At 41.5% G+C, this 243,793-nt stretch overlaps 2 protein-coding genes and 1 non-coding gene across 9 annotated transcripts; 1 reads left to right on the forward strand and 2 right to left on the reverse strand.

Annotated features, from left to right (window-relative positions):
* Window positions 1-13,547: 13,547 nt before the first annotated feature.
* OSBPL1A (oxysterol binding protein like 1A) lies at window positions 13,548-225,243 on the forward strand. Of its 3 annotated transcripts, XM_068994018.1 has the most exons (28): window positions 13,548-13,670; window positions 17,733-17,855; window positions 25,062-25,147; window positions 26,063-26,137; window positions 47,616-47,727; window positions 52,326-52,411; window positions 53,543-53,687; window positions 63,620-63,681; window positions 63,781-63,825; window positions 64,673-64,746; window positions 64,861-64,924; window positions 71,183-71,281; window positions 73,086-73,208; window positions 84,365-84,446; window positions 100,208-100,314; window positions 137,178-137,340; window positions 157,809-157,965; window positions 185,363-185,438; window positions 205,378-205,512; window positions 206,670-206,767; window positions 207,905-208,087; window positions 212,605-212,712; window positions 214,050-214,139; window positions 215,231-215,357; window positions 217,936-218,052; window positions 218,623-218,746; window positions 219,767-219,857; window positions 224,054-225,243. In XM_068994018.1, exons 2-28 carry the CDS (start codon window positions 17,735-17,737, stop codon window positions 224,154-224,156), a joined length of 2,853 nt encoding a protein of 950 aa, XP_068850119.1. In that variant the 5' UTR covers window positions 13,548-13,670; window positions 17,733-17,734; the 3' UTR covers window positions 224,157-225,243. The 3 variants fall into 3 exon arrangements, with proteins under 3 accessions (XP_068850119.1, XP_068850120.1, XP_068850121.1); XM_068994019.1 differs by lacking the exon at window positions 219,767-219,857; XM_068994020.1 differs by lacking the exon at window positions 207,905-208,087.
* LOC138097769 (U6 spliceosomal RNA) lies at window positions 176,303-176,404 on the reverse strand. Its single transcript, XR_011146512.1, has one exon. It is a non-coding gene; the product is annotated as a U6 spliceosomal RNA (small nuclear RNA).
* A 375-nt stretch (window positions 225,244-225,618) lies between the features above and the next one.
* Window positions 225,619-242,676, reverse strand: CABYR (calcium binding tyrosine phosphorylation regulated). 5 transcript variants are annotated; one of them, XM_068993633.1, is made up of 6 exons: window positions 242,658-242,676; window positions 240,089-240,173; window positions 239,730-239,902; window positions 239,577-239,630; window positions 229,350-230,521; window positions 227,212-227,320 (listed from the first exon to the last, which is right to left on the reverse strand). In XM_068993633.1, exons 3-5 carry the CDS (start codon window positions 239,875-239,877, stop codon window positions 229,359-229,361), a joined length of 1,365 nt encoding a protein of 454 aa, XP_068849734.1. In that variant the 5' UTR covers window positions 239,878-239,902; window positions 240,089-240,173; window positions 242,658-242,676; the 3' UTR covers window positions 227,212-227,320; window positions 229,350-229,358. The 5 variants fall into 5 exon arrangements, with proteins under 5 accessions (XP_068849737.1, XP_068849736.1, XP_068849734.1 ...); XM_068993636.1 differs by lacking the exon at window positions 242,658-242,676 and adding an exon at window positions 225,619-225,687 and having other exon boundaries at window positions 226,713-227,320; window positions 230,174-230,521; window positions 239,730-240,410; XM_068993632.1 differs by lacking the exons at window positions 240,089-240,173; window positions 242,658-242,676 and adding an exon at window positions 242,238-242,281.
* Window positions 242,677-243,793: the final 1,117 nt, after the last annotated feature.

Below are 243,793 nucleotides of genomic sequence, written 5' to 3' on the forward strand. Positions count from 1 at the left end.
CATGCCCTACATGGGTGTTTCCACACACTGGAGTCTCAGTCTCTCTCTGCTCTTGCCTCAGAGATTCCCGGTCTCCTCTCCTCTCTCCTTGACTGCCCATGGTTTCTGCTTTCTCTCTGCTTCACTTTCCTCCGTATGTTTTACTGCTTCTGCCCTAAACACTGTACTTTGTACACTGCACACTCAAATGGACCCACAGAGAATCTAGACGGTTTATACTCGGAGTTTAATACTACCCAGCAGAGATCTTTTCTGTTGGGCAGAGCATATCTACGGACTTTTGGTAAGCCTGAGGAAAGGTGCTGTTTTGTTAGGTCCTGCCCCTGCGCCTTCCACTGAGCCAGGAATCAGAGGCTGTGTGAGGAAGCCCTCAAAGAGGGGCTGTGGGCAAGGCAGAATTTCTGAGGCTTCCAGGAAGGGGTAGTGTAACTGTCAGGCACACTGCTTGACCAGACAACTATGGATGGGAAAGCAGGGGTGTGCTCGTGAGGAAGAGAGCAAAGGGCTAAATGTGGAGCTGAAAATATTGCCCAAGGAGCCCGTGCCTTATGGGAAAAGCGATGAAAGGAAGGGCTTGATTGAAAAACAAAGAGAGACTGTAATAGGCATTTTTGTGACTGTGGTTGCTCATAATTCATTGGTCCTTCTGGTAACAGCACTGGACCTCGCTAGCGTGTGCGTGCGCATGCGTGGGTCAATGGGGCACTACTACTCTCATGGAAGGTAGTTTCGTGGGATTGTCAGCCAAAGTGCCCTGCCCTGTATACCAAAAAGTGTCTCTCTATCTGTTTCTCTCTCAAGTTTGCCTCTTCTGAAGAGGAAGACGAAACGATGGGAAAACAAAAATGAATGGAGTTTATTTTTTCCTGGTGGGAGCAACCTAGAAAACCTGTAGACTAGCCCCTCCTACCCAGATCCCTGGAAGTGCCCTAGTCCTGTCCTGGCTGGGCCAGATTTTCAGCTGTTTATTTGATACTGTGCAAAACATTCCCTATTTGCTAAGGTTAGCCAGTGTCACTGCTTGTTGCTATCAATCAAGGAACTATAGATAGAGGGGACCTTCCTAAACTTTTTGTGTGGGGACCCAGCAGAATCAGTCATTGGTGGAAGGCAGTTGATTAGACATCTGTGTGTCACATACCTGGCAAAAGAGGGACAGGTACAGAATTAAGTTTAGATAAAAATAACTTAATATCTGAAAATGTACCAACTCATTTCAGTTATTAAAAATCTGAGTGTATGGTACAAATGACAAAAAAATTTAGACAGCTTTAAAGAGATAAAAGACAATGACATCACAGTTTTGATGGTATTGGGTTAATAATAACTACAAAGTACTTAATATATAGGTGTAGGGGATGGTTAATTTCCCCCAACTCAACAGTTTGTCTGGATTTGCCTGATGACATCTGACCTATTTTTCAGCATTCCAGGCAATAATTACCCAAAGCCCTCCCCAAAGTCGCAGTCCATAAAACCCTCCTTTTAATAAGCCTTAATAAGCCTTTAGTGTGCCTTCTGCAGCACTTCAAAATCACACGGGCATCAGGGGAGTGTTTTTAAAATATGCAGTTTGCGAAGTGCATTCTGGGGCATTTCAGGCTTAACAAAACTGCAGGGACACAAACATCGGGTACCATCATCTGGAGGGAATCTTATTCTGGTGGGAAACGCTGGGATGTGGGGTGGGCAGTAGTAGTTGTGGGCTCCTGGGCTTCCCAGATGACTCAGTGGTGAAAGAATCCGCCTGCCAATACAAGAAACATGAGACGCAGGCTCGATTCCTGGGTTAGAAGATCCCATGGAGAAGGGAATGGCCACCCACTCCAGTATTCTTGCTGGGAAAAGCACACGGACAGAGAAGCCTAGTGGACTATGGTCCATGGGGTCGCAAAGAGATGGACATGACTTTGCGACTGAGGATGATGAAATTATCTGAAACAAGCAAACAAAAGAACCCTAAGTGGATCCAGTCTGAACTAGGCCATGGGTAATTCTGATGAAGCATATTGTGATCTGAAGATGGTTAACTTTCCGGTTGGGTCAGGCAGGCCTGGGAATGGCAGGGCAAAGAATTAGTTTCTTCCAAATCCCTTTTCTATTCACCCAGAGCTACCAATTCTGTCCTAGTTACATTCATTGTAGATAAAGGATGACACAGTAACTTTAACATGCTCCATCTGCAAAGTTAAAATATCTACCTGTTCACAAGCTCAGAAGAGTTCATTAATTGTTTCCACATGTTCTGTGTCTATCAAACACTTCTCAAAATAGAGTATGATACAGTTGGGGGCAATATAGTAATTCTTTGTTGTTATAGAATAGCACTATCCATTATGGTTGCTGCTGGCCACATGGCAGCCACATGAGGAAGTGGGCTTCCCTCCTAGCTCAGCTGGTAAAGAATCTGCCTGCAATGCAGAAGACCTGGGTTTGATTCCTGGGTTGGAAAGATCCCCTGGAGAAGGAACTGGCAACCCACTTCATTATTCTCGCCTGGAAAATCCCATAGACAGAGGAGCCTGGCAGGCTACAGACCATGGGATTGTAAGAGTTGGACACGACTTAGCAACTAAACCACTACCAGCCACATGGTGGCTATTTACATTAAAATTACATAAAACTCAGTTCTTTAATCATACTAGCCAAAGTTCAAGAGCTCAGCAGGCATACGTGGCTGGTGCTACTGTACTGGACAGGGTAGAATTATATTAATAGAACATTTCTATAATTGCAGAAAGTTGCATTGGACAGTAGTGCTTTACAATAAGAATTGTTACACCCTTAATGTGTTTATATCTGTACTAGTCAGAAATAAAAATGCCAAAGAGATACCTTTTCCTAAAGATTGTCTATATATATATCAAAGAGATGCCTGTAAAAATATGTACAAGGAGTGATCTTACCAAGATTAGAACTTTTTATTGGTAGTCATGGTGATTACCTCCTGTTACTTTCATCCTCCTATTGGCTAGAATATTTACAAACTCAATTTCGTGAACTGAAAAAAGAAACGAGTAGTGAATTTAGGCAATTAAATCATGTTAGTGAGAATTAAGACTTTTGTGGAATAATGTGGATAATTATTCAGGTAGTCAATTTTTATTTTGCCTGTGACGGTAATTCAGTATTCTTAGAAAATACGCTCTGAAGTTTCCTTGTGAGGCAAATATGACTGCCTTAGTTACCTCACAATGCACCCTTGAAGCATTGTGCTCTTCAAGTGCCTTTTTCACTAAGAAAAGATGATGTTAGCCTAGGATATATAAGCAAGGTTTCTTGTGTTCTCCAGAAACATTCTAAGAGGTCTGACACAGCGTGTGTCACATACAAGTGCAATGACCAACTGGCCTGCAATAGGCTCTCAGCCAGGTTTCTAGACTTAACTGAAAACCTACACCCCTTAAATACGATACCTGTTTATTAATGTTTATTACAAAAGAACACGCTCATTAAATACACTGGAAAATACAAGAAAGTTGAAAGTTTTTTCGTATGCTCGTAACCTCGTCTTTTTCAGCTACGCATATTTTTAAAAGGTGTAATTACACTAGAGTGTGTACTTTCACATAATAGACTATGTGTTAACTACTCCGGCTAGACCTGTTGTGCGAGTCCGTAGAGATGGACTCCATGAAAGGTGTGTGATGGGACGAAGTGAAGGAAAACTTGTAAAATCTCTCTTTAAGCATACCTTACTCATATCCATTTTAGATGCTTACACCTGTATAGCATTTAAAGGTCATCCTTTGACATGTGAAAAGAGAGGTGCAGCTAATTTACACTGCCGATTACGTTCCCACGAGTAAAGTCGCAACCAAAGCAGAAAAGAAAAAGCCTGGGCAGCTGGGTAATGTACTGAGTATTTATAAATATATTTGCTTTGGCTTGGAGGGCTTCCTTTCCGTGCCACAGTTCCTGGGTGTCCTCGAAGTAGGGTCTGTCCTTCTCTTGGGGTGGGGCGTGTGGGAGGAGCGTGAAGTCCTTGTCCCTCCTTGACAGCAGTTTGCAAATCTTGGAACCATCCTCGGCGGTCGGGGCGGGACTGGAGAGTGCTGGGGGCGGGGCGTGCCAGGTCGGGGGCGGGGTGTGCCATCCGGGGGCGGGGCCGGGGGCCGAGCGCGCCACACGGCCCGCGCGCCGGTCACGTGGTGCCCGGGCAAGGCGTAAATAAAACCGGAGCGCGCGCGCGCTCGCGGGGCTGGCCGCGCGGAGGGGCGGCGCCACCTCGCGGAGTGGTGCCCAGCGGCCTCTGGCTCCGCCGGGCGCCGGGATCCCCGAGACCGACGATCCGCGGGGCCTCGAGTCTTCCGGGAGTGCGAGCCAGGTGACGGCCGCCTCCTGGGCGTTAGACGGGCAGCCTGCGATTGCGGTCCCCACCCCGGGAGATCTGGAACCCGGGTGACCGCGTAGGTCAGTTTCCTAGGCCGGCTTCAGGGCAAGCGGGCTCTCCCCTGCATGGTGCTTGGGGTGGTCTGTCCTCGCATGGTGGGGAGTGAGGGCGCGTCTCCGAGGATGGGTACGGTCTGGGTCTGGAGGTAGCGGGCTCGGACCCAGACCTCGACCGCCCCGAAGTCGCTGGCTGCTCTGGCGCTGCGGGGAAGTTGTTGCAAGTAGTAGGACGTTGGCATTTGTTGCATTTCCACTCTGGGTGCTAGGACTTCGTCCCGGTGCCTCATGCATTCCCTGAGAAGTCATCAGCCGCGTGCTTTCTAGGTACTTGGATGTGTGCATCCCAACTTTGAGTTTCCTACTATCCTGCGGAGGGTTGATTCACAGTGGAAGTCACGAGCTGTTCACGTGACCCTTCTCACTGTGCCTCGTGGTCAGTTCCCACTAGCACCAAAGACCATCAAAGGAGTTCAGAAACAGTATGAAAGATTGCAGCTGCCTAATAGAAACTATGCTGCAGTCCACGGGGTCGCAAAGAGTCGGACACGACTGAGCGACTGAACCGAATAGAAACAAAGATTTACCCGGTGGCCCTGCTGTTTAGCAGGAGGCTTTGAAAAGGGTTGCCTTGATGTAGTTAATGTTAGTTGTGAAAGTCTTAGCTTTATGCAGATAGTGAAGTGAACAGTTGGCATGTGATATTAAGTTAAACTAGACTGTTTGAATGTTGCAGATTTAGTGATTAGGTGTTTGTGGGTAGAATCAAAGATGTATTTTTCTTGACAATCTCAGCCATATGGTAATATTGTAATTGATGCATTCTGGGTTTAGAGTTCGGAATGTCCTCACCTTTTATTTCAGAATTTGAAAAATACTTGTTTTGATGGCTTAGGAGTGTTCGCGTTCTGACTCTGATGCAAGGAAATTTTTTGCAGTGAGTAGTAGGTATAATTTCCGGATCCCCCTGGTGAAATTTTAAAGGTCTCTGTGTTAATTACGGAGTAGTTACAAAATCCACCCTCTTTTCATCTCCTGGTTCTACTCTTGGAGCTCTACCTACTACAATCTGTGGGCAGAGAAAGGGTAGAAAACTGTCAGTAATGGTTCCTTTTTAGAAAGTATCTTTTTCTTCTAGCCTTGAGCAACTGATATGCAAAACAGGAGTTAACTGCTGCAAGTTGAATAGATTTATCTGAAGCAGTTGTGTATTAGTGTAGGGTTTTGCCAGGGTCTGTTTATCAGGTGACACTTGCTGAATATCTCCTTTTTCCTCAGTAAAAGGTTGTGGGGGTGGCTGATCCTTGTCTCTGGAGGCTCTCAGCCTTGCAGGTGTTATTTGCACAGCACTTAACACCTGTAATTCAGAGCAGCTAAATGTTATTTCTGTAAAACATTGCTTTTTCCACCCTTTCCCCAAAGCAAAGGGAAATGATGCTTGTTTGGAACCAGCGACTAGGTAGAAAAATATAGCCAGTTTCTTTTGCATGATAACATGATGCAATGTCTGTTTAACAAAATAAAAGATACATCTGTATTTAATCATAATATATCAATCTTCATGCTTTGACAGTTTCTTACCTCTTGCTATTACAAGGAGCTGCCGGGAGATGGTGATGAACAGGGAGGTCTGGCGTGCTGCGATTCATGGGGTCGCAAAGAGTCGGACACGACTGAGCGACTGGACGGAACTGAACTGAGCTTTTGTACATTATGTGTATTCACTGAGAAAAGTAGTCAGGAGAAAGTAGAAATCAGCTTAACTAGTAACATATGGGGGAGAAAGCCAGGGCATGTAAAAAAATTTGAAGTGGTTAATAAGCCAAGTCTGGTGGTAATTAGAACTTTATTGATTTGTAAATTCTTTCTAGTTCCTAGAAAAAGGACAGGCGTTAGCGGTATAGTTAGCAACAAGCTTATACGGATCTTTCCAGAAGTCATTAATGAGGGCTCAGAAAAGATGCTTTCGTGCATTTTGTACGGAATATATTGGTGATCATATCATACAATTATCTTATAGGATGCTCTTGATCCCTAGAAATGTAGGATTTTCTCTTACGTGTCCTCTTTCACTAATAACATAGGCAAGTATAAGAAATACTTTTAAACGCTTAAAGAGGATGTAGTAGGTCACTCTATCTGAGTCACTATACTCATCAGCCAGCAAACAGGGAATTACTGTGTGCTATACAGTGAAAGTGGTCTTTAACTGTGCAGTTTCCCAGCATGTGACAATGAAAAGTAACCACATTTTTACTTTGGTTAAAGTTTTCCTTTAAAGAAGAAGTTCTGGTTATATAGTGATCAGTACTGTAACATATTTCATTACGTTTAGAAGATAATTTTCAAATGTGGAAATAGGAAACATTTAAATACACTTTATCTGACATATAAGGAATTTTATCATTAGAATGTGACAGTTGATCAGCCTTCTTTTGGTGAATATTATTATATAAAACTATATTCATCTAATTTGTGGACTTCTCTTGCTTCTATGGGTCCAACCTATTTTGAAACTATAGTTAATAGTTTTTAGAATCTATGAAGTTCAAATTCAAATCAGGGATGAATGTAAGGGTTAGTTCTTGGTTGTAAAAGCAGATAAAATGTATAGCAATTTCAGGTTTTAATAATTTCATAAAGCAGGGAAGCTTATTTAATTTTTATTGGTTCTTTTAAACATTAGCATTTTCAACTGAATGAAGATAAAATAATAGCAAGAAGGCTTATTCTTTTATTATATCTGTATGGCATCCAAGTCAGTATGGGTATATAATATGAATAAGAGAAGATAATGTAAATAGGTCAAATATAATTTGGTATAGGCATTTTACATTGATTTCAGTGGCTAACAAATTGTATGTCTTACTACAGTTAGACTGTAGGAAGGTGTCTCTCACCTATAGCCAGGTGTCTCTCATTTCTCCTGCAAAAAGGATGATGCTATTGATCTGGGCACAGAGTCCTGTTGAAGTTAGCAAGAAAGTTTCACTGAATTAAAAATAAAGTGATTTTTAACTTAATTTTATAATTTTAAAAGAAAGAGGCAGGTGCTTCCTAAAATGACTTTAAAATTAGCTGTCGTTTTCCTTAAATTGCCATATTTTGGATATTTTATTTCAATGAGTAAGGCTTCTTAAAATGAGAGGATTAAGCTAAAATTCAGATTCAGCTTCCTCGGTGTTCACACATGTGAACAATAACTAGGATCAGGGACCTTTAATTTTAGAGGCTGAATTGAGTTTCATGAAATGCTGCTGCTGCATTAATAATATTTCACCTTGACTAGAAGTTCTAAACTCTGGTTGTGGCTGGTAAAGTCTCTTCATCTCTAGAAGTGGTGTTAGATTAAATATGAATCTGTCTGCTGCTGCTAAGTTGCTTCAGTCGTGTCCAACTCTTTGCAACCCCATAGACGGCAGCCCACCAGGCTCCCCTGTCCCTGGGATTCTCCAGGCAAGAACACTGGAGTGGGTTGCCATTTCCTTCTCCAGTGCATGAAAGTGAAAAGTGAAAGTGAAGTCGCTCAGTCATGTCCGACTCTTAGCGACTCCATGGACTGAAGCCTACCAGGCTCCTCCGTCCGTGGGATTTTCCAGGCAAGAGTACTGGAGTGGGGTGCCATTGCCTTCTCCGTGAATCTGTCTACCAAGGCTAAATTCCTAAAACAAGCAAAAATGCATTTAATTATTTGTGTTATCACAAATGTCATAGTTTTATACATAAACGTTTGTATATGCCTATGTACAAATAGGTATATATACACTCATACATACACCTGGGATATATAATATAAAAGAACTTAATGATTACTTGCTAGGAACTAATAAGATTGATAGCAAAGCTATTTTATTTCTGTCGTCATGTTTTAACATAGTCAATTTGATTTTTAATATTTTCCTTATATTAAAATATAGTATTGGAAAAATATTGGCGAAAAATATACCATTAAGCAGTTGAGTACTTTGGAATACAGTGCTGAGCACACTGGGTTTTTTTTTTTTGGTTTTAAAGACTTGGTTTGTAAAATATATTCATAAATATTTAATTTTTCTCACTATTCAAATTCTTAATATACAGTATAATTCAAATATTTTAATGTATTACCAAGCATAAAATCAATATCTGAGAATTTGAAAAATAATTGCAACATAGTCATAAGGTGTTTTGAATAGTTAGCTTCCTTTGACTTTTTACTAGTACAAAATCTATTTGGCACTTGTTAGACTCAAATTTCAGATGCTTTCTCATTTTTTAAAATTGTAAATTACATAGAACATAAAATCTTTTTAGCCATTTTAAAATATATTATGCAGTAGCCACTGTCTCTGTCCGTCTCTAGAACTTTCTTATCCCAAATGGAAGCTCTGCACCCATGAAACACTAACTCTCCATTTTCTTCTCTTCCAGCTTCTATTCACCACCATTTCAATTTTTGGCTATATGAATTTGTCTACTCCAAATATATAAGTGGAGTTACGTATTTGTCCTTTTGTGTCTGGCTTATTTCACTTCAAATAATGTGTTCTGGCTTCATCGTTATTGTGGCACGTTTCAGGATTTCATTCCTTTTTAAGGCTGAATAGTAGTCCATTGTACGTATGTAGTACATTTTGCTTATCCATTCATCTGCCAGGGGACACTTGGACAACTTCCGCCTCTTGGCTGTTGTGAAGAACACTTCTGTGATCATGAACAGATATCTCTTTCAAGAGTCCCTTCAGTTCTTTTGGGCGTACACTCAGAAGTGGAATTGCTGGATCATCCGGTAATTTTATGTTTAAGTTTTTGAGGATCACCATGCTTTCCTGATATTTTATGATGTCCCGTTAAATATTGCTATATTTGTGATCTAATAAAGTTAGCCTTGGATGTCTTTGAATTTTAACTTCAGACACCTTTAAGAACTCTTTTAAAAGACAAGTAATTTTTTTTTTTTTTTCTTTTAAGATTGCACCATGTGGCATGTGGGATCTTAGTTTCCCCAGCCAGGAATTGAACACAAGCATCCCTGCACTGGGAGCAGAGTCTTATCCACTGGACTGCCAGGGAAGTCCCAAAGCACATCATTTAATATTTTGAGTTTCTGGTACTTGAGTGAATTAGCTCTGATTATTGAACTTTACTGTCTTTGATTTCTCTAGGAATTTTCTTCTTTGATTCTGTAAAAGTTCAGCTGGAACAGTAAAGAAAAATAGCATTCAGTTTGTAAAATAATAAACCTCTGGCTGAATTGAACGAGTTGATTGCCCTTTAAGTTACAGTTTTAGGGTTTCTCTGCCAAGATTTCAGAGTTGTTAGGGCCATAGAATTTATCCACTGTAATTAGTGGAGATTTAGTGGCATATATCAAGCATAGGAACCAGTTTAATTAAGTAATGTATAGGCTTCCCTTGTGACTCAGCTGGTAAAGAATCCGCCTGCAATGTGGGAGACCTGGGTTTGATCCCTGGGTTGGGAAGATCCCCTGGAGAAGGGAACGGCTTCCCACTTCAGTACTCTGGCCTAGAGAATTTCATGGACTGTATCGTCCATGGGGTCGCAAAGAGTCAGACAGAACTGAGCAACTTTCACTTCACTCACAGTGTTTATACAACAGCAAAATGTAAATTTGCTTTCCACAAAATAATTCAGAATTAGAAGCTTGTCTTCCCCAGTGAACCTTGGAGGAGGGGAGTCAAGGCAAAGTGGCCTCTAGTCTCCTAGTTTTTGAAGCTCAAGATGTTTGTGTCTATTCTCTTGAACATTCTCTTGGCTATTAAAATCTTGTTAATTAATCTTAAAAACAAGAGTTTGGAGCTGCTTGTATGTGAAAAGAATGGCTGAATACATCCACAAAGTGATACTGAAACATGTCTATACTATGTGTGCTGATAGAATGTTGTTCAAAATCTAGTCTCATAAGATGCATTAAGGGTTTACTTGTCTTTCTTTTGGCTTAAACATCAGAGACAGTGCTTTTCTGAAATAAACTCTCCTGAGTCCAAAAAATGTTTTTTAACATCTGTTCAACGTTTGAATTTGGATTCTTTAATTTTTGTATTTTTTCTAAAGTTAACTGTTGTTGTTTAGTCACTAAGTTGTGTCTGACTCTCTGACCCCATGGACTGCAGTACCCCAGGCCTCCCTGTCCTTTATTATCTCCTGGAGTTTTGTCCAATTCACCTCCATTGAGTCATGAGTGATGGTGATGCTCTCCATGCATCTCGTTCTCTTCCTGCCTTCAGTTTTTCCCATCATCAGGGTCTTTTCCAGTGAGTCGGCTCTTCACATCAGGTGGCCAAAGTATCAGTCCTTCCAATGCATATTCAGGACTGATTTCTTTTAGGATTGACTGGTTTGATCCCCTTGAAGTCCAAGGGCCTCTCAAGGGTCTTCTTCAGTGCCAGAATTTGAAAGCATCGCACTCAGTCTTCTTAATGGTCCAGCTGTCACATCCGTACATGACTATTGGAAAAACCATAACTTTGGCTATGCGGACCTTTGTCAGCAAAGTGATGTCTCTGCTTTTTAATAGATTTGTCATAGATTTCTTTCCAAAGAGTAAAGGTCTTTGAATCTCATGGCTTCAGTCATGGGCCGCAGTGATTTTGGAGCCAAAGAAAATAAAATCTGTCACTGTCTGCACTTTTCCCCCTTCTATTTGTTAACTGTTAACCACAAATTATTCATAAGTTAGAGATGTATTAATATCAAATTAGCAGTGATCATCCTAAATTATCCTGGAATATATATTTTAAAAGATCTTCCTTTTTTGCTATGGTTTTAATATCTTGTGGCATATAAGGGGGAAAAAACCTTCATTTTTTTGATCACTGGATGAAAGTGTACCACTTACAATAAACACGTTACTTTTAGACCTTCCTATCAGTCTATCTTGATTGCTTTGATCTTGAAAAACTAAGTTCACGTTCATCCATTCATCCATCCACTTAATGTTTGGTTGCTTGCTGTGTTCTAGGTACCTTGCTGGATACTAGGGATTTAGTGGGGACACATAATAGACTTGGGACCCCTTTTCTAATCAAGTTTCTAGTGTAGTATGGGGAGAACAAAGAAATGACCACACGAGCACCTACAGACTAATGTTTGTGGCAAACATGAGGTGCTGAGAAGGCTTATTAAGGGGAACTAGTTGAAGTTGGGAGTGGAGATGGCAAGTTAGACCTCGAGAAATGTGGATAGTAATTTATTTGTACAGTTGACTTTTCTATAACATAAGTTATCAGGAATTCCCTGGTGGTCCTGTGGGTAGGATTCTGCATTTTCAGTGTCATGGCCCAAGTTCAATCTCTGGTTGGGGAACTAAGATCCTGCAAGCCTTGCAGTGTGGTGCCTGCCCCCAAATATGTATAAGTATTATACAAATGTGTTTTATATAAAATAGAAAAATGTATAGATAAAACATAGCATAAAAATATATAGATAAAACTTGGATTTTTATGTTTTTAAATATAAAAATACATAGATAAAACATAAAGTTATCCTAATGCAAGGCCTGGTTTTATTCATTAGTGTATCACGACCTAATAGAACAGTGCCTGTACCGTGGTCCGCCCTCAGCGAAGTGTTTATTGACGGTAATGCAGTGACAGGAGAGAAAGGGAAAGGGATGCTGGCCTAGTTGGTGGTGAGCAAACTGCAGCTCCTTGTGGACTTCACGGTGGACACCTTCCTAGCCCATGCTGGCTACCTAGATCCATCCAACCTGAGTGAAGTTTTAGCTACTGCAGATGTATCAAATTCGGAATCTTCAGGTATGCATAGATAGCAGCACACTTTGCCTTATAATGGTTCTTGGATTAAGAAAAAATACAAATGTTTTTATGTCTTGGTTTGGAATATCTTAGTTTCTTTGCGGCATAGCAGAAAGGAACATAACAATCATGTTTTACTGGGCTAGTTAAATAGTACTGTTATCATTTTAAGAAGTTTTCTTGGTCTTTAAATTACAGATATTTTTGGAGCTGTGCTTCTTTGATTTGGTGTTAGAGCCACTAAGGGAGAAGGAAGAAGTGTCAGCCCCCTCTCCTATCCCCCCACCCTCCCACCCCCCGCCATTCCTTTCCAAAGTCACAGAAGTTTAGAAAGGAGCAGTGTTGAAATGCCTGCTTGCATTTTGGAATTTATCCTCAAGGTCTTGCTTATTTGACTATGTCTCAAGCCAAGTGTTAACAGTTGCAAACCTTTGAGTCTGCTTAGCCTTTCAGACAGCAGCTAGTTTTCAGTGGATGTGGTGGTAAATTGTTTTGAAAAGGAGGGACGACCCCCTCCCCCACAAGCCCACTGTCAGCAACTGTCCTGTCTCATACTAAGACTACTCTCACCTATTAAGGTACTTAGGAATCTGTGTCTCAGGAAGTTGTCAGCATCAGAAAGGAGCTCTATCTACCCAGCCCCCACTGGCCCCTTAACCCCTACCCCCAGCCGGCTTCGTGTGGGGCTTCCTCTCTTCAAGGCTAATCCTCCCCTTGGGCTTTTCATCCACCTGCTTCAGGCTCTTCTAGGATCTTTCGCATCTTCATTCTTTCTCCTGTCTTTCAAGCTTTTCCTCTCTCCTGGCTCTAGCCCCACAGCTATGAACATGCCCAGGTCTCTAAAAATCTGAAAACGGAACTTATTACCAGCCGTTCAAAACAAAGTCTCTCTAAAGGAGTTTGCCGCACTCTCTCCCTGTCGCCCCCTTTTACTCCTCGGTTTACCCACGTCTGTCTGCAGGTCTGTCATTTCTACTTGAAATATTCTTGAATTCTCCTCCTCGTGGCCAAACCAGTTGGTGTTTTCAGGCCTTGTTCCTGCTCTTCCTTTGACATTTCACACCTTCTAACCCCTGGAAACTCTCTCTCTTGGGTGACACTCCCACCCTCCTCTGGTACCACCCACCCCTGCCCCCATCCACGCTTAGATCTTTCTTGGTTCGTCATCGTCGCTGGCCTCCTTTCCCTTCACTCTTGGTCTTCTTTCAGTAAGAGGTCCTGATTACCCCCATGATTTTAATGAACACTAATGTACTGACTATTGTACTTGTCCTCTAGAACTGTTTTCTTGTGCTCAGGCTGGTATAAGCTGGTTGCTTACCAGACGTCTCTCTCTTTTTCCCACAGGAATCTCAAACTCACCACAACTAAATGGAATCACATCTTCACCCAAGACTGTTCCTGGTGTAACAGTTGTCCAGCTGGGGCAGAAACCTTTGTCCTGCTGGTCTTGGTGACCTCCTCAGTCTTCAAGTCCCAGCTTGAATTTCACTTTCTCTGTGGTTCCTTCCTTCACTAATGCAGGTAAAGGGCTAATCATCCCCCTTTGTCCTCTGGACAGCCACTATCCCTTGCTCATTACTGTACTTGGAGCATGTTGGTGTGACCGAGCACCCTCCTGTCTGGAGGGCAGCGACTGTATGATACCGCCAGTGCCTGTAGCAGTTTCTGTCCTTAGTGGGTGTTTTGCAACCTTTGAATAATTTTTTTATTTTTTATTTTTGACCATGCCGCTCGACTTTCAGGATCTTCGTTCCCTGACCAGGGATTGAACCTAGGCCCCAGCAGTCCTAACCACTGGACCACCAGGGAATTCCCAAACCCTTGAATAATCTTAATCTCAATTCCAGTGCTTATCAGTGACTGTCGTGGTGAATATGATATTATTGAACATCATATGATATTCATATGAATATCATATTACTGTGGACTGTTTAAATAAATAATAGACTTGACTGTACCCTTTTCATATTTATTATACAGAAGTTGAAAAACTTAAAACTACAACTTTTTTTCTGTAAACCCAGTGTGGTAAGAACCCAAGGTAACATTAAACAACTTCTACTATGTTCTGAAGATACTTCAAGTGTTCTTTGATTCATTCTTGAAAAACAGGAAAAAGATATTAAATGAACATTTTTGTGTGTATTATGCCAGCAAAAATAGATTGTCACTTCTTATATAATGTACTTGTCTCGCTAAAATACATATATAAAAAATCACCTGTGATGAAATGTCCATTTAATGACAAGATTTTTTGTTTTATATCTTCAGTAACTTTTCTTATAAGGATTTAATGCTGTTATATTGTAGGGAGTTCAGAAAGCACAAACCTCAAAAGACAATCAAAGCCATTCATAATTTCACTGTAAGAAGTAACCACTGTTATCATCCTAATGTATTTTTCTTTTTTGGTGACTATGTAAAACATATACAGAGATTGTTACAGTAAATCCATCTGACTTGATGATACATTGCAGTGCCATAGTTTTAGAAATTCCTTTTACAACCTTGTTGATGGTTTTATAGTATTCAGTTTTGTGAACAAACCTTTACTAATGGACGTTAACATTTTTGCTTTATAAATAGGGCTGCAGTGAATATAAGTATTAAGCTTTTTAAATGACTAATCAAATGTTTTAATGAGCATGCACTGTAAATGAATGCGGAGGTGATTTAGGGTGGTTAGTGTAAATGCTGATCAACAATCTGTTGAGAGGAAAGGACATTATGGTCACTACTAGATGACATCTCCTAGGAAAATATTCTCTGAAATCAGTCCCTGGGTTAGAGTCTGAGTTTGTCTTCCCTGAGGGTTTATAAGAGCCCTTTCAAGGGGACGTGAGTGAGTGCTGGGCACAGTTATCTGGTAGCGCTCTGAAGAGACCAGGTTCTGGGCCCCTGGCCGGCAGGAGTCTGTGAGGTACACAGGCTGCTCTTCCTGTTCTTCTGAGCACACGGAGGCCCGGCTCTAGTTCTCAGGGATGGGTGGACGCAGAAGACTTGCAAGGAGGGACATGGGTACCCACAGCTGATCAGGCAGGCATGACTAGCACGAAGCCCAGACAGTCCAAGGATGGTTAAGACCCAAGCCAGGCACACTTAACTCCTAAGTATCTTACTCTTTACCCACTGCCTGCTGGCCTTCAGAGTTTCTCACGAGAAACATGATCATCTTATCGAGGAGCCCTTGTGTGATGTTTTGCTTTTCTCTTGGCTTGCTTTCAAAATTCTGTCTTTTGAAAGTGTGAGTATATATCTCCGATTTCATCTTGGTGTTCCTTGACTTCTTGAATACTTATGTTCATGTCTTTGACCAAATTTGGGAAGCTTTTGGCCATTATTTCTTCAAATGCTCTACCCCCTTTTCTCTTGTGGGACACCTGTGATTCCTGGGTTGGTTTGCTTGTTGGTGTCCTACAGATCTCCTCAGTTGGGGTCACTTTTCTTCAATCTTTTTCGTTTCTGGTCCTCAGAGTTATTAATTTCTGTTGTCCTGTCTTCAAGTTCACTGATCCTTCCTGCTCAAATCTGCTTTTGAATCCCTCGAGTCAAATTTTCACTTTAGTGACTGCAATTTTAAGCTGCAAAATTTCTTTTTGGCTTCATTTTAGGTTTTCTATCTTTATTTCCATTTTGTTTATACATCTTGACTTTCTCTGCTTCTTCCTTTAGTTCTTAATCATTTTTAAGACAGTTGTTTTAAAGTCTTTGTTTGGTATATCTGCCATCAATTCTTCTTCAGGGACAGTTTCTGTTGACTTGGTTTTTTCCTTTGAGTGGGCCCTGCTTTCCTGTTTCTTTGTGTGATTTGTGTCTTTTTGGGAGGGAACAGCACTGCTGAAAACAGGACATTTGAATCTAATACAGTAACTCTAGAAATCGAATACACCCTCTTCCCCAGGGTTTGCCATTTTTTTTGTTTTGATGTAGACTGCCTCTCTGCTGAAGGCCAGCCTGAGGTATAAACTTAAGGTTGTCTCATGTCTTTTGAGCTTTCGGGTGGGAATGAGCAGTCGCATTGTAATTTCCCCCACGTATGCATTTGGCTGTAAATGTCCTAGTTTTTATTAGGGGAAATTTAGGGGGAAAATGGAAAAATGAATGGGGGGCAAAAGGGTGCTAGCTGTTTAAATCTCCTGGCATTCCAGCCCATTGGAAAGACTTGCACCCAGGGGCCAGATGCAGTAGCAATGGCTGCCCACTTGTTTGTCTGCACGTCTGTGATCAAAAGCAGCAATCAGTGATCAGAGCCCAGCTCCCCAGTATTGGGAGGACAGGGTCCTCTTTGCCAACCTTGACTGTCGCAGGCTGCTCCAGGAGCATGTGTACAGATGCCTGCTGAGTGTCTTGAAGGTTAGGGAGCCGCTGCTCTGCTAAGAGCTGAAATCACCAGTTACCTTCCAAGTCTTCCCTGGCAGTTGCAAGTCTTCAGTAGGCTCCAGAGTTCCACAGTAGTTACATCAGACAGATTCTGCAAGTGCACTTGTTCAGGTGGAAAGACAGGTCCTGGTGTTTCTTCCTTGGCCATCTCCTGGCATCCTCCCTGGGTATTTGTGTATTTTGAAATTATTTCATCTTGACAGTTTGTTGTCTCTTCCTCCCTCTGCAACATATGTGTGCAATAACTTGTGTATATAACATGTGTATAATAACTTGTGTGCAAGTTATATATAATATGCATAGTATTAACAGTTTATTGGACTGCACATTTTCTGTTCATGCCAGCATTTGGTGTGTTTACTATTTTTATTTGTGCTAATGAGGTAGGCAAAAAATACCATTGTGCTTGATCTATTTGCATTTAACTGATTATTGTGCTCCGTCACTTCAGTCGTGTCCAACTCTTTGTGACCCCATGGACTGTAGCCAGCCAGGCTCCTCTATCCATGCGATTTTCCTGGCAAGAGTACTAGAATGAGTTGCCATGCCCTTCCCCAGGGATTTTCCTGATCCAGGGATCCAACCCACATCTCCTTTACTGCAGGTGGATTCTTCACCTTCTGAGCCATCGGAGAAGCCCAAATGATTATTAGTATGAAAGAAATTTCTATTTTTTCTGAGATAAATGCTTTAAATTTGGTTGTTTTCCTCTATAGTTGTCTTGAGGCTTGATAAGAAAATGAGAGTTTATTGATAAGTATGGTGGCTCCAGGATCCTTATCTGTAATTTATTTTCTCATAAGTTTCCAATGTGTTCATTTAGATCATTCCAGTCTTTTGATAATTCTATGTGAACTGATGAATTGCCATATTGTAACTTTATAGACATAAGGTTGTTAAAGTTGTACTAATAACTGTTTACAAAATACTTTGATAGTTTTCATAGACACAGTCTTACCACAGGTCATGAAGTTGATTGTATTTTGCAGGTAAGGAAGCTGAGGCTCCAGAAATAATACACAGGGCACAGAGTCCTCAAGATCAAATTTTGACGCTGTAGCTGATTCGTTTAATTATTCCTTTTGTCTGTCTTATTAGCTACAAAATGAAGATGATTTTTTTCCCCTTTATGTGTTGGCAGAATATCCAAACGCTATTATATGTTCTTAGATTAATAGCAGTGGTACTGTTTTTTAAATCTAGAAATGAGTACAGACGCAGAACAACAGCTTCTCCATCATGCCAGAAACGGCAACGCTGAAGAAGTAAGACAGCTGTTAGAAACCATGGAAAGGAATGAAGTAATTGCTGACATTAACTGCAAAGGTAAGCCTTCAATGTATTTTTTCATTTTTTTCTTGTGAGTATGCACTAGGTGGCTCAGTGGTAAAAATCTGCCTGCCAATACAGAAGATTTGGGTTCAGTCTCTGGGTTGGAAAGATGCTCTGGAGAAGGAAATGGCAACACACTCTAGTATACTTGCCTGGGGAATCCCGTGGACAGGAGCCTGGTTGGCCGTAGTCCATGGGATTGCAAGGAGTTGGACATGACTGAGCGACTAAGTTCACACACAAGTATACACTACTTTATCGTTTAGTTAGTGCTAATCCTTTTGAACTTGCCTGCCATAAATTTCCATCTCTTATCCTAAGAAGAAGCCCTGTAAGAGTGGGTACTCTTCTACTCCCCTCTAAGTAAGAGAAATTGAGTGCCAGTCTTCCTTTTCTTAACTTTTTATTTTATATTGGAGCATAGCCCATTAATAATGTGATAGTTTCAAGTGGAGAGCAAAGGGACTCAACCGTACATAGACATGTATCCATTCTCCCCCAAACTTGAGATCCAGTCTTAAAATTGTCATGGATCCTAAATCTTATGAACTACAAGGCCTTAAAGGCCACCTTAAAAAAAAAAAAGCCACCTTAATGAGATTAGCCCACAGGATACATGCTATGACAATTTCTTCTCAAAGACATTGCAGTTGAAGCAGCAGTTTTGAGTGTTTATGTCCAGGATTATGGACATAATGTGAAGTACCTTAAAATACTGTCAGACAGGATCCTTCCCTCGCTGAGATTAGTAGATTACTAGCTCAGACTAGTCTTTATTGCACAATATGTACAAAGTATGGGAGCTATGACGTGCGGAGTATCATGGAATATATAAGAAGTATGTAAGTAGAACTTGAAGGATTAGTTTCTTGGAGGAAATCATCCTAAGGTGATATATGAAGAGTGCATAGATGTAACCAGTTAAAAATAGAGAAGAAAAGGGCTCAAGGCAGAAGAAAGGCCACGTGCCAACGTCTTGAGGTGAGAAGCAGCCTCGATGACAAGGATTTTGCCGATAGGAGGGGTAAGTAGCAGCCACCAAATCACAGCGTGTCTTGTGTAGCACGGTTACAAATATATTAAACTCAGGTGTGCATAGAATTTATTTTTTTAAATTGGCTCAGATATTTCAACAAGCGCCTTCTCCTTCCGGGAGTTTGGAGGACTAAATGTTAGTCTTCGGGTCCCTCCCTCACAGTGGCTTTTTCGTAAAACGATTGGCCTCCCAGAGCTTCTCACCTGTGTCCTTTCCCATCTCAGTGTGTGCTGTCGCTTTAGTCGTGCCCATCTCTTTGTGACCCCATGGACTGTAGCTCGCCAGGCTCCTCTGTTCATGGGATTTCCCAGGCAAGAACACCTTCTCCAGACTATCTTCCTGAGCCAGGGATTAAACCCAGGTCTCTTTTGTCTCCTGCATTGGCGGGCGGTTCCTTTATCACTAGCGTCAACCTGGGAAGCCCATCTCATTAAGGTGGCCTTTTTTTTTTTTAAGGTGGCCTCTAAGTGTGAAGGCGATCCTTTCTCTGTGTGTACTGCCTTTGGTTCCCCTGCAGCCTCTCTTCCTAGCACGTCCTTGTAGCTAAGGTAAAACACACAGGAAGTCACACGCAGATGTTTCAGTTTATCACAAGCACAGAGGTGCTCCTTGGCTGCCTCAGGAGTCTCACCTTGGCTCTTGCTGACTTCGTGTCACCCTGACCCTCTCTCGAATCTTCCATCCGACACATGGGCTAGGCTTGCTGTTTCACCTTGGACACACTCTTTGGGTGTGGCCACAGGGTCTTGAGTGACATGTGGGGGCTCAGAGCAGCTCTGGGGACCAGCATTTGACCTTCCCTCTGCCCGCACTGCTGAATTTACTGCCTAATTTACTTTGACTTGGCCGCTGTGCAGGTTGGTGCTCGTCTCGGTGCCTGCTCGGGGCCCTTTTCCTAGCATCCCACTTGTCACTACCCGTTCTCATTGTTCGCTGGACCTACTTCGCTCTCTGGGCTCAGGGTCAGGAGCCACGTGTCCCATCTTACGTCTTTTGCTCTCACATAGCCCTGAGTCCCTAATGGGTATTTTGTTCTGCCATGTCACATTCCCCTCCTCTGCTCCAGCAATAGACCTCATGGCCTTACCCTCAGTGGGGACAGAGTATTATCTTTGCAACAGGGAAGAAAACATGCTCCGAGTTGTCCAAAAGTTAGCCCCAGGTGGAATGCTAAAGGAATTCTAAAAATCTTCTCATCCTTTACCAGAAACCGGGTTCTATTTTTTAAAATTTTGTTTTAATTAGAAGGTAATTACAATGTTGTGACGGTTTTTGCCATTCCTCAGTATGAATTGGCCCTGGGTATGCTTGTGTCCCTCCACCCTGAACCCCCCTACCCCCCGGCCATCCCTCCAGGCTGTCACGGAGCACTGGCTTCAGACTCAGTGGGAGAAGGAGAGGGTGGGGTGATTGGAGAAAATGGTCCTGAAACATACACATTACCATATGTAAAATGGAAACCTGGTTCTTAATCTTTACCTTGGAGTTCTGTTCTGAATGCCAGAAACGTGCCTGGTTGGATCATCATCAGGGACCCTTTACTTTCTACTCAGCCTGCACCCTGACCGTGGTTACCTCGGGCTAGACTTACCTTGGAAAGTCAGCTGCTAGGAAATGTAAAACTGAGAGACAGTTGTTAATGCTTTTTCAAAATTTCACCCTCATTATACTTGTCAGTCAGGCTTGTCTTAAGGGTGGGTTGAAGGGTTTATGCAGAGGAACAGCATAATCAGGTGAGTGAGTTCACCCACAGGACTGAGTGGGGAGATCTGGGACTGGGCCCGTGATTGTTTGTGGGTGGGACTCTTGGTGCCTGCCGTTTCTTGATATTCTATCTCATTTGTTTTTCCAAACCCTGAGAAGTTGAGAAAATGGTTAAGTGTAGTATAATTCTTCTGCAAGATTTAAAACTCAGAAGTCAACATAAGAGATGGGATTGGTTGGAAGGAATCCAGCCGATACAATGTCAGGTTGAAGGGAGAGAGGGAATCTCTATAGGTGAAGGTCAGTACTTCTAGGCTTGGGGCACAAAGGAGGAGCTAATTGGGCAGTTTTGTTTGCAGCTGTTGCCATGTTAGAAGTGTGTGTTCATGTCTATTGCTAATGGTGAGACATTCTTGCAAATAAATGCTAATATGTTTGAATAACATGCTTTATATAAATTCTGTGAGTAGTATTCCAAGAAACAAGTTTTTAAAGCAGAATAAGAGCTTGTATTGGTAATATAAAGATGATTCTGTATGACGCTGTCCTCTCACTTTGTTGAGAGGTCTGCATGAGAAAGTACTTGAGTTTTACCCATAATGTGTGTACCTGCTCAGTTGTGTCTGACTCTTTGTGACCCCATGGACGGTAGCCCACCAGGCTCCTCTGTCCATGGAATTTTCCAGGCAAGAATACTGGAGTAGGTTGCCATTTCCTTCTCCAGGGGATCTTTCCTACCAGTGATCAAACTCCTGTCTCTTTTGTCTCCTGAATTGGCAGGCAGGTTCTTTACCACTAGCCCCTCCTGGGAAGCCCATCACCCATAATATCTGCTGGTGTTTCCCAGTGTTGTACTATTCAGTGTAGGGTATAATTTTCTGTACATATTTCTAAACTTGATTATTTCTCACTGATCAAAAATTTTGGATATCCATAATAAAAAGTAAAGAGTGTAAAGGATATTTGGAGTATTTTAAGAATAATTTAAGATTTTGGAAATGTCAGCTTCTTGATCCAGAATCCCATGTGGAAATACTAGATGTGAGGAAGCTGCTGAGTAACTCAAAGGAGACTGCTGTGGGTCACGTGGGACTGGAAGCAGTGGGAGTGGTGAGAAGTGTTTAGATATAGTTAACATTTAGGAGGTAGAATTGATCGGACTGAGTTGTGGAAGGGGTGAAAAGGAGAAACCCAGCAAGTGGTACTTATTTCTCCCATCCAAGTAAGCTAAGCAGGCCCAACCCTGCTTAGCTTCTGACATTGGACGAGATGGAGCCCTTTCAGGGTGGTATGGCCGTAGAAAAGTGGATGTTGTTCTTCAGTCGTGTCTGACTCTCTGTGATCCCATGGACTGCAGCACTCCAGGCTTCCCTGTCCTTCAAGGAGTTCCCTATCTCCCGGAGTTTGCTCAAACTCATGTCCATTGAATCGATGATGCCATGCAACCATCTCATCCTCTGTCGCCCCCTTCTCCTCCTGCCCTCAGTCTTTCCCAGCATCAGGGTCTTTTCCAGTGAGTCGGGTCTTCACATCAGGTGGCCAAAGTATTGGAGCTTCAGCATCAGCAGCTTTTTTCTGAACTGAGAAGTGAGGTGAATAATTGGACAGTTAATTGTGAAAAGTGGGAGTGGGGACAGGGAGTTTTTGTGTGCGAGTGGGCATGTGTGAGATAAGTGAGTTCAGCTTTGTGCTTCCTGAGCAGAAGGTATTCCTGTGTCCTCCAGGTGGAGGTGAACAGTAGAGAGCTGAACGGCAGAACTGAGTAACACACGGACACGTGGAGTTTGAAGTCATGAGCATATAAGCAGGTAAAGCTGTGGGAAAGGGCCAGGAGGTGTCATTGTTGGAGATTCCAGTGATGAACGGCCCAGTCAGAGGAAGCAGAGAAAATGGAAGTTTGTGCAGAGCCCTCGGCGGAGGTGCAGGGCTCTGGAGGCTCGTGGGCTGGGCTGGCTGACACTGTCCGGTGATGCAGTGTGCTGCCGGCTGGAAAGTGCCCCTAGGGTCCGGCGACACAACTTACTGGGATGAAGTGAGGACAGCTTTAGTGATGTGGTGGGAAGTGAACCTAGTCTGCAGTCAGTGGGTAGCTCCTGGAGGGAACGAGGTGGAAAGAGTGTAGATGGGCAAGGGGAGGGCGAGAAGGAAGGGGACGATGGTCAGAGTTGGGTGCTTTTGCTCTTTGGATGGAAGACCTGCAAATGCGTATCTGCTCCTTCCTATTTGCGATGAAGAAGGGAGCAGTTAGAGATAAGGAGGAAAAGGAGTGCCCAGAAAGTAGGAGGAGAGCATGGGATACAGGGTATGGGAAGCGTGATTATCCTGAGGCCCCAGGAGGAAGGGTGGAAGGGTGCCTGTGGGCAGAGGTGCAGGGGGTGGATTGGTTGCTAGGAAGCCCAGAGAGTCCTCTGGAAACTTCTCTTTGCCCTGAAGCTGAGAGGAGATTGTTTGCTAAGAAGCAGGTGTCTGGGAAAGAGGCTTGAGGGAGTAGTGGGGATTGAAGTACCTCTGGTGGAGTGTAGGAGAGACCCCTGAATAGGGGGCTGTGGCGAGGACCCTGGCGAGGGCTTCACTGAAGTGTGAGATCCTGACTTGATGGAGCCACGAATCCACGGGATTCTGTTATTTTTCTTCCGCCGCTGTTAGTGACCTGACTGTGGTTACAGAAAAATTGAGCGAATGTATTTATCAGGCTCTGGGGTTTTCTAAGCTGCTGTGACAAAGATAGGATATTGGAGGATATCGGCAGAGAAATGTTGATGTGAGGAATAAGAAATAGATGCTGGACTGATTGAAGGAAGTGAGGATGGTGGGAATGTTTACATATAAGCAAAGTGTTTAAAGAACTTGATGGCTGGTTCCATTGAAGAATGAGCTGGGGATTTGCCTGTGTGAACAAGCTGGGAAGTGGGGACTCTGTTCCTGAGTTCAGACGTGACGGTGATATTCAGACTCGGGCTCTGGGATCAGGTACCCAGTGCAGAGCAGAGGCCAGGTTTGTGGGGAAATGAGGGAAGCTGAGAGTCTGAGATACCAGGTTACTGAATTGCAGTAGACAGTGGCGGTGGCAGGATCTGCCCCAGAGAGACTATGTTGCCCAGAGTTAAGTGGTGAGGGGTGAGCCACTGGGAGGGTGTAGATGGCAGTAGAGAAAGTCTGCTGGGGTGGGGGTGGAGGCTGGGCTAGCTGTGCTTAATGGCAGAAGCCTCAACAGAGGGATTGTAACATGAGTGAGGTCACCGACCGAAGACCGAGTTGGGTTTCAATGGCGAGATTCACGGGGCTTCTGTGCCGTGAGGACCAGCAGGGCTGTGGAAACTGCAGGGCCTCCCTTGTCCAAGAGATAAAGGAGTATCATTGTCATCAGAAAGAGCTAGCTGCCAGTTAAGGACAGAGGGTAAAGAGAAATGTTTCGTGAAATAGACTGTGGCTCATGGATGTGTTGCCTCTGGAGTTAGGGGCGCTGGTGGGCGCCCATTTGAGAGGGGACAGTACTGGAGTCTAGTGAATGGAAGACAGTCACAGGGATGCTGTTGGCGCTGGCAGTCCCTCTAGGAGCGGTTAAAGGTCTGTTCTGGGCACAGCGAGGCTGATGGTGGATTTTCTGTTGGCTCCTCAACCTGAATCCAGGAGCTGAGAGCAGCCATTCACTTCCAGCTCCTCCTTGGGGGGCCAGGTGGCTTCCGGGCTTCAGTAGGCCCTCCAGGGCGGTGGGCTCTGGTGCTTTGATAAGCTGTATTCTCTCCAGCTTGATTGGGAAGTTGGGTGACCTTCTGAAATTTCTCAGCTCTAAACTATAGTGCCTTTTTTTTTCTCCCCTAAACTGAGTTATGTTGCTCGTTTTCACCAAACTCAGTTGCTTACCTCTCCTCAGCTGGGGTCTGACAGTTCATTGCTTTTTATTTTGGTTCTTGTTCTCTAATTGGCCTCAACCACACTGGTAACCCTTACCCTCGTTTTCTCAAGGTTTTATCTGAAGTCAGGACTCCGTTTTCAGTCCCTATCTGCAGCGCTGACCGCTTTCCAGACACAGGAAAGACTGGTTCTTAGTTTCCCCTTCCTGTCCAGCCCACTAACACGGGACAGGTTTTCAAAAAGAGGTGCTTTTCATGAAATGCTGTGGCCAAGAGAACCGCATCTTCGTTTGATGCTGGCAAAATGGTTAGACACTCGGCACCTTAGAGCCACAGACTAGTTGGAATATAACCCCCATCAGGCCTCCAGCCCCCCTTTTAAGAAGAGGACACTAAGTTAGAAGGTGGCAAGAATCTGGGCCCCTTGAGTCCTAATCCATCTCACTCCAAACCCTTCTTAGTGTCGAGTCTCGTGACTCTCACACTTCAGCCGTGCTGGGTGAAAGGGAGCCCCTGGCCAGTATGTTGGAGCAACTGTTAGGGAGAAATTTTACTGTAAAGTTACCTCAATAACATCTAAAGATGCCTCTTTCCATTTTTTTTTAGGACGAAGTAAGTCTAATTTGGGCTGGACACCTCTTCACCTGGCATGCTATTTTGGACATAGACAGGTGGTCCAGGATCTATTAAAGGTATTTTTATGGCTTTGATTTTTCAATAAATAAAAAAATATGGCTACTATGTAAATTATAGAAGTCTTAGGAAAAGCCATTTGGGCTATAATGCATAACAACCTTAGCAATTGCTTATCACTTGATTTGCTTTGCTAAATACATGAATTTGATTAGCTTAATTAAAATTCTGTCTTTTTAGTTGTTTGATTTTTACATTATTGACTTTTTAAAGTTGCAAAAATAGACATAGGAATTAATGAAGATACTACGTTGCTTTTCTGAGCATAGTTTAAAAAAATAGCCAAAGCACATTTTATGTATTTAAAAAATAATGTCATAATCTCTTAATGAGCACTGTGTAATTCAGGAGCTTGTATTTCTCAGTTCTATGATGAATAATTTTTCACTCATACTGATATTTCTGAAATTGGATTACATTTTTAAATTGATCTGTTGGCCCCAAATATGAAATCCAGGAGCCAACACAGCTCCAGTTAAACCTCCAGTTCCTCTGCCATTTAATTTGTGATATCTCTTTCTTTTTCCCCTTAAAACTTATTAAATTGGTGGAGAAAATATGCTGTTTTATTCAGAGACGGTTTTCCTGTTTTTTTTTCAACATTTGTGTTTCTAAAGTAGAGTGAAGGGCAGATAGATTTTTAAACAAAAGAAACTATTTTCTATCTATCAAGTAGATATTTACTTTCAGGAAGCTTACTATTGGGTTGGCCAAAAATTTCGTTTGGGTTTTTCCAAACAAACGTTTTGGCCAACCAAGTATATTAATGTGAACTGAGTTAGTTTTACTAGTGACAACCAGTCACTATTAACAAGTATTTTAAGTTTTTAAAATATTTAATATATTCTTAGGGAATTACACCTTAGTATATTTCTTGATATGTGGAAGATGTTTAAAGCTTTCATGTTTACTAGGCTGGCGCGGAAGTAAATGTATTAAATGACATGGGAGACACGCCACTTCATCGGGCTGCCTTTACAGGACGAAAGGTGAAAAACATTCTATGTTCAATATTTTCAAGTGAAATATTTGGAAAAGCACTCACAAATGTTTTCTCCTCTATAGTCCTAGGAATAGCAAATAGGAAAAGCCACAAAAAATGTATATACCAGCACTTTGGGTCCAAAAGACCTCAGGCTCTTAGTGACAGACAGTGAGGTCAGTTACAAAGGTCATGGGGCTCCACTCTAGTGTCCCTGATAGAAGCTCATTCAGTCTCTGCTTGTGTCCCCAGGACTGGGGAACTCCTGCACCTTCTTTATCATCTTTAAACAGTTTTATTGGGGAATAATGTACACTGCCTGAAATTCACCTGCTCTAAGTATACAGTTCAGTGGGTTTTTTTGGGTGCATTTACGCAGTTGTGCAGCCATGACCACAGTCCAGTTTTGGAACATTTCCATTTGCCACAGAGAGTTTCCTCGAGCCTATTTGTAATCATTTCTTGTTTCTTGTCAAGCCTCAGACTACCACTTGGTATGCTTTCTGTCTCTAGATGTTTGCTTTTTCTAGACATTTCTTGTAAATGGGATCATATCAACATTTGTGTCTAACTTCTTTAGTATAATATAGTTAAGGTTCATCCATGACATAGCGTGTGTCAGTAATTTGTTCCTTTTTTGGGCTGAATAACATTCTATTGTATGCATATACCACATTTTTAAGTCTGTCTTCTGTTTATTGGAGAGACTTTTCCCTCTGTATTGCCTTGACACCTTTCGTGGAAATCAGTTGATCATAAATGGGTTTGTTTCTGGACTTCCGTTCTCTTTGTTTGATCTATATTCTATCCTTGTACCACACACTGTCTTATTATAGTAGCTTTGTAATTAAGTTTTGATATTGAGTAGTGTAAGTTCTCCAACCTTTTGATCTTTAAAAAATTCTTTTGACTATTCTCAGTCAAAAGTTTGTTTCTGTATCAATTTTAGGATTATTCAGTCAATTCTTATAAAAACACCTGATGGGATTTTGATAGAGATTGTGTTGTCTTGAACCTATAGATAAAGTTGGAACACTGTCTTCCAATCCAGGGACATCAAATGCCTGTACAGTTCTTTAGACCTTTAATTTCGCTCAGCAATGTTTTGAAGTTTTCAATATATAGATCTTGTATTCTTTGGTTAAATTTATTCCTATGCATTGTATTTGTTTTGGTGCTATCTTAGATGGAGTTTTTCTCTTAATTTCTTTTTTGATTTCTTATTGCTGCTGTATAGAAAGACAGTTTTTATGTTGTTCTTGTGTTCATGCTGAACTTGCTTTTTAGTGTTACTGTGTTTTTGCAGAGCCGTTAGTATTTTCTATATATGGGATCATACCAGCTGCAGATAAAGACAAATATACTTCTTGCTCTGAAAAGCAAGATCCTTTTTCCCCCTCTTTGTTTTGCTGACTAGATTCTAGTTCAGTGTTGAATACAGTGAGAGGGGAAATCTTTGCCTTGATTATTTTATCTCTGGGGGACAGCATCTAGTCTTTAACCAGTAAGAATGACGGTAGTTGTAAATTTCTCTCACACGCCCTTCGTTAGGTCAGGAAGTTTCTTCTGTTTCTAGTTTGTTTTTTCTCTTTATCATGAATGGCTCTCATGTCTTTTGAAATGCTTATGTGGTTTTTGTTTATTACTCTTTTAACACGGTGAGCGTGTGCTTAGTTGCTCAGTTGTGTCCAGTTCTTCCTGACTCTGTGAACTGTATCAGGCTCCTCTATGGGATTATCCTGGCAAGAATACTGGAGTGGGTTGCCATTCCCTACTCTAGGGAATCTTCCAACCCAGGGATCAAACCCGTGACTCCTGCTGCTCCTGCATCGGCAGGCAGATTCTGTACCAGCTGAGCCACCTGGGAAGCCCATCAATAGGGTATATTACCTTAATTTGGGGATGTTTAGCCAGCCTTGTGTTCCTATGTAAATCCCACTTGGTATTGATTAATCCTTCTTCTGTGTTGCTGGATTCTATTTTCTGATATTTTGTTAAGGATTTTTCAGTCTGTATTCCTGAGAGATACTGCTCTGTAGTTTTCTGTAGATGTGTTCATCTGGCTTTGGTAACAGGGTAATACCAGCCTTGTAGAATGAGGTGAGAGGTGGTTTTTCCTCCTCTGCTTACTGAAATAGCTTGTGAAGGATTAATATTTTCTTTCTTAAATATTTGATAAAATTCACCAGTGAAACCATCTATGCTTGGATTTTCTGTGAGAGAAGATCTTAAATTACCAAATCAATTTCATTTAATACAAATCTGTTCAGACTTGGTGCTTCTTCCTGAGTCAGTTTTGGTTGTTTTGTCTTTCTAGGTATTTTCCCTTTTCACCCAAGTTGTCTAATTTGTTGGTGTAAAGTTATTAATAATAGTAATTTATAAATTTCCTTGTGATTTCTTCTTTGACCCACAGGTTAAATAGAAGTATATTGTTTGCTAAATATTTCGAGATTTCCCAAGTTTCCATTATTAATTTCTAATTTAACTTCCCTTATCATTAGATAACTTTACATTATTTTTTGAAGAATGTATTTTAAATTCTTTTAAAATTTTATTTTTACAGTATAGCATTTGATCTATCCTGCAGAATGTTCCTTGAGTGCTTGAAAAAATACCTACTTTGAGGGCAGAGGATTCTATAAATGCACATTAGGTTAAATTACTGGTAGGACTGTTCAAATCTCTTATCTTTAACTGATTTGTTTTATCAGATACTGAGAGTGTGAGGTCTGCAACTATAATTCTTGAATTGTGTATTTTTAATTTTGTCAGGTTTTGCTTCATAAATTTTGTGGCTCTGTTAGATGCATATCCATTTACAGTGGGATTATGTGGGATATGCATACCTTCCTGATGTATTAAACTCTTTATCATTATTTATGTCTGTCTTTGCCTTCAGTAATATTTCTTACCATAAAGTTAATTTTGTTTTATGTTAATGTAGTCACTCTAGTGCTCTTACAGTTACTAGTTATATTATGTCTTTTCTCCCTTCTTTTACTTTCAACATCTTTGTATCTTTGAATCTAACATGTCTGTTGTTGGCAGGATATAACTCAGTTGTGTGTTTTTATCATCTGAAAATTTCTCCTTTTTGATGTTGTGTTTAGCCTGTTGTTCAGTCTCTCAGTCCTGTCCAGCTCTTTGAGACTCCCACGGACTGCAACTCGCCAGGCTTCCCTGTCCTTTACTATCTCCTGGAGTTTGTGCAAACTCATGTCCATTGAGTCAGTGATGCCATCCAACCATCTCATCCTCTGTTACCCGCTTCTCTACCTGCCCTCAATCTTTCCCAGCATCAGGGTCTTTTCCAGTGAGTCGGCTCTTTGCATCAGATGGCCAGAAAGTATTGGAGCTTCAGCATCAATCCTTCCAATGAATATTCAGGGTTGATTTCTTTTAGGATTGACTGGTTTGATCTCCTTGTTGCTCAAGGGACTCTTAAGAGTCTTCTCCAGCACCTGCTCTTGTTTTATACAAATATTCTTTACTGTATCATTTTATCCCTCTGGATATTACTTTTGGAGCATATAACAGCAGCTTTATACTTTCTATCTGCTAAATTCAACATATGCAGATAACACCACTCTTATGGCAGAAAGCAAAGAGGACCTGAGGAACCTGAGGCATATAGAAATAAATACAACGTAGAAAATGTAAGTCCAAAGTTCTAGTAATTAAATGTGAATAGACTAAACAAATAAAGGTCCATATAGTCAAAGCTATGGTTTTTCCAGTAGTCATGTATGGATGTGACAGTTGGATCATAAAGAAAACTGAGTGACAAAGAATTGATGCTTTTGAACTCTGGTGTTGAAGACTCTTGAGAGTCCCGTGGACTGCAAGGAAATCCAACCAGTCCATCCTAAAGGAAATCAGTCCTGAATATTCACTGGAAGGACTGAAGCTGAAGCTCTAATACTCTAATACCTGATGCAAAGAACTGACTCATTGAAAAAGATGTTGATGCTTGGAAAGATTGAAGGCAGGAGGAGAAGGTGATGACAGAGGATGAGATGGTTGGTTCGCATCACTGACTCGACGGACATGAATTTGAGCAGGCTCCGGGGAGTTGGTGATGGACAGGGAAGCCTGGCGAGTTGCAGTCCATGGGAGTCTTAGAGTCGGACAGAACTGAGTGACTGAACTGAACTTAAATTCAACATATGGACCCAATGAAAGTCAGTTTCTACTGCTTTTTTTTTGCAGTATGGGCCATATTTCCTTTTTTTTGCATGTTTCACAACTTTTTACTGAAAACTGAACATTCTATATAATGTATTTTAGCAACTCTGAATTCTGATTTTTTTTTCCTCTTGAGGTTATTATATATATGTATTTTTTATTAACTTGCCTAGTCTTCATCTGTGAAATCTGGAATGTGTCTGGCCTGCTGATGTCTCTTCTCTCTCTCCTTTTAAGCATACATACATATATATATATATATATATATATATATATATATAGAGAGAGAGAGAGAGAGAGAGAGAGAGAGTAGTTTTCTTTTTTTAATTATATATTTATTTGGCTGCATCAGGACTTGGTTGCAGCATACGGGATCTTTGATTGTGGCACAGGGCTTCTCTAGTTGTGGCTTATGGGTTCAGTAGCTGTGGCATGATTTTAGGTGCCGCACAGCATACAGGATCCTAGTTCCCCAACCAGGGGTCAAGTCTACATCCCCTGCATCACAAGCAAAATTCTTTTTTTTTTTAACAAACAAAATTCTTAACCACTTGACCACCAGGGAAGGTCTCTGCTGATTTTTAAAAAACTGTCTTAATGTCTGAGCATGGTTTCTGTTATGTACTGGATGTCTGTGTCCCCCTGAGATAGAAATCCCAGTGTGATGGTATTAGGAGGCCTTTGGGAGGTGATTAAGGCATGATGGTAGACCTTTTGGGAAGGGGATTAGTTCTCTTACAGAAGAGACCTTAGAGCGTTCTTGTGCTCCTTCTGCCAAATGAGGACAAAGTGAGAAGGTGGACAGACATCTGTGAACCAACAAATAGGCTTTCACCAGCCACCAGCTCTGTGCCTTCATCTTGGTCTTCCCAGCCTCGGAAACCGTGAGAAATAAATCACATTTAAGCCATCCTGTCTGTGGGGGTTTTGTTGTAACACCTTCAGTGGACTGAATTTCCTAGACTTCACCCCTGCGTCTGCAGAGCCTAGTGCTCAGCCAGTGTTCGGGTGGAGGCTTTATCCGAATGCTCAGTCCCGCGAGGCTTCTGCCCTCTGCTGACAGGGTCCGTGTGTGTGTGCGTGTGTGTGTGTGTGTGTGTGCGTGTGTGCGTGTGTGCGTGTGTGTGTGCGCGCGTGTGTGCGTGCGCGCGTGCGTGTAGTGCTGTCAGCCTTAAGCCATTTCTCACTTCTCGCTCTGCTCTTACTTCGTGCAGGGCCTGCTCCTGTGTCCCCTGCACTCTCAGCCAGGAGTGTGTGGGTGGCTTGCCTCTCCTTCCTTGGTTCTCTCACTTCCAGGCTGCTTTGCCGTTTGCCCTGTGTGGCAGGCATAATATGGCCTTCCAGAGATGTGCTCATCCTAGTTCCTGAAGCCTGTGGGCGTGCTGGGTTACATGGCAAGGGGAAGTCAAAGCTGCAGATCGAATTGAGGTTGCTCATCGGCAGACCTTAAAATAGGAAAGTTGTTTTGGATTATCTGGTGGGCCCAGTGTAACCACAGAGGCCCTTAAAAGTGAGAGGGAGGCAGAAGAAGGATCAGAGGGAGAGGTGCCAAGGAGAGAATGGGCAGAGAGAGACAGTGATTCTGACTTGGAAGATGGAGCAAGGGGACCAAGGCACGTGGGTAACCTCTAGAAGCTAGAAAAGCGAGGCAGTGAGTTCTCTGCTAGAACGTCTGAAAGGACAGTAGCCTTGCTGACGCCTTGATTCTAGCTCGGTGAGGTCCATTTTGAACTTCTGAAATCCAGAACTGTCAAGTAATACATTTATGATGTTTTCAGCTGCTGGGTTTGTGGAAACAGACTCAGAAGGCTGATATACTCTAATGGGAAAAGGAGCCTTGTGATGTAGGTTTTTCTGTTTATTTCTGAATTTGCTACTTTTACTGACAAGACCTCTTGTCCTATTGCTCCAAATCATTTCCCTCTGGCAGAGCTACTGGTTTTCATTGCCAGCCCTGGCCTGGTCAGATTTCTTGGGGAATGGGGGTTGGGGCGTGACCATAGCCTGTGGCTAGGTTAAAGACTCCTGTTGTTCTTACCTGAAGTTCTAGTTCCTGTTGAGTGTGCCTCTCAATTTGTTTCTTTAATCCAGTGATCCCCAACCTTTTTGGAACCAGGGACCGGTTTTGTGGAAGACAGTTTTTCAAGGACCAGGGGCAGGGAGGGGTGGTTTGATGATGATTTAACTGCATTACATTTATTGTGCACTTTGCTTCCATTAGTATTATATCACCGCCACCTCAGATCGTCAGGCATTAGATCCTGGAGTTTGGGGGCCCCTGCTTTAGTCGATGCCTCACCCCATGAAATGAGTAGTTTTATAATTTTGTCCAATTTTGTCCCTATTTTTCAGGATGATAATTCACTGATCTCTATGCCACCATAGCCAAAATTTACTTCACCTTTTTCCTGGTACTTTTATTATTTCAATGATCTGGTAAATTAACTATGACATAGTGAATTTCTTGTTTGTTCTGTTTATTAACCATTGTCTAACATACTCCATAAAGGTAGTTTTGTAATCCCCATAATTGGAAGATTTATGTGCATATATCACAAGTTAAAAATTTATTATATGGTTTTATACTTTTCATTATTATGATTAGACTTAACTGATTTTCATATAAATGATTAATCAACCCAGTAAGTGTGTGCTCACCATGTTTGAATTAGTACATTCCACACTATTTGGTCTATTTGTTCATATATTGATATTTGTGGACCAGATACAGAGTCTTTAATGGATAAAAATACCCATTATACTTAAAAAAAAAAGTTAAGGTAGTGGGTTAATTGCTATGCTTGACTCTGAGGTCAGAGGAGGGGGGAGGTTAAAAAATGAGCTGCAGATAGTTTAATTTTCCTGACTCATATGTGAACTGCTTGCTGTTTTCCTTCATAACCCTGCCCTTCTCATTCTTCTCTGTGCGCCTCGGAAAGTTCTTGGCTATCTATTTCTACATGACCCATGTCTACCCATTCTTGAAAGTGTAGCTCAAGTGCTGTCTCCTTAAATTCTTTCCTGACTTACGGCAGTGAGAAGGAAGCTGTTATTTTCCAGATTTCCTGAGAATATTATAGCATTGTCATTCATTTTCTACATGGAATCTTCGTTGCTGTGTCTTAATTCTACCACTAGATTGTGTTAATCTTGCTCCCAAGAAATTGTATACATTCCACTTAATTTGTATCCTCCACAGGCACCAGTCTTACTGCATAATTACCATCTGTGTAATTACCTAGATCCAATCAGTTCATTGGTCTGTGCTGGCTTCTTTGCATATTTGACTATTTCCTTGAACTTGGAACATAAGACCATGCTAAATTAGACCTTAGTTTGATTTGAACATTAGCATACACGTGATGTTATCACTTGTGTTAGAAAATAAGATTGAGCTGAAGCTAAATGGTCGTGCCATGGATGAAACATTAGAAATTTATGTGCTCAATATCTAAGCATGATTAAATTTTGAAAATGTTTAATTTCTAATTGTACTCATGAAAGGAATCAAATTATCCTCTTCTGATGGGATCTTTTTCCACGGAGATAGTTTTATGATTGGGTGGTGATTTGATAAATAGAATGAGGAGTTGAAAAGGGATGTGGTTTGTTACAATGCACTTTAAATTCTTATCCTGTCAAATATATAAAATGCAGCTTCCAAAATTTTATAAGGAACCTGTAGGCTTTTCTTGGCCCACTAGCGACCTCTACTGTTCTGTAATAAAAATTAATATTTCAGGATTTTAAGATGTTGTATTTAGCATTTGTTTCTTTATTTTCAAATGCAGTTCTATTTCTGGGTTTTTACATCTCCTACAATCAGCTGAATATTGGAATACAGTCAATACAGTTAGCGATTGGATTGTAGTATGGACCTTCGTCTGCACTTACTCTTTTGCTGGAGCTGAGACTACATAGAAATCAAGGCTTCCTGTGTTCTGTGTCTCAAGTATTTTGTATCTCTCACCTGGAATCTAGAGGACACAGATAATCCTGGCGTCTGCATAAGCTTTGTCTGTCTTGTTCCCTAGGGTATGCTTTCTCATGCTTATAGATTGAGTGTCTTCTGTGAGTCGAGCATTGTCCAGACAACTTGATGTGTATTGTTGCGTTTACCACAACATGATATTCCTAAAATTTAGGTATAAACATTGCTGTTCCTTGTAGATTGTAGATTGGGCTTCTGAGAAGGCAGACAGAGATGGAGGTTAGTGTGCAACAGGCTTATCGGAGTGCTAAGGGTCACACCTTTGAAAGGAGGGGTGAGCAGAGGCTGGGGTCAAGCTGACCCTCCGACGAGGGCGGCCTCAGCTGACCGTGGGGAGCTCCTGTTGCTGTAATCGGCTTTGGGGCCACAGCTGAATCTTCCTCTCCCTCTTGGACTATGTGCTCTAGATTCCCCCTCCCCTTGGCTCGCAGATCTTGTCTTTGGGGCTTACCTGGGGGTGGGGCTCAGGCCCCCAAGCCTGGAGGTCCCAGTCCTTGGATACCATGCCTTCTTAGACTGGGGTTGTTATATTTGTCCATTTACTGTCAAAGTTGAACAAGGAAACACCAGGAGACACTTCAGTGTATCATCTGCACATGAAGTGTGATCTTGTGTTTCTGTTGTGAACAGTCCTCCTTTCTTCTGATGTTCACGTTAATTACCTCTGCTAAAATGGTGACTCTTCTTGCCTCGTGGTCTTTTGACACAGGAGCCAAATGTTCAGGTCTCCTCTCTCATCTGGCACAGGAATCAGAACGTTTCTGCTAGATGTGGAATATGCTGTCCCTGCAACTGAAGGAAGGCGTTGTGCTTCCCTCTTTGTTTCAGGAAGTGCAAGATGGAAGTGCAAGTTCATCGCTTTGGGGGCAGTGTCCTGACATTACCCATACCACTGAACCCCTGAGAATTTACTGATGCGAAAAAAGCCCCTGAATCATAAGATGCCCACCCTCTGAAGCGCATATATCTTATTAAGACCTTCAGCATTCTCCTCCTTGCTTATCTGGTTTTGTTACCAGGATATCATTGGTGAAGTGGACCAGGGCGATTTCTGCAGGGTGCCAGATGGTTCTGAGGCAGAATTACAAGTGTAAATGTGTACCATTGTCTGTGTGAATACAGTGTCTTCTGTCTTTTCTTCTTAATGAGGATAGAGAGGAATATGTTTGCCAGATCAGTTGCTGTGTACTACGTGCTTAAGTAGTATTAACCAGCTCCAGCAAAGATTTGGCATCTGGCAGAATGGCTAGAATTGGGGCTGTTCGGTTGAGTTTATGGGAGTCCACTGCCATCCTCTGCTTTCCTTCTGGTTTCACAGTGACAGAGTGGTGAGTTAAATAGAAGCATTGTAGGGACTGTCAGCCCTGCATACTCGGGGTTTTAAGGGTGGCACTAATTGGTGTCATCCTCTCCAAGTGGGATATTGGTCTTTATTTATCCTGGCCAGGATATGGGGTAGGGCAGACTTAGAGCCTTCCCTGTGGCTTTTTTACACTGTAGACCAAGGCAGGGATGTGAGCGTTTGCCAACAACTTAACATGTCTGCTCCGATTACACATTTAGGGACTGGAGAGGGTCCTCTGGATGTGTTTGTGGACTCAGTGCATACACTCTGAAGCGGACCTGGCCCAGGTGTCTTTTATTATCTCCTCTGTGTGCCTTGTGTCTAACAGAGGGGCCAGATAATGCTGAGTCTCTTGCATCTTATACTTAGTAACTTGTGAAATGTTTGGGTTTTCCCATTTCCCTGGTGTACAGTTACTTGAGTAAATGGTCATTGGTCCCTTTGGGGATGGTCTGAGAGATTTATGAATGAATATTTGCTTTGGGGCTGCAGAATCTTCGCTTCCAAGGTCTGGCCTCTCCTTCGATAACATAGTTCTAAGTCTGAAATTGAATCAGGTCCAGAGACTGGACAAGGAATCATGACTTTTATTGGAGCATCTGTCTTTGACTTCTGACCATTGTTGATTTCTTTTGATGGTACAAGTTGAGGTGTATCTGGAAGGCTCCTAGCAGCAGGAACAAAGCAGTGGCCCCCAGTATAGGGGATAAAATGCCAGAAATGCCATGGCAGATAATTGAAGGTTTTAAATCAGCAGGCATGCTGCATTGAATATGGATCATACCGGATAGTTTGTGCCCTGGGAGGGCCTGGAGATGCATCATCTACCAAAACACTGAGAAATCATGGGCAGAAAAGGCCCCAGCACCACTGAGAAACTGTTTCTATGTCCTCTGAGGTCCAGGGCTGCCTTTAGGAAATTGCGTCGTGGGGAACTTCCCTGGTGATCCAGTGCTTCCACTGCACAGGGCGTGGGTTCCATCCCTGGTCGGGGAACTGCTAAAATCCTGCATGCCACCAAGAAAAAGGAGATGCCTGTGCAGAACTGCTTCATTGGTAGCAGTGGGGACAGGCCCCCCAGACAGTAGAGGCCTGGAGGTGGCACTTAAACATCAGAAATCAAGTGGCTGTAGTTACGGTAATGAATGAGTGAGTTCAGAGGGTTGAGGTCCAGAGGGCTGACCTGCAGAGAGTTATGGAAATCTTTAGCAGGATATGGCATTTCAGAAGGCAAATTGCCCTGGAGTTACCAGGCCAAATGGTAGCAGATGCTGCTTTCCTCATCTTTTTTTCCTTTTTATTCTTTTTGGCTAGATTCAGAAAGTACTACTTTATGCAAATTCTTCAGTAACTTACTATGCATTTGTTAAACGGGTGCTCAGTTCTGTGTTTTCTCTCCTTTCTTTTCCCTTCTTCCTACCACTTCCTTCCTCCACGCCATCTTTTTTCTCTTAGTGTTTGACTGATTTCTGTTGACCTGTCTTCAGATTTACTGATTGTTTTCTCAACTGTGTTCTAATGTCTACTGAGGTCATTAAAGGCATTCTTTCTCTTATTTCCAGCATTTTCCTTTAACTTAAAAAAATTTTTTTTTTTTTCATTTAATTACTTGGCGGTACTGGGACTTAGTTGCAGCATGTGAACTGTGAGTTGTGGTGTGTGGGATCTAGTTCCCTGATCAGGGATCGAACCCTATCTCCCTGTGTGGGAAGGAAGTCTTAACCACTGGACCCCCAGGGAAGTCTCAGGGATTCGCTGTTTTTAAGGTTTCGTCCCATATTTTCCAGAGCTGTGCTCTCACAAAGCTGATCCCTCCTCTGGGAAAAGGCACTGTGAAGCCCGTTTCTCTCGCTGCATCCTTGATTGCCCTTCTGGTTCCTACCGGTTTGTATTTGCTCGTTTTCCTTACTTTTCATTTTAGGTGTTCCTCTGATTTAAAAAAAATCATTCTTCTCTTTCCTCTTGAAACTGTCCCCCTAAGAAACCCATCCGCACTTAAGGCTTCATCGTTTCTCCTGGGGGATTATTTGGAAATCTATCTTGACCTCATACTTCTTTCCAGGCATCCAGGTCTTCTGTCTTCGCTGTGTGTTTGGGCTCCTCACCACTCAGGGATCTGGAATTTCACGTTTCTAACGTGGGATGTCTGTTCCTTCACACAAGTTCTTTATGCAGTATTTGTATTGGTCATTGAAGTACTTGTCACTTTAAATTCTCTTTTTTACTGACTGCTTGAGAACATGTTCATTGCTTTTTACCTGGACTGCCCTGTTTCCCAGTGCCTTTTCCAATCTTTTTTTTTTTTCCAACCTTGTAATTCCACCCTGTCCAGCAATGCCCCAGTCAGTATCCTAATCTCAGCTCTGATTTTCATCAGCACTTTCTCTTTCTCGGATCCCTTCAGTATTCATCATCCAAATATGTTTTCCCTGACGTGTGGAGGGCCTTGTACAATGTAAGAGCTTAAGTATGTTAACTGAATGGAGAGTTGGCAGACCGTTCAGAAGAGAACCACATATTCAGCTGACACGAGGGAAACTTGTTAAGGAACAGTGGTTGGAGCTGGAATTTTGTGAAAAAGCATCAGAGACTGCTCAGGACTATATTAGGAATTCTAGATCCTGAGGGATGAAGATTACAGCTAATCTTTTGCTATCTGTACAAAATGTTAGGTCCAGTGCAGGAGATGAAAGAGATGTGGGTTCAGTTCCTGGGTAGGGAAGATCCCTTGGAGGAGGAAATGGCAACCCATTCTGGTATTCTTAGTGGAAAATCCCATGGACAGAGGAGCCTGGCAGGCTGCAGTCCATGGGGTCGTGGAGAGTCAGACACAGCTGAGCACACACAGTGTTAGAGGGCAGGATGGTCTTTAGTTTTGGCATAGAGAAGCACAGTTTGGCTTAAAAACTTCTTTTCCTTAAATATAAGAATAATGCTACAGCAGACCCTTGAAGAAAATTAAAACTTCCTCTACCACTGAGATACTAAAAATCACTGGTGACCTCTCTTGTTAGGGGTGTTTCATTCCCATCCCTGCAGTAGAATCCAATCACCAAGCTGCCTTCTTGTTTCTAATTGTGATTTAAATAAAAACCTCTTCTGATGACTTCTGCCTGAGCACTTGAGTTCCTCACCTGGAGGGCTTCTTAACCTACAAGTTTCTGGGTCTTATCCCTGGCGTTTCTGATTCAGTGGGTCTGAGAGGGGCTTAGGAACTTGCACTTCTGCCAATTTCATGGTTCATGCAGATACTGCAGGTCTGGGGACCACACTCGGAGAACATTTGCTCTTCTTCACAGGGTCAGGTGTTCTTTGTAACTTGCAGTCCGATTTCATTCCTCTGAACCGTTTCAAAAGTGTCGCTTCCCTTGCCAAACCCCCGAGATTGCATGGAGCAGCTCTGACCCTCTGCATTGCATTGATTCCCCCTGTAGCCTGTTTTCACATAATTGAAGCATATTCTGTTTTCTTAAAGGTACCTGTCTATCTCTGTGCATACCATTTCTTCTGCCCATTTTCCATAGTCCAGCCCTTTGGGGATTTATATCAGTCTGGCTCCACATTAATTCTTTTTTTAAAAAAAAAAAGTTCTTAAATTAAACAAGTAATTTGGCTGTGCTGGGTCTTAGTTGTGGTATGAGGGATTTCATCACAGTGTGAGATACTTAGTTGTAACATGTGGAATCTTGTTTCTTGACCAGTGATTAAACCTGGATCCCCTGCATTGGGAGTATAGCATCTTAGCTGCTAGACAACCAGGGAAGTAGGTTTTTTTTTCATTTTATTTTTTTAATTGAAGAATAATTACTTTGCAAATTTTTGTGGGTTTCTGTCATACATCATCAAGAATCAGCCACAGGTACACCCATGTACCCTCTCTCCCAAACCTCCTGCCCCATCCCACCCCTCTAGATTGTCACAGAGCCCCTGTTTGAGTTTCCTGAGTCATACAGCAAATTCCCATTGGCTGTCTCTTTGACATATGGTACTGCAAGTTTCCATGTTACCCTCTCCATACGTCTCACCCTCTCCTTCCTCTCCCCACCTCACCCCCCCCATCCCCCGCCTCATCCATAGGCCTGTTCTCTATGTCTGTTTCTCCATGGCCGAAAGTTTTACTTTTGTTTCAGGTTTGAAGGAGTCATTAACAAAAGAAACCACTCATTACGCATAAATGAACAATTTCAGTATTTAATAGAGGATTATATAACTTAATTTCAATATATAGTCATTAAAAGAAAAGAGAAACAGAAACGAGAGAGAAGAGTAACAGCACATGCATCACCAAATTGGGCTGACCAGCATCCAGGCCTAGACCGCATACTCGGGAGCCCTGAGGAACAGCAGTCCGGAGTCCTAATTGGGGAAGGGTCTTGAGCAGTGTTTTCACTCCATGGGCGAGACTTCAGATTGCAGGTTCCAGGGTTCCCACTTATAATCCCAGGCCACAAACGGATATCACCATCAATTTGCATGCAAAAATGCAGCTCTGGTTTTACTGTAACCTTTTTACAATGCTGTTTATTTTATCTTGTGAGTTAAGATGATGCTGGTAAAGTGCTGCACTCAATACGCCAGCAAATTTGGAAAACTCATCAGTAGCCCCAGGACTGGAAAAGGTCAGCTTTCATTCCAGTCCCAAGGAAAGGCAATGCAATGCCAAAGAATGTTCAAGCTACTGCACAATTGCAGTCGTCTCGCACACTAGCAAAGTAATGCTCGAAATTCTCCAAGCCAGGCTTCAGCAGTCCGTGAACTGTGAACTTGCAGATGTTCAAGCTGGTTTTAGAAAAGATAGAGGAACCAGAAATCAAATTGCCAACATCCATCAAATCATCGAAAAAGCAAGAGAGTTCCAGAAAAAAATCTACTTCTGCCTTATTGACTATGCCAAAGTCTGACTGGGTGGATCACAACAAACTGGAAAATTCTTCAGGAGATAGAAATACCAGACCACCTGACCTGCCTCCTGAGAAATTTGTGTGCAGGTCAAGAAGGAACAGTTAGAACTGGACATGGAACAACAGACTGGTTCCAAATTGGGAAGGGAGTGCATCAAGGCTGTATATTGTCACCCTGCTTATTTAACTTCTATGCAGAGTACATCATGTGAAATGCCAGGCTGGATGAAGCACAAGCTGGAGTCAAGATTGCCGGGAGAAATATCAATAACCTCAGATATGCAGATGACACCACCCTTATGGCAGAAAGTGAAGAGGAACTAAAGAGCCTATTGATGAAAGTGAAAGAGGAGAGTGAAAAAGTTGGCTTAAAGCTCAACATTCAGAAAACGAAGATCATGACATCTGGTCCCATCAGTTCATGGCAAATAGATGGGGAAACAATGGAAACAGTGAGAGACTTTATTTTGGGGGATTCGAAAATCACTGTAGATGGTGACTGCAGCCAGGAAATTAAAAGACACTTGGTCCTTGGAAGGAAAGCTATGGCCAACCTAGACAGCATATTAAAAAGCAGAGATATTACTTTGCTGACAAAGGTCCATCTAGTCAGAGCTATGGTCTTTCCAGTAGTCATGTATGGATGTGAGAGTTGGAATGTAAAGAAAGCTGAGTGCCAAAGAACTGATGCTTTTGAACTGTGGTGTTGGAGAAGACTCTTGAGAGTCCCTTGGAGAGCAAGGAGATCCAACCAGTCAATCCTAAAAGAAATCAGTCCTGAATATTCATTGGAAGGACTGATGCTGAAGCTGAAACTTCAGTACTTTGGCAACCTGATGTGAAGAACTGACTCATTGGAAAAGACCCTGGTGCTAGGAAAGATTGATGTCAGGAGAAGGGGATGACAGAGGATGAGATGGTTGGATGGCATCACTGACTCAATGGACATGAGTTTGAGCAAGCTCCAGCAGGAGTTGGTGATAGACAGGGAAGCCTGGTATGCTGCAGTCCTTGGGGTTGCAAAGAGCTGGACATGACTGAGCGACTGAACTGAAGTGTGAGTTACAGGATATCATTAAACCCCGGTTGGCAGGCCTCTAGGGACTCAATTCCAAGACCCCACTACCTTGCTTATTAAAGTGCTGCCTGACTAGCTGTGCTTTTGGGAGGTAGAGAACACAGGCAGTGCTCAGGCAGGTCAGAAGCAAGGTCAGAGGTCTTCTCTCCTGCTTCTGAAGCCTGAACAAGACTTCCTCCATTTTAATTTCCCTAACAGAAAGTCCACCACATTAGTTCTTATACTTGCTTGGAAATTGGGACAATTAATTACTAGAACACTGGTGCAGCTGCAGAGATTGTATGAAACAATTAGATGAGCTGGATTGAGAAATAACACATTAACTTGAATATGCCATGTGGTACCCAGCTTGAATAATCTCTACTCTCTTTCTATAGGCACATGATTGTGGTCTATTTCATGTACTTTACAGGTCACCCATATACAATTCAGTGATTCAGGTATGTTGACAGACCTGTGCAACCATTAACACAAATCAGTTTTAGAACATTTGGATTACCCCAAAAAGAAATCTTGTACTTACAAGCTGTTATTCCGTCACCCCTTCTCCCCAGGCTCTGGCAACCACTAATTTACTGTCTCTTTAGATTTGTGCATTCTAGACACTTAACATTAATGGAAGCATATAACACATGATTCTCTGTGACTGGCTTCTTTTATTGAGCACAACGTTTTCAAGGCTTATCCATGATTATAGTGTATATCAGTACTTCATTTTTTATTGCCACATAATATCCCATTGTAAGGGCTCCCCTGGTAGCTCAGCTGGGAAGGAATCTGCCTGCAATGCAGGAGACCCGGGTTTGATTCCTGGGTCGGGAAGGTCCCCTGGAAAAGGGATAGGCTACCCACTCCAGTATTCTTGGGCTTCCCTGGTGGACTCAGCTGGGAAAGAATCTGCCTGCAATGCAGGAGACCCGGGTTTGATTCCTGGGTCGGGAAGGTCCCCTGGAAAAGGGATAGGCTACCCACTCCAGTATTCTTGGGCTTCCCTGGTGGACTCAGCTGGGAAAGAATCTGCCTGCAATGCAGGAGACCCGGGTTTGATTCCTGGGTCAGGAAGGTCCCCTGGAAAAGGGATAGGCTAGCCATTCCAGTATTCTTGGGCTTCCCTGGTGGCTCAGATGGTAAAGAATCTGCTTGCATTGTGGGAGACTTGAGTTCGATCCCTGGGTTGGGAAGATCCCCTGGAGGAGGGCATGGCAACCCACTCCAGTATTCTTGCCTGGAGAATCCCCATGGACAGAGGAGCCTGGTAGGCTATAGTCCAGGGTTCGCAAAGAGTCAGATATGACTGAGCGACTAAGCATAGCTTTCCATTGTATGGAACAACATTTTATTTATCCCACCATCAGCTGATGGACATTTGGGTTGTTTCCAATTTTTGGATATTATGAATATTCTTTGAACATTCATGTGCAAGATTTTTGTCATGGACATATATTTTCATTTCTCTTGTGTCTTTACCTAGGAGTGGATCTATGTTGAGTATTTTGCAGAGCTGCCAAACTAATTTCCAAAGCAGCTATACACCATTTTACTTTGCCACTGGCCTTGTGTGAAGGTTTCATTTTCTTCACATCCTCATTGCACTTGTTGTCAGTCTTAATTTTAGGCATCCTAACAGTTGTGAAATGGTATCTCATTTGGTTTTAATTTGCATTTCCATAATGATTTATTGAGCATCTGTTCATATACTTACTGGCCATTTTTCTTTGGAAAAATGTCTGTTGAATCCATTGCCCATATATGTATTTATTTATTTAATTTTAAAGACAAATTTGTGGAGTAGTTTCAGGCTCACAGCAAGATTGAGAGGAAGATACAGATTTCTCATGTATATTGTGCTTACACACATGCATCCCATTATCAACATTCCTCACCAGTGTGGTCCTTTTTCTTTTTTCCCTTAAAGCAAGTTATGACCTGCCGGGGTCCTGCCCCGGTGGATCCAGGGAATTTGAAGGGGAGACGGCATAGGCGAGGAAAAACTTATTTATTTAGAAATACAAAAGAAATTAAGAGGAAATAGTATAGTAGGAAAATTTAGTGGAGAAAAGATGCTGAATAACTTGGTTTACGTGGAAAACCAATAAAGTTCCAAGGCAAGGAACTTGCACCATCTACGTTAGGCCGCCGGCATCCTCTTGAATAGCATTTGGGTGCCCCACCTTGGGCTCCCTCTCGCATGGATCTTAGAAGCCGGGGCAAGTAAGTAGACATGGCGAGCCTCTATGCCCCAGATGGGAATTCAGCCAGAAAATAGAGTAAAGACACGGGGGAAACCAGTCCAATGACTGGCCCATCCTCTATTGTCCAGAAAAGCCTTTTATACCTTTTTTTGTACATAGAGATCAATGGATAATATAAAATTATGCAGCATCAGCAGCCCTGACTCTTATTGAGACCAGGCTCTCTCTCTGCATACCTAGTTGTATACACAAGTCTTAGGTGATTTACATCATCTTCTGGCCAGAGGGCCAATTAACATTTTACAGCCCTTTTTCTGATAAGGGTTTGTCAACCAGAAGACTTATTTGCCCTAACAGTGTTGTTCTTCCCAAAGTCTGGTGCCGCTCTCAGAAAGCACTAAATAAAGTTACATTCTTACATAGCAAAGATACAACAATTTATAACAAGTAAAAGGAGTACAGTGATTTATAACTAAGAAAAGTAACTCAAAAGTCTAGTGTTGCTAATGTCAAAACTACTATATTCCTATTTCTGCATCCCGATTACATTGATTAATATCCCTCAGGTGCCTAAAAGATAAAGAATATGGAGGCCTGGCAGCAGTCATTGAGTCAACAGTGAAAACCTGTCACCAATATAATTTTTAGCTCTTTAGAAAAGGCTCAGTATCTTTAAGATGCTTTAAGCTTTGTGCCCCTCGCAGTTGGGGGGCTGTAAGCAATTCACAAGCTGCAAAAAGTCCGAGGGAACCTGTCAGGCAAGTTAGAGAGCCATCAAAGGGGTTTGAGTTGATGCAGGAGACTGAAGCCCTGAATTAACTTTTTTCCAGAGAATGTCAGAAGAGTGAAAAGCACAGTAATAAATCAGGCAGACTCTGGTTTTGGGGGGTAGATGTTCAGGAAAACTCAGGGGGAACCCCTGAAGCCGGATCACGGCTTTGCATTTTGTTGGGCTTCCTTCCTCATGACCTTTGTCACAGGCGGGATTCCTCACGCAGGCTCCCGGCAATGACCCTACACTGACACATTGCAACCAGCCAAAGTCTGTAGTTTACTTTAGGGTTCGCTCTTGTTGTATGTGCACTGAGAAAAATGTAATGAAATGTGTCTATCGTTACAGTGTTTTCACTGCCCTAGAAATCCTCTATGCTCTGCTTGTTCATCCCTCTTCCTACTCCAACCCCTGGAAGCCACTGATCTTTCTCTTGTCTCCACAGTTCTGCCTTTTCCCAAATGTCATGTAGTTGGAATCATACAGTATGTGACCTTTTCAGATTCTTTGCTTATTTTTAAGATCGATAGTTTGGTTGGTTGGTGTTGAGTTACTTAGGGGTTATTTACATATTCTAGATATAAATCCTAGATCAGATACATGATTTTCAAATATTTTCTCCCACTCTGGATTGCCTTTTCACGCTCTTGATACTGCTGTTTGTTGTAGAAATTTTTAAATTTTGATTTAGTCCAGTTTATTTTTTTTTTAACCTATGTTTTTGGTGTTGTATCCAAAAAATCATTGCTAAATCTAATGTCATGTAGCTTCCTCTTATGTTTTCTTCTAAGAGTTTATGTTTTAAGTTTTCCACTAAGTGTTTCATCCATTTTCTGTTAATTTTTGTATGTGGTGTAAAGTATGCGGGTCCAGTTTTATTTTTTCACATGTGACTATCCAGTTTTTCCCAGCACCATTTGTTGAAGAGACTGTCCTTTTCCCTTTGAATGGTTTTGGCACTCTGGTCGAAAATCATTTGAACACATATGTGAGAGTTTATTTCTGGACTCTCTGTGCTCTTCCATTGGTCTGTATGTCTGTCTTTATGTCATTATAGCACTGTCTTGATTACTTTGATCAGCTTGGAGGTAAATTTTGAAATCTGGAAGTGTGAGATCTCCAACTTTGTTCTTTTTTCAGTATTGTTTTGGTGATTGGAGTCTCTTGAGATTCCATGTGAATTTTAGGGTGGGATTTTCTGTTTCTGGACAAAAAACATCATTGGGATTTGATAGGGATTACGTTGAATCTGTGGATTGCTTTGGGTAGTGGTCGCTTCTCAACACTATTGTCTTCCCATTCATGACTCCTAGATGTCTTCTCGCTTAGTTATGTCTTTAAGTTCTTTCAGCTGTATCTTGTAGTTTTAGTGTACAAATCTTTCATCTCCATGCTTGAGTTTACATCAAAGCATTTTATTCTTTTTGATGCCATTGTAAATGGACTCGTTTTTCTTAATTTTCTTTTCTGATTATTCATTTTATCTTTGCCCATTTTTTAATTGGATTATCTTTTTATTGTTTAGTTGTAAAAAGTTCTTCATATATCTTGCATGCAGTTTCCTTTTCAGATATGATTTATAAATATTTTCTATCATTCTATGTTCTACTTTCTTTACTAATACGAACTCTCTGCATGAAGCATGAAAACACTTCTCCCAAAATCTTTCCTTTAAAAAGATAGGAAATGCGAAGATATTTTGTAAGAATTTACTAACATATTACACTTCTTAGCAATTTTTCTATTTGTAAAATGTGGTAGTACATTTTATAGAATATTTAGTGAAAAGTATGTTTATGAACACTATAATAGCCTAGAAAATGATGTATTAGGCAAGTGGAGTATAACTTAATTGTGTCATACAAATAAAATTATATTTTTTTAGAAAAATCTCAAACTTATACATGGGAAAAATGATTAGAAAAAAAACTGCCAAAATGTTTGTGGTGGTCATGGAATGACCAGGACAATAAGTATTTTGTTTTCCTGTCTGTGTTTGCATGTGTATTTAAGGTTTGTTTTTTTTTTAACTACAAAAAATTCTATTTAAAGAAGGGTAAAAATTGTATGGCCCAGTGGAAAAAGGAAACTCGTAGGAGAACATAACATGTAATGACACAGAATATCAATTCCCGCGGGTATCAGTGTACTGTCAACCTAGAGGTTAGTTAGGGTAGCACTGTGTTTCATCCTGTCTTCCTGTAGAACTAAAGAGCGAGTGTTACCACATCCCCTGCCTGAGTGCTACACACCCTGGTGAAATTAAACAGCAAATCTCTAATAGTTTCCTGTAAATCTCTTGCACGCTTATCCACCTGTACTGTCTTAAGTTATATAACTGAACCAGTGATACTGGGCTGATTAGTTTCAAATTCCCAAGAGAGCTGTTAGCCACTCAGAGTAAATATGAAGGGTGTAGCTGATACTTCGCTGTTGAAAATTGACTTCAGGAGGTCATGTGCTTCATTATTACCCGTCCCTTTGTTAGTGTCGGGTCCCATCAGTCTGTATCACTTCAGAAAATTATGTCTTGTTTCTTATAAACATTAAAATTAATTTTTAAAAGATCTAAGTCTGCTGAAGAATTTATTCTTTTTCAACAGGCCTTGGAATAATGTTAAATGAATGTATTGTCTGCTCTAATTATCTAATTTAAATTACTACTTTAAGTAATAGCTTTGTTAACTCATATTTAGTGTGACCACATGAATCAATTTGGTAAAACAACCAGATAATCTACTTTAAAAATCAGTTACAGAAGTGGTCTGTGTTAATTGGAGATTGGCAACTGTGTAGGCAGTCGTCAGTTATCACAATTAGTTGAGCTGTAGAGTATTCCATTTATGATGCTTACTTAGTAGTCATTTAATTTAAACAGAGCTGAAGGACTTTAAAGATTCCTACATAGTCATTGTTTCTATTGTAAACATTCAGTAGTAATTAGAAATTTGAATAAGGGCTATAATACAAAAAGTTTTAGTTTAATAATAGCTAAAAATAATTTCTCTGCTATTTTAGGAGTTGGTAATGCTTCTTTTAGAGCACAACGCTGATACTACTGTTGTTAATGGGAATGGACAGACAGCAAAGGAGGTCACTCATGACAAAGAAATCAGAAACATGCTTGAAGGTAAATATTACAGATCTTACTCGAGACAGCATTTATCTTCATTATAGCCATGGCCCAGGATATAAGTAGAAAATGGCTTCTGAGACGCCAAAATAGATGATACTGAGCCTGTGCTCCAAAGATAGTGTAATTTGAGAGTCATCGATTGGATGTAAAACTGTATGAGAGCTTCCTCAGAGCTTTTGAATTCTTACTTTATATAACATTATGGCAAGTTTTAAAAATTCAATGTCCAGTATACTTAAAAGTAAAAATTAGTGACATGAGAGAGTACAGCTGAAAGGCAGCAAAAGTGTGATAATATAGGAATGTAGGAGCACAGAACAGGGAAACTAGAAGTGTGTGGTTCCTGGGAGTCGTGTGATTCTGGCAAGGAGAGCTCTGGCCGCTCTGTTATCCTGAGGGCATCACTGTAACACAACGGCCACAGTAACTTCTTCGTGGATCAGCTTCATTGCTGGATGAACTTCAAAGATTCAATTACATTTAAGAAGACATAGGAGGGATTTCTCTAAAAATAGTTTAAGGCAAAAATATCTCAATGCTTACATCAGGAAACTTCGTTTGTTAGGATTGTTACTCAAATACCCAGGGTTTTGGCTGTAATTATTTTGGGTAGTATTTCTATAGGAGAGAAGGGAAGAGTTCTTATTTACTCCCTTATGAATAAAGATATTGAATTTTAAGTTGCAGTTTCACACACATCCTTTGTTCTTTCCTTTGCAGTTTAGAGGAGGGCACGAAAATGTTTCATTTGAAGGGCATTGACTTATTTATTAGTAGTATTTTTATCTATGGACAAGGCGCAGTCTTGCTTTTTATTACTTTCCAGTTGGCCTTGAAACCTAAAATCTCCCTTGTTTCTCTAGTTATAAGGTAATGTCTGCTTGTCAGACACCTTTTAGGCCAGTATTTTTATTCGCTCTTGCATTTAAAATGAGCCCTTTCATTTTTAATAAAGAAATCAACACATAACATCTGTAAGGCTCGGTATTATGTGATTTTGGGGGAAACTGAACATGCTAGATGTGATCCCTGCCATTTACTAAATCGTGATCTGATTGGGAGGATGAGGTACTGTCTGTCTGTAATAAGTGTTTGTAATGACTGTTCTATCATTTTGTTTGCAATAAGATGAGAACCCAGAACTGCTGGACTGGGATACTGGGTTTGCGTGACAAGTTGACATTTAATGGGGCTAGTTGTAAAGACATGCTCTAAGCGCCCGACTTCACACCCTCACAACCCAGCTGTGTTAAGGGCAAGAGTTTGGTTGACTTGATGGGCTCTATGATTTATCAGCTACAGTATGATCCTGGCTGGGGAAGTGGAAGTAGAAATTGGGAGATTTTGCTCTGATTGCCTTAGCCAGGTGTGATATCATTTGTGGCTAACATGATGAATGGGTCAGACTACAGGGAGTGCACCCACAACCTACCAAGACCACACACAGAGAGACCAGAAATCCTATCACAGGTTTGCATGTAGAGATAAGAAACGTTTCACCCCAGAAGGACAAGCTTTAGTAGGCGCAACAATCGTACTCAAGTACTTCAAGGGCTGTTACATTGGAAGATGGATTTTCTTACTTGAGGCTGACCAGGGCCAGCTGAGAGTCTAGTTAATGGAGTGCCAGGGAGTTCATCTTTGGGTGCAGTCTACTATAATAGTGGCCTGGGTTGCCTTCAAAGATGTAGTGAGCTTCCCAGACACTTCTAATCCTGGGAGAGGATAGATTACTACTTCCCAGGCACTAGAGGGGACTCCAGTACCTTCTTCATATCATTTGACTTTTTTCATTTTGAGAAATATCTAACCTATAGGAAGGTTTGAAGAAGAATACAACAAACACTTGTACATCTGCACTTAGTTACCAGTTATTAACATTTTGCTACATCTGGTTTACATTATTTAATGTTACTTATGTACTTCTAATTTTTTCCCAACACTATAAGGGAGTAATTTACAGACATGATAGTTTAGCCCTTAATACTTCAGTTTGTATGTCTTAAGAACAAGGATATTTCCTTATATAATGATCAACTTCATGAGATTTAACATCAATATCATAATATTACTGTTGCAGAGTGCCTCTCAATTTGGGCTTTTCTCGTCTCATAAAAATTAGATTCAGGCTATCCATTCTTGGCGTACATTGTAGTTGACATAGGATGAGGTTGTATGCTTTATACCAATGCATTGTTTTAGGTACTTGATGTCATTTGTTCTACTATTGGTGAAATTATCTTTGATCATTAGTAGTCCACTGTAAAGGTACTTAGTACATAGTCCCACTTTTGTAATTAGTAAATAATCCTTGGGGAGAAAAATTGAGACCATGGTAAATATCCTGATTACCGACAAACTTCAAATCAATGATTTTAGTGTTCATTGATAATTCTTGCCCGAATCACTTATGACTATAGAAATTGCAAAATGGTGATTTTCTGTTAATGAAGTATATTTGCTAGTTTCTCACCTGCATTTCAGGTGTACTGCTATTTAACCTACCCTGGGCATGTATGTGAGTGTCTTGTCAGGATGGAGTTAGGCTTCATGATCTTTGTGGTCTTCCCTAACTCTGAATTCTGATTGAAAAGAGCTAGTTTACAGTCATATAACATTTAAAATTTAAAGGACAAATTATTTGGGGGGTAGAGTATTGGCTTTAAAAATATTTTTGAGGTATAAAGTATATAGATAAAAGTACACATTAATAATGTATGGCTTGCTGTTTTCACAAGGGAACATATCGATGTAAACAGCACCCGCATCAAGGAATAGAATATTACTGGCACTCTAGAAACTTTAAGTCCCTTCAACTGGAGTACTTGTTTTTGTTGGCTAGACCAACAGTCTTTTTTTTTTTTCCAGTATCCAGAATGAATATAGGACAGGAACATAGGCAGAGTTTTCACCTCTAGATCCTGTTTTCCTTCATTTATGAGCCTAGACAATCTAGAGAGTAGTCGTAGGGAAACATAATGACCCTTCCTTAAAGTCTGGAATGATCATTATTAAGCATTGTTTGAGTATTCAGAGACTATTTATTGGCTAAACATGCACTGTGTCAGATACTGTCATAAGTGCCTAGGATACACAGAGTAAGAACAGGTACCTGACTCCAGGCATGACTGTGGGGATAAAGTGCAGCTCTGGGAAATACATGCAGTAGCAGAGGTATGTAAGGAAGGCTAGGGACTGTTTTCAAAAGCTCACAGACGGGTGGCTGTAGAACCAGTGAGAAGAAAGGCTGAAGAGCATCAGTTCCAGCGAAAGAAGGCAGTACTGGGAGCCTGTGTGGAGGCTTGGCAGCCTTCTTCCAAGATGGAGAGGGAGGGGATCTGGGTGTGGAAATAAAAATGTGAGAATAGCAGATGCTGGTATATAGTAAGGTTAGTTCTTTAGACAAAGCCAAACTGGTTCCAGCTATTCCAGTATTCAAGCTTTGTGTTTCCTGTAGTTGAAATGCAGGGGCATGCATCATGTCTTGAACAACTGTTAGTGCATAGTAATTACTAACTATTAATAAATGTTCATTATTTCTCAGGAAGACCTGGGAAGCTTTTATATTCCTCCCCTGTAGCCTTTGCAGAGGACATTATATACATATTTTAAGAGGGATTATTGCTAACCTTTCTATGAAATTGCTTCTTTTCTGGAAGCCAAAACAGAACTCAGATATAGTGGAAATGAGACCTTTTTACATATTCCACTCTCTTAAACCAGATTGCTCTCATTCCCTGCAAGTATGAGCAGCACAGAGTAACGGTAAGAGCAGGTACTCTGAAACCCACCTGCCCAAGTTCAAGTCCCAGCTCCTCCATGTCCTGACTGTGACTTAGGTTAAGTTCCTTAGGTTAAGTTTCTGCCTCAGTTTCTTCACCTATAAAATTGGCAAAATAGTAATGCGTCAAAGAGTAGCTACACAGATTTAGTGAGTTAATATTTTTTAAGTGTTGTGAAAGGTATTTGGCATGTAGTAAATGCTATAGTGTTTGTTAAGGACATAAAATATTCTTATAAAAATATGGACTTGATATATAAACCTAAATATATTTATATGGTTTGTATGTCTTAGTGGACATGAGTATGAGCAAACTCCAGGAGACAGTGAAGGACAGGGAAGCCTGGCTTGGTGCAGTCCATGGGGTTGCAAAGAGTTGGACACGACTTAGCGACTGAACAACAACAATAATGTCTTCCTTGTTTCTTATTATTACTTTTCACATTCTAAAGATCTGGAAGATATGAGCTCCTCTCCCTACTTAATCTGTCTTTCCAAGGCACATAAATAATAATATTTCAGCATAAAAAGATAATTCTTAATTATCTGTGATGGGTATTATAGTGAGTAACATACTTAAAGACCTCTGAATTGAAAACATAAATTCATCTGAACGTGAGGGAAGTTCAGCTCTGTAATCTGAAGTCTAAGGCAGTGAGAATAATAATGAAGTCTCACAGCATTTGAATTACAATTCAAAACATTGTGACTTTTCTCACCACTATCCCTTTATTCTTTGTACATCTCTGTGATAAATTTGCTAATAGGATCCAGCCTAGAAGTAGAGTAATATGTACCTTTCCTTTTGCAGCTGTAGAAAGGACTCAACAAAGAAAGCTTGAAGAATTACTTTTAGCAGCAGCAAGAGAAGGCAGAACAGCAGAACTTACAGCTCTGGTAAAAAAAAAAAAAAATGTGTTATTTCTTTACGCTGTGGGAAAATTTCGATCTAATGTTGAGTTCATAACGTAGTCAAACTGTGGGACCAAAATACTCGAGATCAGAGTAATAGAACAGAAGTCTTTAAATATCTAAAAACACAGTCTGGTGATACTTTAAGCAGGGTTCATTTTACATGATGGTGTTTTTCTCTGATTTACTTCCACACTTTCTACTGAAAACCTAATGGCTAAGAATCTGGTTTTTCAAGGTAAACATTTAATGTAAGGGTAGTTTTTTTTTTTTTTTTTAATGATTAAGCCAATTTAAACTTGACATGTAATGTATAGAATCTTATAAAGGAATATCTTTCTCTAATTTTGATGAGTAATTACTTCTGAAAGGTATGCTGTACTTCCAGAAATTAACATACAGACAAGGGACATTAGTTTTGAAATATTTATATCATGTTAGAACAGGTTGAAAACTTTACCCATTTTATTTTTTTGTCCTTAGGAGACCTACTTTCCAGTTTCCATTTCCTGAAAATAGTCTCATTAAACACAAAACTCTGAATGTGTTCTAAATTCACGACTGAAGCACGGCTGTTTGCCTTAAAGTTATTTCAGCTTGTTTGAAAAGGCTTCTCTGGTTTCCAAGGATGGGGCCTAAAACGTTTTTTAAACGTTCTGAAATGGAGACTGTAAGGAATTGTTTTTAAAGGAGTCAACCGGGAACAACAAATTCAGTAGCCCTTTAATGTTTACACATTTAACATTTATGGTTTTAACTCTTCTGAATGGCTGTCTCTGGTAGACCAGTTTGTAATTCTGCTGTCACAAGTGTGAACTGCAAGACTGGTAGGAGCGAATGGATCTACGTGGAATCCCAGTGCCCCAGCTTGGTGTGTGGTGTCTGTCGTCAGGGAAGTGTGGGACCTGAGACGCCACAGCAGCTTGAGGGGAGCATGCAGGGTGATGTGGGTTCACTGCTTTTCCGAGCAGGAAGCCACTGATGGTCGAGATGCTAGGGAGCCCAGCTGCCCAGGCTCAGGAGCGGGAGGGTCCACCTTAGTTATCTGTTACGTGGTTTTATGGGAGAAAGACTGTCTTCAGCATATAATTCACATTGCATTTCTTCAATTGTTAGCTCAACCGGCCGAATCCTCCTGATGTTAACTGTTCGGATCAGTTAGGCAACACACCCTTGCATTGTGCTGCTTACCGGGCTCATAAACAGTGTGCCTTAAAGCTTCTAAAAAGTGGAGCAGACCCTAATCTGAAGAACAAGAATGGTAAGCATGTTGGTGATAGCCACTGATGGACATTTTGAAGTTATAAAAAAAAAGGCGTTTCGTTTTAGCATCCAGCCTGTGTTCAACTGTTTAATTTTGAAGTCAAGGCATTTATACAAAAGAAAAAATTTATTGATTTACTTCCCAGTTAAGACCTAAATGTTTAATAATGCCTATTTCACCTGAGGCACTAAAGATGGCTTAAAATCTGATTCCTACCCTCAAGGGGAGGAAATGTACAGTTCAGTTCACTCGCTCAGTCATGTCCGACTCTTTGCGACCCCATGAATCGCAGCATGCCAGGCCTCCCTGTCCATCACCAACTCCCAGAGTCTATACAAACTCATGTCCGTTGAGTCAGTGATGCCATCCAGCAATCATCCTCTGTGGTCCCCTTCTCCTCCTGCCCTCAATCCTTCCCAGCATCAGGGTCTTTTCCAGTGAGTCAGCTCTTCCCATGAGGTGGCCAAAGTATTGGAGTTTCAGCCTCAACATCAGTCCTTCCAATGAACACCCAGGACTGATCTCCTTTAGGATGGACTGGTTGGATCTCCTTGCAGTCCAAGGGACTCTCAAAAGTCTTCTCCAACACCACAGTTCAAAAGCATCAATTTTCGGTGCTCAGCTTTCTTTGCAGTCCAATTCTCACATCCATTCATGACTACTGGAAAAACCATAGCCTTGACTAGACGGACCTTGGCAAAATAATGTCTCTGTGTTTTAATATGCTATCTAGGTTGGTCATAACTTTCCTTCCCAGGAGTAAGCGTCTTTTAATTTCATGGCTGCAATCACCATCTGCAGTGATTTTGGAGCCCAAAAATATAGGTTCTTGTTATTTGTGGTAGTCTTGTTCTATTAATACAATGTTGCTGGGACCTCTGAATTAGTGGATACTGAACCATTGCTCATAAGGGAAATAGAGTGAAACTCCTATGAGCCTTTGGTCACAGCATCCCATCCACAGATCACACATAACCTTGTTTTATGTGAGCCTCTGTGTAAAAACACCTTATTTAATGTATATTATTGATGATTAACACTGAGCTCACTACCAGGAACATCATATCTCAAGCCTGAACTAAGATCCTGTAACATGTATTCTATCTGGAAGGCACATCAGAGGCTTCTTCAGCTTACGAGCGCTAGACAGCACTTCATCACCGTGCTTGGGGGCCAGTTTCAGCAGTGAAATCACCAGAAACAAGAAGCAAGAAAGGTGAAAAGTGTGGCCCTAGGTAGACTGTGACGAGAACACTTGTTTACAGTCTGAGGGCTGAGACAAAGGGGCAGAGCATCAGCCTTTCCACTTCAGGGAACTAATGCATCAGAAGACTCAATTTTTTTTCTCTTAAAAAAAAAAAAGTTTATTTAATCAGCCTTTGAAGGCACCTAGTTTGTGTATGAAAAAGCAGTAAAATGGCAAATGTACAGGGTTCATGATGGGTAGAAACATGGAGAGGTGGGAAGAAGACTCTAATTTTTTATTAATCTGGATGTGTCTGTGAATGACCAGAAAATTGCTATGAGTATTGATTGGTGATTAAAGTAAATTTTAACAATGCTCAAGTTTGTAAATGTGGAGTTCTCAAATAAGGAGGATAGCTTATACACCCAGGACAGTGTCGATGACAGAGTTGGGTAACCTTAAGAGAAGCTGCAGAGTGTGTCTTGGGTATTCGGTGGAGGGACATCCCAGTAGGGCTGCTCCACATCCCCTTTTGTGGACCTGGAGAACTGGAATTTACAGTTCCTGAGAAGGGGAAGACTGTAGGAGGGGCAGGTGAGCAGATGCTGAGAATTAGGGGCTTGGTTTTTAAGACACTACAATTTTGAAATACTGTCATGTAATGCACATGATAGAGTTGGAAAAAGAACTTTGAGTCTAGGTGGGAGGGGTCTGGGTAGAGATACAAATTTGGGGATCATGTGTAAAAGTTAGATCTAGATGGATCGAAGAAATGAACACAAGAGTTAAAACCATAAAACTGCAGAACAAAATGCAGGAGAAAATCTTAGTTATCTTGGGTTTTGCAAAGATTTCTTAAATATGACACACAAAATATGAGTGATAAAATATTGATAAATTGGACTTTGTCAAAATTAGAACATTTCCTCTTCAATAGGCACTGTTATGAAAATGCAAGTTATGGGAGGAAATATTGGCAAAACATATACAACAATGAACCTCTATCTAGGATATATACAGAACCTTTATAACTCTAAGAGGAAGATAACCCAATTCTGAAAAGTTTCAGCCATTTCACCAAAGATACACAGATGGCAAAAATCACATTACTGAAAGATCCGTATAGAGATATAGAACTTAAAATTCATTTCCATGAAAAAAGTGCATTCACATAAATACAGGGAGTATGTACCATGATGTTTATTTCAGCTCTGTCTAAAATATTAAAAAGGTAGACATAAGCCTAACAGCTCGAATCAGCTGAGGTTTGCTTTAATACTTGCGGTAATACTGAGAGAGAGAACAGGGGCTACTTATATCAATGTGGATAAATAAAACAATGAGCAAAGAAAGGAAGTTGAAGCATAATAGGTAAGCCATTATTTCAATATTAACACCATACTGAACATGTAAAAGCACTTCCTGGGGGACTTTCCTGGTGGTCTAGTGGCTAAGACTCTCTGTGGTCCCAATGTAGGGGGCCCAGGTTCGATCCCTGGATGGGGAATTCGATCCTGCATGCCACAGCTACGAGTCCACATGCTGCAGCTAAGACCCAGTGCAACCAGATAAATAGACAGATAAAAAGAAAAAAATTTTTAAAAAGCACTTTATGGGTACATTCCTGTATAATAAAAGTGGAATACACACTTGAGAATGATGATGCTACCAATTTATGTCATCAAAAAAAATGAAAACAAAATAATAAAGCTGGAAGTGGGGAAGAATCATCATGATTACCTTTGAAAGTTAGTAGCAGTTTACAGAATGATTGAAGGGTAAACTTCTAAAAGTAATGGCAGGTGGATACAGATATTTGGAAAGTTCAGCATGCCTGTTAAAAGATGTTAATGTGTTCTTGATAAAAGTTAAGATGGTGCTTTCTGAGACAGTACTTTTTTCTTACTTGTTTTTTAAAAAATTTTTATTTTTTAAAAAATAAGAGTTTTTCTTATTCTACTACCATAAGAGTAGTAGTGTCTGCATTTTAGCAAGTTTTAAAAATAGAGAAAGAACATACATTACTCCAATACAGCCTCTGGTATTTTGGCATATTATATACCATTCGGATTTATTCTCATACCTATTTTTGAGCATTTTTTAAAGTTTCAAAGCATGCTGCTTTTTTGTGGCCAAATGAGGAAAAATGAAGACACTGAAAAGGTATAATCACCTCTACCCAAACATCCAAAGATTTAGGTTTTAGTTGCTGTTCTATGGTAGGCTAGATTTTTAAAATTTAAAATAATAGATACCAACTCGAGAGTGTAAGCAAAAGAAGGATCATATATTATTAGTATAAGAATACAGAGGTATCTCTCTCTATTTCAAAACAGGAAATGCTGTTCACCATGAGAGGGGATGGAATCAGGAAACAGGATGCTGTTAGGCCCCAAGGCGGCTGCCACTCATTGTGTGTGTGTCTCTGCACTGTGTGGTCCCTCCTTTCTGTCGCTTAGCAGACGAGCTCGTTTGTTTTCCGGCCTACATGAGGCAAGATGGCTGCCTGGTGCTACATGCAGTGGGTCATTGTCCGTTAACCTCAGTTTTAAGTCTAAGTGGGGGGCAGTATGATGGCGCCCACTTGCGTTAGGTGCCCACCATTGGTACAGTCAATAGGAGTTGGGGTGGAGGTACAAACATGATGGCTGGGGTCTTCCCCTGCAGGGTGTACAAAGGGCAGAGGGTGCCCAGAGGATGGTGATAAGTATGGGCCGGCAAACACCTAGGAGAGTATCTACCATTCTTTCTAGTTTATGGCTTGTAAATAGAGTTGACATATTAAAATCCTAAGAGTTGACTCATTGGAAAAGAGTCTGATGCTGGGAGGGATTGGGGGCAGGAGGAGAAGGGGACGACCGAGGATGAGGTGGCTGGATGGTATCATTGACTCGATGGACGTGAGTCTGAGTGAACTCCGGGAGTTGGTGATGGACAGGGAAGCCTGGCATGCTGCAATTCATGGGGTCGCAAAGAGTCGGACATGACTGAGCAACTGAACTGAACTGATATTAAGCATCAGCAGTGTTCCATGTCGTTCTTGGAAGCATGATCTTCATAGCTCGCCTTCTGCGTAGTATTTTGTGTGGGTATAATGGGCTCCATGCCTCCAAACCTTCAGTGATAAGAACAATGATAATTTCTATATTTTTTATGACTAAATTTTCCAAGTCTCTTAAAACAAAGATGTTTAAAGTCAAACTTGTTGGTCCTCCTCTTTGATTTCTTCTAAAACCACTAAGCTTAGGCAGCAGTTGGGGCATATCCGATTCTGTTCTCCCCTAGTGTGTCTGTGGCACGTCTATTCAACACATGCCGAGCCTCTGCTGTGGCAGTTACTGGCGACCCAAAAGTGAACAAAATCTGTCTCCACGCTCTTGGAGCCTGTGTTCTGGTGGGAGGAGACAGACAAAGCAAAAAATACGTTCAGTGTTGGGCAGTGATGTTCGGAAAAATAAAACAGGCCAAAGGGAATAGAGGGTGAGTCAGTGGGGCTGATGTTTTGGGAAGCAGGGAGGGAAGGGAAGGTCGCTCTGAAGTGACCTTGAGCGGAGAGCCAGACCGAGGACGGGAGGGAGCCCTGGTGAGGGGTTCAAGCAGAAGAGCAGTGAAAGCAAAGGCGAGGCCAGTGTGAAAGCTCAGGGTAGGCGGGCACTTGGCATATTTGAGGAAGAGAGCTGCTTGGGTGCCTAGAAGGTGCTCATCAGGGAGAGTGGTAACTCCAGACAATAGCCAGAGGCTCAGCCCTGCTGGCCAGTGTGGAGGGTTTTGAGCAGAAAAGGTGATGTGAGCGTGTACTTAGGATGTGAGACCCTCAACTTGCTAATCACTTACCTCTGCACCCTTCATCAAAGCATCCATCCATTCCTCTTCCATTGTTCTGTTAGCCCTTTCTCATCCACTTGAAGAGCTGACTGTGTTTTCTGTACTCACTCGTTGCCTCATCCGTCACTTTCCTTCAACAGTGTTGCACGTTTAATGTTGGTTTTTTTAAGATTTTATTCGCTGGTAATCTTTTCCCTGTACTATTCTTTGTTGAGGATTTTCCTTGACCGTCGTTCCTTAACTGTTTTTCCAAATGGCTTTAATTTTCTTAGGTTCTTAGTAAAAATGCTGTTGGCCCCTGATCGAGATTGCATTCTTTGTAAATTAATTTGAGGCGTGTTGACATTTGTATTTGGTTTTCCCATTAAGGGCCAAGTCTGTATCATGCAAAAATTTAAAAACAGGATCATTCCTGTTTTTTACTTTATTTTGTTGTGGTTGATAAGAGGTGGTGCAATTCTGAAATAGCTGGTTATGGTGCCCAACCAGGAAAGGAGGCTATTTCATTCCATTCAAAAACATTTTATTAAATTCTTGCAATGTGCTAGGTACTGTGGACATTGAATCTAGAAATGAGGGCTCTGTATGGGATTTCAACTGGTTGGCAGGAGTTCAGAATTTGTTTTTGGTGTTAGGACAGAATTCTGTGAAAGAAACCACATTGCCCTTCTCTCTACATAAAGGAATAGTTTCTCAAAAGTGCATTGTAGATAGAATAAAAATAACAAGTTGCCAGAGCTTTTCAGAAGATGTCCTCGTATGTGCTGGCTAGAAAACCTAAAGCGATTATCAGTTGCTCAGTTAACATTTTAAAAAGGTTTTTCCCTACCAAGAAAGTAATCTGTGGCCAGTCTAAGTTTTATCCATCAGCAGTCTGATAAATCTACCTCCAAAACAAATCTCAAACCCATGTACTTTTCTCCATACCTACTGATGTCCCCATTTTGCTACTAACTCTCTAATTCAAGCCACCAGTATCTCTTTTTTAAAATCAATTTTTATTGTAGGGTGGTTGATCTGTAATGTGTTAGTTTCTGCTGTACAGCAAAGTGAATCAGGTGTACATACCCATATATCCACTCATTTTTAGATTCTTTTTGCATATAGGTCAGTACAGAGTATGGAGTAGAGTCCCCTGTGCTCTTCAGTAGATTATTATCTATCTCTAGCAATGTGAGTATGTCAGTCCCAGTCCCCTAGTTTACCCCCCTTGATGACCATAAATTTGTTTTCTATACCTGTGACTCCATTTCTGTTTTATAAGTTCATTTGTACCATTTCACATATAAGCAATGTCATATGATTTGTCTTTCTTTGACTTACTTCACTCAGTATGACAATCTCTAGGACCATCCATGTCACTGCAGATGGCATTATTTCATTCTTTATTTGTAGCTGAGTAGTATTCCATTGTATCCACTCCTCTGTGGATGGACATTTAGGTTGCTTCCATGTCCTGGCTGTTGTAACTAGGGCTACAGTGGACACTGGGGTGCGTGTATCTTTTTGAGTTACAGGTTTTATCCAGACACATGCCCAGGAGTGGGATTGCTGGATCATATGGTAGGTCTGTTTTTAGTTTTTTAAGAAACCTCCATATTGTTCTCCATAGTGACTGCACAAACGTATATTCTCACCAACAGTGTAGGATGGTTCCTTTTTCTCTACACCCTCTCCAGCATTTATTGTTTGTAGATTTTTGATAATGATGGCCATTCTGACCAGTGTGAGATGGTATCTTATTATAGTTTTCATTTTCATTTCTGTGATTTTGAGCATCTTTTCATGTGCCTCTTGGCCTGTGAGAATTGTCTATTTAGATCTTCTACCCATTAAAAAAAAAATTTTTTTTTTTAAAATTTTGAGCTGCATGAGCTGTTTGTAACTAGTATCTTTCACCTGGACCTTTGCTTTGTAACTTGTATCCTTGCTTTTCTCTTGCACTCATTTACAAGCTTTCCCCACACAGGCACTGTAGAGATCTTTTTTTTTTTTTTTTTAATTTTTATTACAGAAATTATCAGAGCTTAAAAAGAGTATAATTGGTGTAGAAATTATCCTCTCTCAGGCATTATCAGTAATCCGCTCACCAGATGTCATATTATTTTGTCTATAAATACTTAAATTCTTTTTTACAAGATATGGTCTTCCTTAAAAAAAAGTCGTGAATGTTGCACAACTCTGAATATACTAAAAACCATTGACTTGTACACTGTAGATGAGTAAATTATATGGTGTGTGAATTCTTTCAATAGAGCTATTAAGTAGCCACAATGGCACTATCCTGTTAATAATTTTGTAATTTCTCAAAAATCATCAAATAGCTAAAGTCCACGTTTCCCCAGATATTGTTGAAAAGTTCTTTTAACACACTTTGACAGAGTTTGAAACATAAGTCAGACCATGTTATTCTTTTAGCTAAAACCTTTCTGTGGCTTTCCATCATATTTAGGATAAAACCCAGACTCCTTGTACTGTTTCACAAAGGTCTGACCTACCAGCAAGCCTCACAGGATGTGACTTCTCTCTCCCTCTGCCTCTCTCTTGCCCACCTAACTGTTCCTACCTCAGGGCCTTTGCATCAGTTGTTGCCTCTGTGTGCAGGGCCTCTCCCCTGGATTCTCATGAGGCTGGACCCTTTCAGTTTAAACATCCTCCCTCAGAAAGACTTTCCTCATCAATCTTCTAGTCTCCAATCTGAAGTGGCATCTCGGTCATTCTTTTTCAGAACATTCACTTAAAAATGTTGGCCCAGCGTGGGTGGTGGTTGTTAGTTGCTGAGTTGTGTCTGACTCTTTGCGACCCAATGAACTGCAGCACGCCAGGCTCCTCTAACCTTCACTATCTTCCGGAGCTTGCTCCAACTCATGTCCATTGAGTCAGTGATGCCATCCAGCCTTCTCATCCTCTGTGGCCTCCTCCTCCTGCCCTCAGTCTTTCCCGGTATCAGTCTTGCCAGTGAATTGGCTCTTTGCATCAGGTGGCCAAAGTATTGGAGCTTCAGCATCAGTCCTTCCAATGAATATTCAGGATGGATTTCCTTTAGGATTGATTGGTTTGATCTCCTTGCTGTCCAAGGGACTCTCAAGAGTCTTCTCCAGCACCAGAGTTCAAAAGCATCAGCTCTTCGGCCCTTAGCCTTCTTTATGGTCCAGCTCTCACAGCCATACTTGACACCTGTAAAAACCATAGCTTTGAGTTTACAGACCTTTGTCAGCAAAGTGATGTCTCTGCTTTTTAGTATGTTGTCTGGGTTTGTCATAGCTTGGGTTATTATTTGCTATATCCTGTTTTATTAATTTGTCTGTCTTTCCCTTTTTCTGTATCACTGCCCCCCAATTTTTTTCTGTCCTGTTCACTACTGAATCCCCACTGCCTGAAATATTGTCACATAATAGACTCATTAGACAATTTTACAAAAAATTGTCCTACACATACCAGGTGATTGGTATTTATAAAAAGTTTATTTGATAGAATGTGTCACTTCCTGTGTAAATAGAGTTCCAGTCTGATAGGTTATTTCTTCAAAGACCTAGGTTTTTTTTGATTTTTTTATTTGTAAATATCTTTTGTTTCTCTGGGCTTCCCTTGTGGCTCAGATGGTAAAGTATCTGCCTGCAATGCAGAAGACCCAGGTTCAGTCCCTGGTTGGGGATGATCCTCTGGAGACAGGAATAGCTACCCGCTACGGTATTCTTGCCTGGAGAATTCCGTGGACAGAGCAGCCTGGTGAGTTACAGTCCGTGGAGTCGCAAAGAGTCGGACTCCACTGAGCGACTAACACTTTCGCCTTTGTTTCTCTAGGAATTGGAAACTCTTGAGGGTATGAGATGATTGTTTAGTTTGTATCCTTTACATAGTGCTCACTTCAGAACTCATTAATTTACACACAAATTCTGTTTTTGTCATTTGGCACAACACAGTGCTTGTGTGTGTAAGCTTGAGAAAGTTACCGTGACACCTTGCTGGCTTCATTCTCTGTGATCCCTTTTTCCTTTTGTCCTCAGTTGTGGACCATCACAGACTTAGTCTGTGAGTTGTCTCTGCCTCCTATTCTCCAGCGAGATAGCTTAAGAGCAGCTGTGATGAGCTGAATAATGCTCCCCCAGTGATGTGGTTAGTTGAGTATCTGGAGATAGTGAGAGAATCCTGAATTCTCCAGGTGGGCCCAGTGTAATCACGAGGGTCCTTCCTTTTGGGGAGGAGGCAGGAGGATCAGAATATTGAGAGAGAAAAAATGTAAGCAGAGGTTGGAATGATGCACTTTGAAGATGGAGGGAGGGACCACAAATCAAGGGATGTGGGCGACCTCTGGAAAAGGCAAAGAAAGAGATGCTCCCCAAGAGTCTCCAGAGGATGGCAGGCCCGCCAGCAGCCTGGTTATTGGCCCAGTGAAACTGTGGATTCATGACCTCCCCAGGTGTAAGGAAGTCATTTGTATTGTTTTAACCCACAATGTGCGTGCTAAGTCGCTTTAGTCGTGTCTGACTCTGTGTGACCCTATGGACTGTAGCCCGCCAGGCTCCTCTTGCCATGGGATTCTCCACGCAAGAATATTGGAGTGGGTTGCTGTGCCCTCCTCCAGGGGATCTTCCCACCCAGGGATCGAACCCATGTCTCTTACATCTCCTGTATTGCAGGGGTAATTTATTACAACAGCAGTAGGAAACTGACGGATTGACTTTCGGCAAGAAAGCCTGAATGATCACAGAACTTATCCAGAGTGTTCAGAATTTAGTTTGACTTGCTGGCTTAATAGTTACTGAAAAAGAGGCTGTAAAGAATTGAGATGGCAACTTCAGGTAGGTGATTTGGGTTGTGGTTGATGGCATAGGAAAGATTATTACGTGCTGTCATAGCAGCATCAGTTTTTAGTAGAATTAAGCTCTTGATAGCTTGCTTTCTTGTATTTACACAGATCAGAAGCCTCTTGATCTTGCCCAGGGTGCTGAAATGAAACATGTTCTTGTTGGTAATAAGGTATGTGGTAATGGATTGCATTTGTATATGTAGAAAGAAAATTTGAGTTCTTGAAACACATAGATGCGCTTTTAACAAAAACGTGTTCTTTTTTAATAGATCATACACAAAGCTTTGAAACGATACGAAGGTCCTCTCTGGAAGGTAGGTTGGAATGAGTTTTTAATTATAATACTGGGAAAGAAGATTTCTTAGGTGATCTCTTGTTAAAATTTGTTTTCATTATTTTCTGAAGTATGTGATTTAGTAATTATTTGATCTTATAATGTAAACCATTGTTTTACTGCTGGACTTCATTAGGCATCCAGTGATTGTAGCAATTAACTGTCTCTTGTGTTGGTCTGACACCTTTAGATGGCCAAGTTTGTACAGAGCAGAGTGGAGGGATTTTTTTTCTTAAGGATAGGATTATACTATCATTTTTGTTACGAACATTGATCTGTAGAATACTCACGAGGAATTTAATATTAAATTGTCACAGAACACACATGTAAAATCTTTCTGGTTTATAAACATTTCTTTGCGTTTTAGAGTTGTTATTTTCTAGAATTAACTATTTCGGAGCACGTAGTTTCTTCTGCATTTGAAAGCGCTCCTTCTGTATATTTATGTACAAGTCTGTTTGTAGTGTAGAAAATTTAGGATAATTTTCTTTTTTTAGAAGCTCTTTCAGAACTTTGAGGAAATTGTCTTTGAAGCCCACAACTGATACATTTCCCTGTAAATATCCTAGCACGGTATTGTCAGAACTGTAGACCGTGTTCATTGTTCATCTTACCAGTATGGCATTGCTTCTGCTCCTGTCACTCGGTAGGGTGTTTTCATTTCTGCACCCAGTTTCTAGGTGATGTTTGATCATGTTTGAGTGTGCAGTGGTACTGTCAAGATGAAAGGCTCAGACAGAACTATCATAACTTAATTACTTTTTATCAGTCAAGTATTTGAATCTAGATGTATCAGCTTGGAAAAATCTGTGTTATTTTCCCCTTAGAGTTCAAGGTTTTTTGGCTGGAGGTTATTCTGGGTAGTGTTAGAACATGGAGTCCTCTCATGGTATAGGAAACAGTAAGTATTATGATCTTTAATACTTCTTGAGTCTCAGCATGTACATTTTGAATGATTAAAACTTTTCACTAATCTCTTTTCCTTTCGCCTTGATAATTTATATTTATTTTGAAGGCCCGATGCAGTCCATAATGCTTATCGCCAGGGATGCAAACACCTAACTCAAGCAGTATGCACGGTAGGATGACACACGCATCTTTTGCTTAAACTGTGAACTCAGTCCTGCAAGTGGTTGTGCTCAGTCATTGGAATAAGCTGCTTTGTAAAATCTTGGGGGTGGAAAGCTGTGACTTAATTCCAGAAAGTTCCATAAAGCAAAACTTGAATTTGGATGCACCAGCAACTATTTACGAAGTGTTTGCATTGTAATAGGTATTATAAATAATCTGGAGATGATTTAAAGCAAGCCAGAGTTGTGTGCAGATACTCTGCCATTTTCTATAAGGGGCTTGTGCTTCCGTAGATTTTGGTATTCTACTCGTATATCTGTCGCCCACAGATATAGAGGGATGACTGCATATGTTTTTACTTGAGAACAAGTAAAGTTGTGGAATTCCATTTAAAAACTATAATCAAGTTTTTTTAAAAGTTGGTGTATTGTGGGATAAGAGAAGCATGATCCAAAAACATTTATACAGAATATTTACCATTTTGTATGTGTATGTAATATATGTATGTGTACATATTAACACATGTGTATGCACGTAGATATCTATATATGTGCGTGTACGTGTGTCTTTGAACGTGGGTACATCTGGATAATGAAAATTTTTCTGGTGGTAAAATTTAAAGCCTGTATCAAAATCAGGATGTTTAGGTTCTCCATAATCCCATCTGGCTGTTTTACTAGCCAGGAGAAAAGAGTTTTTCCTCCGTGAAGATTAGTCTAAGACTGGAGCCTGGACACACTTGTTAGCTTGCTGCTTCAGTTTCTTTAGGGTTGTCAGCATGCCACAGAGGTGCACCCTTTTTTTAAAGCATAGGACCCAGGACTTCCCAGGTGGTCCAGAGGCTAAGACTCTGCAGTTCCAGTACTTTCACTGCGCAGGGTGTGGGTTTGATCCTTGGTCAGGTAACTAAGATCTCACGTACTGCACAGCCAAAAGTAAACTGATAGCACCATTTAAAAACAAAAACAACAAAAAACCCAGCACCCACCTTTCTATGTGAACACTACTGGGGGACCAGCAGCACCACCCTGGAGATGTCACAGGCTCGGTCCCCTGCCTCTGCAGTCCAGCCTCCTTACACACCTGGTCCCTCAGTGTCCTTACACCTCTTTCTCCCTTGCATTGGACCAGAGGGCCAGGGAAGTGCTGTCTAGTCTCAGCCATCTAATCTTCTCTTTTGTTGGTGCTTCCCAGCCATTCTCATTTGTTCCAGCTTTTGATTCATTTACTGAACTCAAAGGCTTTTCCTCAATTGGGTTCTTTCTCTTTCTTTTTTTGGTTGTTGTTCTTTCTCATTCTTGTCTACCTTAAAAAATCACAGAAGTTGTTCCCTGATCCTTTTAAAATTTCCTGATCTTTAATTTCTTTAGAATTGCTTAGATCCTTCTACGTTACGCTTCACCTTGTTTATAGTTTTTGCTTCTTCTATAAACATCTGCTTAAAGCCTGCGTTTAGGAACCCATATGGATCCACTGAAGGTGATGGGCATTAAATGAGTGACTACTATGAGGCAGGCTCTGTTTACATTCTAGACTCTAAAGGTAGATGCTTAGATCATTGATTTGAGACCTTTTTTCTTTGCTAATATAGATGTTTATATCTATAAGTTTCTTTTTAAAAAAATTATAGTAAAATACACATAATGTAAAAGCTTACCTTCTTAGCCATTTTTAAGTTCAGTAGTGTTAACTCTGGGCTTCCCTAGTAGCTCAGCTGATAAAGAATCCGCCTGCAATGTGGGATACCTGGGTTCAATCCCTGGATTGGGAAGATTCCTTGGAGGAGGGCATGGCAACCCACTCCAGTAGCAACCCACTGCCTGGAGAATCCCCATGGACAAAGGAGCCTGGCGAGCTATAGTCCATGGGGTTCCAAAGAGTGGGACATGACTGAGTTACTCGGCAGCAGCAGCAGTGTTGACTGTATTCACTTTGTTGCCCAGCAGATCTCTAGAACTTTCTCATCTTGCAGAACTGAAGCTTGATACACATGCAAGAGCACCTCTCTATTTCCCATACCCCCACCCCCTGGCAACCACCATTCTACTTGCCGTTTCTATGCTTTGACTACTTTAATAGATATCTCACCTGAGTGGAATTATACAGTAATTGTCAGGTTTATTTCACTTTGCATAACATCCTTAAGGGTCATCCATGTTATAGCATGTGACAGTATTTCTCTTCTTAAGGCTGAATAATATTCCACTGTTAGGTATAGACCACATTAACTTTATCTGTTCTCTATTAATGGATGTTTGAATTGTTTCCACCTTTTGGCTGTTGTGAATAATGCTGCTATAAACAGGAGTGTGAAAATGTCTCCTCAAGTTCCTGCTTTCATTTCTTTTGGATGTAAACGTTGGTGTGGAATTGGTGGCTCATGTGGTGATTCTGGTTTTAATTTTGTAAGGAATTCTTGTACTGGTTTCCATAGCATCTGCGCCGTTTTACATTCGTATCAACACTGCTCCACTTTCTCCACATCCTCCCCGCAACACTTATTTCAGAGGGTTTGGTTTGTTTCTTTGCCATCCTAATAGGTATGAAATGGCATCTAACTACAGTTTGATTTTCATTGCCTTGATTATTAGTGATATTGACCATCTTTTCATGTACTTATTGACCACTTGTATATTGTCTTTGGAGAAATGCCTGTTTAATTTTCTTGCCCATTTTTTAATCGTTTTATTTTTTTTTTCCTTGTTGGTATTGAGTTGTAGGAGTTCTTTGTCTGTTCCAGATATTATCTCCTTATCAGGAACATTCTTTTTTAATATTTATTTTTTATTTAAATATTTGCAATATTTTCTCCAATTTCATAGGTTGTCTTTTCACTCTGCTAATAATGTTCTTTGCATAGACGTTTTATGTAGTCTAATTTATGTTTTTTTCTTTTGTCACTTGGACTGTTGGTATCACATCCAGGAAGCCATTTCTAAGTCCAGGGCCATGAAACTTTCTTCCCATGTTTTCTTGTAAGGGTTTTATAGTTTTAGCTCTGACCTGAGGCATCTGTTTCTCCTTGGCTGTAGGTGGTGGCCTTCTTGCTGCGCCCTCACATGGCTTTTTCTGTGTGTGCAGGCATCCCTGCTTCCTCCTTCTCTCCTTGTAAGGACATCAGTCATACTGGACTAGGGTCCCACCCTTATGATCTCATTTCACCTTAATTACCCCTTTTAAAACCTTATAAAAGCCCTATCTCCAAATGTAGCTTCACTGGGGTTTAGGGCTTCAACATATAAAGCCCTTAATCTGGTTGAGAAGTTCTTTTTCCTTTCCTAGTTAACTGAGAGTCCTCTTTATGAAAATCTGTTGAACTTTATTAAATGCTTTTCCCATATTATCAAAATGCTCATATAGTTTTACTCATTTTGTTAATATGATTATGTTGATAGACTTTAGGGTGTTAAAATCAATCTTACACTTTTGGGACAAAGCTCACGAGGTTGTGATATACTACCATTTTAGTATATTGTTCATAGTGAATAGTGAAGTCGTTCAGTCGTGTCTGACTCTTTGCGACCCCATGGACTGTAGCCTACCAGGCTCCTCTGTCCATGGGATTTTCCAGGCAATAGTCCTGGAGTGGACTGCCATTTCCTTCTCCAGGAGATCTTCCCAACCCAGGGATCGAACCCGGGTCTCCTGCATTGTAGACAGATGCTTTACCGTCTGAGCCACCAGGGAAGTCTGATACTGTTCATAAATACTTTGTTAAGAATTTTTGCTTTTTTGTTCATGATGGTTATTGGTTTATATTTCTCCTGTGGTGTTCGTATTTCTCCAGTGGTATTATCTGGTCTCACATAATGAACTGGAAAGTGTTCTTTTTCAGTTTTCTAGAAGAGTTTGTATAGGATTACGTTACTGCTTCCTTAAATACTCACTAGAATTTGCCTGTGCAGTCACGTGGGCCAGGGTGTGTGTGTGTGTGTGTGTGTGTGTGTGTGTATGTGTATGTGTATGTGTGTGTCTGTGTGTGTGAGGATTGTCGTTACAAATTTGACTTGTTCAGTTGCTATAGGGCTATTCATATTTTCTATTTCTTCTTGGGTCGGTGTTTGTAATTTTTGCCTTTCAAGGAATTTGTCCATTTTCTTTTGGCTATAAAACTTAGGGTAATAATATTCTCTTGTGTTTTTAATGTCTTTGTGATAGGTAATGTACACTCTTTTGCTCTTTATATTGGTAATTTATGTCTTCTCTTTTTTCCAAAGATCTGCCTAGCACTTTGTCACTTTTATTTTTGAAGTGACTGATTTCATTGAAATTTTTCTTATGATTTCATTCTCTTGATTTCATTGAAAATTTTCTCAGGCTTTTGCTATTTCATTGATTTTTGTTCGTTTTAAAGAATTTCTCCATGTTTTGGGCTTAATTTGCTCTATTTTATAGTTTCTTAAGGTTATAGCTTAGATTATTCAAATTACCGTACAATTCAAAATATATTCTAATTCCTGTTGTGATTTCTTGTTTGAACCAATGGATGTTTAGGAGTGTGTTGTTAAATTTCCAAATAGTTGGAGTTTTCATGATTGTGTTTTTGATTTACAATTTCATTTTGGTCATTGCACATTTTCTATATGATTTCCATCTTGTCAGATTTATTGAGACTTGCTTGATGACTCTACATATGGATTATTGTGGAGAATGCACTAGAGAATAATGTGTATTTTGCTCTTGTTGGCACGTCCTATAAACATTCAGTCATGATGGTTGGTAGTGTTGTTTAGATCTTTTGTGTCTTGCTGACATTTTTTTCATTGTGTCAATTGCTGAGAGAATGGTATTTAAACTCCGGATATATTTGTAGCATTATTTATTTCTGTTATTGATCACATGCATATTTATGATTTCTTCCTGATTAATTGACCCTTTTATCGTTATCTGGTGGCCATCTTTATCTCCTGTAATAATGTATTTTGTTTTGAAATCTGTTCTGTTTGATATTAATATAACCTTTCAGCCCTTATGGTTATTGTTTATATAATATCTCTTTTTGTATCTACTTTCAACCTACCTATATCTTTATATTTATTTTCTGTCTCTTGGAGATCGTATATATTTGGGTCCCTGTTAACCATTCTGACATTTTTTACCTTTTAATAGAATTTCTTTTGAGATTGTGGTCCACTTTTTTGGATGGTATCACTAATGTTAAGTTCTAGAGATCCTGGATCCTATTATTTTTCTCCATTGAAGGTTATTTCCATTGTTTCAGGTCATTTTCGTGGCCAGGTTTGGATTGTAAACTCTGTTTCTCATATAGTGGCTCTGGTCTGCATTCAGCTAGGCAGTATCTCAGCAACTGCTTGGAATCTATTTTCTGTGCATCAGTTAGACATGTGAACAGAGTCGGGGAATCCCATCTCTCTCTTTCCTTTGGAGGACTCCCCTACTGTCTCTAGTATTTATGGCTGCCCAGAGATAGACTGTTATCTAAGTACACCCTCGCTGCTGTTGTGTCCCCCCAGGACTGTGCTACCTCAGTGAACAGTTTTGGGGATTTGAAGTGTTAATTGCTCAGTTGTGTCCGACTCTTTGCTACCCTGTGGACTGTAGCCCACCAGGCTCCTCTGTCCATGGGACTCTCCAGGCCAGAATACTGGAGTGGTTTGCCATTCCGTTCTCCAGAGTATCTTCTCAACCCAGGGATCGAACCTAGGTCTTCTGCATTGCAGGCAGATTCTTTACCTTCTGAGCCACTTGGGAAGCTGAACTTGGTTGCAAGGTGACGTGCTCTCCCATCGAGTCGGCCAGCCCTTGTTCAGACTCCAGCTCTTCCTTTTCTACTCCTCATGCTTTTACACGCAGTTCATTTTCTATACTCACATCAAATAAAAGGTTCAGGAGAGTGGCATGAATAAGAAACTGGAGCTCTGGTATCTAAAGGACTTTGTAGCCCAAGTGCATGCTATGTTAAATATTTAATAGGATGAGGGAAAAAACTATATACCTAGTGTATATTATTAGTATTTACTTTGAGTAATGAAGCATATGAAAGCCAGACTTGATGTAGATAAGCTGCAATGCATTTGATACTCCCAACATTACTACTTTTTTCTCAGTATTTTAAATGTTTACTTGGGTAAATTCATATTGATGTATGGCAAAACCAATACAATATTATCAAGTAATTAAAAAAAATAAATGTTTACTTGGGTATTATTGTCATGTTAATAGTGTTGATTTTATGTGTGGATCATTTAAGGGTTCTGTTTTATGGGCATGAATGGTATTGTCTTACTGACTTCTTTGTATCCAAGGTAAAATCCACTGATAGCTGCCTCTTCTTTATTAAATGCTTCGATGACACTGTTCATAGCTTCAGGGTTCCCAAGAACAGCCTTCAGCAGACAAGAGAGGTACTTTTATGGATTTATTTGTCTTTTGTAAAACAACATTTAAGGACATAAAGAATATCAAATAGGCTCAATATTAACATCTACCCTCTGATTATTGATTATTATTTTTAATGGGAGTGATGATATAAAACTTTTGAAATTTGGCTTATGAATTAATTCTTTATCAACATGTACCTGCAGATATTTTAAGAGTTTGCTTCTGTGAAAATAAGGGGCCCTTAGTTGTTTTAGAAAAAAGCCTAAATGATTATTCAGTCTGCCCCTGAATTTATAGGTGAAGAAACTTAAGACGGTAAGATTAAAGTGCCCTCTTAGGATCCTGCACCTGGCAAGCGACAGAGCCTGGCTCCAGCCCAGGTGTTCTGCTTTATTACACTGTAGACTCAGCCTCTCTCTGTGGTAATTTGAATGATAGCAGCAAGCAAGAAAATTGGGATTAATGTGACAAAAATTCATTGTGTAGTTATTTAATGGAGACTCCATATTCCTTTAGATCAAGGCAGTATTGTAAACTTACCTTGTTTTTTTTATAAATTATATAAGGGGCTAAAAGGATCTGTTCTCCAGGGGCTTCCCTAAGTAGTGGGCTTCCCTGATAGCTCAGTTGGTAAAGAATCTGCCTGCAGTGCAGGAGACCCCGGTTCAATTCCTGGGCTGGGAAGATCTGCTGGAAAAGGGATGGACTACCCACTCCAGTATTGTTGGGCTTCGCTTGTGGCTCAGCTGGTAAAGAATCCACCCAATGCGGGAGGCCTGGGTTCAATCCCTGGGTTGGGAATATCTCCTGGAGAAGGGAACAGCTACCCACTCCAGTATTCTGGCCTGGAGAATGCCAGGGACTATAAAGTCCATGGGGTTGCAAAAAGTCAGACATGATTGAGCAACTTTCACTTTTTCCTAAGCAGTGCAGCGTATAAGAATCTGCTTACCAGTGCAGGAGACATGGGCTCGATCCCTGGTCTAGGAAGAGCCTATGTAACACCTACTGAGCCTGCGCTCGAGAGCCTGGGAGCCTTTGCCGCTGAGCCCATGTGCCCTTGAGCCCGTGCTCTGCAACGAGAGAAGCCACCACAATGAGAAGCCCTCACACAACTGGAGAGCAGCCCCCGCTCTCAGCTGCTAGAGAAAAAGCCTGTGCAGCCAAAAATAAATATACAAAATAAAAATTTTCCTAAAAATGTGTTTTCCAGAATGATTAACTTTTGCCTTGCAGAGATACACTAAACAATCCAAACCATGTCTGTCCTAACGTTTCATAAAAGGGTAAGATTTCATCCTGAGAAATGCTGTGAGAAATGAGGTGGAAGTTAGGTAGGTATTTTTAGGGCAAACATTCCATCTTTTTGTAAATCAGTGATTCTTCAAAAACAGTAAAAGTTAAAACATCAGGGCAATTTTTTGACTGTCTTAAAATGATCTGAGTTTCTTGTGCTTATGGTAACTTAGTAAATTGTTGCTAGATGTATTATTATGCAATAACTTACTCAACAGAGTTGAGAACCTATAATTAAGTGAAAAATTCTCCACCCATTGTTTTGTTTTTGTAATGTGTTTCAGTATTAATATGAATGAATACACAAACTTACAGATGATGTTTTTTAAAGGATTGGGAAAATTTTTTATCCAGACACATCATAAACAAGAGATGTGCATCATTACTTCATTGTTGGGTGTATTTTGCTTTGTTTTTTTGAAGCCATAATATTTTTTTTCTCCATGTAAATTTTATGCTTTTCAGGTTGTCATAATATGTGTTTTGAGTTAAAAGTGTATTTCACTTACTTAAATCCTTGGATTATCTCAGGACTGGCTGGAAGCAATAGAAGAGCATTCTGCTTACAGCACGCACTACTGTTCCCAAGACCAAGTGACTGATGATGAAGAAGACGATGCAGTTTCTGCTGTAGACTTGAAGGAATCCTTAGAGGTAAGTAGAAAATGTAACTTGACCTGTACAGCTAACTCTCAGGTTTTACTAAGAATATTTTTCTTAATATCAGGTTTTGAAATTAAGATTTTTATCCACAATGCAAATAGTATTACTCTTTTAGTAATATTCTTCTGCTGTTTATACTGTCTCTCTTATGGTAATAACTATCAAATATCTCTGTAAATAGGCTGTAATAATAGGCATGTGCCTACGTATATCTTTTTTGGTTAATATGTTTATGCTGTGATCAGATTATCATTCTCTCTGAAAGCTGCTGCCAGGAGGGGAGGCATGCATTGCTTGTCTTACTGCCCTTTATGACTTCACTGTATATTTCAGAGTTTAAATAATGCAACCATAGTGATACCTTCCCTGGTCTGTAGTTTCATTTAAAAGCACGTGTAATCTCTAACTTTCTTGATTAGAGGTAAGGTTAAAGCATCAGTGATGAATGGAGAGGCCCTCATCTGAAGTGACATCAATACCTCATCCGTAGAACACACCAACATAAGTAATTGAAATGAAATAGGTATCTTTTTTCTTGGCATCAGTTTTGTGGCTGTACCTTTTAAATGATGAATGGGTTTGGAAGAATTAGAACTACAAAAGGATAATACGTTTTGATTTAAATAATTATATCAGAACATGTGAATTTGCCTACTAAATTTAATCTTTTTTTAAATGAAATGAATTTATTGCAGAATTTGAATGTTTCTACATCAACAACTTTAGTGAATTTAAGTTTACTAATATCTAAGGAGTTTTATTGACTTAAGTAAGTAAGTAAAGTCACTCGGTCGTGTCCGACTCTTTGTGACCCCGTGGACTGGAACCCACCAGGCTCCTCAGTCCATGGGATTCTCCAGGCAAGAATACTGGAGTGGGTTGCCATTTCCTTCTCCAGGGGATCTTCCTGACCCAGGGATCGAACCCAGGTCTCGCACATTGGAGGCAGACACTTTAACCTCTGAGCCACCAGGGAAGCCCTTTATTGACTTAAGGATCTATCAACTTAAGAGATTCAGATATTTTGAATCCCTAATCTTATTATGGAACATGAAAAAATTTGAGCCCTTCCATGTTTGTTGAAGACATTCCCCAGAAGTTGACTGTTGCCTTACCAGCACCCCTTCTCTTTTAAAGCCGAATTTGTAAAATGACAACCATAAACATAATTTTCAGATCGGTGAACTTTGCAAAAGTAACATGTAGCAGAACATCTAAGTAACATTAAACTGTTCAAATAAATAAAGAAGGTTTAAATTTCTATACCCAAAGTCATGTGAGACAAGTAAAAAATAAAACTGTGCTAAATATTTTAACTTTTAATCAGTGTTCCTTAAGTGAAAAGAAATCCTTCCCTATTTATGTACCCTCAACAAAAGGGTAAATAATAAAACCTGGAAGGGCTTACAAGGCAAGACAACTTCTTTCCCAGGATTACGGTAATTTTAAGACCTTTTTAATGGAAGCTACAGGTAAAATATAAGTATACTAAGTTGCATATCATTGAAAAACTTCCTTGAGGAAATGTTTCTTCTTTAGCTTCATTTTCCAACTTTAGAGTTATCAAGCACAACTCTATCTTTTATTCCTTAGTTGAATATTGTGTTCTTATGTTAACTTTAAAGTCATGAGGTTTTTGCCTTGTAGATTTTATAGCACCTGAAGTTGGTGAGAGTTTCAGCCAATGTTAAGTACTTGAGGTTTTGCAGGTTTACACTTACTCTTTCTAGCAGAAGTTGAATCCTTCCCTCTGTCTCGATTTCTGGAGGTTGGTCAGAAAAGGTAAAATCTGACATGAGCCTGAATTGTAGCTTGTGGTAGACCCGCTCCAGAACACCCTCAGTCCTTGGACTCTTAGGTTGCAGAGAAATACTGGGACCAATTTGTGAAATAGATCTATTCTAGATGTCTATAGATTTGTCTTAGTCTTCAGTCTGTCACTGTCTCAAGGTTTGGCCTACAGGGAGAAAAGTGTAAGACAAATCATAAAAATATTGGCCTTACAGTGTTGCCTTCATGGCAACTTGAAAGTATTTCTGAAATAAAAACTGGAAGAGAAATTAAAGCAGGTGTTGGTATAGAACTTTACTGTCTAATATGATTGCTACTAGATACATGTGACTATTTACACTTAAATGAATTAGAGTTAAATGAAAAATCCAGGAACTTTTTTTTTTAATTTTTGTAGCTGTGCTGGGTCTTCATTGCTCTAGTTGTAGCAAGCGGGGGCTACTGTCTAGCTGCAGAGGGCCAGCTTCTCACTGTGGTGACTTCTCTCATTGCAGAGCACAGGCTCTAGGGCGCATGGGCTTCAGTCGTTGCTTTAAAGCCCAAGCTGAACAGTTGTGGCACACGGGCTTAGTTGCTCCTTAACATGTGGGGTCTTCTGTGACCTGCAGTCTAGCCTGTGTCTCCTGCATTGGCAGGTTGATTCTTTACACTGAGCTACCGGAGATGTCCTAGTTCCTTATTTTAATTAGCCACATTTCAAGTGTGCAGCATTTCGGACTCTCTTGTTGACCATGATGGCTGCTCCATTTCTTCTAAGGGATTCCTGTCCACAGTAGTAGATGTAATGGTCATCTGAGTTAAATTCACCCATTCCAATCTATTTTAGTTCACTGATTCTTAAAATGTTGATGTTCACTCTTGTTATCTCCTGTTTGACCACTTCCAATTTACCTTGATTCATGGGCCTAACATTCCAGGTTCCTATGCAGTATTCTTTACAGCATCAGACTTGACTTCCATCACCAATTACATCCACAGCTGGGTGTTGTTTTTGCTTTGGCTCTGTTTCTTCATTCTTTCTGGAGTTACTTCTCTGCTGTTTTCCAGTAGCATATTGGGCACCTACCAAACTGAGGAGTTCATCTTTCCTGTCTTTTTGCCTTTTCATACTGTTCATGGGGTTCTCAAGGCAAGAATACTAAAGTGGTTTGCCCTTCCCTTCTCCGGTGGACCATGCTTTGTCAGAACGCTCCACCATGACCTGTCCGTCTTGGGTGGCCCTACACAGCATGGCTCATAGTTTCATTGAGTTAGACAAGGCTGTGGTCCATGTGATCAGTTTGATTAGTTTTCTGTGGTTGTGGGTTTCATTCTGTCTGCCCTTTAATGGAGAAGGATAAGAGGCTTATGGAAGCTTCCTTTTTTTTTAAAAAAAAATTTATTATTTTTTTTAAACTTTTTTTTTTAATTTGTTTTTTTTTAATTTTAAAATCTTTAATTCTTACATGTGTTCCCAAACATGAACCCCCCTCCCACCTCCCTCCCCATAACATCTCTGTGGGTCATCCCCATGTACCAGCCCCAAGCATGCTGTATCCTGCATCAGACATAGACTGGCGATTCAACTCTTACATGATAGTATACATGATAGTATACATGATAGAATGCTATTCTCCCAAATCATCCCACCCTCTCCCTCTCCCTCTGAGTCCAAAAGTCCGTTATACACAGCTGTGTCTTTTTTCCTGTCTTGCATACAGGGTCGTCATTGCTATCTTTCTAAATTCCATATATATGTGTTAGTATACTGTATTGGTGTTTTTCTTTCTGGCTTACTTCACTCTGTATAATCGGCTCCAGTTTCATCCATCTCATCAGAACTGATTCAAATGAATTCTTTTTAACGGCTGAGTAATACTCCATTGTGTATATGTACCACAGCTTTCTTATCCATTCATCTGCTGATGGACATCTAGGTTGTTTCCATGTCCTGGCTATTATAAACAGTGCTGCGATGAACATTGGGGTACATGTGTCTCTTTCAATTCTGGTTTCCTCGGTGTGTATGCCCAGCAGTGGGATTGCTGGGTCATTCCTGATGAGACTGACTGAGGGGGAAACTGGGTCTTGTTCTGATGGGCGAGGCCATGCTGCATAAATCTTTAATCCAATTTTCTGTTGATGGGCAGGGCTATGTTCCCTCCCTGTTGTTTGACCTGAGGCCAAACTGTGGTGGAGGTAATGAAGATAATGGTGACCTCCTTCAAAAGGTCCCAAGCACACACTGCCACACCCAGTGCCGTGAACCCTGCAGCAGGCCACTGCCAACCCACACCTCTGCCGGAGACTCCTGGACACGCACGGGCAAGTCTGGGTCAGTCTCTTGTGGAGTCCCTGTGCCTTTCTCCTGGGACCTAGTGCATACAAGGCTTTGTCTGTGCCCTTTAAGAGTCTGTTTCCCCAGTCCTGTGTAAGTTCTGGTGGCTCTGTGGAGGGGGTTAATGGCGACCTCCTCCAAGAGGGCTGATGCCGTACCCAGGTCTGCTGCACCCAGAGCCCCTGCCCCTGTGGCAGATCATTGCTGACCTGTACCTCCACAGGAGACACTCGAACACTCAAAGGCAGGTCTGGCTCAGTCTCTGTGGAGTCTCCTGGTGCACACAAGGCTTTGTTTGAGCCCTCTGAGCATCTCTGGCAGGTGTAAGGTTTTATTCTAAATGCGATTTTGCTCCTCCTACTGTCTTGCTGGGGCTTCTCCTTTGCCCTTGGACTTGGGTATCTTTCTTTTGCTGGGATCGAACATTCTTCTGTCAGTGGTTGTTCAGCAGTGAGTTTTAATTTTGGAGTTCTCTCAAGAGAAGATGAGCACACGTCCTTCTCTCCACCATCTTGCAAGCTAAATGTGGTACTTGGATGCAATCTCAAAAACGACAGAATGATCTCTTTTCATTTCCAAGGCAAAAGTGTCACAGTAATCCAAGTCTGTGCTCCAACCAGTAATGCTGAAGAAGCTGAAGTTGAACAGTTCTATGAAGACCTACAAGACCTTTTAGAACTAACACCCAAAAAAGATGTTCTTTTCATTTTAGGGGACTGGAAAGCAAAAGTAGGAAGTCAAGAAACACTTGGAGTAATAGGCAAATTTGGCCTTGGAGTACGGAATGAAGCAGGGCAAAGGCTAATAGCGTTTTGCTAAGAGAATGCACTAGTCATAGCAAACACCCTCTTCCAACAACACAAGAGAAGACTCTACACATGGACATCAGCAGATGTTCAACACTGAAATCAGATTGATTATATTCTTTGTAGCCAAAGGTGGAGAACCTCTACACAGTAAGCAAAAATAAGACCAGGAGCTGACTGTGGCTCAGATCATGAACTCCATATTGCCACATTCAGACTGAAATTGAAGAAAGTAGGGAAAACCACGGAGAAGGCAATGGCAACCCACTCCAGTGTTCTTGCCTGGAGAATCCCAAGGACGGAGGAGCCTGGTGGGCTGCCATCTGTGGGGTTGCACAGAGTCGGACATGACTGAAGTGACTTGGCAGCAGCAGCGGCAGCAGGGAAAACCACTAGACCATTCAGGTATGACCTAAATCAAATCCCTTATGATTATACATAGAAGTGAGAAATAGATTCAAGGGATAAGATCTGATAGAGTACCTGAAGAACAATGGGTGGAGGTTTGTGACATTGTACAGGAGGCAGGGATCAATACCATCCCCAAGAAAAAGATATGCAAAAAGGCAAAATGGTTGTCCTAGGAGGCCTTACAAATAGCTGAGAAAAGTGAAAGGCAAAGGAGAAAAGGAAAGATACACCCATTTGAATGCGGAGTTCCAAAGAATAGCAAGAAGAGATAAGAAAGCCTTCTTCAGCAATCAATGCAAAGAAATAGAGGAAAACAATAGAATGGGAAAGACTAGATATCTCTTCAAGAAAATTAGAGACACCAAGGGAACATTTCATGCAGAGATGGGCAAAATAAAGGACAGAAATGGTCTGGACCTAACAGAAGCAGAAGATATTAAGAAGAGGTGGCAAGAATACACAGAAGAACTGTACAAAAAAGATCTTCATGACCCAGATAACCACAATGTTGTGAACACTCACCTAGAGCCAGATATCCTGGAATACAAAGTTAAGTGGGCCTTAGGAAACATCAGTATGAACAAAGCTAGTGGAGGTGATGGAATTTCAGCTGAACTATTTCAAATCTTAAAAGATGATGCTGTGAAAGTGCTGCACTCAATATGCCAGCAAATTTGGAAAACTCAGCAGTGGCCACAGGACTGGAAAAGGTCAGTTTTCATTCCAATCCCTAAGAAAGGCAGTGCCAAAGAATGCACAAACTACTGCACAATTGCACTCATCTCACACACTAGAAAAGTAATGCTCCAAATTCTCCAGACCAGGCTTCAATAGTACGTGAACCATGAACTTCCAGATGTTCAAGCTGGTTTTAGAAAAGGCAGAACATCCAGTAATCAAATTGCCAACATCCGCTGGATCATCGAAAAAGGAAGAGTTCCAGAAAAACATCTACCTGTGCTTTATTGACTATGCCAAAGCCTTTGACTGCGTGGATCATAATAAACTGTGGAAAATTCTTAAAGAGATGCGAATACTAGACCACCTTACCTGTCTCCTGAGAAATATGTATGCAGGTCAAGAGGCAACAGTTAGAACTGGACATGGAAAAACAGACTGGTTCCAAATTGGGAAAGGAGTGCGTCAAAGCTGTATATTATCACCCTACTTATTTAACTTATATGCAGAGTACATCATGTGAAATGCCAGGCTGGATAAAGCACAGGCTGGAGTCAAGATGGCCAGGAGAAATATGAATAACCTCAGATATGCAAATGACAACACCCTTATGGCAGAAAGCGAAGAAGAACTAAAAAGCCTCTTGATGAAAGTAAAAGAGGAGAGTGAAAAAGTTGGCTTAAAACTCTCAAAAAACTGAGATCATGGCATCTGGTCCCACCAGTTCATGGCAAATAGAAAGAGAAACAATGGAAACGGTGAGAGACTTTATTTTTTTGTGCTCCAAAATCACTATAGATGGTGGCTGCAGCCATGAAATTAAAGGACACTTGATCCTTGGAAGAAAAGCTATGACCAACCTAGACAGCATATTAAAAAGCAGAGACATTACTTTGCCAACTAAGGTCCGTCTAGTCAAGGCTATGGTTTTTCCAGTAGTCAGGTATGGATGTGAGAGTTGGACTATAAAGAAAGCTGAGCGCCGAAGAACTGATGCTTTTGATCTGTGGTGTTGGAGAAGACTCTGGAGAGTCCCTTGGACTGCAAGGAGATCCAACCAGTCCATCCTAAAGGAAATCAGTCCTGAATATTCTTTGGAAGGATTGATGCTGAAGCTGAAACTCCAATACTTTGACCAGCTGATGTGAAGAACAGACTCATTTGAAGAGACCCTGATGCTGGGAATGATTGAAGGCGGGAGGAGAAGGGGACAACAGGATGAGATGGTTGGATGGCATCACCGACTCGATCGACATGAGCTTGAGCAATCTCTGGGAGTTGGTGATGGACAGGGAGGCCTGTCTTGATGCAGTCCATGGGGTCACAAAGAGTCGGACATGACTGAGTGACTTAACTGAGCAAGTGCTCAATGGTTACATGTGGCTGTCACCTTGGACAATGCAGATATAGAGTGTTTCCATCATCATAGAAAGTTCTTTTGGATCAGACCAGGATGGGTACTTACATTTGGGGTAGTACTAGGAAAGCAGGGGTTTTATTCATTGAGGATCTCCTGATTCTTACAGGCTCTGTACTATACCTGTGTTATAAGAAGTAATGAACAGATGCTAAATTTTAAACATATGAGAAAGTGATATCAGACTTTCTTGACCAAAGAGTAAATGATTCCTAATTAAAGTGAATACAGGAAGATGAGTGTACATCAACTCAAAGCTGATAGAGTGGTACCCATACAAGAAATCAAGCGCATATATATATATATATATATATATATATATATATATATATATATATGGAGTACTGGGTTATCCTTGATGTGGATTTGACTGGAGTTTGGAAAGTTTGGAGATGAGTATGGGGCTCCAGGGCTCAGGATGCTGGCTGTTGTCTGCAGAAGAAGGTTATCTGGGTTCTACAATCCATTATTTTTAAAGTTTAATGTTATTAAGGCACAGTTTTTATGTAATAAAATGAGGGCATTGTAGTGTCTTCAGTTTGATATGTTTTGACAAATACCCTGTGCGGCCGTCACTCCTATCCAGGTGTGGAATGTTTTTATCACCGAAAAAAGATCTCCATTCCCCTTCCAGACAGTGATCTCTGCTCCATCTCAGGCAGCCGCTGAGCTACTCTGTCATCACAGTCTTTGTCAGCTCTGCCCATTCTGGGATTCTGGCTGCATGGAATCACACCATATGTCTCTTTGGTGGCTGTCATCTTTCACCCACAGTGTTGTGTGTATCAGTAGTTTTTTTTTTTATTGATGAGTAGAAGGCAGTCTGCTTTGGTCCTTCTTTTGAAAATTGAAGTGTAATTGATATATAGTGTTGTGTTTCTGGTGTACATCAGTGATTCAGTTATACATACATACTTTTTCTTACTGTTTCCCATTATGGTTTATTACAGGATATTACAGAATACAGTTGCCTGTGCTGTACAGTAGGACCTTAGTTTTTATTTTATATGTAGTAATTTTTATGTGCTTATGCTTCGGCTCTCAATTAACCAGCTATGAGATTGTCTGTCTGTGGCAAATAGGCTGGAATTAATGACCTCTGTACTATCCTAGCCACTCTGTAGATACCTATTCCGCTGATACACATTTTTGAACTGTCTCCTGTGTCAGGGTGGACAAAGTAGTTTAATATCAACTGAAACCCAACAGCAGAACTCTGGATGGGAAGAAGCAGCAGCAGGAGACCTGTGTCGCGAGTGGGGCCCAGCTGCTCACCTGGGCGTCTGCCACCCTCTGTGGCCGAGGTCTGCGGGTGTGCTCCTGTTCTTGGGCTCTGTGCCCAGGTATCCTGGGTATAAAATACTGTCACACTTCAGCTATTAGAACACTGCTCGCATGAGAGCTCATTGATGTAGGCTCAATAAAAATGGAAACCTAAGAAGAGTGCCTGACATCGGGTGCGTGGCATGGAAGTCAGTGAGACACCACGCTGGGCTCTGCGAAGAACGTATGAACATTAACCTTCCTGAATCCCTGGCGGCTCCCACGGTAAAGCATCTGCCTGCAGTGCAGGAAACCCGGGCTTGATCCCTGGGTCGGGAAGATCCCCTGGAGAAGGAGATGGCAATCCACTCCAGTATTCCTGCCTGGAGAATTCCACGGACAGACGCGGGCTACATTCTATGGGGGTGGCAAAGAGTCGGACATGACCGAGAGACTGAGCGCGTGCACACTATTAGATTTTTAGGTTTTTGTACTGTAACCAATAGCCACTAAGAGACTGATGACAAATTGGAGAACGTGGATTTTTAAAAATTGTGTTTATAATTACTGCTGCTGCATAGCGTCAATTAAATGACATTAATTGTTGAGATTAGCAGATACCTGTTTGTATACAACTATGAAACCGCATGTGTAGATGGAATCTTTTCCAGCTGACGTCCCGTGTAACTCTTAAGTAAATTGTGGATCAGGGTAAGATTTTTGCTGTGAGAGATGCTGAAGGACGATGAATATAGTTCAGGTATTTGAGGATAATGCAGGAGAGTGTTTCTTGTCTTCAGTTGTAACCACAGGAACTACGATTATAGATTCACAGTCTGCAAGTGAAGCTAGTGTTTGCTTTTGTGCACCCAGCTAACTTTTCACCATAGGAAAAAAAGAGAGACAGAAAACAGAAGTATTGACGTGCTCATGGGCAGGGGTATTAAATATGCATAGAGTGAAATGACAATTTTCTATTAATAAATTATGAGTGATACATTTGGTTGTACAGTGGATGTTTGCAGTGGCTCCTGATCGACTTTTTTCTTGCCTTAAATGTGTATTTAAAGACTAGCTGAAAGAATTAGCCAGCATATCACTTCCGTTTCTGTGGTGGCACAGAGAGGTACTGGCGCAGTGTAGGTATTCTTCCTATCCCCCTTCCTCCCCCAAAAATGAACTGCCCTTTTATGTTGTTGGAGCTCTCAAAATGGAGTAATGTACATTTTAAAGGGAACATTTCCTGTCACGAATGTGATACCGTGATTAATTCCGCTGTGGTTGAGCTGAGTTGAACCACTGAAAGATTTATCAGGTGGGAAGCATGCGTACCTGTATCACCTTGGCACGTAGGTCTGATTTAGGGGGAGTAAAAATGTTCGGTGATGAGCCAGTTGATGTTAGGAGTACAAAGTAGAAAAGATTCATGCGTGCGTGCTCAGTCATGTCCGACTCTTTGCTGCCCCTTGGACTGTAGCCCGCCAGGCTCCTCTGGCCATGGGATTCTTCAGGTAAGAATACTGGAATGGATTGCCATTTCCTCCTCCAGGGAATCTTCTCAATCCAGGGATCAAACCCTGGTCTTCTGCTTGGCAGACGGATTCTTTCAAAAATGAGCCTCCAGAGAAGAATTCATGCGCTTAATGTATTACTCAACCTACAATAGTGTGATAATCTTGATAAGGTCAAGGTTCTCAGAATATTTTCTTATTGCCATAACCAACCAACTTTACAATGATGATTTTCTTGCTTCTTATTCTTGCTTCTTAGTTTCCTTTAAAGGGAAACTAAAAAAAACTTATTTCAGAACTACATTGTTAGATTTATCTGATTTTTCCGTTTTGGACTTACAAATCTATACTAAGATGGGATGCACTTTACATCATAAAACTCTATGTTTTGCTTTTAGGGATCTAAATATGTAGAAATTTCATATTACACGGAAGACTGCTTTACCTTATTTTTATAAGCTTTCACTGATTGAAAAAATGTCCTACTGGTCTGATTATGTGGGGGCTGTGCTCACTTAGATTTGCTGAACGAAAATCTGGTTGTGGTTTCCAAATGTTAGTATCATCTGGATTTTTTCAAACAAAAACACTTTCTAAAAGATATTCTTAATGAGTGCATTTTATAATTTCTTGATGAATTTAACAAGCCTACTAGGTGTGAATAAATCAGAAATCTGTCAGATATATATTGTGTAATGAGTCAGTAGAAGTAATTGATACAGTTGTTTAGTATCTTGACATGTTGAATGTATTTAAAATTTAGAAATTTTTTGTGTTAATTTGTACATGGTTATATTCAGTTTCTAAGGTGATTTTCTCTCACCCTTTTCTCTCTGTTAGGAACTTGTCTCAATGATTACAGTATATCAACCTGTGAGATAAAAAGCTTCAGTGGCAACATGAAAGCAAGGTAAAAATCCTGTATTTAACTTTCCTTTTGTTTTCTTTTCCAGAAAGCACAGATATGCCAACAGAGACTAGATAGAGAAATTTCCAACTTTCTCAAGATGATCAAGGAGTGTGACATGGCTCAAGGTAAAAAAAAAATAAAACCCCACTCTTTAAGACACCCATCATCATGGATGTTCATCCTTTAGTTGGTTATACATTACAGATAATTTTTGGTTTTGAATTCAGAATTGTATTTGAAAAACAAAGTTAACCTTCTGGGTCTGTAATTCATTTTGGCTACGGAGTGAGAGGTCTGTTTATGAATCCCAGAAGACTTGGGTTTTGGAGTCAAATTGTCTTAGATTTGAATCCTTGTTCTGCCGCTTACCACTTGTTACTTTTATGTGGGACAGTTAATTTCTCAGAGGTTTAGTTTCCCTGTCTATAAAATGAAGGGGTTGGCAGTTCCCAGGTCTTGGTCTTTGCCATTCTGTGAATGTATACATGAACTTGTCTAATTATTAATCTCCTTTTCAAAAGTAAATTTTTATACCTTTACTCTTTAGTTATGAATTACCAAGAGTTAATTATAAGTACTCTGGAAATCAAAATACAACCCAATGCAAAATACAAAAATCCCAATATAAAATCCAATATGCAAATTAGGTTTTGAGAAAAAATTGATTACTTTGTAAATTAAACAGTTATCGTGCACCTTAGACTTGAGACTTTTAACAATTGCTTTAGACTTTAGCTCTGATATGTTTGTGAATAACTCCACTAAAATTTAATCAACTTAGTTGTCTATGAGATTATGACTATATCAATTTTAATGATGATCTAGTTTGTATGTGCCTGGGAAAGGTGAAGGTATGTTGATATCAGAATAAACTGAGCATAAAAGTTCTGTATCTGTCCAGGTGTACCTCAGGCATCACTTTGCTTCAGTTCAACAAACACTTATGTATATGAGTGATGACAGCTTGGGAAGGATAGCAGTCACTTTGACTATTAACTGCCAGCTGGAATATTTTATTACTCAGTGCTGTTTATGCTCAATGGGCTTTTAAATAACAGCTTCATTATATTTAATTCACATAAGCCTAGACTTCACCTATGTGGAGTGTATCAGTGGCTTTTTAGTATGGTCACAGACTTATGCAACTATGACTATCAATGGGCTTTTAAAATACCATCCTCACCAAGAATCATCAAAACTCAGCTGAGATACTAACAACATTTAAAAGATACAGAAACTGTACAGAGTGAGGTGAAAGGTAAAGATTATTTTTTTTCATCTGGACCAAAGTAAGAAATTATATCAGAACTACAACCAATTTTTTTTTTTCTTCTTTTGAACCTTGAGACAGATGTCTTGGTTCAGGTCACCTGCATGACCTGTCACTCATAATGATGGCATCCATCCGTTGTGCTCTTAGAGACACACATGGTATTCAGTACCAAGAGTGCGTTCACTTTGCACAGTGACATCTGGGAAACTTTGAAAAATATTTGTGATTTGACAGTGCTATTTCATGTATCTGCAGTAAAAGTCAGTGGGTTTATACATGAACGATTATAGACATTGTTTTCTGAAAGACTGGCGTAGGTAAATAGAACAACACACCCTCAGGAATAGAGTAGAGATAATTTCATGAATGGAGTTAGAGTTTGAAGGTGACCGAGTCTGCTCTTAATGCCAATGGGTTGTACAGAATAACCTGGCCCTTGTGGTTTATTCACGGAAGCTGATAGATACACATCCTACTCCAAACTGCCTACGTAGTTTTCCAGTGACATCTCAAGAGGAAAAACTAAAATGTTTGTGGACGGAATCCAGATCTTGTGGTTGGGATTGTTAGTTGGTTTACGTTTTGGTACAAAACCGTATGAATGTGAACTTTAAGACTCCACACCCTCTTTCTTACTGCATCTTCTAAGAATGGTACACATTCCGCTCTGTGCCGCCTGCGTCCAGATCACCGCAGCACCTGGCCTTTACTCTCCCTGCCTTCCATGCTTAAAGGGGGTTGAGCCAGAAGGCTTTCAGGAACTCTTCCAACTCAAATGCTATGAAATACTGCATTATTGCTGCCAGGTTAATTTTAGAAAGTTACAGTTTAAAAATGATTATAAATGTGGTTTTGGTTTTTTTTTTTTTGCCTAAGAAAATCTTTTAAGTGTCCTTGAAACTGCAGAATAAAATGCAAACTTTTTATCTTGGCATTTAAGGACACTTACTCCTTGGAAGAAAAGTTATGACCAACCTAGATAGTATATTCAAAAGCAGAGACATTACTTTGCTGACTAAGGTCCATCTAGTCAAGGCTATGGTTTTTCCTGTGGTCATGTATGGATGTGAGAGTTGGACTGTGAAGAAGGCTGAGCGCCGAAGAATTGATGCTTTTGAACTGTGGTGTTGGAGAAGACTCTTGAGAGTCCCTTGGACTGCAAGGAGATCCAACCAGTCCATTCTGAAGGAGATCAACCCTGGGATTTCTTTGGAAGGAATGATGCTAAAGCTGAAGCTCCAGTACTTTGGCCACCTCATGCGAAGAATTGACTCATTGGAAAAGACTCTGATGCTGGGAGGGATTGGGGGCAGGAGGAGAAGGGGACAACTGAGAATGAGATGGCTGGATGGCATCACAGACTCGATGGATGTGAGTCTGAGTGAACTCCGGGAGTTGGTGATGGACAAGGAGGCCTGGCGTGCTGCGATTCATGGGGTTGCAAAGAGTCGGACATGACTGAGCGACTGAACTGAAGGATGTTCTTAACCTGATCACAAACTGATTTTTTTAGCTTTATTTACAGTTCTTCTCCCCATGATCCCTGTGAACACTTTTGACCAAACACTGTGTCTTTTGGTCCTCTGTTAAAGTAATACTTTTGTTTTCATGTGTGTTAGTCATTCAGTTGTATCTACACTCTTTGTGACCCCCATGGACTCTAGCCCATCAGGCTTCTCTGTCCATGGGCTCCAGGCAAGAGTGCTGGAGTGGGTAGCTGTTTCCTTCTCCAGGGGATCTTCCCAACCCAGGGATTGAACCCTGGTCTCCCACATTGCAGGCAGATTCTTCATTATCTGAGCCACTATCGTTTTCATGAGTGGACCTTAAGCCTAATTTCTATCTGGATAAATGCCAAAGTTACATATCTGACATGGACAATACATCATTCAAGGTGTAAAGAATGCAGTATTGAAATTACCACAATTTGATCTTTACCAAAAGCCTGGTTGCAAAAATGAATAAAATAACTCAAACTTATAAAACTTTTGGAAGACTTCCTGAAGGCCATGTAGTCAATCTGTTCTACCCGAGAACTCTAAATTTACCCTTCGTTGTAATAGCCAGGTTTTGACCATTGTAAATAATGTTGTATGGTACACTTATATTTGATCACATCACTTTATTACCATAGGATTCTTGGCTATGAGATTAATGGGTGAAAATATATTAATGTTTTTGAACCTATTGATGTATACTTATAAGTAACTTTCCAAAAAAGATATTACTTTACACGCCAAGTTTAATGCATGCGCTTTATTGCTAAATGTGTATAGTAAATCCCTGGTTGAAGACATTATCATGTTTTCACTTGTCGAAAAGAAAACATCTTGAAAAGCACTTTTGTTCAACCCACTTACTTGAGTCAAAGTCCTGGACTTTGAGTAAGGATTCTCATCACCCCTTCACTGTTGCCATACCAGTCTAAACCAGCCTCATCTCCTTCGTGCGCTATTAAAAACAGCCTCCTGACTCAAATCTCACCCGTGTTCTCTATAGTCCCTGCCCCAAGGATCCTTCTAAAGCATTAGTGGGTTGATACTCTTAGCTCAAAACACCCCTTTGCTTCCAGGTCTCCTCACTTAGAGTCAAAGATGGAGTCCTTCTAATGATTTACAGTCTTCCTGTCCTGTCTCACCTCTCTGTCCTCCTCTCCTGCCTGCCTCCCTGCAGTCTCACTGGCCTTGCTCTTCCTTAAAGCTGCCTGGGTGTGCTGGCCCTTCTGCCTGGAAGGCTTTTCTCCAGGACTTTCCCTGACCCCCTCCCCCTTGTTCCAGCAGAACCTTGCTTGATGCCCTGGGCCCTTGATCACTATCAACTTGAGAAGCATTCTTAGGGCTTCTTTGCCCTTGGCCCTCTGATTGGCTCCAGCTGACAGAGATCTTGTCAGGAGATGGGGGAAGGGTGGGAGGAGGGGTAGGTTGGGGTCACCCCGCTCCCTCCTGCATGGCTGTGGTCTCCGTGTGGCTGGACTCCCCTCTCGATGGGCCCAGGGCCCTAGTCTGTGACTCCAGTTCCCACCGCCCTCTCCCTCTGCCCTCTGTCCCAGGATGGTCCTGCCTGCCTGCCTGTCCGCTCACCCTCCTCATCTTTGTGAGTCACCTCCCTTTAAAATTATCTTAGTTACACTTTGACTTTGTGGGCTCTTTCTGCCGTGACGTTATTGATACCAAGTCCTGTCTCAACGTCCGCCTCGGACTCTCTGCACCTCCGGCCTTGCGTTGTTCTTCTCTTTGTCACTTAGCAACCTTCGTGCGCGCGCGCGTGCGTGTGTGTGTGTGTGTGTGTGTGGAGTTGACTGTCTACCTCTCCTGTTGGAGTATAAACTCCACGAAGGGAGGAACTTTGCTCTGTTTTATTCACTGATTATCTTCACCTAAACTATGTGCATAGCACATAGTAGGCGCTTGTGTTCCCTTGGCCCTTGTCCAACCTCCCCTCCCCTTTCCACACACACACACACATTTTGAGTGAATGAAATGAGTAACATATTTAGCTAATAAATTTATAATATTTCTGTTGAATTCGGGGAGAAACAATTACTACATTTGTTCTGTCAAGTTAATGATTATACAGATCATACAATTCAGTGAAATTTTTTTTTTTACTTATTTACTTTTTTGGAGGCTAATTACTTTACAATATTGTATTGGTTTTGTGATACATTGACATGAATCCGCCACGGGTGTACATGTGTTCCCCATCCTGAACCCCCCTCCCACCACCCTCCCCACCCCATCCCTCTGGGTCATCCCAGTGCACCAGCCCCGAGCATCCTGTATTCATGCATCAAACCTGGACTGGTGATCCATTTCACATGTGATAATTTACATGTTTCAGTGCCATTCTCCCAAACCATCCTACCCTCACCCTCTCCCACAGAGTCCAAAAGACTGTTTTATACATCTGTGTCTCTTTTGCTGTCTCACATACAGGGTTATCGTTACCATCTTTCTAAATTCCATATATATGTGTTAGTATACTGTATTGGTGTTTTTCTTTCTGGCTTACTTCACTCTGTATAACAGGCTCCAGTTTCATCCACCTCATTTAGAACTGATTCAAATGTATTCTTTTTAATGGCTGAGTAATACTCCATTGTGTATATGTACCACAGCTTTCTTATCCATTCATCTGCTGATGGACATCTAGGTTGCTTCCATGTCCTGGCTATTATAAACAGTGCTGCAATGAACATTGGGGTACATGTGTCTCTTTCAGTTCTGGTTTCCTCAGTGTGTATGCCCAGCAGGGGGATTGCTGGGTCATAAGGCAGTTCTATTTCCAGTTTTTTTAAGGAATCTCCTCACTGTTCTCCATAGTGGCTGTACTAGTTTACATTCCCACCAGCAGTGTAAGAGGGTTCCCTTTTCCCCACACCCTCTCCAGCATTTATTGCTTGTAGACTTGGAGAGCAGCCATTCTGACTGGCATGAAATGATACCTCATTGTGGTTTTGATTTGCATTTCTCTAATAATGAGTGATGTTGAGCATCTTTTCATGTGTTTGTTAGTCATCTGTATGTCTTCTTTGGAGAAATGTCTGTTTAGTTCTTCGGCCTATTTTTTGTTCGGGTCGTTTATTTTTCTGGAATTGAGCTGCAGGAGTTGCTTGTATATTTTTGAGATTAATTCTTTGTCAGTTGCTTTGTTTGCTATTATTTTTTCCCATTCTGAAGACTGTCTTTCCAGCAAACAAAAACCCACTTCCAGTAAATTAAATCCCAGGACCAGACGGCTTCACAGCTGAATTCTACCAAAAACTTAGAGAAGAGTTAACACCTATCCTACTCAAACTCTTCCAGAAAATTGCAGAGGAAGGTAAACTTCCAAACTCATTCTATGAGGCCACCATCACCCTAATACCAAAACCTGACAAAGATGCCACAAAAAGAGAAAACTACAGGCCAGTATCACTGATGAACATAGATGCAAAAATCCTTAACAAAATTCTAGCAAACAGAATCCAACAACATATTAAAAAGATCATACATCATGACCAAATGGGCTTTATCCCAGGAATGCAAGGATTCTTCAATATCCGCAAATCAATCAATGTAATACACCACATTAACAAATTGAAAAATAAAAACCATATGATGATCTCAATAGATACAGAGAAAGCCTTTGACAAAATTCAACATCCATTTATAATAAAAACCCTCCAGAAAGCAGGAATAGAAGGAACACACCTCAACATAATAAAAGCTATATATGACAAACCCACAGCAAACATCATCTTCAACGGTGAAAAATTGAAAGCATTTCCCCTAAAGTCAGGAACAAGACAAGGTTGCCCACTCTCACCACTACAATTCAACATAGTTTTGAAAGTTTTGGCCACAGCAATCAGAGCAGAAAAAGAAATAAAAGGAATCCCGATTGGAAAAGCAGTAAAACTCTCACTGTTATGCAGATGACATGATCCTCTACATAGAAACCCCTAAAGATTCCACCAGAAAACTACTAGAGCTAATCAATGAATATAGTAAAGTTGTAGGATATGAAATCAACACACAGAAATCCCTTGATTCCCAAACACTAACAATGAGAAAACAGAAAGAGAAATTAAGGAAACAATTCCATTCACCATTGCAACGAAAAGAATAAAATACTTAGCAATATATCTACCTAAAAAAACAAAAGACCTGTATATAGAAAACTATAAAACACTGGTGAAAGAAATCAATGAAATCTTGTAGGGACTTAAAGAGGGAAGAAACTGTCAGCCCTCCCTTCGGGAGCAGTTTGCATTCTTTAACAGATGGGGTTTCCTCAGTCAATGCCGTTGGTTTTCATATCGGATTCTTCTCTGGATTCAGTGATTTTCCTCAGACAAACCTTTGAATAGTTCTTTTCACTGAGGATCTATGAGTAGCGAACTTTCCCTCTCATCTAAATCTTTATTTGACCTCCGCTGGGTTACAGTTACTGTCCATTAGTTTTTTTTTTTTTTTAGTATATAATTTTATTTAGTTTTTACTTTTGGCTATGGGTCTTTTGTCGCTGAGTGGGCTTTTCTCTAGTTGTGGCAAGCAGGAGCTACTCTCTGGCTATGGTCAGGCTTCCCAGGGACGTGGCTTCTCTTGTGGGGGGCACAGGCTCCAGGAGTTGTGGCCCAAAGGCTTGGTAGTCGTGGCTTCTGGGCTTAGTTGCTCCTCAACATGTGGGATCTTCCCAGATCAGGGATCAAACCCCCTGCTTCCTTAACTGGCGGGCAGATTCTTTATCGCTGAGCCTCCAGGGAAACCCCCTCCATTAGTGTTTTGAAGATGCAATGCCAATTTCTTCTGGCTTCTAACATGGCACCCCACTCCTGCCTGGAAAATCCCATGGAGGAGGAGCCTGGTGGGCTGCACTCCATGGGGTTGCGAAGAGTCGGACACGACTGAGCGACTTCACTTTCACTTCTAACATTCTAATGACGATTCTTTGGTAGGCTTTTTTTTTTTTCCTTTTTAAAGTTCTCTTATTGCTTTTCAAAGATCTCCCCTTTGTCTTTGTCGTTTTGCAGTTTTAAAGTGTCTTACATTTGCTATTTGAGACTGTTTTTAATTCAAAGACTAGTTCATTCCTTCTTCAGTCTAGGAAAGCTCTTTGTTGTCGCTTCACACCTGACTTCTTCATTCCTTATCTTCCGCAGATACTTGTTGTGGTCACGTTGGGAGGCTTCTTATTTTATACCCCGTCTCTTAGTGTCTCATTCTGTTTCTATTTTTTCTGTGTTATATTCTGAGTAATTTCCTCAGATCTACATTCTAGTTTCAGTTTCTTTCTCAACTTGATCTAGTTGGTCTGTTCAGTCCTCTGACTTTTTAATCCTAGTGGACTGTATTTCATCATTGTAGAAATTCTAGGTGGTGGTTTTAAAAGTTTTATATTTTTCCATAGTACATGTATTTCTATGGACTGCTCTTCCATAGTGCATGTATTTCTAACTTTATCGCTAATAATTTTAAATATATAAAACAGCCCTTTTCAGTGTGTTCTTACGTCTCAAGCTGTTGGTGGAGCCGGTTCTTCGGTTTTGTTGGCTGACTGTCCCTTGGAATGGATTGTTTGCTTCACTTTGGATTTTAACTTTTTATGGAGAGTATGTTTTTCCTCCTCCTGGATTATGGAACTGTCCCTTCACAGTAGTTTTGTTTCTGTTGAGTATGTAATCATTTTAGAATCGGATTGCATACTAAATGTGGTACAAGCTAGGGATTTCTGTTTTTCATGACGCCCACCCAGAGCACTGGTAGGAAATGCCCTTCTTCACTGCTGCCCTGCCCGTTTCTGTTTTTTTCTGGGGATCCAGCCCTTTACAAGGCCTTGCTCTGCTTGGTGAGATCAGAGCCACATCTCCCTTCACGAGGATGGGAAGGAGCAGCTCTCAGCTCCCCAGCTTTGTCCAGCTGACCTCTGACCCCCTCCCCCCACCCCCGGTGCTTGGCCTTCCCCATTGCACCTCTGCCTGTTCCTGTTCTGTCAGCCTTGACTTTTCTGTTGGTTTCCAGCATATCTGGGATTTTGTTCTTGTCACCTCTGATATATATTATATTATTACTATTATTTCATCAGCATCTTTATGGGTTTGGGTTGGAAGGATGTTTCCTCATCAATGTAGTCAGCTAGGTACCACAAGTGTCCCATGCACTTTCTAATGTGAAATATGTCAGTAATACACAAATTGTATTATCTAGAATATAGCCACATGTAGCCCTTTTTGTGTGTGTACTTTTCATATATTTAGTCGTTTTTAAAAAATATTTATTGATTTGGCTGTCCCAGGTCTTAGTTGCGGCACGGAAACTCGTAGTTGCAGCGTATGGAATCTAGTTCCATCACCAAGGACCGAACCTGGGCCCCCTGCATTGGGAGCGTGGAGTCACAGCCACTGGACCATGAGGGAGGTCCTTATATTAACACTTTTATTCCTTATGACAACCCAGTGTTAGTGCATGCCTATTATGTCCATTTTATAAATAAGCTAACGGAGGCACAGAGGGCTTACGTAACTTGTCTTGGGTCACACGGTTGGTAAAAACCAGGCAGAGTTTGATCCTAGGCAGCCTGGCTGCAGAGACTGCTCTTCACCAGTAAAGAACCTGGACTAAATAAAAAAAATTCTGTATTTCCTTCTAAACTTTTGATCTGTGAGCTAGAAAAGGTTACAGATTTTCATGCCTAGATCTGCACCTACAGTGGAAGGTAGAACTCATTGAGGACACTCACTTGGCTGCTGCTGCTGCTAAGGTATTGTTGCAGTCCTTAAGGTCTCCCATTCAGAAGTTCAAGGGGACAGTGGAATTGATGCAGGGCCGAAGTCTCCAACTCACAACAAAAAAAATCCTTTGTATTTTTTCTGTCAATTATTGTTATTATTTTTTCCTCTTCTCTTGTCCTGAGGTTCTTTCTGGTATTTCTCATCTCAAAGAACACATCTCCATTTGATACGCTTGCCCAAGCCCCAGCCTTGGCATCGTCTTAACCTTGGAGTGCATCCTTGCAGCGATGCGCATCCTGTGTCTCCTGTATCTACCCGTCCCTTTCTCTGTCCCTCTGTCCCTGCACTGACGCAGGCCACAGCCATCCTGTCCGTAGGTTGCAGCTCTTCTCATCTGGCCATGCTGCCTCCAGGGAGTGTTGCACATTGTGGTTTGAGAGGTGCCTCTAAACACAAATCAGCTCTTGAGACCTCAGTGCCTTAGGGGGGTAATCGAACTCTGCCTTGACCTGTGTCTCCTCACTTCAGCAATAACACCTCTCACCTCCTCCTCAGAGTTCAGCAGCGCTGAACTTTTCTCATGCCTTAGGGTCATTGTTCTCATCATGTGAAATACTAGCTTTTCCTCATCTTTTAAGTGTAGCTTCTAGAAACTTCTTGGCTTCTCTAAGACTAGCCTACGTGCTCTTACTTTGTGTTTCCAAATGACCCTCCAACTAATTCGCATCACTACCTCTTTCTGTTTCCATTTCCCGCTCTGGGCAGACCTAGCTGCCTCAGGTCTCAGAAGGGGACAGAAGAACAAGCAAAAGCTCAGGCCACTACCTTTACACCTGCCCAGGCCTGTAATATGGGGACTTCCCAGATGGCTTAGTCGGTAAAGAATCTGCCCGCAATACAGGAGACCCAGGTTCCATCCCTGGAGAAGGGAATGGCAACCCACTCCAGTGTTCTTGCCTGGGAAATCCCAGGGACAGAGGAGCCTGGTGGGCTACAGTCCATAGGGTCACAAGAGTTGGACATGACTTCGTGACTAAACCACCACCAGCACCACCCTGCTCTGAGAGCTGTCCCTGATCTCAGTAGGGACAGGGCACTGGGTGGAGAGCGGGATGCTGTTCTGGTCCAGGCTTCCTTTCAGGCAGCCAGGTGGAGGAGTCAGATAGAGGAGACAAAGTGGTTATGAAACAGTGATTTAGTACTCTTACTTTGCCTGGTCCATAGGAGAAAACACCATCACTTTCTCTCTCCTCACCTTACTCATTGAGGCACAGACTTTACCAGCACTTCCCTCCTGACTTTCCTGGAGGCAGAGCTCCCTGGATCCCACGTGACTCTGTATCGTTTGTTTCGTTGATTGGGTTTTCTCTCAAGATTACTCCCAAAAGGTTAGGAGCCACTGCCAGGGCAGTGTAGTCACGGGCGATGCAAGTCCAGTTACAGCCTTTGGTGGAGATTTTCATCCAGTTTTCCTCCTTTCTTCTATTCACTCTTATTTGTAAAAGAATGCAAAATACATTTCATAGCTCTGCTGGCTGCTTCCTGATTTTTGAACCCAAAAAGTCTTCCCAACTGGTGCTTTCTTTTCTAAAATTGTTGAATTAATTCATTTTAGTTTTTCTAATAAATATATGCTTTCCCTCTGACTATTCTAAAGACTCCCTCTGATCAATACTGTTCATTCAATAATAATTGTTTTACTTTCTGTTTTCCTTGCTAGACTGTATTGTAAGGACAGAAACTGTTTCTCAGTTGCTTACTTACCGCTTTATCTCAAGCACCTGGAATGTAGTGCCTGCCACATGACAGCCACTCAGTAAATGGCAGATGCAGGTCCTCTTACCTCTCAAGTTCTCATTGATTATAATTCTCAGACTCTTCTTCTCAGAACCAGTATTTTCAGACTATCTGAAAATAACAGTTATAGATATTTTGGATAAATTTGTTTTATTGGACATTGTGTTTAATAATAAGAAACTTATTCTTTCTGACCCAAGTACCCTTTACTTTTATCAAACTCCCCTTTATTATTCCATCCCATAGTGGTAGCTCTTTTCTCTAAATGTGTGACATTTATGTGTGTACAGTTTGTTTGCTTTTTATATCTTGTAGCATCCCTGTTATGATCTTTTTATTCTTAAACTCATGCTTTTAACTCATTTAACACATGCTGCTTGAATTATAAATCTTACACTTCCGTTGCAGCTAGTACAGATTTATAGATGTAGATACATAGATCAGATGCTCAGTGGTACTTGTTTAGTGGGTGATTGATTTCAAGCTAATCATCTTAATTTGAACAGGAAATAGATAAATTTATATTTTTATATCTTATATGATGCCACCAATCTTGATTTTTTTTCAAGTTACGGTTTTATGCAGTAGAAGTTTTTTAGAAGAGTAGTTGATTTTTATGTCCAGCAATCTTTTCCCCCATTTTGGGGAGAGAGTATTGATTGTCTTGAGGGATTTATATAATTCCAATGGAGTATGAATCAATTTAAAAATACCTTTTCTCATGGACATATTCAGATACATTACATTTTCTGTTTTCCACCACAAGAGAAAAATTGTCTTATTTTGATATTTTCTTTATTTCCTATCACCTTAGCTTTGTCACTAGATAGCTTTGGGACTTTTTATTCTCAACTGTTTGTGTTTACTTAAAAAAAAAAAACAAAACACTTAAGGCAACACTGTGTCCAAAAGGACTAGGGTGAGAGGGTGAGGAAATGCCATTCATCCAGTTTTTTCCTCTTAAATATCTTGTCCCCAGTGATAGAATATTTAAGTTAAATTGAAAAACAGACAAAAGAGATTTTCTTGTGCCTCAAGTAAAAAGAAAGTGTAGTTTAAAATAATACATTTATCCACCTGTACTAATTAACCAACCTGTAGTAATATAAATGAAAATGTTTATGTCTTACATATTTCTGGGGCTTCCCTAGTGGCTCAATTGGTAAAGAATCTGCCTGCAATGTGGGACACCCACGTTCGATACCTGGATCAGGAAGATCCCCCGGAGAAAGGAATGGCAACCCACTCCAGTATTCTTGCCTGGAGAATCCCATGGACAGAGGAGCCTGGTGGGCTACAGTCCATGGGATTGCAAAGAGTTGGACACGACTGAGTGGCTAACCCTTTAGCTAAAATCTAAGAATTCTTCTGTTGTAAAATAAAATAACCCAGAGTGATTTGGATTTTCTATGCAAGTCAATGGGAATAAAATATTTTTTATTATTTTTCCTTATTCTTTTAATATTTGAGTCTTTGTACAAGGTTTGGTGTACAGTATTGGGGGGGGCGGTTAAAGAGGTGTAGAGCTTACTGAGGTTAGCAGCACAGAGTGAGCATATGTACCGTGTACATGTGAGCAGAGTAGTGGAGCATATGCAAAGGGCCTGAGTTCTCAGCAAGGGGATGTGGCTATGTATGGAGTCCAGTAGAAGAGGTCACCTCCCACAGTGATTTTTAAGGAAGGCTTCATGGGGAGAATGGCATTTGAACTTGAACTTAAATTTTAGTTAAGAGGAGAAACCTCTTAATTACTATTTCCAGTATTCACAAAAAAGGGAACATCTTTAACAAAAGTTTAGAAGTAGTAAAATAGGATCATATTTCTAGGAAAACAGATATTCCCAGGAAAATAGACTGGCTGAAACTGACCATTTATGGAATGATTTAAATGTTAATCTAAGGAGTGTAGACTTTTTCTCTATAAGGAGAACAATGGAGGTGTTCTGTATTAGGGTTTAGTTTAATAGCAAGGAACAAGCACTTCCCCACTAGTTTTAAAACTTACCCAATTAAAAATTGTACATTGTAATCATGGAAACGACAGATTGTGAGCTTTTTATACATGTCTCTAAAATTAAGCTTTTCACATATAATATTCCAGCATCTTTCCTGAGTTCAACAATATTTTTAGTACAAAAAATAACTTTCTCTCTCAAATTAACTGGTACTATTTAAGTGTCCAATCCTCAGGGTAGGCCAGATATGGTAACATACTGCCTTTTTGCATTTATTATAGCTCAGTCTCTAAATATTAGTTGGCTAAAGCATATTTGCAGTGATTCCTAGTTGGTAACTTTTCTAGAAGCTTAGCCGTTCTCCTTTATGTAATCAGTATGAGACGTCATTGCATAAGAGGCATACTGGTGTCAACCAACTGGCCTTGATACATAGCCCTGAACCAGTGTGTTTACCATAGTCCATGGTTCTACACTATCCCGCTATCAGGTTAATATTAATTCTAGCATCTTGTTTGGACACTAGATTGTCAGAGAAATTAGGTAACCTTTGACTATTTTGGACAGAAGAATTTGACATTCAATAAGAGATTCCTATAAAAACTTGTCTTAATATATATTTCTTGGAATACCTTTTGAAAGCTTGTTTAACAATTTGTAAAGTGCCCCTAAAATTCATTGGCAAAAACCCTGATGCTGGGAAAGATTGAGGGCAAGAGGAGAACGGGGTGATAGAGGTTGAGATGGTTGGATGGTAACACTGAGTCAATGGACATGAGTTTGAGCAAGCTCTGGGAGATAGTGAAGGACAGGGAAGCCCGACGTGCTGCAGCTGATGCAGGTGCGAAGTGTCAGATACAGCTTGGCGGCTGAGCAACAACAACAGTAAAATTTATTTTGACATTTAATGTTTTATGGTACTCAGTAAGTATCTTAAGTGTGAGATATCTAAAACATAGACGTAATCGGAGGTAATGATGGCATTTAATAAAAACAAGTATATCCATGAATGGACCGTGCTTCCATTTTTCTGTCCTTTGTGCCACGAAGGTGGAAGATTACTAGATTACCCAGATAATTTACGGGAGGCAGAGGCTGTGTCTGTTTTTTCTTGTGCATCTCCTCACATCCCCAGTCTCCAGCTCTGTGTAAGACATCTGTTGAGGTACTATTTGAGTCACATGGCGTCTAGCATATGGTACTCTCTTTTGCTATTTAGCAACTAAGTACAGAATAAATCTTCACAATGTGTATCAAAGATTGCAAAAGAAGTATGTAAAGTCAAATTTATCTTAAAATTTAGTAGTTTCCAATTATTTGGGTGTCATTAGTAATAGCAAACCCTAGGAAACTCTATCCCATGAGATGCAAAATATGATAAAATGTCATTTGGTCTTTATATCAAGATACTAATAAAAGACTGTTCTTACTTCATTCACTGTGATCTTTACCTTTTATTGCATACTTTTGCCTTATGAGTTTTAAGAAATAATTTTTCCAAGAAAAGGACTTATCTTTGCTAAAATATATCTCATTCATATAAAACATTTGGAAAATTTAAAAAGAGAACAGGTTAATACAACTTGATCACTTAGAAATAATGGCTAAGTAATTTGTCATATTATTTGTCATATTTCCTATAGATTTTCTTCCCACTGGAAAATTTTTGTTCAGATTTGTTGGCATTTGATTCCTTTGATTCTTTTTGTTTATTGACTTTGTTTACCATGTTTTAAGAATAGTGGTTTAAGTACATCAAGATTACTTACAATACAGAGGATGCGACAGATTTAATTGTCTTTCTCCCTTTATTTTTTTCTTAAAGCTTTCGTATTATAATTTCTCTGTTTTGATGGAAGGGACAGATTTAAAGGATCTTAATGTATAATTAACATTAAATTCCAGGCTATTTCAACTAAGTACACTTTTCTCACATTAATATGACACTTCACTTGTTTAAGTGACATGTATGCATTTTGTGGTTTTCTCTTGCCAGAAAAAAAAAATGAATGATGGGAAAAGTGGATTAAGATTTTCTTTAGGGGGTCCAAGGAAGATACTGATATTATCATTTGTTTCCCAACTTATGTATATGGAAGGATATTGGACCTTGACAAGGCTGTATTTTTGAGAGCGAAAGACCTGTTTATACAGAATGGTTATCCAAATAAGATGTAGAGGAAGTTGAATTAATACCGCCTTCAGATCTCTTAGCTGTCATGTCAACTAAAGAATTATTTTTGTCTCTTTTTAGCACTTTGCCTTGGAGTAAAATTACTTATCTAGTAATGAATATCATGAAAGGAGAAGTGTTAATGTTTTATAAGTAATGATATCAGTCCTTCTTGACAGCTGTTTTTCTTAAACATTATTTATGTCTATAAAATTTTTTTTTTTTTTTTTTTAGTCCTGGCTCTTCTCCTTTTAAGATAGAGGCTTTTCTAGGTCAAGGCTTTCTCCTTTTCTTTTTCTATATGAATTTATATGCACTGCATACAGTAGGTGCTTAATAATCACGCCAGAGGTACAGTAATTGTATGCTTAAGGCAGCTAGAAGGAAAAAATGAGGTTAGTAGATATGAAAATATGTTCGTGGTCTTGTTTTACTTTACTATTACTTAAAATCCCACTCATTTATTTTATTTATAGAAATGCTTCCATCGTTTCTTCAGAAAGTTGAAGTTGTTGCTGAAGCTTCTAGAGAAACTTGTGTAGCTTTGAGTGACTGCCTTCATCTCTTCACTAAACAAGAAGGGGTAGGTCGTTTGGAATTGAATTTTTACAGTCATTGTTTGGGTGTCACATGCTTAATTATCCAGTACATCATCGCTTTCAAATTGTCCAAAGATAGGAGGAAACAGAGTTAGTAAAGGAAATGAAAGCTTCATTTTTCACCAGAAGTTAGAACTTATTTATTCTTGATTAAGTAGATTGATTCTGAAATAACTTGTGTTCATATCATCTAATTTGCTTATGTACCCATGTTTAACAAGTATGTTTATAGTTGATCTATTCAGAGATGTTGTGGCGTTTCGATAAGAGGGGTAGGAAAATATTCTAGAAACAAAAGGTCTGTATGTAAAATACAAAACAAAAGGTTTATGTGAAAAATACATGCTTTTGTTTAGATAATATATTGCTCTCACATTTACCTATGTGAACTGAACTTAATGGATTAAATGTTCTTTTGTGTTCATTGCCATTTATTCTTTCCCATTTAAAAATCTGTCATTTGATCTTCCAGATACGAGTACAAGTGGTATGCTATCCATTAGTAACTGTTTTCCTAAGGACTGAAAAGTCGTTAAAGTGCGTTTTGGCTGCCTGAACTTGGACTTCTCTTTTGTATGCTTCCCTCTCCCCCGCCGCTACCCCATTTTCGTGATTTTATGCACACGTGTATGTATGTTTACATGCCATGCTGCACAGCTTATGGGATCTTAGTTCCCCAACCAGGGATTGAACTTGTACCCTTAGTGGTGAAACTGCAGAGTCCTAACCACTGGACTACCAGGGAATTCCCCCATTTTCATGATTTTAATGCAAGCCAAGTAGCAATAGGCATTCTTCCATATAAGTTCTAGGTATATGTTTAGTCTTAAACTTTTTAGATTGACACCAAGTTTCTGTTTTGTTTGGTTTTTTAGAGTCCACATATATGTAAAATCGTGGGATATGTTTTTCCTCTATGTGACTTATTGGACTTAGCACAATACCTTCCAAGTACTCTCAGTTTCCTATTCTTGTTATAATTGATTTGTGCCTTTTGTTTAGAGTTGAGGTTTTGGTAAAACAAGGTAGATTAAAATGGTTATATATATATATGTTTCTCATATATATAAGGATCTAAAATTCTGTTTTCCCATCCTTAGAATAGAAGCCTTGAGAATTAATAGGAAATTTAAAAAACGCTGTGTTTGTTATTTATACCACAAATTCTGTAATCATTTTATTTGGGCAATAAGAAAATCTATGTGGGAAGTCCCTGGTTGTTCAGTGGCTAGACTGTGCTTTCACTGCTAACGGCCTAGGTTCAATCCCATCTTGGGGAGCTAAGATGTCGTAAGCCGTGAGGTGCAGCCAACAAGGAAAAGTAATAATAATCTGAACTCGTTTAAACAAACTTACAGAAAATTAATAGAATTCTGTTAAATACCTTAGGAAAAAAATAATTGTTCATTAAGCATGATAAATGGCTGAATCATCTCTTGTTTGAAATCATCACTTCTCAGCATTTTTATTTTTGGTGGCTTCTCAATTTCCTATTCTAGCTTGTTTAAATGAGGAATGATATAGTGACTTCAGTAAATCCACATAGGATGATACCATCTTATCAGAACAAACACAGCAAATTTTGATGTTACATGATTCAGGTAACATTTATTACATTGTAAAACTACATTTGCATCACCTGTGCGTTACAGGAGAAGGTCTTGATGGCTCTTTTGTTGAGCCATTCTTGAAGGCAAACACTACATTAGAAGTAATGTAATTCTTGAAGAAGCTGATCTATTCTAATCTTTAACTGATTAGAAAAAGAAAAAGCTTAGGTAATCACCTCCATGTGGAAATTTACATGTACAAAAATATTAGCTTAAAGTTTAGCCTGATTAACCTCTTTAGGTCTTTAAAATTTGTCATGAGGATGAAATAAGCCTTTAAAATTTGTCATGAGTATTAAATAAGATAATTGTGAGCAAAATGCTTAGCATGGTTCCTAAGTAAGCCTTGAGTATGAGTCAGCAGTTGTTACTGCAGGATGCTGTTTCATGAACACTTACGACCCCTTTTTTTCTGATGCCTGGTGCTTCCGTGTCTACCATTGGTTTCATCTTGTTTTGGATGGAGGTGGTGTGGTGTAAAGAATATTTACTGGACCATTTGTGGAATGACTGTGCTGTGTTTCCATCCTTATTATTTAAGGGATGATAGTCTGCTTAAGTTCTCTGAACTTCAATCATGTTTGAAATAAGAGAGACATGTAGAAGGTCATTAAGAGCCCTGGTGTGAAAGTCTAATGGACCGTTTTTAAATCTCAGTCTTCTCTAACCAACTGGAGGACCTTGGGTGAGTTTCTAAAGAATGAAAATATATGAACTCCTGAATGTTGGGTATGGTGATCAACTGTGTGTTGATGAATAATATGTAATAGAGTATATCAGCATATCAAAAGGGTACAAGGTATTCGTTTCGTAAATAGCATTTATTGCTTCAAACTTTCAGAGTATCTTCAGATTTTTTTTTTTTTCACTGTAATTCTGTGAAATATCACCCCTATGGGTCCCTAAGTAGAAATCCATGGATTTCCTGCTGAGAAATATGATTATAGATGATGTGAAAGCCTAAAAAATATTTGAAAGATAAATGGTATCACTGAAGTTGGTCTTATCAAGTAGCTAAGGATTACAACATAGGAAGTTAATAGCTTAATTGAGGTCAGAGTGGAATAATTGTGCACCATAATGCCTTATTTATCAGGCATCATAAATTAAATTTTCATCATCTAAAAATTCTATTCAAAGAGCATTGATAAGATTTGAACTCATAGACCTGAGTCCAGTTCCAGACTCTGCTCTTTAATCCCTGTCTTTGACTCAGTTTTAAAACACAGTCTCCTTTTTAAAGTGGTAACCAACCAGGAAAGAGTGTTCTGAGGAGTAACTGAGATCAGATTGGCAAACGCATCCTATAGTAGGCACCACAGAATAGGGACCAGTAGATGTAAGCGATCCCAGCTCCAACGGCAGAAAAACATTCCTACTCTAATCTTTTTTGAGGACAGTTACTATAAGTGTTACACATTTAACTTCTTAAACTAAAATGTTCATCCTTTATCTCTCCTGGCTGCCTCAGGATTGTCCTTTTTTACGTTCATAATTACTCTGTGCCTTAATACAGGTACCTTCAGGGGATAGTGCTTATAGGACTCTTTTTTGATTAAATGGCCCAATCTTGCTACTGCTTTTTGAATTCCTTTTTATACTCTTTTGGTTTAAAATTTTTTTCTCTCTTGATTTTTAGATCAGCTGGGTGGCTATCTCTAGCAGTGGAATACTGATTCTTTCTCATTTACCCATACTAATTGCCTGTTTGTTAAAAAGAAAAACAGTAGTAACTAAACTTGGCAAAATGATGTCCTCAGTAAAAATAAGATGTTCTTTATGAGGGTTGACAGTGAGCACAGACCGCAGTCTGGACCTGGAGCATTCTAGCCTGTGATGTTCTTTGCTTACTTGGAGATGCTCTGATATGGCCTAGATATTCCAAGTATCCATGTGACCACTCTATAAATGAGGCATTATGTAGGCATATTTTACATGACCTAACACTGCTTATGTTGTTAAAAAAAAAAAAACCCAGCAATATATAAAATAAGCTGTAGAGTCTGTGATTGATCTACTAAAGGGAACCTTTGTTGTTGTTGTTTAGTTCCTAAGTCATCTCTGACTTTTGTGACCCCATGGAATTGTACCCACCAGGCTCCTCTGACCATGGGATTTCCCAGGCAAGAATACTGGAGTGGGTTGCCATTTCCTTCTCCAAAAGGGAACCTTGCTATATGTTTTTAGAGTGATGTGCTTGGGAAACATAACAATATAATGGCTATGGTTTTTCTTTAACTTTGTTTGCAAGTTCTGTTGAAAAGGCTAGAAACTGGTTTTGTGAATCATGGTTTCTGTAGTTTTTCTCACCAGTGGGTGGTATCAGTGGGTAAAAGATCATTCAGAAGTCATCACTGGTGCCCTTCTGGTTCTGTGTATTATTGAGCTTCCCTCAATATGATTAGTCTGATCAGTTTTTAAGGTAAACTTGCTTATGTTTTATACTATCCTATTAAACCTTCTGACTGATAAAGAGATATAACCCAAATGTATGGTTGGGACAGTAGTGACCCCAAGCTTGTGGTGTAATGGAACGATTCAGACTCAGCTGGAACCAGCCAAAGGAACTCCTGCTCTGGGCCAGATGCTAAAGTCTTTGGAGAGAATTCATGCCCTCATGTGGATTCCTAACTTTGTCAAGGCATGGTTTGTGTTACTCATTTAGCTTTCTGAGCTGTTCATAGGCCTTTAATCCCCCTCTCTTTCATCTGTAATGTTTACATCTTTCAGGCCTTTACCCTTCTCTCATCTCTATTCTAAGCAAAATTCTTTGTTAAATATTAGGTGATCACTGTATTATGCTGTCAACTCCCTACCACTCCCTGATTCCAGGTGTTTTTTTTTTTTTTTTAAATCTGTCTTCTTTCCTATTATTGGTGGCATCTGTCTCCATCTTGCTTCAAAAGCAGCTACTGTCTTCTGAATTCTCCCTTACAGCTTCTAGCTCCCTGCATCTCTTTCCAGATCCATTTTTGGAAATGTGATACCGTCTGTTTCTACTTTTTTTATTGCTCAGCTGGTCCACCAAGCCTGTTCTTGCCAGTCTCTCCTTGTTGCTGAATCAGAGACACCTTTAAATTTTCTTGCTTGTCCTTTGAAGGATCTGCCATTGACTGCTGCTTGCCTTTTGGAATGCTTCTCTGTGATGTCCATGGTGCCTGCCTCTTCTGGCATCTCTTTTCTATATAGCCACTCCTCCCCAGTCATCTTCTAAAGCATCTTTCTTCTGCCTGTGCTTTGCATGTTGGTAGTCCCTAGGTTTCCGGGGTGACCTTCTCACTCAGTATTCTCCATGGATGATCTCACCCACTCCTTCAACCCAGCATTCCATGATGATTCAGATATCTCCACCTTGGATCTCCTGAGCTATGAACCAGTATATCCGGATGCCTTTTGGACATTTACATATGGATACATCAGAGGCGTTTCAAAACGAAGTGTCTAAAACTGAGTTGTTGATCAACCCAAAGTTACCTATTGGGTAACTCAAGCTGGAAACTTGGGAGCTGTTTGCTTTGTTTGTCCTCATCTTATCTTTTAATCAAAGATTACTTTTACTTTCTGTAGTTATCTTAGTTGCTCCCCTAACCCAGCACACAGATTCCTCATCACCATTCTGTTAGATAAAGTTCTCAGGATTCCTCTCTGTTGGAGAACGGCTACCATTTCCCAACCCCAGGTTCCACCTTTCAAAACTGAGTTAAAGCCCATCCTATTCTAGGGCTTCCACGCTGTTATATTGCTTATGACATTGTGTATATTTTACTTGTCTGATTATATTTTTACTTAACTAGAACTCAAGTATCTTGTTTTTGTAGCATCTGTGTCTAGCATAGCATTTGCTTACTTTGTTGTTGCTCAATCGCTAAATCTTATCTGACTCTTTGCAGCCCTATGGACTGCAGCATGCCAGGCTTCCCTGTCCTTCACCATCTCCCGGAGTTTGCTCAAACTCACGTCCATTGAGTCGGTGATGCCATCCAACCATCTCATCCTCTGTTGTCCCTTTCTCCTCCTGCCTTCAGTCCTTCCCAGCATCAGGGTCTTTCCCAATGAGTCAGTTTTCGCATCAGGTGGCCCATGTATCAGAGCTTCAGCTTCAGCATCGGTCCTCCCAATGAACATTCAGGACTGATTTCCTTTAGGATGAACTGGTTGGATCTCCTTGCAGTCCGTAGTGAATGTACGTGACTAAATGAACAAGGAATGCACAAGTAGAGAGGACAGGCTTTGGGGTCAGACCAGTCAGGACCTAAAATCTGGACTCTGAGCAAATTAATGTGTTTGGGAATTACATTTCTAAATCTGAAAATGAGGATACAAATGAGTTGTTTATGTGAAGCTCCTTGGTACAGTGCCTGGCACATTTTAGGTGCTCTGTAAACTGCCTTCTGAAACAAACTAGCCTTTATTATTGTTCATTGTTTGCTCTTGCTGCCTAGTACTACTTTTGTAAACTAAATTCATTCTCTAATTCTTAGGGCCTAGGGAGAAATAACCTGTAGCAAGGTCTCCTCTTTAGTGCCAAATGTGACTTTTCAAAATATGGTAATATTTAGTGACCAATTTAGAATGGGAAGAAAAAATAGAAAGCAAACTGACTTTTCAAAGACACTGTGAAACCTCACTGACATTAATTTCCCCTTTCCCAAGTGTGGCCTTGTCTCATTTTTCACACATTTCCCATCTGTAGTGCAAGTTCACTGCTAGAAGAGTGAACTTAAAGTGCCCTAGGATCTTGTCAACAAAATATTTAATTTTGTTCAGTATTTCTCTGCTTCCCAAAGTGAGGGACACATTTATATACCATAGAAAGGTTTAAAACTACCGTTGGAAAAAAAAAAAAAAGGTTTGTTTTTCTTCAACAGAGCCTCATAATTAACTAGGAATTTCATTAGCCTGAACATCCCACTGAAGTATAGCATTTACGTGGCGGGTCTGCTTGACCACTGCGCCTTTGTCCACCCTTTAAGTGTGGCCAGAATCTCAAACGATCTATTTCACGCGAGTACGTTTCATGTTAGTACGTTTCACGTTAGTAGGGTTAATTACTGTTTTCCTCATTGCTCAAAGGGGAGCCCCAGAAGTGCATAAAAAAATAAATAGGTGCAGACTAGCTCAGGCTTTGCAGTTAACTCTTAAGTGTGAGCCTGAGTGTCAGTTACCTTCAAGTGGAAGACTGCAGAAGAGAGGATCCCTCTGCTTTCCTGGTGGCGGATTTAAAAGTTGCCAGGGCCGCGTCTGCAGGACGGGCGGGGACACAGCGCCTGATCCAGGGCCGGGCCGGGTCAGGGGCGCCTCCGCGGATGCTCGCAGAGCGAGCGCGGGGAGCGGACCGCCTTCCCCGGAACCTGGCCGGGCAGCTCCCGGGCCGCGCGCCGCTCCCGCCGCCCCCCCAGCAGGTCCCTACCTGCGCCGCGGAGCGGGCGGGCGGGCGGGCGGAGGGGCGGGGAGGAGGGACGGACGACGCCAGCCGCCGCGGAGCCGCCCGCCGCAGGCCATTCGCCGGCTGTAGCCCCGGAGGGCGGCGGTGCGGCCGAGGGGCCAGCGCGGACCTCGGGCGGCCCGGGCGCTAGTCCTGGGCCGCGCCTCTCTCCCTGCTCGACCTCGCCGGGAGCCGGGGGCGGGCCGCGCGAAGGTGACTTAGAGAGACCTTGCGGTGCCGCCCTGGGTCGCGCCTCCCAGCTGGGCTGGAGGGGAGGCGGAGGGACAGGCCGAGCGCATTCGTGCGGGAGCCGCGAGCTGCGCCGGGCGGAGCGCGCCGCCGGGGAACCCCCGACCCCGGCTCAGGTGGGTGGGCCAGTGCCGGCGCCCGGGCGGCCTCGCTCCGGGGCGCCGGGGAGGGGGCCGGCCGGGCGGGATCGGGGGCTGTGAGTGGGTCCGAGGAGAGTTGGACGCGAGCGCGCGGAGCGCGGCCGCTGGCGCCTGGGGAGGGGTGCGCGGAGCCGGGGACCCTGTCCGCCCGGCCGCGGTGGGTTTGCAGTGGCTCCTGCGGGAAGAGCCGCTGGGGTCGGGGGTGGAGGGGGGACGGTAGTGGAAGCCCCTTGAACGGGTATTTTTCTCGGCTCAGTATTGGTAGTAGGTCAAGTAGGGCCGGAGTGGGAGGAGTAAGACAGTGAAAGACATTGTTGTCCTAAATAACCTTCCAAGTTAGTGATTTTTTCGTTTGTCTCTGCCCTGGCTGACATTGAGATGAACTTAACCGTCCGCTGTTCAGAGGCTGCTAAAATTCCCCGAAAAGAAACGGAGGAGGGGGGAATGCTGGAGTGGACTGAGAAGAGAAAGGGAAATCATACTGGGGCTGGGGAGCGGGGAAGTGGCTTTTAACTTTGTTTTGATTAGCGATTTTTGATTACTCATAGGCTTTCTTTGTAGCCTAAACCAGTGGAGAGTCACGTTCCGCAGCATTCATCGCATGTGGCTAGTTGTTTTGTGTTTTTCTGTTGTGCGGGTGTTTTTTTTTTCTTCCTGGATTTGGAGGGAGGATGGTACTGGGGAAGATGCCAGAGAAGAGCTTCTGCAGCTTTTGAGAGTTATTAAAGCTATTAAAAGTTTCTTAATTTTAATCAGGTTCAAAGACAGAACGAAGGCATTTCATTTCGAAGACATAGCATTGCTTAGCAGGAATCTTTTGCAGAAGAGAAAAATGCTTGAAATGCGTGTTGGTGGAGTAATGTGTAGGCTAGAATCTGGAGATCTAAATATAAATTTCCTTTTCAGTTTGAGGACACATCAGAGTTAATCTCCAGGCCAAATAATGTTTGATTTTGACCCGGAAGCTATTGACTTTGGCAAGTTAGCTCAGCTTCAATTGAGTAGATATTTAATCTGATCGTGAAGACCTGAGAGCTATTTTAGCCTTTGTCACAGTGCCACTTTTACTAGATTGTGGGCCTAATGGGATCTGTATCGCTGTGAGTATAATGGCAGAACTCTAGGCTTCCCTCTGTAGAAGATCTTTAAACGTTAACTTCAGGGGATTTCTGTGATGGTGAAAGGGGCCCACATAATCTCCCTTCCCTTAGTTGTCCACTGTGCAGAATGGGGGGGGAGTTAAAAAGTTTATTAGGTTTTCCATATTAAAAGCAAATGCAAAAAAAAAAGCAAATGCATCTACTGATAATCAAGGTACTATATAAGTACAGTTCAAGCACATTTTAAATATTCTACATAATTTGTAAGATAATTGTGCAGCATCCTATTTTAAGCTCTATGTATAGTTTATACTTTGTTATTTACATTTTCTTAAAAAGGACTGTGAGTTGTGATTACATGGTTATGACTGTTTATCAACTCCACGAAGATTGTAAGGAAATTCTAATTCCTTTAAAAAGTAGAAATTTAGAATTTTTATTCAGTCTGCATTATTCCTGGATTTTTAGCTTGTTGTGTATATAATCCAGAAGTATACTGCTGCAAACTAATCTCAGAAGCAGCTGGGACATAAATAAATGCCAAGTTTATGTACAATTAAGCTGGTTTTCATTTTGATAACTTTTGTGAACTTTGAACAGAAGTGCATAAGGTTTCTATTAGTGTGAGGTGTGTGGTTTGTGTGTATTAGCCTTGTGATGCTTGGTGTGATCCAAAACTTACCCTGATATGTTTTTGTATCTCTCACTTATAACCTGCATACAGTTGTGTTTGTGTTGTTTGGTGCCATTTTCTTATCAGAGTGCGGTGCCCGACTTCTACTCTAGCTAAATAATTTTTGAATGAGTTATAGGTATACATAATTTTCCTCTCACTTTTAACTTCAGAGTGTTAAATATATCACCCCTGTACATCTTTATAATGATCCACGATGGATTTGATATCTGTTACTTTATGCAAAATCTCTTTAGTTCAGTATTTGCAGAATGTTTACCTTATAAGATAGTGCTGTACCAGTCTGTCTCCATAAAACTTAAGAGATTACTGCAAGAGCCAGATGACTGGGCTCTTAGAGAAAGCACAACATATCCAGTGGGGAAGAGAAAGGGATGAATTCCCGCAAACAGTTCATTAAGATTGGAGCAGAGGGGGATGAGTAAAGAGAAGTCAAGGCTAGATGAACAGAAGCAGAGTCTTCTTGAAAAACTTTGTAAAACATACCTGAATACTTTGGATTATTTGGGGCAGTTAGAATCACTGAAAGATTTTAATCAGGGGAGAGATTTAATCAGATTTGTTCCTTATGAGAAGGATTAGAGGGCAGGCCTGAAAGCAGGGTGGCCAGGTGCAGAAATTCAAGAGAGAGATAATCAGAATCTGAGCCCAGCTGGAGGCTGTGGAAAGGAAGATGCAGAGCAGAGAGGAGGAGGAGACTTTGAGATAAACAAGATGACTAGGAGCCGATCATAGATTGGATAAAAGGAATGAAGCAGGTGGAGTCAGATAACTTTAGACTCATGGGGTAAGTCATGGGCTAGAAGGAGTCTGACGTAGAGGGTTAGAGAATGAGTTTGGCTTTGAACACGCTGACATGCAAATAAGATCCTCCTGACTAGCCCAGTAAAAACTTGGGAATCTTTAGATTGGGAGTCACCTGGGTTCAACATGGTGATCGAGGCTGAAGAAGTAAACATCACTTAGGAGAAGTGTACCTTGAAATCAAAGGATTGAATTCTACCTATGGAAGAGAGCCCGTGGAACGGAGTGTGGAAAAGCAGCCTGAGAAGGCAGGGTCTTGACCAGGGAGCCCAGAGGATAGGAGGCGAGGAGACAACTCAGACTCATCTGAGTTGAGTCTCATCGCCTCTCATGTTAGATTTGGTAGCCAGGTGTCTTTGATGAGGGAAGTTTTCAAAGCAGGATAGCATGAAGCCTGGCTGCAGTGAGCAGAGGATTGAGTGGAGAGTAGAAAGTAAAAATGATGAAGATAGACTGGGATTCAGTCTCTGTAGACAGTCTGTGGATAATTACACTTCTGTTCCTTTCTTTCAGTCCTTCAACCTCTTATTTATTTTTCTTCTTCCTGCCCTGGTAGGGCCTTCTAGACGATATTGAAATGGAAGCCCAGATGGTAGGAATCTTTGTTCATGCATGGTAAGTTTTTTTTGGCCTCTAGGCATATGGGATTGAACCTGTCTCTCCTACTTTGGAAGCTCAGAGTCTTCACCACTGGACCACCAGGGAAGCCCCTGTCCCTAGTGTTTAAAAGGAATCTTAATGATTCCCTGTTAAAAATATTTGGTGCTTATCATTTATAAGATAAATGAAATTCCCTCTCATTCTTATATTGCTGAGGGTTTTTTAAACCATGAAAGGGTGTTAAACTTACCAAATGTTCATTTGTCAAGAGAATCATGAGATTTTTCTTTTATTTGTTAAGGTGGCAAGCTATATTTTTAGATTCTTTTTAGCGATAAACCATCCTCATGTACCTGGAATAAACTTAATCTGGTCATATGTATTATTTTCAACGTTAGCCTCAAGTTCGTTTCTTTCGGTTTTTAGCATCTGTTTATAAGTGAGATTGGTTTGTAGTTTCCTTTTTTGTTCTGTCCTCATCAGGGTTTAATATCAAGGTTACACTGGCCTCATAATGAGTTCAGGAGTGTTCCCTTTTGCTGTTCTCTGAAAGAGTTGTATAAAATTGAAATGGTCTAGTTTTTAAAAATTTAGTGGAATTTTCTTATAAAACCAACTTTGTGAATTTTTGGATTGCTAATTAAATATATTTAATGGTTATTGTGCTATTTTAGTTTTCTGTTTCTCTTTGGGTCAATTTTGACATTATATATTTCAAGGAATTTTACCTTTTCCATTTAGATTTTGAAATATATGTTACATATTTCAAGGAATTTTACCTTTTCCATTTAGATTTTGAAATATGTGTTACATATTTCAAGGAATTTTACCTTTTCCATTTAGGTTCTGAAATGTGTTATAAGGAAGTTCTTAATAGCCTTTTATTGTCTTTTTCACCTATGTTATGTAATTATATATTCCCTTTTCTAATCTTTTCCCATTTTTTTCTAATACTTGGCCATTTCCAAATGAATTTTGCTCTCTTTGTAAGATCAGACTCATTAAGGCTTTGATTATATTTCAAAGAAATACCTAGCTTTTATCTAGTTCATCTTTGAAATTTCTGTAGTTATCTCTTTTGTCCTTGAGTATCTATACATTTATTCTCTGTCTCCTTAAAGTGGATGTGCTCAAAATTCTTTTCCAGATTTCAAGTTGTATGTTTAATTCTAGTGTTTTCTAATTTAGTGAATATATCACGGTTAGCTTTATCCATTATTTTGATTATTTTAGGGACTTGAATGAAATATTTCCTAGACTTCATCATTCCAGACGAAGGGCTGCTAATGTATGTAGAGTTGTTGTCTAGTCGCTGAGTCATAGCTGGCTCTTTTGCCACCCCATGGGCTGTAGGTGCCAGGCTTTTCTGTCTGTGGGATTTCCCAGGCAAGAATGCTACAGTGGGTTGCCATTTCCTCCTCCAGGGAATCTTCCTGACGGGGATCGAACCACATCTCCTGCACTGGCAGGTGGATTCTTTACCACTGAGTCACCAAGGAAGCCTGTATGTAGAATAACGCCCTCCTAATATTTAAACCTGAAACTTCTAGAAGGTTTTGGTGACTTGTTTTTTTTGTTTTTCCTCTTATCCAACTTTCCTTGTTTTCATCGCTTGGCATTTCTCTCCGTTTCTCTTCCCCACCTCACTGGTCACTTTCTTCCTCTTTCCCTCTCACCCCCTCTTTTTTATCCCTAGATACTTTATGCAGTGGAAGAAGGATGACCGTCTTCCCTTCCCCTCTTACCTACTTTTTTCTCTGTCTCCCGAGCTTTCTACCCTCTGACCCCGACCCCACCTCCATACCCGGAGAATTTTTCCATTATCTGCTTCCACATAGTCTGTCTTGTTTCTTCCTTCTTAGAACCCTGGCTGCAGCGCAAAGGAGGAAGATGCCAGTAACTTGGGTCTAATTTCCTTTAGATGCTCAAAGGTTCATCATTCTGTATCTCATGATTTTTATTATTCCTCAGGCAGTTCAACTGACAGTAAGGTTAGGGAGACGATAGGGTAGGCCTAGGGAGGTGGCCTAGATGGTGGAGTATGAGCTGCTATTACTTAGAGTCCTGAAATGTGGTCTCCAGTGTTAGTGACTCAGGACCCCACATTCCTCCTGGGTAACAGGGTTATTGACATAGAGCCCTTCTCTCTACTTCATGAGTTAGTGCGAGACTCAAATAAGATAAGCATAAACCTGTTGGTCCTGTGTAAGAGAGCCTTCTCATGCTTAATTTTCAGAAAAATGTCTTGAAAGGATTTTGTGCTCAATTCAGGGACAGAGAAGTGGCATAAAAGTGGTTTGTGGCCTGGGGTGTTGGATCAGAGAAACCCTGGTGGGAAGAAGCAGGTGGAATGACCAGAGCTCAGCTGTGCTCAGCAATCCAGCAGGATTCATAGGGAGGCCTTCGTCCTCTGGGGCCGGGAGCTCACAGCCTCCCCGGCTGGAGACACGGGCGCGTTGTTACATGTGGCGGCCGGATCCTAAACTGCATCAATACCATCTGTTCCTTTACCCGTGGTTTTATTTGATGCATTCAGGACACTGTGCCTTTGTGAGGCACTTGAGAAGTTACCCTGCACTGAAAATGTTGATATGAGGGAGATTTTGTTGTTCTAGGGTCTAAACAGCTGCATTACAAATGAAGTTTGGGGATATAATTCTCCTTAATAAAATTTCTTAGAAATGATTTAAACTTTCAGTATTTTCTTCACTTATTTTTGTTACTTTATTTTGTGTTATGGATGAGTTGTTTAAAATCACCAATCCATAGGCTCAGTCTTAGATTGTAGAGTGTCTCCTCAGGTGCTATTAAGGTTTTATTGTGGGCTAAGGTAGGTCCCAAGCTTCCCAGGTGGCTCAGTGGTGAAGAATCCACCTGCCAAGCAGGAGACTCTGGTTTGATCCCTGGGTCAGGGAGATTCTCTGGACTAGGAAATGGCAACCCACTCCATTATACTTGCCTGGGAATTCCCATGGACAGAGGAGCCTGGCAGGCAACTGTCTTTGGGGTTGCAAGGAGTTAGACACAACTTAGCGACCAAGCGACCACAAAGGTAGATGGGCAGTGTACAACAGAGAGGAAAGTAAAGACTCCTCTTCCATTGTGGTTCCTCCAAACAACAGAGTTTAAAATAACTGATACTGTCGATCTCTTCTCCTTCATTTTTACAGATGAGAGTAGGGTCTGGGGAGAGGGCTCGATACCTCCCCGAGTTTGTGTAGTTAGAAGGGGCTACTCTTAGAACCAGACCCAGGAATCTGCCTCTAATTGCTATGCTGAAGAGCAAGCCACTATATCACACACAGCTTGAATTAGGACAATTCACCTGTTACAGAGAAGACAGTTCACCTTGTTTCGAAGCTGAAGTGGCCATTTCTAAGCTAATTTCTCAGCTTGACAAAAGGATACCAATTTTAAAAATAAGCAGATGGCCAAGAATATTGCAGTGTCTTCACATTTTGCACAGAATAGCTGTATTCCAGGTCTTCAACAGGAGACACTGTATCTTTTTGTGAAAATTTTGCTTGGTGTAGAGATCACATTTTTGGAATACATAGAATTTATCCATGTCTCTAAATATTCTAAATTTCATCCTAAAATTAAACAAGACTATCAGAATGCTACAGCCTGGGTTCTATTTTCGTGATTTTCTGAAAAAATGTCCCTCACTGAATTTTAAGTTGGAATTACCCCTTTGGTTTCTATTGAGGGGACATTTTAAGAGCCAGAAGTGGCATTATTGGTTATTCTGCAAATACTCTTAATCCCCTTATATATTACACTGAATGAGAAATTAGAGCCAAGGGCAAAGAGGGAGTTGTTTTCCCTAAAGAACCAGGTTTTTTTTTTTTTTTCCTTGTGGATAATTAAAAGGGCATAATTGTATTTCACTTTCTGGTGTGGCCTTAAGAGAATGCAGCCCTAAGTTTGTGACTTGTCCGCAGTGTCTGTGTAGGCGCCATTGCTTGTAGGTCCTACCCTAATCTGCGCCTGAAGTCATTCTGTTTTCATGGTTTAGAAGTCATGGATTACAGCATTCACTTGTGAACCGACTGGATGTGGCTGGGACTCAGAGTGCATTCAGATACCATGATGGTAATTTGAGTATAAAGTAGTAAGTTCTAAGTAAATAGTTGTTAAAATGTTTGGAATAGATTTGTACTTAATAACTGTGGTTTTATCTTATGTGAAGAACATACACATTTTGATATTTAGTTGACTTTGTAATAGATCATTGCGAGAACCCAACTTATACTGTATAATGGATGTTACCATGGGAGCCTCTTTTTTTTTTTTCACATTAATGCAAATCAGACTAGCAGTATATTTTTTATTTGCAGAAAAAAGTTTAATTACTTTTATTTGTTATAAAATTCACATAGCATCAAATTTACCATCTTAACCGTTCATAGGTGTATAGTTCAGTGGCATTGAAGTACATTCATATTGTGGTGTAACCTTAACTACCATCTATCTCTAAAACTCTTTTCATCTTCCTAAACTGAAAATCTATATCCATCAAACGATAACTCATCATTCTCCTCTCCTCCCAGCCCTTGGAAGTCATTATTTTACTTTTTTGTCTCTCTGAATTTGACTACTTTAGGAATCTCATATAAGTGGAGTCATACGTTATTTGTCTTTTTTTAACTGGCTTATCTCAGCATAATTCCTTAAAGGTCCATCCATGTTATAGTTTGTGTTAAAATGTCCTTTCTTTTTTTTTAAAAAAAAGGCTGAATAATATTGCACCATATGTATATATACCACATTTTGTTTATCCACGCATCCATCAGTATTGCATTTGGGTTGATTCAGCCTTTTGGCTGTTGTGAATAATGCTCCTGTGAACATGAGTGTACAAATATCTCTTTGTGTCTTTGCATTGAATTCTTTTTAGTGTATACTCAGAAGTGGAATTGCTGAATCATGTGGTCATTCTATTATTTAGTTTTTGAGGACTTACCATACTGATTTCCATCGTGGCTGTACCATTTTCCATTCCTACCAACAGTGTGCAAGGGTTCTAATTTCTCTGCATCTTCACCAACACCTTTTCTGGGTTTTGTTTTTGTTCTTATGGTAGCCATCCTGTTGGGTTAAAAAAAAAAAGAATTTTTTATAAGTGGAATTAATCCTGTTTTCTGTCCAAATATTAACCCCATGGTTGCCAGACTCTCTCTTCTTACATTGGTTCATAATTGCCCTTCAGAGCAGTAGGCTTCCTCTTGTCAAACCATTCAGAAGTTGCCCTGGCTGACGTGTGGTGAAGGATGCATGCACGCTCTCAATTCTTTTTCCTCCAGCCAGTAAAAAACAGCCACACAAGCCAGGGATGATTCTTAAAGTTTCCATGGACTTTAGACTTTTGGTTTAAGTCCATGTATGTGTATTCTACTTTAATAGTATCTTTCTGTACTTTAGATACTAAATGTTGATGATTTGTATTTCGGAAGATAATTGCTCAGTTGAAAATAATTTTGTCTACATAGGAAAATGAATGCGAAGATATGTTTGAATCATGGAAGATATAAAAGAGACAAGGAAACTGATACACAGTTGACCCTTGAACACCGTGGGTTTAAATTGCATGGATTCCCATTATTTTCTAATAGAAAATACTATAGTACTACATGGTCTGTAGTTGGTAGAATCAGCAGATGTGAAAGAATCTTGGATATGGAAAGCAGATTATAAGTAACAGTGGATTAACCCCTGCATTGTGCAAGGATTGGCTGTACTTGAGAAGTCAGGCCTACCTTCAGTTGTGCAAGGGAAGTAATCAAGTAAATGTAATCAAGTAACATTTGTTACTCAAGACCAGAGCATGATAATTCTAAAGTGTTAGAATTGGGCTGGGAATTTAACATATTCTGTAGTGAAATTATTATTATTTAATCTTTAGCCATATTTAGTAATACAGAATTTCTATAAACTCTGAAGTCAAAGAAATATTTTAAAAATAAGATGGAAACTTGGGAAAATGTAACCACAAAATTATAAAAAGGGATCTTAGAGGCTATCTAATTTTCCTCCCTTTGCAAGAATCTCATCTCCAACTTCCTGCCAGCGAGATGGTACTTTTACCTGCCATGTAAACACTGCCACTGATGGGCATACAGGTGGTGGGTGCCAGTGGTTACAGGTTTGGAGCCTCAGTCAAACAGACCTGGGTTTGAGCCCGGCTCCATCATTTACTGGTTCTGCGATCCTTGGTGGGTCATGTCATCTCAGTGAGCTTGAGTTGCCTCATAATTAATGAAACGTACTTCATAGGATTGTGGGAGGGTCACATGAGGTAGCGCACCAAGTATTTATTGCCACCACCTCTGACACGCGGTAGACATACCTAGAGGTTAGCTCCTGCTCTTCTAGGTGCTACTACCGCTGTCACACATGGCTAACCTTCAAGGGCCACCCATTCCACTGTAGGAAAATGATGAATACTAGAAAGTTAAAAAATTAAGATGAGGTTTTTCTTTTCTCTTTTCCTTTTTAAATTCATGGTTTCAAATCTGCACTCTGCAACTTTTTCACAGAAAAGTAAAAGGGTTTGTCGTTGTCGTTCAGGCCCTCCATCGTGTCTGACTCTTCGCAACCCCATGGACTGTAGCCCGGCAGGCTCCTCTGTCCGTGGAATTTTCGAGGCAAGAATACTGGAGCTGGTTACCATTTCCTACTCCAGCGGCATCTTCCTGACCTAGGGATCGAGCCCTAGTCTCCTGCAATCTCCTCAGAGATTCTTTACCTCTGAGCCACCAGGGAAGCCCTGAAAAGGAACTACTTCTCTTGACAGTTCCTCTGGTATTTGGAGCATCCTGTACATTCCTCCTTTCCCCACCCCAGACATCTCCAAGTTCCTTCCGCAGTTACTCTTGTGTCAGCCTTTCCAGACCCTTCCTTCTTAACTCTTCACGGAGCCCCTGCGGGTACTGTCTTGAAAACATGTCCCCCAGAAATGAGCCTGGCACGAGTCCCGTATGATGCCCTGTGCGGTGAGGCTGCCTCTCCGGCCTCTGCTTTGCTTCTGTCTCACCCAGCTCACTTTGTTCAGAGGACAGTGGCCTCCTGTTGTGCCGCAGACTCACTGGTGAGCCCCTTGCTACCTCGGAACTGCTGCTCCTCCGCTCCCGGAGCACTGTTCCCTGACGCCTGCCTGCCTCTCCCTCACCCCGGTCGCCCGGTGAGTCCTCTGGACACCCTGGCTCCCAGGGCTGCCTTCCCCCTCCCACCTTTATTTTGTCCTTAGCGTTTCCACCGCTTAACACACTGTGTGTTTCCCGCCTTCACCTGTTTGCCTCCCCACGGTAGACCGGAAGCTGTGTGAGCGCAGGTACTTTCGTCCGCTGTGTTCCCTGCTGATGCCCACAGCCTGGAATGCCCGGCATGGTGTAGTTGGTGGATGAATGTTTGTGGCCTGACAGCACAGTGCGAGAGAGAATCGACTTCCCTCTCCTTAAAAGCTGGACTATACTCTGCTGGGAAGGGGTGCTTGGGCGCCCCCGGTTCAGTCATGGCTCATTTTTTCTTTTGGAAAAAATATCAGGGAAAGATTTAAGTGCACTTGAAGTAGGAAAAATTAAAATCCATGTTCATTGTTGTAAGACTTTGAAAATTTTTCCAGTCACTTTGATTGCTTAATCAACATTTTATATAGAATCTTATTTGCTCATAAGGTTTTTGTTTTGCAAAAATGAATATTGGTCATTAAAACAAGAATGTGTATTCTTTAAATGTAACTTAACAGAGCTTTCCAAGTAGTGGGCTTAAGAGCCATGATCTTTTCAACCCTTCGACTGGCCAGAACCCTACGCCAGGTGCTTGGTCTCTGCTGTGTGTCAGTTCAGTTCAGTCACTCAGTTGTGTCCGACTCTTTGCGACCCCATGAATTGCAGCACGCCAGGCCTCCCTGCTGCTACTGCTGCTAAGTTGCTTCAGTCGTGTCTGACTCTGTGTGACCCCATAGACAGCAGCAGCCCACCAGGCTCCGCTGTCCCTGGGATTCTCCAGGCAAGAACACTGGAGTGGGTTGCCATTTCCTTCTCAAATGCATGAAAGTGAAAAGTGAAAGTGAAGTCACTGAGTTGTGTCCAACTCTCAGTGACCCCATGGACTGCAGCCCACCAGGCTCCTCCGTCCATGGGATTTTCCAGGCAAGAGTACTGTCCGTCACCAACTCCTGGAATTCACCCAAACTCATGTCCATTGAGTTGGTGATGCCATCCAGCCATCTCATCCTCTGTCGTCCCCTTCTCCTCCTGCCCTCAATCCCTCCCAGCATCAGAGTCTTTTCCAATGAGTCAACTCTTCGCATGAGGTGGCCAAAGTATTGATGCTTTAGCATCAGTCCTTCCAAAGAAATCCCAGGACTGATCTCCTTTAGGATGGACTGGTTGGATCTCCTTGCAGTCCAAGGGACTCTCAAGAGTCATCTCCAACACCACAGTTTAAAAGCATCAATTCTTCAGCCCTCAGCTTTCTTCACAGTCCAACTCTCACATCCATACATGACTACTGGAAAAACCATAGCCTTGACTAGACGGACCTTTGTTGGCAAAGTAATGTCTCTGCTTTTGAATATTCAATCTAGGTTGGTCATAACTTTCTTTCCAAGGAGCAAGCTTCTTTTAATTTCATGGCTGCAGTCACCATCTGCAGTGATTCTGGAGCCCCCAAAAATAAAGTCTGACACTGTTTCCCCATGTATTTTCCATGGACTTGCAAAACTTGGGAAACAGTGCTTTAAGACACTTGATTCATTAAAAACAAGTTGTTCATTTTTAATTGGAGGATAATTGGTTACAATATTGTGTTCGTTTCTGCCATACATCAGCATAAATCTGCCATAGGTGCCCCTGGCTCTTGAACCTCCCATCCCATCCCTCTCCTCTAGATTGTCACAGAGCACAGGTTTGAGCTCCCTGAGTCATACAGCACATTCTCACTGGCTATCTATTTTACTTAACTCATTATTGACCGGGGGATTTTTGCAGAAACTGACCCCTGTGGCTGGAGATTTGTTTTGTAAATGAATATTGAATAGTCTCCAGACAATAAAGTCTGTGTAACAAAAGACATATTGTAAGTAATACATCTCTGGTCAGTAATGTGTTAAAATGTTTTCTTCAGATGGAGTTAAAACCTATTTAGTTGTGATTCCGATGTATCATCCCCTCTACCCCCAGTTTGAGAACCATGAAAACTACTCGTCAAAACAGAATAAACCATCAAAATTCTGTGGACTTAATGGTGTTCAACATGTATGTAGAAAGGTATTTCCAGAGACAGAGCTGAAGGCATTAGAAACAGGGAGTCAGCGATGGTGGCGTGGCTGTGCAGTGGATTAGTCCTCAGCAGTGAAAAGGACAGAACTGCTCATACCTGCAGCAACATGAGTGAATTTGAAATTCTACTGAGCAAAAGAAGCCAGACACAAGGAGTACACTGTGCATAATTCCATTTACTTGAAGTTCAAGAGCAGAAAACTCTATTGCCTGAGTTAGAGAAATCAGAGCAGTGGTTGCCAGAGCTGGACCTGGGAAGAACAGGGAGAGTGACTGTAAAGGGGGCCAGGGACCCCAGGGAAGGAGCAAAGAGAAATGGTCTATATCTTCATAGTGGTGCTGGTTACATAGGGTATTCGTTTGTGACTATTCACTGAACTGTGCATTTAAAATTTGATTTTTCATTGCATGTAAGTAATCTCTCAAAGTTCATTAAAAAAATTAAGAGTCAATAGGGTGTTTCTTCTCCTATTTATAACTTTTTCTGTTTTCATCAACAGAACTCTCAACTACAGAGCCCTGGAATAAGATCTAACAATAAGAACTGTTTAGATTAGGATTTAACTTCTTCGCTTTTAAAAATGATTGTTTACCTCTGGTGGCATATCTCTAAAAAGAGAAATGCATTTCAAGGATACATAAGATATATAAATCTGTGGTGAGTGATTATATAAGAGTAAGCTATTTTTAGGTAGAAGCTTTGCAGCCATGGTGAGACAAAAGTGTGCTTAACAGAATCTCAGATTGGGTTCCTATAGTAGATGGCTAAGAGCCTTGCACACTGCACTATTGGAGAATACCTTATAAGTAAGTATCATTTTGTGTTTGATGCAAATACAGATTTTTCATATTTGTGAATCTGATGCAAAAGTTTGCAAACATCACTTCATGAATAGATACATTTAAAGATATTTTGCTTATTGTGAAATTATGAGATACACAAAAGACATAAAAAATTCTGTAAAGTATAGGCAAGAATATAAACACTAGAACCTGGCAACTACTGGCAGGAAGTTTTGATTGGTCTTGGTCCGTTCATTGGCAAATAACACAAATACAGTATACAGTGCAGTTTAATATCCTTCATTGTCTTCCATAGTATCAGAGTATTTTTCTTTGTCATACATATTCTTTGCAGTATGTAAGAAATGTATTTTAAATTTCCATTGCCACTAAGTGAGCGGTCTTTTCGCTATGCCCTTGTTAAATATGCTCAATTTCTAGCTGTATTGAGGTATAATTGACGTACAATAAATCGCACACATTTAAAGTGTAGTTTAGTGAGCTTTGATGCATGTTAACATTGTAAAACCATCATCACTTTCAGAATTAGGAATAATTGTGTTACTCCCCAAAGTTTATTCCTGCCTTAGTAGTACCTCACCCTCTTTCCTGTTCACAGGCAGCTGTTGGTTAGCTTTCTGTCCCTAATTAATTAGTGCTCAGTAGGCATGTCCTAGAATTTTACGTATGTGGACTCATGCCTTTGTGGGCGTGGTGGAGGTTCAGCTTCTTTAATTATCTGCAGATCCATCTGGGTTGTTGCTCATGGCCATAGTTGATTCTTTTTTATTGCTGAGCAGTGCTCCACTTTATGGACGTACCACAGTTCATTCACCTCTTGATGGATGTTTGAATTGTGTCCAGGTGTTGGCTACTGCACATCTTTGTGTGGACATACCCTTTCATACGTCTTAGGTGAGTACCTAGGAGCTAGTAGAATGGCTGGATCATATAGGAAATGCATCTTTGTGGGGGCTTTTTTGAGTTTTTAATTTTTAGAAAGTTACAGCATTTATGTAGCATAAAATTAACTATTTTGAGCATATGGTTCAGTGGCATTTGGTAATTCACAGTGTTGTACAACTGTCACTCAAAACATTTTTATCGCTTCAAAATAGAACCCTGAGGATGAGATGAGATGGAGAGAAGAGTGGGAGGGAGGTTCAAGAGGCAGGGGACATATGTATACCTCTGACTGATTCATGTTGTTGTTTGGCAGAAACCAACACATTGTAAAGTAATCATTCTCCAATTAAAACAAAAACAAAAACCCTGTACCCATTAAGCAGTCACTCCCCATCCCCAGTCCTGCCCTCAGCCCATGCAAATGACTAATCTGTGTTTGTCTATGTGGATCTGCCGGTTTGGGGCATTTCCTGGAAATGAAATCATTCAACGTGTGACCCTTAGTGTTGCTTCTCCAGCCTGTTTTCGGGCATCGTGTGCACTCTAGCGTGTATCAGGACTTTCTCACTTACGGTGGAATAGTTTTCCATTGTATGTGTGTAACACATCTTATTCCTACATCCATTTATGGATATTTGAGTTGTTTTTACCTTTTGGCCATTGTGAATAGTGTTCCTCTGAACATTTTTACACAAGTATTCGTTTGGACACATTTCAGTTCTTTCGAGTATATACCTAAGAGTGAATTTTCTGGGTCATGTGGTAATTCTATGTTTAGCTTTTTCAAGGAACCACTGCAGTGTTTTCCACAGTATCTGCTCCATCTTACGTTCCCACCAGCAGGGCACAGAGATTCTATTTTTCCACATCTTTGCTAACACTTACTTTCCTGGTGGGTGTAAAATGATAACCTCATGGTTATGATTTGCATTCTTCTAATGACTAAAGATATTGAGCCTCTTTTCTTATGCTTGTTGGCCACTTGTATATGTTTGGAGAAAAGTCTGTTCAAGTTCTTTGCTCATTTTAAAATTGGGTTGTTGTGTAAAAACCTTTGGTCAAAATAACTGCTTCATCAGGATATTACATTTATATATATATATATATGTACTTTTCCCATAAAACATTTTTATTTAATTATTATTGAAAATATATCTTCTTTGATACATTTTCCCCTTGGAGGTTCATTTAAAAAAAACCAAAAACCTAATTCTTGTAGTTCATTACTCTAACATGGTTTAGCCAAGACATGTTCAAAGCAGCTGTAATTTTCTATAGAGCAAATATCCCACACTTAATTGTTTTTCTAAATATCTTCAGCAGTTTTTTCTGTCTTACAGCAGTATTTTCTGACAAAGGAATATATCTGAATTTTTCATCACATTGTTTTCTGTCTGCTGTTTTTTGTACTTTGAGAATAAGTGTTTTCTCAAGTGATGTAGCTTTTTGTCTTTTCTATTAAAAACCATTAAAAGACTGCTAAATATTTGATTACATTTAGTGAAGAAATTTAAAGCCTAAAACTTTTTATGTCTTGTGACTGTAAATAAACCTCCTCAGATTTCTTCAGTGGTCTCTTCACCTGCTGGATGCTCAGATTTTAAATGATAAAAATGTCACGACTTCACGTGCTTCTTAGTTTGTATCTCAAGAGATAATGCATGCATACGTGCTCAGTTGCGTCTGATTCTGCGACCCTCTAGACTGTAGCCCACTAAGCGGCTCTGTCCATGGGATTTCCCAGGTGAAAATACTGGGATGAGTTACCATTCCCTTCTTCAGGGCATCTTCCCGACCCAGGGATCGAAAGAAAAAAAGAAAGTGAAGTTGCTCAGTCATGTCCGACTCTTTGCAGCCCCATGGACTGTAGCCCACCAGGCTCCTCCATCCATGGAATTTTCCAGCCAAGAGTACTGGTGTGGGTTGCCATTTCCTTCTCCAGGGGATCTTCCTGACCCAGGGATTGAACCTAGGTCTCCTGCATTGCAGGCAGACGCTTTACTGACTGAGGCATCAGGGAAGCCCAGGGATTGAACTGAGACTCTAACATCTCCGGCATTAGCAGGCAGGTTTTTTACCACAAGTGCCACCAACAACCCATAAATAGAGGGTGAACTGCACACATCCAGATTTCTATACATATATCTACATACATGCATATTTCATATAGTCTTCTGGAGAACTGGCTTTTTGTCATCTGATTATATGTGCCCTGTTTTGTTTTTTAACCAGGATAGCTGGCAAAGAGCTCCCGCCGGCAGTGGAAGCCTTTGCTCTATTCTTTGCTCCTTTCGTTACCTTCATTAGTATTGTCTTCAGTCTGGCGTTCTTTTGGCATGGTCTTGATGCTGTGGTTGTATTTTGTGACTCAACTAAATCTAGACAGTACAGTCCGTAATCCTTGTAACCACGCTCTCATGAAGTGCAGTGTGCGTCACGATACCCTGAAAGCAGGTGCTTCGGTCAGCCTCTGAGGGGGGTCACCACTCTTCCCTGAAGTTACTGGGCATCCTGCACTTGACCCTTGACCAGGTGATCCATGGAGGTGCGTGTGATGGCACCATTGTCAGTCTGTCTATATCGTATCTGTATATGTAACATATGGTCTAGCATTTTTTACAAAAGTAAATATAAAAGACTTTCTAATATTCGTATGTCTCATGGAGAAACACACTCCGCTTTGGAGACTGTAAGGGAAAGCAAATAAAGAACCATTGAAAAGCTTAACAGTAATGCTGAGTTTGCATTTTAAATAGGTGTACTGGGCAGGAGTGTGAAGCGGCTGTCTTTTTCTCCTTCCAGACTAGAAACTATCCAAGGATTCACCCATCTCTTCTTCTACTTTGTGTCCCTAGCCCTACCTTGAAATACAGTAGTACGTGCCCAGCAAATATTTTTTAACTAAATTGGAATTCTCCTGAATTGGCAATTCTTCTTTTAAAATTAATTAATCTTTTGGCGGCACTGGTTCTTCCTTGCTGTGCACGGGCTTTCTCTAGTTGCCTTGAGTTGGGGCTACTCTTTAGTTGGGGTGTGCAGGCTTCTCACTGCGGTGGCTTCTCTTGCTGTGGAGCACAGACTCGAGGTGCATGGGCTTCGGTGGTTGCAGCATGTGGGCTCAGTAGTTGTGGCTCGCAGACTTAAAGCTGCCTCGTGAATGTGGAATCTTCCTGGACCAGGGATTGAACCCGGGTCCCGTGCATTGCAAGGCAGGTTCTTAACCACTGGACTACCAGCAAAGCCCCTAAACTGGCAATTCTTATCCAGAAGCCGCATTAGAATACTTAGTGGTGCTTTTGAAAAAACACTACATGGCAGTTTGAAGTGTTGGGGGTTGTTCTAAATACCAAATTCTAGTTAGGAGGAAGGAAACAGATAAGCAAGCAGAAAATAGGACTGTGCCCTTCCCTTTAAGGAGACCCGGTGAATTCCTTAAATTACTTCCATCTTTGCCAGAACTTAGTCATGTGGCCACAGCTGCCAGAAAGACTGAGCAATAGAGTTTAAGATGGTGTTCGTTTTTGTTCAGTCGCTAAGCCATGTCTGATTCTTTGTGACCCCATGGACTACAGCACGCCAGGCTTTCCTGACCTCCACTATCTCCTGGAGTTTGCTCAAACTCAAGTCCACTGAGTTGGTGATGCCATCCAACCATCTTATCTGCTGCTGCCCTCTTCTTTTTCCCTCAATCTTTCCCAGCATCAGGGTCTTTTCCAACAAGTTGGCTCTTTGCAGCAGGTGGCCAAAGAGTTGGAGCTTCAGCAACAGCCCTTCCAATGAATATTCGGGCTGATTTCCTTTAGGATTGACTGACATTGTTAATTAACCATGTTTCAACATAAAATAAAAAAATTTTTAAGAAGATGTAGGGCAGTGAGTTCTGCTAACAAAGTGGGTTTCTTACTAAGGAAGAAGAGGACACTAGATATTGGGAGAAATCACAGTACATGGACCTTGTTCATTTTTTAAGTCTTGAGGCAGTAGGTTGGGGCTGAAACTGGGCCTTCTGATAAAAAACCAAGCCAGCTCTACAGCTGCTCTAGGTACACTCTTCATAGTGGAGAATCTTAGCTCTAAGCAGGTTAGGAACAGAAGAGATCTTTAAAAAAAAAACGAAACCCTTCTCCTGGAGGGTATGGTTGCAGTCAGGTTCCTAGTCTATGTAACAATCTCACCATTTTATAGTGATGTCATTCCTGACAGGAGTCCAAGGGATGGTTTTATAACAAGTGCTTTGCTGTGGTCCAGGCAGCTTTGCTTGCCCTCCCTCATCTGTCTGGCCCATCAGTGTAGTAATCCCATCTACCCAGAAATGTGAGGCCCTCTGGCAGTCATGTATGGATGTGAGAGTTGGGCCGTAAAGAAGACTGAGTGCTGAAGAGTTGATGCTTTCAAACTGTGGTACACTAGAAGACTCGTAAGAGTCCCTTGGACTGCAAGGAGATCAAACCAGTCAGTCCTAAAGGCAGTCAGCCCTTGTACATTCATTGGCAGGATTGATGCTGAAGCTCCAATACTTTGGCCTCCTGATGTAAAGAGCTGACTCATTGAAAAAGACCTTGATGCTGGGAAAGCTTGAGGGCAAAAGAAGAGGGCAGCAGAGGATGAGATGGTTGGATGGTACCACCGACTCAATGGACATGAATTTGAGCAAACTCTGGGAGACAGTGAAGGATGGGGAAGCCTGGTTTGCTGCAGTCCATGGGGTTGCAAAGAATTAGACATGACTGAGAGACTGAACAACTACTTCTAAGACTCTTGGTCGTGAATTGCTGTCAACAGTGTTTTTGGGTGTTTTGGTGATTGGCAATGCCATGGGTTGGAAAGCTTACAGGATTCCAAGTTAAAAGATGTTGGTTTCAGTTTTTTATTCTTCGGCTAACTTTTGGCAAGTTACTTAAACTTGCTGATCTTCAGTTTAAACATATATGCATTCCTCATAGTGTTGTTGGAAAGATTTAATGAACTCTAACAGTGTGTAAAAGTGCCTTTTGAAAACTAAAATGCTATGCATGTACTTTATCAGTTGTAGACACAGTAACAGCCCTGTGTAAGCAGAACCATTGTTTACACAAATGCTTATGAAGTCCTTTTTTTTTCTTTTTTTGGCTAGGTGAACTCTTATACTGAAGTTAAGAATACATAGATTTTAAGAGACATTTTTGCTCACTTAAATGATTGGTTCTGGAATAAGCTGTGAAAAATAATACTTGTTAATACTGGTTAAAGAGATTTTATGATAAAAGTCATTTTGCATTGCGTCAGTCCCCATCAATTTCTCCTGTTACTGCACTCCTGAATTTTCTTCATTTTAAAATGCTATTTCAGCAGTTAACTGTTGAGCATGTCATAGGCAACCCATTCTGGGTACTTAGGGAATACACTCATGAACAGCTATTTAAAGGAGAATTTAAGAGACATTGTTAAAAGAACAGGCCTTTTAAAATTCCTGAACTTTTATTGAGTAGGTTGATTTGGAATTTTACCATTTTCATATAGCCAGTAATGATTTTTGACATTACACTGAATTTGTTTGCAGTGTGTTTAATACATGCCATTTCATGGCAGTTTAACATCCTGTTCTGTAATTTACATGATACGTAAAAACCTTTTGAAATTTTTAATGCACTATAATTAGAATAATTTGGAGATTATACATTGATGTGGTGGTTTTAGGAATGTAATTCTGTAAGTGCTAACTTCTGGAATGTAAAATGTTCTTAGTTATGGAAAGTACTGGTTATTGTAGTTCCTTATGTGACTGTTACAGTATCAACTGACTCAGCTTTGCAATTGAAAGAGAAAATTACTATGAGATCTTACTTGTACCGAGTTATTTTAAATGCCAGAACTATTGAGCAAGGGAGTGAAGTTCATGTGTATTGAATCTGCTGTTGGTGGCATACCATGGAAGTGAATGGTACTTTTCTTTCAGAAGACATTTTTCTTTTTTGCTTCTTCTTAAAAAAAAAAAAAACATGTAAAACATCAACTTAGACATATTGTCATTTGTCTGTAGCATTATTCTCCCATTGGTTTTATTTTTATGAGAGGTTATTTTTAAATCAGTCTGACAAAAAGAACTATCAAATATTCTGGGTTTATATTAATTCAAGTATCTTAAGCCCTTGCTTTTAAAACTCATCTATTTACTACATTGCTTGAGTGACTATTTACTGGGCTCTGTCCTACATGTAGGACTACACAGTTATTGCACAATTCCTCCTTGATTTAAAATGTCTGAAGATACATTTGAGAGTAATGGATTTAACAGATGATTAGCAATTACCAAGCTCCACTGCAGTCATTTTACTTAGAGCTTTATCAGCAAGTCAACAAGCAGATAACACCCTCTCCTTCATTCCCAAGACAGAGCTGAAGGGCAAAGAAGTATAGAGGCAATTCCCAGCAGAGTTTCCTTTCCTGTTGGCTGGAGCCAGATTGAGGAACACGGTAGTGCCAGTAAGAACGGAGCATGTAACAGTGCCAGGAGCAAGCCATGGTCTCCTGTAAGCAAAGGGAAAATGCTGGAACAGCTGCTTTGTGTTGGGTTGACCAGATGAGTGTGAATGAGGCTTTGGAGGGCCTTGGATCTGATCTCCTTTGAAATCTCAGGGTGCACTTTTCAATGCTGTGTGTAAGGCATATACTGCTGGTTGAAGACCTCTTTGTTTCCTGTTCTCTTCAGTTCTTACGTGCACCAAGACAAAAGGCACCACTAAAAGAACACTCGCTTACACATACCTACCTATCTGCATCTGGACGCATGCTGTGTAGTCTCTTAGTCGTGCCCAACTCTTTTACGACCTCATGGGCCATACCCCACCAGGCTCCTCTGGTGGGATTTCCCAGGCCAGAATACTGGAGTGGGTTGCCATTTCCTCCTTCAGGGGATCTTCCCAACCCAGGGGTGAAACCTGCATCTCCTGCATTGCAGGTGGATTCTTGGCTGCTGAACCACTGAGGAAACCTGCATCTGGACACACAAATGCTGCTTTTTTCTCCTCCAGCTAAGAATGAGCTGTCCTGCCTTAGCGAAGGCCAGTTGTACTCGTATGGATTAGATCCCATCCTTTTTTTGCAAACTCAGAAGCCTTATTCCAGCAGTTCTCTCCTTTGACTCCTATATCATTAATATCCCCTTTGTTGAGTCTTTCCCATAGATGTAGAAACATGCTGGCATATATTTCATAATAAAGCCGTACTGACCCTCAACCCCTTTCAGCAATTGCCCCAATTCTCTCCTTTCCTTTCTAGCAGAAAGAATGGGCCGTACTTGCCCTTTCCAAGTCCCCTCTCATTTCTTCTGACCCAGTCCTGTGAAGCCTTTGTCTTCAGTGTTCTCTCACTGTTCTGCTAAACCTGTCCTTGTCAAGGTCACCACTGACTTCTTCATCATCAAATCTAGAGGGCTTTTCTTAGTCCTCATGTTATTTGATCTGTCATCAGTGTTCAACATAATCACTTGTTCCCCCTTCTAGTACTTTGTTTAGGCCTCTAGAGTTAGCACACACTCCTGAGTTTTCTTCACTCAACCCCCCACCTTCCACCTTTTTTTGTCTGTTTCCTTTGCTGGTTCTTTCTTGTCTCTCCCACCAGAGGGAAAGCTCAGTCCTTAGATTTCTTCCTGTGCCTGTCTCACTTTCTCCCTTAGTGATTCTATTTAGTTTTACAGCTTAAAACATAATCTATTTGCGAAGGACTCTCAGATTGTATCTCCAGCCTGGAATTTGACCCTGAAGACCTGCTTCCCTGGTGGCTCAGCCAGTAAAGCGTCTGCCTGCAATGCAGGAGACCTAGGTTCGATCCCTGGGTCAGGAAGATCCCCTGGAGAAGGAAATGGCAATCCACTCCAGTACTCTTGCCTGGAAAATTCCATGGATGAGGAGCCTGGTGGGTTACAGTCCATGGGGCCACAAAGAGTCGGACACGACTGATCGATTTCACTTTCTTTCACTTATCTACATGACATCTGCCCTTGAACGCCTGATGATACCACCCACTTACCATGTATGAGTTCCTTCTTGTTCCAGGTCCTTCCTGTAGTCTTCCTGCATTGGGTCAAGATGATTCTCTCTTTAACTATGGAGTCATCCTTGACCCTGTCTCACATCCCATAGACCTGCCTTCAGAATACATGCAGAATCTAACTACTTCTCATCACCTCCATCGCTGTTATCCATCTCTTACTGGGATTGTCCCAGTAGCCTTTTAAAGATCTTTTTAATTCTAAGCTTGCCCTCCCCTCCAGGTCTCTTATTCAGCTTTTATCAAAGAGATTGTGTTAAGATGTAAATCAAGTAACATTACTTCTCTGCTCAAAGCTGTCCAATGGCTCCTCATGTCAGTCAGAGTCAAAGCCAGGGTTCTCACATTGATCTGTAAGATCTATTGTCTTCCTGGGTAGCTCAGCTGGTAAAGAATCCTCCTGCAATGCAGGAGACCCCGATTTGATTCCTGGGTCCGGAAGATCCACTGGAGAAGGAATAGGCTACCCACTCCAGTGTTCTTGGGCTTCCCTGGTGGCTCAGATGGCAAAGAATCCACCTGCAATGCAAGAGACCTGGGTTCGATCCCTGGGTTGGGAAGTTCTCCTGGAGATGGGATAGGCTACCCACTCCAGTATTGATGCCTGGAGAGTCCCCATGGACAGAGGAGCCTAGTGGGCTACAGTCCATGGGGTTGCAAAGAGTCAGACATGACTGAGCAACTAAGCACAGCACAGCAAGCTCTGTGCAGTCCCCCTCCCCTCCCCACACCTTCCTTCCATACACTCCCTCATCTGAATTTCTTCCCATCAGACAAATCTGCTTGGCCGCTGATACTTGTTTATTTTTAAATGTCTTTCTTAGTAAGAGGAGAACTGGGGCAGGGGGAGAGGGGGAAAGGGCTTGAGAAACATAAAAAAATTTGTGCAGTTGGAGAGGCATTGGTGAGATAGCGTAGAAGCAGGGCATGAAAGTCAATGAAAATGCTAAAATCTAATGTGTGTGAGGGCACTTTGTAAATCTATAAAACAAAGTGCGTGTCTACCATCCAGTCTTGAAGATGTATTTCCATACTTGATGGTGCCTGGGACATGAGATCAAATCTTACTTTTCCTGGGCTGAGAGCATGATTCAGCCTAGCTGTGAACCTAGATAACCTCTGCTTGAGTTCACATGAGAGCGCTATGCCTCCCACCTCCAGCAACGCTGTCATCTTCTACAAGCAGAAGAGCCTTTATCGTTGTTGTTCAGTTAAGTCATGTCCGACTTGTGACCTCATGGACTATAGCCCACCAGGCTCCTCTGTCCATGGGATTTCCCAGGCAAGAATATTGGAGTGAGTTGCCATTTCCTACTCGAGGGGATCTTCCCGACCCAGAGATCGAACCTGTGTCTTCTGCATTGGCAGGTGGGGTTTTTTTTGTTTGTTTGTTTGTTTTTTACCACTGAACCTCTAAGGAAACCTGGCAGAACCCTTACCCAGCTGTAAAGGACCAGACCCACTTTTCAACAGCAATGTGGCAACAGCAGAGAAAAGTCAGCATATCATTGGTCCTCTAACCACAGAAATAAGTCTTTATGTAATTCCTTATCTAAGAGGTAAAATTAGATGTTTTTGTATTTAAGATGTATTTCAGTCTGAAGCCAGTATGTTCTGTTATAGCTGTACATCCAGTGATAAGAAATGAGAAAGGCTGATGCTGAAAAAAGAAGAGCTCAATAAAGGACAGAAATGGTATAGACCTAACAGAAGCAGAAGATATTAAGAAGAGGTGGCAGGAATGGACAGAAGAACTGTACCAAAAAGATCTTCATGACCTAGATAATCACAGTGGTGTGATCACTCATCTAGAGCCAGACATCTTGGAATGTGAAGTCAAGTGGGCCTTAGAAAGCATCACTACGAACAAAGCTAGTGGAGGTGATGGAATTCCAGTGGAGCTATTTCAAATCCTGAAAGATGATGCTGTGAAAGTGCTACACTCAATATGCCAGCAAATGTGGAAAACTCAGCAGTAGCCACAGGACTGGAAAAGGTCAGTTTTCATTCCAATCCCAAAGAAAGGCAATGCCAAAGAATGCTCAGACTACTGCACCATTGCACTCATCTCACATGCTAGTAAAGTAATGCTCAAAATTCTCCAAGTCAGGTTTCAGCAATACATGAACCGTGAACTTCCAGATGTTCAAGCTGGTTTTAGATAAGGCAGAGGAACCAGAGATCAAATGCCAACATCCGCTGGATCATGGAAAAAGCAAGAGAGTTCCAGAAAAACATCTACTTCTGCTTTATTGCCTATGCCAAAGCCTTTGACTGTGTGGATCACAAGAAACTGGAAAATTCTGACAGAGATGGAAATATCAGACCACCTGACCTGCCTCTTGAGAAACCTGTGTGCAGGTCAGGAAGCAACAGTTAGAACTGGACATGGAAGACTGGTTTCAAATAGGAAAAAGAGTATGTCAGGGCTGTATATTGTCACCCTGCTTATTTAACTTATATGCAGAGTACATCATAGAAATGCTGGGCTGGAGGAAGCACAGGCTGGAATCAAGATTGCTGGGAGAAAATATCAATAACCTCAGATATGCAGATGACACCGCCCTTATGGCAGAAAGTGAAGAAGAACTAAAGAGCCTCTTGATGAAGGTGAAAGAGGAGAGTGAAAAAGTTGGCTTAAAGCTCAACATGCAGAAAACGAAGATCATGGCATCTGGTCCCATCACTTCATGGCAAATAGATGGGGAACCAGTGGAAACAGTGTCACTATTTTTCTGGGCTCCAAAAACACTGCAGATGGTGATTGCAGCCATGAACTTAAAAGACGTTTACTCCTTGGAAGGAAAGTTATGACCAACCTAGATAGTATATTCAAAAGCAGAGACATTACTTTTTCAACAAAGGTCTGTCTAGTCAAGGCTGTGGCTTTTCCAGTAGTCATGTATGGATGTGAGAGTTGGACTGTGAAGAAGGCTGAGCACTGAAGAATTGATGCTTTTGAACTGTGGTGTTGGAGAAGACTCTTGAGAGTCCCTTGGACTGCAAGGAGATCCAACCAGTCCATCCTAGAGGAAATCAGTCCTGAATATTCATTGGAAGGACTGATGCTGAAGCTGAAACTCCAATACTTTGGCCAGCTGATGAGAAGAGCTGACTCATTTGAAAAAACCCTGATGCTGGGAAGGATTGAGGGCAGGAGGAGAAGGGGACAACAGAGGATGAGATGCTTGGATGGTATCACTGACTCGATGGACATGGGTTTGGGTGAACTCTGGGAGTTGGTGATGGACAGGGAGGCCTGGCATGCTATGGTTCTTGAGGTCGCAAAGTGCTGGACACAACTGAGCGACTGAACTGACCCACTGATGCTGTTAACTGACTGGAATGTAGCCGGTTGAAAGAGCTTTACTAGATTGATCATCAGAGCCAGAATGTCACCTAACCTATAATTGAATAATTGGACATGGTGTTCTCTGAATACTAATAATTTACTCCCACTTAGTGGTGTGTCTTTGCCAGATTTAATCATTGCCTCTGCCTGGCTTAACCTCTTGGGAACATAGGTAAATAGCAGGGTGCTTTATAGGAGAAGTTGATAAAATGTATATTCACTGGCTAGCACCAAGGCTTTTTAAAACTCTGAATTCTTTTGTTGGCATCCATTCACTGATGGAATGAAGAACACTTTGTAAGTATTCATTGTGAGTTTCTTCTGCCAGCATGAAATTGAGTAAGATGAAAGAGGGGTCATGTTAAGGTGATTTTGGAGATTATTGGAAAGGCTTGAATGTGCATTAGTCTGAAGGAGCTGTAGACACAGAGCAATGTGTCTACTAATAGTTGATAATAATGTGTAACTATTAAATGTGTGATGATTCAGTTCTTAAATGTTTCTAATAAAAAGTTTGACATTCATGTTTACTTGGTTTTATGTTGTGGCAGAGTGGCTGAGGGCGTGAATTTTATGTGAAATTTGAAAAAGAAAATGTCGTCTATATGCTGGAAATGGTCTAATTAAATTATAAGCACATGTTGGGTTTTACTAATTTTGTGAAGTTATCTGTTCTTTGAACAATAATAGGGTAGTTATCCTTTGAGTCATCCGTGTGCGTGAATTGATACACACGAAGGTGAAGAGCAGCACTTAGAACTGCAGAGAGGGACTGCGTGAAGGTCCTGTTTCTCTCACACCACAGTTGCTAAACTAGCAAATGAGAGTTTGGAGACAGACTTGGAAAGTAAGACGAGGATTTTATGAAGTTACACTCTGCATAGCTTGATGAGTAGTTTACACTATTTCCAGTGCAGGTATCCTCCCAGTGTTTCTGAATTACTGAGATTATAGCGGGGTTAGATTTGGATTGTTCCAGCTGACTATTCCAGCTGATTGATCTGATTGACCAAAAAGCATCCATGCCAGTGAAGTATGTTTTTAGGTGCTTCTTTGCAGCTCTTCACTAGTGTAGTTTCTATGCTACGCACACCTGCTGTCTCAGCTGCATCCCTTTTTTCGGATGGGGACGTGTTGCCATTCAGCAGGAAGTTTGAGAGTAACATGCCTTCAGTATCGCAGATCCTGTTAGACTTGAAAAACTAATACACGTGTCCTCAGATCAGCTGACAGATAATAGCGAGGTGAGATCCAGTCTCTGGTCAGAGCCTCTTCTCCACCTTTTGTTTCCACCCCTTTCCCTCCTCTGAAGACCATCTTCTCTGAGAACAGATGTTGAGGCAGCAGAATACAGGGATGCTTGCTTTTCATGGATAAAAAGATCAGGATTTCGAGTATAATCTTGTTGGGAGAACTTGATATTTTGGAGCCTCAATCATTTATTTTGCCCCTTTTCTGAAATCTAAGGATTGAGTTTTGGTATTTAAACTTAACATAGACGTTTTAAAGCATTAAAACCAATTTTTTTTCAGTAACTATAGTAGTTCCCCCCTTTATCCTTGGGCGAGGGTATGATCTAAAACCGCCAGTGGATGCCTGAAACTGGATTTACTGAACAATGTGTATATGTACTGTTTTTTCCTATGCATATGATTACATACATAATCATATACCTATGATTAAGTGTAACTTATAAAGTAGGCACCATAAGAGATTAACAATAAAATTAATAAACTAGAACTTACATATTTTTTACCCAAAAGAGGTAACTTAGTTGATTCTTATGTAGAACAGTTGGAGAAGGAAATGGCAACCCACTCCAGTATCCTGGCCTGGAAAATCTCATGGACAGAGGAGCCTGGTGGGCTGCAGTCCATGGGGTTGCAAAGAGTCAGGCACGACTGAGCGACTAACACTTTTTAAAACACTATGTAGAACAGTACAGTGTCAGTAGCACATTTGCATTTTGATACTAGAGCAGCTAAAAAAAAAAAAACCTAAGCTTAATGAAAGAGGAGTGGATAGGGGTGAAAGAGTTTCAATCTGCAACGGCGTTTTTTGGAATCTGCAGCAGTGCTGATGTTTTTCCATCTAAAGAAGGGTTTGTTTTGGATATTATGATGAATTCTGTAGTCCTTATTTATAGATAAATGAATTGCCTGGTCAAGTGGAGGAAAAACAGCTTTTTTTTTTAAGGTTGATTTCAGCTATACCAAGAGTATTTCCTCCTTGGATATAAAATTTTAGATTCTAGGAACATTTGCATGTATTTTTCAGTTTCTTAAAAATTATAATTATATACCTATTTAATTTTTTCCTGTTTTCTGGGTCTTCTCTGCACATTACTGCTTACCATTTATTGCTGTTTATATTTCATTATTGTAATTCTAATAATAAGTATGTTCCTATAATGATAATAAATATTAAGGTACCCAAGGACTAGAGCTGTTACCAAAATAATGAGGGTTTAATTCTGTTTTTATTACACACTTAGCATTTTCTGGTAAGGCTATATTTTAAGTCATATCCGGGATTCTTGGAGCATTGTCCCTATACATGTGACTGTGGAGTCAGAATGTGGAGGAAGATGCACTGTCTTTGGGGACCACAGGAAGGAGACTGAGAGAGAGGCCAGGAAGTGGGAGCGGAGTTCAGCAGAGCGCAGCTGGGAGCCGTGGGGAGACGTCACCAGGGTGAAGACCCAGGGGCAGGCGTTTTGACTGGAGGGGGTTTTGGAGGTCACCCCATCTCATGCTCCTCGAATTGTTGGAACAGCCCCTGGCTTTGGGCTGGAGGGAGAAGTCCAAGAGGCTCCCGATCTGGACCCAGCATCCTCCTATGCACTGCTGCTTCCTGAAACATCGGGTTTCATGCGTTGAGATTTGAGAAATAGGTTGTGCTGTTGAATTTTTTTCTTTTTGTTTTCTTGAAGACCGCTGAGTTGAAGCCACCAATGAGACTCTTCCATGGCAGTAGAATCCTGATTTTATAGGTAAAGAAACAGGCACAAGAGAAATCTGAGATTAGGTGGATCCCAGCTCTTCCAACTCCTGTCTAAAGACCCACGTGACCCCTAGAAGTTGAGGGAGTTGATGGAGTAGCTGTGATTTTCAGAGTTCTAATACAAGAGTGGATGAAACTGTTCATACTGAATCTGGTACCTGCTATTTTATATGAGAATTAGACTGCTTACATTTTAGAAGGCTTTAATTAACTTCAAATTCAGAAGCTCTTGAATTAGATAGGAAGAACAGATTATATCATCAAAGGAGTATGACTTTGCCTTCTCTATAATCTTTTATTTATTTACTTTTGTTCACTAAACTCAAGGTAAAATATGCAACCAGAATCAAAATCTGGATTGGAAAATGGTAATTAAAATGTCATTACCTAGCCTCTTGTTTCTCTTTATTTGATATACCAATTCTTTTGAGAGTAAACCGGAGGATTATGTCTTAATCTTTGATGTGGTTCACATTTTAATATTTACAACAGTTTTAATTCTTTATTTTGTCCAAAAGCTGGTTTAATTTGATTAATGTTGAATGAAATACTATTTAATATATATTTTTGTATGATTTTCAAATTGACTGATGTCCTTCTACTAAGGTCCTGATCACTTGGGCTGAATTTGTTTGCTTTTTCTTAATCTATTTGCATTGGCTGGAGCTGTTATGAAAAGAGTCCCCACGGGAAGAACAAAATTAGCTTAGTAATTTTGCTCTTTCAAGCGTGCGTATGTAGCACCACTGTTTTCATTCCTGATGTTGCAATTAAACTGGGTCTAACGCGAGTTATTTTCACATCCTTTTGAGTAAGTCTGTCTCTCCTGTCACTCTGAAGTCTTTTTTATATTATCTGTTTTCTTCTAGGTGAGGAATTTTAAATTGGAACAGGAACAAGAAAAAAACAAAATTTTATCAGAAGCGCTGGCGACTCTAGCCACTGAACATCACGAATTAGAGCAGTCTCTGGTTAAAGGTTCCCCGCCTCTGAGCATCTTTAGTGAGGACGAGTTCTATGATGCCTTGTCAGGTAATTCTAGAACCCCGCCATCTGGGTCTTTGGTAATTCACAGTTGACCACCTAAATGTCATTTTAGGGTAGATGTCACCTTGAGTTCCCTGAAGTAAACAGATGGAAATGTATTGCTACAGTTCCCCAATGACCTACTTTTTGTGTGATTTTTTTTAAGGCAGGAGCCCGAAAGTTTGAAACAGAAGTTACCACTGAGTCTGCCTTTTTGACAGCCTGTGCTCTGGTAGGGCCAGAGGGCTGTGAATCTGGTTTATTATTTTATTCATTGACTGTTAAATACCTCCTGGTACAAGGTGCTATTACCTGTTAAAGGACAGAGAGGCAGATGGTTTATATCCTCAGAGAGGTCTAAGAGTAAAGGACACAGATAAGGAAGAATTGGTTATGGAATTGGTTAAGGAATATGGTATGCTGGGTGCCGAAGGGAGAGGTGAGGCCACGGTGTACCTGGAACAGAGAAAAGGAAGAACCTCCCTTGGCCTCAGAGCAGTGCAGCACCCTGGCAGCGGACAGGGGCTTTAGAGCCAGATCCTCTGAATTGAAATCCTGCCTCTGACACTGGTGTGAGCTGTGTGACCTTGGGCAAGTCCCATGACCTCTCTGGTTTTCAGCTTTTAATGTTTAAAATGGGGATAATTACAGTTTCCATTGCAGTGAGTCGAGTTGGAATTAAATGAGTTCATATGTTCAGTAGTGCCTGACAGGTACCAGGTAGTCAAAAAATGGGGGATGTATGTGGAGGGGTAAGAATGACTTTCAAGAGGAGGTACTGCTGAGTAGCTTTGACTTTTTATGAATTTCCTTTAGAATTTGAGGTGGATGTGGGCAGAGTCATGGAAGGAATCCTGGAGGGGATGGCTGGAGACGATTGAGACTGAGAACAGTTCTATGTGAGGAAATTAAGTGCTTATTTAGTAGATGAACGTGTGCAATTGCTGGGTCTCAGAGAACTGGACGGTGGAAGCAGGAGATCTCAGTGGACATGGAGTTAAGGGGCACATTCCTAACAGGCAACTAAAGGAAGCACAGTGAGAGGTCACAGAAATGAGAGCTACAGAAAGTTTGGTTAAGGAAGTTAAAGTGCTGTGATGATACAGGACAAGGAAAGTGATGTTGGCGGACTTCACAGAGAAGAGGTTCGTTGCAGAAGATCAGCAGAGCACACAGGAACATTAATTTTAGAAGTGTGACATGATCGAGAGATGGGGGAAAGCTAATTCTAACAACCTGATTGGGGAATAATTAGAGAAAGGATTGTAACGACTACGAATGATGGCTATTAGATGGGGTATTTGTGAAAATAGTGATTCAAATTGGGAAGAGAAAGTAGAAATCAGATTTGAAAGCAGTGGAATGAGTGGCGGGGTTAAAGGAGGCTTTTAGCCTGGTTGGGGGAAGGGGGGAGAGGTCACTAAGGCTGCTGACATGTCTTCCCGTCTGTCCTCTGCCACATCCTGTACCGTTATTCCCTGTATTCCTTCTGTTCGGATATGTAGAAAGAGACGTGAATGTAAAAGAACCTACATGCTTCAGCTGCTCATCATTGATAATCTTTTTTTAATATATATATTTTATGAAATATAGTTGACTTACAATGTTTCAGTTGCACAGTAAAGTGATTCAGTTATACATATATACATATATTAATTTTGAAATTATTTTCCTACGGGTTATTACAAGATATTGCCTGTAGTTCCCTGTGCTATACAGTAAAGCTTTGTTTGTTGCATTCGTCATTGATGTCTTTAAAAAGAAATTAATTTTTAAGAAAGATCTTGTTATAAACAGTTCAAGAGAGAAGTTCTTATAGTGGTGACCAGTGAAATTTTCCCTTCATCTCTCATCCTAATGGCACGCTTCCTCAGAGGTTCTTGTTAACAGCTTGATACATTCTCTTGCAGACCTTTTTAAAGCAATCCCATGTATATGTGCCTGTGTATCTATGCTGTTGTTTTTTTTTAATGGTGAGTGGAAGTAGCTATGTAATTGTCCTGGGTCTGCTCTTCATGTTACAGTGTATTTTGGAAATATACACCGGTATATTTCCCACCAGTACTACAACTCTAGCTCATTCTTGTTAAAGGTTCCATGAAAGTCAGTGATACGGTTGAGCAGAATTTTCTGTCATTCTCTGCCTGATAGACACTCAGGGGCTGCTCTCATCTTTCCGCTTCTCGGGTGTATTTTAACATTTGTTTCCATAGTCGTCTCCTCGGGGAGAAGGAGATAAAAAGAACTACAGTCTCTCGGTCAGGACTGGAAAATGAATTTCCTCTCAAGTGCCAGTTCAGGGCTGTTTGCAGTACCTGCCTCTTGCTGGGTTGCTGTGTTGAGAAGGATCCCGGTGTGGAGTCCGCGTCCCGCTGAGTCCGCGCGTTCCACGTGGCTGGAGGAGATGAGGGAGAGGGACTGTTGCCCTGAGTGACAGGCGAGCAGTGACAGGTCCCTGCGCTACGTGACCCACCTGAGTTTTATTACACTTGCCTGAACGTGGTAGCCTTTCTTGGGCCACTCCTCCTCCTTCCTGCCGCAAATCCTGGGAATCCTTTGGTGCAATGTAGAAGTCTATTAGAATTACGAGTCGGCTACCCAGGGTTGAAGTCTTCCCCTGCTGGTGACCCAGCCACGTAATTCACTGAGATCATAAAAGCCATCACTGGGAATGACTTCATCTTCTGACTGTAATCTACACATTAACCTTCGTTCCCACTTCCTCTTTCTCTTCTGTTACAAAAGAAGTGTTCCCGTTTAATTAAGGCCATTTCCTCCTGATTCGTTCTGGTACCCATCTCCAGAACTTTGGTTTAGCTATTTTTTCACCTACAGTTTCTTTTTTTTTTTTTTCCCCTGTATTTTTTTTCTTCAAGTTTTATTGAAATAATTGACTTACAACCCTGTCAGTTTAAGGTGTACAGCGTAATGATGGGGCCTAAATCATGAAATGATTATCACAAGTTTAGGGAACATCCATCATCTCATAAGGTACAAAATTAAAAAGATAGAAAATTTTTTTTTCCTTGTGATGGTACTTCTAAGTTAGGATTTACTCTCAACTTCATGTATAACATACAGCGGTGTTGATTATATTTATCCTGATCTATGTCACATCCTTAGTTATCTTGTAACCAGAATTTTGTACCTCTGGAACCTCCTTTCATCTATTCTCCCTCCCCTTTCTCTGCACCTCCAGTAACCAAAAATCTGAGCTTTTCCTGTGGGTTTATTTGCTCCTGAAGCAATGTAATTGACCTATAACACTGTGTTGGTTCCTGTTGCCCGCCCAGGGATGCCCTTCCCTGGTGGCTCTGACAGTAAAGAGTGTGCCCACAATGCGGGAGACCCAGGTTCGATCCATGGGTTAGGAAGATCCCCTGGAGAAAGGAATGGCAACCCACTCCAGTGTTCTTGCCTGGGAAATCCCATGGACAGAGGAGCCTGGCAGTCTGCTGTCCTTGGAGTCGCAAAGAGTTGGACATGACTGAGCGACTAACACTTACTTACACAACAAAGTGATTTGATATTTCTGCACATTTTTTAATGGTCAGCTTAAGTCTAGACGTGTGAAAGTTTATACCTCTTCATCTCCTTCACCTGTTTCTTTCAATACCACGTCATCTTAAATACTAACTTAGAATTCCTATAATAGTTTCCCATTGCTGTCGAAAGAAGTTACCGTAAATGTAGTGGCTTAAATAATGCAGATTTATTCTCTCAGCTCTGGAGGTTAGAAGTCCTGTAATCAAGGTGTTGGCAGGTCTGTGTTCCCCTGGAGGCTGTAGAGATAATCTGCCCCCTTGCATTTCCAGCTTCTAGAGGCCACCTGCATTCCTTGGCACGAGGCCTCATCCTCCCGTCTTCAAAGCCAGCAAGTTGACGTCCGATCTCTCTGACCTTCCTCCCTTCCTTTTATAAAGACCATAGCAATCACAACGGACCTATCTAGATAATCCAGGGCAACCTCCCCAAGTCAAGGCCCTTAACTCAGTCACACCTGCAGAGTCCTTTTTCAGCGGAAGGTGACCCCTCCACAGGTTCCAGAGACTAGGAGGGACAGTTGTTCTGACTACCACAGTTCTGGAATTTGTTTCTCCAGCCCTGACCTCTTGTGAGATATGTATATACTCAGTTGTTAGCTGGATAAATAAAAGATGGATTCTTGATCTTCCTCCTAGGTCCTTTTCCTCCTGGAATTTGCTTAATTTTAGTAAATGGCGCCTCTTTCATCCCCTAAAGCTGGAAATCCGGGAGATTCATGGCACTGTCAGGCCCCCTCCACGAAACACAGCCTAGGGCCCGTCCGTTCTGCCCTTCAGTCTTACCTTGAATCCGTCTGTGTTCTGTTACTGCAAGGTGATCATTAAAGGTGTAGGTGCTGCTGCTGGAAGACTGTTGATAAACAGTGGTTCTACCAATTCTTGGAGCCTTTGGAAAATGACTTCACTTTCCTGTGCCACATTTCTCCATCTGCAAGTGGGTCATAGGATTATCGGGGGGAATAAACAACTCATGTGTGTACTGTAGGCAGTGCCTGGCACACTGAGGGGCTGCCCTGCCTTCACTCACAGTATCGTCACCTGCACTGCCCCTGCTCTTGTCCAGCCTCTTAACTGATGGCCGTGCTTCCCGCCTTGCCCTCTTGACTTTCATTCTGTACATACCACCCACACCGACGCTTTATAGACAGTCATGGCATCACATTCCCCTGCCCAGAATCTTTCAGTGGCTCTTCACTGCACCTGGAATAAAATCCAAACTCCCTAACGGGCCTTCCAGGCTCCCGACGTGAACCCCACCCTGCCCGTCCTTGTTCGTTCCAGCCACACCGGCCATCTTCCATCCTCACCACGCACACGTGACAGAGGCTGTTGGGTGGGAGGTAAACAAGAGCAGGAACAAGTATACAAACTCGCATTTCATATAATTTCTGAATCAGAATAATAGAGTAAATCAAGCCTACCTTAATGTTTAAAAGAAATGAGAAAAGTCTTTTAAAGCTACTTCTTTTAAAATACTTCTAAATAATTTTCAGTAAATGCTTAGTCTGCTTTTTAAAAGTCAGTTACAACTTGTTACTTCCTTTAAAATTAAATCCATGTGACTTCCTGTTTTCCCTTTAAATTTTTTTAGATAAGCAGGGTCAGTGAAAATGTACTACAGTAGGTGAGACAAACCTTGATATAAGCCTACAGCGTAGAGTATTTTTTCCAGCCCCACGCGGGTCTTTTAATTATTTAAATTTTTTTTTCCAGTATGCTCAGTGACTTAAGATTTCATCAGATCCCATACGGCAAACATTCTTTCTCACAAGAATGGGTTGAATTCCATTCTATAACAGATGAGAAGGCATTAAACCTGATGAAGCATCACCTCCTGTCTTCATTTCATGTCTGTCTTTAAGGAATGAAATGGTTATGTTGAGTGAAATTTCTGATACTACTACCTGTAAGTGAACACTGCCTGGGAAGAGGGCTAAACATTCATATGTATTAAAACAAAGGATTTAATGAGAAACTAGAGACTGACTAGTTCTGTAGAAGAATTCTATTGTGCAAGTAAAACACAGAAATTATAATATGTAGTAGGTTCCACGTTAGGGAAGAATGAGGCAGCTCCTTCTGCATGTTCCTGCCATCTTTCTGCTCTTTCCATTGCACCCGCTTCTCCTACCAAAACTCTCAAATGTCTCCAAATGATCACCATCTCCTCTTCTGGGCAGCTTTTCCCACTCCCTCAGGCAGTTAGTTGTTTCATCTTCTGCATTTCTTGCCTTTACATTTCTTTCAAGGCCCTTTGGTTGTGATGTGCCAGTCTCTTTTCAGTGGTAGTACGTGTGTGCTCAGTTGCTTCAGTCGTATCTGACTCTTGGCAACCCCGTGGACCATGGCCCGCCAGGCTTCTCTGTCCATGGGATTCTCCAGGCAAGAATACGGGAGTGGGTTGCCACGCCCTCCTCCAGGGAATCTTCCCGACCTAGGGATCAAACCCGAGGCTCTGATGTCTCCTGCATTGGCAGGCAGGTTCTTTACCACTAGCACCACCTGGGAACCCCATCTGATGGGAGAGACCCTGTCTATTTATATTCCTGAAGTACTTAGCACAGACTAAATTGCTCTCTAAACGTTTATTAAGTGTAGGTTGTTGAACAAATGTCATTGATATTTCTGCCTTCCCTAAAAATATATTGGTTTTCAATCAAGAACACAAAAGAATCCATAACACTTGCTAATTTCATGCAGCCTGCATGCTCCACTGTGGATACTGTGGGGAATAGGAGGGGTAGGTGACAGAGGGAGTGAACTGGGATGAGATGTTATTTAAAAGGTAAAATTTGTTCTCCAGGAACTTACCATCATGTGGGAGCTAAGAGACTGGTTCTCAGAGAGAGGGGTGAATGAAAAAGTAGCTAACGGGGAGAAAATTAAAGGTGCTTGACCTTATGCATCGCTAGTGATTTCCTAAGGCATTATTTTTGAAACGTTTCTTAACCAGTTAAATAACTTCATGGCTCTTGCTCTTTAGTACTGGTCTGGGATAGCAGTTGCACAAAAATTTCTGCCTTTTGAATTTTAAAACTTCAAAATTTATTGTTTTTCTTACTGTCTGTTCACTTTCCTTTTTAGAAACATGTTGAGATCAGTTGTGCAAAAAAGGCTTTCTTGCTTAAACTCTTAATGCTATTTTGGTCAAAATGCACATGAATAATGCATCCAAATCCTATAGTGTAGATTGGCAAAACCAGTGGAAAGTTAGGTTATGAAATCGAAGCCAGCTTTAGCATGTCTCAGCAGTTGCAGGGGTGGGTGCTCCTGTCTTTTTAAATCAGAGCTTTAAGAGTGGAGAGTGGTAATATAATGACTTTGATTTTGTCTGGAGGAGAGTAACATAGGAAGTTATGACCCTTGTGAAATAACGTTTAATCCAACAACTACAGTTGGATTAAACTGAGAAAAGTAATGACATCTGCTGAGAGTTTCACATAGAAGATGCAGGGTTTGATCAAAGTGACCAGAAGCGTGGGCAGGAAGGCTGATAAGATACCACGTGTTCCGTTCTTTATGTTCCTAAGCCCATTGTCCTCCTGCATTTTAGGTTTTTTAAAATTTATTTATTTTTACTTATTTCGGTTTTTTTTGGAGGGGGGCTCTTGTGGGTCTTCCTTGCTGTGTGCGGTCTGTCTCTAGCTGTGGCTAGCCAGGCTGCTCTTCCCTGCGGTGGCTTCTCTTGTAGAGCACAGACTCTGGGTGCCTGGGCTTAAGTACTTACGCACATGGGGCGCGGGCTCAGTCGCTCTGTGGCTGTGGGATCCTCCTGGACCACACACCAAACCCGTGTCTAACTGCGTTGGCAGGCAGGTTCTTACCCACTGTGCCACCAGGGAAGTCCTGTGGTTTAGTTAGTTCTGAAATACCTGGACATTTCCTGCCTGGGCCATTTCTGTGAGTCTTTACTGTGGTCTGGACCTGCCCAGGACTTGAAGAGCTCACTCACTTCTGTATTCCTATCACTTTTTCCTCTTGTCCTTATTTATTTATCTATTGAATGATTAGGCATACTACCTTGTTCTTGCCCTGTTTCTCGTTACATCACTTTTTGTGCATTTCTTTCCTGTCTTTCCCTAAGCCTGCATTTCCCTCGAGAACAGAGACCTTACCGTGTGAACTTGAACACGTTCATTGGTTGGTGTGATGTGCAGCAAATTGGGTACCACAGACTGTGACTGTTATTAAACACCTTTTGTATGGAATATGGTACAGCATTCTGTGGAAAATCTTAAGTAGTGCCAAGGGCTCTTAATCTCACTTTGTGCTTATAGCATTAAAAATTATCCAGCAGCTTACTCATGATGTGTATATGTTGTAGGGAAAACACTGGTGAACGTGATTTAGCCTTTGTGTGTGCGTGCATGCTCAATTGTGTCTAACTCTTTGTGACCTTATGGACTGTAGCCTGTCAGGCTCCTCTGTCCGTGGAATTCTCCAGGCAAGAATACTGGAGTGGGTTGCCATTTCCTACTCCAGAGAATCTTACGCAGCCAGGGATCGAACCTAGCACTTCAACCTTCATCAGGATATTAGTACATCTCCTTATCTCTCCCGGGTAATCAGTTATTCCTGGTCCCCATCAGCTGTCTTTATCTTTCAGAAATGCTGTGTCCTATACAAATACCTTTGACCTGCATCACCTTGCTCTTCTCGTGTTCTCTCTTGAACAGCCTCTATTTACGTTTGTTCTCATGGTTTCCCAGCGGCCACTCTTGACCGGGTCACCACTGTCACAGGCTCAGCTGCCTAGGTGCATGGTCCTGTCCCAGTTGGCATCTTTGTCGGCCTTTTACCAGCACTTCAAGTTGCTGATGCCCCCTTCCTTCGTGGAGCGGTTTCTTTACTTGGTTTCCAGAATACCACCCTCATTTGATTTTATTTCTGTTTCCTTTGCTAGTGTTCTTGCATCTTTCTCACTTTTGGTAGTAGAATGTCCTAGAGTGCAGTCATTCTTTTCTTTTCTGCATTTACCCTCAAGATCAGAGGTCCCCAGTCACCTGGTCACAGACCAGTGTTGGTCTGTGGCCTGTTAGGAACCAGACCACACACCAGGAGGTGAGAGATGGGCTAGTGAGTGAAGGTTCATTTGTATTTACAGCCTCTCCCCATTGCTTGCATGACCGCTTGAGATCACAAATGATGGTGGCCTTAAAAATACGTTTGAGACAATTTCAGATCTCCATGCAATCTGAATTAAAGTCAAGGTAGAATATTCTAAGATTGCTATAAAAGCACTGAAAAGCCTGCTTCCATTTCCAGCATTCTCTCTTTGTGAAGCAAGGTTTTTTGCAGTACAGCAATTAAAAAGTTCACGCAGTAGACCAAACATAAGCAGTGCAGTATGGGTGTCACTGTCTTCCATCAGCCCTGGTTTAGTTGCAGGAAAACAAGCTCAGGACTGCCACTGATTGTGCATTATGGAGAGTTGTATCATCATTTCACTACATATGCCAGTTTAATAATAATAGAAACAGATTGCACGATAAATGTAATGCGCTTGAATCGTCCCAAAACCATCCCCCACCATCCAGTCTGTGGAAAAATTCTCTTCCACAAAACCGGTCCCTGGTGCCAGAAAGGTTGGGCGGTGCTGCTCTAGTGCCCTTGTGCTCAGAGTGAGTTCTGAGTAGTGTTAGCGTCACGTGGGAGCTTGTCGGAATTGCGGAACCAGAGGTCCCAACTCAGTGAATAAGAATTGGCAGTTTTCTTCACATCTGCAGGGGATTGTCCAGACATTAAAGCTTGAACAGCTTGCCTTCCGTGACGTCACCTAGTCCCACACCTGCGAATATTGCCCAAATTCTGATAAATCTGTCAGTTTGTGTCTGTAGACACAGTCTTGTCTCTGAATTTCAGACTCCTGTCTAATTATCTACTTGGCACGTTCACTTAAGTGAGATCTCCTAAGTGTCTTAAAATGTCCAGAAGAGAATTCTTCAATACTGCTCACAAGCTTGCCCCTCCCGCATATTTTGGTGGATGAAGGATGCGTCTTTACAATTGCTTCAGCTGAGGTTGAGAACCTTTGAATTATCTGTCATGGACTGTGGGTTGTTTTGTTTTGGTTTTTTAAAAATTGTTCTTTGATTTCTTTTTTTTTCGGGGGGTCGGGAGAAAGGTGTCGAATCTACGTTCAGTCCATCAACACATTCTGTCAGCCCTTCCTACCACATTCAGCAGAATCTGACCCCTTATCATCATTCCACTCTCACCACCCGGGCCCCCGTCATCTCTCGCCTGGATTGTGACAGCTTTCTGACTGGTCTCTCTGCTTGCATCCTCATCTCCGGCAATATTTCAAGTGCAGCGTTCAGAGGGACCGTTTCCAAACGTGAGTCGCTTCAGATCAGTTCCCTGCACGGGACCCTGTAATGGCTTTGCTTCCAGCTGGAATAAAAGCCAGGTGCCCTCCGTCTGGCTGCCTGCTGCCTGCTGAGGTCTGCCCTGTCCTCCTCAGTCCCTTCCTTCCATCACTCCTCAGAGGCTGTCCCTGCTCCTGCCAGGTGTGTCCCCTCAGGCCTTCGCTTCCCCTCACCCGGAGCTCTCTCATCCCAAACATCTGCAGGGCTTACCCCTCCACTCCGTTCCTTTTTCTGCTCAGAAGGACCGTCACTGTATCATTTTCTCTCCTTTTTCTCTTGCCTTAAAAAAAAAAAAAAGAAAAAAGAATCTTTCACACACATTGTTCATTTGTTCCTGGGCTCCTACAAGTAGAGTATAAGCTCCTCTGTGAGGGAGACGTTTTTCTTGGTGCCTGAGTAGATTCAGTAAAGAGTTCTCCAGCAGGGTAAGATGGAGGTGGAGTATTCTTTGTGGAGGAAGCTAACGCACACGAAGGTAGAGAATTGTTTTCCAAGACATCGTGAAAATGCACTGTGGCCGAAGCAGGGGTTAAGTGTTCCAAATGCTGAGAACTGGTGATGAGATGAAGCCACCAAAGTAATTCAGGACCAGCCTGTAATGAGTCTTGTGATAAGGTTCTGCTGAAGAATTTGCTTTTTAATCTGTAAGTGATGGGGAGCAGCAAACAAGTATACCGATGATGTCAGGTTAGTATTTTATAAAGTTTCTTTTTTTAAAGTAAACATTGTGAATTTTTATAATATGCTTGCATTATACTAAGAATTGGAAATTAAGAGCAAATAAAGCATGATCCCAGCTCAGGAGTTTACAGTCTGTTAGCAAGTGAGTATGTTGAGAGTTAAAATTGATTTGAGGTCCAGGTGTCCTTCATGAGAGATGACAAGAGTTTGCATGAAAGCAACTTGGATGGAAAGTTTCAGTTCCTGTCTTTATTGCTTTAATGAATACATATCCTGACCTTTGTTCCTCAGGGAAGCTTGCTTGACATTTGGGCTAGATCAGATCCCCACTGTTGATGCCCATGCATCATCAGTTCAGTCGCTCAGTCATGTCAGACTCTTTGCGACCCCATGGGCTGCCGCACACCAGGCCTCCCTGTCCATCACCAACTCCCGGAGCTTACTCAAACTCATGTCCGTTGAGTCGATGATGCCATCCAATCATGTCACCCTCTACTGTTCCCTTCTCTTCCCGCCTTCAATTATTCCCAGCATCAGGGTCTTTTCCAGTGAGTCAGCTCTTCGCATCAGATGGCCAAAGTATTGGAGTTTCAGCTTCAGCACCAGTCCTTCCAATGAATATTGAGGACTGATCTCCTTTAGAATGGACTGGTTGGATCTCCTTGCAGTCCAAGGGACTCTCAAGAGTCTTCTCCAACACCACAGTTCAAAAGCATCAATTCTTCGGTGCTTAGTTTTCTTTATGGTCCAACACTCACATCCATATATGACTACTGGAAAAAATAAAGCTTTGACTAGACAGACCTTTGATGGCAAAGTAACATCTCTGCTTCTTAATATGCTATCTAGGTTTGTCATAGTTTTTCTTCCAAAGAGCAAACATCTTTTAATTTCATGGCTGCAGTCACCTTCTGCAGTGATTTTGGAGCCAAAATAAAGTCTCTCACTGTTTCCATTGTTTCCCCATCTATTTGCCATGAACTGATGGGACTGGTTGCCATGATCTTAGTTTTCTGAATGTTGAGTTTTAAGCCAACTTTTTCACTCTCCTTTTCACTTTCATTAAGAGGTTCTTTAGCTGTTCTTCACTTTCTGCCATAAGGTGGTGTCATCTGCATATCTGAGGTTATTGATATTTCTCCCGGCAATTTTGATTCCAGCTTCTGCTTCATCCAGTCTAGCATTTCTCATGATGTACTCTGCGTATAAGTTAAATGAGCAAGGTAACAGTATACAGCCTTGACGCACTCCTTTACCGATTTGGAACCAGTCTGTTGTTCCATGTCCAGTTCTAACTGTTCCTTCTTGACCTGCGTACAGATTTCTCAGGAGACCAGGTAAAGTGGTCTGGTATTCCCATCTCTCAAAGACTTTTCCACAGTTTATTGTGATCCACACAGTCAAAGGCTTTGGCATAGTCAATAAAGCAGAGGTAGATGCTTTTCTGGAACTCTTTTGCTTTTTTGATGATCCAACAGGTGTTGCCAATTTGATTTCTGGTTCCTCTGCCTTTTCCAGATCCAGCTTGAACATCTGCAAGTTCCATGGTTCATGTACTTTCGAAGCTTGACTTTGAGAATTTTGAGCATTACCTTGCTAGTGTGTGAGATGAGTGGAATTGTGCGGTAGTTTGAGCATTCTTTGGCATTGCCTCTCTTTGGGATTGGAATGAAAACTGACCTTTTCCAGTCCCGCAGCCACTGCTGAGTTTTCCATGCATCGTAGTGCCATAGCATTTCCTGTAGTTGACATTTTATACGATTGGTTTTTTTTTCCCTGCCCTGTCACTCAAGCAGATAGAACATTCCTTGAAGAACTTTGCACCCCTCACAACTGGCATAGATTTCGGCACAGATTAGGAGTGAAGATATTTGAGTGAAAAAAATTTGGGGGTACATTTCAAAGGCTAAATTGAACTTGAGGATGAGTTGGTTGTGGAGGATAGTGATGTTCTTAGACTTTGCATCTCTTTACTGAAAAGTCCTACTTTGGCCCAAAGCATCTCAAACTCCAAATAATGGAAACTGGACTTGCCATCCTGACCTGCCCCCTTGTCATCCTGACCTTGCCTGTCTTGGCTGATGGCTTCCTTGTCTACCAACCGTGCAAACTACAAATGTGAAAGTCATCTCTTACCTGCTTTCCTCACATCCTCCCCATTTCTGAGTATCTAGTTGTCTTCTTGTCTTTCTGTTTCTCCCCCAGTGTTCATGGTCAGTGAATACATTAAGTTATAGTCATTGTTACAGTGGCCCTGGGATGCTGATGCATCAGAAGGTGAAAATGTTAGTTGCTCAGTCGTGTCCCAGCTCTGAGATGCCATGGACTGTAGCCCGCCAGGCTCCTCTGTCCATGGAATTCTCCAGGCAAGTATACTGGAGTTACTCACTCCATTATACTTGCCTGGGGATCTTCCCAACCCAGGGATCAAACCCAGGTTTCCTGAGTTGCAGGTGGTTTCTTTACCGTTTGAGCCACCAGGGAAGCTCAGAGTTGTCTGTAAAGTCTCAAATGGGTTTTAACCTCTCCCTGACAGAGCATCCAGCGGCTCCATACTCCGTACTTACAGGGTCAGTATAGACTCTGTGATCTGACCCACTTTGCAGCTTTATCTCTGATGACCACATCTTTCCCTCCTGGCTGCCCTCCTCTCTAGCCATGCCAGATGTTCTTGGACACACACCTTGTTCTTTCAGGCCATTGGACTGTTTGCTGTTCCCCTCACCCCTGATATTCTCTTTCCTTGCCTTGAATTGTTAGTTATCATGGCAGCTCAGATGCCATCTCTGCATGGAAACTTTCCCTGGTTTCCCTAAGAGTGACTTCTTCAGCTCTTCCCACACTTTGTGTAAACATTTGTTTACTTGTGTGTCATTCACTAGCTTGGACTTTGACTACTTGGAGGGCACCACCCATATCTCATTAATCTTTATAAACTGTTTCAGCAACAAGCCCTTTACCTGGTATGTGGTGGCTATTTGGTGAGCGTTGATTTATTAAACTGAAGTCACATGAAAATACTTCATTTTCATTTGTATGAATTACTTTGTAACTGGTCCTTAGTTCTAGAATTATTTTCTTTGTAGAATGTATGCATAGGTGACCTTGAAAATGATTTGAAGAATGTCAACAAGACAAATGGGAAGCTCCAAATTTAGTCATCCAAAACAGATAAAATTTTCAATAGCCCATACACCACATTTTGAATAATTCCTCATCTGCAATTACATGTGCAGATTTTGCAAGTTGCGGAAAACAGTAGTAGATTTAGTTGCTTGGGGACATGCCAGTTCTTTTAAAAAAAAAAACTCTGTGGTAATCAACACTATACCATTTGGTTCATTTTGACCTTGCGCCTCATTTGGGGAGGATATGTCTAGAATGGCTCTGACTCTTGTCGCTTGCTGCCAAGATTCTGTTTCAAGCTTTTGTCACTTCCTCTGTAGGTTATTGTAGCAATCTCTTGGCAGCCCCTTCTGGACTCATCCTGATTCCTGATTTTCTGTTCACAATTTATTTTGGATGTGGTAGGCCTCATTGATTTTCCTTGTGTCCTTTGTGTTTACTATGTTATTTTTTTAGTCTGTAAAATTGTATTTTAAAGCTGAATAAAAATTTAGCACTGATAGTTTCAGGTTGGGTTACTCTGGGTTACCTTGGACATTCTTAGAACATGCCTGGTTCTTGGGGAAACCATAAACAATGAAGGTATTAAATTGAGCGTGTGTGCCTCTTGACCATTTCCTGTTAACCTTAAGTAACGGGGAGGGGTTATTTGGACACTATCCACAGTCTTCCACATCTTGCTCCTTTGTACTGTTTGTTCTCAAGCTAGTTTTCAAAGGTCATGTTAAAAAAATGTTTATCAGGAGAACATAAGAATCGTTGGCTTGTTTCTATTGTTAACTTTATGACCTCTACTTTCAGCCTTTTAATAGGAATAACTCAAAAAAAGTAGCATAGAGGTAATGATCCTCTTAATCTGAAGGGTTTTTTGTAAGCCACTTTATTGAGATATGATTGACATACAAGTTGTATATCTTATACAACTTGATGAGTGAAGTTTCCAAAGCCAAGTTAACCCAATCACAGCAGTTGGCTTCCATGATGTTTGGTTGAAAGGGGATAGTGTTCAATCCAAAATGTGTTAGAAATAATTTTAAGTCCCCAACTTGGATGGAGCTTTCAAGATCTGGGCCATCAGAGACTTGTAAACAAGCTTTCTACTAAGACTGTTGATTTAATTGGGAAGATAATCAGGCAGAGATTTTGTCTGCCTTAAATGCTTGTACATGAACTAGAGCATTTATCTAGTGGGAAATAAAAGGAAGAGTGAAAGACTAATTTTGTTCAAAATCTTGCTATGGATTTTGTTAAAATCTCTGCTACTGTGTTTAAAAATACACCTGTATAAAAATCCATCAAGATTGCTCTGTGTCTGTGTGGCTTTGCTTCGTCATTGGCGTTGAGGTGAGAGATGACAGGACGAGAATATAGTCCACACATCTGGCATGATGGATATGTGGCTTTGGCTTGACAGGTTTTTGTTTGCTTGTTTGAGTTTTGTTTTGGTTTTATTGTGGTAAAATATACATAATGTATGGGCTTCCCTGGTACCTCAGACGGTAAAGCATCTGCCTGCAGTGTGGGAGACCTGGGTTTGATCCCCAGGTCAGGAAGGTCCCCTGGAGAAGGAAATGGCAACCCACTCCAGTACTCTTGCCTGGAGAATTCCATGGATGGAGGAGCCTGGTAGGCTACAGTCCGTGGGATCGCAGAGAGTCGGACACGAGTGAGCGACTTCACATACATAGTGTATATACCATTTTAGCCATTTTTAAGCATCTAGTTCAGTTGCATCCAGAACATTATTGTGCAACCAACACTGCCATCCGTTGGCAGAACTTCTCCATCATCTCCCAAATGAAACTGTAGCCACTGACCAGTAACTCCCCACCTCTGTGGCCCTGTTTGTTTTTAAAGCATGTACAGTACTCTGTTACTATCGTGACCACCATATGACGCATTAAGCACAGTCTTTCCAATACTTGATACTTTCCACTAAGGCATTAATGTGTTGCCCAGTAACACTGAATGGCAGATAATGTCTGGTCTATTTGATATGTGTATGTTCAGGCAAAATTGAAAAACCTGATGTTTTAAGATTGAATTATCACCTTAGTTGCACTAAGATCTGTCACTTGAAAATTAATCTTATAGGCAGGCTTCGCCTTCTTAATCAATAAACCTCCACAGTGGCTGTGACCTTTGCTACTCTGGTAAACATATTTGAATTTAAATATATCTGAATCCGTGGGTCTGCAAATGAAAGGATGCTTTGCTGGAGGCAGATTGGTACGACTCATACTATGAAGGCATAGAAGTTGAGGTTGGCTCCCTGTTGCCAGTGGGCTTCCCAGGTGGCTCAGTGGTAAAGAGTACAGTGCAGGAGATGTGGGTCTGAAAGATTCGCTGGAGAAGAAAATGGCAACCCACTCCAGTATTCTTGCCTGGAGAATGCCATGGACAGAGGAGGCTGGCAGGCTACAGTCCATGGGGTTGCCAAAGAGCTGGACACGATTTAACAACTAAACAACAACCTTATTGCCAACAAAGTAAGTCTAAGCATGTAGTACTATATACATAGTACTAGAAGTAACTGAGTTTTTGAACTTAACATTTACTGAAGTACAGTTGTTTTACAGTGTTGTTATTTTCAGCTGTACAACAAAGCGAATTGGCTATACATACATGTGTATCCCTCTTACTTGGATTTTCTTCCCATTTAGGTCACCACAGAGCATTGAGTAGAGTTCCCTGTGCTATATAGTAGGTTCTTATTAGCAACTGAGCTTTTTGTTCTCCATCAACAAGTTTTTATCTCGAGGACACTGTGAATCACGTCATTGATCTCATTTCCTTTGAAGCTAGAATGCTTAGAGATGACCGGGTGATTTGCTTCTAGCAGGTGTAAGAACCTCATGGCAGGTACTGGGGTACTACCCTGTTCCTGCTTCATTTTATACCCTCCTTGTCCCACTGCCTGCCCCTGATTTTTGTTCACCCTGAGTGGTCAGCTTCATGTCCACCCAGCCGCCCCATCACCACTCCTTTCTCGTGTCGTCCACTCCCGCCTCCCCAAATGTTCTCTTCTCCCTGCCGTGGACCGTCCGTTCCCTTTGCTCAGGACAGTTCCTCTATTGTAACTCTCTCCCCTACCCCCACTCTTACTCCTTGTCAGCTTACTCAGCTCAACCATCAGTCACAATCTCCTCTAGACACCCGGTCCCTCACTGGGTGAAGTTGGCTGATACCGCCTGTGTGACCCATTGCCCCCATGCAGACTTCTGTTCTGGCACCAGGAAAAAAAATTCACTGAACTCACGTGTTCACAAAACAGTCTGCCTCTGCTTAACGGTGGACAGGGACCGGATTTTACTGTTCCTTGAATCCTGTCATGCCTTGCACAAGATAAAGAAAGAGAAGAATGAATTAAGCAGTGTCAGATGTGGTAGATGAGTCACCATAAGAATTCACAGATGATCACTGGACTTTGCAATATGGAGGTTGTTGGTGACCTGTGGTAGAGCCCTTCAGGGGAGGGGTGGGCATAGCCTGATTCTGTTAGAGGGAGAAGGAGGTTGGGAGCATGGAGGAGACAAGGAAGAGCTGGGAGGAACAGGGAGAGAGCCTAGGAGAGGGGGCAGAAAGAGGAAGTCAAGTGGAGCGATCAGAGTCTATATTGCCATCTTACGTGTGTCTCTAGGGGTAAAGCATAGCGCTCCCATGCTTGGGTGAAGGTGGTTGGTCTCCAGCTGGTGCTCAGTAAGGTGAAATCGTATTTTGAGTCAAGTCTTTACTTCACAGCAGCTCTTTCTGCCTTACCTTTTGTTTAGTGTTTACTGTGTATCTGCTTTTTGTTAAGAATTTCCTTTTGAGGTAGATTGTCCCCATCTTAAGATTTGTATCCCTTCAATAGCAAACACAGTATCCTGTGCAGAGTGATGTTCAGTAAATGCTTGAAGTTTTTGCTTCAGTGCGTATTGGTTTTCCTGACATCTAAATTATAAAGTAACAATGCATCATGAATAATACTAACCAATAAAGGCAAAATTATTTTATTTGGCACTTGAAATTCTTTTTTCACATGAAACAAACAGGAATATGTAGACGTGAACAAACCACCCCGGTCTACCCTCCAAGACCACTGTCACCTCTTGGGTCCGGGTTGTGCCTCATGCTGCTTCCTCTGAAAACTCCTCTCTGAGCACAACGTTCATTGTTTTGAGACTTACCTGCCATACCATTGTAGGCAGCTAAGGTGAGGGGGGCTGGTGCCCAGAGAAAATGAACTGGACTGGGCATGGCTTTCTTGGGCCTAAGCTGTTTTGTGATCTATAAAGTGAAACTGAAAGTCACTCAGTTGTGTCCGACTCTTTGCGACCCCATGGGCTATACAGTCCATGGAATTCTCCAGGTCAGAATACTGGTTTGGGTAGCCATTCCCTTCTCCAGGGGATCTCCCAACCCAGGGATGGAACCCAGGTCTCCCGCATTGCAGGCGGATTCTTTACCAGCTGAGCCGCAGGGGAAGAGCTAAGCCTGGCCTGAAATGCTTGGCCTTGAGCAGGTCTCAGTAATTAATGATCAAAGGGAACGAAACAGAATTGTTATCAGGCAAGAAAAGTTACAGTAACAAAGTTAGTAAATCAATTGTAAAGACTCCCAGTTCTGTTTCCAAAGTAAACTTTAGCCTGAAGCACTTTGAGCTCTTTTGTAGAATTCCAACACCCCTCCCTCTGCCTTGAGCCCTCAACCACAAGATCAACTGGAACCTAAGGAAAGATGCTCTTGGCCTTTGCTGACCCTCATAACTTAAGTCAGCTGAAGCTTGGAGTCCTGTCAACATTTGCCCCAGTTCTGTGCAGAAATTCTCCTCTGCTCAAGACCCCTTCATGAGTAGGCATATACTGCCCAGGCCACTTGATGCTGATGCGTGCACACTTAGCTTAAAACTTTCCTAGTTTTGGTGTTGGGGAGACGTTGCCTTGAGAAAGATCCCTGGTGTTTTCTTTATTTGCTGCAGTTAAAAACTCCTTCCTTCTCCCGCTCTCTGGCTTGGTTGTCTCTCTCTGCTTGATACCCACTGAGAGATGAACCCAATTTTGGGGAGACAGCACCTCTCCTGTATCCTTTGCTTGCCCCAGCAAATGGACTGTTCCCCTCTTGGCCTCACTGTGCCCAGGACAAACTTCTGTCGCTTCACTGTTCTCGTTTGGACATTTAACCTGTTTACCTGAACCAGACTGATTTTTCTTTAAGGCAGAATAAAATTAATTTTTTTTTTTGCTTGTATTTTAGAGTTGTAAAATGGTAGCCTGATGTTTTTTGGTCTTAGTATTATGTTAAAAGTATTTTTCTATTTTATTATAATTTTAGCAGCTGTTTATTTCATCAAAGGAATAACTGTCTCCTGTCACTGGCTATGCAGGTTTTCAGTGTTTTGCAATAAAATGTTACTACCTGCCAAAATTGACAGTGAAAAATAAATATCCCTTAAACTTAACATTAAAATATTTTTCATTGCTATAAGGTATATGTCAGGACAAAAAGCTATATTTATAGAAAACGAAGATAACTTCCCTAGTACTGAGTTTTTGGGCAGATAACTTGCACCATTCCGAGGGTCCAGAGTTTAAGGTGTGCTGGGCAACCTGCAGCTGTGCAGCAATTGTTACTAATCAGTTCCAATGTGATATAAAGAAGGGCCCATGATTTGGGCTGAACTGCAGAATGTAGTAGTGGGAAAAGAAAGTACTATTTCCTGAGCACCATAATACGTACTAGGCAGATGCGTGAAACTTTTATTTAAATAGGGAGTTTGCTTGCATGTATGTAGGAGGACTTCCCTAGAGCAGAGGACAGTTGTGTGTATGGTCATCTGCTGAAGGATAGTTGCACGTTATCTGGAATTTACTTATTAATATAAATGTAGGCATCTTTTAAAGTCTCTTGGAGATTGAGTGGCTGCTACTTTGAATGTTATGCAGAACATTATATATATATGCATATATATATGTTAAATTTATGTATATCCAGAACGTTAAAGGGTCTGAAAACCCAACTAACAAACCAGGAGAGCGTCAGCGCACTCATTAACCCCAGAGCACCTTGGAGATGCTGAAAGGAAAGGAAGGGCGTGTGTGTGCACCTGAAAACTATACCGTATTGTATGAAAAGAAGTTGTCCTGCTATTCCCGATCAGGCAGATGGCTCCACACTCAATACACAGGCAGTTGGGAATGTGGCATTTTCATTCCTAAAAATGCCTGCCTCATAGTTAGATTCTCTATGGCTACTTCAGGCTGTTGCTGTTGAGAATTTAAGTAATATAAAAACCAGAAGTGTTTTTTTAAGTATTTAAAAATTACCTTTGTACCTCTAGTATCATATGAAATGTATGCTTTCCCCAAGTACAGCCAACTGTAACTTTTTCTTTATATATGAATTTTTTAAAAAAGCTTTTTCAAAGTTATGTTTAAACTGCTTTGAAAAGGGAAGGAAAAAAACTTCTTTTAGAGGGGACACCACTGAATACAATTTCCTAAAGAATTAGGTAATCTTTGTAAAGTCTCTTTTAATGTATGAAATCTGTTTAATTGTAAGTTTATATAATCCTGTATCCATTTTCTAAATCCCCTTTAGCCTTACTGGGTGCAGGTTCTCTGAAATCCCTGAGGAGGAGGTAACGGCTGGATTGTTGAAGGACAAAGTAGGCTGCTTAAGTTTCAAAGCCTGATGCATGAAGGGAGGGAATCCATTGTTACGGCAGCCTCGCACCAAAGCCCAGTTCACTGACTGTGAACCTGCTCTGCCACAGATTCCGAGTCCGAAGGGTCCCTGAGCAGACTGGAAGCAGTGACCGCGCACTCCTTTGACGAGGAAGCAGAAGCCCCGAGCAGTAGACAGCACAGAATGTCCGAAGGCAAGGACTGTGGTGGTGGAGACGCGCTCTCCAATGGCATCAAAAAACACAGGTAGGAAGGCCTTTCCCAGCCAACACTGCCGCCTCTGTTCTCAAGCGCATTTGGGTTTGTAAACCAAAGTGTGTGGCCGAGTCCTCATTTTTTATTTTGCTTTGTCCTCTCTGCTGAACGTGTATATTGCTCTAGCACCTCAAGGAAAGGATTCGACTTAAATACTTTGTCCATTTACAGAAAGAACATCATCAGCTGTCATTGCAGGAACTAAGCTCAAAACGTGGTTTTGGCTACCATGATTTTAGGGAACCGTAAATCCTTCAACTGGCTGTTTAGAAAGGCTCTTCAGAGCTCCCTGTTGAAAGTGATGCTGGCTTCCTTTTTTTGAGCATGCATCTTTAATGACTCTGCCTCTCAATGCTATTCTAGTTTCTTGTCATTTGATCTTCCTGTTGGCTTTGTTAACAATGGATGGTAATATTGCGTGCTTATTGAAACAATTTAGTTACATTTAAACAAAGACTTTTATTAAGACCTGGGGTTTGTTGAACATAGCCCTTTAATACTGTCTAATAACATTAGTATTGTTTTTTTATTCCCTTGATGATTTAGTCCTAGAGATTGTCCCAGTTTAATGAGATGTCACAGACACTCGAGTTCTCTGGTTTCACACAAGTTTATAGGCACAGTGCCTTGTGTGCATGCTGGTATTCATAGGGTACGTTATTTTATCAAATTGTCAGTGAAAACTATATTCTGTTGTTATTGTAAAAAGCACTTTGGGGATAAGTAGTTATTAATTTCTACAAGATAGTTTTTTTTTTTTTTTTTTACTGTTGTTTAATATTTATAGATTTGTATAGCTTTAACTTCGTTTCTCTATAGGATTCTGGCTACCATTGGTCTCAAATGTTGTTGTACTGAAAAATGGTACTCAGCACTTCTGATATGTATCTGCCCCATGTTAACAAGGAATGTTTTTTCTTTGTACTTATTTGAAAAAAATCAGTGAGTTTTAGAAAACAAACCAGAGTTTTCTTCTGTGCTGTTAGAGGGTGTCTTCTAAACATGCTCGTTGGTGTTTGTCTTCTGATGGAGGTTATCACGGCAGCTGTTGTCCTGAGCCGTGAGGGCCCATCCTGACTCTGCGCTGCAGTTGCTATCCTCTCCTTTGTGGTCTGGGACTCAGTTCTGTGCATTATAAAGTACCTAAGTGTAAACCCAGCAGATCTCAGTTTCCTGGCCTCTAAAGAGAAGACAGCCTTTAACTGTTTAACATACATCATGACGGTCTAGTGACAACACAGGAGAAATCTTTGGAATGTTCAAAGAAGTACACAAGTAGTGAGAGAGAATCGTTAAGATATCGGAAGGAACACTGTGCTTATTAGATGCTGTCAGAGCCTATGGCTGAAGGGGGGAATTTCTTGGCTTTTCAAAAGCCTGGGAGCCTGTTTGTGTGTGTGCCATAATGCATCATAACAGGAGTTATTTTGCATCTGACAGAAATTTATTATATTAATACTGTATTCATGTAGTCTGTGTTCTCTCTTATTAGTCCAACCCAGAATGGCACAGATGTGGAAGTCTCTTCCCTTAAACCCCCCGCCCCAACTGCCTCCCATCCCCTGCTGCACTTGAAGTCACCTTATCTATTTCATGTTCTTAGCCAACGGAAGTACTTAGGCTTTACTTTCTGTAGTGTGGATTATGGAAACAACAGGTTCCCCCCAAATATAACTTATGAAGCCACTGCAGACCCTGTTCCTGTTCCTCTCTGGTGTGTCAGCATGGAGTCCCTAGGAGAGTGCCCACCACACGGGCGGCACTTGGTGTAAGTGACCTCTTTTAACTCTGTTTACTCTCCTTCTCAACAACGATCTGCTTAACCCTGGAGAACCTCTGCCCTCTGGTTCCCTTTTCTACCCCCTTATCATAGGATGACATCATGGAGTGCAGTTTGAAAAATCTCTGACCCAGAGAATCATAAGCTGTAAGGCCTATGTCGTGGTCATTTAATGTAAAACAAGGTATGCCAGACTCATTGAGTTTATTTCTACGATAATTAAAATAGAGATATTATGGAGCTTTAATCCATCCTACATGATGATTACCACAAAAATAATTCATCTGTTGACTAGGTAAATTAACTCATCTCTTAAATAAAAATTTGGACTAAATGAACTGACTTCTCATCTCACTCTGAAAGTCTTGTGATCGATTGCTAACTGAAATCTTGAAAACATGGTTTTTCCACCATATTGAAGTTTAGGAAACTTCTACGATGTCTTTTGATATGATTAGACTTGGGGAGAAAAAGTATTTTGTGTTTTTTAATTCACTCTGAATTCCTGATAGGCTGTGTACTCTGCTGGCCGTTGATCTTTTCTGTGGTTCTGTGCGTGTCTTTGGGCTTTTAGGTTAGTTGTAGAGAAATATCAACAGAATCAGAGACTGATTTAAGACCTAGAACCAAAAATAGTGTGGAGATGGAACACATACAAAATAAGTGCTTTGTTTTGATGGCACTTTTTTCCAGAAAATACATTGAGTTGCCTTGTGGAAGGTTAGCTTTTACCATTCTGGTCAGGTTTATGTTTATAGGGCTTCTTGTCATCTCAGTGGTCTGTGTTCTGCGGGATCAGTTTTCTAGTCTTGGGCCGAATTTATTACACTTACTCTGAGCTCTCCTCTTTTAACGTTTTAGGAGTTTGACCTAAGTTGGTATAATTGGTACAGATACTGATATTTATCTAATCTGGATATATATAATGTGAAAGATACTAACGTAGAACAGGCTAGTCAGAATCTGAAATGTTGGATTCATGTTATGATGCTATAAATGGTATTCCCAGTATTACTAGATTAAAAGATAAAAGCCTATGATCATCCTAATAAAGAAAAAACATTCACTGCAATTAGGCATTCATGATTAATAAACATTAGCAAATTACAAATGGAAGAGAACTCCTTTAATCTGGTTAAAAGTTGGAACAAATAAATACTTGATAATGAACTGTAAACAACAGTTCTAATTTCAGGAATAAGAGAAGGATGCCTGCCATCACCTTTTCTGTTCAACATTGTTTAGAGGCCATGGCTAGAGACATAACACAGCCCCCAGATTTAGGAATAAAGAGAACCATAGATGTCTACAGACAAATCATTATAGTTACGATGAAAGTTTGGCAAGGTTGCTTTGCTACAAAGTCAGCTAACTATTAATACATTTCTGTGCACCATCAACAGACAAAAAGTGCAGTTAAAACTGGGGGTGGAGGTCGATTTTAGAATGTTTATTTAAAAGTCACTTACCTTGAAATAAATACCAAAAGATATAAAACTTATCAAGAAGGAAACGTCATTGTCATAAGTTTGATTTACCAAATTGATCTATCGACTCAAACATGCTTTTAAGTGAAGTTGCACTTTACCTTGGAAGTTGAAAAATGGTTTCTGAGCTATATCTTTAAACTCAGAGGGCTTTGAGGAGCCAAGATACTGCTCAAGAACCTGGTTTGAGGGAGGGAAGGCATTTGCCTGACTAAATGCCAAGTTGATTACAAATCTTTAGTGCAGAATTGTCCTGCAGGCAAGACTGATCTGAAGAATGAGAGTAAAAGGTCCAAAGACCCAGATGTATAAGGAAACCTGGTATATGTAAGAGAGGCAACATAGCAGATTGTGGAAGGAAAAAAGGGACTGTTAGGTTAGTGCTGCTGGGAGAATCATTTAATACAGGAAAAAAAAAAAAAAGGAAATGGCCATCTATTTCACAAATATAAATTAAATTCTAGATGAACCAAACATAAATGTGTAAGGCCAGAACTTAATAAAATTTTCATAAGAAAATGTAAAAATACCTTTGCAATTTTAAAATAAAGAAGGATTTTTTACAACAGAAATGTGATAGGGACTAAGTTTTATCTGACTTTAATTAATGTACTTGTTCTTGATGTATTTACCTGAATAAAAGCCTTGCATTCTTTCATAAATGTGGCCAAGAATCTTAAATGTTTAGTTTGCTGAAATGGTAGATTCAGACTCCAGACAATCCCTTAGTTTACCCTTGGTTTATCCCTCGTGACTGCTTTAGAATTATTGGGTGACTGAATAACAGCTGTTTTCTGTGTGTGAAGAATATCCTGACATGTTGAAGTCAAACAGAAAGGTTGAGAATATAAGTTAAGACAGTCTGCCAAGAAGTAGGATTATACTGAGAAAGTGTTGTTAGTTGTGAATAAAAATTATTCCGCTTCTGATATATTTTATCAGTAGTACAAACCCACCTGGACTTCCCTGGTGGCTCAGCAGTCAAGAATCAACCTGTCAAAGCAGGAGATGTGGGTTCAGTCCCTGGATTGGGAAGATCCCCTGGAGAAGGAAATGGCACCTCAGTCCAGTATTCTTGCCTGAAAAATCCCATGGACAGAGGAGTCTGGTGGGCTACCGTCCAGGGGGTTGCAAAGAGCAAGGCATTACTGAGCACACACACACACATACAATTACTAGCAAGTCACCCCACTCAGAGGCCCTAAGGTACCCTGGGCAGAAAAACACCCTTGTCTGTCAGGAAATGTTTGGGGTAGCTCCTTGCTGTCATGTAGTGACCAGGAGTCTAGAGACACCTAAGGACCTAGGGGGAAGAGCCTTGCCCAGAATTAGCCAGATTTGAGGTAGTGCCTGGGGCTTCCCAGGTGGCGCTAGTGGTAAAGAACTCGCTTGCCAATGCAGGAGACACAAGAGACTCGGGTTCAATCCCTGGGTTGGGAAGATCCCCTGGAAGAGGGCTTGGCAACCCACTCCAGTGTTCTTGCCTGGGAAATTCCATTGACAGAGGAGCCTGGTGCGCTACAGTCCATAGGGTCACAGAGTCAGACACGACTGAAGCATGCAGGTTCCAGAGACACCGTGTTCTGTGCTCTCACGTTACTCCCTGACTCAGAGTACTTGTTTTCTCTGGAAAGCAGAGGACTGTAATTAAAAAAAAAAAAAATGTATCACTAGAAGCTCACGCAGCTCTCCTGTGGGGCCTTGCTCATTAACAAAGCAGACCCCAGCCTGTGTCACTAGCCCGAGCAAGAAGAGTGCTTGGGACCAGGAAACAGGTAACAGCTCAAGGAGGGAAGGTTGAGAGAGAAGGTGCTGTGTCCGCTAAAGAGAGAAGCTGGGCCAGGGCCCCGCTGGGCTGCAGCCTGGGCAGACCGCCCACAATCCTGTCTCTGGAACCACAGGTCTCTGTCATCAGAGGACACGGAGACTGGCAAGTTGGATGACAGTGGCTAACACTGAGGAGTAAGAGCCAGCAGGCCACTCCGATTCCACGCGGCACCTGTCTCTCCGGCAAAAACATATTTGGAGATTCCTTGACCAGGAGGAGGGATTGCCAGCTTGGCAGATGGGGGTTAGTCAACCAGCAAAGAGAGTTCAAAAGATAACCTGAAACAATAAGAAAAACTTTATCTAGGGTAGGAAGCTGGCAGGCTGTGGTCACTTGGGGTTATGTTAAGAAAGGGGAAAAAAGGTAGTGTGAGTCAAGATTTATAATAATTATCTTCACAAACCAAAGTGGACTTGCTGAACTTACTGCCAAGAGTGACTCTAGGAAAATGGAGGCATCTTTTTTTTTTTTTAAGGCTTCCTGAGGGTTTCTTTTTCTTTTCTTTTATATTTATGTGTTTGGTTGCATCAAGTCTTACTTGCGGCACTTAGGATCTGTCGTTGCAGTACACCAGCCCTCTAGTTGTGGCCCTCAGGCTTAGTTGCGCCAGGGCATGGGGGATCCTAGCTCCCTGGTGACCTGTATTACAGGCGGAACCTGTTACCCTGTGACCCTGTATTACAAGGCAGATTCTTGACCACTGAGGAAGTCCTGGAGGCTTCTTTCTAGAGAACTCAACCTCTTCGCAACCAATTTTAAAAAGTCAGTTAAAAGGAGTTGCTCTTTTGAAAGAAAGAGCCGAGGCTTGGATGCCCACAGGCCCATCTTCTGATCTTGCCCCTGACCCCTAAAATGCCTCTTGGGAGCTTGGGGATCTATAAAATATAGTTGGAAAAACACAGACTCTTTCCAGTAACACTTGGTCATGCTTAGGAATTCTAAGCGAAATACTTAACAGTTAAAAATTCTGGGGCTTCCCAGGATGCTAGTGATAGAGAACCTGCCTGCCTTTGCAGGAGACACAAGAGACACAGGTTCGATCCTTGGGTCGGGAACATCCCCTGGAGAAGGAAATGGTAGTATTCTTGTCCGGAGAATCCCATGGACAGAGGAGCCTGGTGGGCTGCAGCCCGTGGGGTCTCAAAGGGTCGGACATGACTGAGCAGCTTAGCACACAGCATGGGCAGATTTCAATTCTTTTGGTCTCATTTGCTTTGTTAGTCAGTTGGGTTTTTCTTCAACAGCTCTTTAAAAATGCATGTGTGTGTGTGTGCAAAGATGATTCTCTTTAAAAATATTTAATTGGTGATTCATGTGGTTCAAAATTCAGAAATGTAATAGGGTATATTTTGCAAATTTTAACTTCCACTTTTTAAACTATCCACTCCTCTGCCTTTTCCCAATTGCAATCATCAATACATACAATTTTGTTTTTCACACTAATGATAGAAAATGCAGGCATACAGTTCTTCCCCTTGCTTTTTAAAAATACGTATGTGCCAAATTATTTGTTTGACAAATATATTTTGATGAGCTACTATTAATGCCATATTCTATTCAAAGTGCTGAGGTTACAGTAATGAACAAGCCAAGCCCTTGTTCTGTTGAAGTGCCCATTTCTGAATTGAGGGAGATTGAGAATCTTTCTGTGATCTATCTGTACTTTTTTCCTGTGAATTGCTAATACATCTTGCCTATTTTTTTCTAGGAGTGTTCAACTTACTAATTTTTAGCTGCTCTGTAATACCATTACTAGCTTTTTGTATGTGATACTAGTTGAAAATATTTTTTTCTAGGTTTGTCAAAAGGGAAGATAATTCTTAGAAAAATCTCTAATTCCTCCCACATAGCAGATAATTACCATGTAATTCTTATCACTATATGTCCTTTGAAAAAAATGTGACCTAGAAAAGTGTAGCTATTAAGAGTTACTTGGGTTTGATCTCATATCTACCACATTCCTGACTGTAAGCAAGTTGTAATCACTTTGAAACCCAACTTCTGTAAAAAGGATGTAATAACAGGATCTACCTTGTTGGGTTGTTGTGATAATTCAATGAGATAATCTATGCAAAGGAATCATAGTGATTTTTACTCATTAAATCTCAGGTGCTGTTATTAGTAGAAAACTGATAAACCTTAAGCAAAAGTAAATAAATGGAACTGTTTGGTTTTTTTTTAGTTCATAAGAAAAGGACTTTGGATGGGTTTTAGAAGTTTACTTTGGCCTTTGAAATTTGGGAAACAGGTTGTTGTTGTTCAGTTGCTAAGTCACTTTTGACTCTTTGCAAGCCCATGGACTGCAGCACACCAGTCTTCCTGTCCTTCAGTGTCTCCCGGAGTTCGCTTAAACTCATCTCCATTGAGTTGGTGATGCCATCCAACCATCTCATCCTCTGTCGCCCTCTTCTCCTCCTGCCCTCCATCTTTTCCAGCATCAGGGTCTTTTCCCGTGAGGCAGATCTTTGCATCAAATGGCCAGAATATTGGAACTTCAGCTTGAGCATCAGTCCTTCCGGTGAATATTCAGGGAAACAAGTAGCTAAAATAAAAGTGTTTATTTTGAAATACAATTGTTTTCTTTTGAATGCGAGATAAGGAAAACTATCTCTTATGGTTCCTTTTCATTATATTTTATAAGGACATTTTAAAGTAATGGTTACATCTAAAATCTAAACATAGTTTTTCTTCATTAAGATTACAAAGGTGTGGCCGGTTGTAAGCTTATGTTGTCAGAAGTGTAAACAAGAGGTGACTAGAGGCTTGAAGCCTGTTATTCATTCCTTAGTCCCTTGATATTACCTTCCCCATGCAGAGGTCTCATTACTTCTCTTTTCTATCCCTAGGCTTCTTGAATCTCTTAGGTAAATATCCATTTTCTATTTCAGGTTTGCTTTATATGCACTTATAATCCTCAGAATGTCAGAAGAAAGAAGAAATTAAATATTTAATAAAATGTATTTCCTTGCTTGGCATCTTACTCTATTTGAAGATGCACCCTCCTTCTCTTCCATGTACATAAACACAAGGTTCTGAGTGCTTGGGAAATAGTCAGTGTAGCTTAGTCTTTTAATGGTCTGCCTTATTCTGTTTACTCTGGCCATTTCTTAATTACGGTAATTCATAGACTGGGCATCTTGGCTTTTGATGACTGGTGGAATTTGGTCTTTACAAATACATCGAAGTGTCTCCCATTGGAACCGTGCCAACCTGAATTTTGCCTGAAGGAGAAAACAGCCTCAGGGGACATAGAGTTCTGTATTGTTTGCTGTGCTTGTTAACACAGAAAGATTTTCCTATTTTAGATAGCACCATATATAATAATAAGGAGTTGTTATTGTTGTTGAATTGCTCAGTCATGTCCAACTCTTTGTGACACTATGGACTGTAGCCTGCTAGGCTACTCTGTCCATGGGATTTCCCAGGCAAGAATACTGGAGTGGGTTGCTATTTTTTTCTCCAGGGGATCTTCCCAACTCAGGGATCAAACCCCAGCCTCCTGCATTGCAGGTGGACTCTTTACCATCTGAGCTACCAGGGACATCAGTAAGGATTTGCAAGATGTAAATTAGGAAAGTTATTTTGTTTTCAAAACAGAAAGATCCTTTAACCGTTTCTTTGCCTTGTACCTTTAAAATCTTCGGAAAACGTGGTTCATGCACAACTCTTTACACAGTGCATTCAAGCCTTGTAGAACGTGACAGATCCTATTCATGGGGTACAGCCTGTTGTTGAGTCATGTTGGTGCAGCACCATGCTCAGCCAGGATGTGAAGTCTAAGCATGAGCTGCCATTCCGCTGCAGTGAGTATTCTCAGAGCCAATTCCTTGCTCTTCTGGAAAAGACTCACGTTAATTACACATCCTGGTTCTGGAGCAGGAAGCGTTGCCTCTGTATCTGACAGATGTGGAAAGCATAGATGACTGTCATCAGATCTGCACACTGTGACGACATATGGGGAATATAATATGACTTGTGCTAGAGCAAAGAGATGGAGCCTGGTGTCCTGCTAGAGCTGGAGTGAAGCAGTGTGTTCTGGGCTGTGAGAAACCCCAGTTTCAGCAAGGCTGGCTGGGTGAACCAAGTAGATTATTTATAAACACAGATCCTTCACAATATTGTCTCGCTTTTGTGCTTTAATGTTTTGGGTCTTTGAGTCCCTTAAGTAGATTGTGAAAAATTCTGGTAGGTGAAAGTGTACCATGATAATAAAACAATCGAGAACTGTCAACATAGTGCGCTTTTCTTCTGCATCTGGTTCTGGCTAGATGACATAGCATAGCTTTGTGGCTTTGGTTAGCATTTAGCCCATCCATGCTTCATCTCTGACTTGAGCAACACCTCACAAAAGCACAGTCCAGAAGCAAGATGTTAGAACCTAGGTCTGACTGTTTGCTGGAGCCACTGTCTTCTGGCTGTAGTGTGTTAACTTCAGACCCAGAGTGCCTCTGCATCTTCAGATGCGTAATATTAATGGCCCCAATGTACATTTGGATTATAAATTGATATATATAAGATACTTTCACACACTCCATAGCTTTCGATTCTCAGAATAGCTCTGAGTCATAGGCAGGGCAATTATTATTATATCCTCAATTCAACAGATGAACAGATTGAAGCACAGAAAGTTTAATTGACTTGCCCAAGATCACTTAGCAAATAAATGATAGGACCTGCAGGCAAGCCAGATATTCTGACTTCAGAGCCTCCATTATTTTCTTAAAATTTAGAGTCTTCATAGATGTTTAGAAGAACAGAGATTTATATGCTTAGGCAAATTCCTGGATTGATATTCTGAAATGGAAAACAGTCTGTCCCAGCTTTTAATCAATGCAGTTCTGTTTGTTTCTTTTATGTAATAATTTGCAGAGAATTAACATCATCACAGTCCCAGAGAGTTTATTAATCACCCATCTGCTGTTGGCTCAGAGCTGGGCACTATTGCTAATTACAGTGGACATGGAACGCGTTTTCTGCGCCTTTGCACATTTCCACTTGTATTAACATGAGTATACAAAAGAACACATGAACGCATTGAAAATTCTGCCAGTTTCAAACAGATATAAAAATTTCTCTTCCTATAATCTCTATTGTCTACCAACTTCCTACCAAAGTAGAATATTCCAAAGGATGTAGGAGTGATTAAAGGTGTAATGTTCCATGGAAATTGTTCCTCTTCAATAACTGTGTGTTCTCTTATTATGAATGAAGGCCAAGATTTTTGGCTTTTTCCCCAGGATTATGATTGACATTATCTTATTGAAAAGAACAAGAAAATCTCAGAAGGTGAGGTAGACTTCTTCCTCCTGACTGTTGTGTTTGAGGACACTGTGTAATCTTTATTAGCAGAAGAAACCTTCTTAGGAAAGAGAGGAATACTGTTCTTTGCAGTACAGGTATCTTACTGGGCTCCAAGAAATCAGAAAGGAAACTGGCATGTATGTCAAATAACGTCAGTGGAGGTGTTATGTGTCACAGAGAAGGAAGGAACCAGAAATTCATCTCTCCTTAGAAATTCTATCTCTCTGATGGGTAAGCAGTCAAAAAGATCTCAGGTCACTCTAAAAGGAAGTTAAGTCAGGCTATTGAACTGGCTAAAGCAGATCACAAACTGTTATGTTCATTCTAGAAAAACGCATGTGGTTTAAAGGGCCAGCTGCTCTCTAAACTGAAGGGCTGGTTCCTGGATATGTTTTCATCAGTCCATGTTGGCTTGGCAATGTGATGATTCTGTAGGCTTTCCTCTTACTCCAGTAATGGTATTAAAAAGTTCAGAGCCACAGAAAGAGGCAGAGTAGTGTTTGCAGAGGGATACCTAATTATCCAGTGCATATCTGCTCCTCTGTGTGTCTTCTCTTTTTGTTGACCACAGCTTGCATAGTTCCCAGACTCTTGTTTTGGGGATCTGAAGCCCTTGACTGCAGTGTCCAGGTGACACGCAGCCTGTTAGACACAGCTTTGCTCCAGAGCTGTGTTCAGGTATCAACCGTTGCCATCAGGCGCTCAGGGCTACTCCGGGGTCTTGCCATACCTCGCACTGCCTGCTGCCAGACTCCTAGTCCAGCTGGAGCACACCCGGGTTCTAAGACGGGACCTTCCTAGTGTAGTGTCCAAGAAACTCCTGTTATAGTCAGGAAAGGCTGCTTTCCCATTTGCTGCCAACAAAATTACTGGCAGCAAAACCGCTTTAGATCCTTTCTGGAATGTGGGAAGGTGTTAGTAGAAGATTTCGTGCTCACTGCGTCTGTGCTGCTTGGCTATCCACACTGCAGAGGGGCTTAGGTCAGCCTTTCAGATGAGACAGGGACGAAGAAACTGGCTCTGACTTGTACTGCGCGCAGCAGCTTGCATTTTGTCTGTGTTCTCTGTCTTTAAGACCATTTCCTTTAGTGATGACCTTATCATGACCTGCTCTCTGTACTTCATTAGTTTACATCTGTTCCAGCCCCCTCATTGCATGAAGTCTTAGTTAATTCTTTGAGATAAGCTGAGCAGAGAATACATACTCTGTCCCTAAGTTAAGTAAGGTCGGCCTTAACTTAACGTGTCATGCCTTCTTGCCAACTGTGCCAAACACCATTCAGTAGGCTTGACGTGAGGAAATCCTGTTGCCCAAGGGGCCAACTTCTCTCTAAACTGAAGGACTGCTTTCTGGGTATGTGTTCATCGGTCCATGTTGGCTTGGCAGTGTGATGTTTCTGTAGGCTTTCCTCTTAATCCGGTAAAGGTAATAAACTAACAAGAATAGGAAGTCAATTTATTACGTTACTGAAGTTGGACAAAGAATTCTAAATTTTAGAAAGCCAATATGGAAAGCAATTTGAAATTTTAAATATGCATTTTAACTTATTAAAATCAAAATAAGTAATAGCTCTTATAAAACAAGGCCATATAATCACCTTCATCTCCTGACTATATAGAGCCAGATTTATTAAGTGATAATTACAGGCTTTTCATAATTGAAGAGATCAAAATGAAAAATAATCTTTAAAATACACTGCAAAACCAGATAGCAATATCAGATAATTATATAAAGTTAATTAACACAGTAAGCTTAAAATAGGAAACCAAGTTGTTGGACTTTTAAAAATATGCATAGTCCCTGAAAAGGCTCTGGACTAGTCTTAAGGATCTCATCTTAGACTTGTACGGACTTTCTTCTAAGACTAAAGGCTGATTTTAGTTGAAGATGTCTAGGAGCAGACTAAATACCCAGCTGTCCACCTAACCGCATGACCTGCATGTCTGACTCAGCCCTAAGTTAGGTGCTGATTCTGGGTATGCAGAGAGAACTTGCAACTCCTCTGTTTGTCCGAATTCAAGTCTGGAAGTTGGTAGAAGGTACATTACAATATCAGTGTACTCATTGATATTGTAATCAATCCAAGCTTGCTTCTGTTGAAAATGGAGATAGACAGATTTTAGAAATTTCATTGTATTGTATAGATATATTTTAGTTATTTTGTGTTGATACTAATATATTACACTTACGAAATGTTTCATATAAACAAAATGCCTTTGAAGATCTTCTATCTCCACATATAAGTACAACTTTATTTACTCTTCCATGACTGAAGAGTGATAGCATTTTTAAGACTATGGACATAAATCAACTTTGGAGGGCAAACATTGTTTTCCTTGGTTTAATGAAAACATCATTTTCATGATTAAAAAACCAGATTGCATCAACTTAAGCTGAAATTCCTTGAGTTGCAAGGCCAGAGAAACTTGTTTTCTACCCAGATTTAAATGTCAAAGTATTGAAACAGACTCCAGAAATGAAATAACATTTTGAAACTGAAGTATCTCAACTGTAAACATTCTTGAGTATTTTGTGATCCAGCCTCCTCTTAGTCACAAAGTCAATTATGGTAGTTGAAATTCAATCCATATTTATTGAATCAACTTTTTTTTTAATTGACTTGTTCTAGTTTCCTAAAGATACCTTGTGGAAAGCGGATGGCCCCTTGGCTGACTGTCTATGCCAGCGCTTCTATAAACTAGTCTTTTGACCATTGTTGGGGAGAGGGGGTCCCCTAGGATCCTTTTAGGGAGAACCACAAGGTTAAAACAAGTTTCTTAATATTACTAAGATAGTAGCCTTTTTAAAATTACTATCCACTAATAAGCGTACAGTGGAGTTTTCTAGATACTACGTGATGGTGCGACATCACTGATTCAGTGCAGGAGCAGTTATGAGCAACGAGCTATCTTCTGTAAAACCGGACATTAAAGGGACTGCAAAAGTGTTTAATAATGCCACTCTTCTTACTAAGGTATTCTTGTTTTGGACAATACAGTTACCTTTTTCACAAAAATGTCATTTAAGTTAGCATATTTATTTTACTGTTATTAATAAGTAAAACTTGTGTGTTTTTTTTTTTCTTCTGATATAGTAAGTAGTGATAGATGTAATCCACTATAAAAGAAAACTCATTGGGGTCACAAATAACCTTTAAGAATTAAGTAGATCTTAAGACCAAAAAGTTTGGGAAACCAACAAATTATAGTATAGTTTCTTTTTGCTTCTTTGTTGAAGTAAAGTTAGCATGCTTTGAAATTCAAGCTCTTAAATATACAATTTGATGTGTTTTGGCAAATTCATATACTCATGAAATAAACCCTCCCTCCCCCCATCAAGATGTAGACTGTTTCCATCACTCCAGAAAGTTCCCTGTAACTGCCTCCTGGTCACAAACCAACCCCCGCCCCCCAGCCCCGCCCCGCCCCGCCCCGCCCATAACCACCCTCCATTGTCATTTCTGTCATTTCTGCGATAGGTTAGTCTTGTCTATTATTGAACTGCGTTGCGGATGGAATGTGCATGTGCGCGCTCTCTCTTTTTCTTTTTTTTTTAACTTTTTGCCATGTATTGGAATACAGCCATTAACAACGTGATAGTTTCGGGTGAACAGGGACGGAACTCAGCCATACATATACATAAACATGTATCCATTCTTCCTCAAACCCAGTCCCATCCAGGTTGCTGCATAACAATGAGCAGAGCTCCAGGTTGTACAGTAGTAGGTCCTTGTTGGATATCCATTTGAAACACAGCAGTGTGTTGCGTGTAATCTCTTTTTTAGCGTGGCTTTCATCGCTCAGTGTTTCTGAGAGTCATCCATGTCATGTGGTTCAGCGTTCAGTTTGTTTAATGCTGAGTGATAATGCCATCGTTTGAATATGCAGCAGTTTGTTTCTTCGTATCCCTGTTAATGGACATTTGGGCTTTTCTCACTTGGGAGTTTTATTGAATAGCTGCTTTAAGCATTCTTATACACGTCTTCCTTATGGACAGTTTTTCACTTTGTTACGTAGGAGTAGCATTTGGGGGTTCTAGAGAGGGTGTGTACTTAGCTACAGAAAGTTACTGTAATGTTTGCCAAAGTCAGTGTACCATTTCTCTGTGTGAGAATTTCAGTTACACTGCAACCTCAGCAACGTTTAATGCTTTATGGGTATAACAGAATCACGTCCTGGTTTTAATTTACATATCGTAAATGATTTTGAGCACTTACACATGCATTTATGAGTCAGTTTTAAAGTTTTTTTTGGGAAGTGCCTGAGGCTTATGCCCATTTTAAATTGAGCTGTATGTCTGTGTATTATTGATTTAATTTTCAAAATTAATTTTAGTGGAATATAGTTGCTTTACAGGGTTGTGTTTCTGCTGTATAGCAAAGTGAATCAGCTACATGTTTACATATATACCTTCTCTTTTAGATTTCCTTCCCATTTGCATATAGTTCAGTTCCGTTCAGCCACTCAGTCGTGTCTGACTCTTTGTGACCCCATGAATTGCAGCACACCAGGCCACACTGTCCATCACCAACTCCTGGAGTTTACTCAAACTCACGTCCATTGAGTCAGTGATGCCATCCAGCATCTCATCCTCTGTCGTCCCCTTCTCCTCCTGCCCTCAATCTTTCCCAGCATCAGGGTCTTTTCCAGTGAGTCACCTCTTTGCATGAGGTGGCCAAAGTATTGGAGTTTCAGCCTCAGCATCAGTCCTTCCAATTAACACCCAACTCATCTCCTTTAGGATGGACTGGTTGGATGTCCTTGCAGTCCAAGGGACTCTCAAGAGTCTTCTCCAACACCACAGTTCCAAAGCATCAATTCTTCGGCACTCAGCTTTCTTCACAGTCCATACATGACCACTGGAAAAACCATAGCCTTGACTAGACGGACCTTTGTTGGCAAAGTAATATCTCTGCTTTTTAATATGCTATCTAGGTTGGTCATAACTTTCCTTCCAAGGAGTAAGCGTCTTTTTATTTCATGGCTGCAATCACCATCTGCAGTGATTTTGGAGCCCCCAAAAATAAAGTCTGGCACTGTTTCCACTGTTTCCCCATCTATTTCCCATGAAGTGATGGGACCAGATGCCATGATCTTCGTTTTCTGAATGTTGAACTTTAAGCCAACTTTTTCACTCTCCTCTTTCACTTTCATCGAGAGGCTTTTTAGCTCCTCTTCACTTTCTGCCATAAGGGTGGTATCATCTGCATATCTGAGGTTATTGATATTTCTCCCAGCAATCTTGATTCCAGCTTGTGCTTCTTCCAGCCCAGCGTTTCTCATGATGTATTCTGCATGTAAGTTAAATAAGCAGGGTGACAATATACAGCCTTGACGTACTCCTTTTCCTATTTGGAACCAATCCGTTGTTCCATGTCCAGTCCTAACTGTTGCTTCCTGACCTGCATACAGATTTCTCAAGAGGCAGGTCAGGTGGTCTGGTATTCCCATCTCTTTCAGAATTTTCCACAGTTTATTGTGATCCACACAGTCAAAGGCTTTGGCATAGTCAGTAAGGCAGAAATATATGTTTTTCTGGAACTCTCTTGCTTTTTCAATGATCCAGCAGATGTTGGCAATTTGATCTCTGGTTCCTCTCCCTTTTCTAAAACCAGCTTGAACATCTGGAAGTTCATGGTTCACATACTGCTGAAGCCTGGCTTGGAGAATTTTGAGCATTACTTTACTAGCGTGTGAGATGAGTGCAATTGTGCGGTAGTTTGAGCATTCTTTGACATTGCCTTTCTTTGGGATTGGAATGAAAACTGACCTTTTCCAGTCCTGTGGCCACTGCTGAGTTTTCCAAATGTGCTGGTATATTGAGTGCAGCACTTTCACAGCATCATCTTTCAGGATTTGAAATAGCTCAACTGGAATTCCATCACCTCCACTAGCTTTGTTTGTAGTGATGCTTCCTAAGGCCCAATTGACTTCACATTCCAGGATGTCTGGCTCTAGGTGAGTGATCACACCATTGTGATTATTTGGGTCAAAATATCTTTTTTGCACAGTTCTTCTGTGTATTCTTGCCACCTCTTCTTAATATCTTCTGCTTCTGTTAGGTCCATACCATTTCTGTCCTTTATCCAGCCCATCTTTGCATGAAATGTTCCCTTGGTATCTCTAATTTTCTTGAAGAGATCTCTAGTCTTTCCCATTCTGTTCTTTTCCTCTATTTCTTTGCATTGATCGCTGAGGAAGGCTTTTTTATCTCTTCTTGCTATTCTTTGGAACTCTGCATTCAGATGCTTATATCTTTCCTTTTCTCCTTTGCTTTTCGCCTCTCTTCTTTTCACAGGTATTTGTAAGGCCTCCTCAGACAGCCATTTTGCTTTTTTGCGTTTCTTTTCCATGGGGATTGTCTTTATCCCTGTCTCCTGTACAGTGTCACGAACCTCCATCCATAGTTTATCAGGCACTCTATCAGATCTAGTCCCTTAAATCTATTTCTCACTTCCACTGTATAATCATAAGGGATTTGATTTAGGTCATACCTGAATGGTGTAGTAGTTTTCCCTACTTTCTTCAATTTCAGTCTGAATGTGGCAATAAGGAGTTCATGATCTGAGCCACAGTCCACTCCTAGTCTTGTTTTTCCTGACTGTATAGAGCTTCTGTATCTTTGGCTACAAAGAATATAATCAGTCTGATTTCAGATGTTGACCATCTGGTGATGTCTATGTGTAGAGTCTTCTCTTGTGTTGTTGGAAGAGGGTGTTTGCTTTGACCAGTGCTTTCTCTTGGCAAAACGCTATTAGCCTTTGCCCTGCTTCATTCTGTACTCCAAGTCCAAATTTGCCTGTTACTCCAGGTGTTTCTTGACTTCCTACTTTTGCATTCCAGTCCCCTATAATGAAGAGAACATCTTTTTTGGGTGTTAGTTCTAAAAGGTCTTGTAGGTCTTCATAGAACCTTTCAGCTTCAGCTTCTTCAGCGTTCCTGGTTGGGGCATAGGCTTGGATTACCGTGATATTGAATGTTTTGCCTTGGAAATGAACAGAGATCATTCTGTCATTTTTGAGATGGCATCCAAGTACTGCATTTCAGACTCTTTTGTTGACCATGATGGCTACTCCATTTCTTCTAAGGGATTCCTGTCCACAGTAGTAGATATAATGGTCATTTGAGTGAAATTCACCCATTCCAGTCCACGTTAGTTCGCTGATTCCTAGAATGTCGATGTTCACTTTTGCCATCTTCTGTTTGACCACTTCCAATTTGCCTTGATTCATGGACCTGACATTCCAGGTTCCTATGCAGTATTGCTCTTTACAGCATCGGATCTTGCTTCTATCAGCAGTCACGTCCACAACTGGGTATTGTTTTTGCTTTGGCTCCATCCCTTCATTCTTTCTGGAGTTATTTCTCCACTGATCTCCAGTAGCATATTGGGCACCTACCGACCTGGGGAGTTCCTCTTTCCGTATCCTATCATTTTGCCTTTTCATATTGTTCATGGGGTTCTCAAGGCAAGTATACTGAAGTGGCTTGCCATTCCCTTCTCCAGGGGACCATATTCTGTCAGACCTCTCCACCATGACCTGCCCATCTTGGGTGGCCCCACACGGCATGACTTAGTTTCATTGAGTTAGACAAAGCTGTGTCCGTGTGATCAGATTGGCTGGTTTCCTGTGATTATGGTTTCAGTGTGTCTGCCCTCTGATGCCCTCTCACAATACCTACCGTCTCACTTGGGTTTCTCTTACTTTGGCGTGGGGTATCTCTTCACGGCTGCTCCAGCAAAGCACAGCCGCTGCTCCTTACCTTCGACGAGGTCACCCCTCCTGACCTTGAACGTGAAGTAGCTCCTCTTGGCCCTCCTGCGCCCATGCAGCCACCGCTCCTTGGACCTGGGGTTGCTCCTCTTGGCCTCCGCCCCTGACCTCGGGCATGGGGTAGCTCCTGTAGATTCTCATTAATTATCAATTTTATAAATATGTGGAACACTTCATGACTTTGCATCATCCTTGAGCCGAGTCCATGCTAATCTTCTCTGTATCATTCCAGTTTTAGTATATATGCCGCTAAAGTTACCACTGGATATAATCCTTTATCAAATATGTTCAGTTCAGTTGCTCAGTCATGTCTGACTTTTTGCGATCCCATGGGCTGCAGCACGCCAGGCTTCCCTGTCCATCAACAACTCCCGAAGTTTACCCAAACTCATGTCCATCGAGTCGTTGACACCATCCAGCCACCTCATCCTCCATCATCCCCTTCTCCTCCTGCCTTCAATCTTTCCCAATATCAGGGTCTTTTCCAATGAGTCAGTTCTTCACATCAGGTGGCCAAAGTATTAGAGTTTCAGCTTCAGCATCAGTCCTTCCAATCAAGGTTCAGGACTGATTTCCTTAAGGAATGACATATGTAGTATGTATATTTTCTCTGAGTTGATAGCTTATCTTTCCATTGCCTTAATAATAAATAGACATCTTAATACCTTCTTTGAACAGAAGGCTTTGGTTTTATGAAATCCATTTTACAACTTTTCTCCTTTATATTAGGGCTTTTTTGGGTTCACTCTAAGAAATCTTTGCCTCTGCCTCTCCCAAATATTAACCATTGTCCTTGGTTCTGTCTAGTATGATTAATGATGTGTGTTCTTCGGGTTAACTTCATCAGTATCTTTTAATGAGAATGACATAACATTTTGAGAGTAAATAATAGCCCTTTTTGATTGCTATTGAAAAATTATAGGACAAATGGATTGTGGGACTCAACCTAGAGCCCTAGTTAATAGAAAACCAACTGGCATAAAATCTCAACATTTACTGAGTACCTGTGGTGTTCCAACCAGTTTCAACAGAATTCAGAATCTCATTTAATAAGAATCTAAGTAAATGCTCAACAGGAGCCTTGCATGTCCTTCAGTAATGAGTGGAGGGTTAATAAGAGTGTTATATTCTCTATGGTTGTTTATCCTGACCAGGAGGAAGAAAGGATAGAGAGTGATCCATTTCCAAAAATGGAACTTGATACTTTTTAATTAACTTTTAAGTAAGAGTATCTTTTTGCATTAACGTTGAGATTACTAGGCTTTTCTGCCCATTATTTTCTTTAAACGTTTATAAAAGATTTGCGAATTGTACCCCAGATGAACTATGTAAGATTTTACATAATTTGTGAAAATAAGGCTTTTAATTACTATGATATGATAATTTACTCATGCAGCATCATTTTGAAATCTAGTTTTCAATTTTTTGAATATAATTTTTTTTTTAGTTTATTCCTAATGGCTTTCTTGTTTGGAAGACTTTCATTTTGGGTCTTTAGCAAACATCAGTAGTGCAAGGAAAATTACAAATGGTTAGTTTCAAATACAGTCTGTGTTCTTTAGGATTATATTTAAATTGGGACTAATGGAAGAGATGATTTGGGGGAAAAGAGAAGAATTCTGATAGTTGTAAAGGAGAGGTGATAAGCACCTAATGATTGCAAGAAGATACACACACATAAGTATAAAACACATAATACATGTGTAAGTGTACACATGTAAATTTTCAGTGTTACAGTTACACATGTTTTAAAGTCTGCTTCTCTGAAATTATTTTCTTAGATTTTTAGTAGTTAGGATTCTTTTGATCTTGAATCAAAGGTTAAAATTAGATTGTTTTATGCTTTTCTAAATATCCTAATGAATATTCTGCTAAAAATGGTTATTCCTTCAGAAGATTTAAGAAATGGATCTGAAAATATATGTTAAGGAATTTGGTTTTGAAAATGTTTTCTTAAGAGATCACTTAAAGGCAGAAAATTTGATTATCTGTGTTCTTCATGCCTCAGTTACCACTTATTCATATCTTTCATTTTTTTGCTGGTTTTCTTTCTGTTGCTCATTTTAACTTGAGATGTTAGGTAAAGACATACAGCATCTGTTAGCATGCAAAATACTCTGCAATGTGGGGCATGCAGAAGAGAATAAGACATAGTCCCTGATCTCCGGAGGAACTACAGTCTCTAGTAAGTGACAGATGTGTACAGAAATAACAGAGGATATGAATGAAGATAGGGAAAATTAAGAACTGTGGAATTTAAGTATACCATGGAACACCAACAAACCTCATTTCTTGAAATTAGCACATTGGAGTGCATTTAAAATTGCATTGCTTAGAGATGTCTGGCAAACACATAAGCATCTCTCATTATTAGAGAAATGCAAATCAAAACTGCAATGAGTTATCACCTCACTACCCGTCAGAATAGCCATCATCAGAAAATCTACAAACAATAAATGAGGGAGATGGTGTGAAGGAAAGGGAACCCTCTTGCACTGTTGGTGGGAATGTAAATAGATAACAGCCACTTTGGAGAACGGTATGGAGATGCCTTAAAACACTAGGCATAAAACTACCATCTGACCCAGCAATCCCACTACTGGGCATATACCCTAAGAAAACCATAATTGAAAATTGGCGTATGTACCCCAGTGTTTTTTACAGCACTGTTTACAATAACTGGGGCATGGAGGGAACCTAGATGTCCTTTGACAGATGAAATAGATGAGGAAGTTGTGATATATGTGGGATATTACTCAGTCATAAAAAGGAACAAATTTGAGTCAGTTCTAGTGAGGTGAGTGAACCTGGAGCCTGTTATACAGAGTGAAGTCAGAAAGAGAAAAACAAATATTATATATTAATGCATACATATGGAATCTAGGAAAATGGTACTGATGAACCTGTTTGCAGGGCAGGAATACACATGCAAAATAGAGAACCGACTTTGGACACAGTGAGGGAAAGGAACGAGAGGATGGGATGAATTGAGAGAGTACAGTTGAAACATATACATTACCGTGTATAAAATAACTAGCTAATGGGAAGTTGCTGTATAACACAGGGAGCTGAACCCTGAACCAGTTTTTTAGATTCATCATATAGGCGACATCATCTGTATAGCTCTTTCTCTGTCTGACTTCACTCAGTAGGACAATCTCTAGGTCCATCTCGGATGTCCCTTTTCTCACTGCAGATGTAGCCTCCACCTGAAGTAGATCAGCCAGCCATATCACCCTGCTGGAGATTAGTCCTGGGTTACGGGAATGGCTACCCACTCCAGTATTCTGACCTGAAGAATTCCAGGGACTGTATAGTCCACGGGGTCACAAAAGGTCAACTGAGTGACTTTCACTTTCATGCTGGGAGGCAGGGGCATGGGCTGCAGCCCTGGATCCCTTCCCCTGGGTCTTTGCTCCCCTTGTGTGAGGGCCTACACCGCATGTGCTGTTCCCGTGGGGCATATCCATGCCCATTCCCAAGGCCCAGAGGAGCTCAGTGGCCTGGTGAAGACAGACGCATCTCCCAAAGGTGTGGGGGCCAGTGGTCTGAATTTTGCACAGCATGTTCAGAGCAAGGGGAACCCAGCACAGCCTTTGTGAGTCACACTTTACGTTAACTCGGTTCAGCTGGGGGTCTGTGTACACCCTGTGATGCAGGGCGTGGTGTCGGGGCAGCGGCTGAGCCCCGAGCAGCACGGAGATGAAGCAACTGGGACGGGACCTTCCTTTAAAGACCAGTCATTGTGCCCTTGTGTCCACAGTCAGAGTGGCATCTGTATGGTTGAAAATAGAACCGGGCCACATCTCTCTCAGTCCCTGGTACAGGGTGTTTTCTCTCTGTGTGAAGGGAAAAAGGAAGCATAGAATTCAGGATAATGACTCTCAGATAAACTCGAAGGCAAGAGAATGATTGATCTGTGTGCTCAGCCTGAAAACTCTGAGGCCCGCTCTCCATGGTTCTGATTTCTGCCTGGAGTAACGCTGCCTCATCCAAGATCAGTAGGGAATTCTTATTATTCTTCCCTGCCCCCGCGTGGAAGGAGTGAACATTTAAAATATAGAAACATACCCTTTTAAGTACAAATCATTTTCTTTAAACTTTGATCTACCTAATTTCAAAAAATCCATTCCCTCTGCTTCTTCAGATAATACTGCAGATTTCACCTCCTTTTAATGATTGGGCTGTGGACTGTGTTGCTTCTCATTCACTTTAGACTCATGTAAGTGAGTAATTTTGTGCTCTTCTCTACAATCTGAGAGCAATCCTAGCCTTTTGTGTTCAGAAGTAATCACGGAAATCCATTATGTCCAATAGTAGACACAGGTGATTTTTAAGCATTTCAAATGTGTCTAGTGTGACCACCAAGAAGCTGAGTCTTTAGTCTTACTTAATTTTAATAAGGATAGATTTTATTGTGTTAATTTCATAATATAGTTTGTAAAAGTGAAGCAGTGCAAAGTATTTTGCCATTAAACATAACATTACTGCTTTGGTAAGACTGCATTTCATTTTGTTAAAAATGTGGTAGCTAAATTGAGATGTACTCTTAAGTGTAAAATCAACACTGGATTTTGAAGACGTGGTGTGGGAGAAGTATAAAATATCTCACTAATATTTTTACATTGATTACATTTGAAATGATAATATTTTGGACCTTATTGGGTTTAATCAAATATATTATTAAACTTAATTTATCTTGTTGCTTTTTTTTTAAAAAAAGACACTACAAAGTTTAAAATTATCTGTGAAACTCTCATATTTCTGTGATACAGTATACAGTATGTATTAGTTGCTCAGTCATGTCCAGCTTCTTTGCGACCCCGTGGACGTAGCCCACCAAGTTGCTCTGTCCATGGAAGTCTCCAGGCAAGAGTCCTGGAGTGGGTCGTCATTCTCTTCTCTAGGGAATCTTCCTGACCCAGGGATTGAACCCAGGTCTCCTACATTGCAGGCGAATTCTTTACCATCTGAGCCACTGGGGAAGTCCCATTTCTATGATAAGTCTCTCAACTTTGGCACTACTGACATTCAGTTCAGGTCAGTTTAGTCGCTCTGTCGTGTCCGGCTCTGTGACCGCAAGGACCACAGCACGCCAGGCCTCCCTGTCCATCACCAACTCCTGAAGTTTACCCAAGCTCATGTCCGCTGAGTTGGTGATGCCATCCAACCATCTCATCCCCTGTCGTCCCCTTCTCCTCCTGCCCTCAATCTTTCCCAGCATCAGGGTCTTTTCAAATGAGTCAGTTCTTCACACCAGATGGCTAAAGTATTGGAGTTTCAGCTTCAGCATCAGTCCTTCCAGTGAATATTCAGGACTGATCTCCTTCAGAATGGACTGGTTGGATCTCCTTGCAGTCCAAGGGACTCTCAAGAGTCTTCTCCAACACCACTGTTCAAAAGCATCAATTTTTTGGTGCTCAGCTTTCTTTATGGTCCACCTCTCACATCCATACATGACTACTGGAAAAACCATAACCTTGACAAGATGGACCTTTGTTGGCAAAGTAATGTCTCTGCTTTTGAATATGCTATCTAGGTTGGTCATAACTTTCCTTCCAAGGATCAAGCATCTTTTAATTTCATGGCTACAATCACCATCTGCAGTGATTTTGGAGCCCCAAAAAATAGTTAGCCACTGTTTCCCCATCTATTTGCCATGAAGTGATAGGATTGGATGCCATGATCTTCGTTTTCTGAATGTTGAGCTTTACGCCAACTTTTTCACTCTCTTCTTTCACCTTCATCAAGAGGCTGTTTAGAAGCTGGATAATTTTTTGGTGTGGTGACCTGTCTTATTCCATGTGGGACGTTTAGCAACATCCCTGGACGAGCTGATGGAGACCAACTTCCCACCCAGCGCAGGAATGCCTGTCAGGGCCATGACCGAAAGGGATCCTCCAGCATCTGTTTGAAGCCCTTCCTTGTTGAGATCTCTTGTCTCCCCTACTTGGAATTAACTATAAGACAGGTTATGTTCTATGTTAGCTGTTATGTTGTTATTTAGTACCTAAATTATGACCAACTCTTTGTGACCCCATGGACTGTAGCCCGCCAGGCTCCTCTGTCCATGGGATTCTCCAGGCAAGAATACTGGAGTGGGTTGCCATTTCCTTCCCCAGGGGATCTTCCTGACCCAGGAATCGAACCTGTGTCTCCTGCATTGGCAGGTGGATTCTTTACCACTGAGCCACCAGGGAGGCTCATAGCTGTTATGTTAGCTTTATAGAACGTTAGGTTTATATTACATTTGCCTTGACTGTCTTGTAGCTTCCACCAGTGACCCTAGTGTTGATCTCTTAAGTAGCACAACATAAATCAAATTCTTTTTTTTAATTTAGTTTTTCATGGAAGGATAATTGCTTTATAATATTGTGTTGGTTTCTGCCATACATCAGCATGTATCAACCATAGGTATACACATGTCCCCTCCCTTGTGAACCTCCCTTCCACCTCCCACCGCATCCTACCCCTCTAGATTCTTTACGAAAGGAGTAATGTGTACCAAAAGGCCTTATAAATTTCCAAAACTCATTCATCAAATACTTAAACCTCTATTCCGAGTAAAGCTTGGATGTCTCTTATCTCCTGCCTTCTTGCTTGTAAAATATGTCTTTTTTTTGTTGTTGTTCTTCTTGGCTTTAATTAGAATAGTAACCTATACACATACATTTAATGTAAGCATCTGTCGGGGACAATACAGTCCCTTATTCAGTTTTCACAAAACTTAATTTAGGCTCATAACTTCCTAGACATAGATTTTGCTTTTTAATAGACAAGAGATGAAAAATGTAGTTGATACGCATCTCTAAAACTGTATTATACATGCAAATGTTAGGTAATGGCAGAGATTCTATCCCTTGATTCAATTGTTCACATCATCGAGATTGATAGTCTTAGATTGTATAGAGAATGTGATTTCAGTACCATCTGTGGCCACTTATCCAGCAGATTGGGCAGATAACAAATCTGCCAAATGAGCAGTGTATGTTCCTAAAAAAAGGAAAATCAGAAGGATTCTACCACGGAGGATCTTAAAATATTATTTATTTTAAAACTTAAAATTTTAGTAACTTGTATAATTTGAAGTAGTTTATAGAATATAGATTCTATAGAAGGTAAAAATTTTAATATTTTCTTTTTTAATTTTAATTGGAGGATAATTACTTTACAATATAGTGATGGTTTTTGCCATACATCAACATGGATTGGCCACAGTATACATGTGTCCCCTTCATCCTGAACTGCCCCCCTGCACCTTCCTCCCCACCCCATCCCTCTAGGTTGTCCCAGAGCACCGACTTTGGGTGCCCTGCTTCATACATCGAACTTTCACTGGTCGTCTGTTTTACACATGGTACTGTATATGTCTCAATGCTATTCTCTCAAATTTTCTTTAATATTTTAGTTACACGGGTATGTTTCAAACAGCATTGGAAAACCAGCACCCTTGACCATAACCTAAGATAATGGAAAAGAAAGCAGCATTATAAGGGTGTTTCAGGAAGTTGTTCAGGGCACCCCCTGCTCCTGCCCCTGGTAGTGCTGAGATCTCAGGATGCCTGAGCTCAGGTTTGTTGCTCATTGGAACAGCAGACCCTTCGCCGACAACAGCCACCCTCCTCTCAGCAACTTCTCAGCTCCTGCAGAGGCTTTGGGAATGTTCCTTCTCTAGAGGTTAATTTGTAGAGGATTTTCCCGTATATCCAGAATTGGTTGAATTTGGTTCAGTATCAGTACCTCTGGGAAAGTACTGATATATGATGCCCAGCCTAAATTTTACTTTGGGTTTGGAGTTGGCATTTTCCCATTTAATTTCTTAAAAACAACCTGATAATAGGTTATCAGATGGCATTTTTGTTTCCATTATTTAATAGCTAAAGGAAAATAATTTATTGAGTATCAGAATGTGAGAGGTCTGTCTTAGACCAGACAGCAGGTCAGATATGCCAGAACAGTGTCCCTTTGAGGTGGTTTGAATAGCTGGACAGCAGCGCAGGAGGGTTAGGAGAATTCTGATCAGGACAGCTGTGAGGATGTGGGGCCAGTTGATCTGCTCTGAAATTTTTGAGGGCCCAAAATAGCAGTGACTGGGAATATAAGCCCAGAATGACCCTGTTTTAGCCTCTCTATGATGATGCACCTTTTTTCCAGTTTTGTTGAGAAATAATTGATATACCTCACTAAGGTTAAGGTGTACAGTACAGTGGTTCGAGTTACATATATCTTACATTTTGCAGTATTATGACATGATTACCACAGTAGATTTAGTCATCATCCATCACCTCTCCTGGTGATGGGAACTCTAAAATCTCTCTTAACTTCACTATGTATCTTAATTATATCTTCCAGTGTTACCTATAGTCACGTTGTACATTATATTCATGGTACTTCTTTATCTTATAATTGAAAGTTTGTGCATGTTGACCACCTTTCTCCATTTCTCTCCAGCCACAAATCTGCTCTTTTTTCTGTGAGTTTTATGAGGCTTTTGTTGTCATTACTGTTAGATTCCACATGTGAGATCGTGAAGTATTTGTCTTTGTCTGACTTGTTTCACTTAACATAATACCTTCAAGGTCCATCAGTTTTGTTGCAAACGGTCAGGTTTCTGCATTTTTTTATGGTTGAATAATATTCCTCTCTTTGTGAGTGTGTGGGTATGTGTGTCTGAGAGAGAGAGAGAGAGAGAAATACATACCACATCTTACTGTCCATCTATCAGTGGACCCTCAGGTTGTGACCATGTCTTGGCTTTCATAAATAATGCTGCTATGAACATGGGGATGTAGACATCTTTTCAGGTTAGTGTTTAATGTGTTCCCAGAAGCAGAATTGGTAGATTTTATGCGAGTTCAGTTTTAATCTCTTGAGGACCCTCCATACTCTTTTCTGCAGTGGCTGTACCGGTTTACAGTCCCACCAGCAGTGCACAGCCTTCATTTTTCTCCACATTGATGTCAGCATTTGTAATCCCTTATCTTTGGGTGATGCTATTACAGGTGTGAGGTGATATCTCATTGTGGTTTTAATTTGCATTTCCCTAGTGACTAGTGATATTTAGCATCCTTCGTGTTGTTGCTTTTGCACATGCAGATTTTTACGTGCATATTAATGTCTCCTTAGTGTATGCCTGTGGCTTTCGTGGTGATGACAGTAGCTTCTTTTCCCTACTGCCAGTGCTATTAAGGTTATATTATTTTTCTTTTTTTTCTAGAACAAGCCTGCCCTCCCCTATGTTTTCCAGAAATGACTTCAGTATCTGGAGCATCCTCAGAAAATGTATCGGAATGGTAAGTTAACTCTCATTTCCACAATATGAAGCTGATACGTGTTTCATGCATATCCTTGGAAGAGAATCTTAATGTTGGCATAAGTGATACGCAACGTTTCTGAAAACTTTTGAGAATCAGAAATTAGGAAAATTCTTAACACTAGGTTTTCCTGTCAGAATTTTAACCATTTATTATGTTATTTAATATGACTTTCATGTGACTTTTCATTATAAGGAAATAGGAAAAGAAAATGCTCTTGCCTCATTGTCACACCACATTTGTATGTACCCATGGAATTACTCTGGAGAAGGCACTGGCAACCCACTCCAGTACTCTTGCCTGGAGAATCCCAGGGACGGAGGAGCCTGGTGAGCTGCAGTCCATGGGGTCGCTAAGAGTCGGACACGACTGAGCGACTTCACTTTCACTTTTATGCACTGGAGAAGGAAATGGCAAGCCACTCCAGTGTTCTTACCTGGAGAATCCCAGGAACGGAGGATCCTGTTGGGCTGCTGTCTCTGGAGTCTCACAGAGTCTGACACGACTGAAGCAACTTGGCGGCGGCAGCAGCAGCATGGAATTACTCAGAAATACTCTCAGAAAGAACAGACTCTCCACAGTATAGAATATAATTTCACTTACACTTCTGTGCACAGAGCAGACTTTTGTACTTTGTAAGTGTGGGATATGTCAGACATTTGGAACGTGTTTTTCCTTAGTTATCTGCAGGTGGATCTAATTTTTCGGGAGGAGAGAGAGGGATGGCGAAACTGACTATTATATAAATCCTACACTTAGTCACTTCAGTTGTGTCCAACTCTGCGACCCCATGGACTGTAGCCCACCAGGCCCCTCTATCCATAAGTTTCTCCAGGCAAGAATACTGCAGTGGATTAACATTTCCTCCTCCAGGAGATCTTCCTGATGCAGGGATTGAGCCTGTGTCCCCTGCCTTGCAGGCACATCTTTTACTCTCAGAGCCACCTGAGAAATCCATATAAATCCTTAGATTCCCTTTAAAATAGTAGTCCACGTCACTACCTTATGCCAGTCAGGCTTGGATTCTGAGTAAAGTTCTCTTACTTCTTCCAGCATGACCTTTGACCAACTAGAATGATGAAAATTTTAAAGCATGTGAGTCTTGAGCTGCTAAAGAATCTGCTTGGGCATGACCTTTCTTATTTTTGCAATTTAAAGTGCATCCTTAGTACCCCAGGAACTGTCCCTGCACTGGGAAGTGTACTGTGCTCCATCGCTTCAGTCGTGTCCAACTTTTTGCGACCCCATGGACTGTAGCCCACCTGGCTCCTCTGTCCATGGGATTCTCCAGGCAAGAATACTGGAGCAGGTTGCCATTTCTTCCTCTAGGGGAATCTTCCTGACTCAAGGATCAAACTTGCATCTCCTGTGTCTCCTGCATTGCACGCAGATTCTTTACCCACTGAGCCACCTGGGAAGCCTACTGGGAAATGTAGTCACTTCCTAAACATGTTCATTCTGATGTCTGAAATCCTTTTCAGCTGTTGGGGTGCCCATGTTAGCATTTGTCGAACACTCGGGTTCTCTGCATGCAGTAATGTCACCTGAGACTTCCTGAACATAATTTCCAAGGAGATAATCTCAGAAACATCTATTTTAAGGGCTTCCCTAGTGACTCAGTTGGTAAAGAATATGCGTGCAATGCAGGAGACACGGGTTTGATCCTCAGGTCGGAAGATCCCCTGGAGAAGGAAATAGCAACCCACTGCAGTATTCTTGCCTGGAGAATTCCATGGACAGAGGAGCCTGGCAGGCTATAGTCCATGGGATCACAAAGAGTCGGACATGACTGTGCAACTAACTTTCACTTTCACTGCATGGAGAGTAATTCAGCTAACCTCTCTGTAGCTGGATAGCAAGATTTATCCCAGTCTTACCACTTCCTGTCTTTGAGACCCTGGGCAAGTTGCCTTGCTTCCCTGAGTAAAGTTAGAAGAATAATTAGTACTTTATAGCTGTGTTGAGAGATACATAAGATAACTTATGTAAAATGTCATGACAGTCCCTGGTTTAGCTTAATGCTCAACATTATTATCAATAGTTAACGACACTTAGGGTTTCCCTGATAGCTCAGTTGGTAAAGAATCTGCCCGCAATTCAGGAGACCCCAATTCGATTCCTGGGTCGGGAAGACCCAGTGGAGAAGGAATAGGCTACCCACTCCAGTGTTCTTGGCCTTCCCTGGTGGCTCAGATGGTAAAGAATCCACCTGCAATGCTGGAGACCTGGGTTCAATCCCTGGGTTGGGGAGATCCCCTGGAGGAGGGAAAGGCTACTCAATCCAGTATTCTGGCCTGGAGAATTCCATGGACTGTATAGTCCATAGGGTCGCAGAGTCGGACATTACTAAGAGACTTTCACTTTTGCTTTTCAATCACATTTAATCGGAACACCTGGACTCTAACTCCATTTTGTTTACATTAAGACTCATCAGGACAAGGCAAATGTATATATTCTTCAAATGTTAATTATATACATTAATCTCTTAACTGGAATTTTCAGGACTAAAAATGATATCCTATAGAATTAATATTTTCAAACCCTTAGTAAACATAATTATCAGTGAGATCCAATATGTAAGTATATCAGTATGTGTGTGTTTAAAGCTAGTTTTCCTAAAAAAATGCTCATCATTAAAACAAATGATATTTTTCTATTAGATCAATGCTGACGCTAGCTCATTAAATTAATTTTGTAACCTGCTAATGAAAGGGCTTCCCTGGTTACTCAGACGGTAAAGAATCCGCCTGCTATGCGGGAGACCTGGGTTTGATTCCTTGGGTCGGGAAGATCCCCTGGAGGAGGGCATGGCAACCGACTCCAGTATTCTTGGCTGGAGAATCCCCAGGGACAGAAGAGCCTGGCGGGCTACAGTCCATGGGATCGCAAAGAGTTGGACACGGCTGAGAGGCAGAGCACAGCACAGTGTATAAAATCCACAGTTACTGTAGAATTGGAATCACGTTTGTTGAGTCAACAGAATTCGTATGAAAACCAGATGTGGTTTGGTGTTTTTTGGTGATCAGGGAAAGGCCAGCTTTCTGTATTTCTCTCTCTTAAGTCTGTCTCCTGCCATCTCCTGTCTCACTGGATGTCAGAGTTAGCAGTAGTGTCCTGAGTTTGTTCAGGCTACTAACTGACAGTCATCTGGTGTATGTGTCAAGCAAGCATTATGTCTAAATGGAAATTAACCATCCTTTTAAAGATGGTAAATAATGTTATGTTAGCTTGTACCTGCATACTTTGAAAGATGCGCTATTTCTTCAGAAGAATGGTTTTACCTTTATTTTTAGGTGCAGAACTGTTTGTACAGTGACAGGCTGAATCATAGATAAAGCAAATAAAAACAGAGCTGTTTGGGTTGAAAGGGGACCATGGCATGTTTTGAAACTTGTGTTTGTAGAACTTTCTGAATAAAATCATAGAGAAAGAGCTGCAGAGGAGGCAATATTCGGGGCGAGTGTTCCCTGGTGATGTTTTGTAAGAGAGTAATGTTCTAGATGAATATTTATTCATGTGATCTGGCATTTGGAAGTATTGTTCTTTGGCGCTGTTGTAGGCTCCTCTCTAAAGGGCAGGAGAATCAGTCCAAAAGGGCCAGCGTTGCGCACAGTGGAGATTTAAAGTACAACAGGTCTTGGGAGAGAAAGCAAGTAACATCCCCAGAGTAAATTTTTAAAGTAGTTTTTGGTATCAACCCCTCTCATATCTGCCTCCTTCTCTCCCCTCCCAAGGAAAATAGGTCAAAAATTAGAAGGTATTAGCATTCATAGGGAGAAGGCAATGGCACCCCACTCCAGTACTCTTGCCTGGAAAATCCCATGGACGGAGGAGCCTGGTAGGCTTCAGTCCATGGGGTCGCTAAGAGTCAGACACGACTGACCAAGTTCACTTTCACTTTTCACTGTCATGCACTGGAGAAGGAAATGGCAACCCACCCCAGTGTTCTTGCCTGGAGAATCCCAGGGATGGGGGAGCCTGGTGGGCTGCTGTCTGTGGGGTCGCACAGACTCAGACACGACTAAAGCGACTTAGCAGCAGCAGCAGCATTCATAGAGTATTAACATTCATAGAGTTTATTACCTTAACTTCAAAGTGTCAGTCCCAGGTGGTGCTAGTGGTAAAGAACCCGCCTGCCAATGCAGGAGACATGAGAAACACAGGTTCAATCCCTGGGTCAGGAAGATCCCCTGGAGAAGGAAATGACAACCCACTCCAGTATTCTTGCCTGGAAAATCCCATGGGCAGAGGAGCCTGGTGGGCTACAGTCCATGGAGTTACAAAAAGTTGGACAGGATGGAAGCAACTTAGCACCCCTCAGGTAACACCCTGTGTGAGGTGCTAGGTGGCTGTGAAACCAGTTGGAATTTGAATTTGAAGTGAAGGTAGATTTGAAACCTCTCGCACTGCACTTCAGTGATTCTGTTCCACTTAGCAGTCCAGACACGTGGCTTCAGGTCCTTTCTGTGTGAGTAGCTCTCAGAAGCCGTGGACAGACCCTTCAGCTAGCTCTTCCCATAGCTTCACATTCAGTTTCTTCTTTTCATGATGAAAAGAAAGTGTCGGTCGCTCAGTCGTGTCTGACTCTTTGTGACCCCGTGGGCTGTAGCTCACCAGGCTCCTCTGTCCATGGGATTCTCCAGGCAAGAATACTGGAGTGGGTTGCCATTCGCTTCTCCAGGGGATCTTCCCGACCCAGGGATTGAACCTGGGTCTCCTGCATTGCAGGTGGACTCTCTACAATCTGAGCCACTAGGAAGGCCCTGGCTTATCTTTTTATGATAAGAAGTCTCAAAAGTTGCAGAGGAAATCTGATACGCCCCGTAGCTTTTCATGACATCTCTGTCCACTTGAGCAGTGAGAGCAGAGTGGGGAGAGTGGACATTCTGCTGGAAACCTCCCAGTCCCCTCCCAGCTCTCGAAATCAGTGCTCCTCATTTATGATGTTGTAGTTTATGGCATAGTGTCAGGAAGCCAGTAAGACATGGCTTTTAAGAATCCATGATAGGCGCTTGCCTGCCAGATGTGGTCTAGGTATAGCTTCATTTTATCAGGAAGGACTGGAGGAGGAAATGGCAACCCACTCCAGTATTCTTGCCTGGAAAATCCCATGGACAGAGGAGCCTGGCGGGCTACAGTCCGTTGGGTCGCAGAGGCGGACACGACTTAGCCCCTAAACACCACCAATCAGGAAAGAAAGTCAGTGTCTTCAGGCATGTGACGTCCTGGGCCCCTGAGCACCTGCTCCAGCCGGGCTTATTGTGCTCCATCCTCCACTGCCACACACAGGACACATTTACTTTGCTTTCTTTCCCAAAAGAACAGAGAGACTTAGATTTCCAAAACTAATGACACCCTTTTTTTTTCTCCCAATTTGTTTTGGACAGGATTATGTTACCCAATGTTGGGTTATATACTACATGAAATGAATACTTTACATAACTGGAATTCAATCCTAAGTCTCTCTGTGATTGAAGCTTTTACTAAGCAGATTCCCATCTGAGCATTAATACTGGTGTTGGTTAGGAGTTTGAATTCTTTATTCCTTATTTCCTTACTCCCATCGTCCTTTAAAGGATTCTAATGTCATAATCCCATTGTCTTCTGTTTCCCCTGTTTTCTTTCTCTTCTTCTCTCCAATCCTTTTACGATTTGTCAGCAGGACTCACCCAGTGGTTAGGTCATGGGTCACCATGCTTAGTGACTTTGGAAACCAGAGCCAGAGCCAGGTTGAGCAACCAAGGCATCCGAACACAAAATTTGAGTAGGTTATGTCTTGGAGTCGTAGAATATTAATGTTCAGTTCAGTTCAGTCGCTCAGTCGTGTCCGACTCTTTGCAATCCCATGAATCGCAGCACGCCAGGCCTCCCTGTCCATCACCAACTCCCGGAGTTCACTCAGACTCACGTCCATCGAGTCAGTGATGCCATCCAGCCATCTCATCCTCGGTCGTCCCCTTCTCCTCCTGCCCCCAATCCCTCCCAGCATCAAAGTATTCTCCAGTGAGTCAACTCTTCGCATGAGGTGGCCAGAGTACTGGAGTTTCAGCTTTAGCATCATTCCTTCCAAAGAAATCCCAGGGCTGATCTCCTTCAGAATGGACTGGTTGGATCTCCTTGCAGTCCAAGGGACTCTCAAGAGCCTTCTTCAACACCACAGTTCAAAAGCATCAATTCTTCGGCGCTCAGCCTTCTTCACAGTCCAGCTCTCACATCCATACATGACCACTGGAAAAACCATAGCCTTGACTACACGAACCTTAGTCGGCAGAGTAATGTCTCTGCTTTTGAATATGCTATCTAGGTTGGTTGTAACTTTTCTTCCAAGGAGTAAGTGTCTTTTAATTTCATGGTTGCAGTCACCATCTGCAGTGATTTTGGAGCCCCCAAAAATAAAGTCTGGCACTGTTTCCACTGTTTCCCCATCTATTTGCCATGGAGTCATAGGACCGGATGCCATGATCTTCATTTTCTGAATGTTGAGCTTTAAGCCAACTTTTTCACTCTCCTCTTTCACTTTCATCAAGAGGCTTTTTAGTTCCTCTTCCCTTTCTGCCATAAGGGTGGTGTCATCTGCATATCTGAGGTTATTGATATTTCTCCTGGCAATCTTGATTCCAGCTTGTGTTTCTTCCAGTCCAGCGTTTCTCATGATGTACTCTGCATGTAAGTTAAATAAGCAGGGTGACAATATACAGCCTTGACGTACTCCTTTTCCTATTTGGAACCAGTCTGTGGTTCCATGTCCATTTCTAACTGTTGCTTCCTGGCCTGTATACAGATTTCTCAAGAGGCAGGTCAGGTGGTCTGGTATTCCCATCTCTTTCAGAATTTTCCACAGTTGATTGTGATCCACACAGTCAAAGGCTTTGGCATAGTCAGTAAAGCAGAATAGGTGTTTTTCTGGAACGCTCTTGCTTTTTCGATGATCCAGCGGATGTTGGCAATTTGATCTCTGGTTCCTCTGCCTTTTCTAAAACCAGCTTGAACATCAGGAATTTCACGGTTCACGTATTGCTGAAGCCTGGCTTGGAGAATTTTGAGCATTACTTTACTAGCGTGTGAGATGAGTGCAATTGTGCGGTAGTTTGAGCATTCTTTGGCATTGCCTTTCTTTGGGATTGGAATGAAAACGGACCTCTTCCAGTCCTGTGGCCACTGCTGAGTTTTCCAAATGTGCTGGCATATTGAGTGCAGCACTTTCACAGCATCATCTTCCAGGATTTGAAATAGCTCTACTGGAATTCCATCACCTCCACTAGCTTTGTTCGTAGTGATGCTTCCTAAGGCCCACTTGACTTCACATTCAAGGATGTCTGGCTCTAGATGAGTGATCACACCATCGTGATTATCCGGGTCATGAAGATCCTTTTTGTACACTTCTTCTGTGTATTCTTGCCATGTCGTCTTAATATCTTCTGCTTCTGTTAGGTCCAGACCATTTCTGTCCTTTATAGAGCCCATCTTTGCCTTAAATGTTTCCTTGGTATCTCTAATTTTCTTGAAGAGATCTCTAGTCTTTCCCATTCTATTGTTTTCCTCTATTTCTTTGCATTGATCGCTGCAGAAGGCTTTCTTATCTCTTCTTGCTATTCTTTGAAACTCTTAATGTTAGATTATTATAAAAGGGTGAGAAAGATCTGTTATATTGTAAATACTAAGTTACTAAAGTGGAAATATTCTATCATTCTTAAAGTTACTTAGTACAACCAAATTCCATAAGAGATTTTAAAACTTTATCTGTTTTTTTGCTCCTTTAACTCCCATTTCCGCTCTATATTTACTATAGAGTATTACCCTAACCTAATGGTTTTCATCTTTGTAAGTCTTTTATTGAGTACTCTATCATATTTTGTTATCCCAAAAATATAGAGTAAAATTAAAATTTAAGAATTTATATTTTATGGCCATAAGACTTGAGTACTAAAAGTTTCAATTTCTTCTTACAGGAATGATCAAAATAACAAATGTTACAAAGTTTATGAAACTATACCAGAAAAGATAAAATGTTATTCATTAAAAAGGATTTTTTCATTTGGGTTAAGATATCTGAGAATGAATTTCATGCATTGCTAGAATGAGACAGGGCAGTAACAGTTATGTTCTTATTTTTTAGTAGATTTGAAGATTAAGAAGCCTTGCTTATATTAATAGATGGGAGTAGGAGTTCTGTGTTTTTTTAATATCTAGCAATATCATGCATTCTTTGGCCTTTTCCCGATTGTACGTTGAGTCAAATGGTAATATATCACCCATCAAAAATAATTTTTTATGATCCACAAGTTGACAGCTCAATTAAGACTTCTTTTAACGTTTTTGGAAACCACATTACAAAACTCTTAACTTGCAGGAGGTCTGGTTACCCTCCCTGGAGTCCTGGGCGTCTGGGTCTCTGGGAAATGCAGCGGAGCTGCTTCGCCAGGGCTCTCAATTTCTATTCCTGTAACTCACATCTACTTTGCAATACTGAGAGTGGGTTGAGAAAACGGAAGAAATATTTTCCCTAAAACGTACCTTGTATAATCTTTTTTTCATGAAATTCTTTTGTCTTACCATGAGCTTTAAATGTTTTCCCTGAAAACCTCAGACTCATCTCATTCCCTTGATGCAGAGAACCTGCCAAGTGACCTCAGAACCAGACGCATCCCTGGTCAGTCACTGTCCGGACTGTGATGTTATTTTGGGGTTCAGATAAACACGCTGGTCTGTGCCATGACAACTGTCTCATTCTTGAATTCTAAATATAAGCTCTAGATAAGATCGGAGCTTTGCCCAAACGGGTACATTATAACATAAATACCGACTTAAGAGACAGGAGGCAGAAGAGGCAGAGTAGTTAAACAAAATGTGTCATCTCTACCACCCCACTCTACAGTGATCTGAAATGAATATCCAAGAAGTGACCGGAAGACCCTGCTTCTAATGTCAGGTCTTTGTCTTATGAGAAACAACAGGCCTTGACTTACGGAGATTTCCTTGGTACGAACCAGTACTGTATTTCTTTCTTCTTTTTTTTCAGCTTTTTATTTTGCATTGGGATACAGCCAGTTCACAGTGTTGTGATGGTTTCAGGTGAACAGCGATGCGTATACATGTATCCATTCTCCCCCAAACTCCCTCCCATCCAGGTTGCCACATAACGTTGAGCCGAGTTAGCTGTGCAATACCATAAGACCTTGTTGGTTATCCATTTTAAATATAGCAGTGTGGCCAGCACTGTATTTCTAAACTTCCTTTGCTTGGCGCCCTGAAGATTTTCACACATTGGGGCAAAACTGCTACGCTAGGATTCAGGATGGTGTAAGGGGTGGTCTCCCACCCCTCCCACCCCTCCCTGCACCAAGTAAATGAAAAGTGAAAAGGTTAGTTGCCCAGTCGTGTCCAACTCTTTGCAACTCCGTGGGCTGTCCGTGGAATTATCCAGGCAAGAATACCGACGTAGGTTGCCATTCCCTTCTCTAGGGGTTCTTCTCAACCTAGGGATTGAACCCAGGTCTTCTACATTGCAGGCAGATTCTTTATCAAACAAAGGGCGTTGTAAAAGAAGTGGGGAAAGGGCCACAGAGTGACTTCCAATGCAGGTGCCTCCTCGGCCCATCAGTTCTTAGGTAGGAGTGCGTGAGGAGGGTGAGCACCCGTGGGTCAGGCCCCCTTCAGCAGCCCTGCCCATAGTCACAGCGTGGAGACCGGGGCTCTGGTCCAAGCGTCCAGCCAGTGCTTTAGGCATCCTTCCATGTTCCCACCTGGCGCTGGTCTAGTAAGAAGGCTCGCGCAGCCTCCCAACCCTGACAGTGTACAGCTACAAGACAGGAAGAACAGGAAAGGAATATATTGCCCTTCAATGCTTTTCTTGTCTTTTTCCTCCATGTTTTTTTTTTTTTTTTTTCTTTTGCCACTGGCTGCATCCAGCTATCCATGGTGTGGTTCATTCAGTTCACACACAGACACCCCTGTCTGGTGTGTAGTTCCTTTGTTTCTGGGTGGCGTGCTCCCCAGGGCTGGTCTGTGAGAGCCGAGGAGCAGAGGTGTAACCACAGAAAGAGGCAGGAGAGTGGCAGGCTTGTTCAGTCTGTGCATCCAGAGTGGTCCCCAAGGGCTGTCCTGCGAGGTCTTGGTGTGGCCACTTTGGGTGTGATTGGTGTATTAGGATGGCAAGAACCCCTCACGTGATGGTCAGCTTATAGAGGACAGACCTCTTGTGGAGAGGGAGGGGACTGGGTAGCATGAGATGGGAAAGAGACCTCTGACCGTCCAAGGCCCTTCTGTGTAAGGAGGATACATTTTCACGTCTTTGGTAGCTGTGCAAGGTAGGAGGGCTGTTGTGGAGAGAGGATCCAGTGCCAACCTTGGCACACCCAGGGGACAGAGCCCAGCCTGCTACCAGTGCTGCCCATCAGTGAAGAACCTAGAAGCCCGCTTAGTGCTTGGGTCGCACACCTGGGTGAGCATCCTGCCTACTGGCAGACTTAGCTTAAGACCCAAGCTGAGCTGCTCTCTCTAACCCAGGTCTTAAATATTTGCACGGTTGGCCATTATGATGCTAGGCGTAACACTTATAAACTGTTTTTCATTTCAGACTTGGCCTTGCCTGTGGGTTGTTTATATAGTGCTTAAGGGACAAAGCAGCCTGCTTTTTTTTTCTTCTCAGTTTGTCGGCTGATGAGCAGCTGCAATTAAGAGTTTCTTCGGTTTCATCATTGGTTGCTGTTAATTTGCATGGATAAATTTAAACTTTGCTTTCAGCTGGGTCACAAGGTAGAATTGCCTGGCATAAATATTTAATTTTTCCAGCTGACTGAAGCTTTCAGTGATAAAAGCATTCTAGCTCATGTTTCTTCCTGAAACTTGACCTTCATAATATGCATTGTTGCTTTTCCTATTACTGGAATATATACCCTATTCATTGGTTGTATACAGCATCTAGAGAATCCAGTACCAAACTTCATTGTCTTGTAAGTAAAAATGGTGTCTCTGTGAATTTCCAAGAGGGAGCGAAATATAATTTGTATTGCCAAGTTTTTCATTATATATCCATTATATAAATTTCATTATATAAATTTAAATTTAAGCAATTAAAATAATTGTAACATTTAGCTCAGTTCAGTCACACAGTGATGTCCAACTCTTTGCAACCTCGTGGACTACAGCATGCCAGGCCTCCCTGTCCATCACCAACTCCTGGAGTCCACCCAAACCCATGTCCATTGAGTCGTTGATACCGTCCAACCGTTTCATCCTCTGTTGTCCCCTTCTCCTCCTGCCCTCAATCTTTCCCAGCATTAGGGTCTTTTCAAATGAGTCAGCTCTTCACATCAGGTGGCCAAAGTATTGGAGTTTCAGCTTCAACATTAGTCCTTCCAAATGAACACCCAGGATTGATCTCCTTTAGGATGGACAGGTTGGATCTCCTTGCAGTCCAGGGGACTCTCAAGATTCTTTTCGAACACCACAGTTCAAAAGCATCAATTCTTCGGCACTCAACTTTCTTCACAGTCCAACTCTCACGTCCATACATGACCACTAGAAAAACCATAGCCTTTGACTATATGGACCTTTGTGGACAAAGTAATGTCTCTGCTTTTTAGTATGCTGTCTAGGTTGGTTATGGGGCTTCCCTGGTGCTCAGACAGTAAAGCATCTGCCTTTAATGAAGGAGACCCAGGTTCAATCCCTGGGTTGGGAAGATTCCCTGGAGAAGGAAATGGCAACCCACTCCAGTATTCTTACCTGGAGAATTCCATGGATTGAGGAGCCTGGTAGGCTACAGTCCATGGGGTCGCAAAGAGTCGGACATGACTGAGCAACTTCACTTCACTTCACTTCTAGGTTGGTTATAACTTTCCTTCCAAGTTTAATAATAATTACAGGCTAATAGAGGCAAAAAAATTGCAAGTTCATTGCTATATTTTAAATAATCTGTTAGACTGTTCTACGCAGTTGAGGTGGTTTTTGTGGTTGTCTGGATCTGTATTTGTATGTTCTACCAGGGCTTTTTCTGTCCCTTCCACTCCCTGTTACTTGGGCCACAAGCTTGCCTTTTCATTTTCTTGAATGCTTGCATTCTGAGTTGCTGAAAGAAGCAGGAGGAAGGTGTTGAAGTTATTCTTGATTACAAAATTGGATTTAAAGACCCTTTTAGAATTTGGGAAGCTTTTCAAATGATTAAAAAGGAATCTACCCATTGAATGGATGATAAAACCATGTCCTTTGTGACTTGGTCTCCAGAGTTGACACCACACTCTTTCATTGACTTGCTGATTCATATGAAGTCTAACCAACAGGTGCTAAATAGCCAGTATCTAGCAGGCTTGTGACTGTCCCATTCTTGCTTGTTTATTTTCTCAGGAATATATATGTGAGGGTGTGGCAATGCATAGCATAGAGATAAAAGATTAAGGCCCTAGGCCTGGATTCCCATCTGATGTCGTCATCATTGTCTAGTTGCTAAGTCATGTCCAACTCTTGTGACCCCATGGACCGTAACCTGGCAGGCTCCTCTGTCCACGGGATTCCCCAGGCAAGAATACTGGAGTGGGTTGCCGTTTCCTTCTCCAGGGGATCTTCCTAACACAGGAATCGAACAGGTCTCCTGCATTGCCGGTGGATTCTTTACCGACTGAGCTACGTGGAAGCCCTGAGCCACCATGATTATGTGTGTGTATGCGTGTGCTCAGTCGTGTCCAACTCTTTGTGGCCCCATGGACGGCAGCCCACCAGGCTCCTCTGCCCATGGAGTTTTCCAGGCAAGAATACTGGAGTGGGGTGCCATTTCCTACTCCAGGGGATCTTCCCAACACAGGGATTGAACTCGCATCTCTTGCATTTCCTGCTTTGGTAGGCGGATTCTTTACCAGTAGCACCACCTGGGAAGCCCACCATCATTGTGAAAGCAACAGGTGTCACCCACTGGCATATCTTTTGTTCCCTCAGTGAGTGTTTAATAGTTGTTCTAGTATTTTTAGGGGGAAAAGTTCAAATTCAAACTTCCAGGTAAAGTCCTTCATTCCTTTACTGAATAAATCCTTTTAAAATTCCTTTAAACCTCACCCTGCTCGTGTGCACCACAAAGCAAAATGTAGAAACGAGAGCAGAGTCAGAAATGGCATCACTCATGTCACATACCGTCAAGGGCCAGGGCTCACATCGCCGCCCTGGTGAAGCCCCTGTTGTCTTGGCGATTGGACCAGACAGCCAGCCTTGGCAGAACTACACGATGCCTCCCGGCTGGGGCGGGGAGGAGGGGAGAGAGAGGTGTCCTTCCCTCACTCCCTCACCTTTTAAGGTCAGAACTCAAGCCACGCTGCCCCCAGGGTGGCGCTTCTGCAGCTTGGCTGCCAGGTGACAGGACACGGTATCCCAGCCTTTGAAGACACCTTGCCTCCTCACAACCTTGGAGGGCTTGGCCATCTTGCATGTGCTGCTAACAGTAGTGATCCCATAGTTGACATGCATTGCTCGCCTAATGTATGCCTGGCGCTGTTGTGAGTGTTTCGTGTGAGCTAACTAATCTAATCCCAAAAGCGAAGTCCCCACTTGGTGGAGAAGTGACACCAGCATTAGGTAGCAGGGGCGTGTGCTCTCAGCCCATTCTTTTCATTTATTCTTTTCAAGTTATAAGATGCATACAGTGTAATGGTTACCATTCTAACTGTAAGTGTGCGGTTCAGTGGCATTTGTACTTTATCCTTGCGCTGCTTCACCGCTCTCTCTCCACGAAACTCTTTTCATCTCTCGTAGCCGATGCTCTGCATCCCTGCGTCAGCAACTCCCCCTCCGCCCCTCTCCCCCACACCCAGCCCTGGCAGCCACTATTGTGCCCTCTGTTCAGAAGGCCTTCTTTCAGCCACAACACTCTGCTGTCCCGGGACCCCAGGACTGGACCATCCTGAGTGTATCTAGCTTCTCCTCCTTTTCCATCATGCCAGATACACTGTATTTCTTTTGTCTGTTTTATGACTAGGATAATGTCAGCCTGTGTGTCCTAAGGTGGTCCACTTTCCATGGTTCGAGGTTGTCAGCTTCCCCATCCCTTCCTTTGGCCAGGCTGAAAGTGTTAAGATTTTTAAATTGTATCTCTTGTTTTACCCCTGATTGTAAGAGAAATACACGTCCCTTTTAGCAAATTTAGAAAATACAGAAAAGCGCAAAGATCATCAAGATTACCTGGACTTCCAACTCCTAGAGACAACCGCTGTTAACTTTTTGATACCGCTACCTTCTAGTATTTCTCTATATAACATACAGTTTACAAAATATTTTTAAACATGTTTCATTGTAACCTACTTTTTCACACATTTTCCCATGTGAACTAGCGTGCATCATTCAACAAGAGGGTTCTGAGCTCAGGGAGTTTGTATTCCAGTGAAAGAGTCAAGAGAGGCTAGTGCTTTGTGATAAATGCCCAATTGGAGTAAACTCGGGGGCAGTGGGAATACACGGGAGCACGTGGGGGCAGGGGCACCTGTGTTGTGCTCTGTTCTGAGGGCATGAGGACACAGGCAAGTATGAGCTATTATCCCTTCCCTCAGGAATTGTATCACTGGGGTACTTAGCAAGTTGTGTTGGTTAATACTCCTGACATAGCAGCAGGTCATCCAATCTGTGATCAGATGCTCACTTGTACAATACAGATTATGTGTTCCAGGAGGTGGGAAAGATGAGAAATCAAGGAGGAGAGGCTTAAACTGGGCTTTGAAGTTCTACCGGGGAAGAGATACCCAAAAAAAAAAAAAAAAAATTAAGGGAAGTGAGGGCATTCCAGGTCAGGATTGGCTATAACAAGACATTTATGTTTTTAAACATTAATTAATTAGACTGGGCGGGATCTTTAGTTGCAGCATGTGGGATCTAGTTCCCTTGAACAGGGCTCGAATCTACACCCCCTGTGTTGGGAGCATGGAGTCTTAACCACTGGACCCTCCAGGGAAGTCGCATAATGAGACTTTTAGTCCAGTGTCTAAAGCAGCGCCTGGCACCTAGTAGGTGCTGAGTTAAAAGTTTTTAGAAAGATATGTTGGAAGAATTTTATTTCTATATGTGTACTTTGTATGGTCAAGTTGCTTTAAAAGAGACCATCTTGGTGGACTTTTTTTTTTTTAGGTACAACTGACAGATATTTAAAGTCTGTATCAAGATGATTAGATGTATGTATGTATTGTGACAGGATTCCCCCATCAAGCTAATTAACACACCCAGCCCCTCACATGTGTAGCATTTTTTGGTGACAGCATTTAAGTTCTCCTCTTCTTTCATTTATACAAAACAGCATTATCAGTTGTCTACCATGTTATGTGGTAGATCCTCGGGACTTATTCATATTATAACTGAAAGTTCATACACTTTTACCAACTTCTGCCTAATTTCCCCACTCTGAAGCCCTTAGGCAATGACTTTCTACTATGTTTTTATTGGTTCAATTTTTTTTTTTTTTAATGGTTCACCTATATGTGACATAATGCCGTATTTGTCTGTCTGGTTTATTTCACTTAGCATAAGTACCTCCAGTTTCATCCGTGTTGTCATAAATGGCAAGATTTCCTTTTGTGAGGCCAAGTAATATTCATGTATATGTGCACGTATAGATATACACACACACACCCTTGTTTTCTTGATCCATTTATCCATTGATGGACACTTGGCTTGTTTCCATTGTGTATTCTTGGCAAGAATTAATTGACCATAAATGCATGGATTTATTTCTTGGCTCTCTATTCCATTCATCCACCTGTCCATTTCTATGCCAATTCTGTACTATTTTGATTAGTATATCTTTGTGATATAGTTTGGAATCAGGGGGCTCGATGCCTCCAGCTTTGTTGCTCTTTCTTAAGATTGGCTATTCAAGGTCTTTTGTGGTCCTATACAAATTTCAGGATTGTTTTTCCTTTATCTGTGAAAAAATGCCACTGGAATTTTGATAAGGATTGCATTGACTGCATCACTTTGGGTAGTTTGGACATTTTAACAACTTTTGTAATCCATGGGGCTTCCCTGGTGGCTTAGAGGATAAAGCGTCTGCTCACAATGCGGGAGACCCCGGGTTCGATCCCTGGGTAGGGAAATTCCCCTGGAGAAGGAAATGGCAACCCACTCCAGTACTCTTGCCTGGAAAATCCCATGGATGGAGGAGCCTGATAGGCTATAGTCCATGGGGTCGCAAAGAGCCAGACATGACTGAGCGACTTCACTTCTTGTAATCCATGAGTACAGAATATCTTTCCATTTATTCCTGTCTTCTGTGATTTCTTTTGTTAACGTCTTACAGTTTTCAGTGTATAGATCTTTCACCTCCTTGGTTAAATTTATCCCTAAGTATTTTATTCTTTTTGATGATATTGTAAATGGGATTGCTTTCTTAATATCTTTTTCTGATAGCTTATTCTTGGTGTATTGAAACACAACTGATTTTTGTAAGTTGGTTTTGTACCCTGCAACTCACTGAACTCACATAATGGTTCCATTGGTGTTTTGGTGGAGTCTTTAGGGTTTTCTATTTATAATATCATTTGCAAATAGAGATAATTTTACTTCTTACTTCCTAATTTGAATGCCTTTTTTTTTTCTTGCGTTAGTACTCTGGCTAGAACTTACCATGAAAGGATGAATTTTGTCAAATGCTTTTTCTGCATCTATTGAGATGATCATGTATTTCTATTCTTCATTTTACTAATGTGGTATATAATATTGATTGATTGGCTTGTGTTGAACCATCCTGCTTCTCTGGACTAAATCCCACTTGATCATGGTGTTTGACCCTTTAAATGTATTGTTGAGTTCAGCTTGGTAATGTTTTCTTTTATGTCTGTGTTCATTGTGGATATTGGCCTATAATTTTCTTTTCTGGGTCTGCTTTTGTCCTTCTCTGGTTTTAGTGTCAGGATGATGTTGACCTTGTAAAATGACTGGAAATGTTCCCTCCTCTTCTGTTTTTGAATAGTTTGAGAAGGATCAGTATTAATTTTACTTTAAGTGTCTGGCAGAATTCACCAGTAAAGATATCTGGTCTTAGACTTTTGTTTGTTGGCAGGTCTTTGATTACTGCTTCAGTCTCTTTACTAGTAATTGATCTGTTCAGATTTCCTATTTCTACATGATTCAAGTTTGGTAGGTATGTTGTTTCCAGAAATTTATCCATTTCTGAGGTTGTTCATATTTCTTCCTACAGTCTTGATTCCACCTTGTGATTTGTCCAGCCCAGCATTTCTCATGATGTACTCTGCTTATAAGTTAAATAAGCAGGGTGACAATATATAGCCTTGTTGTACTCCTTTCCCAATTTTTAACCAGGCCGTTCTAACGGCTATTTCTTGACTTGCGTGCAGCTTTCTCAGGAGACAGGTAAGGTAAGGTGGTCTGATACTCCCTAATGTTTATGTTTAGGATTCTGTTTTTTAATCGTCATTCTAGATTTAAAAGTGAACTACTTTGCCCCATTCAATATTTGACTATCCTTCAGTTAAATTTTTCTGTAAAGAAAATGACCATGATTGAATGAACAGATTGGAAGTACTGCTCCTCCCTTTGATGTTAAAAGAAAATCTGACTTCCAGGCAGCAGTGGTAGGAGTACAATTGGATAAAGGCTTTTTGGAAGGCATTCAGCTTGGGAGTAATGGTAAAAATTTTAAATGAGTGCACACCTTTGACCTAAAAAACCCACTTATAGAAATTTACTTTAAAACCATATTTGCTCATGTTCTAAAAGATTAAATTGTTCATGGTATAGCTATATACCATAGTATATAGTCCATGGTATAGCTATATACCATAAGTGAAAGTGAAGTTATTCAGTCGTGTCTGACTCTTTGCAACCCCGTGGACTGTAGCCTACCAGACTTCTCCATCTGTGGGGTTCCAGGCAAGAATACTGGAGTGGGTTGCCATTCCCTTCTATATATATATAGACTTAAAAATTTTTTTAAATGAATAAGTGTAGCATTTGCTAATGTGCCCAGAACTAGTCTTAAGTGTTTTGCAAGTATTGGTCTTAGAAGAATGCTTTGTAGTAGATTATGCTATATACATTGTTAGATTAATGCCACGGTATTGTAACGAAGCTGGCAGAGTTTAACTCAGCCAGAGTTGCATGACTGCTAAATGAGAGAGCCTGTCATGGAGCTCAGTCTGGTTCTGATGTCTTAACCACTGAATAGTACAGGGATTACAAAGAGCTTGACAGACTTAGTGATGTACTGTACGTGTGTGTAAGACCTCCAAACACCGGGACAGCAAAAAAGGCAAGTCAATGAGCCAGTACACAGAGCAGATGCCATGCTTTTAAAAAATCCAGTAAGGTATATGTGTACACACACATGTACACACATGTGTGTAAATACACAGCAGTGTACCCCAAACTGTTGTTGATGCTTTGCCTCTAAGGAAAGGAGCATTTTCATGTTTTTACTTCTATTACTGAGCATTGCATACTCCTCTTTTTTTTAAAAAAAAAAGAAAAAGAAAAGAAAAAACCCATGAAGGTATTTTAAGTAAAAGAGAGAGTCTGAGACATCTCAGTTAAGACAAGCCTTGGCAGTCCCCCCTTTCTTGACTTGGCCCACCAGTGAGTTTCTGCATTTACCAAGATCTCAGGGTGTTACATAGTAAAGAGCCTTCTGTTCTTTATCTCCTTATACATTCCTGTTCTCCTTTGTCTTCCCAGAGAGGCAGTGTAAACCTATCATTTCTTTTCATTACATTGAGATGCTACATCTGTCTGCATTCTGCAGTGTTTTATGATAATAAATGAGCTTCTTTTGTGTGTGTGCGTGTGCACATGCTGGTTGTAGTTTTGTGAAGGTCACTTTATTCTTAATTGTGCACATGTGTAAGAATGTAGATGTTTAGAGGGGTGGGAGGAAGCAGATGGCATTCAACCTGGATGGTGCCTTGGGGTTGTTCACATGATTGTGGTTTTAGTTAGCAGGTTTCACAAAAGACCTGATTCCCACGAGAAACGTAAATAATGATAGGTGGAAGGTTGGGAAGATTATCAGAATAACCTACAGAAAACCAAGATAAGTTTGTTATCTAATGAATTTTTTTTTTAAGATCCTGTGGTGCTCCTGTTTGCTGGCAGGATATGGTAGTGGAAGTGACAGTGTTAGTTGCTCAGTTGTATCCGACTCTTTGCTTCCCCATGAACTGTAGCCCACCAGGCTCCTCTGTCCATACAGTTCTCCAGGAAAGAATACTGGAGTAGGTTGCCATTCCCTTCTCTAGGGGATCTCCCGACCCAGGGATTGAACCCAGGTCTCCTATGTTGCAGGTGGATTCACCTTCTGAGCCACCAGGGAAGCCCCAGGATATGGTAAATAGAGGTGAAAGGTTGCAATTGAGGTTAGAGGACCCCTGCCCAGTCATTAAATTATTCTTGAAAGTCTACATGATTGTGTCATTCTATCAGAATTTAATATCTATTCTGTGAAATATACATTAGCCGTCTAGCACCCTAGTTCATAATGCATATGAATGTGCTCAGAAAACCTCAATATTGTCTGTGAAAAGCAGTCTGAAGTTCTTTTGAAAAATCATCCCCAAAAATGGTCTGTGTGGTAGCTTCCTAGCCCAGTGTGGAGATGTTTGGTCTTTGCGTCCCCACCACCTTTATTTGTCATTTGCTAATTCTGAGCTGAGGCAGACTTAGTAACAGTCATCATCTCACTGATCACTAGTAGACTGCAAGCTCCTCGAAGCCAAGGAAGACTGTCTGGGTAGTCTTTGTATTTCCTTCAAGGCCTAGAACAGTATATTCCGCATGGTTAGATGATCTGGGAACACTTAGGAAATTGAACTAATACTAATTAAATTTCCTGGGTCGCTGTTTTCTGTGACTTTCTTTCCAGGAACCTGTTATGTCGGGACGGAAGCAGGTAGGTTTACTGTGTATTTTGGACATCAGTTTCCATTTTCTTATTCACTAGGAACTCTCCAAGATCACCATGCCAGTTATATTTAATGAGCCTTTGAGCTTCCTCCAGCGACTCACTGAATATATGGAGCATACATACCTCATCCACAAGGCCAGTTCGCTCGCTGATCCTGTGGAAAGGATGCAGGTGCGTGTCACCAAGCCCTGGGAAAGACTGAAGTCTTGGAAGGTCTTCTCTGCCACCTCCCCTGCCTCCCCGCCCCCAACCTACATGCACAGAAGTCATGTTAAGTTTAATGCGAAATGTTATTAATACATAGCATGTTTGGATTGTCATCTGTGTTCCTTCCACAGACCAGTGAGGACTGGAAGAAAGCAGAAAGGTCCAAAACCAAACCTGAGTTTGGTGAGCTGTTTCTGAGTCATTGTTTTAGAAAGTGGCATTGTGTTGGGGGAAGACAGTTCAGCCTTTCAGACTTCTCAGAGTGTTTCTAGGAAGACATGTATATACATACACATATAAATAAATGTATTTATGCTTATGTGTTTATATAAATATACACATACTACTATAGGTTAAAAAAGAGGACAAGAAGGAATTGTACGTCTTGATTTTTTTTTTGAAGGGAAATATTCATGTGATGTATATGGATGGACTAGACACAGGGAGAGTGGATACACTGTTCTCCTTCCAACAAAGCAGTAGCATTCTAAATGGAGTCTTGTGTCCTTTCATGTATGTAAAGCAGCTTTTCCCAAGCTCATTGGACTTGATACCAGTTTGTTTGGTTTTATCTCTTTACCCCATCCTAAAAGGGATGTGAAAGTGTTAGTCACTCAGTCACATCTGACTCTTTGTGACCCAGTGGACTGTAGCCCACCAGGCTACTCTGTCCATGGGATTTCCCAGACAAGAATACTGGAGTGGGTTGCCATTCCCTTCTCCAGGGCATCTTCTAGATCCAGGGATCAAACCTGAGTCTCCTGCATTGCAGGCAGATTCTTTACTGTCTGGTGATGTACTTTTTAGAAATTTTAAAGGAATTAAAAGTAATGTCAGATTTGAGAGTCTTTTTTTAAAGTCCTTGAGAGTATTTGTAACACTGTGAGTATATTATGAAAACCACAGTTGGGATGACTTACAGGAAGAGACTCAGAGCCATTTTCATTCTGAATATCCACATTGGCTTATTAGTTTGCTTATTAAGCCATCTTAAAAATACAACATAATTAAACTCCACAGAATCATTTTGTAAATTACTGTCTTCAGCAAAATTTCAGTTCCTGAAAGAATGAGGAGCCAGCGAGGCTATTTTTAACTTATGCTAACGCTCTGTCCCACAGTGTGTAGCTGCATTTGCTGTCTCCGCTGTTGCTTCGCAGTGGGAACGCACTGGAAAGCCTTTCAACCCACTTCTGGGAGAGACTTACGAATTAGTTCGGTAAGATCTTCCACTCACAGGCGGATAGTTGAATTTGCATGATTTATATAGCTCTTCAAATGAAAATGGATATTTTTTGAGCATTTACCAACATTTTGTATGACTGGAGAAAAGGTAACAATTTTGATGTTTGTTTCTGTGATAGTTGTTATTTTAGAGATTGTCAAAAATATGAAAAGAATATATAAAGTGGACTATTATTACAAGTAAATACAAGAATTTCAGTATTCCTGATCTTGCAGGATTAGCGATCATCCTTTCTAGTTATGTAGCCCATTAGGATAGATTTAAAAAAAATAACTGTATAAAATATATTAGCATAAACTTAGATTGTTGGCATAGAGGCAGTGAATGTATCTAAGGGTGCAGTACTGCCTGCCTGCCTGCAGTTGCTTGCTTCTTTACACACAGTTAGATAATTCATTTGGCTTTTGTTTTTCTGAATCTTTCTCTTCTATCCACAAGTTTTGATCTCATTTATTCCCTAGATGTTTGAAAAGGAGACACTTTAGATTCTTCTGTCTTAGTATAAGGGATGATAAGTTTTAACTTAAGGGATGATAGTATAAGGGATGATGGGATGATAAGTTTTAAATTTACATGGCTAGTATTGTCAATTCATGAAAATCACTGCAATTCATGGGTATTCCTTGTTTTAATGTGTTTAAGTAGCTCGATGTATAATAACATTGGTTTTAGTTGTTTGGGGTGCATTTTTGCAGTTTCTCATGTATTGTCCTTTTCATCAGGATGATAATAAAGAATTGTTCAGTTTGTCAAATCCATTTCCTTAATACTTTAACATTGCTTTTGAAAAAGATTTATTTTTAATTGGAGCATAGTTGCTTTACAATGTTGTGTTGGTGTCTGCTGTACAACAACATGACTCCACTCTAAGTATACATATATCCCCTTCCTCTTGAGCTTCCCTCTCATCCCCGCACCCACCTTCCCACCTCTCATCATCATAGAGCACCAAGCTGAGCCCTCTGTGCTATACAACGGCTTCTGATGTATGTTTTACGCATATAGTTTTAGTACATATATTAACATTGCTTTCAGACTGAAATGACAATAATGTATATATTTTGTGGTGAGTTTATTATAACACTACCTTTTTTTTTTTTTAATCTTAAGAGATGACCTTGGTTTCAGACTCATCTCTGAGCAGGTCAGCCATCACCCACCCATTAGTGCATTTCATGCTGAAGGATTGAACAATGATTTCATCTTTCATGGCTCAATCTATCCAAAACTGAAGTTCTGGGGGAAGAGCGTAGAAGCAGAACCCAAAGGAACCATCACGTTGGAGCTTCTTGAGTGAGTTAGAATCATACCTCTTACTCATTTCATGTGTACGTACTCATTAGTATATACACTTACACGCAGACCTGACCTTGTTGTTCGAAAGCTGGAGAAAACAAAGCTGCTTTTATAAGACATAAATTTTCTGCTGTCATGTAAAAGAAGTTGAGAAATGTGGCAACAGCCGTGGTTAATCAGCCTAGGTATGTGTAAACAGTTTAACTATGACAGTGGGTTTATTTAGATCTATTTTAAGATTAAATGGGGTTAATCAGTCCATGACATTATCATGGTAATAATGCCTTGTTTAATCATCTTTTACAATGAATTCACTTCGAGAAATATTGAAATAACAATCACATTGGCACATCTTAGACGTTAGGTTAGTTGAAAGTTCTCTCCTTTTGCGATATAAAAGATTGCCATGAAATATCTCTCCATTTATTTGTGTCTTCAATTCTGTTCGTTCCCGTCTTACCATTTTCACTATACAAGTCTTTCACTTCCTTGCTTAAATTTACTTCTAGGTATTTTTTTTTTTTTTGATGCAATTGCAAGTAAAATTGTTAATTCTGTGCTCATGGATTGAAAAGGTACTGTTAAGCTTTGTCATCCTATACAAAGCAGTGTACAGATTCAGCACAGTCTCTATCAAAATTCCAATAACATTTTTTGCACAAATTAAAGAAGACAGTGCTACAGTTTGTATGGGATCACAGAAGACCCCAAATTGGCAAAGCAGTCTTAAGAAAGAAGAACAAAGCTGGAGGCATCATGCTCCCTGATTTCAAACCGTATTACAAAGCTATAGTAATTAAAAGATATGATATTGGCATTAAAACAGATATATAAATCAATGAAACAGAGTAGAGAGCCCAAAAAATAAGTCCATGCAAGTAGGGTCAATTAATTTAAACAAAGAATCCAAGAATATACAGTGGAATGACAGTGTTCTCAGTGGTGGTGGACAAATTGGACAGACGCATGCTCAAGAGTGAAGCTGGACCACTGGTTTACACTACACACAAAATTGACTCAAAATGGATTACAAACTTGAACCTAGGACTGAAAGTCATAAAACTTCTAGGAGGAAACACAGGTGGTAGACTGCTTGACATAGGTCTTGGCAGTGATGTTTTGAATCTGACACCAAAAAGAATAAAAGCAAAAATAAACAAGTGGGACTATATCAAATTAAAAAGCTTCTGCACAGTAAAGAAAACCGTCAACAAAATGAAAACACAGCCTACCGAACAGGAGAAAATACTTTCAAATCATATAGGGTAACATCCAAAATACATAAAGAACTCATACCACTCAGTAGCAAAAGAAAAAAAAGTAATTAAAAAATGGGCTGAAAATCTGAATGGACATTTTTTTCAATGAAGACATACAGATGATCAACAGGAATGAGAAGATACTGTATGTCATTAATCAAGAAAATGCAAATCAAACCACATTGGAAGGGAACCCTTGTGCATGGTTGGCAGATGTAAACTGGTTCAGTCTCAATGGAAAACAATTTGGTGATTCCTCAAAAAATTAAAAGTAGAACTACCGTGATCGAGCAATTCCACTTTGGGATAATACTTAGCCAAGGATAACAAAACCATTATCTCAAAAAGATATCTGCACCCCCATGACATTATTACACATATTATACCTTTGTAATGTGTTATATTAATATATATATACCTGTTCCACACAATAGCCAAGATTTGGAAGTAACCCAAGTATCCATCATTAGATGAATGGATAATGAAATTGTGGTACACACACATACACAAATATTATTCAGCCATTAAAAAGAATGAAATCTTGCCACTTGCAACAACATGGTTGGACCTCAAGGACATTATGCTAAGTGAGAGAAGTCAGAGAAAGACAAATACTCTATGACCTCCTTATATGAGAAAAAGAAGAAGGAGGAAAAGTAATAAACAGAATTTAATCCTAGAGTGACTCGTATTGAAATTTGTATCAAAGATTTTAAAGCAGCTGTTATAATTATACTCCATGACATAAAGATGAATACTCTTAAAGTGAATAGAAAGACATTGAAGCAAAGAAATTGACATATTTCTGGAAATTTTAGTACTGAAAAAATACAATAACAAATGTAATAGCGGGGATAGACTCAACAGCAGAATAAAGATAATAAAATATGTACAGAATCCACAGGCTGAAAGCTATAAAACCCGGTTACAGGAATCAAAGGCTGTCTGAGTAATGGAGCGTCTACCATGCCTCACTGTACTTGGAATCCTTAATGTAATTCATATGTTTGTTCTCCTTTAATTGATCTATAAACAGTGTGTATTAACACAATCCAAATTTAAAAGTCCTAGGATGAATTTTGGTAGATCAAGAGATAGTGGATCCTAAAATTTATTTGGAAAGACAAATGAAACACTGTAGCCAAAATAGTTTTGAAAAGGAAGAACAGAATGATAGACTCCTACCTCCTAATTTTAAGACTTTACAGTGAAGCTGTTGCCATCGAGACTGTTGTATTGACAGAAAGACAGACACATACATCAGTGGAACAGAGAATAGCATCCAAAAACTGACCCACAGAAACATGGTCCATTGATTTTTCATGAAGGTGAAAGAAAGCACTATTCAGTAATGAAGGGTAGTCCTCTCTACAAATGGTGTGAGAACAGTTCAACATGCATGTGTTAAAAAATGAACCTCAACTTACACCTCACATCCTAGGCAAAAATGATCCCAACATAGATCATAGGCTAAAATCTAATGTACAGCTTTAAGCTTTTGGAAGAAAGCAAGAGAAAATGTTTATGACTTTGGGTTATGCAATGACATCTTATAATACCAAAGGATAATCTAGAAGAAACGAAATTGATAGATTTTATAAAAATCTGTTGTTCAGTGAAAAACACTCTTAAGAGAACAAAGAGAGAAGTTAGAGATGGATAAACATTTATGAATCATTTATCAACAAAGAACTTGTATCTAGAATATATAAAGCATTCTCAAAACAGTAAGAAAACAGACAACCCTGTAAGAAATTAGACAAAAGATGTGAACAGATACTTTACCAAAGAGATATATGAATGACAAATGAGCACACAAAAATATGCTCAACAGCATCGGTCATTAGAGAAATGCAAAATTAAAATCATAGTGAGATACCACTGCACACCTATTAGAATGTCTAAAATCAAAATTTTTAGAGCTGACAGTATCAAGTGCTGACTAGGATGCTGGGCAGCCAGAAATCTCATATATTACTGGGGGATCTGGTGAAAGAGTAGAGCCACTCTGGAGAACAGTCTGGCTGTTTCTTAAAGAGTTGATCTTCTGTTAACCAGATGATTCAGTTCACTCATAGGCATTTACTCTGGAGAAATAAAGAGGTGTATTTTCACAAAGACCCATGCCTAGATGTTTATAGGAGTGTTACTTATAATCACCAAGAACTGAAAGCAACCCAGCATGCTTCAGTGAGTAAATGGTTAAAGGAAAGGAAAGGAAAGTGAAGTCGCTCAGTCATATCTGACTCTTTGCGACCCCTTGGACTGTAGCCTACCAGGCTCCTCCCTCCATGGGATTCTCCAGGCAAGAGTACTGGAGTGGGTTGCCAATTCCTTCTCCAGGGGATCTTCCCGACCTAGGGATCGAACCCGGGTCTCCCACATTGAAGGCAGATGCTTTAACCTCTGAGCCACCAGGGAAGCCCAGATGGTTAAACTGTGATACATTCGTACAGTAGAATACTACTCAGAAATAAGAACAAATTATTGATACATAGAATTTAAAATGTATTATACAAATGAAGCTAATCTCAAAGGGGACATGATGTATTATCTCATTTATATGACACTGTAGAAAAGGCAAAACTATTGCAATGGAGAACAGATGAGTTGTTTAGGAATTCCAGGTGGGGGAAGGTTTGACCATGGAGGGTCAGCATGAGCGAATTGTTGGAGGGTGTGATGGAATTGGTGGTTGTGGTACTAGTTACAATGATCTACACATGCGCTAAAGCTCACAGAACTAGATAACACCAAGAAAAGGGAATTTTACTGCTTGTGAATTAAAAATACATTTAAGCATAAGTGTACGAAGATGTAAAATGAGTGTTTTCAAAAGCAAAGAATGTGTAAAATTGGAACTTACTCACATACACAAGTTTTTCCCTTTGGCAAGCTGGAAAGTACCAAATAGACCATTTTTCTTTTCTACCTCTAACTTAATTTATTATGTTTTCACCAAACTTTTGAAGGCTTAAGATGGTTATGTACATAGTTTAATTTGGAGTTTGGTAGAAGCATAGTTTTGTTTTGTTTTTAAGTTTTTGCATCCTTTTAAGAAACAATAAGAATCAACCAGATGATACCTATTTTACTGGGATTAACATCAGCAGTTTTTATAGTCTTAGAGTTGAGTGCTCTCCAGCAGCCTGATAGGTTATCCTGAGTTATGGCATTTGAGGCAGATGTGCTTTTTAAACAGAGTAACACTTCTCACTTCTTTGTCTGGGCTTTGGCTTTCTTTTTGTTTTCTAGACACAATGAAGCATATACGTGGACGAATCCTACATGCTGTGTGCACAACATCATCGTGGGAAAGCTCTGGATTGAGCAATACGGCACCGTGGAGATCACAAACCACAAGTGAGATGGTTCATCGTCCCCGTCCCTTCATTTGCATCAGAGGGGTCTGGTAGTCTTTCTGTAAAAGTTCTAGTAGAGGACATCCCTGGCGGCCCAGTGGTTAAGACTTCGCACTTCCCATGAAGGGGGCCTGGGTTTGATTCCTGGTCCAGGAATGTAGATTCCACATGCCATGTGGTGTGGCCAAAAAAAAACGTGCATTGCGTTACAAGGAGTTTCCTGGCAGTCCAGTGGTTAAGACTCCACACTCTCACTGTGGAAGGCCTGGGTTCAGTCCCTGATTGGGGAACTTAGATTCCACAAGCTATGCAGCTCGGCCAAGAATATATGTATAAATCATTTTTAAAAGTTCTGTATATGTGGATAAATTTTAAAAAAAATTCTAGTAGAGTCTAATGACAGCTTAAGAACCAGGCAGTGTAACTCTGTAGTAAATAGAAGCCAGTCCATTTAATGAGCAGGATTTAGTAGCTGGGCTCCCAGGCCAAGTTGCCCCATGGCATGTGGAATATTCAGGACCAGGGATCGAACCCATGTCCCTGCCTTGGATACTGAACCACTGGACCGCCAGGGAAGTCCTTAATGAATAGAGTTTATATTTTTAAGTCTCTTAATTATGGAAGACTGGTGAACTCAGAGCTTCGGCAGCCTCAGGGAATCTTCATTCCTCCCTCCCTCAGCTCATCTTGCTGACACCGTTTAGCTTGTATTGTTCACATGGGGCCAGTGACAGGAGGGATAGGAGAGTTGGAAAGAGGTGGATTCAGATTCTACTGTGAGCCTAGGCCCATGTCCTAGTCAGCTTGGGCTGTGGTGACAGAACATGGTGGGCTGGGTGGCTTCAAGGGCAGCATTTATATCTCATGCTTCTGGAGACTTGGGAGGCCCAGGTCAGGGTGGCGTCAGACTCAGTGCTGGGGGAAGGCCCTCTTCCTGGTTTCAAGTTGGCCATCTTCTCAAATCTTCACGGGGCAGAGGGAGGGATCATCTCCCCAAAGTCTCTTGTTCAAAGACCATGCATCCATTCAGTTCCACCCTTAGGACCGGATTACCCGCAAATAGCCTTACATGGGTGATGAGGCTTCACCGTATGAATTGGGACGAGGAGTAGGCAGACATTCATTCCATAGCAGCAACTCACTTATTTTTTTATGGACCTTGCTTGCTTTTCCTTTGTGGTGGGTTCAGTACTGATTATGGATTAATTGTGATACTCTCTGTGTGGAGCCTGGTGTGAGTTAGAAAATCAGTAAACAGCAGGCGCTGCCAGAGAGTCACTGTTCTCTGCTGCTGCTTCCGTGTTGAACAATAACCCGAGCTCACTGTCTCCTTTACAGGACTGGGGACAAATGCGTGTTGAATTTTAAGCCGTGCGGCCTTTTTGGTAAAGAATTACACAAAGTTGAAGGCTACATTCAAGATAAAAGGTAAAGTTTGATTTTAAATGTTGACTGGTATAGGTGTTGTTCACAAAGTGTTGTTATTAAAATCTGCCAACACTGGGATTCCCTGGTGGTCCAATGGTTAATACTGCATGCTTCCAATGCAGGGGGCACAGTTCGATCCTTGATTGGGAAACTTAAGATCCTACATGTTGTGTGGTCTGGCCAAAAAAATTTGAAAAGGAAGATAAAGAAAATCTGCTGTTAGTTCAGTCGCTCAGTCATGTCTGCCTCTTTGTGACCCCATGGACTGCAGCACACCAGGCTTCCCTGTTCATCACCAACTCCTGGAGCTTGTTCAAACTTACCGAGTCAGTGATGCCATCCAGCCATCTCATCCTGTCATCCCCTTCTCCTCTTGCCTTCAATCTTTCCCAGCATCAGGGTCTTTTCCAATGAGTCAGTTCTTTGCATCAGGTGGCCAAAGTATTGGAGCTTCAGCTTCAGTCCTTCCAATGAATATTCAGGACTGATTTCCTTTAGGATTGACTGGTTTGATCTCCTTGCAGTCCAAGGAACTCTCAGGAATCTTCTCCAATATCAGTTGGAAGAAGCATTAGTTCTTCGGTGCTCAGCTTACTTTGTAGTCCAGCTCTGACATCCATACATGACTACTGGAAAAACCTTAGCTTTGACTAGACAGACCTTTGTCAGCAAAGTAATGTCTCTGCTTTTTAACATGCTGTCTAGGTTTCCTGCTGTTATCTAGGAAACAGCATTTCAGTAAATTGAAATACTCTTCTGCAAGAAATACCTATTTCTTTAAGGAATCTGATTCGTAAGCATCTTTATTTATGAAAAGAGAGGCTTTCTTGATGGCTCAGACTGCAAAGAATCTTCCTGCAATGTAGGAGACTCAGATTCTGTCCTTGGGTCTGGAAGATCCCCTGGAGAAAGGGTATGGCTACCCACTGCACTCTTGCCTGGAGAATTCCATGGAGCCTGGTGGGCTACAGTCCATGGGGTTGCAAAGAGTTGGACATGACCGAGTGACTAGTACTTTCAGTTTATGATAATATTCAATTACCCCAAGACACTGGTTTAATTGTTGGCTCAGCATTGATTTCTCTCGGCAGCAAAAAGAAGCTCTGTGCCCTCTATGGGAAATGGACAGAGTGTTTGTACAGTGTTGACCCAGCCACGTTTGATGCTTACAAAAAAAATGATAAGAAAAATACTGAAGAGAAGAAGAACAGCAAACAGGTAAACAATCCCAGAAGAGGGTATCGAGGGGATCCCTGGATGGTGGCCTGTTAGTGGGTCACGGTGTTACCTTTTATACTTGGTGCCGTGCATGTGATGTTTCTCCTTGACCTTTTTTTTTTAAATTTTACTTTTGTTGCTGTTTTTAACACCAAAAACATTTTGCATTGGCTAAAGCCAATTGGAGACCCTGGTTGGATTCCTGGGTCGGGAAAATCTGCTGGAGAAGGGATAGGCTACCCACTTCAGTATTCTTGGACTTTCCTGTGGCTCAGACAGTAAAGAATCCGCCTGCAGTGTGGGAGATCTGGGTTCCATCCCTGGGTTGGGAAGACCCTCTGGAGAAGGGAACAGCTACCCACTCCAGTATTCTGGCCTGGAGAATCCCTGTGGACAGAGGAGCCTGGCAGGCTACAGTCCATGGGGTCGCAAAGAGTCAGACATGACTGAGTGACTTTCATATCGCCGATTAACAATGGTATGACAGTTTCAGGTGAACAGCTAAGGGACTCATCCATACATATACATGTATCTGTTCTCCCCTAAGCCCCTCTCCCGTCAAGGCTGGCGCATAACATTGAGCAGAGTTGCATGTGCTATACAGTAATGAACAGATGCTCGGACTTGCTAGTGAATGCTTAGGATACTCTCCCATGGAGTATGGGTGTGTGCTATGCAGTTACACACACAGTGTTGAATTCACATCGCTTTGGAAAGTTGGAGTTCGTCTTAGACAAATATTCTTACCCTCCTTTCTGTTTATGTGCGTTAGCAGTTGAACTCTTCTGAATGTTTGAAATTACACCCAGAATAATCAGGTGGGTTTTCATGCGGACAGCAGTGTTATTGCCCTCCTCTGTATCCGAGATCCCGGGAGCTGAGAGCATCAAAGTTAAGGGAAATCGTTGCTGGACGGCCATCCTCCTCTTATGAAGCTTTCTCCTAACGGGACAGTTCAGCCTTAGACTCTCCCCTTGTGAGGCCACAGCTTCTTGTCGCAGGACCCTGGGAGGCTGGACTGCTCAGTGGAGTCTGAGCTAGAGAGAGGTTGCACCTGTTTGGACAGGAAGCGTTGGAGGACTGGTTATTTTCTAGTAACGGGCATCAGGGATCAGAACATGAGCTCTGCTTGGAATCCTGCCTCCCCCGCTTCTGAGTAGTTTGATCTTAGGCGGATCCCTACCCTCTCTCTGCCTCAGCACCTCATCTGTAAAATGGAGACAGTAATAGCCCGTCGCGTCAGAGCAGTTGACAGAGGTCAGGGGCCCCGGGTGAAGACAGCTCAGGTCCCATCCTCTTTGAGCATCACAGCCTGGCTCTCTGCTCCCGGCTCCCCTCGCCCTGCTGTGTTGCTTGCAAGAGGCAGAGCCTCGCTCTCCCCTTACAGAAGTGGGGTTCAGTACAGCAGAAGGCATTGTGGAAATTCCAGAAAATCTCCCTCATGTCCCATAAAGCCCCGGTCAGTCTTTGTAGACAGAAGGGCCTTGCCCCTTGGAGAAGGCACCCTCACGCTTTCCCCGTGTCTAGTCTCGCCTCCCAGGGCCTCGGCCACTGTGGGTTTCTGATGCTCCTGAGGATATTGGGATGCCAGGCGAAGCTTGTTACCAGTGTCGTCCCCTCTTTGTTGCTGTTTTTAAAATTCCATGTCTCAGCCAGTAGTTCTAGATTTGGTAACAATGACATTGGGAATATGACTTCACTTTCCAAAGGCTTAAATTCTTTATATATAAAACTTTATGGGCCAGTTACGTAAGGACTAAATATACGGAGAGCTGCTGGCATATCTCCGCTGGGGAAGGGGAGGGAGCGGGCAGCCAGTGGAAATGCTGCTTTCTTTTTTAGCCTAACGTCTTTCGATTGAATACTTTCAGGATCCCTGCTGGTTTGGGTCATTGATAAATTTAGTTAAATGCTCCAAGAATTTAACCTTTTCTTGCCCTCATAATGTTCCACGAACTACTTAAATGAGTTATTTTGGATTTAAAAAAAAAATCTTTAAAAATATCAAAACACAACGGTAAAGGCATGATGACTACAGTGGTGACGGTAATGCCTTTTTGCTCATAGCCCCTAAAAATGACACAACACAGGCTCGCAGGCTCCCAGCATGGACTCAGTCACTCGACCCGCATTTATTGGCTTCCTGGCCTGGATCGAAAGGTGAGGATGTGAGAGTGAGAAAGGCTCGGTGCCCTGGCACTCATGGGGTTGCATTCTAGTGCCACACAATGAAAACTGCTTATTTTACAATTTGTCGTTGGTGGTGGTCAGTCATGTTCGACTCTCTGCGACCCCATGGACTGCAGCACACCAGGCTTCCCTGTCCTTCAGTAACTCCCAGAATTTGCTCAAACTCACGTCCATTGAGTTGGCGATGCCATCCGACCGTCTAATTCTCTGCCACCCCCGGCCCTTTCCTCAGTTTTTCAGGGTCTTTTCTGGTGAGTCAGCATTTTGCATCAGGTGGCCAAAGTATTGGAGCTTCAGCTTCAGCATCAGTCCTTCTGGTGAATATTCACGGTTGTAAGCACAGTCTTTTCAAAGCATTTTGGTTTTGTTCCTCTGTTGGTTCTTCCAGGTGAGTGCTTCTGAGGAGTCGGATGAAATGCCAATGCCGGATTCCGAGAGTGTATTCGTCATCCCCGGGAGCGTTCTCCTGTGGCGAATAGCCCCGCGGCCTCCGAACTCAGCCCAGGTAAGGCCTCCTGTTTACTTGGATCTGATGGCGCTCTTTTCCCGGCCTGGATGGAACCAGGAGGAGGGCGGGGGTGAGAAGCGGGTCATCTAATTGCTCCTCAGTCATCCCTCTCTGGTTCCCGCCCAGGACCTGGCATTGCTGCCGCCCAGGCCTCCTGGTGTCTGGCCGAGATGCCTTGGGGTGGGCCTTTGTAGGGCTTCCTCCATACATACAGGTGTGGGCCTTTGAAGGGGCTTCCTCTGTACTTACTGAGGAGTAAGACTGACTCTCTCTAAGTCCATGGTGATGCAGCCAGATCTACCAAATGAGACTTTTCATGTGAATGGAGACTGTTGGTTCACTCATAGTTCTCCCTGGAGGTGATGGTGGTGCCACCTGGGGGGTTTCCTTGAGACAGACTCCCACAGCTGGCACAGACCTGGGAGAAAACATGGAGATGTGTGGGCGCAGAGAGGCCGGCCATCATCACCCTAGAAAAGAGCAGGGGATCCCTGTTGAATCTTCTAGCCTCAGGGTTTCATTCTGCATTAACCTCCAGTACAAATTTGAACATTTTCTTCTTTTTAGATGTACAATTTTACTAGCTTTGCAATGGTTTTGAATGAAGTAGACAAGGAGATGGAGAGCGTGATTCCTAAGACGGACTGCAGGCTGCGGCCTGACATCAGAGCCATGGAGAACGGGGAGATAGGTAACGTGCCTGGCAGCTCCAGGGAAGGTGGATTCCTTTGAGGAGGATGGTTTGCCTTACTCCCAGTCACTGTCTGTGTTTTAGTCTGTTAGGGCATAACATTTTATATGTTTGCACAAGCATCTTACATGTTAGCATTTTAGGTGTTAACACAAGGCATCCCTGGTGCCTCAGATGGTAAAGAATTCACCTGCCAATGCAAGAGACCTGGGTTCTATCTTTCGGTCAGGAAGATGCCCTGGAGAAGGGAATGGCAAGCCACTCCAGTATTCTTGCCTGGAGAATCCCATGGACAGAGGAGACTAGTCCTCTGTCGGGCTAGTCCTCTGACTAGTCCTCGGGGTATAGTCCTTGGAGTCATAAAGAATCGGACACGACTGAGCACCTATACTTTTCCCAGGTGATGCTAGTGGTAAAGCGCCTGCTGCCAGTGCAGGAAACATAGGAGACTCGGGTTTGATCCTTGGGTCAGGAAGATCCATCCCCTGGAGGAGGGCATGGCAGCCCACTCCAGTATTCTAGCCTGGAGAATCCCATGGACAGAGGAGCCTGGCGGGCTACAGTCCATAGGGTTGCACAGAGCCAGGCACGACTGAAGTGACTAAGCGCATGTTTGTTAATTTGCCAGATCTCAGTTGCAGCATGGGGAAGCTTTCAGTTGCGGCATATGGGATCTAGTTCCCAGACCAGGGATTGAACCCGGGCCCCCTGCATTGTGAGTGCAGAGCCTCTGGACCATAAGGGAAGCATTTTAACATGACTTCTGAGGCCTTAAGAATAAGCAGGTTCCTTGGGTAAAGACAGAGGCTGTGGAAGGAGGTGAGAGGTCCTGGATGCCAGCGTCACCTCTCACCAGCTTGGGGCTGTGTTAAGTTTTGACATGCCGTAACTGTGGTACTTGTGTTCTGATAAAGGGTGGCTGTGCTAACACATGCCTCCGTGGAGTGAGTGTGCCAGGTGCTGTCCCGGGCAGCCTCTGCTCATACAATAACTGTTTTTTCACTGCTACGCTGATTCTAGATCAAGCTAGTGAAGAAAAAAAGCGACTCGAGGAGAAACAGAGAGCGGCCCGCAAGAACAGGTCCAAGTCGGAGGAGGACTGGAAGACGAGGTGCGCCGAGGGGCTGGGGTGTGTGGATGGAGGTGGGGGGCTGGCAGATGTGTGAACTACAGAGCGGGGCTCACCGCACCCTCCGAGTTGTCCCTGGGCCTGAGAGAAAAGTACTTTCCTTTGACCAAGTTCAAGCTGAAAGGGCTGCACATGTGCAAAGAGAAAGGACTATTTGGAAATTAAGTTTAAAACATTTCTGTACAGTTCACACAGGTCGATGTCAGTTAAGCAAACTCTCTTCCTTATCCAGCAAAACACTTGTCCCTTCTATAAGAGGGAAAGTAGAGTTACAGATTTTGGTATGAAACAGGCTCAGAGTTGTTTGAGTAAATTTTAGGAGCTTTGCTTATACATATATCATGGATCTAAGGACATTTAGACAATTCCTTTACTCTTCCAAACATATGGCACACATCGAGGAAATACAGTTTGTTAAAGTGACATCTTGGATTCCAATAAGAATCAGAAACTGGGCAGTAAAATGTCCAAGTTTTGAAAAATTTTCAAAAGAATCAGGAGTTACTTAGTCACTTGGGTTGAGTGATAGAATCTCTTATAAACAGGAATAGAACGAAAACATTTTTTACACTTATATGATAGAAACCATTGTCCCATTATTCAGAGTTGTTAAGTAAATTTCAGAGCCAGTGTGGGCATAATTTCACAGCCAGTTTAGTAGATATTACTTGGTAGCCCCTTTGGCATCTTCTACCTTTATTAGAACTAGGAATGATCTTAGGTATCATCAAGTCCAACAGTTTTGGGATTCTTTTTTGTTAGCATCAAAATCTTTCTTGCCAATGAACATACGAAGAATTTGCAAATACAGAGCACATGGCCACAGAGCTGCAGAGGTAGGATGAGGGCTGAGCATCGAGGTTCACCTTCTCCCATCCGTGCACATGCAGAATCTGAGGGACCTCTGAAAGCCATTAGCCTAGAAATCCCCTTGTATGTGAAGAAACAAATGCTGGTTGTATTTCATTTGAGAGAGTTGCTCAAGGACAAGTACACCCTGCAGACCATGATTAGAAAGAGCCACAAAAACCAAAACCACACTGCTTTAGTACAGTCCCTTCTGAAAAGACTTGATAAGTTTTCATCATTGTTTTTAGTCTTTTGCAGAAAGCCCACTTTGTGCTGTATTTCTAATTAACTCCTTTATTTTTCTGACCACATTTTCAAGTGTGCGAAGTAAGCGAAAGTCCAGTAAGCATGTTTACTGTTGAGTGAAGTCTTACTTTCAGAAAGCAACGAGCTTTGGACAGCTCTGTGGTGGCCTGGAAATAAAACTGGAAGCTAGGTTTGTGAGCTCCAGTTTGGAGCCTTACACATGCTTGCTTCCACTGCTGTCTCTTAGCATCCATAGTTCTTATATGGATATACAGACATTAAAAACGATGCTGCTGACCCTTGGTCAAAAGAATATGTGCTTGGAGCCCTTTCCCATTAGGGGTGAGAGGTGGTGTTCGCTGACTGGGTCTTCTGGCTGATAATGTGCTTTTGAGCAGCTGGGTTCAGTTTGTGTCAGGGTAGAGGTTGTGCAGCTTCTAAAGGGGTGTATTTTGCAGGGGAGAGTTGAAACCGGTCGTTGGAAATCACACCCAGAAACTTACTATAACCTGTCCCAAACTCATCCACACTAAAAGCTGGCTTTCATGTTGATACCAGTTTCAGTCATTTGAAAAAAGTTCAGGCTCTGGGATTTTTCAGGCTTTAAACTGCAGTTCATGCACATGAAAATGCCTGCTTGTGAGCCTGCGCTGTTTTCTGAGAGAAGCCCAGAGACCTTAGCAAGTGGGGTTATGTGGAGAGGAAGGGGTGGGACTGGTGAGAGACACGGCTTTGAAGAGAAGGTGGGTGATGACACCACAAAAGGTGGTGAAGCCCTCTCTTCCTCCAGTAAGAGCATCATGCAGAATTAACCGTGTTCTAGAATGTTATATTATGTACAATGCTGTATTACTGATTACATTATAGAATGTTGTATTACTGACATGGGGCTTCCCTGATGGCTCAGATGGTAAAGAATTTGCCTGTAATGCAGGAGATCCAAGTTTGCTCCCTGGGTCAGGAAGACACCCAAAAGGGAATGGCAACCCACTCCAGTATTCTTGCCTGGAGAATTCCATGGACAGAGAAGCCTGGAGGGCTCCAGTCCATGTGATCACAAAGAGTTGGACACAACTGAGCAGCTAACACACACACGTCAGTCATTGACTCACACACATTACTGACATAGACTCATGGATTCTTAGAAACATTGACTAAAAGGCAGCAAAGACATCTCCCCATCCCCTCTTTTTTTGCCCATGCTTGTCTAAAGTGTTTGACTTTGGAAAGACAGCATGGACTTTTCTGTTTGTGGAGGGGTTACACCGACAGCAGCAGAGGTTTCCAGACCTGAGTGCTGGAAATGAGAAGACCAGACATTGAGAGAAACTCTAGTCCTTAGTATCAGATCCTCAAACCTGATTGTCTTCCGTGCTGTGTTCCAGTTCTTCCCAAGAACAAGTGCTCCACACAGGGAGGCCCTGCAGACATGGCCTTCAGTGGCTTATGTGTGAACCCAAAAAAGTCCTTTGTTATTGAATCTCCTGGTCTGTGGTCTCTTTGCATGTGACTTGCCCGTTGTCCACTTTGTATGGAGGAAGTCCTGTGGTGCAGGCCTGAGGCTTGGTTAGTTTTTAGAGTCATTTTTGATGACCTTGATTTTGATTTGATTGATTTTCTGAAGTGCTTGGATTTTGTTAAGCCTGGTTACAAAAGTGCTTTTATTGCTTGGACTTCTGAGACCAAAAGGAGTGAAACTGTATGCTTCATTTAGACAAAAATTCTGTGACTTTGATCAAAGAAAAATCCTTAAAGTGTTTTCAGCGTGGTTACCAAAGTCTTAAGAAACACATATCTTGATAAATATTTGATACTGATATTTGACTTTAAAATTTTTTAATTAAGGAAAAGTCAGTCCCCAAAGCCAAATAACTTCTGTAATGATTTAGAAATCTGGGCCTAATGGGCATTTACTTTCTCAGCCTTCAAGGAATTCGCCTAATCTGAAGCACGTTTTCCGTCTTGGGGCTTTTCGTGTTGTTGCAGTGGTTAACAGGGACCACTTGGGATTTATCTAACCTCACTTTAATTGTTAAATATTTTTGAGGCAATTTATTTGGAAAGAATGACAGACATGAAACTGTTCTTATAAATATTACTCTGAAAAACTAAATCTTACTAGAAAATGTTACTCAAATTGAAATTGGAACCTTTTGAAGAAGTAATTTTGCATTTCCGTTACCTCAAGAAAGCTGGGAATATTTAGGAAATGGGTGAATTGTCTTTTAAAGGGCAAGAAAATTAGGGCAGCTCTTTCTAGAGTTTGATCAGATGGGTAAGGATGTTAGAAGCTAGATGCAGCCTATAAATCTGCGTTAGTGTGGAAAAAAGAAAGACCAAGGAAGATGTGGGCCAGGTTAATTTCAGTGGATTATGTGTAACATAGTATGTTTGGAAACTGATGATCTTTAAAAAGGCTTATTTGATATCATGGTTAGCTTGAGCAAGTTATTTAACTTCTCTGACATTGAGCTCCTCATTTGTGAAATGGAAGTAGTATTTTCGGGTGGGGAGATTTACTCTGAATCAGGCACCTTCCTATTACTGTAGGTAGACTGTAAAAGTCTCCTCACCCTGATTCCTTATTCCTCATTGCTTAAATGCTGCTTTATTATTCTGGAAGGTAAGTGGTGGACAGTTAGATACTGTTACTGAATGCCATGGAAAATCCTTATCTTTCAAGTGGTCTTATTACATATTTCAGAATATTGTTTTACATATTCTGAGCATGACTGGGTGCATGCTCAGTCATGTCTGACTCTTTGAAACCCCCATGGACTATATGCAGCCCACCAGCCTTCTCTGTCCTGGAGTGGGTTGCCATTTCCTCCTCCAGAGGATCTTCCCAAGTCAGGGATTGAACCCATGTCTTCTGCACTGGCAGTTGGATTCTCTACCACTGAGCCACCCGAGAAGCCCGTTGTTCTACGTAAGTGCTCTCTAAAAACACTCCTTAAGTCTTCTTGGAAACCTCTAGCTCACAGAATGAAGTGAATCGCTGCAGTAGGGGAGTCTGCAAGCTGGTGAAGCAGTGAGGATCCTGTGATTGCAAACAGTTTCCCTTGTAAATCTTGTCTTAACAGGTGGTTCCATCAAGGCCCTAATCCCTACAGCGGAGCCCAGGACTGGCTTTATTCAGGCAGCTACTGGGACAGAAACTACTTCAATTTGCCTGACATTTATTAAAATGTAGACAAGTTGGGGCGTTTTGACTCATCTGCAGATAAGTCTTAAACCTATGTTTTAGAATTTTCTTCCTTGGTTTCTACTCATCTTTTAAAAAAAACGGAAAAAACCCTCTCATGATAACTTGCACCTCACCCAACAGAAGTGGGGTATAGGGTGAGACCAGTGATGAAAGTCTTAGGAAAAATGGGTAATTCTGCTATCCGATCGTGCTTCTTTGGAATACTATTTTATACAGAGGTATGGGAAACTGCTGGCAAATATGCTTTTGATGGTTGCTGTTGCCATATTTACCGAAGGTTTATACCTAAATGTAACTTTAGCTTTATGGAATTATATAGTAACCCAAATCAAGTTATTTTGAATATTTTTATGCTGCCATGCTTGAATGTTTTAGATTTAACTTTGAAATGTTTAAAATTCTCCTATACAAGGTTTATATGCTCAAATATAGAGGTGTATGTCATTTTGTAAAGACACTGAAAAGATGGCTTTTCTTTACACTAATCCTCTCAATTTTGCCCCCTCCCATCCCTAAAAAGAAAAAAAAAAAATGCCTGAATGTTTGGAAGAGACATTCCTAATTTGAAAATTCAAAACTGGAAAAGGTATTTCATTTGCTTATTTTAGTACTCTGAATTTACTTTTACAATTTTCTATAATTAATGTCATTAGAATTAAAAGGTGTTTGAATTGTATGTTTGAAAATATGTATAAAACCTAGCAATTCACAAAAGTACCATAGAAATAGAGGTTTTAGGCACCATCATTACATAATGACAAACCTTTTTAAATGCTTCAACTTCCAGTGGCAGATGCCACCAGGGAAACTCAGTTGTATTCATGTATTATAAATATCAAACTATATAAAAGGAGGTCTTGTGCATTTCAGGTGTTCAAGGCACCTGTGTACTTAGGATATGTACGGAGACCTACTGTACAGTAGCTTTGCCCCTTTAATTGGGGTACATTAATCATATGGTATTTATCTACCCAACCCCAGACTGAGATTTTGCTCCTAGGGGCCTTAGGTTAACTGCCAGTAAGTTATTTCAATGGCTGTCTCAAAGTTAACAAGTGTTATAATGAAATAATCTACCTGATGCTAATAAAGGCTTTAGAATGTTCTAAACAGTGTGGTTTCATTTAAACTTTCAAATATACTCATAATTGCAATTCATGTGATCCTAAATTGTCAAGAGTGTCCTTACAAAGAAGTCCCTGTGGTGCCAGAGTTTGCACTGAGTGTCTTCTGGGTAAGTACAGTAGAAGAATATGGCACCACTGTATTCACTCGGTGTGAATGCCAGGGAATGAGTAAGTGGAAAACCTTGCTAGAAAACTGCTCGAGTGGAAATATATTTTTTTTTACAATGTGTGCTTAAGACCTGGTTATGTTGTTTCTATACCCCCTAAGTTACAAAATAAGCAAGATGACAAGGTTTTATGCTTGCATGAAGTTTATTGATATAGTGCGCTTGGTGGCAGACTCCACCTTGAACGTCGACGCAAACAATGTCATTTTCGGCATCTGTTAGGAATAATGTAAACAGTAAATTGTTTATTCATACAACTGAACATGTAAAATGAGTGGATGATCAGAAATACAAGTCCTATGCTCCTGCTCTGCTAAGCTCATAACTAATGTTACCTGTGCATGCGCACTAAAATATCCTGGCATCTCGTGCTCAAGACAGCCATTTGGACAGTTCCACCGAAGTCTACAAAGGGTGTGAGTAAGTAAATGTCCTAAGGTATTTTGAAAACAGTGCCTCCTTAAATATAGTCATTATGCCACTTGAACTTGCCTCTAATTGACATCGAGCTTCTGGGGTTCAGACGCTGTCTTCTGGTTCCCCACTGAACTCTTAATCCCATCTTTTCATTTGGGAGGCAGGTCCCCTCTTCCCATCTGACTTCACCTTAAGGGTCTCTCGTCTGTTCTTTCCTGCCTTTGGACTCTGTGGGCTCCTTGCGTGGCCAGCTCCTCCTAGGCACATGTCTGTTTACACTGGGACCAGAACACCTCATCTAATAGACGAGGGCCTGCATCAGTACCTCTGTGCTCGCGTATGTGGTAATAAGTACTGGCTGAAGAAAAGGTACAGTTTTGCGAGGATAAAACTACAGTGCTTTTTTAGCTCTTTAATGTGTCTCCACCCTCTTTGTTCTGCTCTGAGTACTCACTGTACGAGGGAGCAAACTTACCACATGGACCGAGTGCTCCTCCCCGCCCTTTAAACCTGCCAACTAGATTACAATGCCCACATAAGACTGTCTTTTTGTGACTCCATCCCTTTGGCATCTTCTGCAGGGCTAGACACAGGACTAGGTGTTCAAAGGTAAAGGAGCTGGTTGGTGCACGTTTGACACCAGAGCCTTGGTGAGCATCCCTGGTGCTGTGTGCCTGCCATGCACCGAGTAGTAACTGGGCGTCAGGGAGGCATGCACTCAGCTCACTGTCTTAAAATACCTTTGTCTACAGGTCAACAAATCAAATTGCCAAGAACGCACACAAATGTGTTAAGGCCCAGGTACACGAGGAGGAGAATTTACCTGCCAGTTTTAAGTTTCTGCTCTGCGAACATGGGCAGTAGTCACGGTTATTTCTCCAGCAATACCGTAACTTCCAAAGGGAGAACGTTTGTCACCAGATCCTGAACCTTTTTTGGCTACATCTTCTACCGGGAAAGCAACCGAAAGAAAAACTGGGCTTTTTGGTCTGGGCACATCTTGTCCACTTGTAGGAGGACTAGCATTCTGGGGGGTGGGGACGTGTTTCTGGAATTTCTGATCTGCAGGAAGAGCAATGGGCACTTGCACTGCGGCATATCTCTTCACAGCCTCTGACTGGGAAACAACAGTATGTCCAGGAACAGGCTTCCAATCCTGTGCTTCCTGAACATTTGAGCCTACTAAAATAAAAGGCGGGGCACTGGTCTTCTTGCTGTTGTCCATCATCACATAAGTTGGAGAAGTAACTTTCGGTGGATGCTGCAGAAACTGTGGATCCTTAGGATTAGAAAGATAGAGGGTCGCCTGGGGGAAAGGCCCAGGGGCAGGTGGCGGTGATGGGTGGCTTTGTTGATTCATATCAGTTAGACAATAAAGGGTCCACATGTTAGAATATGGTGGTGGTTGTCCTGCTTCGCTTGCTGCTATCGCTACAAAAAAAAAAAAATTTGCAGGCGTTAAAGGTTTGGTCTCTGTATCAGGCGCTATGCACAGAAATGTCTTTTTTTTTTTTTTTTACATATAAACAAACAGCTATAGTAATATGTGCCATAAAGCATGCTATAGAGAGGGCTAAATAAAATGTGTTTGGTAATGTGAAAGAAGAGATTCTTTACAGTTGGAAAATGAGAACAGTGTTTTGATAGCAAGTGGCAGGGACACTAGGGTTGTGGCTGAGGAGCAGTCTCATTCTAAGCTGCTGTTTCCAGGAACTTAACTTAAGACCTGGCTTCTCCAGGGTCCTCAGGAAATGAAGAGTCAGCACTTACAGCTCCACCAAAAGAATCAACTTAAGAGCGTGTGAAGCCACTGGAAAAAGAGTTAATGCATCTGCATAATGATTCTTCTCTTCTCGGAAGAAACTGGCACTCAGCACGAGGTGGCGTCTTTTGATCACATAATCAGGTATCTCGGGCCCTCGCAGGTGCCATCGTAGCCCGCCAGTTGGTCACCACACACAAAACATCACATACTCTAGGACTCAGTACTTGAGAGCACTGCTCGGGCTTAGGCGAGACTTGAAATTATAGGTCCTAGGTGGCAGTAGAAAGCTGCGTGTTCGCACAGTGGCTCTTTAAGGAAGAAGAAAAAAAAGGTCTTGGGGTGCCATCCATCCACTATCATGTCAGGTTAGAGTTGCCCACTTGAAGCCAGTGCTGTTGTGGAGAACCGAGTCCCAGAAGATGGGACAGAAGAGCAACATATAGCCTTTGTGCACTTTTTCTTCCTTCTTCAGGAAAGAAAAAGACACTATGCACATGATTAAGCTACGTTTTCAGGCTCTTGAAACTGATCCCTCTGGAAGCTAATTAAAGATAAGCACAAGCGAAGTCGTCAGGTGTCTGTGAAATACCTTCAGTGCTTTGGAAGCAGTTAAGCCGCTTGAGAACAGTAACTTGGGATGAAGTGCTGCCCAGGCCACAAGTGTAATGCCAGCGCTCACAGGCTACGCTCCAACGCTGCCCCCTGCCTTTCCAGCTGTGCAGAGTCCCCGTCACACTGCCAGACAATTTCATCTCTAAACACCTGCTGTGGTAACACCTCTTTATCATTCTGACGCTGGTAAGAGTTGTGATTGAGAGAGCTTCTGCAGAAGGAATGGGGGGGTGTTGGTCCCTGCACGTCCCAGCTACCTCAAGGGAGAAGGGCCGCTGCACTCGTCTGGATGAAGCAGGAGGGTGGGTGGACCGAAGGCCATTGACTAGACCAAGATGGGAGGTGAGACGGTGCGTCTGTGTCACGGGAGAGCGGTAGTGATAGTTCAGCAGCCAAGCAAGCAGGTTGATTTAGGCTCCTGTTGGGGTAATGATGGAAGCCAGCCAGCCAGCCTTGACTCGTCCATCCTTCCTGCTGCCGCTACCACCTTGCTCCCCTGAGGAACAGAACTTCACCTTGACCTTTCCCCTCTCCATCCAGCTATGAAGCTGCTCCCTCCGCTGTGGGAAGCCCCCAGGCAAGACGGCAGTGCTCAACTGGCCCCCCAGACCAGCTTGCAGAGCTCTCCCTCAGCGCGAAAGCAGTCAAACACACCACCATTTCTTCCATGTTTCCAATGCCACCACCTAGGTAAGTGCATTGTTGCCATTCGCTTTTACACTCACGAGTGAGAAATTTCAAACCAACACCCCGTGATTAGTTTTGCAGTAGCAGGATCCAGATCACATGAGCACGTTTGTGCCTGACAACAGGCTCGAACATCTTTCGCGACACGGTGTGTCCAAACAACGGAAGAGCACTCAACCAAACTTTGAGGCCAAGCGGTGGTGATGTCACTTTAAAATCACTCATCTCATGAGAGTAAAATCTCAAATACAACAAAGCCTTTATTTAAATAGGCTTGGCATTTTCAGTACTATTGAAAGACTTCTGACAAGTCTGCAGGGAGCCTACCTAGATGGTCACCTGAAATAGAGATGTCACCAGAAGTGTAGTTTTTAATTTTGTAAGTAATTTTCTTACCTGGCTCCATCAAACCTCGTTGGAAGGTGCTGCATCCCGTTCTGGGTCCATTTCTGGTTCATAAAGACCTTCTGGAACAGGAGGTTGGGGGCCACTAGATGATCTTATGGACCCTGAGCGTGCGGGTTTGACCTCCGTCTCCTGGGACGCAGGGTTTTCCCCGGACTCCTGCCCAGCACTGTCAGGGGCCAGCGCAAAGATCTCCACTTCAAGGTGCATAGATTTCTCAGAGCTCACTGCTTTGGTAGAGCCGTCTGCCTCCACATGGACTGAGGAGTCATACTTTGTACTCTCCAACTGCACAAATTTTGCAGAACCCACAGATTTTTCAGACCCGCCTGAGGCTGTCTTGCCTACTACAAGTATAGGACTGTGTGGTGGTGACTGCTCCTTGCTTTTAAGACGAGCAACATGATCAGAAAAGGGGATAACTATTTGTTCTGGTAACTGCTCAACATAAGTAAGTCCTTCGATTACAGGCTCATCATTATAGATAGAGGCTATGTGCATGGTGGATGTCACCTCAATGTCAGCCTGCAAAGGGACCTCAGAAGCATGGTCACAAGCAGGAGGTTCTTGTTCACCCTGCAAGGGGCATGAGGAAGCCGCTGGTGATTCAGCCTTACTGCCCACACGTGCATGGACAGATTGTTTGCTCACAACCTGCTCTGCTACCGTCTTGCCAGAACACACACCAGGAGTGGCCACCGCGTTCTCTTCAGCAGCCTTCGAGCTCAGCATCTCCTCGAAAATACCAGGCATACTTGTTGCCACATCCACCATTAAAATTTCAGATTGATCAGAATGAACAGATGGAACATTACCTAACATCTGAGCAGCAAACTGGGTGGGGTCCGCAGGGACATAGGCAAACTCGGAAGTGACGGCCGCTGGCAACGGTGAGGACGGTGGGGTAGCGTTCTTAGGGCTGGTTGGTTTGGACGGGCCCCGGGGTGCTTCGCTTGCGTCCTCAAGCTCTGAGGCCAGGTCGGCCTGGACTGACGGGAACTGAGTGGTTTTGCTGCTGAACAGCAGCGCTGCTATGTTATCCTCCTCTGTGTCTGTCGATTTTTCCATCCGTTTAGGCTCTAGGGAAATGGTAGGTGTTTTTTCTGGCTCTCTCACACATTCTGCTTTCTTCTCTTGTGCCGTTCCTTCCGACCATTTCTCCACTAAAATGAAGGTCAAATGAGTTAATAAGTACACAGTCCTCAAAAAAGGAATTTTAAAGGAAGCATATTTGAGCATACCAAAGTCATCATGTACACAACCTTCAAAGTTTTGTTTCACTCTCGAACATCTGTAACTTAAGTGTGGGCAGTGAAACTCCCCTGTCCTTATCTACTGAAGAGAAATAAGGGACTACTTAAGTAGCACAGTGACAAAAGCTAATAATCAGATACCACCTTCAGCTGCAGCATAATTCAGCTGAAAACATCCCTGAAAAAATCCCCTGATCCAAACTTCCACAGAAAACTGGGGAAAGAAAAAAACACTTCATAACTTAAACACATGCTGTCGTATTAAAAGGCATTCTTTAAGAAAACTGGTATATAAAGTTCAATTTACTCAACTGTAAAACTGGGCTACTATAGCATATTTTTACATTAGAAAATGTCATGTATTCTTATCTAAACACGCTAGCACCTGCTGGCAAGGTGGGCTGATGCAGCCGAAGCACTGACCCAGACAAAAGCAGCAGAAAGAGTTCTGGAAGTGGGCCTCAGCAAGTCCTTGGAAGGGAAGAAAATAACCATGGAAATAAAAACCATGAAAATAAAATTCCTGATGCCATACAGCACAATGCTGGAAAACTGCTGTAAAGTCATTTTCTGGACTCAGCATTGTGCTTGTCACTCACGTTTGTCTAACCACCTGAGTCATGACTCAAACGTTTTCATATCTGCCCACTTAGGATTACCTCTTTGGGGAAGCATCTCCCTAATGTCATTAAATCAGCAAGGAAAGTTAAATTTGCCTCAGGAGATTATATTTGCTTCAAGTCAAAACTTTGGAAACGTGTCTTCATGGTAAAGAAACCGGTGCTTGGGGTTTAAGTCCTGGCCCTGAGAGTGTTCTCCCCCAGCCCCTTCTCCCACACTCTTGCTCTTCCCCCTGGGGGCAGCCTGCTATTTCTCATCGATGATGCCAGGCAGGGACTCGCTGACCTAGGTGGTCCTTTCTCACTGTTCCTGTGGGTCATCCATGGCAGCTGATCTCTGCTTTCTATCTGTGGTCAGTCTTGAGCCAATGTTTCTGCCTCTCCTCCAGTGCTAGGAAGGAGCCCTCTATTTGATGTTGACACAGGACTCCTCTCTGGCCTTCTACCTTGCTTCCATCTTTCACAAAGGGCCTATGAGTGTGAACTTCCTGTGTCTGGAGTCCCAGATTCCTCCAGCCGGACACCCGAGCCCACCCTTAGGGCAAAGGCAAGGTCAGGACACCCACTGCTAAAGGAACTTGAGGCCTGCAGTGCAGTGAAGGTAGGAGAGCCACCGTGAAACCCAAGCCCACTCCTCTCTAGACTCACCTGCCCACTCTATGCCAGCAACTCTCTTTTCCCTCATGGGGACTTCCAATCCCAAAGCTGGCAGTCATTTATTTACCATGAGCATTCTCAAGAACACAACCAGCTTTGAGATTGGATCACTGAAGTCCATAGATCGCCTGCATAGGACCCATCTGAGATGTCACTTAGAGGAATTCAGCAACTGTGAGAAGGCCATGTGCCCTTTTAAAACAGGTTTATCATTCCTGAAAAATCTAAGAGACTAATCCTTATGCTTCTAATTTTTGCCTTTGGAAGTCCCCTATTAATCACCATTCCGGAAAGGTAAGTGTTGGTAGCTCACAGTCGTGTCTGACTCTTTGTGACCTTATGGACTGTAGCCCACTGGGCTCCTCTGTCCATGGAATTCTCCAGGCAAGAATATTGGAGTGGGAAAGGTAAAGCATTATATAATCATGAATCATGACAACTCAGAATTTATGACATTGCTGCCTTCCCTACAACTTTTCATAGTAAAAAGGTATATGAGAAAGTCTGGATCTTAGTCCTAACTGAATAGATTTAATGGCCAAGCCAATGGTTCTGAGCTTCAGCCTCATAGTCTGTAAGATCTTGAGTCTTTGTAGAGATTAAATGGAATTATTCACCTAAAAGTTACTCTACAAAGTGAAGTCGCTCAGTCGTGTCCGACTCTTTGTGACCCCATGGACTGTAGCCTACCAAGTTCCTCTGTCAGTGGAATTTTCCAGGCAATAGTACTGGAGTGGATTGCCATTTCCTTCTCCAGGGGATCTTCCCAACACAGGGATTGAACCCGGGTCTCCTGCATTGTAGACAGACGCTTAACCATCTGAGCCAAATAAATCACATATAAATGGGGAAGGAATAAATCAACACCTAGTTAAAAAGTTTTGAAATGTGACATCAAATTTTAAATCAGCTTTGATTAAAATTAGTTGGCTATTTCTTAAGATGCAGGATGTTCTTCCCCATTATACTGTATGTCTATATATATACACACAGACACATATGTCACATTTCATCACATTGAGATCAAATGCCTTAACCTATAATAATGGTTTTGAAATGTAAAGCACTAGATTAACCACTGGGTTTGGTTTAGAATACATAAGAGAATGTAACAAATATATACATGAGTTGAGTTTCTGTTTATCTACAAAAGGTAAAACAAAAGGTAAAACATTAAAGGTCTGTTTAACAGTTCCAAAGATTGCTGACTTGTAACCTTAGCTTTTGTCTGCCTGAGAATGTATTCTTTCATTTTAAAGGATGTATTCACTGCATATATATATTCATTCTAGGTTGGCAGCTTTCGCTTTCAGCACTTTAGAGATGTCATTTCATTGTCTTGGCTTCTGTGGTTTCTGTTAAGAAATCAGCTATTTGTCCGATTATTCTCCTGAAAGTAATACGCCTCTTTATCCTTCCTGTTCTCATGATTTTGTCTCTGTCAGCAATTTGACCATGCTGTACTGAGGTGTGGTTTTCTTTGTACTTATTCTGCTGTGGGCTCAAACTTCTTGAATCTGTAAGTTGATGTCCTTCAGTCAGCCTTAGATAATTCTCGGCCACTTTTTCATCTACTCTCTTTTCTCCTTGACTCTAGTTACACATTTTTCCCTCCTTCTGATCATGTCCCACACATATCTTACACTCTGTCCTCTTATTTTTCTTCTTGCTTCAATTTGGGTATTTTCTACTACCCTGTTTTTTAGTTCCTAATTTTGTCTTCTGCTAGTAAAGCTATTTAATAAAAATTTTATTTGAAGTTACAGAATAACCATTTGTTGTTGTTTTTAGAGCCTTACTCTGTTGACGTTCTCCAGCTTTTCATCCAGTTGATCTTGTTCTAATATGGCAAATATGATCCTCCTGAGACTTCATTTTATATTTTGTCAAAGTAGGTATATTACACGTTGTCCTTATTCCCAGGCTGTGATGTTCCTGGGGTCTCAACTGAATTGCCAGTTTCCAGAAGTCTCATCATTTAGGCTGAGTCCAAACTCCAAAGCCTCCCCACAACACTGTACCACTTGTGAAAATCCTACTTAGCTTTCAGTCTTTCAGCAGTTCTTCTCTGCTAAGCCTTCTCAAACCTTGGAGTCCACACATGAGCACCTTAGAAGTTGGCAAAATAACCAAAAAAAGTATCTTTGCAGACTTTTGGGAAACCCTTCTCCGCAAATGCCTCCTCTCTGGTGCTGTCACCTAGATCCCAGCCCCGTCAGTAGCCCCAAACTCTGCTGCTGTTTTCTCTTCCTGGAGTTACTTCCAGCCTCTGCTTAGTCTCTTTTCCTGCACACGAATTTGAAAAATGCTACCATGGTGAATATGGGGCTCAAGTTTTGTGAACTTTCGTGGTTGAGCTCTGGCTCTGACCCACACATTGTGTTTTTCTGCTGCCTCCTAGTTACCTAGGTAGAAGCGTAACGCATACTACCTGGGTGCTGGTCTCTGACTCCACTGTATTTCTCTACTCAACGCTTCTACTTTCTGGAAAGGGTGGTCTGTGTGCTTAATTCACCGAAGGACTAAGATATTCTGCATAATTTGGTTGTCTTTAGCAATTAAGGACTAGTTGACAGTATTTTAGTCCCAGCTTGGACATTCTGCACTTAGCTCTCTGCCGGGTTGAGTCACTTCACTTTTCCCATCTGGATTACTTGCTGGTCAGGACTCTGAGACATCTAAACACATTTGGACCCACCAAAAGCCAGACAGACTATAGGAAACATATTTTCCCAGGCCTATCTGAGAAAGACACTCCAGTATTTCTAATCCAGTGCATCACATGCAGTTAGTTTATTCAGCCAATATTTCCTGAAGGTCTGATCATGACAGTGATAGTGTAGGATTTGAATGTAGCATGTGATGTGCTAAATGCAGCACCATGCTACCAGTGAGCTACCAGTGAGCTCCTGAGGAGCATGCATTCTTCTAGGCAGCACAAGAATGCAGAGAACAAGCCACCTGCTTGGGTCTTAGGGAATTCTGATGATGAGAAATTCTACCTACCTTCCTTATCGCCAGTTTCAGCCTCAGCTAGCACTTTTCATGCACCACAATCCCACTGTCAAGAAGGACTTTCTATTTCCCTCTCCTGTGCCACAGGAAATGGCCTTTGAGCCTGTCTTTTTCCGTGCCTCCTCTATGGTTTATCTAAAGTAAAAACTTGATTCTGGTAACATTAGGTCTTGAAAATTCCAAGAAAGTCTCTCAACAAAAACAGGCTCTTCTACAACTCCAAAGTGTTACCCTTTTTATTATGAACCGAGTAATGGATTCTTTGCTGCAGACTCTATTGCCTTTTCCCTAAAGCAAATTAATGCTTCAATGGGTAGAGATCAACAAAGCAAATAGGAAAAAATAGGAAAAAATTTATCTTTTAGAAATATACCTACAACACTGAAGAGTTGGGATTGATAGGGAGCTATCAAAGTGTCTGGCCAGCAGAGTCAGATGCTTAGCTTGTAAGGCCCAGGGTGGTCTTGCTTCCCACACTGACCTCTCCTTGTGTTCCTGACCTCATCTGGTTTGCTGTCCTGGCTTGCATGGTTTTCCTTATCTGCTTCTCAGCCCAGCGTTCTCCTCTCTTAATCCTGACCCTGTATTTCTGTCCCTAGTCTTGACAATCTGACCCCAGTTCTCAACTATACCCTTTTTCTTAGTAATTTATTTGCCATCTTTAGCATAGCTGCTGCTAAGTCGCTTCAGTCGTGTCAGACTCTGTGCAGCCCCATAGATGGCAGCCCACCAGGCTCCCCCATCCCTGGGATTCTCCAGGCAAGAACACTGGAGTGGGTTGCCATTGCCTTCTCCAGTGCAGGAAAGTGAAAGTGAAGTCGCTCAGTCGTGTCCGACTCTTAGCGACCCCACAGACTGCAGCCCACCAGACTCCTCCGTCCATGGGATTTTCCAGGCAAGAGTACTAGAGTGGGGTGCCATTGCCTTCTCCGTTCTTTAGTATAGACTACTCCCCAAATACTTAATCTTCCCACAGCATTAAAGCATGAAGGACCTAAGCCCCACTCCCAACAACATCGCCAGATAATCATTCCAGTTTTTTAACTTAATGAAATTCTTATCTTGGTACAAATTACCAGCCTGCCTAGGCAAAGAAATGAAAGACTCCTTCTGACGCAATACTCATCCCTGTTTAGGAAATCAGTATAGCCTTACTTGAAAAAATTGCCCAGAAAAGTAGAGTGAACACCCAAGCCTCATAAAATTTGGTATGGTTAGTCCTGAAATAGATATTCCTTTTTTGTTTAATAAAGGTGGATAAGCTACAAGTATATGTAATGAATTCTATAAGGCATAAAGATAGAATTGGGCTTAAGAAACTGGAGACGTTGTATCTAATATGAATACATAAGACAATATTTAATGGTACACATAACTACTGTGATGCTACATAAAAACTGAAATTGGGCTCAGTGATCAGCAGCAGTTCACAACTATGGCCACACCAAGAATGTCCAACCAGAATCAGTTAGGATAGTTAGTTAACAGGCTATTTGGGTTGGGGACCTTGGTGGCCTAAGCCTTCTTGATTCTTCCAAAGTAGTGACTATTTCCTGCCTCTGTTGGAAGCCAAGACAGGAATAACATTGGAAACTAGACTCAGTTAGGCTTAGGAGGATGGAAGGTGCCACTCTGATGGATAGACCACTGCCCTCTTCATGGAGTGGTGGAAAGGTCAGAATTAGTACAATCTGGGCTATAGGCTCCATACAAGAAGCTGACAGGAGGAAGAAGTGAAAAGTGGGAGATAATGTGGGAAAAGAGAACTGAGATTTCGCTCCAAGTTCAAAAAGTAAAGTTTTTTCTAGAGAAATGTTACTGGTGTGTTAACTCTGTCTATTGTGGAAAGAGAGTCATACTACTAGGAAAATCTTCATGCTACTAAGAAGATCTAAGTTGAGATCCGAACTCTACCAAATAGTATTTTAGAAACTTACAAGTTACCAACTCACTCCCAAGCATCAGATTTCTCTTGAGTAAAACTGAGTTGTCTTAATTGACAAAATATACTTTTTTGCCTAGGACAAAACAGGTAGTCAATAAATTCTATTCTCCTTCTTTTGCTAGATATACTGAGTGGTAGAACTTGACACAACTGTTTTGCCTTAAAATAGTGCCTGAGTTTCTAAAGTCCCCTCAATGACTCATGCAGATTAGTGAAGAAATTCTCCTGAGAAGACTGAGAAATAGAAACGCTTTCACTGATTGATACAGTAGTGAGACCTATTTAATCAAATGGCAGAAAAGTCAAGAGGATCCAAAAGAGGGTTTTACATGAGCACCTTTGGGAATGAGCACACATAGGTGAAATATCTGCCAGAGTGGAGGCTGGATAGAGGCAGGCTCTGGAAAATGGGAGAAAAGATAAGAAATGACAGAAGTGAGAAAAGTTTGCTCCCATATCTGGTTCTTTTCTCTCCATCACCTGACTCTGCATGAAATTCTGAAGGTGGTGGGCGATAGGTAAACAGTACTGGTCCTATGACAAGGCCTACCAACAGTGGGGCTACTTCTAGGAAAAATCCCAAATTGAAGTGTTTGAATCAAACGGTCTGTGCAGGACATACTTATCTCCATACTTCCCATGCGTATGGGTAGCTTGGTAGTAATGCTGCTAGGCAGCAAACTAACCAGTTTGGAAATAACTTTGGGGGATACATCTGGTATCTGGGAGATGAGTGGACACCAGTGCATTAGGGATGGCAATTTAGCTCTTGCCCACATCATTAAGTGTTAATAACTGGTGCTGTCTTTTTTAAAATAGAGGTATAGTTGATTTACAATGTGGTGTTACATATAATAATGTAGAAGTCCATTAAGCCATTTGGGATGACAATAAAAGGCAGACATCAATACTGGATTGTAACACTGAACTCATTATATTTTCTGGTCATACCTTTGTGTTACCTTCCCCTGCTCTGTGGTAAACTAGAATAAGCAACATTTGTTTCTGCTCTGCTGTCTAAAGAGCAATCTGTCTGTACAGCCATACTGTGAGCTTGCTTTCAGGATTATCTGTACATGCTCTGTCAATTTCCTTGATACCTATAGTCTATAGAAGAGAAAGAGCAGTGTCTCTTACCCCTTACCTCCATCAGAAGTACAACTGCTCCATTAGTTCAGTCTGTTTATTTTGAACCTGAGATTCAAAGATGTTAATCCCTGCTGGACCAAAATCCATCCCTTTAGTCCATATCCTAAATTGAATGGTGGATAAACTCTTCAGTAAACAAGTTAAGTCTCAAAGGCTACCACTTAGTTACCTGCCGCCATAAAGATTCACTGACTTTATCACCATTCTCAAACATAGCCAGCCTGCACAGCCAGTCCTCTCAAACAGCTCCTGGTATAAACCAGTACAAAGGCCATAATAACTTTGCCTGCTGTCCCTCCTCCAGAAGATCTTCCTGACCCAGGGATCAAACCTGTGTCTCTTACATCTCCTGCTTTGGCAGGCAGGTTCTTTACCACTGGTGCCACCTGGAAGCCCCAAGGTTATTAGCAAATCCCAGACCTATTTCCCATGGTAAGCTGAGAATGCCATCAGGACCCTGTAGGGAAGCAGCCAGACCAGACAATAAAACATTCCTATTTGAGTGGCGACTCACTCCCCTATCCTGTGAAATGCTGACTCTTGATATTCCTAGTCTTGTTTTGTTTCGGGTGTGTCTTTCACTGTAGGTCCAAGCCCTCAGGATTTTTACATTTTCCTAGGTTTTATCCCTAATTTCTCCCTAGCTTGGCTAAGTTATCTATTGACATCAGTAGCAGAGAATAAACATGGATGTAACTCACTGATCCTACCTTTTTTCTCTATGGTCATTCCAAAATGTTGGTCAGCCAATGGAGCATTACTTAGTTATTTCTCACACTCACTGTAAGTCACCGTTTTCTCCACAGAATTCTTCCAAAAGCTTTTTCTTTCAATTCTTTTAGACATGTGTGCCTGTTCTTGGGATTTAACCAGTATAGACTCTTTTGCTCATATTGATCTTTCCAAATGTTCATCATGTAAATTTTTCCTTTTACATTTTTCCCCTTCTGACTTCCTCACTGTTCATCCATCCTCAGTTTCATTGTTATGTTCACATAAGATAGAGATTTACATACATATACATAAAACAACTTTTTCCTCTAAGCAGATATATACAGCCTTACATCGCAAAAACAGACCAGAGACCATATAATATGAAAAACTATCTGAATTTTCTATGAAAAGTATGTTTAATGACACCTAATTGCTGCCCTGTCCTCCAAGCTGGACTGCAGTTTAAACCATCATGGGGAGGGGAAAAACAAGGGTGACTAACCTTTTCTATTAAAATAATCTTCCAAGAGAGTTTATATACAACATTCCTAAGTAATGTGTCTATTATAATTTGAGTCTTTACCACTACAAAATTCAGTTCAAAGATGGCATATTGGAAAGGGTTTACACACCCTTCCTTCTAGATCTCATGGTACCAACAAAAGTTGAGGGTTTCCTGCAAAGTGTCAGATTTCTTAAAAAAAACTGATTCAGTAATAAAAAATAAAGCATCAGTGTGATTAAACATCAGTGTAATTATTTAAACAGACAATATTTGTATCATTCTTAAGTTTGAACATGTTAGGCATGATACAGTAATTCATAACTAGGTTTTTATGAAACTGTTACTACTAATGGTACTTACCTTTAATCTGATGAAACTGTTTAACCAGATCTTTTATATCCAGACAAGAATGTCCTGAAGAAATAAGAACAGGAAATGAGATACATAAAATTCCCAATTTAAAATACTTTCTTGTTCAAAGCAACAAATGTATAATCTAAAGCAGTAACAAACCTTCTCTAAAGAGAATAAGTTCTCTGAAATAAACTGCTGCGAACTGGGTGATGTTGGGTGGATTGGTTTTGAGTATGGCTCTGCTGACTCCCTCAAGCAGAGTCTTGAGGCCATAAGGTACGACAAGTCTGGGCTTTGAAGAAATCATGCTGGCGGGATGTCTGTAATCTCAACTACAATGAAGAAAAACAGTCTTATAAATAGTATGGAAGTTTACTACTGAAAATGTTATGAGTTAACTACAGTTTCTAAGAATAAACCTATTAAAATTACTAGTTTTAGTGCAGATCTCTAGGTATTTATTCAAGGAAAACTAATGTTTAATGGTAGTTTGAAAAACAAAAAAAGAACCATACTACCAACAATATATCATGTGCAGATGAGCAATCGAGTACTGTTAAAGAAATCCATGGGAAAAGCCCTGCCAGCAACTCCAGGATGCTACTAAAAACAAAGAACAAAAACCAGACAAAACCTGTTTTTACAAAATTCAGTAAGTATTTTGTGCAGTAGAATTTCAAGAAAGAGAAATTATTAAGCTCATTTATCTGTGCCTAAGAAACATCTTTCCAAACCACATTGGGAACTGGCTTTTCTGTACATTCATCAAATAGAGTAAATTTCTACAAGAAAATATTTTCCCCTCACTCTCCTAAGCATATCCCCAGACACACTGATTATCCTTAAGTGTATATATTTTAGCTTTGTTTTTAAAATTAGAGTAGTTACTTGTGGTATTATACCACCCACCACCATCCATACCTCTTTTCTCCTATCTTCCCTTAACCTCTACCCTAGTTTTCCTCTTTCCCTTCTCTTGGCTTTCTGGATTTTAAGTGGTACCAAAGGCATTGCATAACATTTACTGTAACTCTAAGCTGCAGAGGTTGCTACCCTAAACTCTGTCAGTGTTTGTGTTTTATTTCATTCTAAAAACATTTAAGAAGGCTTATAAATACTCATAAAGAACAAAATAAAATATTTAAGGAACCCAGTTCAGTAGAGGGAAATTATGGTAGGAAAAACAGGATTAAGCCACAGGTAAAGTTAGTATTTCAATACAAACCTTAGGTCCTACACTAGAGATCGATAGTCAGATCAGCCTTCTGAATTACCAAGAAGCCATCACATAATAAACAGTTAAATGATTCAGGTTTCCTGAGATTAAAAAACAATAGATGCTTGGGAGAATCACAGATATTCTGGGCACTGAGTCCCAGAAGAAATTTCTCCTATGGGTCCTCATAAAGAGAACACTGTAATCATGAACCAGGTCCTCAACAATCTCTCTATAAGAAATAGAATAATGAGTTTCATAGGGTACGTGACACAGTTCAGTTACAGCCATCATTACACAAGGAGCCAGCCTCTAATAAAAAGCAACTCATGTGGCATAGCAAAATGCTGAATATTTAAACGTACACCTTCCCAAAGGTCAAGAAAAAAAATGTTTTGGCCAAAGCAAACTCTTTGAGAACATAATTAAGGATACTGTATTCAAGCCCCTAATGAAAACTTACTATTAAGAGTTTCATCCAACAGCTTCACTGAATTAAACCATCTTTAAACTAACTAGTAGTGCACCTCTGGCAGGCCCACATGCTGCATGTTAAGGGACACAGGTAGTAATTAAATACATGACACATGTACATTTCTTATGTATTTTTTCAAGTATATCCTGTGCACCCCAGTGAGCTGAGTAGGCAGGTGGTGTTTTCAAAGTGGCTTACCAGGAACCCCGACAGCTAACTGTAGTCAGCACTTGGTGCTACCAACTGTGAGGGGAGCGCCTCTACCCCACCCCACCCCACGCGAATGTGTGGCGTATTTAGTGCCCCAGGACCAAGGATTGTGCGTCCTGCAGTGCAGTGCCTTACAAAGAATCGTCCTAAAGATGAGAAATGACCGTGACACGGATCGTACCTACATCACCGGGTAAAGTCACACATAGGGCCGTTGAGGGCTGTGTAAAATGACAGCTTATTAGTTCTCCCCAAACTTATATTTGACAAATATTTGTCTAAAACCAACAAATTTTACAACCCCTACCCCCACAGAGGAGTAACGCCTGAACAGAACGGCGCGCCTTTGGCTGAAGATGCGAGAGTTGGGGGCTTCGGAGCCACAGGAAACGTCAAGGGTACCCACCACTCACTCCCTAAAGACTGCGCCGGGTGTTCGTTTTTGCCGTTTGGTTGGTTTGGTGGAAAGGGCAGAGAGACCTGGGAGAGCAGGCGTCCCGATTCCACATCGACTACTTTGGCGGTGGCGGACCCGCTCACCCGGACCCCGGACCCGCAAGTCCAGTCCGCCCCAAGGGCGCTGACCGCCTCACTGGCGGATGTGGGCCCGCCCCTCCCCGCAGGCCTCCCACTCCCCTAACTCTAGAGGAACCTTCCAGCAACCACACCGTGCTCGAGAGACCTCGAGGGCTTAACTGTCGCCAAGCCGGAAGGGGGTGGGGGCGGCGCGGGGTGGGGGTGGGGGGGGCGCTTTCGTCCAGATCACCTTCTCCCTTCCGGCTACGCTCTACCGAGCTTCCTCCTTTCCCCCTTGCCGGCGGCTCCCGGAGAAGACTGCGCGCCCGGTAGGGTCTTTTATACCCCTGGGGGACACGTCAGGCCTACGTCACAAAGCCCGGCCCTCTCTGAGCTCTGAACGGGCGCGAAAGGAGGCGGGAGTTTGGGGGCCACAGCCAATGGGAAGCCGAGAGAGACAAAGGTCGGAACTCCGCGGAGCAGGGAGGAGTGCTTTTGCCTTTTCAAGCAAGAATACAAAGGAGCATAGGAAACGGGAGTCTCCACACCATAGCAGGCTCTCCATTTTGGGTCTAGCTTCGAAGGAAACAGATTTACGGCAGTTTTGTCTTGCTGTCACTGCATCACACTACTCTCCCCCGTCCCCCTTATTCTGTTGCTCTCTACTCACCTTTTTGAAAAAAAATTCTGCCGATGTACACAACACACACTGGTAAGCCCTCCTCTCAAGAAACATGCCTGCTGAAAGAGAATTTGGCATTGATCCCGAATCTTCCTGTTTCTCGTAATTCCAGATCTTGCAATACTTCAGGCATGGTAGATCCTTCGCAAACCATACCATCAGCTGCAGGGTGCAAGTCCATAGGACAGTGTAGCTTTAGCTCCCTTTTACCCAAGTGAAACTGACTCCTTCAAATACCCTTTGCTTTTTTTCTACCCCGTTCGGGCTCTAATGTTTGTGCTGGGGATTTATACCATCAGAGTCATGATGGTCAAATTCCAAGCAGCTTTCGTTGTAATCTATTTCCACACGTTTAAAAAGCCACAAGAATCACTGTAAATCAACGATTAAATATCATCGGGGCACATATCTGACAAAACTTTAACTTGAGAAAAAATGAAGACTACCAGAGCAGGTTACAGTAAGAAGCAGTGTTAAAACCCTGGCCTACATCTATGCTGCACACACCACTTTATGAGGATATTAATTTGTCCATTACCTATTAATGAGTGCCTATTATGTGGCAGACAAGCCCCTTCTTCTTATGAATATTACGTTTTAAAAGAAGAAATGCCCTTTTAGTGTGACTTTTGAGTGTGATGATAGATCTGCAGGTGGTAGTTTTTGGTGCTCATCACTGTCTCCTCACCCCCTCCCCCCGACTTTGTAGTGTAAGTAAAAGTGAAATGAAAGTGGATGATTCATTTCCACTTGTTTAGTTTAAAATATATTTAATTATCATAGGTGTAACGACACTGAGCTAAGAACCCCGAGTACAAACATTTGATACTTCATTTATGGTGACTTTTGGAATGAGGGACATATGCTTATGTAACCTAACCAAACTTGGTCTGTCACCTTGAACACCGATTAGGTGTTACATACTGTGCTAAATCTGCAACACAGAAGGCAAGCCTATGTACTTTTCAACATTTCTGCAATGTGGAAGTTCTGTCCAAGTTCCTCTGAAAAGCAAACTGTTTCAGCGTAAGCACCTAACAAATGTTAAAACCTCTCTGCGCTGCTCAGTTTCTAGAACTCCTAGTGATTTGATGTGGCTTTACAATCTTCTTGTCCTTGTGTTC

The sequence above is a fragment of the Capricornis sumatraensis genome, chromosome 21 (assembly GCF_032405125.1).
Source record: "Capricornis sumatraensis isolate serow.1 chromosome 21, serow.2, whole genome shotgun sequence".
Classification (NCBI taxonomy): domain Eukaryota; kingdom Metazoa; phylum Chordata; class Mammalia; order Artiodactyla; family Bovidae; genus Capricornis; species Capricornis sumatraensis.

What these genes read in the sequence shown, in the direction of transcription:
- OSBPL1A (XM_068994018.1), top strand. Translation starts at nt 17,735, where the DNA reads ATGAGTACAGACGCAGAACAACAGCTTCTCCATCATGCCAGAAACGGC. An exon ending in GGAGTGTGACATGGCTCAAG is followed by an intron (nt 84,447 to 100,207) that starts GTAAAAAAAAAA and finishes TTTTATTTATAG; the next exon opens with AAATGCTTCCATCGTTTCTT. An exon ending in AGAAGAAGAACAGCAAACAG is followed by an intron (nt 215,358 to 217,935) that starts GTAAACAATCCC and finishes TGGTTCTTCCAG; the next exon opens with GTGAGTGCTTCTGAGGAGTC.
- CABYR (XM_068993633.1), bottom strand. Translation starts at nt 239,877, where the DNA reads ATGATTTCTTCAAAGCCCAGACTTGTCGTACCTTATGGCCTCAAGACT. An exon ending in ACTTATTCTCTTTAGAGAAG is followed by an intron (nt 239,631 to 239,729) that starts GTTTGTTACTGC and finishes TTATTTCTTCAG; the next exon opens with GACATTCTTGTCTGGATATA. An exon ending in ACAGTTTCATCAGATTAAAG is followed by an intron (nt 230,522 to 239,576) that starts GTAAGTACCATT and finishes CCTTCATTTTAG; the next exon opens with TGGAGAAATGGTCGGAAGGA.